Below are 288358 nucleotides of genomic sequence, written 5' to 3'. Positions count from 1 at the left end.
CGTGACTCCTCAATGGCTCAAAACCCAGAAGAACTCAAATATTGTTTGTTTTTATTTACAATTTCATGATTTTTAAATCAATCTCACGAATTTTTGAGGGCTGACTCTAGAATTTTGACCACTTGGGGTTGGTTGCATTGTGGTTTAGCCTGCTAACCTCAACTTTTCTTTTGGAGGGCAAGAAGCAACATGGGCAAATGAACTGGTAGATGCTGTATTAAGCCTTTAGAATAGCGTTTTAGTAGCTGAGTGGAGAACAAGAAATTACTGAGGAGGAGAGGCTTGGAAGAAACAGAGAGAGAACAAAGACTGCAGAGAGAGGGAGAACGCTTGTCAGAGTAGGGGAGAGAAGGAGAGAGATGAGAAGGGGGTGGAAATCAGAGTGGTAAAGATGAGAACATTTAGAGATATTGCCTGACCCCTCTGCATTGTAAGTGGAGCTGTTGCAACCATGTTGCTTTAGCTAAGGTTTATGACAAGTGGGGCTTGGTGCTATTTTCGGAGGGTCAATATTTTGACCATTGGTGCTTGTCGTAAATGACACAATCTCTTACCAGGAGTGGGACTTTCTATGCACTGAAAAGTGTAAATTGCCTCTGACATTTATACAGCAGCAACAACAATAATGTCCCCTATGTAATGTCGTTATAATGGGAAAGCTATTTTAATGCAAGTCTGCGGGGACCTGCAATGATGCTATATTTGAGTGGGAAATTATACGGGAAAACCATTTCAATACTAGTCTGTAAAGACAATGGCATTAAAAAGTAAGATTGCACATGGGAAACTGTTCCTGTGCAATCTATGGGGACCAATGGCATTAATATGTGAGATATAATAGAGAAATTATTTCACTGCAAACCATTGCCAAGTGACAATGGGATTGCAATGGCAGTTTACATGGAAAAACTATTTCAATGCAAGTCTGCAGAGACCTGCGACAATACAATTTGGGTGTGAGATTCCATGGGAAAACCATTTCTATACCAATGAATTGAGACCGAATAAGGTCGTTAGATAATGATGAGAAAATTGTTTGAGGCAGAGAAGGCTCAAACAATAGACACAGAACAGATCCTCAGCTGCACTGAGTTTTCACTCGGCACAGCTCAAGAGAGACAGTGAGGAGGTTGGCTGTAAGACACCTTTCCAGTTCCCAGAAGGGTGCGTTAGTTCTAGTGGGTGATTGCAGTGATCTCCTAGAGCAGAGGTGGGCAAACTACAGCCCACAGGACCATTCTCCCCGCCCCCTGAGTTCCTGGCCTGGGAGGCTAGCCCCCGGCCCCTGCCCCGCTGTTTTCCCCTCCCCTGCAGCCTCAGCTCACTGCGCGGGGCAGCGGGGTTGCGAGCTCCTGGGGCAGCGCAGCTGCAGAGCCTGGCCTGACCCAGTGCTCTGTGCTGCGCGGTGCGTGGCTGGCTCCAGCCAGGCGGTGGGGCTGCCTGTCCTGGTGCAGCTGTGCCGCCAGCCACCGGTGCTGCAGGCAGCGCGGTAAGAGGGCAGGGAGTGGGGGAGGGGGATTGGATAGAGGCAGGGGAGGCTGGGGGTGTGGATAGGGGTGGGGGCAGTCAGAGGGCGGTGGAAGAGGTGGGAAATGCATGGCTCTCTCCAGGAAGTTCTCAGCTGTTGCTTTAGAACAGTTATTCAGGTGCTTTACTCTTTATAGCACAAAGCAACCAGAGCTGGGTTGAGGATTAAGTGCATAATTAGGGGAATTACTTTCTTTTATGCAATTTCCCTGGATATGATTAGAGACGACTCAAAATGGAACTTTGGGTCCACCCCTATCCCCATACTCCAAACTTTGTGGAGATCCATATCCAGACTGGCAAAGTTTGGCCTTGGATCTAATCATCCTGGCTAACTGCTAACTCAGAAATGGGCCCGAACAAACACAAGTCCCTAGGGTAGCTGAGATTTGGATTCAGATCTGGATTTCAGACCCCACAATTCAGTTATTCAATTATATGATCTTGAAATAAACTCTAGAACTATTTATTTTAATAATTCATAAGCAATGTCTTCTGTCATGTGACCTATAAGAGGCTATTAAAGTCTGTAGATGCATCTAGTACCTGTTTCGTTAGTACAAAGATGGCAATTAGCAATGGCACTATAGTTTAAAGCAGTGGCTTTTCAACTTGTGGTCTGTGGACCCCTGGGAGTCCTCAGATTGTCTAATATTTCCAAAGGGCTCTGCATCTCCATTTGAAATTTTTTAGGGGTCCACAAATGAAAAAAGGTTGAAAACCACTGATTTCAAGCATTATTGGCTTATTTACAACCATAGTTCAATTAAAGTACCACCTCCACCCCCAAAATTGACAGCACATCGTAATCCTGCTTTGCTCAGCACATCAGTCTTAGCTCCTGCAAGACTGAAGCTTGCTAAGAAATCTGTTCACAGCGATCCATTCATCCGCCCTAATCAACACTGTCTCCCTCCATTGCAGAGACGGGCCTTAGCTGCAGAATCTACTTCTCAGCTGTCCTACATTTCACGGGATGACACTCATTTTAGACACAAAGTTACTACCTTCCAGGCAAATCTGATGTGCTCTCATATTATATTTATTGCTGAGTATTTACATAAAAAATAAGTCTCACTGTGCTGATATTGTAGAAGAAATTCTTTACTGAAGAGGAAGGAATCCCTCAGCATTTTATGATTCCTGCATGAATAATTCTTTTTTGTCCCTCATTTTGGGACTTTGTCTTATCTTGTTCCACATTGCAGCATGCCACTCCAACTACCATGGCCGGAAAGTTCATAGCCAGGTCCAAATTTCAGGCATGTTCAGATCCCAGGTCATACTTGGGTCTATCTCTGCTTTCCAGTAGCTATTGATACTAAATCTGGGGTCGGCACTGTGAGCTAGTTTGCGTCTTGCTATAAAGAATAGCAGCAACAGAAAATGATATCAAGAGGTCTGTAGTCATGTCAACTGATTGCATTTTTTCTAGGGATAAAAACAAATTTCGATCTCTCTACTTTACATTTAATCTGATTGATTTAAGACATGGAAGTATTCTCTTTCTGGCCTCACAGGATTAGTGTGGAAATAGATTAGCAATGGAAGCTGATGTACACTGGCGATGGGAGTCCAGATTCTGATCTCAGTTGTGTCTGAAGTTGGATTGATGCAGACTTGTTAGCTGTCCACGTGCCCAAATTTATTAAAGTCCTAATTCAGTGGGATTTTTAATTATTGTTTAAAAAAATTATCTGGATATCATCACACTTAATCCTTTTGAGGGACTGAATATCCTGAGGCCTAATATCTAACAAATGTCCCCTCTATGCTGCAGAACCCTCCCCCACTCTTGTATGGGGCAGCAAACAACTGGGGGGAATCATATCAACAAGGTTCCACCAGAACAATTCTAGCAAGGAACCTAGGGACAACCAGTGGACCTCAGAGGCACCAAAGAACACAGCCCCTCGTTATGGATAGCCTTGGTCTCGGCCTGGGCCGGATTCCCCAAGTTCTGGGGGCTGATGCCCTTGCTTCTTACCTTGGGGGAGAGGAAGCAAACCTGCTGTCCCAAAGGAAGATATTGGAAGAAACTGTATGTGGGGAATGCAAAGAGTCCTTTCCATGAGATCTGAGCCATTGAGCCTCATTCTCATTTTCACCAAGACCCAATCTACACACAGAAATTGCACTGATTTAATGACCTCATTTTTCTAAGTTGATTTAGTTATATTGATGCAAAACCCTTTTGTGGACTTGCTTAAATCAGTTTCAGAGTGCCCTGCATTGACTTAGAGACTTCAACTAACAAACATGTCACAGCTAATGATGACTAAGCAAAGGCTTGTTGAATGAATAACTTCCTGACATAAGGCTTTGTTACTCTGTACCACAGCCAGGGATATAATCCAGATCTACCAGCTGCCATGCCTTCACTATAAATCCACCCATTCGTTGAAGCCAATGGAGTTACTCCAGATTTACAGTGCAGTGATTGAGAGCAGAATTTGGCATCTTCCCTTTAGGATTTCCTGATTCATTGGTGTTTGATTTCCCAACCTTCACAGAGCATTAATAGTAATCGTTCACTTAAATTAAATGATTTAATTTAATTACTATTAATCTTTTAATTAAATCTTGATTTAATATCTAGTTAGTCCATTATTTTGCAAGTTGGAAAACAGTATATACCATCTTCTATTATTCCTGGAAAGAGCAAAAGAAGTGTGGGATCAATTGTACTCGTTAGCCAATGAGGAGAGAACAAGACGAAATCAGCTTAAGTTGTAGCAAGGTAATATGGGTTAAATGTTAAACCTTTCTGTTAGAACAATTAGTCTATGGAGCAAGCTGCCAAGGGAGACTGTGGAATCGGCATAATTGGAGATCAAAGATAGACTAGACACCTATATAGTAGAGAGGATTGTGGGATAAAGAAATCACTCCTGCTGTGCATGAAGCAGTGGTATATACTAGATGACCCACTTTGTTTTTATTTATTTGTATTTCTGTGGCATCTAGAACTCTTAGTCAAGACCAGATGCTATACAAACACAGAACAAAAACCAGACATTCTTTTCAACCCAAATTATTCTATATCCATTCCTATTTAAAATAAAATATCTTTGGGTTTCATAAAAAGGGAACTGATGCCAACTTTCCCTCTTCCCCTTCCTCAAAATGCACAAATCTGGTAGGTTTTCAGGATGCTGAATGGTTTGTTTTGGTGATAATGCACCACTGTACAGTCTCCAGCAGTGTTTCTCAACCTTTTTGATACCAGAGACCGGCTTGTTGCTGCCCTAAACCATGTCAGGAAAATCTCAGGAATTGGTGCCGGTCCACAGACTGGTCATTGAGAAACACTGGTCTACAGCGCACATACAAACCCTGAAGTCCTTTGTGCTTTTCAGACTTGGATTCCTTCTAATTTTCCAACTATGCAGCAAAGAATTTGGCTGGATGATCTGACATTAATCAGAATGGTCTCTTCAGATTAGGCTTCTGGTATTTACTGAATACCCCGCCCCTCGGCCATTGCATAGAAGTCAGACAGGACCAATTTTTTTTTTTAATGTATCTTTTTTCAAAGCTAGCATTATGTCAGAGCTTTAGGCTAACCAATGAGTGAAAATGTGTCCACAGCTATGGACAAAAAAACACACAGGCAATTTTCAGTGCAGAAGAAACAAAATTCAGCATCCATCAGACACTGCTGCCTCTCATGAGGCTACGTTAATGGAGAACATGCAAAACCACCATCTCAGCTGGAGTTTGTTTGCAGGAGAGAGTCTTCAGTCTTTTTGTTTTTGTTTTGTTTTGGCAATATAACAAGCTAGACCCCAAAGCGTACAATGCTTGAACATCATGCTGAGCTTCCACAAAGTAAAATCAATGCCACCTTCTTACAGCTGTGCACATCTTCTCTAACTCCCTTCATGACAGCTGATTGGCACCAATATCCCATCTACAGTTTACAATACCATTTTATAAACCTGACAAGGGTCACAGTCCCAGTGTGCCACCTTTCCTGCTCCAGCTCATGAGGTGTCTGATCTTTGCTGTCCCGGGGGTCTCCTGACTGGCCCTAGACCCCCCACACTGGCAAGTTACAAATTCTCCAACTTTGTCTATGCAGGGTCTCATGGAAAATGACATTTTTGGGATCATCTGGTGATAGTTTCAGCATAAGAAGAGCATTGATGGGTCTTTTAGAGAATAAACAAGGTTACATCCAAGGCAGTGGTTCCCTGTCTTGTTTTTATTAGATCTCCTTTGTGAGGGATTGGCAAAGGCCAGCCCCCAGAGTCGCTTTATGCCATGCCTGGCAGTTGCTACCATTTCTGTTCTGAGTCTCCCTCCTATCCTTGTGTATCTGCTCTTTGATTCCCTTCTTGTCCCATTTTTTTCTTTTCCTATGTATTTTTATCTATTTTTTTATTCTTCTTTGACTTTACCCTTGTTCTTCTGTGACCCTCTCCCTGTTCCTTTACTCACCATAAAGCTATGTGCTGCTTGGCTTGGGGAAGGTCATCCAATGGCTGCTGCATGGGGCCGATTGAGTGAACTCTTCTGACTGATGTGAGTACAGTGGGAGCAGAGAAACTTGATCCCCCATGCTATGCCCTGACCATGCAGCTCTGTACCTTCGAACAGCTCCTGCTGCCCACTGCAGTGCGCATGGGAGCAGGGAGGATGGTAGGTAGCTTTCAAGGAACCCAGTACAGCTTAACTCACAGGAGTATGTTTACCCTGGGGGCTAGGAAGGCTCTAGGGTCATGCAGCTGTCTCTCTACCCCATTTATGCCCCATGTGACATCACCACCTCCAGTAAGGTGACCAAATAGCAAGTGCGAAAAATTGGGACACTTTTTTTTTTCCGGGGGGCGGGGAAGGGGGGGAAGAGTGAGATAGTTGCCTATAAAAGACAAAGCCTCTAATATCGGGACGGTCCCAATAATATCAGAATGTCCGGTCACCTTATTCACCAGTCTTCCAAACACAGACAAAGTCCCTCTTTGTGGGACAACAAAAGGGATGAGGGAGAGTGAAGGGAATTGCCTGGGAGGCAAGGAGCTCCAAGTTCAGAGTCGGGGACTGAGAGGCTCTATTGTTGCTTCTGCATGTGACGTTGTCCGGTGATTCGAGCCAAGGACTGGCCGTCAGGAGTGCTGGGATCTGTTCTCTGCTCTGCCAATGACTCATGAGCCTTTAGCTTGAATCTCTTCACCTCTACGTGCCTTCATTTCCCCCTCTCTAAAAACAAAGATATTAATAATGAGTTCCACGATTGTGAAGCATTTCGGTGGCATTGGATGAAAGGTGCAATATTAGCATAAAGTATTCTGATCATTATTATCCACTCAGTGAACACATTCAGGAGAGGCCTAAAAATGTTTATTTAAACCAGCAACACTTTGCCTGATTATTTAATCAGCCATGAATAAACCCACTTGAAGCTAGAACAAAAATACTTGGGCCTGATGCCCAAGTCATTAAAAGGTCACAGCAAGGGCAGATGGAGCCTCTCTCTCCAGAGGGGTCAAACTGAGTCTGATTAATCCCTCTGACAGCCAGGTGGCAGACCTACATAAGAAACCCAGGTACTTGCACATCACAGCTTTTGGAAACCCTAAGAGACAGGTCAAATTGTCATAGGGGGTAGGGAAGGGTCTGTACGCTAGTTCAGAAAACACTGGAGCTTAAATTGATGATGCAGGGGGCTGCATTCAGCTGACTCTGTAGGTTCAAAGTACGTGAACAATTTTGTAAGAGAGAGACCTTCCCATAGATATTTGCACCCAAACACACCAGTTCCCCACTGGTTGGGTTCATCCTGTGACCCCACCCCCAGGCCAGGCTCTGAGGATGACTGATGGTTTGAGAACCACTGGGCTAAATTATGCCATGTAAGAGGCAGAGCTGGGCTGGTCGGGAGTTGGAGTTTGGTGTCTGAGCAGCAGTACCTATGTAAATCCTTCTAGGTGCTGGGGAAAGTGAGGTAATTCTGGCCACACTTAGGGTGCTGGTCAGGGTGCTGGGGTCTAGCTATCCCCAGCCACATGCAGACACTCCCCCTTTGGTTTGGTCAGCTCTAGCTGACCTTCCACTCTCCTCATGCACTGGAGCTCTGGGGGCCAAATTATAGCTGCCTTATGTGTACATTGATGGGGAAGGGTGCCTGTGTGTCCTGTCATTCATCCTCCCCCCCACCCCCGCTCTAGCCCATCAGCACAGGGCAGGCAACATTTACTCTTATAGCGCCAAAGTTGGTTCGCTGTGTGAAGCAGCTCCATTAGATTTCTTTCTTGGATGGATTCTCCAGCCTGCCTTACATGCACAGAAGGTGTGTCGTAGGCTCAGCAAATTCAGGGCAGCAATTTAATTGCACAAGGTCTGAGAGTTATACTCATTCATGATGACTTCTCAGGCACTGAGCAACAGCCCAGAAGGTTTGAAGGCCAAATATGAGGGAAGGGTGGAGAGATGCTGCTGCTGCTCCGTAGATCAATGCCAGGTTCAGCCTGAACTCCCTGTCCTGAGCTAGTAACCTTCTGTTTCCTGGCTTTCTCTGAAGGGAAAGGTCTGCCTTTCCAATCCTTGTGTACAAGTCCAGCTGCTCCCAGCAGGAGCTTGTTACAGACGGATACACTGTCAAAAGGTTCCCTCAGGCAAATTAAATTGTCTGTTTGGAAAAAAAGAAAAAAAAAGAAATGAGAGCTTGCAAGCACAGAAGAACTGCAGTCAGGAATCACCAGGGTGCAATTAGTATTTGGAATGAGTACAATATTCCTTCCCCTCCTGCGGCTGCAAGAGACCTACAGTACGTTCCCAGTGGGAGCCCAGCCTGCAGCTCTGACTCATAGAAAAGTGGCCCCAGTAAAGTCGATGGGGCCACTTAGGTGAATTAAGCCTGTAGGATCAGGCCCTAAATGCATGTAGAGAAAGGACAGCTACTGTAAACTTCACCAAACAGGCTGAATGAACTGTGAGCCCTGGGAATTCTGCATTATTCAGTGAAGAGGCTAGTGAAGTGTATGTTTGTGTGTGTGTGTGTGTACGTGTGTTTGCATGCATATGAGTGTTATATGAATATACGTGCATGTAGGGTGTGCAGATTGTGGATCCAATTATGCACACCACAAATCCCCTTTGAAGCGAATGGGAGTTTCATGGTTCATAAGGAATGTTGGATCTGGCCCTCGCTGAGATCCATGAGGGAGTCGCAGGAGATGTGCAGAGTCTGCAGGAATTGTGTAACCTGCAAAGTCTCATGGAAAATTACACTCTGAAAGTGATGCAACTTTTGAGCCTAAATTCTCTAGCACAGACTTCAGAATACTGGACACAGATATACCCATAGAAACACGGGTTTTAACTCAGTAGCCCAGTTCTACCCTCCGATACAAAGGTGCAGCTTTCATTGGTTTCAATAAGGATTACAACCAGGTATCTGAGGACAAAATTAGGTCCCTTGTGTTGGTCATTTGTCACCATTAATACCAGAGTACTCCTGCAGGACAATTACTATTAGTCTGCACTCTGTCTTTACAGCTTTTGCTCTAAATTCACAATCTCGCAGGGAGATCTATGTTCCTGCGGGATCCTGTACCTTCAGGCGGGAGTGGATACCAATGACTGGTTGTGTAAGTGTGCTTCTGTGGGAGTGCACCTGTGTGGATGTGTGCCTATATAGGTCTGGGAGAAAGGCTGTCATCCCCTTTGATTAGCAGTATGCAGACGAGGTAGGGATGAAAGGAAATGGAGTTGCATATTAACCCACTTATTGCTGGTCTGGCCACCAGAGGTGGGTTTGCCCTGTGCACTGAACACCAGTATTGGATGATTAATCGCATGATTTCCCCCCTACTCTGGCTGAGAAATAGCACATACCAAGCAATGCAGAAGGAACAGTTGCAAGTGAACTTTTGTTTCGCTATGCACTAATCCTCTCCTCCGTTCCCCTTGCAATGAACTCCAACTATATTGAGTGTTTTCTGTGTTATCTACTGTATGTGCTGGGAGATTGGAAGCAAAACAAACCTTTTGTGTCAAAGGCTAAGGAGGGTAGGAGCATTTTCTATTCCATTTTCTTTGACTTAATCAAGCCCAGAACAGGACCTTGAAACACTGTGCAGCAAAATATTCACATTAGGCACAGACTTTTCAGACATGTGAGGAAAAGGAGAGTAACTTCCCTTCCTCTCCCTTCTGCCCCCCAGATTGAGTGAGTTATGGGTAATTAATGGGTAATCAATATTAACAACAAAGGGTAAGGAATGCAAGTCAAAATAGGGACAGAACAGATTAAAGAATATTTAGATAAATTAGATGTATTCAAGTCAGCAGGGTCTGATGAAATTCATCCTAGGGTACTTAAGGAACTAGCTGAAGCAATCTTGTAACCATTAGCAATTATCTTCAGGAACTTGTGGAGGCTGAGTGAGGTCCCAGAGGACTGGAGAAGGGCAAACATAATATCTATCTTTAAAAATGGGAACAAAGAGGACTTGGGGAATTATAGACCAGTCAGCTTAACTTCGATACCTGGAAAGATGCTGGAACAAATTAACCAATCAATTTGTAAGCATCTGGAGGATAACAGGGTTATAAGGAATAGGCAGCATGGATTTGTCAAGAATAAATCATGCCAGACCAACCTAATTTTCTTCTTTGACATGGTTACTGGCCTAGTGGATAAGGGAAAAGCTGCAGATGTGATATATCTTGATTTTTAAGGCTTTTAACAGAGTCCTACATAACAGTGTTATAAGCAAACTAGGAAAATGTGGTCTAGATAGAATTAGTATAAGGCGCACACACAACTGGTTGAAAGAGAGTAGTTATCCATGGTTCACTGTCGAACTGAGAAGGAATATCTAGTGAGGTCCCACAGGGGTCAGTCCTGAGTCTGGGACTATTCAATATTTTCATTTATGGCTTGGATAATGGAGTGGAGAGAATGCTTTTAAAATTTTCAGATGACACTGTTACATTCTGGGGTGCTATCCAAAGCAGTGAGGCGTTTTGTCACTGCCTGCCCTGCAACCTTGGGTGTTTTGCAATGCTTCAACCAAGGTGGGGGGGCAGTTTGAAGTCTCTGGAATGGAATATAGGAGAGAAACCTCCTTAGGCAAAGAAGACAAGGGAAGCCAGCATCTTGTACTTTTGTGGAAGGTCCAGGCTGAGGGAAAGATAGCCATGGCTGAGAAGAAGAATGACTGAGGAGAGATCCTGAAAGCGATCAGTAAGTCCCTCGGCCCGCGCTGCTTCCAGCAGCTCCCATTGGCCTGGAGCAGCGAACCGTGGCCAGTGGGAGCCACGATCGGCCGGACCTGCGGACGCGGCAGGTAAACAAACCGGCCCAGCCCACCAGGGGCTTTCCCTGCACAAGCAGCATCCCAAGTTTGGGAAACACTGCTCTGAAGAGACAAAACACATCACAGCTTGATAACTTAACTGGGGTAAATACACCCTTCCCTTTAAACACAGCACTGAGTTGGTTTAAGGTAAAAATGAAATAAATTTATTAACAAAATATACATAGGGTTAAGTGAGTTCAAGTGTAAGGAATGGATATAGAAAGAGTTCCAAGTAACATAAAACCAAATATGCATCTAAAAGTCTAAAACTTAATCTAGCAAGATACAGGCTTTGTTCAAGATGGCTTTTCTCCTCAGTCATTCTTCTTCTCAGCCATGGCTATCTTTCCCTCAGCCAGGACCTTCCACAAAAGTACAAGATGCTGGTTTCCCTTGTCTTCTTTGCCTAAGGAGGTTTCTCTCCTATATTCCGTTCCAGAAACTTCAAACTGCCCCCCACCCCCCTTGGTTGAAGGAGCCATCTTTCTTAGCTTTCAGGATCTCTGTTCCATGGTGTCTGTCTGTCTGATGGATGCCAAAGATGGCGTCTGTCCTTGCTTATATGTTCCAAAGTTCAGTGAACTTGTTTCAAAAAGCAGGATCAACTCATGTTGTTCTTCCCTTCCTGTGGGCTTCCCCATCCCCCTGTATGATTTCTATGTAAATAGGGCTTCTGTTGTTTCTGATTTCACCATGATTAATTTACATAGAAGACAGGTAGATAGCTGGGACCTTCCTTTCTGTCTGGGTAGACTGTACAGCCCAATATGAATGAGATTCTATAAATCCTTATGCAGTGTACTATATACCTTTCACAATGATTTTAATCACATCTGTCATTAGCTTTCAGAAAAGACCTCATTCTATACACTTTTATAATACAGTAATATTGTATACAATCAGTTGATTCAATTGCTCATCACTTGATATTCAGGTCTCCTGTCTTTATAGACTAGTAAACCTTTGACATGAATTCTTCTGAAGGTTACCCCTCAAAGTAAAGTTTATTCAAACAGGGAGGAAGCATGGAGTCTGGTGGTGAAGGAGGCTCCATACTCTTCCCTACCCCCCACTACTTGTGTTTGCTAAAATGCAAATTGTTCTATTCCCTGCTATCCACACCTTTGCTGTCTTGATGATCCTGTTTACTACTTACCTGTAAATTTGGACCATCATTGTCTTTGCTTGACTATCAGGCTGGTCAGAGAATCAAATACACATTCCTTTGTCTGTGGGCTGGTCTACACTAGGAAATTAGGTCGGTATAACTGTGTTACTCAGGGATGTGAAAAATTCACACCTCTGAATGATGCAGTTAAATTAACCTAATCCTGGTGTAGACAGCGCTAGGTTGATGGAGAATTCTCCCATTGACCTAGCTACTGTCTCTTGGGGAGGTGGATTACTATGCAGCCCTGGGTTTTTCTGCTGTGTAGACATACCCTCAGGATTAATCCGAATTTATATCATTCGAATTTTGGAAACCGATTGTATAAAGTCGAATGTATGCGGCCACACTAAGCACATTAATTCGGCGGTGTGCGTCCATGTACCGGGACTAGCGTCGATTTCCAGAGCATTGCACTGTGGGTAGCTATCCCATAGTTCCCGCAGTCTCCATTGGAATTCTGGGTTGAGATCCCAATGCCTGATGGGGCCAAAAACATTGTCGCGGGTGGTTCTGGGTACATCCTCCCCACTCTCCAGGGAAGCAATGGCAGACAACCGTTTCGCGCCTTTTTCCTGGGTGAACCGTGCAGACACCATACCACGGCAAGCATGGAGCCCGCTCAGCTCAAGACAGCAGTCATGAACATTGTAAACACCTCGCGCGTTATCGTGCAGTTTATGCTGAACCAGAACCTGCAAAACCAGGCGGCGAGGAGTAGGCTACGGCAGCGCGGTGGCGAGAGTGATGAGGACATGGACATGGAATTCTGTCAAACCGCGGGCCCCGGTGCTTTGGAGATCATGCTGTTAATGGGGCAGGTTATAGCCGTGGAACGCCGATTCTGGGCCCGGGAAACAAGCACAGACAGGTGGGACCGCATAGTGTTGCAGGTGTGGGACAATTCCCAGTGGCTGCGAAACTTTCGCATGGATAAGGGCACTTTCATGGAACTTTGTGACTTGCTTTCCCCTGCCCTGAAGCACCAGAATACCAAGATGAGAGTAGCCCTCACAGTTGAGAAGCGAGTGGCGATAGCCCTGTGGAAGCTTGCAACGCCAGACAACTACCAGTCAGTCAGGAATCAATTTGGAGTGGGCAAATTGACTGTGGGGGCTGCTGTGATGCAAGTAGCCAAAGCAATCACTGAGCTGCTGCTACGAAAGGTAGTGACTCTGGGAAATGTGCAGGTCATAGTGGATGGCTTTGCTGCAATGGGATTCCCTAACTGTGGTAGGGCGATAGATGGAACCCATATCCCTATCTTGGCACCGGAGCACCAGGGTACCCAGTACATAAACCGCAAGGGGTACTTTTCAATGGTGCTGCAAGCACTTGTGGATCACAAGGGACGTTTCACCAACATCAACGTGGGCTGGCCGGGAAGGGTTCATGACGCTCACGTCTTCAGGAACACTAATCTGTTTAAACGGCTGCAGCAAGGGACTTACTTCCCGGACCAGAAAATAACCGTTGGGGATGTTGAAATGCCTATAGTTATCCTTGGGGACCCAGCCTACCCCTTAATGCCATGGCTCATGAAGCCATACACAGGCAGTCTGGACAGGAGTCAGGAGCTGTTCAACTACAGGCTGAGCAAGTGCAGAATGGTGGTAGAATGTGCATTTGGCCATTTAAAAGGTCGCTGGCGCTCATTACTGACTCGGTCAGACCTCAGCCAAACCAATATCCCCATTGTTATTGCTGCTTACTGTGTGCTCCACAATCTCTGTGAGAGTAAAAGGGAGACCTTTATGGCGGGGTAGGAGGCTGAGGCAAATCACCTGGCTGCTGATTATGCGCAGCCAGACACCAGGGCGATTAGAAGATCACACCAGGAAGTGCATCAGAGAAGCTTTGAAAACCAGTTTCATGACTGGCCAGGCTACGGTGTGAAAGTTCTGTTTGTAGAAAACCCGCCCCCTTGATTGACTCATTCCCTGTAAGCAAACCACCCTCCCCCCTTAAATCACAGCTTGCTTTTAAACAAATAAAGTCACTAAAAATCATGTATTCTTTATGAATTGATTATAAACATAGGGAGAGAACCGACAAGGTAACCCGGATGAGGTTTGGGAGGAGGATAGGAGGGAAGTAAACGGCCACTGAAAAAATTCAATATAATGACAGCCTTTTGGTTGGGCTGTCCACTGGGGTGGAGTGGGAGGGTGCACGGAGCCTCCCCCGCTGCGTTCTTACACGTCTGGGTGAGGAGGCTATGGAACATGGTGAGGGGGGAGGGAGGGTTATACAGCAGCTGCAGAGGCACTCTGTTATCCTGCTGCCCTTCCTGAAGCTCCACCAGACGCCGGAGCATGTCCGTTTGATCACGCAGCAGCCCCAGCATTGCAGCCTGCCACCTCTCATCTCGAGCATCCCTCATGACCTCACGTTCACTGGCATCTTTCCTGTACTTAGATACCGTGTCCTTCCACTCATTCAAATAAGCTCTTTCATTGCGGGTGCATTCCATTATTTTCGAGAACATCTCGTCTCACATCCTCTTTCTCTGCCGCCTTATCTGAGATAGCTTTCGGGACGGAGGAGGGAGGCTTGAAAAATTTGCAGCTACTGGAGGGATGGAAAAAGGAAGAGAAGTTTTTAAAAAGATACATTTTACAGAACAATGCTTATACTCTTTCACGGTGAAAAACACTATTCACATTACATAGCACATGTGATTTCAGTACAAGGCCGCATTTTCCATCTTAATATTGAGTGCCTGTGGCTTTGGTGTTAGAGATCACAGACGCAGGTCTGGGCAACAGAATTCAGCTTGCATGCGGCCATGGTAAGCCATTGTCTTTCGGCTTCTGAGCCCTCCTTTCCCACATACCAAGCAAAGCCCGTTGACTGCTGCGGTTTTCCTGTTAACCTTCAGCAGCAGAAAACAAACTAACCCCCCCCCCATCCAATTCTCTGGGATGATCGCTTTATCCCTCCCCCCACCGCATGGCTGGTATCAGGGAAGATCCCTGCTAGCCAAAGGTGAAAAGCTCAGCGCCAATTCCCCTCCCCCCTGCCCTGTGCTTGGCTAACTGCAGGGAAGGATTTCTTTTCAGCCACAGGCAAACAGCCCAGTAGGAACGGCCACCTCTGTCTCCTTAATTAAATTCCCGTATTTCAACCAGGTTACCATGAGCGATATCACTCTCCTGAGGATTACACAACGAGATAAAGAACGGATGTTGCTTGAATGCCAGCAAACACCGGGACCATACGCTGCCAGGCTTTGTCATGCAATGATACCAGATTACTTGCTACTAGCATGGCATGGTCAAGTGTCCTACCATGGAGGACGGAATAAGGCTGCACTACCCAGAAACCTTCTGCAAAGGCTTTTGGAGTACCTCCAGGAGAGCTTCCTGGAGATGTCCCTGGAGGATTTCCGCTCCATCCCCAGACACGTTAACAGACTTTTCCAGTAGCTGTACTGGCCGCGAATGCATCCCAAGTCCTCAGGCAAATTAATCATTAAAAAGTGCTTGCTTTTAAACCATGTTTTATATTTTAAAAGGTAAACTCACCTGAGGTCCCTTCCATGGGGTCATGATCTTGGGTACTGGCTTGGGAGGGTATGTCAGTCAGGCTGAGAAAAAGATCCTGGCTGTTGGAGAGAATGGAGTGCTGTATGCTCTCCACAAGCTCGTCGTCCTCTTCCCCTTCCCCATCCGCAGAATCCTCAGGTGTGGGTGATGAGATTACCCCCGCCTTGGAATCCATGGTCAGAGGTGGGGTAGTGGTGGCGGCCCCCCCTAGAATTGCATGCAGCTCAGCGTAGAAGCGGCATGTCTGCAGCTCTGACCCAGAGCGACCGTTTGTCTCCTTTGTTTTTTGATAGGCTTGTCTGAGCTCCTTGACTTTCACGCGGCACTGCTCTGAGTCCCTATTGTGGCCTCTCTCCATCATGCCCTTGGAGATTTTTTCAAAAGTTTTGGCATTTCATCTTTTCAAACAAAGTTTTGCTAGCACTGAATCCTCTCCCCATATAGCGATCAGATCCAGTATCTCCTGTAGGGTCCATGCTGGTGCTCTTTTTCGATTATCGGCCTGCATGGTTATCTGTGCTAATGAGCTCTCTGTGGTCACCTGTGCTTTCCTGTGCTGGGCAAACAGGAAATGAAATTCAAACGTTTGCGGGGCTTTTCCTGTCTACCTGGCCAGTGCATCCGAGTTCAGATTGCTGTCCAGAGCGGTCACAATGGTGCACTGTGGGATAGCTTCCTGAGGCCAATATCATCGAATTGCGGCCACACTAACCCTAATTCGAAATGACAATATAGATTTTGGCACTACTCCGCTTGTCGGGGAGGAGTACAGAAATCGATTAAGAGCCCTTTATTTCGAAATAAATTGCTTCGTTGTGTGGATGGGTGCAGGGTTAATTCGATTTAATGCTGCTAAATTTGAATTAAACGCATAGTGTAGACCAGGCCTCAGTGTAGAAAAGCCCTCAGACAAAGTTGCCACTGAAGTCAAAGGGAATTTGACTGCCCAAAGATTATGTGATTTGGCTTATTGACCTCAGTGATCGCTTTCCCTAAGAAAGGATTTGGTCCGCAGAAAACAAAGTTCTAGAGGTTAAATACAAAATCCAGAAATAGCATCATGCGTCATAGTCACCTCTGCCCCAACTGCTGATCATGCAGCTGCCCACACATCAGATGGACCCTGGGAGTTGAGAGAGCAGCTGCTTGTGATGCATGTATCATGTGCTTTTAAGAGGTTTGGGTTCTCTGGGCTGGCATTCAGTATGGACTGATTGGAGCATCTCTGCCTTCCGCTGTCCATGTTCTGCCAGAAAAAGAATTTGTGAGAATGTGTTACACTGGCACTAGGAGTTTTCATATGATCCAAGACAAGCAGATAGCAACTCCAGGAACTGCTGGAAATGCATGTCATAGAGCATCAAAATACTGAGCATGGGATGGGAGGCTGAGTTCAGAGTCATTGTGTGTGTGTCTATGGCATGGGTGATGGAACTGGGATCTGGGCTTCGGATGCGTATCAGATGGATTAGTCATGAAGCCTGAAGAGTTTTTTGCTGCCAGCCCTCATCCCCCCACCCCTGGAAGAGTTTTCAGGTTCTTTGGTCATATCTACCCCCAGAGGCAGAACGTGCAGGGTAGAGGAGGAGCAGACCAGTTGGTGTAATGGGGGTGGTGGTGGGGGTGGTAAGGGAACGGACCCTGAGAATGCCAAGCATCTATTTCTTAGGGACACAGTCTGTTATAATAATAATAAATAATTAATGGAGATATCCCATCTCCTAGAACTGGAAGGAACCTTGAAATGTCATCAAGTCCAGCCCCCTGCCTTCACTAGCAGGACCAAGTACTGATTTTGCCCCAGATCCCTGAATGGCCCCCTCAAGGATTGAACTCACAACCCTGGGTTTAGCAGGCTAATGCGCAAACAACTGAGCTATCCCCCCCCCAAGAGGGCAGAATCCTCCCTGCCACTGCTGCCGGCCGGGCCACCGCAGAACCCTCCTTCTGGTGTCCGCTGGGCTGCTGCAGAACCCTCCCTCCTTCCAGTGCCCGGGGGCTGCAGGAGGTGCTGGCTCAGCCGCTCCTTTAAAGGCGGCTCGGCCAGGCTGGGCTCAGAGCAGCGCAGGAGGCGGAGGCCGGTGCAGGCGGCGGGGAGTGGCGCGTCCCGGGAGCCCGGCGGCATGATGAGCAGCGGGGATCACTGTTGGCAAGAGGCCTACGTGAGCTTGGATCTGGCTGCACCTTTGCCCCGTCAAACCATTCAGCTTTAGTAATGTCATGCCTCTACAGTTTCATTAGAGCAGAGAATGGGAATTTCCTCTGCTCCTTCTAATTCCCTCAGCAACTGTTGACTGCTTGTCATTTCCCCATCTGCAGCCTCCTCCACTTGTATCATGAATGAACTAGCAGGAGACAGCACCAGTCACACCCACGCAGACACCTTATGTATTTGCCTCCTTATCTGATGTCCTTGGTCCCAAGAAGTGGGAATCCCAGGGGTTCTTCCCACACTCTGGTCCTGACCCAGACTTATGTGTGATGCTGCCAACTTTGCGAACTACAAATTTCTTTATTTTTAATCCTTGCCAGTGGTTTCCAAATGAGAAGGGGACCATGGGAATCAAGCAGTTGGCTCAAGGGACTAGGAGTCAGGAGACCTGGATTCTATTTGCAGCTGAGCTACAGACTGTGTGAACCTGGGCAAGACAGGCTATATCTACACTAGCACTTATGTCGGTAACAGCGCCGGCTCTAGCTTTTTTGCCGCCCCCAGCCGGCCGGACTGGACTGCCAAAGCAAAAAAAAAAAAAAAAAAGGGAGCACGTGGAGGGCAGTCAAGGCGGCTTGCAGGGGGGTGAAGGGCGGCTCCCCCCTCCGGCCTTGGGGTGACTCTCCCGGCCGGGCAGGCTCCAAGGGGGCCGACACAGGCAGCGCTGGCTGGGGTCTGCGACCTCCGCATGGGACCGGCATTGCAGCGGGGCTCGGCACAGTGTAAACGGCGCCGGGATCAGTGGGGCCTGCCCCTCCGCTGCCCGCCGGGCCGCCGAAGAATCCTCCCTGCCACCGCTGCCCGCCGGGCTTCTGCAGAACCCTCCTTCCGGTGCCCGCTGGGCTGCTGCAGAACCCTCCTTCCAGTGCCCGGGGGCTGCAGGAGGTGCTGGCTCAGCCGCTCCTTTAAAGGCGGCTCGGCCGGGCCGGGCTCAGAGCAGCACAGGAGGCGGAGGCCGGTGCAGGCGGCGGGGAGTGGCGCATCCCGGGGAGCGCGGCGGCACGATGAGCAGCGGGGATCACTAGTTCCTGCCCCCCCCTCCCCGGGTCGGGGTCTGTGCCCCTTCAGGCTGGGCTGGCCGCCCCAAGATTGGCCGGAATGCCACCCCTTACAATGTGCCGCCCCAGGCACGTGCTTTCTCGTCTGGTGCCTGGAGCCGGCCCTGGTCAGTAAAACTTTTGTCGGTTTGGGGTGTGAAAAAACATCGCCCTGGCAGACAAAAGTTTTACTGACAAAATCGCTGGTGTGGACAGCGCTGTGTCGGTAGGAGACGCTCTCCTGCCGACATAGCTACCCCTGCTTGTTAGTTTAATTATGCCAGGGAGAGCTCTCTCCTGCTGGCATAGAGCAACAACACAGGAGACCTTACACCAGCACAGCTGCAACGGTGCCCCTGAAAGGTCTGTAGTGTAGACATAGCCTTAACTTCTCTGTATCTGCTTCCCCACCTTTGTAAAGTGATTTCAGATCCTTGGTGAAAGGAGACATATACCTTTTGGTGCTCTGTAAGTGCAAGGTAGTAGTGTTCATTTGGAGCCAAACCCTGAAGCCCCCACCCCATACTTACTCGATCCTTACTTAGGCAAACAAGCCATTAACTTCCATTTGGAGTTTTGCCAGTGTAAGTACTGAGTAAAGACTTCAAGGTTGTGCCCAGAGCTACTACTTAACTCTAATGTAGCCCTTTTCATCTTCAAAGCACTATACAAATATTAACAAATTAGCGTATTCAGGAGAAGCCTCTGCTTCTGCTCAGCTAAGTTTGTGTTTCAGCTGAGTTGATTTCACCCTATGGATTTAAAACTGCCAAGGTTGACTGATATGGCTGATACCGAATAGCACATCAAGGTTGGAGGCGGAGGGAGTGTTCTGGGAAAGCTACAGTTTCAGGTTTTGCCTCTCTAAGGAGGTCTCGAGTGATCTTGAGCCCCAGCTGGAGTCAAATGTCCACTTCCCGACAAAACTGGGTATGTCTGTGTTGTTTAACTCAGATGCCACAGTCGCACCACTGAACTTGATCCTTTTTGCCTTTGTCCCTTCTTCTGATTGGGCTCTCGCCCACTGTTCTTCAAGAACAGGGAAGATTCCAAGGCCCTTGGAAATGCAAATGATCTCATCTGGCCCTGTGGGTCCTGCAGCAAGTTGCTATCCTCCCATGTGATACAGTTTCAGCCTTCCTGCTCTCATTGGCAGTAATGCTATATAGATGAACAGATGGGAGGGATACGATGGCAGGACTCAAAGCTGACAGCTGCTTTGCCATTATAAATCTGGAATGCGATTTGAGGGTTCTAAGATACTTAGTGGTAGGGCCTTAGTGTGGGGAAAAGATACCAAGTAGGTCAGACCATGCACAAAAGACAGAATAATGCAGGGGAGAGGCTGCTGCATGCTGTGGTAGTTCTGTCATTTCATCACTAGGTTTGGGTTTTAACGTAATTCTTGTGCTATTTTGATCATTCACTTTTTAGCTCCTGCTTTTTCTGCCATTTGTTTCTTTTGCTTCATTCTTTGTGTGCAGCTTGTAAATCTGAGTGCTCGTGACATGGTACTTCCCATTTCTATCTACTTAGATACTTACCATATATGGCCTCTACTGCTGTAGTGTCTGACGACCTTACAAACTGAATGGATCTATCCTGGCAAGCCTCCTGTGAGATAGGGGAGTGTTAATATCCCTGTTTAATGGGTGGGGAACTGAGGCACACAGAGATTCAGTGATTTGCTCCCTGGAAGTACCTGAAATTTAGAGTGAGGCTGAGTGTGGCCAGGCCCAGTGCCAGCTTCATTTCATCCACAGAACCAATCCGGGGCAGCGCCAGCCTCTCCCTAGTGGGGTGGGGAGGCTGAAGCGGGTTAGAGAAAAAATTGAGGGGGCTGTGCCCCCCACTCACCACAAGGCCCTGCCCCTTTGCCAGGTTGGAGGCCGGAAGCTGGAGCTGGGCAGTGCAGGGTGGCTGCTGAACTAGCTGATGCCATGGTGCGGGCAGCCACAGTGCTCCCCCATCTCCTTCTGCTGCCGCCCAAGGCCCCAGAGCTGCGGCTGCTCCTCAGCCCCTCCCCCCCCCTTTGACTGTTTGCAGCTGGTAACAAATGCCCTGGTGGAGGGACCCGGCTAAGCAACAGTGGGGAGGGGGGGGCCAGGAGCCCGGGATGCAGCAGGTCAGTCTGGGCCGCTGTGGGGAGCCTTGGACCCTCCACCTGCCCTGGGTGATGCACCCCAGTGGGTGGGCACACAGGCTGGGGGTTGCTCCCCCCCCCCCGCCTGGGTTTGCTGCTGCTGGTGGCAGCGCTGCCTTCAAAGCTGGGCACCTAGCCAGCAGCCACAGCTCTCTCTGCTCTGCCATTGCCAGATTGCGGCAGCTGCTATGGGATGACTATGGGAGAGCTAAGGCAAATTTTGGGGTGGCTATAGTCCCCACAAAGGCCACCCTGCGCTGCCCCTGTAACCAATGTACCTCAACCCCAACTTGTAAAACTCCTGCATAGTCCAGCTCTGTGGTGCCTTCTTCCGTAGTTCTGCCAATGTAGCTCAACCTAGTCTCACCGTGCCACCTGCTAGTCTAACCCTGGAACTCACACAACTCTACCCATGCACTTCAGTCCTGACCTGCACTGCACTCTGATATGCCAGTCCTAGGCTGCAGTTCTCACCAAACTGGTGTGCTCATCACACAGAAGAAGGCAAGGACACAGGGTGTGGGTTTAAACCAGGGTGTAACTTTAGTGCTCAAATTACATCCAAGGTTCCCATCAGGGAGCAGCCCAGTGCAGTCACTCAGAGCCCATTGATCCTTTGCCAATTCTTGTGGGCTCCCACTGCAAGGGGAGCTAATCATCACACTAGGAGGGTCCCTGAGCGCCTTCACGTGCCTGCGAGTATCTGTCCCCTTTTCGGAGGTTGAGGCAAGAGGGGACCTTGTCCCCCAGCCAGCCCTGCTGTCAAGCACATTGGTGCAGTGGTCCCCCCAAGGTAGCATCCCAGCCACTGGTTCTCATTTGCCCCCCAAGGGGTAAGAAACGTTGCCCACATCTCATAAGGAGATGCCCTTGGGGTGCCCATTGTTGCCTTTTTGTATTTGGTACCTAAGTCAGCGAGTTTCTGCACTGGCAGCTGCCACAAGGAGGCAAACCAGTGAGTGATTTTTGTAGTGTGAAAGACTGTCCAGTGCTCTGTCTTCTAGGCCACATTGTGTCCCCTAAGAAACTCACTTCCCACAGGAACTATGATGGCATTTGAACTAAGGTCCTCAGATCCAGAAGGCTAATGCCACGACCCCAACATGTGTCCATTTGTGTCCGAACAACATGTCCCTTTTTCCTTTGAGAAAAATTAAACATGGAACTGACTAGCTCAGGTAAGTTACAAAAATGCTAAAATATGGTAATTCAATATACTCTCTTTTTATGATTTGCCAGCTTTAGCTGGAACGGATGTAGTTAGGACCTGGTTAATCTGTGCTTGTTTTTGCTTTGTCTATTTTGTTACCTGGAGATGTAAACAGGAACTCATCTCATAATATGCCATGCATTTTTGACTTTCAGAAGTGAACTTCATTTATGCATTTATACGTCCTAGTTGGCACGTCATTTTTAACTCCCACCCTTCTGTGCTCAGAGTTTTACCTCTAATACATCTCTGCTACGGGATTCCTTTTATAGACAGAAAAAAGGAAGTAAATATGGTGCCAAAAGAATTTTAAATTGCACCAGGCAGGGTTTCAGAATGTCAACAATGGAAAGCTGTGCTGGATATATGGGCTGCCAGTTCATATCAATAGAACGATTGGGGTGAGTGCTTTTCACAGGAGGATCACAGTTGCATCTTGCAATACCTTCTGCATTTGCAAAGCTTTCTTTAACTTCAGTTCCTGTTTCAGCATTTCTAATGTCAATTTCCAACTTCCATTGGTGGCAACAAACAGTGGGATAATGTCTGGTGGTACATTTTGAACTGAAATGATGAGTTATGCAGGGTTCCCTCTAATTTTTCCCACACGTGCAGAATGAATTTTGTTATGTGCACCTATATGGAGGTGATGTGTGACACATCAGCTCCATATTGGTGCACGTAACAAAATTCATGTGGTGGGGGTGGAGCCGAGGGGTTTGGAGTGTGGGAGGAGGACTCAGGGCTGGGGCAGAAGATTGGGGTGCGGGGGGGGTGAGGGCTCCAGATGGGGGTGCGACTCTGGGATGGGGATGAGGGGTATGGGGTGCAGGCTGCCTGGGGGCTACAGCAGGGAGAGAGGACGCCCCCCAGCTCTCTCTCCCCACAGCAGCACCTGGGCTGTGGGGGGGGGGGGAAGAGGCGCCTTTCCCTGCTGTGGCAGGTCTGTGCTGTGGCAGAGGCATCTCTCCCTGCCGCAGCCCTGAGCCCCTGCACAGGGCTTAATAGGCGGCGGCGCAGCTGTGCAGCTTAGAGGGAACTTAGGTTACAGGCCCCGTGCTTAGGCATGGCTGAGATAGGAGGATTTGTGAATTTCTGGTCTTTCCCGGTCATCTTCTCTCCTCATAGAATGATGTATTTTTAACATCAAAACGATGATGATGATGATGATAAAGGGACCCAAACTATCTTTATTCTTGATCTTAGGAAATAGGAATTGCCATACTACATCAGCCCCATCAACCCATGACATTCAATAAGGCCAAATGCAAAGTACTCCAATTAGGAAGGAACAATCAGTTGCACACATAGAAAATGGGAAATGACTGCCCAGGAAGGAGCACTGCAGAAAGAGATCTGGGTGTCATAGTGGATCACAAGCTAAATATGAGTAAACAGTGTGTGACAAAATGGCAGATGGTGGTGTGACGGGTTGGATCACAGAAACCCCCTTGGGAGCTGCCACCCGATGTGCAAAGACTACCTCTGCTCCTGTTTTCCCTGCCAGCTCAGGACTCCAGCACCCTGTCTTGCTGAGCCAGACACTCCAGTCTGCTCCAACACAGACCCAGGGTCTGAATCATTTGTCCCAGAGCTGCAAGTTTACCTGAAAACAGCTCACAGAACTGTGCTTGTCTTTAGCACTCAGATGCTCAACTCCCAATGGGGTCTAAACACAAATAAATCCGTTTTACCCTGCATAAAGCTTATGCAGGGCAAACTCATAAATTGTTTGCCCTCTATAACACTGATAGAGAGATATGCAGAGTTGTTTGCTCCCCCAGGTATTAATACATACTCTGAGTAAATTACTAAATAAAAAGTGATTTTATTAAATACAAACAGTAGGATTTAAGTGGTTCCAAGTAGTAACAGACAGAACAAAGTAAGTCACCAAGCAAAATAAAATAAAATGCGCAAATCTATGTCTAATCAAACTAAATACAGATAATCTCACCCTCAGAGATGCTTCAGTAAGTTTTTTCCTCAGACTGGACACGTTCCAGACCTGGGCACAATTCTTTCCCCTGGTATAGGGTTACCATACGTCCGGTTTTTCCCGGACATGTCCGGCTTTTCGGCAACCTCCGGCTCTGCTCCTCCCCTGACTCTTCGGCTCTGTTTAAGAGCCGAGTACTACAGGCTTTGGGCAGCCCCCATGCCTCCGGACCCTGCGCCGCCGGAGCCCGGGAGGGGAAGTGCCCAGCCAGGGGTGCAGGGTCCGGAGGCATAGGGGCTGCCCGAAGCCCAAGCGCTACCGGCTTCACGGTTTGCCGGGCAGCCTCCAGACCCTGAGCCCCTGGCTGGGCGCTTTCCCTCCCAGGCTCCAGCTGTGCTGGGGAAGCGCCGGCCGGGGGCGCAGGGTCTGGGGGCTGCCCGGCAAACCGTGAAGCCGATAGCGCTCGGGCAGTCCTTTTCGCGTGGCTGGGAGTGGGAGGGAGGAGGGGGCGGAGTTAGGGCGGGGTTGGGGGTGGGAAATGGGCGGGGCCAGGGCTCCGTGGAGGGTCCTCTTTTTTTATTTGTTAAATATGGTAACCCTACCCTGGTACAGCTCTTGTTCCAGCTCAGGTGATAGCTAGAGGATTCTTCATGATGGCTCCTCTCCCCCTCTGTTCTATTCCACCCCTTTATATGTCTTTTGCATAAGGCGGGAACCCTTTGTCCCTCTGGGTTTCCACCCCCCCCCCCCACTGGAAAAGCACCAGGTTAAAGATGGATTCCAGTTCAGGTGACATGATCACATGTCACTGCAAGACTTCATTGCCCACTTGCCAGCACACACATATACAGGAAGACTAACAGGTAAACACAGCTATCTGCAGACAATGGTCCTTGTTAATGGGAGTCATCAAGATTCCAAACCATCATTAATGGCCCACACTTTACATAATTACAATAGGCCCTCAGAGTTATATTTCGTATTTCTAGTTTTAGATACAAGAGTGGTACATTTATACAAATGGGAGGATCACACTCTGTAGATAATAAGCTTTGTAATGATACCTTACAAGAGACCTTTTGCATGAAGCATATTCCAGTTACATTATATTCACTTCTTATTATGTTTTTATAAAACCATATAGATTGCACAACGTCACAGGTGTGTCCCACCCTTTTCCTGGTGGGGGGCTAAGATGCCACCCCTTGCCCCCTGCTCTTGGGACACCGGCCTGGGAAGTTGGTAGAGGAGGGAAGGGGTCTGGGTTTGCTCCTCACCCTGAGCCCCAGCCCCTCTCCACCCTGTGGGTTTCTTACCCTCTTCCCCCTTGGATAGAGCTACCCTCAGGCCTTGACACTGGGGGAGGGAGTCTCCCTGCCCTGCTGGAGCAGGGTCTCCCTTCCTTTGGTTCTCTGGTCTTTCAAGTCCCAGCAACACCTCTCCAAACTCCAGTCACACACCCTGACTGCCTGAAGCAGGTGGATTTATTAGGTTCCTGACAGGGCCTTAATTGACACAGGTGCTCCAATTAACCTGTAGCAACCCACCCTAGTCTACAGGGAACAATGCCTTAATTAGCTGAGGGCTTATATATTTCCCCTCTCCCACTGTATCACAAGTGTAACACTATTGCAAAAAAAGCAAACCTCATTCTGGGATGTATTAGCAGTGTTGTAAACAAGACATGAGAAGCAATTCTTCCGCTCTACTCCATGCTGATTAGGCCTCAATTGAAGTATCGTGTCCAGTTCTGGGCACCACATTTCAGGAAAGATGCGGACACGTTGGAGAAAGTCCAGAGAAGAGCAACAAAAATAATTTAAAGGACTAGAAAACATGACCTACGAGGGAAGATGGAAAAAATTGGGTTTGTTTAGTCTGGAGAAGAGAAGACTGAGAGGGGACAGTAATCAGCTGGTGGGCCGTGAGACAGTTTGTTTACATTGACCGTCCTCAGGCACGGCCGCCCACAGCTCCCAGTGGCCGCGGTTCGCTCAAATCATCCAAAATAGACTTCAGCGTCTTCCAAGCTCTGAAAATGTCTGGAGTCATTTCCCGATGAGCCTTATTCCCGCAAAACCAAGGAATGGCCACGGCAGTGTGAACATACAAATACAGCTCAGGCCTTTGCATGCCTCTTTGCATTAAAGAACAGCAGATGGTGCCAAACCTTGCCACTCACCAATACACAGGCTTTTTCAGATGTTCAAGAGGGTCAAAGAATGCTTCACTGCAAATCTGCATGAAATATACTTCAGTGATGACACCTCCTTATACCTCAGTGATGACACCTCCTTATAAGGCTTAATCCAGCTGACCAAATGTAAATGTTCGTCCTGATGGCTCAGAAAAAAAATTTAAAAGACGTGGTCAGCTGCTCTGAGAGATTGGGTACAAATTCATAAACAGTTAAACGAACTCTGAATTATAAATGTTTGGGATCCACAAAAACCAATAGCATGTCCCTGAGCAATCTCAGAGTGGAGATGATGTCGATAAAACCGGAATAATTCCAGTACCTCTTCTAATTGCTTGAAATAGCATCCACTTATCCAGACTCTCCCTCTACCTCCCATTAGGAAGAAGATATTTTACCATCACACATCACGTGAAAGATCCATATCAAACTAGAGTGGGTAAAGCCCTAGCAAATATACTAAAGGACGCAATCCTGTATGGGTCAGGGAGATGCAGAAGATCACCAAACTGGTCATTTCCACTTTCCATTTCTGAAGCACGTGGGCCTGATTCTGCTCTCACTTACACAGGTATTACCTGTGTCATTCCACTGACATCAAGGGATTACTCCCAAATGACACCCATGTGAGAGGAAGGATGCTCTTGTGGGTAAGGCTATATTCTAGCATTTAGGAGGTAGAGGTTCAATTTCTCATTCTGCCACAGCTGTCCTGTGTGAGCAAATCATTTAGTCCCTCTGAGCCTCAGAAGTTAGGACAATAAACTCCCTTTCTCACGCCCTTTCTCTATTAGAGCATAAGATCTTTGGGGGCAGGACTGTCTCTTGCCATGTGTTTGCATAGCACCCTGAAGAACTGCTCTTGGTTGGCACTACTGTGATACAAATAATAATGATCAGAATCAGGCCCCATGATTCCTTATCCACTGATGAAATGCTTGAATTTCCCTTTTGTGCCTTCCTCGTGATTTCCCTTGTCCCTTCTGCTAATTATCGAAGCTATTTTTGTCAAGATATGATTTGTGGGTTTTTTTCCTCTCTGAGACCATCTTCTTCTCCAGTTTGATCTTGCACTAAATTCAGAGGAGCAAATTCTGCCTTCAGTTGCACCTCTGCAAATCTAGAATAGTGCCATTCACTTCAATGGAGTCGCTCAGGGTTTGCATTGTCATAACTGAGAGGTGAATCTGGTCCAGGGTGCTGAACTGCAACTCCCTTGGTAACAGACTGCACTATCAGAAGCACAACGCCATTAGGCAGAAATTGTTTACTGGTTAGAGGAGGGGATTGAGACTCAGGACTCCTGTGCGCTATTCTCTGCTGTGGGATGGGAATGGGTCTGTGTTTACATCAGGAGGCTGGCAATCAAGATTCCTAGGTTCTATTTCTGTCTCTCTCACAGATTTCTTTGGAAAGTTCCCTTCCTATGTCTTAGTTTTCCATCCATTAAAATGGATTTATTATTAAACCTTGTGAAGTGCTTTTAGATCCTCAGAGGAAAGGAGCTATTGAACGACAAAGTATTGTTAATATGCCTTTACATTGGGATCAGATAGAAGAAGCTGCATTGTTAGGTGGCAAATTCCTATACAAAAGCAGGTGTTTGCAATGGCAGCACAGAGAATGCAGAAAATTACATGTAAAGTAAATAAGAGCTTTTATATAAATGTTCTGAAATGTATCATTTTATTCCACCTGACCCAAAAGGTTCCGACACAGTTTACAGTCCCGGCTCAGAATCAGCCAATAAGTGACGTAATTGAGCCATGAAATCCTCCTCTTAAATTGGATAGAGCTGCGAGTATTAACCGGGTTCTCTGAATTCTTTTTTTAACACCAGGAAGGAAACAGTCAGGCCACAGCAGTATTAACAGCTGATGTCTTAAATTCATTATGGGAATGGCATAAAAAGCAGTTTATCAAGGGAGACTGAGTTCAGGTCACACCCATATGCGGCCTTTGGTCTCAGTCAAAATAAAAATAGAAGTACAAAGCAAAGAGTCAATGATCCTAATTTGTGTATTCACAAGAGAAGCAAATAGAATTTGTTAGTTACATTGATCCCAGGAAGAGAACGCACACCTGTCTGTGCCCCAAGCATACAAAACTGCCTCTGCTCCTCCAGATGTAGAAAAGAACTACTGCTATCCTCTGTGCTTGTGCTTTTACTGCTTTTTGGTTACAGCAAAGGGTTGTGTTAACAAAGAAGAGCTAGGCAAACACCAGGGGAGACAGACAGAAAGTAACAATAGCTTCCACTGAGTCAGAGTGGCTTTCATAGAGTCCTCAATTTGAAGGCCTGCCTGAAAGGACCATTATGACCATCTAGTCTGACCTCCTACATAACACAGGCCAAAGAACCTCACCCAGTAATTTTGCCTTTGGTTCTATCAACACTAGGGACACTTTCTCAATGTTAACACGGGTGGAGCTGAACTGATGATAGCAATGGAGGGAAATAGGTAGCAGACTTCCCTATTAAGAAGGTGACATTCTCGTGTAGTCAATTTTTTTAACCTTTGAAAGAAAACATCCTTCAAAAGCACAATATAAAAAGAAAAATGGAGACTGTATATCGGGAGTAGAGATTGGAGAGTAGAAAAAAGCCTTTTCATTCTACAAAAATTTAATTCAGAGGAATCTTTTTGGGCATCAGAATGAAAAAGCCATGATTCCTGAGGGATACCTCTACAGAAATTGTTTTAAAGAGAAAATACTGGCAGCATGGCTGGGCAAACTGACTATTGCTGGTGACATTCATTCTCTAAAAAGCAAAAACAATTCTTTAGGCTTGTTCCCCTGCATTGTGCTACATTGCAAAGTTGACTTCCTCACAATGGGCCAGACTCATTCCTGGTGTCCGCCCATTGACTTTAGTGAAGTGCCCCTAGGGACTACTCAGTGTCTTCTCGGTTGTATGGTAATTTTATGTTCAGATCCCATGGGACAGGATGGAGAGTGATCTGATGGGAGAGTCTAACCTTGCAGAGTAGCAGCTAAAGAAAGTAAGGTTAATGGAGCTAAACATATACTGCCAGACTCTAAAAGATTATTAAGAAGTGATTTGAAAACAGTCTACAAATATCTGAATGACATCATCATTAAAGAAGGGAAAGAATTGTTGCGGGAAGCAAAACTAGAAGTCAGGGATGATGCTGAGCAAAGAAAAACCTAGGCTAGCCATTGGTAACATTATTTCCTAGCAATAAAATCAGTTTAAGTGTGGAATACTATAGTTTGCTAAGTGATTGGGCTTTCATTACTTTCCTTCAGTTCCTCTGTAAGAGACTGGGCAAAAGAGCTTGGTCAGTTAGCCCGTCATCTTACAGTCATGAAGATACTGTAGGAAATTATCTGGAATTGATTAGGAAATGAACTAGATGACCCAGACAGCCTTTTCAGTCTATGATTCAATGGAGCGGTCCATTCAGATCAAAACTGAAAACAAGATTCTAATTCATAGATTAATAGATTCCGATGTCAGAAGGGACTACCGTGATCATCAAGTCTGACCTCCTTTATAACACAGGCCAAAGAACTTCCACCAAATAATTTCTAGAGAAGATCTTTAGAAAAACATTGAATCTTGATTTAAAAATTGACAATGATGGAGAATCCATCATGACCCTTAGTACATTTTTCCAATGGTTAATTACTCTAACTGTTAAAAAAAATTGTCTTATTTCCAGTCTGAATTGGTCTTGCTTCATCTTCCCGCTATTGGATCATATTATACCTTTCTCAGCTATATTGAAGAACCCATTATTAAAGATTTATACCCTGTGCAGGTACTTATAGACTGTAATAAAAACACTTCTTAACCTTCTCTTTGTTAAGCTAAATAGATTGAGTTCTGTAGGTCTAGAGCTATAAAACAGGTTTTCTAATCCTTTAATCATTCTCTTGGCTCTTCTCTGGACCCTCTCCAAATTTTCAATGAATGAATGAGTAAAATCCTAATGAGTTTTAACAAATTAGCTCAGTAAAGGGAGTGAGGTCTGCAGTGTCTGAAGAGGCAATGGACTTTACATTTCTACATTTGATTTGCAGTGGGACCTCACCACGGGCAAGTGGGGTTTCCATGAGAATATTACATCACTGATGTGCAGATGTTAGAATCTTCTATCTGTGCATGCTGGTACAAAAGTGTGTGTGTGTGTGTGAGAGAGAGAGAGAGAGAGAGAGAGAGAGAGAGAGAGAGAAATTGCACAAGCATTGTTGGAACCTGGGGACCAAAAATCAGGGCTTCTGCGTGCAAGTGAGAGGTCACCTTGACCGATCGGTCCTTCAGTCCTCGTATAGATCACACCGATCACAACACATTTTCCATTCTTCTCTTATCCTGGCCTTCCTTCTCCATGTGCGGCCATGCTTTTTCACAATAAAATCTTCCCATCTCTTTGGAGGTTGGCCGAGTGGTCATTTCAGTTCCTGTGGGTACCACTTGGCGACAGCTGCAGTCCATTGATTGTCAGTGAGCCTAGTTATATGTCCGGCCCATCGCATTTTACTGTGCCTGCTTTCAACAACGACATCCTGCACTCCACTCTGCTGTCTGATCACTTCATAGGGGACTCGGTCGTGGATTGAAATCTCCAGAATTCTTCTTTCCATCACCCTCTCTGTGACAGACAGCTGTTGCTTCTCTATCCTCGTCAGTGCCCATGTTTTGATGCCGTACAACATTGCAGCAGTACTATTGAGATCAAGAGCTTGGGGCATGTTGCCTTTGTTGATTTTTTCCTTGGAGGACGTCCTTGATAGAGTTGAATGTGCACCAACCAGCTTTCTTTCTTTGCAAGAGTTTGCCTTCCTGATCATGGCGCATATTGGCTGAAGATGTGGCTAAAACAACAACAATGTGAGAGGTATGGGTACTAAACTGCAGCTTATTATTATTTGTTTAACATCAGCAATGTCCTTGGCACTGTGCAAGATCCCCTTTCCCCCCCCCCAAAAAAAATGCCCTGCCCAAAGAGCTGTATCAAAACAGTGAGCAGTATAAGCTGTTCCCTGTCCTTGTCTTGGTTACATTATCCTCCCAGGAAGATTAAACAGAGACAGGCATGATTCTCCCTCGCTGTCACTTCCAATCATTTAATTCCACTTTCTTGTGGATTTGTAGTGAGGAACTGCTCCAGCAAGTCCCCTTGTATGATTATGTGCCTGTCAGCGTCACACCCAGAGCCCAATGTCACCGTTCTCCTGAGAAAAGCTCTTAGCAGTTTGTTTGGGATGGTTCCCATGCTATTGCTCACGGAATGTAGACGGTTAGTGCCAGCAAAGAAACCTTTAAAAAATTCCATGCTCAGTCAAGATTTAAGCTTAGAAGCGTCTTCTAATCATTTATAATGACAGGTGTAATTTATTTTTAGATTTTGAAAGCATTCCCATCACATTTGGTCTCGGTAAATCTTGCCCTAATCTCCTCAGGTGCAGAAACCCCCAGACATGGTAGAACCGCAGTGTAGGGGTAAGGAGTCAGCAAGCCAAGAGCCCTTGCAGGGAGAATGCCCTCCCTTACATACCACAAAAAATAGCTCTGCAGAGGCTCGTGATGCCAGAGAATCCCTGACAAGGAGCATCTTCCCAAGGAAGGGATGAGGACGTGAACCATGAAGGCTGCTCCAGCCATTAGAGTATAGTAACAGTAAATGAAGTATGGCTCCACTGTCACTCCAAAGTCAGATTAATTATTCAGGTTTGGGGCAGGATTTTAGGCTCAAGTACATGTAATTTTAAACCAAATGCACATGACTGTATCACCAGCTATTACATTAGGACAGTAACGGAGTCTAATTATAACTAGAAAAAAAAACCTCAGCAACATTGCTGCATCCCAACGACCATCCTGGCTTTGCAATAACAAATGTAAAAATACAACTGTGTATTTATAGCATGTCAGCTTTGTCTGCTCACACCACGGGGAAGGGCATGCCTCCTGTCATGTCCTTGTATATCCTACTGTGTTTAGCAGTTAGCAAATAATGACCATCACTTATGTAGTACCTTTCATCCAAAGAACCTAAACTGATTTGCAATATCTGTCTATCTATTTTATCAGTAGCAATCCCATCATCTTGTAGGATTCTACACAAACCAGGCCCAGTGACTTTTAGATAAGCCTCCAGGGCTGTGGTGCGATGCCTATTTATGCCAGTTGAAGAGCTGGCCCCAAGAATTTTAGGTGTTCTCTGAACTGAACTTGCAAACTTAAGATTCACTCATTACTGCCCAGGGGCTAATTTTGGTGATTTCTGTTTTGTTTGTCCACTGCCTGGAGTTTACAAATGTGTATATGATATTCTTATTAGCCTCAATGAGCCTAATTTGTGCAAAATAATCAGGGATTATTGACCTTCAGGATGTGCTGCTAGGCTCATCTTTTTGGCCAGGTGGTTGAAGAGGTTAGAGCCTAATATAGGTTGATTGTTTATGGGGAAGGAAGGTTTGGAAGGTAAAGTTTTTGTCTACTGGGTTGTACTGGGATAAAGTTCTGTTGGAATTTGTCTGGATGAGTTGCTGTTGGTTTTTCTGTATTGTTGTTTTAAAGAGTGTCATGCTAGAAGACCAAATGGACTCCTTTTTAGATATTATGAATTGCAACAAATAAATAACTTTCTACTTCCACTGAAGTCAATGGGAAATATGCGTTGACTTCAATAGGATCTAGGGGTCGGCCCACTGTGATTAGTAGCAAATTGAATCAAACCACTGTGTTTTGGGCTAATCCCAAGTGGTAATTACATTCTGCCTGCTTAAACTCCCCTCTAGTTTCAGTTGGGTACAGTATCCTTCACCTTCTGTCCTGGACAGCTCTGTTATGTTGCTGTATGCTTTGAAAGAGTTACTAGGTTCTATTTTGGAGGTGGCTACATTTTAGTAGAGGAGGAAACCTAATGCTTTGTAGAAACAGAAGGCTGCATATGGAGACTGGGTCAATCTCAGTTCTGATTAGTGGCTACTTGGTGTGGCAGTGCTTGTCAATTGGAGTTCTGAAGCACACTGGGATACTTGGTGACTCTCTTTGCATGCTAGGATCCATCAGATCAGTGAGCTCAAAGATAGTGAGGTTTGGTTTCTAAAACACTGGGAACTCACTGAATATTTTTTATATATGGAGATATACCTATCCCATAGAACTGGAAGGGACCCTGAAAGGGCATCAAGTCCAGCCCCCTGCCTTCACTAGCAGGACTAAGTACTGATTTTTGCCCCAGATCCCTACATGGCCCCCTCAAGGATTGAACTCACAACCCTGGGTTTAGTAGGCCAATGCTCAAATGACTGAGCTATCCCTCCCCCTTCCTTGTGCATTGGCTTTCCTTGTGCTGTTCGAGCCAGAATGTGCAAGGCTGTCTCTGCACTTCTTGTCTGCAGAGATGTGCAGTGTTTGAATTTTCTTTGGATTAAAGAAAACATCTTGCATCAGCATTCATGTAACTGTTCATTGCCCATGACAATTGGATAAACACAATTTTTTTTGTAAAGAAAATATGACTGGCTCAAGGCCAGTTGAACGGAAAGGTTTGTTTTCTGATTCTTTTCCAACTGCAAATTATTAAACTAGTTCCAGGAAAACAAAAGAGCTGATCCTGCCAATTTTACTTGTATGTAACGTTCATTGGGCCCACTTTGCTTTTATCAGTTCTTTCTCAGGCAAGTTTTCCCTGTAGTCAATGGGCCAAATTCTCATCTCAGTTTATGCTGGTTTAGATCAACAGCAACTTCATTGAAGGTTAGCCTGGATTTTCATTGGTTTAACAAAGATCCAAATCTGGCCCAATGAATTTACAAGTCATTGGGAGTTATGTCTGAATAAGGAATTAGTAAAACTAATTAAGAACCTCAGGATTTGATACGATGATTTCAATGGGATTATCTGCTTGAATAAGGTTAATTGTGTGTCTAACAGTTGCAGGTTGGGCTCAAACCCCCCGCCCCCCCCGTCTCCTCTTTTACAGGTTTTGATTTTAAGTCTTTAACTGGTGAACTGAGTTATCAAAATGCGCATTTATTCCAGCGTAGGAGAGAATTACAAGAGAATTCTGTAGTTACAATCATATCTTTTATGTGATCTAAGAATAATAGAAAGCAATTTTACCATTGGGCTAATTTCTGGTTTCATTTGCTCCTGCTAATTAAGGAATGGAGAGCAACATAAAGCAGGCATCTGGTGTGAACACAAGTCCTGCTATTAGGGGGGCAGCATGCCTGTATTTCTATAGAAGAGGAGCAGTCTGTGCAGCAGGAGGGCAAACTTCTCCCAAATTGCCTCTAAATGCTCCTGCAATATAAATATGAAATAATAACAATAAATGGCTTTCAAGCACTAGAGACATGGTGGTATCTGAAACCACAGTCCAGATGGGGAAAAAATCTGTATCCTATGGATATGCAGTTCACCACCTTATGCAACTGAAAATAAATAGTAATTTTTTTCTTTTTCTCCAATACCAATCTGCTTAGCTCCATCCAATTTCATCCAGCATTCAGAATGAGCTGAGCTAGCCAAAAACTGTCCTGGAAGCAATCCTAATATACTCCTACCTGCCCCGTGGGTGAATTGTTGAAGGGGAGGAGAGGATGCTGGTGCCAGTGAATGTGAAAGTCGGGAATGCTTTCAATTTTAGTGCATTCTGTGTTTTCCACACAAGACATTCACCAGATTTTAAGGGTAGAGGTTATGAAAAAGTCACTGATAAAAGCTCTGCTGCTAAGCAATCAGGAGTCCGGCCAAATGGGAACAATTCTGGGAAACAACAATTTTCTCTTTGGTAACTAACATTCATGCAAAAACATTATAATTATTATTAATTTATTGTGCTCAGGAAGTTTGTGTGGCTTCTTCTTGATTCCTTGATGTGGACCATTTGTCTCCCAGTTATTCAGGTCCTGTGGAGTTGGCACTAAAAGAGAAATGTTTTTCAGGCAGTGTTGTTTTTTTCTCCTCTGTGCACCTTTAAGTCAGTGGCACAATTGACCAAAGCATTTTACAGTGAGAAATCCTGAATCTTGTCAAGGGATTTAGAGGGATTTGGGAGCTTTAAAGATTTTTTCCATTGTCACGATTTGGAATAATTTTTTTTTTTGTGGTACATATTTCCCATGTTCAGCTTATGAAGAATATAAAATCCTATCAAGGAGAGCGATGGGGCTGAAACAGACGCTCCAGCTCATGCAGAATGCAGCCACCCACCTCCTCTGTGGGATGGGGTACTAAAGGCATATTGTCCCTGGGCTCAGGGGTGGGCCACCTGGGTGACCGCCCCAGGATGCCATGGTCAAAGGGGCGCCGTGTGGCAGTCCAGAGGTGCTCGCTGTTGGTGTAGAGTCAGAAACTGCTCCCGGCTGGCAGGACAATGCCGCATAGCAGGGCACCCAGATGTCTCCCTGCTTCCTCTTGGCGGAGGAACATGGGGGGAGGGGTGAGCTGTGATACATAGATACTGCTTGCACTCACAACATTCCTCTGTGTGTCCCCCTGTAAGGGGGGGGAGTGAGGAGCAACATTTAGCGCTCTGGGCATCCAGGTCACTTTCCCCACCTGGGCTGCTGTTCTCTTGTCCTCCCCTTACACAGCCCAGGTGGGGAAAGTGACCTGGATGCAGGGAGCCCTCACACTGCTCCTCACTTCCCCGCCTCACAGCCCCCTAGGGGGATGCAGAGGAGCAGTGTTGGGGGGGGGGAGGCAAGCACAGGGGGTTAGGAGCACAGGAGAGGGGGCAGGGGTTAGGGGTGATGGTGCACAGTACAGGGGTTGGAGTGCAGGATGGGGGGTGCTGGGGTTAAGGGCAAAGGGGGCATAGTGCAGGGGTTAGGGGTGAAGGGGAGCTGGGGAACCTGGGGAGCCTATGAGGACCAAGGGCAATGGGGGGCACCCACGGGGGCCAGGGGCAATGGGTGTGGGCGCCGCACCCACAGGGGCCAGGGGCACCAAAATACAAATTCGCCCAGGGTGCCATTTTCCCTTCCATCCCTCCTCAGGCGCCCAGTCCCCTTTCTTTGCCGGCTCAAGGCCCTTGTTCTAACTATCAAAGCCATGAATGGGTCAGGATCCAGCTACCGTATCTTCATCCATATCCCACCAACACAACTGCACTTCCCTGGAACAACACTGCTTATAAAGCCACGATGAAGCTACTAAAACTGGAGATAAAGTGTTATAAAGTGGGAGTTCAGCTGCGGAAGGAGCTTCCAGAGGGGATTAGAGTGTTCTGAAGTCTGACGGCCCCTAGGGCCTGGCCCTCTTCTTGGAAAAATCGTCCCCATAATAACTGGAACGATTAAAAAAAATTTTTCTTTGTCTACTCCAAGCAGAATGTCCTATAACCAGGGCATGGAAAAGATTTACCTAGGAAATGCTAAGGTAGTACAGACATGGACACTACATTAAACCCTGAGATAGAAAGAAGAAAGAGTTTCTCCTATATTTAGGAGTAGGGTGTAGAGGATTCGCATTGGAGGTTTTGGTTTGGCCCAAGTTAGAAAAAAGAGGCCTGTTTCCAAGTTCAGAGCTGGATCTGAACTTCTGCAATGCTCAGGAGATGTTTGGATTCAGGATTTTGGTTTGGGCCCATCTCTGATTAAGGGTAGAAGGTTATTCAAAGATTCTAGCCTAGGGGTGGGCAAACTTTTTGGCCTGAGAGCCACATCTGGGTATGGAAATTGTATGGTGGGCCATGAATGCTCACAGAATTGGGGGTTGGGGTGCGGCCTCTGAGGTGGGGCCAGAAATGAGGTGTTCAGGGTGTGGGAAGGGGCTCCGGCTGGGGGTGCGGGCTTTGGGGTGCAGGAGTGTGGGACTGAGAGGTTTGGAGGGTGATCAGGGATGGGGGAAGGGGTTGGGGCACGGGAGAGGGTGAGGGGTGCAGGCTCCAGGCGGTGCTTACCTCAAACAGCTCCCAGGAGCAGCGGCATGTCCCCCCTCTGGCTCCTACGCAAAGGCGCGGCCAGGCGTTTCTGCGTGCTGCCCATCTGCAGGTGCCGCCCCTGCAGCTCCCATTGACCCCGTTTGCTGGCCAATAGGAGCTCCGGGGATGGCGCTTGGGTTGGGGGCAGCGTGCGGAGCCCCCTGGCTTCCCTATGCATAGGAGCCGGAGTGGGGACGTGCCGCTGCTTCTGGGAGCTGTGCGGAGCAGGCCCCTGACCCCGCTCCCCAGCAGGAGCTCGAGGGCCAGATTAAAACATCTGCAGGGTCGGATGTGGCCCTAAGCAAGTGGGTGAGACCCACCAGTGTACTGAGGGAGAAGTATCCCACCATACAGTCAAATTATCAGTGTTGAGTCCAATTTTATTTAGCATCTTTATTGATCATCTGGAGGAGGTGGTAAGAAAGCAGACTAATTGCGAGGTGAGGCAGAGCAAACTCCAATCAGGTCAGAAAAACAAACCTCGAGGCGCTAAACAAATGGACAGGAAATAAAACGATTAAACAAGGGAAAGTGTACAGGGCTAGTACATCTAGGAAAAAATATCCCATAATTTTAACAAGCTGGAGATACTAGGAAAGCAATTGGACAGGGAGCTTGCAGTGTAACATTGTGGCAAACTCACTTAAAAAGGCCAATGAAATTTTGGATGGCACACGCAGAGCCATCACCAAATGAACCTGGGATGCAAGTCACCCCCTACGCTGTATTCCACCTGCAAAACTACAACCATAGGTGAATGCTGTATTTGAGCACCTCAGTGCTGGAAAGAAATGGATACCATACAACCCAGATACCATACAACCCAGATGACACTGTAATGGAATCTAAACCCTTCATTTTCAGCTGGCTGTGCTATGGTGTTTGTAAATGAAAGGGACTGGCTAGACGTGGTGAGGAGCTGAGCAGGTTCAGTTCTCATTGTGTCTTAGGGGGCTAGCCAGAAACCTCAGAGAAGCCTTGTCAATAAAACATTTCCCCTGCAGAAGGATAATGAAAAAACTAAGCAGAAGATATGAGCAAAGAGTTTGCTGTGGTGACACAGAGAGACAGACAGACATGGAGGGCTCCATCTGTCTATCTGTCTCCCATGCCACTGACCGACACTGGGTCTAATTCATTGTGTCAGCTAGGTGACCATCACTAACTGTACCTTCTTTCCTGGATTAATTACTGTTGATGATTGAGCTTTTCCATCTAAAAATAAACAATCTGTGTGTGCGGTTGTTGTTTTTTTTTAATAGCAGGTTACAATTTAATGCTAAACTCTTTTGGCATCTGATAGACAAGTTCGTTTTTTTGTTTTGTTTTTTTTTTAGAAACCAACCCACAAACAAAGTAGGAGATTACTTTCACATAAGTAGCAACAATCTCTTCTCCGGGGTCTCCAAAGATTGGGTGGATCTCACTATCACCCTCTCCTTAGCTGATTAAGGGTTTGAACGCCTACAGGCAGGGATGTGGGATTGCGTAACAGGCAGTTCGTTTGGAGGCCCAAAGGATTGATGGACATTCTGGGCTTTTTAGGTAGCCGGCTAGAATTTGTCATTGTTTTCTTTTAATGGTAACTCGGAAGACTGAGAGGATTAATGCAAGAAATGGAAAGAAGTAGCATTTTTCTCTGTTACATTTTCTCACAGACAAAGAGCAAAACATGAAGGGCCGGATCCTCAACTGGTGTAAATCTGTGTAGAGTCACTGAAGTCAATGGTTTGCTATTGATTTTTACCAACTGCCGAGCTGGCCCATATATTTAAGTCAAGATTACTTTTAGAAAAAACGGGTTTGTGCCTTTTTAATGTTTTTTCTCATTTGTGGTATGTGAATAAGGCCTAACCTATTTTTGTTTTGATGTTTTAAAGACTGTTTTTAATACACTAGACCTTTTGGTCCTGTTTACCCTGTTTTTGATGAAGCCTCTATGGACAGATGGTGATCTGGTGGAGTTAGAACATCAGAGACACTAGGAAGTTAAACTTGATTAACTGAGAGAAGTGATTTTTATTCAGACAGTTTAAAATTCTGCCTTTTGTTTTTTATTAACATCAACATCTTATAAGCAGTTGGATTAAAAGATTTTTTTAGTTAGAGTCAACCTTGTTTGCACCTTCATACGAAGGTTGAGAGTGCTCACACATTTTGTGTGCTCTGACAAAAGCCAGACCAGACTTGAAATTTCTTGATATATTTCTAAGATAAAACCCTAGCAGAAAAAATTGGAAGCAATGTTTAAGCCTTCTTTATACAGTATAAAGATGCAAAAGAAAAAGGGGATAGACAATTGACCTGGGAGAGGAACAAATCCCAATTTTATTCCCTTTCAAGTCATCATTGCTTCTTTGGAAACCTGTATGTCTTGCATCTGAAGAAGTGAGGTTCTTACCCATGAAAGCTTATGCTCCCAATACTTCTGCTAGTCTTAAAGGTGCCACAGGACCCTCTGTTGCTGTATGTACAGGTATCCATGGACGGCGGGAGAACCCCAGGCATGTGGAGGGTAGCCCCTGGCCCAGCTTGCCCCTTCTGCCTGAGGCCCCACCCCTCCTGCCGAAGCCTAGAGTCCCCCCTCACCCAGCCCCGGAGCATCGGGCAGGAGGGTGGCACCCCCCCTTTCCCCAGCCCCGGAGCGCAGGCCAGCACTCATTAGCCCCAGCCTGGGGCCCCAGCCACGGGGGGAAGAGCACCCCCCCCCCGCAGCACAGCACCGGGAAGCAGGAAGGGGCGTGGGGGCGGAGCATGGGCGGGGCCACACAAGGCTGTTGGGGGAGGCTCAGCCTTCCCTGGCCTTCGATACCCGCCGCCCTGCAGGTATCTAATAGCAGCTGTGAGCACTGTACTTCCAAACACATAGAGCAAAACAACGACTTTCAATCTACATTTACCTTTTATTTTAGATTCAGACAAGCAGCTAAAAGAAAGAGCAAAAGTAAAGTAGCCATTTGAGAAAGCACCGTGTGTGCCAATTAGTAACCGGCAGCAGCACGTCTAAGAACAAAATGGCTGCTGTCTCGTAGACAGGCAGCAGAGTTCTTGGAAACTTAAAGCCGAGGCACACAGAAAACAAAGATCTCAGAGCTTTAAGCTGCATGTACCACAGTGGTTGGAGTGAATGTATGGCGATATGTGGCGGTGAAGAGGGAAGGCAGGTGTCAGATGTTCAGCAGAAGCAAAGCTGCAGTCCCAGCCTAAGGTTTAAATGGCATGTATGTATCTCTCCCCTCCCCCAGGTCTCTGTGTTCTGCAGCTCAGATTGAACTACAGTAAGGTCGGTGCGTCTCAAGGGAAACTATTAGAAAGTAAAGGTTATTAAAGGGCTTTGTACGCAGAGAAGGCGAAAGAACTTGAGTTGCCTGGAGCATGAGTGCTGTGGTCTAGATATTGAAGTGCGGCACTCCCATGCCTGGAACAGCAGTGTTTTTACTTTTATGTCTATTAAATCTGTATTTTGGTGGGCTTTCTACGGATCTAGAGTAACAAAGAAAGAAAGGATTAAACAGACAAAGGAGGTAGACAGCAGCTCCCCGCTGTACCAAAAGGACACACGCCTAGCAGCGTTCTGTTATATATCATGACAATGTGCTGTCAAGAAGACTCCATGAAGCCAATGTCCTAGAGCCCCAGATATGTGAGCTCAGCCTCTTCAGAGATGCTCTACTGCTAGCCATTTGCGTCTGATTCCACTAGGTAAGTGAAATCGAGAAAAGTTTATCTTGTTAGTCTGAACCGTAGCTGTTTGCCTGTTACAAAAGGCCTTTTTAAGCCACTGTGGTGAGCCCCTTTAATACAAATCACTGAAAGACCACAGACAAAAATTCACCTTTTCCACTTTGTCAAAGACCTTATCAGTGAAATGCACCCAGTCTAGGGTCTGAGGATCTAAGACATTGAGGTGACATTAGCATAGAAGTTGGAATAGGGGAGCTAGAGGAAGCTAGGACCAAAGGGAGTAATTTACATGGTTCATGGAAGTTAGACTACACCTGGATCCCTTTAGTAATCTGACCAGTAGAGGAGCTTGCTGCATTGCTAATAGAGGGGTTTATAAAAAGAGGGAGGCTGTAGGTAAGGTGCCTGCTAGTGGGACTGGGGAGCCACTCACCATTTTCCCCACCAATCCACTTAAGCAAACTTGGTAAGCAAACACTAGATGCTCTGATTGGTTTTGTTTGTTTGCTGTTTGCTCTGGATTATTTGAGTGGCCACTCAGAGGCACTGTCCAGGGCACTGGAGTCAGGCAACCTAATGAGGTCTCTGAGAATGTGGGTTCCCTTTGTTTGAGCAGAGGAACATTGTTTATTGTTTGTGTTTTCAGAGGGCCCAATAATGCAGTCCTTTATTCATGAGACATCCTTGCTAGCTGTGAGTTGTTCCCCTGAAGTCGCCATTCAAACAAGGAAGGGTTGCAAGATCGAGCTCCTAATCTTACATCTAATGGATTGTCCATGTTGGAGAGAGCAACCCCAGCCTGTTATGTTTATACCCTGCCCGAGGGTTATTTTTTATGTGCTGTTATAAAACACAACAAAATTTACAACTTTTGTTACTCGTAGGAGGAACTTTTTTGGTTAAGTAATGTTTGAAAAGTGCTTAAAAAGCCTCTGTTGAAAGATGTTCTAAAAGTGCAGAGTACCTATATTTATTGTTACAGTGAGGCTAATCAGCAGTTTATCTTTCCTGTAAAGACACCTCTCAGTAACAAAGCCATCTGAATGGACCGGAGTCCACTTCCTAACATGGTTTCCAACTAAGGAAAGGGACACACTGCTTTCAAAGCTCCTGTAACCAATATTAAAGCAGGGAGATTGATTTGATCTGTATGATTTAAATGCCTGATTTCCAGACATCAATTTATATTGTTGAAGCAAAATATTCCTGTAACATAACAGAGGTCTCAACATACAGAGCTGTAAGTGAATTGCCAGTAAGACAGTCCATACGCTTAAATACTATGTGCTGAAGCCCCATTGGGCAGGGTTTGTCTGCAGCCAGTGTGGGTGTGTTCATCATTCTTTGCTTTCTGACATCATAGTGGTTAAGCTGACATTCATTATTCTGTGCTTGCTCTAGAAGTCACTATAATATTGCTATTCGCTGTTTCAGGTGGGATCAGAACATGGTCAATCCCTTGCCTGCCTCTTCAGACAAACGAAATCCTGGGGAATTTTAGCTCAAACAGGAACTGAAAATGCTCCTCCATTTAAACTGATGTCATCTCACCTGTAACATTGTAGATGTCGCTCATGTGCTCCACATGGGAGGAAGGCTGGTCTTGTAGATAGTTAATTATTTATACAAGGTGTGACCGCTCGGACAGGATTGATTGAGAGAGAGATAAAGAGCCTGATCATAGAGCTTGCTGGTGAGGGAACAGGGACCTGAGCCTGGCTCTCCCACATGAGTGCCCAAACCAGCAGGCTATTGGCTGTGTGGGAATTGAGGCCTCTGTCTTGTTTTTCATGAAAAATTTGCAGTGTTGTGCTGATGCAAAATGAAAACAGTTTCTAAAATCGCCATTTTTCTCCAAGCAATAGAACTCTGGTTTTCCAGCCAGCCCGAAGCGTGATCTCTGAGGTGCAGACGGTTGGGTTCCCCCATCTCAGTCTTAACCATGTAAGTGAAGGCTCCCTTTGCTTTGTGGTGATTGTTCCCCCTTCTGCTCCCCAGAGAATTAGGAAGAAGTCCGCCTGGCAGGGGAAGCAACATGGTCCATACCTCCCACCCAAGAGTGAGGCAGGGAGGCTTGATGAAGCAGCTGTTCTGGCCTTTCTATTAGTTCCCAACACTAGCAAAGTACCATTTGTGACTTCCTCTGGCTCCAGCCAAGCCTGTGAGTTTGCCTGACACGTGCTGCGGACAAGTGAGTTCATGGAACATTTCCCCAGCCATCCACTTTAACCCTAAGCAAGCCATAGCGAGGTGGTAAGAATGGAGTGAAGTCCAGTGTCCCTTACATAACTCTGAAAGGCTGCCTCCAGCTCCCTGATCCAGCAAGGTGTTCACTTTGTTATTTTGGCAACATAGTTTGGCACGTTGATGGGGTCCTGCTGCTGTGTATAGTGTACAGTGTCCCCTGGGTCCAGGGCCAAGGGAGTTCCATGCCTCCCCATCCCCGGAGCAAGTCAATTAATTCATTAATGTCCCCACTCACCTTCTTCTCAGACATTACCAGTTGTTCTGTGATCACTGGCATGGTCATTATTATGTGGTCGGTCACAAGGTGGGACATCTTGCTGCCTCTGTATCTTTTCAAGGCTCAGGATCTTTTCCAGGCCACCCCAAATAAGTGACCTCTTATCACAGATCCTACTGAGCGAGCACCCACTAGAACTACCGTGGGGGGAATCCAGGCCTCTGAGTTCTAGATGCCCGAGGTGTTTCAAGCTCCTAGAGCCTGAACAGAGTCCAGCCACTGCCCCAATCTCGGGGTCCCTAGGCACATTCTCAGGGTGCAGACCTGGCACCCCGTATCGAGAGCTGGAACCTGCTGTCCAGCTGCCTAGCCCCCCTGGGTGCAGCGCTGGCCCTTGTCTCCCCTGTACTTAAACGCACTCCTCTCCCAGAACGCCACCCTAAAGATGTGAAGCGTCTGGTTTCCAGTTTAACTCTTTCCAGACCAGGCAGTAACTGAAGCAGTCTGTTAGTGCATGCATGTGTGCACATACACAAACACACACACTCCGCCCAGTCTAACAACTTTACGATCTTTTATATTTAATCATGGTAAATTATTTTATTGCTAAAGGCTATTTGCAAGCAAACAAGCTCTTTGTTATTTCACCAACAGAAAGGTGTGATTAGGGGCTGGGAATATGCAGGGGAGCCCTCAAAGAAACAATCATCACTGTTATGTCACAGAGGGCAGGGACTCCTGATGGTGACAAGGGGCCTAGGGGGTAAGCAGAAGAAACAGATGGCTGTAGGCTATGGTTTAAGTGCACAGAGTGGATGTGTGGAAAGGCTGCTCGTCTTTGCTCCCTCCAGATATTGGTGCTGCTCTGTGCAGGGCAAGTATACCCCTGCACGGAATTAGAGCTGCCCTGCGTCCATAGGTTCAAAAATACAGGCAAGGATTGGTGTAGCACAAGGGCATTCTGGTCAGACCTTTCCTCCAGCCACAACCCCTGTTCCCTGCTGCTACTGCACCGGGGGACGTGAATGATGTAACAGCTACATTGACTCGATGTCACCAAAGAACCCCCCTCAAACTGAAGTGATCATCCCTGGACTAGTCACTCTATTGCTGGGGTCTGAATGCAAATATTTTCACACCTCTCCGCTTAATGCTACGTTGCTCCTAGATACAAGCCCACGTTTTCAATTGCTCACTAATGATAGCCAAGGTTTTCAAAAGTGGCTAGTGATAGTGGAGGCCCAACTTGGGACACTGTAAAGGGGTCTGATTTCCAGGGCCGGTGCAAGGATGTTTTGCGTCCTAGGCGAAACTTCCACCTTGCGCCCTCCCCCCTCCCCGAGCCCTGCGGCAGCTCCCCCCCGCGGCAGCTCCCCATCCCCTTGGTCCAGGGAGAGGTGCGGCAGCTCCCCACCCCAGCTCACCTCTGCTCCACCCCCTCCCTGAGCCTTGCGGCAGCTCCCTCCTTCTCCCCCCCTCTGCCCTGAGGCACCTCCCCTGCGGCAGCTCCCCCCCCCCCGCCCTGAGGCACCCCCTCGTGGCAGCTCCCCCCCCCCGGCCTGGGGAGCCGTGCGGCAGTTCCCCACCCCAGCTCACCTGTGCTCCGCCTCCTCCCTGAGCACGCCTTCGCTGCTCCACTTCTCCCGCCTCCCAGGCTTGCGGCGCCAATCAGCTGTTTGGCGCCGCAAGCCTGGGAGGGAGAGAAGCAGAGTGGGGCGGTGTGCTCAGGGGAGGAGGCAGAGCAGAGGTGAGCTGGGGCAGGGAGTTTCCCTGTGTGCTGCCCCCCCCTTACTTGCTGCAGGTGGCCCTCCCCATGCCCCCCTGCCCCAACTCCCTCCGCCTAAATGCCGGTGGCCAGGGGCGGCTCTAGGCACCAGCAAAGCAAGTACCTGCTTGGGGCAGCCCATTTGCAGGGGCGGCAGGGATCCAGCATGGGAGCTGAGAACCAACAGGGGGCCCTGGGAGCTGTAGTTCCTTGGTTAGCTCCCTGCCTATAGAGCCAGCCCTGGAGCAGGGAAAGAACTACATTTCCCAGCATTCCCTTGGCCACTACCCACAGGAAAGAGGGGGAGGGAGTGAGGTAGCTGAGACCTCATGCTGCAGCCTGCCGTGAATGGAGAGCTGCACTGTGAGTAGGGATTCCATATTTTAACATTCAAAAAATAGGACACTCCACGGGGAGGGAGGGTAGCCCCACCCTGCCACCATCCACTCCCTCCGATTGCCCCCCACAGAAACCCCAACCCATCCAACCCCCCCCTGCTTCCTGTCCCCTGATCACTCCTGCCCCTAACTGCCCCCAGGACCCCACCCCCTATCTAAGCGCCGCTGCTCCCTGTCCCCTGATTGCCCCCTCCTGGGACCCTTGCCCCTAACTGCCCCTTGGGACCCCATCTAAGCCTCCCTTCTCCTTGTCCCCAACTGCCCCCTCCTGAGACCCCCACAACTTCTGCCCTAGGACCCCACCCCTACCTGTCCCCTGACAGACCCCCGGGACTCCCATGCCTATCCAACCGCTGCCTGTCCCCTGACTGCCCCGCCTAACAGCACTGGCCATGCTGATTTCTAATGGTGAATGCTCAACACTTATGGAAAATCAGGGTCCCTTTCAGGTGTCAGTCTGGGCACTCAGGTTGGAAGCAGCAAAAATTAGTTTGTGCTTTTGTAAGTTTTGGTCATGATCTTTTACAAAAATATGCCATGTGCTTTTAGTGAATCCTAGAGGATGATGCTAGAAAAAATTGGTCTTGCCAGTCATCCCACAAAGAGACAGCCTCTTCCAGTTGTGGGAGAGCCACTGGTGAATGAGCTTCATAAGCTATTGGCCTTTGAATCTCACTCTAAGTATTTCATTTGCAAGGTGGTGATATAGCTTTAAATATATACAGCAGGGGGCGGGAACGTTCGGCACGTGGCTCGCCAGGGTAAGCCGCGGCCAGCACATTGCTCGCCCGCGCCGCTTCTCGCCATCCCCATTGGCCTGGGACGGCGAACTGCGGCCAGTGGGGGCCGCGATCGGCCGAACCTGCCGCATCAGCAGGTAAATAAATTTACATTAATGGAGATGTCCTATCTCCTAGAACTGGAAGGGACCTTGAAAGGCCATCAAGTCCAGCCCCCTGCCTTCACTAGCAGGACCAAGTACTGATTTTGCCCCGATCCCTAAGTGGCCCCCTCAAGGATTGAACTCACAACCCCGGGTTTAGCAGGCCAGTGCTCAAACCACTGAGCTATCCCTTACCCTGGCGAGCTGCGTGCCGAATGTTGCCGACCCCTGATATACAGGATAGTGTTGATTCCAGGGTAGGCCCTAACAGAGGAACAGCACTAAATACATTTATACAGAAACGTGTATAACTGACGGAGGGAGTGTTACCAAATGGTTAGTGCACAGGACTTGGAGTCATAGCTCCTGGATTCTATTCCCAGCTCTGACACTGACTCTCTTATCTTAGGCAAGTCACTTAACCTTTCTGCCTCACTTTATCATCATCATTTTTAGCTAAAGCTGTGATAACACCTACCTCATATTGACATTCTGAGGCTTCATTGTAAAGAGCTTTGATGCAGATATTTAATGTCTTAAACATACTGTATATATTTAAGGGTGAGAGATCCTTGTGTTTTTATTGATTTCTCTTGTGTTTATCATTCACTGGTGTTAACTAGGCTAAAACTAGACAAATTAACCAGAGTCGAGAGGTGACTCACCGAAGTGCTCTGGCCCATGAGGAAATACCGGGAACCCTAGGCTTGTTCAGACTGAGAGGAGACAGGGTAGCTGTTTACAAATACTGTACATAGTGGGACATTCTAAAGAGGATGCAGATCAAATGTTTTCAGTAGCAAGAGGACAGAAAATGCTGTTATGGACTTAGGCGGCAGCAGGAAACGGTTAGGATCAATATCCGGGGAAAACTTTATAATTCCAAGAACAGTTATAGCAATTGAAACAAGCTGTGCAGTCGCAGATTCAGTTCCAACCTCCAGCCATCACTTCGGGATGATGAAATCAATCCTGCTACATGGCACGAGTTGAGATGGACTGTGTGATCCTCTCACAGCCCCTGAGATGGGTCTCTGAATAGAAGGGAATGCTTGTTCGTAGAAGTGGAAGCTCGTATAATACACTGATTGTTCTTTAGATTGCACATGGCCCTTCAGGGCAGGGTCCGTGTCTTCCTCTGTGTCTTCCCAGCATGTTTTAGGCACCACTGCAATATAAACAATAATAATCCTCAGTCCCCAGTTGAATGGCAGGAGGAAATCGGAAGAAAACAAATGCTCTGGGTTTTGAACAGTGGAGCCAGACAGTAGCGCACTCCAGCTGAGCACAGTCACTTAACAGCTACCTTAAGGGCAAATTCCTATGGCTACAGCCCCAGACATACAAGGCTTGTGTCATTGCAGCTGGAGTTGCTCTCATTCCTCTTCCCCCTTCGCTTTCTTGAGTAGTCTGCAGTTGTAAGAACTGAACTGCAGTATCTTGCACCATGGCCCCTTTGTAAGGAGCAATCCTGTTCCTTCTGGGGGAAAGTGCGGGAATGGAGACATGATGGCCTCCTATCATTACAAGAGCAATCCTGCCTGCGCTGGGCAGGGGGGCTCAGGCTGGACAGCTGCACGAGTGGCATGGGCACAGTTGCTCCTGTGGATGACAGCACCTGTTTTAACTGGCTGGGGGACTGGTCATGTCCTGTGCTGGCAGATTATCATTGCTGGCTAAGCACTGTGTGCAATCGTGGCCTTTTAAAACTCCCACTGCCTCTGTGGGGGATTTCCTACTCTACAGGGTGCATTTTGTTGAGTTCCTCTAACTTCTCTCTTGCAGGGCTGCAGGATTATTAAAGGGCCAGGACTGTAATGTTATTTGAAGCCAGAGTAACTCCTATTCAAATAAAATGGCCACAAAATATCCAGCTGAGAACCTGTGAGGAATGCGAGTGCCCTGAGGTTCCAGCTCTTCCGCAAGGCCAGTGGAAAGGTAGGTGGAGATACCAGTGTTGTGCCATTGCCAAGGACTCTTTCTCCCAGAGTCAGCAGTCTCTGTTCAGCCACTTCCCCCTCCCCATCGAGGGGGAATGGGAAGTTGGTGGCTAGAGTTTAAGGAGGGAGAGGAAAACCGAGATGCTGCTCCAGGTGGGGCCCATAGGATTAAATGTGTGCTATGTTCCCTGTTTGCTTTACTCTTGTGCAGAGATATTTGACCAGGAAGAATCATCTGTAGCTGACTCCATCTAGGTCCTATGAGGCTGCAAGTCCCTCCTAAAGTTACCTAGTGGCACAACGTGGTGCTCAGCCTGCCACATCCAACAAACTTTTGGTTACCAGTCCCTACAGGACTGCCTTCAATCTCAACCACTTTAAATAAGAATCTGCCCCTGGTTGTACACTGAGCCAAGTGTACGCATGCAGTGCAGACATGCTCATAGCTACCTTCCTCACTATGGAGGTGCCGAGTCAATGCATTCCCAGCAAGCTGCATGCCCAGCAAGCGTGGATTCAATAAGCATAAACATAGGAACGCCACCATTCTGTATGGCTAATTCATTTAAAAAAAAAAAAAAAACCCTCTAGAAAGGCATAGCCCATTCCTAGCATTGCGCTGCTGTGGAGCTGATAGAAGTCTGTAGTCACATTATCACAAAGACAGTGTAAGGACCAGACAGAAAAAAAATGTCTCCTCAGACCTCACTGTTGCATGAAGCATTCCAGCTACAGTGACCACCTACCGCTCCCTTCAGTGTTTACATCTATCTTATCCTGTATTGTTCTAACTCCAAACTGGAAACCATTCAAGACTGAGATCTCTCTCTCTCTGTGTTTTTGGCACAACACTCCTATAGCTTGTAGACTCTCTATGCTATGTAAATAATATTGGCTACAAGCCACCCTTACGATGTGATGCCACGTAATTAATACTGGTCTCAAGGCACATAGAGAAATCCCAGGAATGTCAGTGGACTCTGTGCTTAGGCAGAAGGTGGCATATGGCCTTGAGATTGTGACCTAGGAGGCAGCAGATAATACTCAAAAATGCCCATTTACAAAGCACTGTACAAACATTAGTATCGCCCATATCTTCTACCCCATCGGGTCAGGTCACTAAATATTATGATCTCCATTTTCAAGAAGGAGAAGCTAAGGTGCAGAGACATAAAATGACTTTCCCAAAGGCCACACAGCGAGTCAGTGGCAGAGCTGTGTGGAGTCGGTAGAGCTCAGTGATACCTGAGTCCCAGACCTGTGCTTAATCCACACTAGACCCCACTGCCTCTTTAGAAGATGAAAGTCCTCTCAACTTTTATACCACCTTCTGTGAAGGGAGTTCTCCTGACTCATGTGTTCTGATTACAAACTCTTGGACATTTTGAATAGCAGAATGCACCTTCTGTGGTCTTTGGGTGTATCAGGCTGTGACGTTGCAGTCTATATGATTTTATAAAAATATGCTAATGGGTGAATATAACGTAACTGGAATATGCTTCATGCAAAAGGTCCCTTGTAAGGTATCATTACAAAGCTTATTGTCTACTGAGTGTGGTCATTCTATTTGTGTAATTTTTGTATAATAATTTTTAAGTATTGTATCTGAAACTAGAAATATGAAATATAACTCTGAGGGCCTATTATAATTATGCAAAGTGTGGGCCATTAATGGTGGTTTGGAATCTTAATGGCTCCCATTGACTGTAGATGGCTCTATTTGTAGGCAAGCCTTCCTGTGAGTCAGGCTGGGAGGAATGAAGGCTTCGGGTCTTACAGTGACATGTGATCATGTCACATGAACTGGAATCCATCTTTAACCTGGTGCTTTTCCACTGAAAGGAGGGATGGGAACCCAGGGGGCAGGGGTGGCTCTAGGCACCAGCAAAGCAAGCACCTGCTTGGGGCAGCCCATTTGCAGGGGCGGCAGGGATCCAGCATGGGAGCTGAGAACCAACAGGGGGCCCTGGGAGCTGTAGTTCCTTGGTTAGCTCCCTGCCTATAGAGCCAGCCCTGGAGCAGGGAAAGAACTACATTTCCCAGCATTCCCTTGGCCATTACCAACAGGAAAGAGGGGGAGGGAGTGAAGTAGCTGAGATCTCATGCTGCAGCCTGCTATGAATGGAGAGCTGCACTGTGAGTAGGGATTCCATATTTTAACATTCAAAAAATAGGACACTCCACAGGGAGGGAGGGTAGCCCCACCCTGCCCCCATCCACTCCCTCCGACTGCCCCCCACAGAAACTCCAACCCCCTTGCTCCCTGTCCCCTGATCACCCCTGCCCCTAACTGCCCCCAGGACCCCACCCCCTATCTAAGTGCCGCTGCTCCCTGTCCCCTGATCATCCCCTCCTGGGACCCCTGCCCCTAACTGCCCCTTGGGACCTCATCTAAGCCTCCCTTCTCCTTGTCTCCAACTGCCCCCTCCTGAGACCCCCCCAACTTCTGCCCTAGGACCCCACCCCCTACCTGTCCCCTGACAAACCCCCGGGACTCCCATGCCTATCCAACCGCTGCCCCCCCAAACCCCTGACTCATCTAACCCCCCCTTCTCCCTGCCCCTGACTGCCCCCTCCCGAATCTCTACCCCATCCAACCCCCCTTACCGAGCCACTCAGACCAGAATGTCTGGCTCTGTGCAGCGCCAGACACACTGCTGCATACATGCTGCCGTGCTCCCCCGCGGAGCCACAGCCCCCCCCCCCCCCCCCCCCCCGCACCTGCCTTCCAGATTTGAACACCTCAAAATTCAGGAGTGCTCAAGCTCAATTTGGGCAGCTGTTACTTCATTTCTCCCAAATCAAATACACTGATCCACTGTAACTTGCTGTAGAAAAAGTAGGATAAAATTGAGCAAGGAATGCTTCCCAGTGGTTATTAGGACTGGAATCGCTATTTTCAACAGCCATTGCTGTTTTGTTTGTTTGTTTGTGTAAAAGGAAGACAGTGATATTGCATTGGCAAATTCCCCATAGAAAGAAAGAGTGGAAAAAAAGAATAATAAAGGCACCTCAACTTTTCCTCATTTATGTAGGACAGTCTTATAATATGCATCCAGATATCCTCCAATCACACAAGCTGAAAATTGTTCCACTTTACTGCAGTTCTGTAACCATATGGGAACCAATCCTGTCTGTGTTCTGTGCACATCTAAAATTCCTGCTGAATGACCTGCCGTGGGAGCGAGTTACCAGTGACCCAGGGCTGCGGCGGAAGGAGGGTGCAGGTGTGGGGGGGAGAGAGCCCAGGGCTGGGGCGGCAGGAGGTGTGTGTGTGTGTGGCAATGGTGCGGAGGAATGAGGGAGCCCAGAGTTGGGGTGGCAGGGGATGTGGGGGGGGGGAGAGCCCAGGGCTGGGGCAGCAGGGGGGTGCGGCGAGGAGCCCAGGGCTGGGACGGGGGGGCAGCCAACATTTTTTTTGCTTGGGGCGGCAAAAAACCTAGAGCCGGCCCTGCCAGGGGGACAAAGGATTCCCGCCTTATGCAAAAGATATATAAAGGGGTGGAACAGGAAAAAGAGGGAGCCATCATGAAGAATCCCCTAGCTACCACATGAGCTGGAACAAGAGCTGTACCGGGGAAAGAATTGTGCCCAGGCTTGGAAGACGTCCAATCTGAGGGAAAAACTTACTGAAGCATCTCTAAGGGTGAGAGTATCTCTATTCAGTCTGATTAGACATAGATTTGCATGTTTTATTTTATTTTGCTTGGTGACTTACTTTGTCTTGTCTGTTACTATTTGGAACCACTTATATCCTACTTTCTGTATTTAATAAAATCACTTCTTACTTATTAATTAACTCAAGAGTATGTATTAATACCTGGGTGGGCAAACAGCTGTGCATATCTCTCTATCAGTGTTACAGAGGGCAAACAATTTATGAGTTTACCCTGCATAAGCTTTATATAGGGTAAAATGGATTTATTTGGGTTTAGACCCCACTGGGAGTTGAGCATCTGAATGTTAAAGACAAGAACACTTCTGTAAGCTGCTTTCAGGTAAGCCTACAGCTGTTAGGGGTCGTGATTCAGATCTGGGTCTGGGTTTGCAGCAGGCTAGCAGTCTGGCTCAAACCAGGCAGGGGCACTGAAGTCCTAAGCTGACAGGGCAGGAAAGCTGGGGCAGAAGTAGTCTTGGCACATCGGGTGGCAGCTCCCAAGGGGGGTTATGTGATCAAACCCGTCACACAGGCACATGCTAATATTAACTAGAAAAGGGCCCAGGAGATGGGATTCACATCTGAATCCAGCTTAGGTTTAGGCTTGTCTTTGGGGGTTTGCATTTAAAAGTGCCCATGGTTCCCTATCAGAAGATTTCTTCCACATCCAAACTGGAAGCTGCAAATATTGACCGTGATTTGGAACCAAAAACCATAGAGGAGTGGAGATGCAAATCCAAACACACCCCTTTCTCCTGCAAATTCAAAGGTGCTTGGATTCCAGATTTTATCTCCTCTCTGTTATCAGCATTTCAGTGATTTCAGTGGGATGTTGGTGGATAATAGCAGCACAGCAGGAAGAGGGGGTGAGTTATAACATGCTTCTGCAGTTAACAATTGACAGCAGACCCATAGGGTGGGAGTTTCAAAAGTGCTCAGCGTTGGCCTGGCTCTGCTCCCATTGAAATCAATACTCTACTCCCCTTGACGTCAACATGAGTTTTATCATTGAGTTCAATGGGAGCAGAGAGAGGCATTGCTGAGCAGTTTTGAAATATCCAGGATGTACGTTACAGACTAACTCCATGATGCAAAGGCCATGTCCCAAGACTTTTTGCTTGCTGCTGTCTCTGGAGCGGGAGGGTGCTGTTCTGAATGAGAGACTAGTTTGTTTTCCGATTCGCCACCCCTGTTCATTTCACGGTCCTGGAGGATTCTCTGTTCTGAAAACTGAGCCGTCTCTTACTTATTACTGTTCCTATGAAACGCAGCAATGCACTTCTTGCTGCTATTGTACTTCTTGACAGCTTACATTTGCTAAAGTATTTAGCCAAGATGCAGTAAATTCTGGTCTGGCTCCATTCCTTCCTTGTGGCCTGATTCAATGGGAGGTGTGCAAAGCTGGGGAGAAGAAAAGGAGATTGTTCATGGCAAAATAACGTCAGTGGCATTTCTCCCATTGCAATTACAGAAGATGTTTGCACTGGTGCAGAAGCTTATTCTTTCCCACTCTGGCTTCTTTCTTCTGTTAGATCTTCCCATGCAGTTACGGTCAAACTTTATTCTTCACCCATCACAAGGACAAAAATGAACATTGTCAATACCAATGACTGGAGGACCAATGGTGTAGCACAGCAAAGTTCAGGTGCAAAAGGCAATGGCAGGACCTTAGTTGTGGAATACCTGACTGGGGGAGATCAAAGTGAACTGGACACCCCCATCCAGCAACAAATCCCCCATCAGGCTCTACAGCAGAACAGAAGTAGCTGAACTTCTGAGCAGTGTTTAGGGATATCTCCCACTTTGAAGGAATAGCAGGAATATAGCCTTGAAGTGACGGAAAGAGGGATAGCCATCATGGGAGGTGAGGTCACAGCATCCCTGCCAGTTAAAGAGATAAAAGGACCTGGGTATCCATTGCAAACCAATGAAACACAAAGGGCTGGCATATCCCCATTATGGCTTCTGTTTTTAGTAGGAAGAAAAATGGTGCTGGGCTGGGGTAGAAAGGAATGATCCCCTGGCTTAAATACCAGTCACCAGTATAACAGAAAAAAACGGGAGGAACAAATTTAAAGGTAAGAGGGTTTAGACTTTCATTGGTTGAAAATGGGCGTTAGCTGCAAAGTTAAGGTCCAGATCTGAACCTCTCCAAAACTCAGCTGTGGGTTGTGGAAGGGGTGTTGTCTCAGGTCCATCTGATCTAAATCTGAAACGTTGGGTAAGTTTTTCCTAGGCTGGAAGTTTCTTAGAGAGAGGCACATGGACGCACACTAACACTGGGATGACTGACTGCTTGCCAGTCACAGCTGCGTTTCTCATTAATAGAAATCTCCAGGCTGCTGACTCTTCCAGATGAGGAAATACTAGAGCATTGACATCACGGCCCCACCTCTTTTTGCTTTGCCTGTCAAGATGCAGAAACATAGGCACACAGCTGAAGCTGTCCTGTACACTGATCAGGAGTTTTTTGGGGGCACCACTATTTGGCCAAGCTGAGTGGCCCATATGTTTCAGACAAGCCCCAAAGAAGGAAAAAGACCTTGAAGTTGAATTTCTTCCAGACCGACCTCTCCATTACAAGAAGTGAAAACTTTCCATGCTCTATAAAGCCACAGGCCTTTCTTTGTTTACAGGGTCCCCTAGATGCAATGTCATTGAACAGCCTGTAAATCAAAAACACACAATGTGCTTTCATCTCTTAACTCAGTTAGGAACTTATTACTAGGAACTGCAAACTACACTGGCCTGCAGAGCATCTGCTATTGTTAGCAAAGGTAGGGAGAGAAGAGACAAAGGGAAATTGGGCAAGGGGACAATATATTGAAGGCAGAGAGTGGGAAAAGAGGCTTGGTGGGTTTGGTTTTGCAAAATCAAATTCAAACCAGGTGTGCCATGGAATCAGAGCCTCCTTTGGATCAGGGGTTGGATGTGACTGGGTAAATAGTTTTAGTTTGGGAACCTCCCTAGGATAGAAGTGCTGAAGGTTGGTTAGAAAAGAAGGGAAGGAAAGAAAAAATGAAGGGATGGGAAATGAGGGGAAAAGGAAAGGAACAAGGAGCAGGAATAAAAGAAAAATTGCGTGGATAGGGGGAAAAATAAGAGATATTGGAAAATATAGTACTGGCTACTTTTAAAACTAAAACAGATAAGTCCAAATCCTGAGATACCCGCTCAGGTCTTACTCAGGCAAAATTCCCACTGAAGTCAATGGCAGTTTTGCATGAGCAAGTACTGCAACATTTTCCCCATAGCTTTATAAATACTGACCTGGGCTGTAAAGTTGGGCTGCTTCCGAGTTTGAAAGAAATTCAGCAAGAGCAATCTGATAAGAGATGGCAGGTAGTACATATGTGCCCACAAACCTAGTGGTGGGGACCATACCAGGCCTAGATCAATGCTCTCAAGTCCATTCACATGTGGTGGCACAGCTGGAAATCACCTCCAGTGCTACCCAGACATAGCCTTCTCCTCCCTCACGGTGTAAAACGGGCAGCTTGCTGAACGCTGGAATTCTGGAGATGTATGTGTATGTCTTTGACAATAAACGATGCACTGAAGGTTACAGTCTGAGTGGGCCTACTCATGGAACAGGGTGGCATTAAGCAGTTTATTATTCTATAGGACTGAGTAATTCAGGGCATACAGAGCCTTTCACCACTAAGTCACGGTTTCAAAACTAGTCTGTCAGGATTAACTGAAGGTTACTCTGTGACAGCTGGTTGGTGGCTCATGGAAAAAGAAATGCTGGGCTCAGTCCAGTTCCTACTTGGTCAGATGTCAGCATCATAAAATCCCCCTTCACAACTGACACTTACTGGCAATTTCAATGGAGAGCCCAAGGAGGCTGAACTTCCCTCTTACTCCTAGAGGTGGTCGCACACGGTCAGGATTGAAGCACATTAGCAGGATGGAGTAGGCAAAAACTCTCCACACAACTTCCTATGCAACATTGTTCTGTGCAGACAGAGAGGCCTTCAGCCTTCGGGGCTGCCAATGTAGCACCTTTCAGGAGCACTGCATTCATTGTGATAAAGCAGGAGGAGGCTAGCAGCTAGCCTCAGTCAGGGCCGGCTCCAGGCACCAGCTTCTCAAGCAGGTGCTTGGGGCGGCTGCTTGGGAGAGGGGCGGCAGGTCCAGGTATTCGGCGGCAATTCGGCGGACGGTCCCTCACTCCGGCTCGGAGTGAAGGACCTCCCGCCGAATTGCCGCTGCAGATCGCAATTGCGATTGCGGCCGCGGCTTTTTTTTTTTTTTTTTTTTTTTGGTTTTGGCTGCTTGGGGCGGCCAAAACCCTGGAGCCGGCCCTGGCCTCAGTGATAGTCTGTGTATCTGTATTTCTGCAGAGCACAATAAGCAAAGTAGTCTCAGGACAAATATATTTCACAGGAGCTTTATGGAACTCGATTTTCTCTTGGATGTAAAGCAAAGTTCAGATTTGCAATCATGCAAGTTCTGCAATCACACACCTATTTTGCATACACAGTTACCATGACTGTATGCTCAAATCAGGTAATTTAGCATGCAAGTCTAATTTAGCATGCAAGTCTAAGCCACTAAATGTGTATGAGCTATTGAGCGCTTACTCTGTCTGAAAATCTGGCCGTGAGATTTCCACTGGTGAAAATGTGCACACAATAATAAGATGTAAAAGTCACTGGTTCTACCATCAAATTTCATGTGTCTATTCTATTTAGGTTTTTATACTGCACTTATCACCATATTATCTGGTGAAAAAATAGTGGATGGCAGAAATGTTTTCAGATTCTTGCTGTATGCAAAATAGCACCATTTTTCACATTGAGAATAATTATTTTCCTCCAGTTAGTATGTGAAAAATAGCAGTTTTCTGCTTTAATTTCCATGGAGAACAGAAACATGCAAGGAGAAACCACACTATGAATTGTTTTTCATCAAAACAGGATTTTTTTTTCACAGCCATTGCAAATTTTAATAGACAACTCTGATAGCATTTAATTATCAGGGACTCTGCCATACTTGTGAGATGCTTAGATTCACTAGCATTAATAATAATTTGTTTACAAACTAGAGTCACACATGGTCCTAGCCTTAAGAAAACAAAGTCCAAGAGGAGAAGAAAACGGGCCATCCTAATGCCAAGGGAAGGTGGTAAAGGTCAGGTATACAGCCAAAGAGAAAGAAAAGGGCCAGTGTAGTGAGGCGGTCTGCTTCCCCGCCGCCCTGGAGAGGAGCGAGCCTCTCTGGACACCAAAGTGGGCGGAGCCAGCGAATCCTGCACCCACCCCTCAGAGGTCAAGGCACAGGACAGGAAGTATAAAAGCACGACCCCAGAGCTCACTTAGAACTCCGCCACCGGAGAGGCCAGACGCCTGTGGCGTAGCTCCCAGTTGGGAGACCATGGCAATCGGTGGCCAACCCGAGGACTGGCCAGACCAGCCAATGCCTGATGCTAGCCCGAGCCCAGAGATGCTGCCAAGCCTGCCACTCGTCAGTTACCCCGAGGAGCTGCCAAGCCAACCTTGTGCCAGTTACCCCGAGGAGCCCATGGTGTGTGACCCCTTGGAGGGCGCCATCCAGACCCAGGTACCTCTAGAGAGGGAGGTAGGAAGTAGGCCAGGGGCAGCCAATCCTAGTCTGGCTGCAACACTGCCAGAGCCCATGTCAGTGTGTTGCGGCCAGGATCCCCACTGACTCAGCAGCGGGTCTTCTGCTGCTGCTAGGGCCCTGGGCTGGGACGCAGCGGAGTGGGTGGGCCTGCGTCCCGCCTGCCACCCACCTCGTGGGTGGCCGTCTCCCCCTCTGCCCGGCCGCTCAGAGCCAGGAGCCTGGGGTTTGCTGTTCAACTGTTTGCTCAGCCCCTGCCCAAGGGCCTGAGCTACTGATTGTTTGTTGCCCTGCCCTGACCCAGGGCCTGGGCCTGCTAACATTGAACCCTAAGCTATTGACTCTTTGCCCCGCAGCCAGGCTAGTTCCCCGACACATCTGACAGAAGTAGTGAGGCAGTCTGGTTCCCCGCCGCCCTGGAGAGGGACGAGCCCCAGCCGAACCTGCCTACCGCCAGTCCAGAGTCAAAGAGAATTAAAAAGAAAAGGACAAGCCAAAAGCTAAATGGAAGACAAAAGGGCAAGTCTAAACTCAAAGGAAAGACAGAAGTATAATAGGACTATAATAGTAGAAGCAGACTAGGAGGCAGAACAATCCTTTGAGCAGGTGCACTGGTTGAGGTAACTACCCTGTCCTCCATGAAGTGTTTGATCTTGTTGGGCTTTCAGTATTAAAATATGGTTGGGGAAGGATGTTTCTGCAGCTGAGAGGGGAGATATGCTGGAAGGCTCTTCACAGTTGATGGTGTAGGTCCTGTTATACCCAGAGGTAGTGCTTTCTGTGTTGTTTCTGGGATGTCTTCAATAAAGCCATGCCTCTGTGCTCCCTGCTCCTGCCTGCATCAGGACCAGCGTTAGACTCGCTGGGGCCCAGGGCAGAAAGCTGAAGTCCCACTGCATGGGGTTGAAGCCTGCGGCCCTGAGCGTGCCACCTGGGTCTGAAGCAGAAACCTGAGCAACGTATGCCCGGTGCCCTCCATGGCGTGGGGGCCGTGGGCAATTGCCCTGCTTGCTACCCCTTAATGCCAGCCTGGCTTTTATATGAAGAAAACCAGTTCTTTTGGCACAGGTGGGTTGTGGAGTTTTCATAGCATGTTTGGGGGTGGAGGCCTCAGAAAGGCACAGGTTGAGAACCTCTGGTTGACAGGACACTTTTCTGTTTAGTTCTGGTGAGACAGGCTTCTCCTTCTTTAAACATGTTTAAGAGGAGAGGCTGTCTGAAAACATCTCAGATCAATAAAAGGAGTTGTGAGAACAAACAGACTCCCCAGATTTGAACAGCTCCCGATCTTCAGGGAAGGTTGAATCAGGATCTGAATTTTGTAGCTGGACGGTATCTCTGGATGAACAAAAACCTTGGATCTGCTCAGCCACTGCAGTGATGAGCATGATGTTAATCCCTAGGTAGAGAGAACACTCCTGAACTTTGGAGAAATTCAGACCTGTAACCAAACTCTCGGTCTTGGTCCTGTCATAAATAGATTTAAGATGGCATAGGAGTTGATAGATTAGGAAAGATTAGCCAACAGATGGCCTCTCAGCAAGAGTTGGCAGGACAAAAGTAAATCTGTGGAAGTGGGGCTGTTCCAATGTGACTGTGGTGAAACACAAACCATGGAACATCTGCTGGTCTGCCAGCTCCTGGACAAACCATGAAAGATCTTGCCACGGCTACAGGGTGGGCCATAGCATGTGTCCAACACTGGACAAACCTATGATTGTAGTGGAAGGACACAAGAAGAGGAAGCCAATGGGGACTAGATAATGTATATAAGAACTTGTCAAAAAGTTGATTACTATTCACAGAACATTTAGAATAAAAAAATTTTTATTTTTTTATTTTTTTAAAAACCATTAAAATTTTTCAGGTGTTTTTTTTAATTGTGTTTTTTTTTGTTAACTAAAAACTTTTTTTAACTGAAGAGGTAACTGAAAGGGTTTTTTTCCACTGAAAACTGAAAATTTTTACAAAAAACAACTTTGTTTTGTTTGTTTAAAAGAAATGGAAAATTTGGGACAAAATATATTTTTTTTAATGTTCATTTTGGTCAGAAATACATTTTTCATTAAAAAATGTTATGATGAAAGAATGTTGACCAGGTCTGCCATCTATACAAAGATCATATTATGTGTTGTATTTGTAAAAAACCTCTCTGGTCATAACTAAATGTGTGACAATTTTTAATGAAACTTCAAAACAATAAAAATGTGACCGGTTTCATGTTTTGTTAGAAATTCAAAACTCAGGAATGTGCATCAGAAGGGTCCTGAGGATTACAAACCATTCAATGAACAATAGGGTTGAGCTTCAGGTGAACTTGAGGTCAAGTTTTAGGGTGAACTAGGGCTGCTTTGGGGTTTTATGGATGGCTTGGTGGTTTTAGAGGCTTTTAGCTAAGGTTCACTTGAACCCAAAACTCAAGAGTGAAATTAAAGGGCCATGAAGCCCAGACAAAGCAAACAAAGAAAAAAATTGCATGATCATCTGCAAACAGAAGCTGTCGTGTTTCATATAATGTTAGCCGAATCCACAGATGTACTCAAGCCTCAAAAATTGGATCTAGATTTCAAATAACCCAAAGTTCTGAACCATGGATTTGTATCGGGCTTACTTTAGTCCAAACACAGCATGAGACTAAGAATGTTGTATATTATTGCTCCAGAATGGAATAACTACCAGCAGGTCTTCATAGAAGGCCTGAGGAATAACGCTATGGGAGACAAAAGACTTGTCTTCACAACCCCGCTACGTTGGTGCAGCTGCATCAATTCAGCTGCGCCAATGTAGCACATCTGGTGAAGACGCGCTATGTTGATGGGAGAGAGTCTCCCGCCAACACAGTGCAGTGTAGATGGCGCTTTAAGTCAATATAATTTACGTCGTTCTGGGGGTGTTTTTTTCACACTCCTGAGTGATGTAAGTCGCATCAACTTAAGCGGTAATGTAGACAAGTCCAAAGTGAGAAATAGGTGTAGAGACACAGATCTGATCTGTATCATTTTAGTGAATGAACAACAAAGCCAGAAACAAGCTAGACAGTTTGAGTTTCTCCAGCTGTGCGCTCCACTCATGTAACCCTTGCAAACAAAATAGCTTAGAATGGAGACTGTTTCCCCCCCCCCAAATAAATAGAAATTGTGAATTCCACACACATAAAGAACACCTTATTATAAAAACAAGAACATCTTGGTCATCTGAAAACTAAGGCTGGAAGGAATCCAACCTACTCGATGCCTCTCCTGCAAAATGTGTTTTGGAAATAACAACTCTTGATTAACAGTGTTCAGTGGGGTGGAAGGAAAAATAATTAGAAAATGTTTTAAAGCTCCATATGAATATAATCCGTGGGCAGTGATTTCAAGCAACCTGTCAGCCTTAGAAATATCAAAAGATGACTCATGCACTGATGACATAAAGGATAGAAATATCGTATCAGTGCCTGGTAGTGCTGCTGGAGTTTAGCAGTAGTTGCTGTTTCTTCAATAAACATACTAGTTTCAGGGCTTTGTAACTTTGCTTTTTAAAATGTGCTTAAATTAATGAAGCCATTATTTAGAGTGAGCTCCTCAGCAGGTGTAAATCAATATATATCCAGGAAAGTCAATGGTTTCATTTACATCTACTGACGATCTGCTCAGAACCGATAGGCTGGGATTTTTCAAAAGCTCTCAGCATTGACCCAACTCTGCCAATGGAGTTTGTTCCATTGAATTAATGGGAACAGAGGCAGGTCAGTGCTACTGATCTCTTCAGAAAACTTTCCCCTGGGCACATCTCCTCCCAGATTTTGAACGAAGACTTTGGAACTTCTCCCCAAAGAAACCATCCCAGCAATTCTGGTCAATTCAGTCCATGCTGCGAGAGTATGTGTGGAGCTTAGGGAGCGCTGAGAAGATACTTGTGCAGATCTCCAAGTTATGTACCTCAGTAGTGAATCTTAGGGACAAAGCCAGCTCTAATACCCCGTCCACAGAGCTACCTCTAGCAGCAGAACTGACTTCTCCTCAGCTGCACACGTTGGGCACAGGGGCAGGAGGGTACAGATTAGGCCTTTAATAGTGCAATTTAAGGAGCTTGGCACAATGACACAATATTTGTGGGTACAATTTTTTTACCTTTTTTGTGTGGATTAAGCAAATTCTTGCTCTCATAAAAAATATTATACCTTCTTGTTACTATGTGGCAGGAGCAAAAAATATAGCTATAAACATAAAACTGAATTTATAGTGAGTGCCTGACTGACTGAATCATGCACAGGAGCACAACAAAGAAACATTTAAAGAGACGTCTGGGGAGCGGGGAACGCTCTTATAGTGAAATAACTTTAGAAGATGGGACAAAGTTGGAATCTTTGTGACTGGCTGCCAGTGACATCATGACCATCTCAACAATGCCAAATTAAAGGGCTGATCCTAAGAGATGCCGAGCACCAGCAACTTCAGGTCTTTAATGTGTATAAGCCTGATTTTCATTTAGTTTTATTCATACATCCCATTCCACAATGGCAGCCAGGTAATGCTTGGGTGTTTCAAGTCACTCAGCCTATGGTTTCATGTTTTAGCTGTTACATCACCTAGATGTGCTATAATTGTTCAGAAATGCATTGCCTGCAGTATCTGCCTAAATTCACTGAACACTATCTAGTCCAGTCGAACCCCAACCATGTTGGCCATCACCTTTTGGTCTAGTGGAGAACGTAGACAGTGCACGTGGTAGTACCGAATAATATGTAATCTTGATCTATTTCTATTTCTCATATTTTTCTTTTAAGTAGGTAATTGTTCAAGGAAGGCTTTGCAAATAGAAATCTGTCTCTTTAATTACAATCAGAATTTAAGTACATTTGCAACTGAAAAAGCAAAGTTGTTTTCAAGTGTATAATAAGTACAATTGGCTTTTTTTTTTCTCATGGGAAATGGCCTGGAGGGATCATAAAACGATGATTCTGTGAGCTGTATTCAAACAAAGCCCGATAATCTCCTTGTTTATATCATCTAGATGACAATAGTACCACATCTTGCAGCATGGTAAACTTAGCATGTGATTAGCTCATCCCCTATCCCCTACTTCCCCCCCTTCCCCCCAATAGGCAATGCTTTTTATATTTGCTCTCTCAGGCTTACCATTCGACAGAGCAGAACGCTGGTGTTAGCTTTCTCACTGGGAGTTACTCAGTGAGAGATTTGTGTATGGACAGGAGCCCAGGGAAGAAAGTATGCTGTCAATGTACCATTTAGCATGGTGCCATGTTCTTCCCAAACACAGTAACTTTCCTCTTGTGAAAGCTGCTGGGTGCCAGGGAGGGACGATGCACTGAATGAAGGAAGAAAGTGTCAGCAGATCCATATCTAGAAACTGAAGTGGTGTGTATATGATTGCTACTGGCAGTAGGAAGGTATTTCTCCAGAGGACAAATAAAGGGTCTCTATTGTTGTCTGGCAATTGTTCTCATCGCACCTGTTACATGGTTTACCACTCCTGTTTCATGCCAGAGCCTATTTTTTCCCCTACGTGCACTTGTTCAGTGTCCTAGAGGTCTTTTGGTATGATGGAAGGGCAGAGGAATTAACCAATGGAGGAAGAGATAGGAGGAAAGGGTGACTTTCACACACAGAAATGAATACGGCAGGCCTATCTTACTGCCAAGGTCTACTCTGTGTTATAAACTGCTATGGTTTTGCACATTACTCGTGCATCAATGGGAGTCCTGTGGACAGAATGAAAGCAGAGTGGAGATTCATAGTGCAGATAAAAGATCTTCAGGACTGATCGTGGAGGAGAGTTTTGTCCTTAGAATTAGGTTAGATGCAGCTTCTCACACTTAATGCACTGACTGGTCTGTGCCTTCTGCAGAATGGAATGACAGACTTGCCCAAGGATGGGGATCATGTTGTCCTCTAATGGCTGTGACCCACAGATGATACAGGTCCTCATACTACTACAGTAACAGAGATTGTTTAACTCCGGGGTTCTCAAACTGGGGGTCGGGATCCCTCAGGGGGTCGCAAGGTTATTACATGGGGAGTCACGAGCTGTCAGCCCCCACCCCTGACCCCGCTTTGCATCCAGCATTTATAATGGTGTTAAATATATTTAAAAGTGTTTTTAATTTATAAAGGGGGGTTGCACTCAGAGGCTTGCTATGTGAAAGGGGTCACCAGTACAAAAGTTTGAGAATCACTGATCTAGCTCAACTGGTAGAGGCCTATATATGTACCGCAGAAAGGGATCTGGGGGTCATAGTGGACCACAAGCTAAATATGAGTCAACAGTGTAACGCTGTTGCAAAAAAAGTTATCATTCTAGGATGTATTAGTAGGAATATTGTAAGCAAGACATGAGAAGTAATTCTTCTGCTCTACTCTGCACTGATTAGGTCTCAACTGGAGTTTGTGTCCAGTTCTGGGCGCCACATTTCAGGAAAGATGTGGACAAATTGGAGAAAGTCCGGAGAAGAGCAACAAAAATGATTAAAGGTCTAGAAAAGTGACCTATGAGGGAAGATTGAAAAAATTGGGTTTGTTTAGTCTGGAAAAAAGAAGACTGAGGAAGGACATAACAGTTTTCAAGTATATGAAAGGTTGTTACAAGGAGGAGGAAGAAAAATTGTTTTTCTTAATCTCTCAGGACAAGACAAGAAGCAATGGGCTTAAATTGCCGCAAGGGAGGTTTAGGTTGGACATTAGGAAAAACTTCCTAAATGTCAGGGTGGTTAAGCACTGGAATAAACTGCATAGGGAAGTTGTGGAATCTCCATAATTGGAGATTTTTAAGAGCAGGTTAGACAAACACCTGTGAGGAATGGTCTAGATAATTAGTCCTGACACAAGTGCAGGGAACTGGACTAGATGACCTCTCAAGGTCCCTTGCAGTCCTATGATTCTATGATTTCTAGAGCTAAAAGACCTGACTTTTATTTATGTTAAGGCCCCTTTAGACCTCTCTGGCAGGTAAAGGACCCTTAGAGTGGGTGTAAGGGTAATTTACAAGGCCCTTATTTCTATCCTCAGTGTTGCATGTTCATGGCATAGCTGATGCCCATGAAATCTGTACTTATGGAGCCCAGTGATTCAACACAGTGCCACCAACTGCTGTTATGCTGAGCCCACCTTGAGGTGCATTCAGTTGCATAGATAAATGCCTCTGATGGACAGTGACTATCCATAGAGTAAGGTGCCACTCAGCATGAGTAGGGATCAAAATTAGGCCCTTGGTATTTGTTAGCCATGCATAATGTTCTCTTGATGTTAATGATGGGGACTGTCACTTAAAGCCTCAGCAGGATTTCAGACTGAAATATTAATAAAAAAGAACTCATGGCATGAAGGCTGACAGAATTTGTTCTCAGCCTGTGCAAGTGAGAAGAAAAAAAGAAAGACTGAGACAAGAGGTTGAAATCCAATTAACTTTCTGGGGGAAAAAAAAGATATAAATAGAAAGTCACATGTCAAAGGGGTTCTGAGTTTTACACGTGAGCTTCATAGATGAAAGGCTGGAAGGGACCATTGAGATCATCAAGTCTGATCTCCTCTATAATACATACTCTAGAACTTCCCCAAAGTAATTCCTAGGGCAGATCTTTTAGAAAAAACATCCAGTCTTGTTTTAAACTTTTGTCAATGATGGAGAATCCGCCACAACCTTCGATAAATTGTTCCAATGGTGAATACTCTCACTGTGAAAAATGTACACCTTATTTCCGGTCTGATTTTGTGTAGCTTCAACTTCCAGCCATTGGATCATGTTATACCTTCCTCTGTCAGACTGAAGAGCCCATTATTAAATATGTCTTACTTATGTAAGTACTTATAGACTGTAATGAAGTCACCCCTTAATATTCTTTTTGTTAAGTTAAATAGATTGAGCTCCTTGTGTCTATTCCTAGCTCTGCCACAAGCTTGTTGTTAGACCTTGGGCAAATCAGTGAACCTCCGCTCGCCTATTATGACGGAGGATGTGGTAATAGTCACCTGCCTTGCTCAGGGTATTGAAGCTTAAAGTGTTGCAGGTGTGAAGGGATGGAGGCACAATATAAGTGCATAAATATCAGACCTTGGGGCACAAACACTTGGTTCCAGTTAGATTTAAAACAAACATAATAATACCGTATACTCTGCTGTGTCGAGCAAAGACAAGGCACAGCAGAAGGAAAGGCTTTATTAGGGAACTGATTTCAGTTCCCTAGCCCTGGTGCCAGGTGTATCCTGGCCCCAGCAGAACTTAAAGCAACTTGGGGACTTCTCTGAATCCACAAACTGATAACAGCTCCCAAGGAGCTGTCTGCCAGCTGGAGATGGTCCAGCCATGCTGTCTCACCCTCCTGACCACAATGTGGGAGCTGCAGCGGTGGAGATGGAAGAGTCATCTTCACTGGCTTTAAATCTGTTGGGAACCCTAGGTATAGGAATCCCCAGCAGCGGAGACGCAGTCAGCGTATCCTCCTTGGGAGTTACCAGAACAGCACAAAGTGAGCAGGCTGGAAACCAGGATGTGGCTCAAAGAACAAGTTAATAAGTAAGAACCCTGAGTTCATCTCCTCAGTGCTGAATAGATCCACTGAAATATAATAAGTGGGCTACTGAACAAGAGCAGCTTGTCATGTATTCGATGAAGTTGGGAGATTCTCCTCAGAGACACCACAGCACCATGAGACCAAAGCATAAGAAACCAGGATTCCAAAGCTCCAACTTATTCCTGGGATGAAGAACCACAGACTGAGTTTCTGAAGTTGGTTGAGGTAACCTTAATTTTTTTCTGCCTGGCTCCCCAGTGCCTCCTTGGCTTAAGATGCCTTTAAGTGAAACTCTTCAGTTTCACTGTTAGGGAAATATTGTTCCATTCTATTTTTAGAAAACTTAACATTACATGAATAAGCCAAAACTCACTGGGCTCAGGGAGTTCCAATTGGCTTTGGAGCTCTGGCAGAAATAGATGTAGGCTTGCCATCCCTGATCGCCAATTACCTAGTCAAACATATTTCTGTCTTTTCCTGTAAATCTTATGATTTTGGGATCCTATGTGGATAGATTTGGCTGTCAGACACAACTGGGATGATCCAATTTTAGAAGCTTGGATCAGGAAAAATTGTTAAGAAATATAATTTCATTAGTGGAGATTTTTTCTGGTAACCATAAACAATATGGTTCTTGGAATGATTTTCCAGTCCCAGTCCGTGAGGAGAAAGGAGGTTGACTGTAAGCTTCAGGAAAGGGGATGACTTGAACAACAGGAGTAAGGGGATGAAAATGGGCAAAAGGAATAAACTGAATCTCAGGAAATATTTTCTAATCACTAGATCTACTAGACTATGCAATAATCTCCCAAAACCTATGGTGGAAGCCCTGTTGCTTAAGGCATTGAAAACAAACTGAACAATGTATTGAAGAATAGAGTGATCCTGCACGGAGTCTGGATGGACTAGATGAACTAATATGTTTTCTTCCCTTTATAAAAGATCATGATTCCATGTACCTGCAAGTATTCAACACAATCTTTATCCATTTAGCAAAGCACTGAGCTTAGTGTGGTATCTATCAGTTAGGGTCCTAGTTTAAATCAGGACCTTCTGACCACTAGGGTCCTGGTTAGTTTCTCAGCTTCAGGAATGTGTAGCTCTCACACAGACGTGGTGATTCTAACCGCCTAATAGTGGATTCTGCTAATTCAACACTAGAATCTGACCACCAATGTGCCAGTTTCTGTGTGGTGAAAATACCCCAATGGGCACATTCACAAAAAATGAACTGAACACATGAGTAACCAAACGAAACTATGTGCCTAATTAAAGCAGAAGATGAGACTTTCAAACCTCCACATCCCACCTCCACGACATGCATACAACCCAACACATAATCACAACAGTAGCCTAGCCCTGCATGATATCCCCAATGAACTTTAGTGCATGTTGATCAGGGAGAGAAATCTAGAGAGACAAACCCACCTTACAGAAGGACCGGCTTCCCATCCTCTCCAGACCATGTCTTGGGATGGACCTCTGTCCTAGTCCTCCCAAATTTCACGTCCATTTTGTCATGAGGTGAGAAGGGTTTTTTTCAGGAATGCAGGCCCTAAATTATTTAAGGCTCTAGTTCAGGGGTGGCCAACCTGTGGCTATGGAGCTACATGCGGCTCTTCAGAGGTTAATATGCGGCTCCTTGTGCCAAATCTGGGGCTGGAGCTATATGGGCCAACTTTCCAATGTGCTACAGGGTGCTCACTGCTCAACCCCTGGCTCTGCCCCAGCCTCCAGCCCCACTCCACTCTTTCCCCCAAGGCCCCCGCCCCTTCCCCTGAGTCTGCCGTGCCCTTGCTCCTCCTGCACACCACAAAACAGCTGATCGCGGTGGGCGGGAGGCGCAGGGATGGAGGGTTAGGCGCTGATCGGCGGTGCTGCTGGTGGGTAGGAGACACTGGGGGTTGGGGGGGGAGCTTATGGGGGGCTGCTGACGTGTTACTGTGACTTGTTGGCAATGCACATTGGTAAATCCTGGCTTTTTCTCAGGCTCAGGTTGGCCCCCCCTGCTCTAGTTACTAAATGTAAGACCTTGAAGTGTATTGATGAAGACCCTGATGAACATATAATGCATAAAATAGGCAGAGCATGCAGGGAGGATCCTGAGTTTGGGGCCCTCGCTCTTGCTCACCAGCTGAGTGGCATGTACAGCATGGCAGATATATTTATACCACACCAGTGTAAATAGCATTTTCAAATGAGTTTTAGTGGTTGAGCCAAAAGCATTTAGAAAACAAAAACCCAAGTGTTCAGAAATGTCCCCTCATGCATCTGAAATCTGAGGTCAGTCACTTCAAGCCATTGCTATAAAAAAAACCCAGTGGATGTAATACTAATGGACAGCTTAATGCCAGCATCCCAGACTGCTGATGCCCCTTAATGAACTTCACTGACCCAAATCAGCAGTGCTCAGGGCGCTCCACGTTCTAATAAGGATGAAGAGAGGTGTCAAGACTGCCATAAAATCACTTCATCTTTGGCAGCTCCTGGAAAGGGTATTAGCGAGAGCGCTCCCCTTTTTACCCAGCACTGAGCTCACTGGGGATAGGAGATGGGGTCAGAGCAGGCACAGAACTGATGCTTATCTCTGATGGGAGCCATGTAGATCAGTGCACAACAATTTTGCCTAAAGTGAGCATGAGCCTTCCTAGAAAGTGAAGTGGAAGCCGGTACAACCCTTGGACAATGGCGCTACTTGCCCAGCTAGTGCACGATGGGACACCACACAAAATCACTGCTAGGCTACCCTCTAAACAGCTTCTGATATTCAATAAGCAGCAGTCACAAACCATAGCTCCTGGGGATCTCACCTGACCTAACCACACTACACGGATGTGTAACAGCAATGGGGAGCCTACCTGACAGTGTCATGGGATGCATCATGCTCACTGATCTGCTAGCCCATAGGCCCATCTGCACTGTGATAGGCAAACTGTGAAGCATCCATGACCAGGTTTACATTGCAGTGCCCATACAGTGGTTCTGAACATGTGTTTGTTGGCAGAACATGCAGCAAAGATCTGTCCCCTCCCACCTCATTGCACCTCTGCTATCTATAATCACCTTCACCTTTTCAGGAACATACCAGCTCTTGGCATATCAGCTATTCATTGTGGAGTTCCCATCATTGTGTGGGTTGAGCACATCCTACTTGAGATGAGCCGTTCTGGGTGGTATTTGTTACAACTTGAGCCTGTTCCCTTTCTAGTACAATATGCATCAGAAGGAACAACCTTGCCTATGGAAGCACTGTTCTCATCTTCCTTTGCAGAGCTTTGCCTTGCCCATATTCTCTCTTTCAGACTAGCTCACACTTTCTCAAGTTTTAAAACTCTCACAAGTAGGATGTTTTCCTGGAAATGTTATGATTTTGAGAATTTCTATAAATAGATCTGGCTCTTGGGCAAGGCCAAGGATGTGAGAGTGCAGATCTGGTTTCATAAAAGCTTGGATCACGCTGAATTGGGTAGAATGATCTGACTGAATAAGCAATGTTTGTGTAACCAATACGATTTTGGCAGCAATTTTCTTAAGTTCTCTAAATTCAGTGCTCAGCACAAGTAGAGGCTGAAATGACCAGACTTGTCCTGTGAGGAGAAATGCAGACAGTATTGAGTAAGATGAGAGAGGAGTAGTTTAGGGGCTTTAATGAGGAGCAATGGGATGAATGTGAGCGGAATCACTGGAAAGGTTCCCTAGGGCTGAGACTTGTTAGGTTGTGGAATAGCCTCTTGAGGGAAGTGGTGGGTTGTTTGTTTCCAGAGACTGCGAACAGTGAACTGTACAGGGCAATGGAGAATAGACCGTAAGGCATGATTCTGCATTGACAAAAGGGGATGGAATGAATGATACAATATATCTGCTCTGTATCACATAGCAGATTCTAGAACTTCCTTAAGGGCCTTGATCATCTCCCACTGAAGTCAATAGGAGTCTTTCCATTTGCTTCATTGGAGTTGGATCTGGCACTAAGTTAGAGGGGGGTTTAAGTCAACAGCCCCATACCAAAATATCCCTGAATTTTCATATGTTCTAAGTCCAAATCTCAAATTTTTCAGTTTGGGCCCATCTTTATTTTATATCTAACCAAGAAGACATGATTAAACATAGAAGTCCCTAGGCCATGAGTGCTGTACTGATGCTCCTTGTGTAATATGGTAACAATCTATTAAACAGAGAGATCTGTTGACTATATTACTGTAGGACATCTCTTTAATCAAAATCTCGCTGTTGTAATTATTGTTTTGTTTCTGATCTTTATGTATCAAGGATTTGTAAACCTCTTTAAATTTCCTAAGTAAATAAATAGTAGGAAAATAATCCCTATTCTGGATCAGAGTCAGGGTCCATCCAGTCCTGTGCCCTGTCTCTATTAGTGGCTACTACCAAGTATTTCCTTTATCATCTTTATATTTGCTGCCTTTCAATTTCCTTGCCTGTCCCTTTGTACTATGACAGAGGATAAATAAGAGTGCTTGCTTTTCTATACCAATCATGACTTTATATAATCTATCATATCTCCTCTCTAAACTAAATAGCCCCCCTCTTTTTCAACCTCGCCTCACACAGGTATCTCGTTGCACCTCTGATCACTTTCATTGCCCATTTCTGCTGTAGGGTTCCCAGAACTGAACATAGTATCCCAGTCAGGGAATGCCATTGATTCATGGTAAGAGCCTGACTTCTTTGTTCCTTCTCACTAACACAGTGATGAATTGGACATGACTGCTGGAGAGAATGGAACCCAGGCAAGTGCCAGCAGATGCAGCAGTTTAGACCAACTCTGCATTTACTGGGCTAGGCTTGTATCCATATAGGTTCTCTGGGCCAAATTCAGTCTTGGAGGAACTCCACTGAAGTTGTCAAAGTCGTGCCGTGTATGAATTTGGCCTCCGGATCTAGATCATTCTGTAGCCAGTGAAGTGTTTTATATTTTCTTAGGCTTTACCAAGCATGTCATGCCACATCCTTGGAGAGATACAGATCTGAAAGAGAAGAATGAAGATTGCCCAGGTGTGGCCACTTGTTTGACCAGACTTTACCCTTTCATTTTCCTGCCTCATGGTTTTTGTAGAGACTGAGCTCTTCTTTTTTGACATGCATGTAGGGGAGTCAAGCAGGTGCTTCACACAGGGACGGTAGATGCATACCTGTTAGTTATTCAGTGTGGAGTGAGCACAAAAGAGAAAGAAAGGAGATGTAATTACCTGATAGTTCTGGGCTGCTGAAGTGGATAATGAGGGGTGCTGATGCCATGTATTATATTTATTTTTTTTTAGCATGCAAGATTTGGAGGAACTCCACTGAAGTTGTCAAAGTCGTTTTTAGCTGTATATGTGAAGCCAGCAACTAGCCCAATTTTTCAGTTGCTAGGATCTCTCTTCCCTTCCCTCAACTTCCTTCCTTCCAACAATGGAAGGTTACCCCAATCCATATGCTATAGTTTCAGCAGGGAGATCATCCATGAAACCTTCAGTCTGCTTCTAAAACCATATTCTGGCTAGCAAGGACCCTTCCCTCTTCTTCCCACATGTTGCAATCCTTAGCCACGGGCTATGACTGCATAATTGAAGTCCCTGTGTTCTCCTGACGGCAAGGACTGTATTCTGGCCCATCTCTTTTAACTGGTTTCAATTTGTTGTGTTTTCACTCTTGAGATTTACAAACTGGATTAAAATAAGCATCATCCAGATTTTCAGGAATCAAATATCTTTTTTTCTGTCTAGCTATATATCGACGGCTGCTTCCTATGCTTCTGCATTGCTGGGAGCCCTGGATTTTGCTGCTTTCTGTATCAGTGGAACTGGAGTCAGTGGGCCCATGTTCCCTGGAGGGGCTGTTATAGATGGCACACCATGAAAACAGGCAATATGAGGAGTCGGACTGGAAGCAGCTCAGCCCCATGGACAGAGCAGTGCACAGGATTGAATTAAGGCCATGTCTGCACTACCACTTATGTCGACAAAAACGCATGTTGCTCAGAGGCGTTGTACCCCCCCACCCCCAGCAACATAAATTATGCCAGCATAAGTGGTAGTGTGCACAGCGCTATGCCATCGGGAGAGCTTCTCCAGCCGCCAGAGCTACTGCCACTCATTGTGTGTGTCAACAGGAGAGTCCTCTCCCGTCAGCATAGAGTGGCTACACGAAAGATCTCACAGGGGCGCATCAGTATAGCTATGCCATAAACTGTCTAGTGTAGACATAGCCATAGTTCCACTTGTTCAACTTAATCTGCATTCAGCTTTACTCTTTGTGAATGAAACACTTCCTTGCTGCCAATTCTCCAAACACACATACTCCCAGTGGTTTCTGGTTGTTCGATCTGATTTGTTTCTCGCAAGGAAGGGGTGGGGTGGGCTGGGGAGCTGCTTTCATCATTGATCAGCCCAATCCTGCAGCCCTTATTCAGGCAAAACCACCACTAAGGGCTAGTCTACACTGGCAACGCTAAACCACTGGCGCAGCAGCACTTTAACGTGGCTTGTGTGGTCACGGCAGAGCATTGGGCTAGAGCTCTCCCAGCACGCTAAAAAAACCCACCTCCACGAGGGGCGTAGCTACCAGCACTGTCTACACTGGCGCTTTACAGCGCGGAAATGTGCAGCACTCAGGGAGGTGTTTTTTCACACCCCTGAGCGAGAAAGTTGCAGTGCTGTAAATTGCCAATGTAGACAAGCCCTTAGGTAGATCGATTCAGCCTCTCCACTTCTCATCCCCTCATTTCTGCTGCATATAGCCTTTTCCATGGCCATGGCATTTCACGCATCATTGGTCTCCTTTATCAGGGCTTGCTTCAAAGCCCATCGATGTCACTAGAAAGACTCCTGTTGATTTCAATTGGCTTTGGGTCAGGTCCTTAAGGGCCAAATCCTGTTCCCAGCGAGTAGCCCAAGTAACCAGGTTGTGCCTGGTTTGGCAAGGGAGAAACGCTTCTGTCTCATAAGCACATCTGTTCTCCTCAAAGAGAGCTGTGGCTTGCTGTATGGTGTGGTGCCACTGTGTTCTGCTCCACGCCGAGTCCTCCCAGTTTGTTGGGTTGGTGCCTCCCTTTTTAAGGTGTACTTTCAGCATGTCTTTGAAACACGTCTGCTGCCCGCTGTGAGCCCTTCTTCCCTGATTTAACTGAGAGAAGAGTACTTGCTTCGGGAGGCGAGTGTCAGGCATATGTACACTGCGGCCAGCCCAGCGGAGTTGGTGTTTCATCACCTGAGCTTTTATACTGCTGATGTTGTCTGCAGAGAGAACGCTGATGTTAGTTCATCGGTCTTCCCAGCTGATCCTGAGAATCCTCCTGAGGCAGCGCTGTTGGAACTACTCCAGCCACTTGAGATGTCGTCTATAGGTTACCCAGGTCTCACACCCATAGAGAAGGATGGGGATGACAACTGCCTTGTAATCCAAGATCTTGGTGCCTGTTTGTAGATCCCTATCATTGAAGCCTCGTTTGAGTAGTCTTCCAAAGGATGTGCTGGCACAGCAGATCCCGCATTCAATTTCTGTGTCAATGCTGGCTGTTCGGGAGAGGTGGTTTCCAAGATTTTGGAAGTGGTCCATGTTTTCCAAGGGTTCTCCATTGATGGTGATTTATGGAGTACAAATAGCAGTTTGTGCAGGTGAGGGCTGGTAGAATACCTTGGTTTTCCCAATGTTGAGAGAGAGATCCAGGCTGTGATAGGCATCTGCCAAAAGTTTTAGGATACTTTTCAGGTAGGCCTCTGTGTGTGTGAGAATGACGCAGTCATCTGCATACTGAAGTCAGTGATGCCAATTCTCGAAAATCTTAGATTTTGTTTGGAGACGTCGGAGATTGAAGAGTTGACCATCCATACGATACTCAATCCCGATTCCATCAGGTCACGGATGAGAATCAGGATCACGGCAAGGTAAATGGAGAAGATTGTTGGAGCAATGGCACAGCCCTGCTTGACACCAGTGCGAATGATGAATAGTTCGGACTCTGAGCTGTTGCACAGAATGGTGGCAGTCATCCCATCATGGAGCAGTCTGATGATGGAAATGAATTTCTGTGGACAGCCAAACCTACACAGCACCTTCCATAGGGCATTGTGATTGATAGTCAAAGGCCTTGGTTAGATGGATGAATGCCATGAACAGTTTCTGGTGTTGCTCTCTGCACTTCTCCTGAATCATGCCACAAAGATCATATCAGTTGTGCCATGGATGGCCTGAAGCCACACTGTGATTCAGGGAGGAGTTCCTCAACAAGGGGGAGAAGGCGGTTTAGTAGGATCCAGGCAGGGATCTTCCCTGCGATGGAAAGGAGGGCAACCTCTATAGTTCCCGTACAAAGATTTGTCCCCTTTTTTAAAATATTGTAACAATGTTGGTGTTTTTAAAGTCAGGTGAAATTTCTTTGCAGGTCCAGATTTTGTCGAGGAGTTGGCAAAGTTTGGGCAGGGGTTTGCTCCTGTAATATACTTTGATCATCTAAATGGCTGAATTATTTTTCCATGGAGGGAGGGGTGGCCACATGAGGAGTTATTTCTTATCAAGCAAACCCCAGCCTGCCCCAGCTGTTTTTGATGTTAAGGAAATACATTTAAATCAGATCTGTGTGCCGCAGACCTGAACTGCGAGCTGTTGCCAAAACATTTGTTTATCAAAACCTTCAAGGAGGTGACGCTTATTTGTTGTGCAAGCTTGCGCTCCAGTTACAACCTTACAGGGAAAACAACAAACACCTCATTTGAGGTGAGAGCTTGACAGCAGCAAATACAGAATGGCTTGTCTGTGTGGAATGGCTGGTAGGTGCACAGATAAGTAGGCACCACTTGCCCATTGCTACAAGTCACAAGAATGTAAAACTTAGACCCTTTTCTGTATTACAGCAGTGTCAAAAGGACAAAGCCACTAAGAATACTGTGCTCTTTTGTAACGCCTTTGAACCCAAGATCTCAAAGCACTTCACAAATAATCATGAACTGTCTCTCAAAATCTGCCCTCCACATATTAAGTAGGTCAGCAGCATTATCCCTTTTTTATAATGGGGAAACGGAGGTGCAGCATGGCTAAGTGCCTAAGGTCACACAGGAAACCTATGGCAGAGCCCGAAATTTCCTGACCCATAATTCCTATGCTTTACTCATAAGAACATCTTCTTTTGAGTACTGTTTCCACTGGTGCAGAGATGTACTGTGATATGAAAGTTACACAGCAGCTGATACCTCCTGGTGACCTTTGCAACCATTCCCTTGGGAAACAATTCTTGCTTTATTTGGGAAATATTTTCTCCTCTTGTTCTTTTTGGATTCAAAGATGGGATCTTTACATCCTTGACATTTTTTTTTTTGGTAATGTTTGGTCCTTATATTAAAGTGTCATTAAAGTCAGAACTTTGTACATTGGCATCATGGGGTTCCCTTTTTTCCATATTCTCTGTCAATGACCCCAGATTGAATGTTTGCTTACAGTCCCCACATATAAACTGGAACCGAAGGACATGAGGACGTTCTTCTTGTATTATCACTGCAGCTAAATAGTAATAATACAACAAATAGCCCTGCACAGAACAAGGCCTACAGGCATAGGTGCTAAAACTAGGGGTGCTGCCTCACCCCCTACCTTAAAGAAGTAATAACAACCTATATACATTGTTTACACCTTCAGTACCCCCACCATAAAAGTAGTTCCAGTACCACTGCCTACAGTGGTGGTTCTCAACCAGGGTATGCATATCCCTGCGGGTATGCAGAGGTCTCCCAGGGGGTACATCAACTCATCTAGAGAGTTGCCTAGTTTTACAACAGGCTATATAAAAAGCACTAGCAAAGTCAGTATAAACTAAAATTCCATACAGGCGACTTGTTTATATTGCTCTATATACTATAAACTGAAATGTAAGTACAATATTTATATTCCAGTTGATTTATTTCATAATTACATGGTAAAAATGAGAAAGTTAGCATTTTTCAGTAATAGAGTGCTGTGACACTTTTGTATTTTTTGTCTTTTGTATTTTTGTCTGATTTTGTAAGCAAGTAGTTTTTAAGTGAGGTGAAACTTGGGGGTACGCAAGACAAATCAGACTCCTGAAAGGGGTACAGTAGTCTGGAAAGGTTGAGAGCCACTGGCCTACAGGACAATCTTTATGATATAACCAGTGCAAAATATAAATGGCAGCCTATCTCCTCAGAGTGATAACCCAACCCTCTTTCCATGCTGATCTCCCAAACCATGGATCAGCATGAGAGACAAAAATAAAACCCACCCAAAACCACAACCATCAGATGGGGACTGTGTTAGTGAAAGGCCTTAAAGGTGGAAGGGGGTTCTTGAGGGGTGGGGAGAAAGTCCCACATGGTCCCACCTGCCAGTCATTAGTGCCATTTTGGGGATTTAAGAGGTGATGTGATCATCTAGGAGTTTGTCAGCAACTTTGAAATACATTAGGTTCATGAAAAAGATGTCTTTCCATGAACCTAACATGCCACGATTGGGCACTGACATGAACAAAAACTCTTGAGTGTGAGCTTCAGCTTTCCCTTTAAGACTGAAATCTTAACCCGTTATCACTAGATGGCAAGACTCCTCATAGATAGTAGCTCTGGGACCAAACAGTAAACATAATATCAAAAGCGACAAAGAGTCCTGTGGCACCTTATAGACTAACAGAAGTATTGGAGCATAAGCTTTCGTGGGTGACGAAGTGGGTATTCACCCACGAAAGCTTATGCTCCAATTAGGGTGACCAGATGTCCCGATTTTATAGGGACAGTCCCGATATTCAGGGCTTTTTCTTATATAGGCGCCTATTATCCCCCACCTCTTGTCCCGATATTTCACACTTTCTATCTGGTTACCCTAGCTCCAATACTTCTGTTAGTCTATAAGGTGCCACAGGACACTTTGTCGCTTTTTACAGATCCAGACTAACACGGCTACCCCTCTGATTCTTGATATAATACCAAAGAAATCCATTGCTGACCTCAGTGTTCCAGCTTCTCAAACTCAGCTCTCAGCATAAACAACTTCAGGGAAAACAACTCGTGCAGCGAGGTTATACACTTTACTAGTCAACATTTTCCCTTTGCACCCACGACTTCCTCCATGGTAAATGGAGGAACCTGTGGTGTATGAGACACTCATAAAAGGATTAATTTGCATAAGACTGCTGCTTCCACAAAGCAGCTAGCAACAGCGTCCGGCCTCATGGTCTGATCAGCCAATGCAAGTTTGTGCTGGAGACTCTTGTAACCTGGTAGACTCATGAACGTTCAGTGAAACTTGTCAAATTAATCTCTGACTCTTTTTAATGTCAGTTGTTACTTTTCCTATTTCACTTGCAGATTATTAGGGCCATGAAATGCCATAACTCCAAATCATAAAGAACCGTCAGCCAAATTACAGGCATTGCCCAGGCAAAACTTTCATTGCTTGTGTAAGGAAAGTAGAAATTGGATTTATAGTTTTGAAAATCAGCAACTGCTTTGTTCACCAGAAAGTCTAGCAACAGCCGACTATGGTGACTGTTTTTATGAAAAAGTTGGAAAAAAAGGAACAAACCTATTTTTTTTTCAAAGTTTTTCATGGAAATGTGATGTTTTTACAAATGAAATACTGAGAAAAATCATTTTTAATTTAAAAAAAATTTCAAAAGGACTGAAATTTTTCCATTAACATGTTTATTTTGAATACAGGCCCTACTTCATCACAAATATATATCCAAATGAAAAAATTTGAATAGAGGTTGGAAATAGAGCTGTTCAGAAAACAGAATTTGCATCCTGAGAAATGTCAACATTTGGAAATTAGTTTCTGTTCTGAACAGGAACAAAAAGTCAAAATATTGAAAAATTTAATGGCACCAAAAATTCAGAAAGTTTCAAATCACAAATGTCAAAACAAAGTGTCAACTTTTTTATCAAAATGAAACTACTCCATCTTAGCCAAGTGCTTTTTGAGACTGTCTCACTGTGATGTGTGTGGCTATGTAACTGTTAAATCTTTCTAAAGAATTCTACTGTCTGTCAAGTTAGGAAGGCATTTTGTTTCCAGAATTGCTGCAGTATATCATAGAGGAGTCACACAGGATGTGCTCTATTCTGGAGACTTTCTTTTTGTTCTTTCTTGTTGTTTCCCTTAAACTAAAACTCATTTTAGTCTGAAAGTAAAGGTTTTGCTCTTTGTGTGTGGAAACAGAAGATTCACATTCATTCTCCACCCCTATCCCCTTCTTCCTGATGTGAAATACAAATAAAGCGTAGTGGAAAATGTCATGAAAAAAAATCAGAGAAAATAGCTGAGAATGTTTTTGAGCAAATAGCCGTGCTTTGTAACTTTGTGTTGCAAGGTTGCCTAGAAACATTGGAAGAGCAGGGACACTTCTATATATATTAGCTAGTTTAAGTGTTTACTCTTGGAACTTGGAATGTAATTCTAGGCAACGTTTACAAATGTGTTGGACCAACTATTTCAAGAAAACCAAACAGAACAAAAAAAACCCCCAACCCTTTGTTTCTCTTTTTCCAGCCATGTTGCATGGCTTTACTGATGGAAAGTAGATAGTAGCTTATATAAAAAAATCCAGAATTGATAATGGATATCCTGAACTTAGAATAGATGCATACATATGGCTCCCATTAAAATCAGTGGAAGCTGTGCCTGTTGTGAAGAAGGGCTGGATGAATGCTGCAAAAATAAATAAATTAAAATTACAGTCTCTGGATTTGTGAAGGAATTCTCTCTGGCTGTGTCTGTGGAGTCATCCTGATTCAGTGCATAAGGCACTGAACTGGGAGTCAGGAGACTTGCTGTTTTATTCTATATAGGTTCTTATTCTGCCCTTATCACCATACTGCCTGAGTGCCTTCCAGTAGTCTAGTAGTGCATTGTATGATACAATTAACATCTATCACATTTGGTTTGTTCTTTCTTCCATCCTCTTACAGGGAGAGAATTATCTGTGCAGTGGAGTGTTCTGTTTTGGTAGGGATTTTTAAAAAAATATCTATATATACACACCACTCCATGTTTATGTTAAGAAGGGCAATCATAGGCACACAGGACAGACTTGATGTGTTTGCTGTAACCCATGTTGATGAAGAGATGCATTGCAGCGTTCTGTAGTACTTGGAGTTTCCTAAGACTGATGGCTTCATGCATTGATACAGTCCAAACAGGCGGAGACAGAGGTGTGTATAAATGAGGCCAGGTCATCAACTGTTGGGATGGGATGGAGTCTCCTACCCAACCAGAGATATGGATTATCACTTGTTTGAAGGAGGAAGAAGATTCCTTCTCTGAATGAGACTTGGCTTCAGTTCTTGCTTCTGTTATCCTAATCAAGGTACTTCGGTTCCTTTTATTTATTCTCTGGTGTATGTGATTGTGTTTAATTGTTTGCAGAGGTAGTGTTTTTAGGATATGTAATGTCCTTTCAATCTCACTGCATCATTTTTATTTGGGCCTGGAATTGTTCCAGTTAATAATAATAAATAATCAAATGATCTAATCCTCTTCAGGATGGAATAGAGCTGAATCTTCTTTACCTACCTTTTAAATACACACTGCTTTGGGGATTTTTTAGCTCTCTTGAGGGATCACTGACATATTGTAAGAAATCCAGGGCCATCTGGGGACCTCATAGTTGTTACTATGGTGTACAAAGTGGCCAGATGTCACTTCATAGCAACACCAGGGGTGGAATTCAAATCTTCCTGCTCCAAAAATACAGGATCCTACCACTTGAGCCAAAGATGAATCATAGTTAGCTGTTAGCAGTATAGGTCCTATGACACAGTTAAACATTTCTATCATATGGAGGGCAAAGATATATAGAATCATAGAAATGTATGGCTAGAAGGGACCCTGAGAGATCATCAAGTCCAACACCCTTCCCCCTCCCCCTGCCCCCGGCACTGAGGCAGGACCAAGTATATTCACTGGCTAATTTGTGGCAGTATTTTTTGGAGAGCTGTGGAAAACATTATCATGGGAACCTCAAAATAAGAAAAATGTTTCATGTTTTAGATTTCTTTACAAAATTAAAACACAGACGAGTTAATCAAAAAGTTTGTGAATATCTTTATATAAAATGTATATAGTACCAAATATGTGCATGGTGAATTACAGGAAAATAAGAGAACTCAGCCTCTGGTCTGCTAAGTTTACATGCCCCGTAAGTGGTATCAAACTCATCCTGTGGAGAGGGACAAAGTCCACTTTGAATTATGGTCTGTGGGGCAGGGAATAAATGTAGGCCTATACATTATCCTCAATCCACATAATTAGGTGTAATTGCAAGTTCAGTTGGGATACTTTCAATCAAAATATAGGTGAGATTTGCTGATCTAATCTTTTGAAAGTCTCCAGAGTTTTCTTTTTTCTGCTAGGTCACTCCAATCCTCGACTCTGGGAGCCAGCCTTACCCTGCACTGCTGTGAGAACCCCCACAGCCTCTAGTATGTAAACTGCTCCTTGGATTGTGCAACCAAATGACACTAGCCAATATCTCAGTCCCAGACACAACCCTAGGAACCTCTGTCTTGCAGTGTCCAGTTATGCCCGCTGGATGCTGCAAGCTTATATGAGTTCATCAATTTAACGAAGAAATTGATATGTACCAGGCTTGTTATCCCAAGGGGAGTCACTGATACACTTCAAACCAAGCACACTGCTTCAGATAGAATAAACAAACAAATTCATTAACTACGAAGATAGATTTTAAGTGATTATAAGTCAAAGCACAACAGGTCAGATTTGGTCAAATGAAATAAAAGCAAAACACATTCTAAGATGATCTTAACACTTTCAGTGCCCTTATAAACTTAGATGTTTCTCACCACAGGCTGGCTGGTTGCCTTCAGGCTCTCCCCTTTGATCAGCACTTCAGTCGCTTGGTGGTGATGTCTGTAGATGGAGGTGGGGAAGAGAGAGTTTTTGCCTGGGCTTGTTTTAAGCCATGAGAACACATTTTCAGCCTCATAACTATATACATGAAATTACAACCTATAAAGTTACTATAACAACAATTACTGTAACATTCCTATAACAACAATGCTCAGTCCATCATGAACCTTCCAAAGACACCCGACATGACAAACTTTGCATTAGATACCACACAATCATATTATAAGGATGAACATGGGGGTGTAGGGTGTTCCCCTGAGATACAGAGTGTCACAATCTTGACTAACCTTGACACAGAAATGTGTACCTTGACAAAAAATTATTGACTCCCCCTGCTCTAAAAGAAAAGCAAAGTTAGGTTTTCTATGTGCTTGCAAATTCCTGATTCCTGTATAATGTAACCTGTTCTGCTCCCTCCAGTGCCGTATCTGTTGAAGATAATTAGCATAGAAAGTCCTCATTTTGCAGGGCTGTCAAGCCAACATTTTTAATCAGCACTTATATTGAAAAATTATTAGCATGAAAAAGTCAAGCACTGAAACATCTAACCCCTGAAGTGTAAGAAAAAGACCTTAATCAAAATGAATGCTCTTTATAAGGATAGATTTTAGATTGATAGATTTTAAGCCTAGAAGGGACCATTGTGATTTGCTAGTTGGACCTGCATGATAGAACCTAGGCCTTTCCTGTATGAATTCCTGCTTCAGTTCCAAGCATATCTTTAAAAACAACAACTTTTGATCTTAATTTTAAAATTTCTAGTGATGGAAACTCCATCACAACCCTTTGTAAATTAACCGCTGGAACAATTACCTTCACTGTTAAAAAATGTGTGACTTATTTCTGGTCTGCAGTTGTCTAGCTTTAACTGTCAGCCACTGGATCTTGTTAAAGCTTTGTTGTCTAGATTGAAGAGACCTCTATGATCAGATTTCTGTGCCCCTGGGAGGAACTTGATCTAGTCACCACTTAAACTTCACTTTGATAAGCTAAATAGATTGAGCTCTTTATGTCTCCAACTAGAAGGCATTTCTTCCAAATCCTTTAATCATTCTCATGGCTTTTCTCTGAATCTTTTCCAGTTTTTCCAACATCCCCCTTGAATTGTGGACACCAGAACTGGCCACAGTCTTCTAGCACTAGTTACAACAGTGCCTAATACAGAGGTAAATAAGCTCTCTACTCCTACTCCAGATTCCCCTCTTTATGCATCCAACAGTTGCATTAGCAGTATTGCCAACTTCAAGAGATCAAAAATCATGAGCCAGACCCGCCCAAAATCATGAGATTGGCCCCAAAATCATGACATTTAAAAAAAGATTATATTGAGTTTTTAGATCAGTCTCTTGTGTTTTGAACTCCCCTGCCCGTCCCCAAGCTGTGTGCGTGTGACAATGACAGTTACCTACTCTCCCACATATATTGGTGCAGTGAGGCGGTGTGGCTCCCCGCTGCCCTGGAGCAGGACGAGCCCATCCAGAGGCCAGAGTGGGCGGAGCTAGGGAGCTCTGAGCCTGCACCTCAGAGGGTCAAGCGGTGAGCCAGAAGTATAAAGGTTCGCCCTCAGAGCTCAGTAGAGCCCCAGCCACAGGGGATGCCAGACGCCTCCAGCCTAGTCTGGAACTGGGAAAAGCCCGTGGCCCAAGGTACCCGCCAGGACTGGCCGGAACTGCCCCACCGCCTCTACCCAGAGGAGTTGCTGGACCTGCTCTGCGCCCGCTACCCGGAGGAGTTGCCAGACCTGCCCCACGGCTGCTACCCGGAGGAGTTGCCAGACTGGCCGCTGGGCCACTACTGCAAGGAACCCATGGTGCTGGACCCCCCAGAGGACACCACCGTGACTCAGGTACCACAAGAGGGGGAGTCCGGAAGTAGCCTGGGGGCAGCCGACTTTAGTCTGGCTGCAGCACTGCCAGAGCCCATGTCAGTGTGTTGTGGTCAGGATCCCCACTGACTCAGCAGCGGGTCTTCTGCTGCTGCTAGGTCCCCGGGCTGGGACGCAGTAGAGTGAGAGGGCCTGAATCCCCCCCTGCCACCCAACTCGTGGGTGGCAGTCTCCCCCTCTCCCAGGCCTTGGAGGCTTGGGCCTACAGTTATTGCTCAGCCCTGCCTGAGGGCCTGAGATCCTGACTCCGTATTGCCCCGCCCTGACCTAGGGCCTGGACTTGCTACTCTTTGTACTCTTGTTGCTCAGCCCTGCCTGAGGGCCTGAGTAGGGTTACCATTCGTCCGGATTTACCCGGACATGTCCTCCTTTTGTGTGCTAAAAATAGCGTCCGGGGGGAATTTGTAAAGCACTCACAATGTCCGGGATTTCACCCTCCCCCGGCAGAGCGAGCGGCTGGGAGGGCTGCAGGAAAGTCCCGGGCTGGACTCCGGAGCAGCTTCCTCCTCCCACCCCCCCCCCTGCATTCTGAGCCGGCCGGCAGCTCCTCCTCCTGCAGCCCGCTCCGGCAACCCTGTGCAGGGCCAGGGACCGGGTTTTGTGTTGTGCAGGGGAGCTCAGCCATGTGTCCGGCTGGCACAGAGCCCAACACCCTGTTCTGAGCAGCAGGGTAAGGGGGGGCAGGAGAAGGGACAGGGAGGTTCTGGAGGGGGCAGTCAAGAAACGGGGGGGGGCTTTTGGAGGGGAGTGGAGAAAGTTTTGGGCAGTCAGGGTACAGGTAGGGGGTAGGGTCCTGGGGGGCAGTTGGGGGGGGTGTCTTAGGAGGGGGCAGTTAGGGGACAAGGAACAGGGAGTCTTAGGTAGGGGGTGGGGTTCTGGAGGGCAGTTAGGAGCAGGGGTCCCAGGAGGGGGCAGTCAGGGGACAAGGAGCGGGGGGTAGGGGGCTGGGAGTTCTGGGGGGGAGCTGTCAGGGGGCAGGAGTGGGGAGAGGGATCGGAGCAGTCAGGGGACAGGGAGCAGAGGGGTTTAGATGGGTTGGGAGTTCTGGGGGGGGCTGTCAGGGGGTGGGGAGTGGTTGGATGGGGCGTGGGAGTCCCAGGGGTCTGTCTGGGGGTGGGGGTGTGGATAAGGGTTGGGGCAGTCAGGGGACAAGAGGCAAGGAGGCTTAGATAGGGAGTGGAGTCCCGGGGGGCAGTTAGGGGCAGGGGTCCCAGGAGGGGGCAGTCAGGGGACAAGGAACGGGGGGAGGGTTGGGGGTTCTGGGGGGGCGGGAAGTGGGAGGGGCAGGGGCGGGGCTAGGGCGGGGCTCCTCCCGTCCTCTTTTTTGCTTGTTGAAATATGGTAACCCTAGGCCTGAGCCCCTGATTCATTGCTGCCCCACCCTGACCCAGGGCCAGGGCTTATTGCTATTGTTTATACTGCCAGTGCTCAGCTCCTGACGGAGGGGCCTGAGTGTCTGACTCATTGCTGCCCTGCCCAGACTCTGGGCCTGGGCTTGTTGCTCCTACTGTACTGTCACTGCTCAGCCCCTGCCTGAGGGGCCTGAGCACCTGACCCATTGTTGCCCCACCCTGACCCAGGGGCTGGGCTCACGGTGCTTATTCCAGTTACTGCAAGGGCCGCCAGGAAAGACTCGCACGGCCGGACTAATTCCGCAAACCTCAGCAGTGTGCAGTGAGCCGGTGTGGCTCCCTGCCACCCCGGAGGGGGTCGAGCACCGGCCAGCACCTCTACAATTGGATAAGGTGACTTCGGCCTCTGCTGCAGGAGCTCTCTCCCCCACATCTGCTTGTCTCATGCCCAGCAATTAATCCTGTCCCCCAGGTCCCCATCAGTAAGGCTAAGATTTTGTAATGGTTATTTTTAGTAAAAGTCACGAACAGGTCATGGGCAATAAACAATAATTCACAGAGGCTGTGACCTGTCCGTGACTTTACTAAAAATAACAGGGGGCAGTGCTAAGTAGGGGGGAGGAATGGAGTCCCATGGGTGGGGGAGGGCGGATTGACAGGCTGAGCCCCCCTCCATGGCGGGGGACACAGCCCCGGCTCCAGCAGCCGCAGAGGGGGATGCACAGCCCCTGCTCTGGAGCTGACCGCAGCTGAGGAACAGGGGCGCACAGCCCAGCTGCAGCCCACCCCTCCACCCGCAAGCCGCAGGACAGGGGCTGTAGGGTCCTGGTTCCAGCCATCCAGCCCCAGTTGCAGCAGGGCAGGGGTGCACAATCCCGTCTCCAGCCCCAGCTTCAGCTGCTGATAGCTGAAGTGGAAGAAGTCATGGATGTCCAGTAAAGTCACAGAATCCGTGATTGCCGTAACCTCCGTGACTAAATCGTAGCCTTACCCATCAGTTCTCTCCTCTGACCCAATCCCCCTCAATTCAATCCCCCAGGCCCTATCTTCACCCTCCCAGCATTCACCCCATCTGCTCAGGACCCTCCATCAGAGGCCCTGGGTGTTTTTCACCTTCCTTTGCAGCGTGGGACATGGGTCACTTGCTGGAGGATTCTCTGCACCTTGAAGTCTTTAAACCATGATTTGAGGACTTCAGTAGCTCAGACATAGATTAGGGGTTTGATACAGGAGTGGATTGGTGAGATTCTCTGGCCTGCGTTGTGCAGGAGGTCAGACTAGATGATCATAATGGTCCCTTCTGACCTTAAAGTATATTATTCTATGAATACAGCCCCCCCCCCCCTCCTCACTTCAACCCCCTGGCAAGTCCCAGCCTCACTTCTGCTCCTTTGGGTTCTTCACCCTCCCCAGGTCTTCAGTGGGGTCCCCTCTCCCACTTCCCAGGCTGGCAGGGGAGCATCTTTCGTGGGGGCTGATAACTGGAGCCCCAGCCAGCTGTGCCTAGGGTGGTTGATTGGATTTCTAAGTAAAATTAAGCCTCATTTTTAGAACTCTGATGTCAGGATATATTTTTTTCATTTGACTCAATTCCTTATTTGAAGGTTGGCCCTCCTCCCTTCTTTATATCTCTGATGAAGTTTCTCTTCCTTGCTGGTGTGTAGCCACACTGTCTCTTGTTAGCTTGATAGCTTTGTTTATCCGATATGTAAATGAATTGAATTCTCATTGTCTTTTAAAGTATTTTGGAATTAACTGCCTGGTGGAGGAACCACATTATTTTGTTCGGGATGGGGTAACTCCTGTGTGACTGGAAACACTTTTGTGCCAAAACTGATTAAAAAAAAAAAAATCCTGACATTTGAGTTTTATCGTGAGATCATGAGTGGGGCTTAATTTTAATCAGAAATTGCGACTCTCCTGATCAATTGGTGGCACCTCTGTACTTCTGGCCACAGAGTTGCACTGGGAGCTCATGTCCAGCTGATTATCTGTCATTTGTAGTATGGTAGTATCCAAAATGGGCGAGGTGCTGTCCCCTCTTATAAAGCAGGCAATCTCTTTCTCCAAGAGCTTGCAATCTAATATACTCTGGCCACAAGTTACTGTACGTTTTCACAGTTGGCATCTTGTATACTGTTCCCAGTAATAAAACACTAATTTTCTGATATGGATTCCCGTGTACCATACAGTTTCCTGGTTCTAGAAAAAAAAAAGTGCTCCAAATAGACCATCGGATAGAATATATCACAGCCTATTTCCTCCTAGAATTTTGGAACTTTACATTGGGTTCTTACTGTACTACAGCTAATACTATTTGAACAGAGCAAGTGTGAGCACATGCAATACACATTTGAGAACATTAAAAGGACATTAGGGAAATAGTGAAGAAAAGAAAAACAAGTCAGTAGGAGATATTGAGTTTTTTGTGAGTTTCCTCAAATAAAGACTCCAGTTCAATACTACTGACCACTAAGGTCAGAGTACAACCACTTTTCTTGAATGTATTCCTCTGTTCTCCCTCCCGCCCTCCCGAACCTGAGTGACTTTACCATTCATCACATTGTCCTGAATTCATGCATTCTTCCAAAAGTTCACATGGACTCACAAGAAAATTCTCCAAAGAGAAATCATCAGCCCCAATGGAGTCAGAAGGAATAAAACAAATCAAAACCCAAACAAAACACAAAAACAGCCCAAGAGAGAATAGAAACTGAATTCAGTAGGGAGAACTCAGGAAAAGTGCTGCGTGTGTTAGCCAGCAAATCTTAAACAATATTAACTTCTTAGCAACTATAATTCTGTTTTGTTTAACTAACAAAAGGTACTGTAAGCAGATACATGTTTTTGGGGCAGATAAGGTTTTCATTGGACAGTTCTGTTATTGGCATAGGACTTGGCAATTAACTTGTATTTAGCTATGGGATGAAAATATGACACGTATTTGCATCTAACTGAGGCAGGGGTTAAATATAAGGCTGTCTGTAATATTCCAGTTCCCTGTTAAATCTAAGTCTGAATACATTGGGCCCCATTCTGACCTCACATATATCTGTGCTAATCCTAATGAAATTGGGAAGTGCGAGAATAACAGAGAGCAGAATTTAGCTTCTGTCTACCTAGAAGAGTAACATTTTGCACATATATATTGCCTTTTATCCGAGCACATAAGGGGTAAGCTTTTATAGCCACTCTTTATAGATGAAGAAACTGAGGTCTTGTGTATATGGTGACTTAGTGCACAACAAAGTAGGGTGTAAATCTACAGCACTCTGTGCTGCTGTGCATGAAGTCACCATGTTGACCGTGCTACTGCACACTCGAAGTTCCGTACTGCACTGTGACCGACAGTCCACACAGTCAGCACGGCTTTGTCTACACAGAGCTGGGAGTGTGCCTCCCAATCCAGGTTGGCAGACTTGCATTAGCTCTGCTCAAGCTACTGTACCAAAAATAGTGTGCATATTGTGGCGCAAGTGGTGGTTCGGGCTAGTCAGGTGAGTCCAATCCTGTCCAACCGCCTGGGTCTGAGCTCAGGTAGCTAGCCTGAGATGCTGCCCATGCCACAACATCCACAATGCTATTTTTACTGTGAGCTCAAGCAGAAGTAGTGCAAGACTGTCTACACAGGCTGGGAGGCTCACTCCCGACTGCAGTGTAGACCTACCCTTTGTGTGCAGCAGGCTAGAGCGCTGTAGATTTCCACTGCAGCTTGCCACACAGTAAGTATCTGTATAGACATGCCCTGACTCAAAGAAATTAAGTAACTTGCCTGATGTCAAGCAGCAAGTTGGTGTCAATGACAGGATTAGGAAACAGACTTCTGGAGTCCCAGTCCTCTGCTGTAATCAGCAGACACCTCTGCTTCTCCATGAGACCCTGAAATGTTATCCCAATAGCAGCTTTGCTGAAAAATGTTTGTTCAAAAAGGCCACCGACGAGGGCTGGTTGGGAATTTTTTAACAATTTTTTTTTTTATGGAAAATGCCAATTCATCGGAACCAAATCTTTTTGTGGGGAAGGGTCGGTTTGGACAAATTTTCAACTTGTCAAAACATTTCATTTCAACATTTTCGAAATGAGAAACTCGTTTTCCAGTTAAGAAACCCTTCATTTAGAAAGGTAAGCTAATTACAGTTTAAAAATAATTTTTAACTGGTCAGAATCAAAATAAAATGTTTCATTTGACCTGAACCAATTTTTTTTGGGTGGTGGTGGTGGGGGGGGGGGGGGGATGGATTTTTGGTTCATGAAAATTTTCGAGATTTCAACTTTTCATCCTGAATCAGAATGGGAAATTTTTCTGATATCTTGAAAATTTTTGCAGGACAGGAAAACAATTCTACCACTGATTACTAACCAACAAAGAGGTTTTAATGAGAACTTGCTCAGTTTACAAACTGTCATTTCTCTCGCTTACTTCCTTTATCTCAATGCTGGGCTAGTAAAAATCTCTTGACTCAGTTGTTTGAGACTCAACTGGCAAATCTTAGAACATATGTGTAATCTAGTCTTAGTAGGGCACATCCATTTCTTTTCCCCATGTATCAACTAACCAATAATAGTAGCACTATCTTTCTGAGGATCACCCAGACCTTTTACAGAAAGGTTCCTTAAAACCCCAATCCCTGAAATTCATTGCATATGCATGCATTGCTGCACCTTGTATGCAATGAATTGCAGGATCAGAGTCTATAAGAACCACAACACAGCTATGAGGGCCAGCGGGTAGGTATTATACATCTTCTGCAGATGAGTAAACTGAGGCACAGAAGTTAAGTCATTTGCCCAAGATTACACAGCAGGTCAGTGGCAGAATTGGGACTAGAACCCAGAAGTCTTGGCTCCATTATCCTAATCTAAACACTTGACTCCTTTTCACCTTTTGCTGCAAGTACCCTTAAGCTACTGAATGGTATATTTTAAAAAAATAGATAAAGGTCAAATATGCATAGAACAAACCTAGTGATTTACCAGAGATTGAAGAATCCAAGATTCTAATATCAATTAGCTATTAGGGGCCTAATATGAAATGAGTTGAAGGTCACTCCATCCAGCTCCTAGTGGACAGGTGTCCCCATCACAAAACCCACTGTCGCATTTGCCTCTTTTGTTGACAATCCCAGCAGGGAAGCCAAAGACTAATGGGCTAAAGAGGCTGAATTCCTCTCTTATAGCCACTCCATCTGATGGTTCAGACACACTGAAGGAGGAAATAGGGGCACTTAGGGAGACCAGACAGTAAGTGTGAAAAATCGGGACGGGGGTGGGCACTGGAGGGTAATAGGAGCCTATATAAGAAAAAGACCTAAAAATCGGGATTGTCCCTATAAAATCGGGGCATCTAGTCACCCTACTTGCACTGCTACTGCCACTACTAAACCAGCTTTGTGAATAATCACAAGGTTTCAGTCTCCAGGGCTTCAAGACAGAACCTCTCACCAGGTCTAAACTCACTCCCCACAACACAAATTAAAAACAAACAAAAACACACCCCACCCCTTTGACAAGAAGGAACAAGCCATTGATCTGTGCTCAGCAGCTCATATAAGGAGTGGAATTCATTCCTCAGTAATCAGGAATATTAAATAAAGCTGAGGTTGCTGAACATACACATCTAAATATAGTTATTTTAAAAGTCCCTGTTAAATTCCTGGATTAGGTGTACAAGAAGGGCATGTCTTTCATATGAAATTGCCTTTCAGCCCAGCAGCATGTCCCTCCATTTGGGGGGAGAGGTATCTGAACATTGGGGATTTCTTTGGTTTCTTTCTATGTGAATTCGAACACATCACACCCCCAAATTCCACTCTGAGTGACACACTGGGACCCAACAATTTCAAAGCAAAGCTAAATTGAGATGGCCAGAACTACACATGAGAGTAGGAAAACCACGTCCCTCCCACAAGTCCAGTGCAGCTCCAGAAGATAGTGGATTTTCATGCAGATCTGGGCAGTTTGAGAGATTCATCAGCCTGGATGAATCGTTCACATGACATTGTTCAAGTTTTTTGATGAAACGGAAACTGGAAATCTTTATAAAACCAAGCAATGAAAATCTGTTTAAGATCCTGAGTCATTCACAAAGCATACGTGCAGGCCGCATGCTTCCTATATCTCTAACTGGTTTATATTAACCTGTTTCACAGGGGGGTTGTGAGGATACCCTAATGTTTGTACAATACAAATAGAAGTGCAATATGAAAAGTTTTATAACTCTGAGCCAGTTCCTTGCTACTCACATTGCATGACCCTAGTAAAGAGTTCTGTGTTTGCCTCTGACACCTACAAAATTCTCATAATGCAGCAACTTTCACATCTTTAGATATCTCATGTGTCTTCAGCTGGTGCAGGAGAAATGCCAACGCCTGAACTCAACTCTTAACAGTTTCATCTTTCAGATAGACAAATGTGTTTATCTTCAATAGCAGGAAAAATTCACTCTTCATTATACTAGGAGAAAAATATCCCCCCAATCCTAGAAAACAGGGGTAGATATTAATAGTGAGCCAAATTCAGCATTTGGTTTATGAAGGGTGGCACAGGTTTAACTTAGGGCAGACTGTATGGTTTAATATGTGCAGGCACAAGAGCTTGCATAGAAATTACTGGGGATATTATTAACCTCTTACTTCAGAACTTAAGTGATCATTGGGAGATTCAGGAAGAAATTTCCACACCTTGTCTTAGTATTGCATAGTTAGGAAAGGTGCATTATGAAGGTTTTACATTTTTCCTTGAAGAATACAGAAGTAATGGTAGGACCTCTGGGTAGGGGACACAGGTTGGGAGGAGCAAGCAATGAACTAAATGTTTAGTGGATGCCCCTGTGGTGAAATCCTGGCTACATTATGTCAATGGCAAAACTCCTATCAACTTCAATGGGACCAGGATTTCACCCCCAGGCCCTGGTTATCCTACATCCAACCCATCTTTATTGCTTAGGAAAGGGAAGTAAAGAAAGTTTTAGGGTTTTCCTGAATTAAAAGAACAAACTGGTCGGTGCTTGTGCTCAGATATTACAGCGATACGGGTCATATAAATAGGTAGGAAGATAGGTAGATAATTCCAGTCTGGAGAGTCTATTAGGGGAATTATAATGAAGAAGTCCTAATGTTAAATCCTTATCTCCTTATTTTCAAGCAAAGCTCACATTGCCTTCATTTTGCCAATAGTAATTAGAGCTGGGAAAGACCTGTTAGATCATTTTTTTTCCACTACCAAGTTGTAATCAACAGTGCATTCCCCAGGGTTACATCCAGAGGAGGTTTAGTTATTAATTATTTTATTAGGGATAAAATTGTTGGAAAACACAAATTATTTTCTGAACATAAGAATGGCCATGGTCCATCTAGCCCAGTATCCTGACAGTGGACAATGCCAGATGCTTCAGAGGGAATGAACAGGACAATTTATTGAGTGACCCATCCCTGGTCATCCAGTCCCAGCTTCTGGCAATCAGAGGCTTAGCAGAGCATGGGGTTGTGTCCCTGACCATCTTGGCTAATAGTCATTGATGGACCTATCCTCCGTGAATTTATCTAATTCTTTTTTGAAGCCAGTTATACTTTTGGCCTTCACAACAGCATCTATCAACAAGTTCTACAGGTTGACTGTATGTTGTGTGAAGTACTTCCTTATGTTTGTTTTAAACCTGCTGCCTGTTAATTTCACTGGTGACCCACCTGGTTCTTGTGTTACATGAAAGGGTAAATAACACTTCCTTATTAACTTTCTCCACATCATTCATGATTTTATAGAACTCTATCATATCCCCCCTTAGTCATCTCTTTTCTAAGCTGAACAGTCCCAGTCTGTACAATCTTTCCTCGTATGGAAGCTATTCCATATCCCTAATAATTTGTGTTGCCCTTCTCTGTCCTTTTTCCAATTCTAATGTATCTTTTTTGAGATGGGGCAACCAGAACTGCATGCAGTATTCAAGATGTGGGCATACAATGGATTTATTTAGTGGCATTATGATATTTTCTGCCTTATTATCTACCCCTTTCTTAATAGTTCCTAATCCTAACATTGTCTTAACTTTTTTGACTGCCACTGCACATTGAGCACATATTTTCAGAGAACTATCCACAATAACTCCAAGGTCTCTTTCTTGAGTGGTAACAGCTAATTTAGATTCCATCATTTTGTATGTATAGTTAGGATTATGTTTTCCAGTGTGCAGTACTTTGCATTTATCAACTTTGAATTTAACCAGCCATTTTGTTGCCCAATCATCCAGTTTTATGAGATCCCTTTGTGACTCTTCACAGTCAGATTTGGTACCGTCTGCAAACTTCACTGTTTAGCCCTTTTTCAAGATCATGTATGAATATGTAGAACAGCACTAGTCCCAGCACAGACCCTGGGAGGACCCAGTTGTTTGCCTCTCTCCAATGTGAAAACTGACCATTTATTCCTACCCTTTGTGTCCTATCATTCAACCAGTTACTGATCCATGAAAGGACATTCCCTCTTATCCCATGACTGCCTACTTTCTTAAGAGCCTTTGGTGAGGGATCTGGTTAAAGGCTTTCTGAAAGTCCAAGTACACTATATTCACAGGATCACTCTTGTCCACATGTTTGCTTACCACCTCAATGAATTCTAATAGATTGGTGAGGCATGATTTCCTTTTACAAAAGTCATGCTGACTCTTCCCCAACATATCATGTTTATCTATATGTCTGATAATTCTGTTCTTTACTATAGTTTCAACCAATTTGTCTGGCACAGAAGTTAGCCTTACCTACCTGTAATTGCCAGGATTGCCCTTGGAGCCTTTTTAAAAAATTGGCGTTATATTAGCTAGCCATCAGTCATATGGTACAGAGCCTGGTTTAAGCAATAGATTACAAACCACAGTTAGCAGTTTTGCAATTTCATCTTTGAGTTCCTTCAGAACTCCTGGGTGAACACCATCTAGCCCTGGTGACTTATTACTGTTTAATTTATCAGTTTGTTCCAAAACCTCCTCTACTGACAACTCAATCTGGACAGTTCCTCAGATTTGTCACCTGAAATTGCTCAGGTGTGGGAATCTCACTCATATTCCTACAGTGAAAGACTGATGCAAAGAATTCATTTAGCTGCTCTGCAAGGGCCTTATCTTCTTTGAGATTTCCGTTAGCAACTCAATCTTCCAGTGGCCCTACTGCTTGTTTGGCAGGCTTCCTGCTGCTGATGTACTTAAAAAAAATTGCTGTTAGTTTTTGTGTCTTTTGCTAGTTGCTCTTCGAATACTTTTTTAGCCTGCCCAGTTGTACTTTTTCACTCAACTTGCCAGAGTTTATGTTCCTTTCTATTTTCTTCAGTAGGATTTGACTTCCAATTTTTAAAGGATGCCTTTCTGTCCCTTTTTGGCCTCTTTTTAAAGAGCCTCTTTCTCATTTTTGTGTAGTTCCCCTTTATGAAGTTAAATGCAACTGTGGTAGGTTTCTTTGGTATTTCTCCCCCTACAAGACTGTTAAATTTAATTACGTTATGGTTGCTTTTACTGAGAGGTTCAGCTATCTTCACCTCTTGGACTAGATCCTGTGCACCACTTAGGACTAAATCAAGAATTACCTCTCCCCTTGTGAGTTCCAGGACTAGCTGCTCCAAGAAGCAGCCTTTAGTGGTGTCTAGAAATTTTATCTCTGCGTCCTGTCTTGAGGTGACAAATACCCAGTCAATATGGGGATAGTTGAAATCCCACCTTCTTATTGGGTTTTGTCTTTTTATAGCCTCTCTAATCTCCCTGAGCATTTTACAGTCACACTCAATTTTCTGACATATGTATTAAAACAAGTATTAAGTAACAAATGTAAAAGACAAGGGAATACTGCAGAATGAAGATGGTGTAAATGACAACTCATAATTCACAGCCTGCGAGTTACAGGAGGTACGCATAGGGGCCAGATCATCAGCTGGTGTAAATCGCCATTGGCTTCAATGGAGCTATGCTGATTTACACCCATTTAGGATCTGGCCCAGTTATTTTTATAAAGGTTATCAATTTAAAAAAAAAAAAGTTAATCCCATTTGGCCCATAAATGACCCAAATTAGGGATCTGCTGCTACTTTCCTTGGGAGCTTATTCCACAGTTGAACAATTCTCTCCATTAGGAAATTTTTCTGGATCGTCATCCTACCTTTTCTCTTTCAAAACTTCATTCCATTTTTCCCAGGTGGACTCCTTGGACCTCCTTAAACGATTCCTCTCCTTTCTTGGTGTTTTCACCTGCCAGACCCTGGCTAGCTATTATACTCTTCCCCTCATCCGTTTGGCCATGCCACTCATACTTACTTCTTTTAATATTTCCTTATAAATCAATTGCTCATTTTTATCCTTTTCTTCCCAATTTTTGACATATTGGTGGCACTGACATGCCCAGCGCTCATTAAGATATAGAGAGGCTGTGCAGTGCTCCTGATCAATAAAGTTCCAAATCACTTTAGCTGTAGGTTGTTTTTATTAAAACCATGTTGCACTGCAAGCACCTATCTAATTTACTGTCTACTATCACCCTGAGGTCTCTTTTGGCATTAATAATTAACCAATGCTTCTCCTATTAAATATCTGTGTTTTAAATTATTTTCCTCCAGATGTATTACCTTGCCTTTTCCCAGGCTGAATTTCATTTATTACATGCTTATATTTGTAACACCCTTTGTATTATTTCTCTGTCCTGGTGTTCGCAATACCTCTGAGGTTAGACTGATCATCTAGGAATTTAATTAGCTTGCTCTTTACTCCTATTCAGGTCATTAATACAATCCACCAGCAGCAAATTGAAAGGCTGGCCTGGAGCAATGTACTCTGATGGGAATGATCAAACAAATGAACAGCATTAAGTGTTAACAGAGGAATTGTTAAAATCAATACACTGCCTAAGTGAGGCAGCAGTGCTGATGGGATTTAAAGGCTGGTGAAACTGAGACATGAACGTTTAGTTTCAGGTGACAGTTTTGCAGATGAGTTTCGATTAAGCTGCAGTGTATTCATGGCCCTGCCTGTTAAAGCTGTCAGCAGGGAGTGTGAGGAATCCAGCCAAGATGTAACCCAAGAATGGATCAGCATCTCACCATTTCCCTGGAATAACACAGACTATAATCTAGCAGCATTCCTGAGATAGAAGTAGGGCATTTGAATGACAGAATGTAGCTGATCATCAAAACATAATCCTGGATTGAGGATAACTCTAAGGTTCTGGGCCAGCATAAATGGATGCACTGAAAGCCCTCTAAATAAGAATGAAAGAAGCAACAGAGCTGAAAAGATCCCTAGCTTGGATCTATTGTATATTTTGGTCCTTTGGCTGTTGGTCCCTCTGCATCAGCAGCTGCGGTGCCAGTATTCCGTTGATATTCCATTACAATCAGTTGCTAGAACATGTTTTGCACATTCAACAGCATAGCAAGTGTCCTTTGCCCAGTCATATCTGGAACATTCCTCAGCATGGCAGATGAGTTCTACCCAGGTGTTCCTCGTGTATGTACCAGCAGCACAGTAGGTGCATTCTACCCAGATCGATGGATCTATCTATCTTTGATTGACCAACCAAAGATTTATATTGCATTCATCACCATAGACCAGTGGTTCCCAAACTTTAACAACCTGTGAACCCCTTTCACTAAAATGTCAAGTCTCACAAACTCCTTCCTAAAAATGAATATTTCCAGGGATTTTCTCCTTTACCTGAGTATAAATTATAAAAGCAGTGATCTTGGAAATATAAAATTTGTTTTTATGACATGCTTATTACACACTATTATTAATTATTTATCATTACAGTATTTTTATTACATTATGAAAACAGCAACACTCTTCCAAGATCTCACTTTTGTAACTTGCATCACTTTGAATAAGCCTGTTATAAGACAAGGCTCCTATTTTTCATCAAGGAGTATCAGATGTGAAACAGCAGGAAGGTATTTAAGAGGACAACTCAAAGAGTTCCTCCTACACAAGCATTCAGGTCTTGAGCAATCCAGGAAAACAACGCACATTACAACAAAGCTTAAACTTGTTCTTCGTAATAATTTTTAAAACAATACTAGCTGCCTATTTAATTTTAAAAACAGCAGAAAATATCCACCTCCCTGTCAATTTCTTATAAGGAGTCTTGAAGTTGAAATCTCCTCAGTGTGATAGATATGCTTGCTTTGATCTGCTTAGCTCGTGGAAGTCAGGGGGCTCCGGGCTGCTGGCCCTGTGCTGCCCAGGGTCCCTAGGGACAGTTCTGTCCGCCATTAGGGAACTTTTTCCTGAGAACCCCCTGTAATATTTTGCGAACCCCCAGGGGTTCACGAACCCCAGTTTGGGAACCACTGCCGTAGACTGAGGGCCTGATTCACCACTGTGTTATTCTAGTTTTACACTTGAAACTCCATTGAGTTCACACTTGTGCACAACTGTAGTAACACAGTGGTTAAGCCAGACTTGAGTGCCTATGTGGAGCATTCAACAAATTCGCAATACACTGGGAGTGTTCTTCCTGGAAAACTAGCCAGCTCAGCCTACAGCAGCAGCTGTATTCTTGCTGGATATACCTGGAACATTCAGCAGCACATTTCATTTAAGAAACTCAGAAGTATATGGGGTGTAACCTCCACCAGTCATTAAGAGAGAGAAAAGGTTAATTCACAATTCAGGATAAAACTCAGATCTGGGTAGTAATTTAAATGTATGGTATATATGGACATCAAAATTCTGAGAACAGGCAAATATAACTAGGCTGTCAATGGACTAGCTGGCCCTTAAGGCAAACTGGGCTGAGCCTTGCTTGTGGCCTTCCAGTTCACCCTCAGCTGACTGGTGATATGGCAGCATAATGATAATTAGTGCCCCCAGCTGTGAAAGGGTCAGGACAAGACTATATAAACTGAGTGGACAATGCAGTTAGAGAACAGAGACTCAGGAGAGAGGCATAAGAAGAGTTCCTCTCTGGGAAAGGCCTAAAGGAAGTTGGATTGGAAGAGACCTCCAAGGAACGGGGTAGGCTTCTGTGGGTGAAGCCCTAAGATAGGGCCTGTCTGGGAGAACTCTGAGGTAAACTGCCAGTGTCCCGGGGGAAGGGAGGCTGTAAGGGACAAAAACAGCAGAAGCAGAATGCTGCAGGACCCAGGAATGGGAGCAAAGCAGAAGAATTTAGAGTGGCCTGAGAGGGGCAGAAAAGTTATTAGTTTAAAGCTATTGCAAAAGTGCGAGGCTTGAACTTAATGTGACTCGGCCCAAGGGCCAGTCATGGAAGACTCGGCCAGTCATGGAAGACCCAGACAGTCTATTGTGGGGTCAAGGAAGTGGCTGTGGCAGTGGGGTTTTAGAAGTGAAGCCCCCAGCAATTTTATGGTCTCATGCTAGGAGGTGTATGGTGAAAAGAGCAACAGCATACAGGGGCCAGACGTTCTGCCCCTGTAATTTGCTTTAGATCATCTCAGTGAGTGAGAGAACTAGTGTGGTGCAAAAGAATTCTAATGCCCAGGGATTAAAACAAAGGGGGCAGCTCCCCCTCTCCTGCAGCTTGGGTAGCCAGTGCTCTTCCTGAGACCCTCTCCTTAATGACTAGTGAGATGAGACCTTCCCTCCTGTTTCAATCTACTTTAATCTACATGGGGTCACAGCTTTAATTGATGATGATAGTAATTATAACACATGATGAATCCTTCCCACACCATCAAATGTTGCTAAGGGCATGAACAAGGTTCTGCCATCCCTGGCTATTCAGGGCTGCTCTTTGCATGGCATGAAACCATTAACATTTCTTCCCCCTCCCCTCTAGAAAACCCCTTCTGAAACGAGTGAAGTTTCACTATGAAAAAGGAGAAACTTCCACCTCTCAAAGGAGATGGCACCTATGAGAAAGAGTAATGGTGGCACATTGAAGAGTAGGGGCCTGCAGTGGTAATGCAAAGAGAGAAGCAATCAGAGATGTATTTCAGGGCTGTGAAAACTGGAAGATGGAGCTGATGCTCCTGGTCAGTCTACTGGTGCAAGGCTGTAGGTAGGAAGGTGACTGTAGCTTGTTGGAGGGTCAAATGTGGGAAGTAAATGATTTGATTTCAGGGTTGTGCATTGAGAAGGTATTACAGGGAGCTAGGGGCCCAATAGAGGGTCATCATGTGGAATGGAGGAGTTGGGAGTGTTGGCAATTGGGGGATGGAGGTTATCTGAAGGAAGTTGAGCTTTTGGGATGGCATAAGGGCTGGAGATGATTGAAAGTGCAGGAGGTGCTTGACAGTTGTAACTACTCATTTTTTCCTGCCAAAATGGATTGTTCTTCCCTTACTAAGGGCTTGTATACACTTACCGGAGGATCAACGCTGCGGCGATCGATGCATCGGCGGTTGATTTAGCAGGTCTAGTAAAGACCCGCTAAATCGACCGGCGATCGCTCTCCCGCCGACTCCTGTACTCTACCTGATTGAGAAGAGTAAGGGAAGTCAACGGGAGAGTGTCTCCCATCAACATCGCATAGTGTGGACTCTGCGGTAAGTAGATCTCATGTAACTCAAATTCCATAGCTTAGATCGACTTTTCCCTTTAGTGTAGACAAGGCCTCAGAGCCCCCAAAAGAAAGTAGCAGCAACACCCTGCCTCTACTGCAGATTCAGCACTACAGGATAGCTACTTGCTTGGACTAAGAATTTACAGATATATGACTTGAATCAGCTGATGTTATGACAGGGACCTTGAGAATCAGTGTGGTTACTGCATCTCTCTTGGTCTCCATTTAACATCTCCTTTCCACCTCTTCATCCCCCAGATTCCTGAGAAGAAATGAAAATGTTTGGCATGCCATCTTTCTCCCACTCTCCTTACTGGTTACTTGTAGGAATGGGAAGAGATCCCAACATCTCCAGTCTGTTTGCTCAGAGTTCTTTGTGCTGCCTCAAATGTTGCAATATGCAGTCTCTCAGTAAAAACAGCTATTATGTTAGAGGACTGGAGAGTAGCAAAAGCTGTATTTATGAAACAGGCACTTGGGGTGCTCTTACCAGTGAGTCTTATCTCACTACCAGGTAAATCGGTGGATGACATGAAACCACTATATGCACATGTCATGAAGACCACTGGCTTCTGTAAAAACATCATGCCTCTTTAATCTATTAGAATTCTTTGATCATGTCAATGAAACAGTGTCTAAAGGAGAACCAGCTGACCTTATGGGCCCAACACACTATTTAATCCAGTTTCACAGTGATGTAATTCCATTAAAACAAAAGTTCACATGAACACTTCTTTCCATGGCAGTGTGGTCCCATGGATTTGGCACTGGTCTGAGATACTGGAGATCTGAGCACTATTTCTGACTACTACTGAGTTACAAGTGATCTTGGGCAAATCACTTAATCTCTCTCTGCTTTAGTTTCTCAATCAGTAAAATGAGGCCAACAACCTCTATCGACTTCTATTAAGCATTTGAAGAGAGAGATTTGAAACATGCTGTGTAAGTGCTAAATATTATCTGTTGTTGTCAGTGTTTGTTTAATGCTTCTTTGATGCAGAAACAAATTAATTTCTCCCTTCCTCCACCCATCTCAGGGAATTTCTATAGCCTGAATATATGATCCATTTTATAGGGAGCTAAATCAAGATGCAGGGAGAATATTTTGGGACATGGATGTCCCTAGTTATGTTTGCAGATCTAAGCTATGTTCATGTGGGCAGCAGCAAGGTAAGATTTTGCACTGCACTCCATGAAGTACACACGTCTATTCAATGAGGCTCATTTAGTATGAAGACTTGATACTTGTCAAGTTGAATTAAAAGTCTGGAGTGTAAATCTGACAGGCTTCAGAGCAGTGTCCTTGAATTCAAAAAGAGTACAGCACTAACCTCCTTCCTTCCCCTCTTCCCCCTTTCAGGCAGAAAATGTTAAATAAATTGTAGAGGCTTTTAATGTTGAGGATTGAGGCACTTTAAATTTAGTCCCATTAACTTGTGTTCATTTACAGGCCACTTAGACACAATCTCTAGCTCTCCTGAGTCCTATCATATACCACAACCAAGATGATACACTTGGAGAATCGTGTGTGTGTGTGTGTGTGTGTGTATAAAAAAAATAATAATAATAATAAAAAAAAAATCCCTATCTGAAGAAGTGGTTTTGTTCTCTGTACCTGACTGCAAAAAGCTGCTTGCAGCTAGAACCATTCTACTGAACGTATTGTACCTGTCAGCATTGGCTTCTCACTTGCAATTCAGAGGCGTCTTTTCACACATGTATTTACTGGAGCTGAGAGAAACAACTGGCCTGTGCTTGAGAAATGTTGGCAGGCAGCTATAAAAACCTGAGAACGGGGGAGCCCTTAAATTCGAGACAGGAAATAAATGCACATTGCACAGTGAAGGGATTTTCTATTCCTTCACATCAGTGAGACTGACACCATGCTGTCTGCACTCCTAGTGAACCATGTTGCTGTGTAGCATGGACAAGATTCAGGTTACATCCCTTCAGGATCAGTACCACATTATCAATGGTCCCTTAGACGTGCTGTGGGCTTGATTGTGATCTCTCATGAGGGTAACTTTGAATGTTTTTAATGGAGTTGCTCCTGATTTTCATTGAGGTCAGTCTGGCCCTGGAGCTGCCTATACCATTAGCAGTAGCTGTGCTCTGTACTAGCTGTGTTGTTCATAAGTTAAATGTGTTTAATCTTCATACTAACAGCTCCCTTCTCTCCCCACGTCTGGGTCAGATCGCAGCTAGCCTTGCATGGGTGCACTTTGGAAAGTGGGAGGTGGGAATAAAGCACTAACACCCTGGTATAGGTAAAGGGGGAATCAGGCATAATCCCGGTCCTTCATTCCTAGTATAGGGGAAGTGAGTATGTACAGTCATGATAGTGAATTCAGTGAAAGGGACAAGGAGGAGCCTGGTGAATAGAGCTGCACCTGTGAGGCTAAGTATCAGGGGCAGCTCAGGACTGCACTGCCTTGACAGTGTTTCTGCCTGCCTTGCGCACAATGCCACTGGGAGCACAGCCACGGCTTGCTCCATCAGCTGGAGAGGTATCTTAAATCCATGTTCTCCTCTCAGGACTCCGAGAAAGTTCTGTCACTTCTGATTCCATATCACTGTACAATCTCCCTTTTCTTCTATACCCCAGCTGCTTAAACCCCAGTCCAGTCCTCAGGCAGTTCTTGCTTTGAGTACTGCAGCAGCCTCCTCTCCTCTCCATCCAAAGTGCTGCAGCTAAAGTGACCTTCTCTCCCATTGCTCTGACCATATCACTTTTCCTCTTCCTCCCTCTAATCCTTTCCCTGGCTCCATCTCTGTTTCTGCATCAAGTTCAGGCACCTTGTCCTCACCTTCTCTCTCTCTCTCGGTGCCACTAGATGGGACAGAACACCACACCCAGGAGATGTGTGGGTTACATATGCACACATGATCTATGCTCTTCCTAAGTCTATCTCCTTAAGTCCCTTTGTCTCTGCGTGTCTTGCTTTTTACACACCAAATAATATGAAGAAACCACAAAGGCAGGGCTGTGTTCTTAACTGTTTGCTCAATATATGCAAGGCCTAATTACATACAGACTGCTGCTTTGGCAGGTTTCTGGTGGTTTCTAAAAGCACAGAACACAGTGAGCACTACTTGAGGGTTCACAAACTATTTAAAGGGGTACTAACTTATTCCTATACAGTAAAATCTTCTCCCAATCTCAGCTGCAAGCTCTTTCCCCTCCATCAGCTCCCTCCTTAAAGTTCACTTCTTTCAGTAAGTCTTCCCTTGATCCTCTTCTCTCTTATGCTGAGTATGTCCCCCATGTAAGGAGCATGTGTCTTTGCCCCTTTTTAGTGGCTGGCCCACAGAAGAGGTTTGTGAGTCTGCTACTACCAAGTTGGAGATTTACCCCTTTAGGTCAAGTGGTAGAGCTTCATGCCTTTAACACAGAAGGTCCTGCATGCCAGCTGTGCTGGTGTTGGTTATATATATTCCAATTCTTCTGCTACCCATATGTATTTGTGGTAGAGAGGAACCCAAACATAAACCTGAGATCCAAATTCCTCAGAGTTCGGAGAAGTTTGGATCTGAACTTGGTAGCTCAGGCCCATCTCTAGTTTGTGTTTGTCTGAATTATACTGAAGCACATTGGGGAGCATGGAAATTACCAGACTAGATCAGACCAATAATCCATCTAGTTTAGGATCCTGTATATGACAGTGGCCAATAGCCACTGCTTGCACTGGTCCATAGTTGACCATTTAGAAAGCTGTTTGAGTCATCTACAGCTGAAAAGTATCATGTAACTTACTTGATCTTCCAGTAGTAGACAAATAAGGCCCTACATATGGTTTTATCTATCTGAGTGCAGGAGCTGGTGACTTACCAGCACTAATGCTTGTGCAGGAAAGAGGAGAGACAGATTTATAGCACCCATAAGTCTGTCTGCAGGAAGGGGGAAGCCCATCATGATTTAATTAAACTAACATCAACTGCAAATCTTATGACCAAACATTTTGAAATCAGCAGAACACAACAAAATAGCAGAAGTAGGTAGGGCAGATTCTGCCTTCATTTTCATGTGACTGAGTGTAATCCATGAAACACTGCTAAGTTACAGTATGTCTGACTTTCTGCCATCATGGGTTCAATAAGGAAATGATCCAAAGAAAAGAGAGTGGTGGATCATAAGCAACTCACTGTTATGACTCATTGATATACAGGGCACTGCTAGAAATGTGTTTGAGTTTTGAGACGATTAGATCCAGGCAGTCAGTAATCTTTAAGAATGAGGTAGTTATAGTCCTGGGGAAACGGTTGGACTGACATCAGTGGGAGAGGCACAAGTGAAAGTGAGCAGAATGTAGCCCTGTGTTTCTCAGCTGTGATCTGGGGGCACCACCTCCATGTAGGAGAGCAGATAATTGATGCTCTATAAAGCCCTTAATTTTAGCCCTGTACAGTGACAAGTGCATCCGTGGCACTTAAATTATGGGATAGATTTTGTCTTTAGGCAGAACCCTGGGCAAGGGGTGAGGAATGAGCTGCACACCCAAGAGTAGCCCTTGGAGGCTGGGTGGGTCAGGTCCTCAACTGGTATAAGATAGTGTCGCTCCATTTACTTCAATGAAGCTAGGCCTTGTGACTGAGAGACACACTGCCGATCACAGTTCCTTCTCTGCTTCCTTCTTACTCCTAGGGATTAGTTGGCCTATATCATGGATAATTTACTACCCTCCCCACAGGTGGCAGAACTGGCAGGGCTGGAGGGTCTAGCACACCTCTCACTCGCATGAAAATAGTCGTATATACGTGGAGGATGAGAGCAGGACTCGGAGGGATTGGAGTGGCCACCACAGCACGCAGGCTCAGGATGGGAAGTGGGCCCTGGAGGGGCTGGAGTGGTCCTGGGAGCAGGTAGGAACTCTCAGGATCCTCCATCCCAGCCTGGAGCCAGTTCTTCCCCCTCTCCCGCCGCCTCCCGAGACTGAGTGTCACTCCCTCCTCTCACTCCCCTTCCTATCCCTCCCGCCTAGGGTGACCAGACAGCAAATGTGAAAAATCAGGACAGGGGGTGAGGGGTAATAGGAGCCTATATAAGAAAAAGACCCCAAAATTGGGACTGTCCCTATAAAATCGGGACATCTGGTCACCCTACTCCAGCCCCTCCCATTCCAAAGGAGCTTCTACTCCCCTTCTTCTCTCCCCCCTGTCCCACTACACTGGCTCTGCTACTCTGGCCAGTAAGTGTGAATGGGAGTGGAGGCGATGGAGCCAAAAGCTGTCGATTCCTCAACAGTCTGCTCTGGAGAGGAAGCAGTTGGGCGTTGCTTACTCCAGTGCACCTGGATCCAAGGTCCAAGTAATCTATGTATGGAGCTTTTCACTTTCTCATACCCTTGTGTATGGACTGAGTCACAATCTAGCCCTAATAAAACGATTGTTCAAATCACTCCCGATTCCTCGCTTCTTCCATGATGCTCACAAGAAGTACAATGATAATGAATAAGAACACAAAATGTCCCAACCAAGCTGAAACCTTCCTCTGGGTTTCCCAGTGCATTTTGTCATCTTTTGGAATCAACTGCTGAAGACAGGTCCAATTGGACATATTGCTTACTACCATGGGTAGCTTCCAGTTAAGTAAGCACTACCCCCATAGTTAATGCTTGCACTATATGGACCTCTGTCGGCCTTTTAAACTGTGAGCACTATAGGGTAGGGATTGTCTTAATCTGATATTGCCAACAGTCAGATGTTGAACTAGACTGAGACGGTCACCAACTCATTTCACAAAGAAGCTATTAGTTGATAACAGCTTCTAGCTATTAAAGACCTGAGCTGGTTTCCAACTGGTGACCTTGAGGTAAAAGGCTTCATGTCCCATAATCAGGGCTGTCCTTACCCATACGCAAAGTACGCAGCTGTGTAGGGCACCAGGAAATTTGGGGCACCACATTTCCTGGTGCCCTGCACAGCTGCGTGCTGCTCCAGCCCCTGCCCTGCCTCTTCCCCATGGCCCCCGCCCAGCTCTGCCCCGCCCTTTCCCTGCCCTGACTCTTCCCACCCCTGCTCCACCCCAGCCCCGGCCCCGGCCCCACTCCCCTGAGGAGAGCAGCATGGCCAGGCCTGCATTCATCGGTGGCGGGAAGTGCAGACCTGGCCCCAGCCATGCTGCCGGTGAGTGCTGGGGGGTGGTTTCCCCCTGTCCCCCAAGCCAGCCCCGCCCCCCTCATGGAGGACAGCCCTTCCCATAATAATCTCCCAAGTCATGAAGTATTCCAATGTTATAAATTATTGTATTTTAATTATTATTTATAGAGCATCATGACTGCAACTGGTACAGAATCTCAAGGAAAAGATATTAAAAGCAAAATTCTTGGCTCATCAGCCTAAAACTTAAGGCTAAAACCAGGTACAATACGGTTAACAAATGACAGGCTAAATCCCAAACTCAGTTTTCAGAAATTCCTTCCGAGAGCAAAACTACTTTTTCAGGTTGGATGTCTTGCTTGAACAAGGAGTGATTAAAAACGGACTTCAGAGTTCGAGATTGGACTCAAGGAGTGGTATATGGATGTTCTGGTAATTTGACATTTTTAGCTCAAGCAAATTGTTCCTTTGTGTGAGTTTAGGACTCAAACAGCTCTATGAAAGGTAGACATTCAAGTTCTCTCTCTTCTAATCTGGTCCTCTATTTGATCAACTAGCATGGAGTGTTTCGGGATGAAAGGAAGGATGGTCCAGTGATTGGGACACTAGCCTAGGACATGAGAGATCAGGGTTCACTTCCCTTCTCCACCACAGACTTCCTGTGTGACATTAGGTGAGTCACTTTGCCTCTCTGTGCCTCAGTTTACCACACATGAAATGGGGATAAAGGTACTTCCCTACCTCACATCGGACTTGTGAGGATAAATATATCAAAGATCGTGAGGTGCTCAGATATTACAGCGATGGGGTCCATGTAAGTACCCTATTTAGATTTCCTCTGTACAGAATCCCACAAAAGCTGATTGGACCCTTCCTGCAGTTTCAGATCTGTTTCAGGGAATTCTAATAGAGCAGGGGTGGGGAACCTATGGTCCGTGGGCCACATCCGGCCCAGTACTTTATTTCATGCAGCCTGTGGCAAGTCTCTGGACCGGAAGCCCCGAGCCTAGGCACCCCCACGCGGGGCTGGAGCCGCGAGCGCCGACTCACCCCACTGTGGGAGGAAGCTAGGGTTGCCAGGCCATTAAAAGTCTGGTCAGCTCTGCGCAGCTCCTGGCAGCGACTGGCATGTCCCTGTGGCCCTTAGGAGCAGGGGTGATCAGGTAAGCTCTGTGCGCTGCCCACGCCTCCAGCACCAGTTCCGCAGCTCCCATTGGCTGGGAACTGCAGCCAATGGAAGCTGCGGGGGTGCCACCTGCGGGCACGGGCAGCACGCACCACGCAGAGCCCCCTGGCCCCTCCGTCTAGGGGCCGAAAGGCCAGCCACTTCTGGGAGCTGTGTGGAGCCAGGGCAGGCACGGAGCCTGCCTTAGCCCTGCTGCACTGCCAACCGGGAGCTGCCTGAGGTAAGCGCTACCTGGCTGGAGTCCACTCCCTGAACCTCTTGTCCCAGGTTGAATCCCTTCCCAGACTCCGTGCCCCCATCTGCACCCCTGCCACAGCCCAGAACCTCCTCCTCCACCGGAAACCCCTCATCCCCAGCCCCACCACAGAGCCTGTGGGTCAATGGCCCTTGATAGAAAAAAGGTTCCTCACCCCTGTAATAGAGGATCATGGCTCCTGTTACTAACATCTTGATTCCATAGGCTGGAACCTATAGCAGCAGTGAAGGTTATAAAGATACACACGTCCACTGACATTTTCTGTAGCTGGCATTTGTGTCTCAATTACTGAAAAGTTTGGCTTGATAGATTTAAATACCATGAGACTGACACTTCCCTGACACTTCCATTGTGGATTTACACCAGCTGAGTATCTGGCCCCTTTTGTTTGCTCCATGTTGGTTCACAAAGATCCTCATGTAAGATATCGTTAAAAGTAGATGTACTTTTCTTTGATGCTCAGAATTTAGGTGTAACTCAACCCAGAAAACAGCCGCCTTCTAGAGGGTTAATAAGTCATTTTTATGTGTATTTACACATCAATGGAAATTTCAAAAGGCCAGAAACATGGAAACATTTAAAGCAAGCTGATGTTAAAAACCACCTGGCTTCAGAACAGAGGACATTTTATCTCCCCCTTGTCCTGGAGGGTTTAAAAGGGCCTAGCAATAATGGTGTTTTCATATTTCTGTTGGCTGATCTTCACGATCAGCTTGACTGGTGCTGAGTCATTTAAAAAATAAAATCTCCCATCATTTTCCAAAATGATATATTTAATGACAAGCCTTGTAAGAACAAACTTTATCACAGAGACAAGCTGGGTGAGGTCAGGGCCGGCTCTAGGTTTTTCGCTGCCCCAAGCAAAAAAAATGTTGGCTGCCCCCCCGTCCCAGCCCTGGGCTCCTCGCCGCACCCCCCTGCTGCCCCAGCCCTGGGCTCTCCCCCCACCCCATCCCCTGCCGCCCCAGCTCTGGGCTCCCTCATTCCTCCCCATCATTGCCCCCCACACACACCTCCTGCTGCCCCAGCCCTGGGCTCTCTCCCCCCAACACCTGCACCCTCCTTCCGCTGCAGCCCTGGGCCACTGGTAACTCGCTCCCACGGCAGGTCATTCAGCAGGAATTTTAGATGTGCACAGAACACAGACAGGATTGATTCCCATATGGTTACAGAACTGCAGTAAAGTGGAACAATTTTCAGCTTGTGTGATTGGAGGATATCTGGATGCATATTATAAGACTGTCCTACATAAATGAGGAAAAGTTGAGGTGCCTTTATTATTCTTTTGTTCCTCTCTTTCTTTCTATGGGGAATTTGCCAATGCAATATCACTGTCTTCCTTTTACACAAACAAACAAACAAAAGGCAATGGCTGTTGAAAATAGCAATTCCAGTCCTAATAACCACTGGGAAGCATTTCTTGCTCAATTTTATCCTACTTTTTCTACAGCAAGTTACAGTGGATCAGTATATTTGATTTGGGAGAAATGAAGTAACAGCTGCCCAAATTGAGCTTGAGCACTCCTGAATTTTGAGGTGTTCAAATCTGGAAGGCAGGTGCTGGGGGGGTGGGGGTACTGTGGCTCCGCGGGGGAGCACGGCAGCATGTATGCAGCAGTGTGTCTGGCGCTGCACAGCGCCAGACATTCTGGTCTGAGTGGCACGGTAAGGGGGGTTGGATGGGGCGGAGGTTCAGAAGGGGGCAGAAGGGGGGGTTAGATGAGTCAGGGGTTTGGGGGGGCAGTCAGGGGACAGGCAGCGGTTGGATAGGCATGGGAGTCCCAGAGGTGTGTCAGGGGACAGGTAGGGGGTGGGGTCCTAGGGCAGAAGTTGGGGGCGGTCTCAGGAGGGGGCAGTTGGGGACAAGGAGAAGGGAGGCTTAGATGAGGTTCCAAGGGGCAGTTAGGGGCAGGGGTCCCGGGAGGGGGTGATCGGGGACAAGGAGCAGCGGCACTTAGATAGGGGGTGGGGTCCTGGGGGCAGTTAGGGGCAGGGGTGATCAGGGGACAGGGAGAAGGGGGGTTGGATGGGTTGGGGTTTCTGTGGGGGGCAGTCGGAGGGAGTGGATGGGGGCAGGGTGGCGCTACCCTCCCTCCCTGTGGAGTGTCCTATTTTTTTAATGTTAAAATATGGAATCCCTACTCACAGTGCAGCTCTCCATTCACTGCAGGCTGCAGCATAAGGTCTCAGCTTCCTCACTCCCTCCCCCTTTCCTGTTGGTAGTGGCCAAGGGAATGCTGGGAAATGTAGTTCTTTCCCTGCTCCAGGGCTGGCTCTATAGGCAGGGAGCTAACCAAGGAACTACAGCTCCCAGGGCCCCCTGTTGGTTCTCAGCTCCCATGCTGGATCCTTGCCGCCTCTGTAAATGGGCTGCCCCAAGCAGGTGCTTGCTTTGCTGGTGCCTAGAGCCGCCCCTGGATAAGGTAATACCTTTTATTGGACTGTCTGTTGGGGGAAGACAGAAGCTTCCCCAGAGTTTACCCAGAGCTGCTCTTCAGGGCTGTGTCAGCTTGTCTCTTTCACCAGCAGAAGTTGGCCCAGTAGAAGATTTAACCTCACCCACCTTGTCTCTCTAACATTATGGGATCAACACAGCTGCAACACTGCAAACTTTACCCTAGTTTACAGACCACCTTCACAACTGCAGGGAACTGTACAGTAAAGAATGCTTCCTCTTAAAAGTGTAGTTACACCTGTCTTTAACAAAAGTGTTTAGTGTCCAAAATCATTCATTTTAAATAGCCCACTTCAGCTCTACAGGACAAGGACAGGTGTCAACTTTCAATTTATGTGTAGTACTTAAAGGGAAGAGAGAATTCCATCCTCTCTCAATCAAGCAATCACCATATGCTCTGGAGCATGCTCTTTGAGTACCCTTATCACTTTCTTTTGTTTCCAGGATGTACTCACCCTAGGACATAGCATTGTAAGTACTAATGCTAATTAAATGGAGCAAAAGTAGGTAAATGTAACTTGTGTGAGAACACAAGAGGGAGATGAAGGAAGGAGATTGCAGGGGCTGCTGGGAGCTGTTCCATTGATATATGTCCTTGAATAAAGAATCCAGTTTTATCTCACTAGAGTTCACTCACTGCAGATAAATTCATTGTTGATTCTCCTCATAAATACATAACAGGGGAACCACAAGGCTCAGGAGATTGGATTGACCTCCAGCTCACTCGTTCAAAAGCAGCCCAGGTCAATAGTAACTAAGGCTATGTCATCACTTGGCACTGGGGGTCTGATTCCCAGCTCAAGGAGACGTACTTGTGCTAGCTCTGGGGTGGGTTTGTACTCCAGGTGGATTCGTACTCAGGGCAGCTAGCCTATGCTGCTGCTGGCTGCTGCTGCTTGTGCTACCGCGGTTACGCTACTATTTTTAGCATGCTAGGTCAAGGAGAGCTAGTGCAAGTATGTCTTCTCAAGCTGGGAATCATGCCCCCAGCTCCAAGTGTAGACATAGCCTGGAAGTCATCACCTCCTGGAGAAGGATTCTACCACTTAATCACTGATGTGTATGACACTGCCATCTGAAGCTTGAGTGGCCTAGGGAAATGACCATAGTAGTGGGGTCTCCGGTCAGTTCCTTGTGGCACACCATAAAACCCACCTCCATAACTGAAATCCTTATTGGCAGCCTTAGCAAAGAGGCCAATGGAGTCCTCTTTCCCTTTTAGAAGCAGTCCCTCCAGAGTCGGTTTGATGTGTTGGCAGGCAGGGCTGTATGGTGAAACTTAGGCTGCTACTGCAATCCTTGCTGTAACTAACTATTCTCTTTAGAAATACAAGACTTCACATTTGGCTCCAGTTCTTAAAGCCATTAGCAAATAATAATGATAAAAAAGGCACCAAAAACAATCAATGTTTCACCTCTCCCACATTAGCTATTAATAACATGAATAGACTTCCTTGAATGATAGCACATGTTTCCCTTCCTGATCCCTTTCCAGGCATATTTTAAGGAAATTAGAGATTCCTATCAAACTGATGTCAAAATCCAATGTCTTATCAAGCTTCCTCTGTTGGGAGTATTGTTTTCCCTTAAAGATTAATATTTGCAAGGTTTACTTAGTTATCTTTGATCCTTTGACCATTAAAAATCCCAGTTCCAAATGCAATGAATGAACCTTTCTTTATTTGTCCTCCATGAATCGCTCGTCTTGTGCCTCATTGGGCTCGAAATCAAGGAATCAGCTGTGGGGTTGGTTTTTTTTACAGCCTCTGCATATGAGGGCTCTACGTGGATGTCACTATAGTTTTAGTATTGGTGTCCATGCCTGACATTTCTGGTTGCGTAGATGTACTTGAATATATATATATATATTTATTAGAAACAGTATTAAAAATCTACAGTTTTTCTTTTTTTTAAAAAAAAGATGTGTTTAGTACTAATACTCTTAGACAGGAGAAATAACGGTGATGCACCAAACCTTACACTCAATCCCCAAATGTGCCCACTAAAATGATTAGCAGTGACATGGTTAATAATGTAGCCCAATTGGGGGGTTTGTCATTAGTTAATACTTACTTCAGTTGAGTTGGAACTCACTGTTTCATACCCCTCTTGCTGTTCAGGCTCTCCATCAGCAGTTTCCCATCATGGTTCAGTTTACATTTAGAGGTATTTCTTTGCAGCTACAAAAGCTAGTTTTTTTGTATGTTTGTTTGTTTGTTTTTGTAATGAAAGTTTAAATACGGAAGAAAGGGATGCATGCAGGGAACTGTTCATTCAGTGTAACACAGGGCTTAGTCCAAGCCCCTGCTTCTAGGATTATAAAAGCCCTCCATTCATTTCTCAGGATGAGTGAGCTCAGAAGTCACACATTAAGCAGCTCTCACCTGCGCTAAGGAAGAGAGATGTTCTTATATTCACAGCCGTATTTCTTGGGCACACCCGTAAAGAATAATACCAGGGATGAATGTGTCCTATTTTACAAATCATTTATATTCTAAATTTATCCCTGATGTGACTCCATCAAATACAATAGGGATACAGCAGGGACCAATATGGCCTTGATTGATAGCAGTTTTAACCCATCTGATTTTTCTCCTTAGCATAGATTGATAATGACACAATCTCCCTTCCCTTGAAGTGGTACCATCCAATTGTCAGTTTAGCATGGTCTCCCCTGAAACTGAAGTCCCTTCTGGCTCATTGTACAAAATCTGTCCCAAACCATTTTCTATTAGTACTCCTCCAACCTCTGCTCACCTTACATCCCCACTCTTCCCGTTTATTGATATTTTCTTGACGAAAACTGCAAGGAAGGGGAAAGGGGATTACTATATATTCGGATCCGCCCACAGGCTGCAGCTTGGAATGAGGTGACAATCATTTTCTAGGAAGCCTGGCTGCTCTTTGTATGAACAGACACCTTTATCAAAACCACAGGCCCTCATGAGGAAGCCCATTAGAGGATGCGATTGGTTAATAAAGAAGGGATGATTTATAATCTTGGCATAGCCAACGTTTCTCTCCCTGCCCCTTCGGAGAAAATGGAAGACTCCATTCCACTTTCCAGAGGGGTGTGTGGGTTATTTACTTTCTTCACAATCTGCTATCTCATTCTGAAGCTGCAGATTTGATGTGTTTTTATAGTAAATTCATACATGCAGTCACAGATGTCTCTGATGTGATAAGAACAGTGGCCAGTGACTGTTGTAGCTTCAGAGCCTCTCAGGATTCTCACCCAAGTTGCAGATAAGATGTCGTTTTCTTATCAATTAAGAAACACCCAGCAGCAACTGTACATATAAATAATATGTCACCAACAGTCATTTCTGTCAGAAATGGTCTAGATAATACGAGTGCAGGGGACTGGACCCGGGTGGATTTACTGCAAAACATATTGTGCCCTGGCATGGGGCCCCCCCAACGACAGGGGGCCCCAGGGCCGGGCACTCGGGCAGCCCGCTCCACGTGGGGGATGGGGGACTGCGGGGGTAGAAGCTGTGGGGAGCAGGAGAGCAGGGAGGGAGGCTCACCTGCAGCCTCAGGGGAGCAGGTGGGAGGTGTGGGTGGCGGGAGCCCTGTAAACATGGGCCGGAGGACTCAGGAGGAGCACAGGGCAGCTGCACAGCTGGCCAGAGAGAAACCACGCTTTAATGGGGAAACTGCCGCCTCTCTCCAGCCTCCGGCTGCTTGGCTTCCCCCTGCTCCTGAGTCCTCCAGCCTGTGTTTGTGCCGCTTGCCGCTGCCGGAACCAGCACAGAGCCTACAAGTGGGGGGGGGGGGGTGGCCAGGGGAGGCGAGCAGAGATGAGTGCCGAGACCCTCAGCACTTTTCAAGTGGTCTGTGGAAAAAAAAGTTAGGCTACAAAAACAATCAAGGTACCCCCACTTTATTTTAATTTACTTCCTATTACTTATAATATAGGAGGAGGATGAAGAAAAAAAGAATGAAAAATGGGGGCAAGGGAGATAAGAGAGAATGTTCTTTTTCTTGACTGGGTCTCAGGGGGTTGGGGCGGGGGGGGGAGGCAAAAATTAAGCTGATCACAGGGCCCCACTAACTCTAAGTTCGCCACTGGACTAGACTAGAACAGGGGTTTTCAAACTCTGGGATGCGGCTCCGCAGGGTTAGGCGCTGGCGGACCGGAGACGCTTTGTTTACCTGCGGCGTCCGCAGGTACGGCCAATCTCAGCTCTCAGTGGCCACGGTTCACCATTCCCTGCCAATATGGGAGCTGCAGGAAATGGCGGCCCAGCCCACACTGCTTCCCGCAGGTAAACAAAGTGTCTCCGGTCCGCCAGTGGCTAACCCTGTGGAGCCGTGACCCAGAGTTTGAAAACCCCTGGACTAGATGCATTCCCCTTATAAGACTAGTTCAGTATTTCATTTTCCTATCCTCCATCCTTCGTCCTCTTTAGAAAACCTAATGCTTTTGTAATAGGAAGGTTTTCCTCTTTTAACTGCAGTTGGTGCAGAGTTTAAAGATACAATATCATGTTAAAATAATTAATAATTATATATTACTGAAATCAATGTCCTTACATATGTTACAAAAAACACCTAATTTATTTTTAACTATTTATGCTCTTTATTTGCTTTCTGCATCTCTTCTCACTTGGGCAATGAAAATAGACTAGTCAGTTTCACTTTCTGTTTCTAGTCAATTTCTCTCTCATCAGGCCTGATGTACTAACATCTTGTTGTAATGTTTGGTTGCAAATGCTGCAGGGGAAGGTTTACTCTTTGTTAAATTTTTGTTGGAAATTTAAAAAACATTAAACCATTTCTATTTGTCTTAAGTTTTGTAAAAGCCTGTTTTTAGAAATTGTATAGAGCCAAATTTGACGTGTCCCTTTAAAACCTCAAGAATCACAGTCACAGATGCAAACAGATCCATGCCTGCTAGGTCAATAACCTTTGCCATTAAGACTAGTGATCATTAGAACTTAAAATCCAGTAATTGATCTGCTTGATGTTTTCTTAGACCAGCATTTTGCCAGCCAGGGGTGTGGTTATATTTCTGTTGCAAATTACCTTCTGGGGAGGGGAACTTGACTGCAAGAATATGATTCACTGGCAGGTTGTTGGTGACATGCAGGTTTTTATTGTTTTAAAACTCTAGTTTCACCTTTCTCACATTTCTCCTGTTAGATAAGCGGCAGCCATTAACTATACTGTGAGCTACAAATAAAGTGTGATGTAAGAATTAAACTTATTATCTGATTGGCAAACTGGGAACCCTTTTTCATGTTAAAGGTTTGAATGTATTTTAACAAAACCAAGTCTTGATCTACATTTTAGAAAGCATTGTGCTCCAAAAGATTAAAAAAAAGAAAAAAACACCCTGGCAGAAAGCTGCAATTAATATCTGTCTCTGCACAGCATCGTGGCACAGAGAGACTAATGTGACTTTAATGGAGTTATTTCAGATTTACACTGTGATGGCTGAGACCGGATTCTGTCCCAGAGATTTTAAATATGGGTCCACAGGTTCAATGAGTTTGATGGACTCAGCTCAATCTCAGTCCCTGTTGAGCATTGTACGCGTAACAAGGGACAGTTAGGCACCATTATTCAGGATCAGTATAAAAGTGAATGAACTCAGAGCTAAATAGGAAATTGCTTTATTGTCATTTTAGTTGACAAACCGAACTATACAGTCATGTAGCCCAGCTTGTTTAACTAGGTCTAGATAAGAATTTAGAAATGGTTGCCATTCTAATCATTATAGCAGCCTCGGAAGATAACATAATCCATTGATGACTCCCAGCAATGTGAATGATTTACAATGATTCTTATGGACTCCCACTGTGTTGTGCACCAGCTTGGATAAAGATCACAATGGCAATCACATACACCCCCTTGGGGCACAGGCTGACCATGAGCTAGTGTCAGAAACAATTTCTCTAGTAGAAGCTACACTTAGGGTGTGTCTTCACTGCTAATGAAAAACGTTTACTTTTTATAGCATGATAACTAACAGGTCTTAACTATCCTGCTGTAAAGTCCAGAGGGAGGCAAGATACCATCAGTTTTCCATGAGGTAAACTCGGAGAGGTCATCCACCAGCAGGGGGTATAGCGCTGCCCTCCTCAAGTTTTCCTTGTGGTAAACTGACAGCACCTTGTCTCCACTAGGGGTTTACAATGGGATAAATAGTGCATGTTAGTTATCTCGCTGTAAATCAAAGACCACCCGTGCTTGTTGATAGGATAGCAGGGGTCAGAATGAGGGCAGCCGGCTTCAGCAGTATTACTGGGCATGCTCAGTTCACATGAACATGCTCAGTACAAGCCAAGCAGCAAATTGAGGGGAGTGTGTGTGAATGTGACCTCGCATGCCCCATCTCCACACATGTCACCTCTGCTGTAAGCCCCCACTTTTTGGTAGTGAAGACATAGCCTTAGATGCAGGACACGGGGCCAGGTGCAATATTGGTTAATTCTGCTACAGGTTTTACAGATGCTGGGACAGGACATTTTGCTGTTTCGTTCTATAGGAACTTGAAGCTCAGTGAGAAGCATTTCAGCAAAGCTGCTGGTTCTTTACCTTAATGTGGCCTCTTAGTGTATTAATTCAAAGATTACAGTGACCTGGGGCACAACTGAAGACATGCTCACCTTCTCAGGATGATCTGCCCCATAACAAGAGTTACACCATATTTAAAGGGAAGATATCTTGCTTACCATGCACCTTTACAAGGCCAGAGCAGCATAAAGAGGCCTTAAAGGGGGTGGAAACAGTTGCCTGTGGATACTCCCTGTGAAGGGGCCCTTCCTAACCAGGGCAGAGCTGGCATCAAACCCAGCTTGGGGGCCATGCCTAGAATGCAGTGCACTTGGACAGTTTTCTGCTTCCTTGGGCCTATATTGGACCTGAGAAGCAGAGAATAATTTAGAGCAGCCTTAAGGATGTTCTAGTTTACACCATTCACGGGCCAGACCTTCTGCAGGAGCTCAGAATACGGGGAGCACAAAGGTGGCTTTAAAGCAAACTTCAACCCTGCTTCCTATCCCTGCCAGAAGTGCAGGAATGGAATAACTTAGAATCAAGTTCCTAATGATGATTTTTCATGTAGGTTTCGTTCATACAACCGAAATATACATTTCAAGTCTTTTTTTTTCTGTAGAAGAAACCCCTACATCCAGGATCTCTAACTCTAGTGGAAAGATTTCCCTTTCTTAAGGCCTGTGGAGGAAACTGACTTTTCTCAGGCCTAGAATAAACCTGGTTCTTATGGTGTATGTCAGCCAAACTCAGGTAGTGGAAGAAGACTGATTCAGTTACAGGAAGATGAGCAAGTGTTATAAACCGCTGTGCATTTCAAGAGGATGGCCCCATTCAAATGGCTACAGGAGGCACTTTGCCCCCTGGCTCCAAATAAGATCTGCCTCTTGTTGTTATCTGGATCCTGTTTCATTCCAAAGAAGCTTTAACTGCTTTTCTCTTCATTTGCTGAACCGCAGTGCCAGGCTGCTGGGCTTTGCCCCCCATTGTGGGGCGGGGGGCTGGGGGGGAGAAGGTTCTGATACTGGCTTCAATGGTTGTCTTTCATGCTGCAACATTTTCAGCCTAATCTCTCTTTTTGGCAGCAGCCAGAGTCAGATGCTTAAACCTCACATGGAGGCTGATTCCTTGTAATATGGGATTATACCTGTCTGGCTCACGTACTTACACACAAGCCAGGGTAGCACAGGCAGAGCAAAGACAAACAAACAAACAAAAATCCTTTCACCGTCTGCAATGTCCTCTTGTGCCTTGACCCCTTTAACTCCATAAAGGGTGTTAACTCTTGTAGCACATACAAAATAATTGGAGATCATGTTCTTCCCTTGTACCAAAGAGCAATGGTCTGTGTTTACCAGAGACAGGTACAAAGGTTGAGATGCTCCAAGGTGCTGCGGGTACTGCTTAGCATCTGCTGTGCATTCTCCAAATTCCAGCGTGTTGCCTCAGAGCTGAGACACCTTGTCTGCTTGCATTGAAAACCGTTATATTGGAATATACTGAGGTCAGCTGCAAAGTTAAACCACAGCAGTAAGTTTAGGACAGTAGTCATAGGACTAGGTCAGATCTGTGCTGCAGAAGGGGAAGGTTCGAGGAATTGACCTCTTATGTTGTGTTGCAGCCACTGTGTGTAGCTGTAAAGCATTACATTAGGTGAGGTGTGCATGTGGAACTGCTATGTAATAACCCAGGAATACTGATATGTAATTTTAGGAATATTGCATGTGACCTGTTCAAAGAATAGTCGCTGTATAGCTATGTTGGGTCAGTGGGCTTTCCTCAAAGAATATATTAATTTAGGTTAAAAGAGGGCTGTGGGAAAAACATGCAGGAAAGCAACATAATCTCTCTACGTAAGTTGCCACCCAACAAATACTTGGGGGCAATAACAAGACAATGGCCAAACTATTAGTAATGAAGATGCTACTTCCAGGCTCCAAAATTACACAGCTGTTTTGGGAACCTAGAGATCAAAGGGACACCAAACAGCTAAAAAGACTCTCTCTTGAGAGAAGGAGAACTTGTCAGTGAGCAAGGGAGGGGAAGGGATAGCTCAGTGGTTTGAGCATTGGCCTGCTAAACCTAGAGTTGTAAGTTCAATCCTTGAGGGGGCCACTTAGGGATCTGGGGCAAAATCAGTACTTAGTCCTGCTAGTGAAGGCAGGGGGCTGGACTTGATCACCTTGCAGGGTCCCTTCCAGTTCTAGGAGATAGGATATCTCCATATATAAAAGCTGTTTGTAGGGCAAACAGACTGACCTGGAGACAAGTCCTGCACCAATATCTCCCAAGTTTCCAGGGGATGGTATAAGGAAAGACAGACCCATATAGATTGTTTATTATTCTACGATCTTTCTCTCTGAAATGCTGTAGATCCAAATACACAACACTTCGCTTTCAGAAGGCAGTCTGGTCACTGGATACTGCTGGTCTCGAATCCCAAGAAGCAGAACTGCAGGTACTGACCCTAACTCAGTCCTGCTGAGGAAGTCAGAGTTGGTACACAGTGACTGCAGCCCAACGTCTGGTCTGAGAGCCAGAGAATCATGTGATTCCTCCCCAGGAGAGGTGACAACCTGGGGCCTAAGACCAGGGCCGGCTCCAGCATTTCTGCTGCCCCAAGCAAAAAAAGAAAGCCGCAATCGGCGGCGGCAGTTCAGCAGCAGGTCCTTAGCTCCTAGAGGGAGTGAGGGACCTGCCGCCCCCGAATTGCCGCAGGTGCTGCCCCTCTCCCTTGGCCGCCCCAAGCACCTGCTTGTTAAGCTGGTGCCTGGAGCCGGCCCTGCCTAAGACCTAAGCAGGAGTGCACTCAAAGAGACCAGGAGGGGATGAGTGGTGCAGTTAGTTTAGTAACTGTGGCAAAAGGTACAAGGCAGGGGAGCCTTTATGGCCACTTTGTAAAGTCAAAGGGCCAGATTCACCAGTATGCTCTAGCTGCTTTATGCCCTCCATTGATGCAGAACCGCCACAAACCCAGTAAGTCCCTTTATTTAGGGGAGGGCTTCAGCACCAACTGCATTGTGTGCTCTATATAGAGCAATAGTGATTTACCTCCTGACAGCTTTAGACCAGTTAGTATAAAACTTCCCCAAGCTCCAAACTTCACAGAGATGCCAAACCATCATTAGTTACAGCACATCCAAGCAAGTAATGCTCCCAATAGCTAACATTTTTGCTGGCATTTTGAAGATTACTTTGTCTTATTTTTTCCCCCTAACCACATGTCTCTAAGCACGTGTGAGACAAATACAGCTAAAGAAATGAATCTTTAACGATGCACTAAGCACAATTCCAAATGACCATAAGCAGGAAGAAAGTTGAACAGACAAGGGGAAAAGAGGCTATAACAGTACATTCAATGTGTGTATGTGTGAGGTGACGGGGTACATGGTATATAAGGAAACCCTGTTGTTGTATAAGGAATGATTTGAGTAACTTTTATTATACACCTCTACCCAGATATAACGCTATCCTCGGGAGCCAAAAAATCTTACCACGTTATAGGTGAAACCGCGTTATATCGAACTTGCTTTGATCCACCGGAGCCAGGGCCGGCTCCAGGCACCAGCCCACCAAGCTTGTGCTTGGGGCGGCACCTGGAGGGGGGCGGTGTGGCGCTCCGGCTGCCGGGGAGAGCGGAGCCACAGTGGGCTCGCCGTCCTCCCCCCGGCGCTCTGGCCGCCGGGGAGAGCGGAGCCCCGGCCGGGCTCTTCGTCCTCCCCCCAGCGCTCTGGCCGTCGGGGAGAGCGGAGCCCCGGCCGGGGTCTCCGCCCTCCTCCCGGGGCTCTGGCAGTCAGCGGAGCCGCGGCAGGCTCGCCGCCTTCCCCCCGGCGCTCCGGCCGGTCGGGGAGAGCGGCCCGCGGCCGGGCTCGGTGCCCTCCCCTGCCACGCTCCAGGGGGTGGGGGTGGGGGGGCGGCGGGAGGCTTTTTTGCCTGGGGCGGCAAAAAAGCCAGAGCCGGCCCTGACCGGAGCGCGCAGCCCCGCCCCCCCGGAGCGCTGCTTTACCTCATTATATCCGAATTTGTGTTATATCGGGTCGCGTTATATCGGTGTAGAGGTGTACCTGAATGATTACTATATCCAGATCAAGAAAACAATGCACTTTCCAAACTACATGTGCAGAGAAGCAAAATCCCTTCATAGAATGAATTTTGCAGGTAAACATTTTAGTGCCATGCCAGATTAGTTGAGATATAATTGTCTCTAACTAGAACTGCCATAAGTCACAACGTTCATTACTTGCAACTGAGTGGCACTTCAAAATTCTTTCCTTCCTTGCAAAACAAAGAGTTCAATTCCAACCTGATCCTTAGTCCAAATGCTCCACGAATGAGTATAAGCAAAAACAATAGCAATTAGAAAATTGCTTTTGGAGTGTCATTTTTTGATTGATCTAGACAGAGGGATGAACAGTTAAGTGAAGACCCACTGGAATATTCTTTTCCTTTACACTAATGGTCAAACAGCAACAAAAGAGACTTTTAAAGAAGGTGAGAAGACACGGTTTAGAGGAGGATGCTGTGTTTTTTAAAAAGAAGAGTTTCATAAACCTGCGGGCTCATTTCTATCAAAGTTAGGGAGGTGAGAGAAAGGGGACTGTAAACGGAAGAAATGAGACAAACAAGGTAGGAGCAAGGAAAAGGGGTGGGGAGGTAGATCCACGAGAAAGATCAGCTACTAACCAGAATAGTCAGTAGTGATGATGAAGAATGAGAGAGGAAAAAATATTTTCTAATGCACCTATAAAGTAATATGGTAAAACATAAGGGCCATATTCTGCCTTAGTGTTGCATAGGAGTAGCTGAAAGGTCTCCTGCTTGTGCCCCCAAACCCTGAAATATGGAAGGTGTGCATGATTTTGACTGAATTAATATATGGCCCTGTAGTGGACGGGAATATAGAAGTATCCCTTTAAACAGTTTGTGAGCCGTCTAATGGCCCCAACTAACTTCCATGTTTCAGAAACCATTGTAGCTAGGCCTTACCTGTTAAATGTTTAGTAAACAGTGATTTGGACTCCACGGTGCCAGTGTGGTTTCTTTAGATTACAAATGTTGCATAAAGAACAAAAGACACAAGAGGCCTTAAAATAATAAATGTACATTACAATTTTTAGGAGGGGGTGTATTTGGGGTATGCCCCACCACCATTTGGTGAACATATTAAATGTTAATACAGTTTGGGTTAAATTCTCTGAATTCTGAGTGCTGGGGATTTTTCAAGTCACTCCCTGACACAGCGGTAAGTCTTGCTGTCCCAAATTTTCAGCAACGACCCGGGATTTGAGATCCTCAATTATTGGGTGCCCAGTTTGGGACACCTAAATGGGGCCTGATTTTCAGAAAGAGCTGAGGACACCCTCTTCCCTCCCCAAGAATCAGGCTGCTTTAAGATGCCTCAAAGTAGGCCCCCCAAAACTGATGCCCCCCTAGATCACTAGCCTCTGCTGAGAGTTGAGGCTGCTGTTTGCTTTCCCAGTAAATCTGAAAAACAAACGCAGCATATTTTAAAGTAATACGGTTTTTATGATGCTAAATTAGCTTCAATATGAAAGGAATGACTTTGTCACAAAATGGAGCATAGGGTAACGTCCACCGAGCCCGGCTTGCCAAATTTAATGGAAAGCAGCAATCACCTCTCTTGACCCATGAAGGGAGGAAGCAAGAGCAGTTCAGTAGGGTCAGGAAGGAAGGTAGCAGGAGCAATAGAATTTGTGTCAGTCAGTGTAAGAAATTGGCCCCAAATGTTAACAGAGCAACCTGGGGCACCATTAAAAAGCAAACATCTACTTCAGTATGGTATAAATATTTTAGTTGCTGTCTATGTGCTAAAGGTAGGAAACACTGAGGGAAAATCAATACCATGGTACAGTATTTGCTTACTATTTAATAGTGTTATGCTGAAAGGTGTTAATGAATGCCAGCAGGTGCTCCTTAGATCCAGCTATATTCTCAGACCTCATTAGAGCCAGGGAGTGTGACAAGAACTCTCTTCCAGGCTCAACAAAAAGAACAATCAGTTCCCTTGATGTAGTAAAGAGATTTAAATTTTTTATTAAAGTTAATGTTTAAAATAAGATTTACACAAGTAAAGAAGGAAGGTACTGTATCCTAAACTGCTTGGCAGCTCAGAGGTGTGGCCACTGGGTTTCTCAGGTTGCAAACCCAGGGGCGAGGACACTGATTACAGATGGTGTGTGGTGGAGACAGAGAAAACCAGCAGAAGCAGTTGTGAGTGTGACCCTGAGGAAAAGCAGAGACTCAGAGGTTCTTGGGCACAGAACTTGCTGGACTGGCAGAGATTTCTGAGCAAGGAAACTGCCTGCTGTTGTTGGTTTCTACTGTGTTCAGGGAAACAGGACTTTGTGGACATTTTTGTAAGTAAAAAACTCAGACCAATAATGCCTGACTCAGAACACCAATTTCTCATCCTAATGGAAACAACCCTGCAAGGCTCTGACTATCGGTTGGCCACCTGGGCAATACGGACAACAGTCGCACCCAAAGGTAATACACCCGTATGCCAGTGGGCCCTGGGTCGATTTATTTTTCAAAGTATCTGATTTTGCAGGGGACACTGAGTTTTTAATTAAAGGCCTGGCTTCACTAGGGAGTTTACAAGCGGTGCAGCTGTACCACCGTAAGCTCTCTAAGGTAGCCTCTCTAAGCCAACATTGGCTTAACTACTCCAGCCCCCCATGAGTGGCAGAAGCTATGTCGACAGAGCACCGTCAACATCGGCCCTTATGCAGGGGCACCATTTAGGTTGGGCACAGGGTTGGGCGGGGGAGAGACTCCTGCCCTCTCCCCCTCCAAGTTTCATACAGGAGGTGTGCTCCCAGGTGCTCCCTTAACTACAGCCCAGCTCTGTATGTAAGTTCTCCAACTCTGGAATGTAAGTTCTGTAGAGAAGAGGTGGGGCCTGGGACAGTATTTTGTTTACAAACAGAGGCAGGGTGCTTAAGATAAGAAAGGGCTGGTAATTAAATTAAGGATCTGGAAGTCAGTCCTTAGATGAGCCTGTAAAACAGGAATCTCTCTGCAGACGGTTGGGGGTGTTGAAGAGAGAACAGAGGGGACTCAGAAGAAATACAGCTAAGCTAGGGTTACCATATTTCCACAAGTAAAAAAGAGGACACGGGGGGGGGAGGAGCCCCGCTCTAGCCCCGCCCCTGCCCCACCCCATCCACTCCCTCCCACTTCCCACCCCCTGATTGCCTCCCTCAGAACCCCCAACCCCCCGCTCCTTGTCCCCTGACTGCCCCGACCCTTATCCATATCCCCACCCCATATTCACACCCCCGCCCCCAGACAGACCCCCGGGACTCCCATGCCCTATCCAACTGCTCCCCGCCCCCTGACAGGACCCCCAGAACTCCTGACCCATCCAACCCCCTCTGCTCCCTGCCTGCCTCAACCCCTCTCCACACCCCTGCCCCCGACAGCCAACCAGAACCCCAGACCCATCTAAACCCCTGCTCCCGATCCCTGACTGTCCCAACCCCTCTCCACACCCCTGCCCCCCTGACAGCCGCCCCCCACCCCCCGAACTCCCGACCCATCCAACACTCCCTCCCTGTCCCCTGACCAGGGCCGGCTTTAACGAGCCCAGTTTAACTGGAAACTATTTCTGAGTTCGAAAAAAGGAAGGAATGAGAAAGTGTCATATGAGTATCAAATGTGTTTATTCCTCAAATTCTTAGGTTTTCAGCTGTATCCAGGCCAATTCCAGAATAGAAATTGCATCCACAGAGTCCATACAGTTGATTATTGTCATGATTTGTATTATTCGCTGAGCACCATCTGTGTGCTCAGCATGGTTCAGAACATGCCAGAAAATGTAGTCCCTGACCCAATGTGTATAAAATGGCTCAGATATTTAAGTATGAAGTGTATAGTTATTGAGCACATGTTAATATCTATGAGTGGAGGTGCTAATGGCAATAGAAGTTTTACTTGATTAAGGACTAGAAGATTTGACCCTCCAACTTTCTTTCAAGAGGAAGAGCTGCCCAGAGCTCCGGTGCCTGTTTATATTCTATTCCTGCCTGCAGTGGCCCTGATATACCTCAGAAGTCTCAAATTTTTTCTCAATTTTAAAATGTCAAATTTTCTTGGTGTTTGGTTTTAAATATTATCCCGTGAGAACTGCAACTCAATCACTGTAGTGTTGTGTTTAAGAGCCTCCTGAAAAGTAACTAGCCTTTAAATAGAAGTGAAAGCCGGGTTGCCATCTCTCATGATTTTGTCATGAGTTTCATGATAATTATTGTTTTCCTTAAAGCCCCAGCTCCCAGAGTCAAGTGATATGTGATGATTTCAGCCTTCATTCTTAAAGATAAATGAAGTCTCTAGCACTTGTGGCTGTGGAGAAAGCTTCAAAATGTGACCCCCGTGCACCCTAAAGGCTCAAAAAGCAGAATAAAAAGAACACCAAATCAATTATTTTTACATAATGTCATGATTTTAAAGCCAATCTCATGATTTTTGGTGAGTCTGATTCATGATTTATGAACATTTGGGGTTGGCAATACTGTGAAAGTGACTTGAAAGTGTCAGTTTCACTCCTGTTTAAAGTCAGTTTCTAGTCTATTATTTGTAGTGAGGTAACAACCCCAGAGCCCCGAGCAGGTGCAGTATAAACTCATGGGGCCTTGCCCTAGTAGGATGTTTCCAAAAGTTAGTTACATGATCTATTCCCCGCAAAAGTCTTACTTTTTAAAATTTAAATAAACAAACTGGTGTTTTTTAAAAGCTGAATGTAAAAATATAACATTTCATCTGGACAGATCAATTTCATATCAAAACATGCAACGTTTCAAGTGTGCGTGTGTGTGTTTTACTTTCCTATATAAATATGTATGGAAATAAAATTTGTCACCAAAATGGCCTAGAAAAAAAACCCAAATATTTTGTGATGAAATTCAGTGATGCTCTCAGCATTTTCACACACGACTAGTTTCCATCCAGAGTAATGCACTTTTGTACAATTTACACACAGGACATACATTTGGTGGGGTGGCTGGGCGGGATGACTCAAATGATTGCTGGGTTTGGAAAAATATAATCTACAGATGGAAAAACCCTATTAGCTCATCCAGTCCATCTCCCCATTAGCATAGACTTGATCTCCATTGTACCTTTATTAGTTGGTTTTCCAGCCTATTTTCAAATGCCCCACTACCACCTTTGCCTAGGGAGATTATTCCTCAGACCAACAGAGCCCACTGTCAGGAAGTTTAAACTGATACGCAGTGTAAATTTTCCCTTTCCTAGGGCCTTCCTATTATTACTAATTATACTGCCCATAAATCCTCTGTGTCTTTGGTGTTGACACCTTTAAAACAAACAAACAGTTATCATGTTTCCTTCTTAGCCAGGGATACCACACATATTTAAAGGCCCATTCCTCCACTCCTTATGAAACCCATAGATGTCAATAAAAAGAAGAACAGGAGTACTTGTGGCACCTTAGAGACTAACAAATTTATTAGAGCATAAGCTTTCGTGGACTACAGCCCACTTCTTCGGATGCATATAGAATGGAACATATATTGAGGAGCTATATATACACACATACAGAGAGCATAAACAGGTGGGAATTGTCTTACCAACTCTGAGAGGCCAATTAATTAAGAGAAAAAAAACTTAAAAGTTGGTAAGACAACTCCCACCTGTTTATGCTCTCTGTATGTGTGTATATATAGCTCCTCAATATATGTTCCATTCTATATGCATCCGAAGAAGTGGGCTGTAGTCCACGAAAGCTTATGCTCTAATAAATTTGTTAGTCTCTAAGGTGCCACAAGTACTCCTGTTCTTCTTTTTGCGGATACAGACTAACACGGCTGTTACTCTGAAACCTGTCATAGATGTCAATGAGAGTTTTCCCTGGGTAAGGCATGGGGGATCAGGTCTGACATTTTTCGGGTCTGATCCAAAGTCCGTTGAAGACAATGGAAAGACTCCTGTGGGTTAAGGTGGACTTTGGATCTGGCCCTTAATTATCCCTTATAAGTCTATCTAGGGAGGCTATTTCTAATTTTGTGGAGCACTGTGTCCAAGGCCGGCTCCAGGCACCAGCTTAACAAGCAGGTGCTTGGGGCGGCCAAGGGAGGGGGGTGGCACCTGTGGCAATTCGGGGGCTGCAGGTCCCTCACTCCCTCTAGGAGCGAAGGACCTGCCACCGCCGATCGCAGCTTTTTTTTTTGCTTGGGGCGGCAGAAATGCTGGAGCCGGCCCTGACTGTGTCCATCAGGTAGGGACTTAACACCAGCTGTGGCTTTGTCCAGTGAAAATTAGAGGAGACAGGAAGGGGTTATGGACACAGGAGGACACCAATAGGGACGGGGGTGGGAGCGGTGCCTGTGTGGAATGAGACAGGCACAGGTAGGCCCGTGCAGGTGGAGATGGGCTCAAGTAGGTAGGGGTGGGTTCATGCAAATGGGCTGATGCAGGTGGAAGCGGGCACACATAGGTGGGGCCAGTGCAGGTGGGGGCAGGCTTCTGTTGTCTGGGGTGGGGATGTCCTGTATTTTGGGGATTCACCAGTGGCTACCTTAAGTTAATACCTTCCTCAGTCCTCCATGTGATTCAGAGATTCTTAGATTTCAAGGCAGAAGGGACCATTGTCTGACCCCCTGTATAACACCAGCCATAGAACTTCCCCAAATAATTCCTAGAGCAGATCTGATAGAAATACATCCAATCTTGCATGGGTTGTGCATATAATAGGCTGGGGAAGGCTGTGCCTCCCCAAACAGCCCTGTGTGGCCTTGCCCACGCTCCGCCCCGAGGCCCCCTCCTGCTGCTATTTGGCCCCAGTCCAGGCAGGCTGCTCCTCTTCTAGGAAACCGGCTGGGGCTACGGCGGCTGGGACTTGGAGTGACTGGGGCCGCCTGGCCTCTGGGGCGGGGGGTTGGCGGCCGCGGGGGGCAGGGGGAAGAGGCTTCTGGGCTTCAAAGGGGCAGGGGTGGGAGGTGCAGGGCCTCAGGCAAAAGGGGTGGGCCAGGCCAGGGGCTAGCCTCCCCGAGCCCATGATTCACCCACCGCCCTGCTATCTAGATTTAAAAATTGTCAGTGATGGAGAGAATCCACCACTACCCTTGGTAAATTCTTCTAATGGTTAATTACCCCCACTGTTAAAATGTATGCCTCATTTCCAGTCTGAATTTGTCTAACTTCAACTTCCCGCCCTATGGAATAGAAGGCACCCAGCTGCAACAATTAAGCATGGTAAAAATTTCTAATAAATACATAAAAAAATAAACAAGCCGCTCTTCTTGCCATTGTGGCGGATACAGACAGCGCAATTCATCTAATGAAACCCCTGTGGAATGCGAGTTTTCTATTTGTGGACAACGACAGTTTTTATATAGCACTATTAACTGGGCTTTTTTCTGAGGAGCTGTGACCTTTAATCTCATTATGTATGGAACCGTGTATGTAAATGTGACCTATACATTTGTTACCCAGATACCATTTGAAGCAAACGTCCTAGGGCCTTCCAAGTTGGCAAAGATGGTAATTTCTGACTCATCCCTACACAGAATATTTTCACATTTTAGGCTGTTAAGAGAACATTAGCCATCTTATCTGACCGATGCTATCAAACTCCTTCAATTAGTTTCAGAATGAATATCATAGGGACAGGCTGGAGACACACATTTCAGATCTGAATGTAAACTTTTCTGAAGTTAATGGGGAGGCAGTTCAGCTTATTATAAAGATGGGGACCAGGGCCGGCTCCAGCATTTCTGCCTCCCCAAGCAAAAAAAAGAAAAGCCGCGATCGGCGGCAGCAATTGGAAAAAAAAATAAAATAAAAAGCCACGATCGGCGGCAGCAGTTCAGCGGCAGGTCTTAAGCTCCTAGAGGGAGTGAGGGACCTGCCGCCCCCGAATTGCCGCAGGTGCCGCCCCTCTCCCTTGGCCGCCCCAAGCACCTGCTTGTTAGGCTGGTTCCTGGAGCCAGCCCTGATGGGGACCTATAAAATTTAGATCCAAATGAATCCACAGGTTGAGCTAAAGCAGGGGTAGGCAACCTATGGCACACGTGCTGAAGGCGGCACGCGAGCTGATTTTTAGTGGCACTCACACTGCCCAGGTCCTGGCCACCGGTCTGGGGGGCTCTGCATTTTAATTTAATTTTAAATGAAGCTTCTTAAACATTTTAAAAACCTTATTTACTTTACATACAACAATAGTTTAGTTATATATTATCACTAGCAAAGTACTAGAGCACCCTAAATGATATACCTTCCTCAATACAAATAATCAGATCTTGGGAGATCTTGATTGTTGTCAATCAACAACAATAATAGGATTATGTTCTTGGAGAAAATTTAAATGAATGCATTATTTCATATACTTAGCACAATAAAATCTTCAGATAGAAGGTGCTAACAGTGCAATTTATTATTAGATTTAATTAGCCTCTTTGCCAACAATGCCACCATTAATAATTCAATTAATGAGATATCAGTCCATGATAAATGAGCCCAGCACTTTAAGGGGGACTGTGTTAGGCCCAGAAGGGTAGTTTCTGGGTGTTTAACAACAGCTAATAGAAATGTTTTCATGTTTGTTTTTAAAACATTGTTTGGAAAAAAAATTCACCTCAGAAAAATGGATGGATGGATGGATGGATGGATGTAGGATCTGATCTTGTGTCCACTGAAGTCAGTGGCAAAATTCCTATTTACATCAGTGGGATTTAGTCCATAAAATTTCCACTGCAGTGCTGAAAAGCAACACACAACAGCAGCATGTTGTGATTAGTGCCTGGGAATTAGAAAGTGAAACTGACACTTACAGCTGTTTATAGAGCAGGAGAAGGCTGTTATCAACAAAAACATGTGATTCCCAGCAAATGTCAGTAATAGATTTCTAGATAGAGAAAGCAAGAGAAAACTTCTGTTGTGGAAGATATAAACATTTTATTAAAGCTAATGTTAAAATGATATAATATACAGGTTGAGAAAAGAGTGCTTGTACATCTGGGTAGAGTGCTTAGATTATCCACAAATACAAAGTTTGTTTTTAAAGTTGTAAGATACATATAATGCATAACCAGCAATAACCCAAATTTAGGTGAATGAATTTAAGAATACAGGTTTCAGAGGGGTAGCCGTGTTAGTCTGTATCAGCAAAACCAATGAGGAGTCCTTGTGGCACCTTAGATACTAACAAATTTATTTGGGCATAAGGCCACAAAAGCTTATGCCCAAATAAATTTGTTAGTCTCTCAGGTGCCACAAGGACTCCTCGTTGGTTTTTTTAAGAATATAGTTTAGATATTTAGCATCCAAGTATTTGGGTACATTACTAATGAAAAAGGTAATACAGAGAATTGGTGGCAGAAAGCAAAATATATCAATGAGTGAAGATTGTCCCTCAGTAATCAGGGCCGGCTCTGGCTTTTTTGCCGCCCCAGGCAAAAAAGCCTCCCGCCGCCCCCGCGCTCCGGCGGGGAGTGCAGCAGGGGAGAGCGCCGAGCTTGGCCGCGGCCCCGCTCTCCCCGGCCGGCCGGAGCGCCCCAACAGCCCCAGTATGTTTAAAAAACAAAAACAAAAAAAACCCAACCCTGAGCGCTGCCCGCCTCCAGGTGCTGCCCCAAGCACATGCTTGGTAGGCTGGTGCCTGGAGCCGGCCCTGTCAGTAATTGAGAATTTAGGCTAGGGTGTCCATTTAGAAAAAAACAGTCCATCAGGAAAGTATTTGAGTTCCTTTCCTGACTGTGCTTCTCATCGGCACTCCAGCTCATTTCCTTTCCACTGTCTAACCTATTGCATTTAATCTTTCTTCAGGATAGGTATTTAGAACACTAGTTCTAACAAACATATGTTCCCCCATTAACCCTAATGGATTCCTCATTTTAAAGTTGGTTTGTGTAAAATTGCAACCTGGAAATTAATGTACAATTTATTAGACATCTGGGAGAGCACCAATTTGCTACTTAATCAAATCCATTTTCTCATCCCTAAAAACATGTGCACTACATGCATGAAAGAAACCAGGAAATTCTGGCAGACAACTGAACTAATCAAGAACAGAGTCTTTAGCTGAAGGTATAAACCTATGCAATAGGCCAGTATTGCCAAATGGTTCTGCACGGTAATGGATAGGGCAATAGTTTATGCATGGTAAGATCCTGGAGATATTGCCTTCAGTTTTCTGATCAAGAGTTTGGAAAAAAACAAAAAGAACACTGTCTGGATGGACACCAGTCTGTTGAGAGTGGACCCAACCACTCAATTCCATGTGCTTGCAAGCCCCCTGGATTTGGATAATGAATGATCATTGTTCCTAGCTCTGGGTCTCTCAGGAACACTCCCAGGTGCAGACCCTGTGTCTGATGTCTTTCTTGGGCAGCGGGACCCTTCAGTGAGACTATCTTAGGCCCCCAAACTAGTGCCCTAGTTAGGGTGACCAGACAGCAAATATGAAAAATCGGGATGGGAGGTGGGGAGTAATAGAAGCCTGTATAAGAAAAAGACCCAAAAATCGGGACTGTCCCTATAAAATCGGGACATCTGGTCACCCTAGCCTTAGTCCTCCCACAAATCATGGATATATGGTCCCTCAGAGTTTCACCTTGCTGTGGGTGCTCTGAGCTTCCTGATTAACCCCTTCAGGGAGCACACGGAAGGCAAGCAAGGAACACAGGCTAGCAAAGGCTACAGGAACTTTAACCTTGAAAGCACTAGAGAGTTACAGATCTATGAAAAACAATAAAATCCTTAATGCAACCCCTGGAGTCTGATCTCACCCCACCTTTGAGTCCTGGGTTTGGTTAGTGTCCTCAGGCTAGGAAGCCTTTCCTGCCTTCCTTAGACAGTCTGGTCATCTTGCATGTTGCAGTGGTCTGGCCCTTGCTTAGAGGGTTCTGCTTTTAAAACAGGCTCTGTCACCCTTTGTCCAAAGAGCTTCAGCCCTGGGAGTTCTGGGCTCCAGCCCCCATCTCCTGTCTGTTTTTTGTGTGGAAAGTCATTCAAAGTCAGTGGCCCTATTGCTGGAAACCCCATTGTTCCAATAGACTAAGGTCATTCAGTATTGATGGTCCCTGATTGCTCTGTCATAGCTTGTTCGACATAGTCTTTCCACTAGGTGACAAGCCCCTGCTACAAAATGATGCTCCAATCTACAAAAGAGGTTACAATTTAGCATCAAGATCACACTGCAAACTAAAGATTACAATATAAAGTAGAGACCCTGAAACAAAACAGAGTTCCCAATTTGACAGTCATGTTCCCAGTCTGTCACAGCCTTCATGCTTTCCTATTTATTAAGCTATTTTGTTGGCAATCTTTCTGAATCTGAAGGGCAGAGATCTTGCACGAGGGCATCTTCATGTCATTTTACTTAATTAATAAATACTCTCTAACCCCCTTCATTCCCTTCATTTCTTTACAGTATTCACAAGTGATGACTGCCTAAACCACCCTTTCAGAGTTTATGTATCTAGTCTGTTTATGATCTTATACACATTCTTCTTTAAAGATGCCAATATCTAACTGGTATAATTAAAAGAATGAGGAGTACTTGTGGCACCTTAGAGACTAACAAATTTATTTGGGCATAAGATTTCGTGGGCTAAAACCCACTTCATTGGATGCATGCAGTGGAAAATACTGTAGGAAGATATATATACACAGAGAACATGAAAAAATGGGTGTTGCCATACCAACTATAACAAGAGCAATCAATTAAGGTGGGCTATTATCAGCAGGAGACAAAAAACTTCTGTAGTGATAATCAGGACGGCCCATTTCCAACAGTTGACAAGAAGGTGAGTAACAGTAGGGGGGAAAATAGCATAGGGAAATAGTTTTTACTTTGTGTAATGACCCATCCACTTCGTCTTTATTCAAGCCTAATTTAATGGTGTCCAGTTTGCAAATTAATTCCAATTCTGCAGTTTCTTGTTGGAGTCTGTTTTAAAAGTTTTTTTGTTGGAGTATTGCGAGTATGAGATCTGTCATCGAGTATTCAGGGAGGCTGAAGTGTTCTCCGACTGGTTTTTGAATGTTATATTTCTTGACGTCTGATTTGTGTCCATTTATTCTTTTGCATAGAGACTGTCCAGTTTGGCCAATGTACATGGCAGAGGGGCATTGTTGGCACATGATGGCATATACCACATTGGTAGATGTGCAGGTGAACTAGCCTCTGATGATGTGGCTGATGTGATTAGGTCCTATGATGGTGTCCCTTGAATAGATATGTGGGCAGAGTTGGCAACGGGCTTTGTTGCAAGGATAGGTTCCTGGGTTAGTGTTTTTATTGTGTGGCATGTGGTTGCTGGTGAGTATTTGCTTCAGGTTGGGAGGCTGTCTGTAAGCGAGGACTGGCCTGTCTCCCAAGCTCTGTGAGAATGAGGGATCGTCCTTCAGGATAGGTTGTAGATCCTTGATGATGCGCTGGAGTGGTTTTAGTTGGGGGCTGAAGGTGATGGCTAGTGGTGTTCTGTTATCATCAAGGATCTATAACCTATCCTGAAGGACGATCCCTCATGCGGATATGCCCTTTGAAAGCTCCGTTTCTGACAGGCGGCATGCTTATCTGCTCTGAGACAAAGCAACCATTACTGTGGAATGCTGTGTGTGAGAGAGAGAGGTGGGGAGGAGGAGGAGTCTGCTGCTTTCTGAACTTACAAGACAGCATGCTGACATGCTCTCAGCCCCCCAAAACCCCACTCTCTTCCCCCCACATACACACAACACACTCCCTGTCACACTCCATCCCACCCCCTCCATTTGAAAAGCACGTTGCAGCCACTTGCATGCTAGGATAGCTACACAATGCACTGCTCTCTGTGGCCATTGCAAGAGCTGCTAATGTGGCCATGCCAGTGCGCTCACAGCTGTCAGTGTGGACAGATTGCAGCGCTTTCCCTACTGCGTTCTACGAAGGCGGGTTTAACTCAAAGCACTCTACATCTGCAAGTGTAGCCATGCCCTAACTGTGCCTCCGAGTTGTAAATGGTATTCATCTTTTAAATGGACTTTCAGAGCATTGTAGATTGTTTTGAAACCAAGCTTTTCTCCCACTTTAGTTCTAAAAAAATCTTCTATTTCTTTGGATCTGCTTTGGTGGGGAAGATATGGAGGAAATATATTTATACAAAGAAGGTCTACTTGAAGCGTTTTGAAGATATTTTACTAGGACTCTGTTACTCAGTATAATGTTCTTCTGCTGTTATGTAAAACAAGGGATAACACTGACCAAAAGCTGAAGAAACTGAGGATAAATCTGTACTGCATATCAAAGTAGCTACACAAATGTAGCATAGATCAGTCCTTCATCATCTTTTGAAGATTATTTGCACCTGGTGAAATAGGTTTATCTCCCCTCACAAAGGTACATTTCTCTGCTGGGACTCAATCTAACTCTTTTTGTTCTCTGTCTTTATTATGTTTGCAAAGAAATATGTATATATATATATATCCTACGGTAACATCAAGATCCCTTAATGCTTTGCATGATGGGAAATGACATGTGGTTTGAGGAGTTTTATGGTTCTTGTGCTAATTGTTTTGTGGATTTAGGGCTCAATCCTACAAAGTGCTGCACACACCACACTCCTATTGAAGTCAGTAGCTGTTGAGGATGTTTGGCCCCATTCAGGAGGTGCTTAGCATCACCTCATGGGATCTGCCCCTTTTCACCTGATCTTGCACCATTGATCTCAAAGGGAGTTTTGCCATGGATTCCAAAAAACTTGGCATCAGGGCCTTCATAATGATTTGTCCTCCTCTGCCTCATCCCTGGTTCAGTTCATATTATTATGACTATGGAGTGAATGTGTGGTGCACAAAACCCTGTGAGGTGCTTGTAGTGAGGCCGAGTGGCCTCCCTCCGAGTGGGAGAGTGAGGGACCATTACACTCCCCTTGGAGGACAGAGCCTAGGTCACCCCGCCCCCCTCACCGGAAGTACCGGGGCGTGGCCGGAAATATAAAAGGCCAGCCCTGCAGAACAGTTGGGGCAGAGCCTGCGGAGGAGGACGCTCCACCTGTTCTGCAGCATCCCAGAGCAGAACCTAGGCCTGGGTGGTGCCAATCCCCAGACACCGACAAGGACTGGCCCTTGTTGTGTACCCCGAGGAGCTGGAAGAGGCCTGGAGTCCAAAGGTACCGACCCCCGGGGAGGCAGGAAGTGGCCCAGGGGCAGCCATGGAGCAGCTGGCTGCAGAGCCAGGTGTGGCTCAGTCGGCGTGTTTCGGCTAGATCCCCGCCGACGCAAGGGCTGGGACGCAGTGGAGAAGGGTGGGCCTGAGTCCCCCTGCCCCACTCCCAGGGTGGCCGACTCTCTACACTGTGCAGGGAAGCTCTAGACCTGAAGAAGGAGCCTACCTTACAGATTGTTTGTTTGCTGGCTGCCTGAGCCCTGCCCAGGCTAAAGCCAGCCCTGAGATTATTTTGCTTGCTGGCCGCTTCAGCCTCCTCAAGCCCAGGCCCCGGCCATTGGTAGACTGTTTGTATAGACCAGGGATCGGCAATCTTTGGCATGCAACCCATCAGGGAAATCCACTGGCGCTCCGGGATGGTATGTTTACCTGCAGCGTCCGCAGGTTTGGTTGATTGCAGCCCCCATTGGCCTGGAACAGCGAACTGCAGCCAGTGAGAGCTGCAATTGGCTGAACCTGCGGACGCTGCAGGTAAACAAACTGGCCCACCAGCGGATTTCCCTGATGGGCCGTGTGCCAAAGGTTGCCGATCTCTGGTGTAGACTGTGTTTAAGGGCTGGCAGCTTGAGCCGCCCGAACCGAGGCAAAAGCCTGTTAGTGACTATTGGTTGTCCAGCCCTACTGTGGGCTCCTGACGGTCCTGCGGACTCTGGTCCTAGCCAGACAGGACCGGCCTGAGTGGCCTTCCTCCCCAAGGGAAAGCGAGGAACCATTTACAGAACATGTGAAAACACATAACATGATATCTGCCCTGAGGTACTGAGAACCTAATTTAAGACCTGACACAGTGAGGGAAAGTAAAAGGCAAAAGGGGGGGAATAGGGTAAGGGTTACAGCAATAATGCGATCTGATTTAGTAGGTACATATCCTGATAGCTACATTGTTTAAACAGGATAACTCACTACTTGTGGGCTATAAGGAAGAGGTAGGGTTTTAGAAGGATATGGTGCACAGAGATTGGGAGGACATTTCATGCACAGCAGGGAATGGAACAGCTTCTATATCGAGCTTCATCATGGCAGCCATTTATAACTAGACTGGGTAAAACTCTAGCAAATATACCATAGGGAATAATCTTGCATTGGCAAGACGATGGCTTGGATCACTTAAGTGGTCTTCTTGGATTCTTTCTTTCTTGAGTCTACTATTCTAGACAAAACAATTTATTTGTGGAGTTTCATCTTCCAGTCTGAACGTCCCTAATTTGAAATGTTTACATTAGACTTAAAATGAGACTGGCTAATTAAAAAGTGCACCTCACAACCAAACACCTTTGTTACCCCGTATTTCTGACAACACACTTGATTATGAATAGTGGAGGAATTTTAAAAATCCAGCATACTATTCTCTTTCATGCCTGGTTTATTTATTTATTTATTTTGCATTTCTCTCAGTTTGCACAATGAAAAAAAAATCAAATCAGTGATGTCAGTTTTACATTAATAGTCATTTTCATGTAGAGTGTCTTAAAGATGCAACTTTGCGCTTTCAAACACTGCAAAGGAATGATTATTTATTTTAAAAACCTAGTCTTTTTTAGATTTTTTTTTTTTTTTTTGTAAGCTGTGGAAGGATCTTAGATTTTATAAAAGCCTATTTTACAAAATGTAAAATTAAACTAAATCTAAGCTGCCAACATGTTACAGTAACTTACAGAGAGCGTTAGCAGTAAGCTCAATGCAGGTTGAAAGAGGCAATGTTGCTTCAGTTTCCCTTGAATTTTTTTCATCAGTCTGGTGACTACTTGATGACACATTCTTCTGGGTCACATGTTCATGAAAGATGGGCTATATGGGGACACACAGCATGGAAAGTATTCTAACCAGGGATCAGTTATGTTGATGAGCTCCACACGTGTTATATATTTGTATATTTCTCACATGCATTTTATTAATAGCACGAGACAGAGGGAAAGAAAGAACCAGTTATTATTCTTTATCCAAACAAAAAAGAAAGTAGTTTTTCCTCCTTATAATGTCATACCTACAAACGGTTTAGTATTTCACATGGCAGCTTGGATATAGCACGATGGCATTAGCAAATGCAGTGAAGAGCAAATGAAAGTCATAGAGCACAGATCCCCAAGCCTACCTAATGGTGTCTGACGGTAGTACGGAAGAAGTGAGGCCAACAGGAGTGAGAAGCCAGAATTCATAATTTGATACCGAATGGGAGGAAATGGGCACAGACAACTATTCTAAAAGCCTCTTTAGACACTCATTTTTTTAGGACCAATCTCAAGAACAAGCAAAACAGGCCACCTGGGGACCCATGACCCAATGCAAGCTTTGCAACTCCTGGGCCAGCCTTATCTCCTGCTTTGGTCCTGTCTACCACCAGAGGGAAAGAGATTTCCCCACCCAGGTTACCAACTTCCTCACCACCAGTGGAGCAGGAGAATTCTCTCTGCTAAGGAGATTGGGGAAGTAAATGCCTCTGGTAAGGAGATTGGAGGAGTAAATGCTCTGCTACAAGGTTACCTCTATAATTACCCATATCATGGTTCATCATCATCAGGTCTTCAGCACTAAAAGCATGGGATTCTACCACTTGAACTAAAGAAGTAGCTTGTAGCAGTAGAAAGCCAAAAGTATAGCTAAGTTCAAAAAAGGATTTGATGGAGGATAGGCCCATCAATGGCTATTAGCAAAGATGGTCAGGGATGCAACCCCATGCTCTGGGTGTCCGTAAACCTCTGATTGCTAGAAGCTGGGACAGGACGACAGGGAATAAATCACTAGATAAATTGCCCTGTTCTGTTCACTTCCTCTGAAGCATTTGGCAGTGGCAACTGACAAAAGACAGGATACTGGGCTTGAGGGACCATTGGTCTGACCCAGTGTGACCATCCTTATGTTATTTTTTTATATTCTTCCTGGAGTGAGGGACAGAAGCAGAAGATGGGAGGGGACACCATACAACATGCCATTGTGTTACCTTGACTTCCCCAGGCTTCCCAGCAGCTGGAATGAATCAGAAAACATCCACAATAGTTTGGTCAGTTTTGATTTTTTTTTCTAGCGTCAAAGAAAAATACACAAATGGAAAGGGCTATTATTCGGTACAACTTTCCTATTTTCACTCTGGAAATATCAGTCACTAGAGATGAGTCCCCAAGGGTTTGGATCCAAGGTTTTGGTTCAGGGTCAACTCTAGTATTCACAGTGTCAGGTTATCTGAGGTTACGTTCTTTTAACATGCTCTTCAGGTTGTCGTTCATAACATGGTGAGTTAAGATGAAGAGTGCTACCAGTTGCGGTTAGTAACCGGCGCAGGGCAAATTAAAAATGAATGATCGTTAATAATGCAGGAGCTTTGGATTCCATCTACTCCTGAAATTCTTTCCTAAACAATATGACAGCCTCACAGGCTTCCAATTCAAGATAAATGAGCTTTTCAGAAATTCTTTCCTGAAGCCATCATAGAAAGGGCAGATGTCTCCTGCACTGGTCATATCTAATTGAGATGGGAAATTCAAGTCAACCACACCATTGCAGTGTTTAGACAAGGGAATGAGTATTGTCCAGTGGATAGAGCAGGCAAATAGGAATCAGACTCAGGATCCATGAGGTCTATTCCCAACTCTGCCACTAATTTGCATGATGACTTTGGTAAGTCACTTAATTTCTTGAGGGCCTCAATTTAACCATTTGTGAAATGGGTATAACAATATATTCTTTTAAGGGATATTGCAGAGCTTATTTAATGGTTGGATGAAAGGTGCCTTGAGTGGAAGGATTAGTATGATTAAACAGGCAGTGTATTGAAAGGTTTTCTCTCAGGAAAAACAATTTATCACACATAAACCTCAAAGCCTCAAATCCTAGAGCTTGGAGGATGGAAATAAATGAGAGACATCTTTTTTCAGTGCCAAGCGCATTATGTCAATAGGAATAATGCATTTACATTTGTACTGGATGCAGGGAATTCAGCGGGGTCCTGTACATAGCTAAGGCTCCTAGGTGATACAGGAATACAACTAATAAATAATAATAATTAAATGAAACATGCTAGGCCAGTGGGGTTTTCCACCATGTTTAGGAGAATGATTTACCTCCTCAGGTGTCAAAATAAAGACACTTTAGTGGCTAAGAATGTTTAGTAAGTCTTCCAAACTGACATGATTTAGTTGTAAGGAAGAAATCACACATTTAAATTCCACACATTTCTTTTCTCTTCTGACAGAGTAAATTCCCTACATTCATTCCCTGTAATCCCCCTGCTGCTGTTACTTACAATGGGTCGGAAATGTCATGGTACCATTGAAGTAAGGAACTTTTCTCCAAGGCACTTTGCTAACTTAATTAGATTAAGTTAATTAATTAACTTAATTCTTATTTCCTTCTTCTTAGTATTCTCTTAGGCCCTTCTGCATATCAGAAATCTTTCAGGTGCATCAGTCATAGGGCTGCCAAGGTCCTGCTGATCACTGAGGCCAAAAGCTACTTAATGTAGTAGTTTGCCCAAGCAGTTTGCAAAGTGGCTTGAAATCCCTGTGGCTAATATAAGAGGTCAAATGGTGCCGTTAGACGCATGCATGCATGGCTCCCATTGAGGTTAACAGGAAACATGCATGTGTAGCCAAAGACCACACGTGTCCTAAGGTCATTACCATCTGAGGAGACACAGACGTCCATGACTATTCCTTTCACTCCATAGAAGTCAGTAGAGTTGCGTCAAAACTGGCAGAAAGGAGCATCTTCTTTTCAAAAGGGCAGTAGGAGAGCTCAATACTGGCAGCTTCAAACAGCTTGACTGTCTTAAACCATCAGCACCATCTACAAGGTTTTTGTTGTTCTTGAGCAAACTGGCAACTGTCCACCATTCTGAGCCCTGCAGCCAATTCATATATTAAACAGTCACTGAATGAACATTGTGCTGCCCTAGGCCACTGCCTCTGTGATTGGGACAGCTGTGATTCCAGCTAATGATATTATCCTATGAAATCTGAGGTTGTAAGAGCCTGCAATCTATGAAACTAGATGAAATACCCAAAGATTATGGACTCCATAAAAATTTTTCTATGGGAATCTATATTTGTGCTTCTTGGAAAAATTAGGGAACAATCTTGCACTGACCAAGAGAAAAATGGACTTGAAGAAGGATGGGCCATAGGAGTTGCATTCCACAGACCTGGCTACTAATCCTGGCTCTGCCATAGATAGCCTGGTTGACCTTGGTAAACCACTTAGGCTGCTATTAGATATTTCATACTAGGCACCCAATGTCAGTGACCACTTTTGAAAATGTTGACCATACTGTAGATACAGCAATCATTTCCTCCACTTCTGAAATGCAACCACCTCTGGTCAGAATCGTGGCTGCTGTTTAACAACGGATGATGAAGCTATACAGCAGTTTGTGATAGCAAGTGAAAAATACACATATGCAATTGAAACTGCAGACGTTTTTTGTATAAGTAGAATGCAATCAATGTATAAAAGTTTCTGGAACTGTAATTTAATCAGAATGCGGGAGGCTACACATCGTCACTCTTCAGAAGTGCACAGAGTGACCTTTAATGATCACAAACCGCTGATCCAAAAGACAATGTGGAACTTAGAATGCAAAGATCTCAGTTCTACCATATCCAAACATTTCTATTTCTATAGCAGCCATCATCAGATTGTAAAGCTGCCCTTCCTGCTGTAATTCCCAGGTGATTCCCCATGTATATCTCCCATGCAGTGCAGCTATCCCTTTGGGATCAGAAAGGTGCAAACTGAACCCTCATGTGTCAGTAGATTTGAATTTAGCCCTATGGCTGTTATCATTATACAGTTTTAATGCAGTAGCACTAAAGGCCCCATGCTTCTGGGCACTGTACAAACATAGAACATAACAGCCCCTGCCTAAAGATCTCCAAGCTTTTTGATTACCCATTTGCTGCAAAATATGATGGACGTGGTTAAATGCAGAGCAGCTGCTGAGTGTGCATCCCAACTGGTAAATAGCCCTCTTAAGAAGAAGGATTATCTTATGTTTAAGGTACGGGGCTAAAAGCCATGAGACTGTGGTTTCATTCCTGGTGGTCCAAGCAAGTCAGTTCACTTCCCAGTTTTCCCATCCGCAAAATGGGTATAATAATTTATCCTTACCAGAGCAAGCTGTTGTAAAGCTTAATAATTCAATATGGTTTGTATTTTTGTAAATATCTTCAGTATCTTTGGAGGTAAGGTGCAAAGTTGTATTAGTCTATTCATAGGTGAGGGGTGAACCCTCCCTTCGGGGAGGCTAGCCCGCTTACCCGACCCCTTCTGTCCGATGCCCTGCCCCCTGCACGCCAAAGCCCCAATGCCCCCCCCCCTTGACCAGAGGAGCCCCGAGATACACACATACGCACCAGGCCGGGCTGCTGGTCTGAGTGCCGTCTCTGGTGGCCCGAGCCGGCTTCAGGGTAGAGGGGGAGGGAGGACAAGCCTCCTGGGGAAACATGGGCAGGGCCACAGCCTGGGTCAGGGGTGGCTTAGCCTGCCCTGGCCTTTAATACCTGCCACCCACGAATCCATTCAAAACATCACAAAGAAAAAAAATTGTAGTGGGCCAACTTCAGATCTTGAGGTCAAGACGACTAAAGGGGCAAACTTTCAATAGGTCTCTAGATTATACCAATGTTACCAAGTGACTTTTGCACTTAAATAGTGCCTTTTACCTGATATTGCAAGGCAAGCTATCAAGGGAGGTAAGGATTATCTTTTCTTTTACTGCTTGAGAAACTGAGGCACAGAGAGGCTAAGTGACTTACCCAACGTCACCCAGCCATCAGTAGCAGAGCATAGAATAGAACCTCACGTGTCTTTCCTCATAGTCCTGTCGTCCTTACCACAAGTCAATCCTCCTTCCCTGATGCTTTCTTTCAGTTTTCTTCATAATGTGCATGCAAAGGCAGAATTTTTAATGCAAAAATAGCTGTACCATTTTTAGAGGCACATTGAACATTTGACTCCAGAGGCATGAGCAATAGTAAAAGCTAAAAGATCTGATCTAGTGCCCATTGAAATCACCTTAATATACACCTCTTAATATGGGAATGGAGATTGACGGCTAGGCAATATGTCAGTGCTGGTTGCATTATAAAAAAAACTAAAATTCCAGCCTTTGATGACATCTACAAATTGTTCCAGCTTTGTTCCTCTATTTATGGAACTAAAATAATAAAAATAATCTCACTTCCCTAATGTTGAGCACAGTTCAAAGTCTGTATTATAGGGATATTTTGTCTAAAATATTGTCAGTGGCAGACACGTGATTCTAAAAATATATCTAACTCCTCTAAAGGGGTTTCATTTTTCCTGTTGGTCTCATCCTTCTTCAGGCATCAGTAGAAATCATTGTAAGTTACTACCCTCAGAAAAGAAAACAAGCCTATGATATATATCAAGTCACATTTGAAGTCAGTTTGCAATTTTGATAGCAAGCTGCACTGATTTTGCTGAACATAACTTTATCTTTACCAAATCCCACAAACAAATGTTGCACGACCCAGCAGACTGAACGGTGTTAACTCCGGAGTATTGTGTCCAGTTCTGGGCACCACATTTCAGGAAAGATGTGGACAAATTGGAGAAAGCCCAGAGAAGAGCAACAAAAATGATTGAAGGTCTAGAAAGCATGACCTGTGAAGGAAGATTGAAAACACTGGGTTTGTTTAGTCTGGAAAAGAGAAGACTGAGGAGGGACATGATAGTAGTTTTCAGGTACATAAAAAGCTGTTACAAGGAGAAGGGAGAAAAAATGTTCTCATTAACCTCTGAGAATAGGACAAGAAGCAATGGGCTTAAATTGCAGCAAAGGTGATTTAGGTTGGACACTTCCTCTCAGGGTAGTTAAGCACTGGAATAAATTGCCAAGAGAGATTGTAGAATCTCCGTCATTGGAAATTTTTTAGAGCAGGTTAGACAAACACCTGTCAGGGATGGTCTAGATCAGGGGTCGGCAACGTTTGGCACGCGGCTCGCCAGGGTAAGCACCCTAGCGGGCCAGGCCAGTTTATTTACCTGCTGATGCGGCAGGTTCGGCCGATCGCGGCCCCCACTCGCCGCAGTTCGCCGTCCCGGGCCAATGGGGGTGGCGGGAAGCAGCACGGGTGAGGGGGCCGCGATCGGCCGAACCTGCTGCGTCAGTAGGTAAATAAAGTGGCCTGGCCCGCTAGGGTGCTTACGCTGGCGAGCCGCGTGTCAAACGTTGCCGACCCCGGTCTACATAATATTTAATCCTGCCATGAGTGCAGGGGCCTGGACAAGATGACCTCTCTAGGTCCTTTCCAGTCCTACAATTCTATGATTCTAAGTGTTCAGCGGTTGAGCAATGAGGCTGCAGCATGTCAACAGAGTAAGCATGTAGACTGATGGGCAACAAGGTCAAGATAAACTGTAGTAACTATGAAGGCTATTTATACCTCTGCATTTGGAGAGGGCACATTCAAATTCATGATGAAAACATATTGGCACTGTAGTATCCTCAGCCAAGCAGCACTCTCCAAGCTTTAGGAACAAAGCATCTCTACAATTTTCCTAGAAATGTTCCTAGCCTGAGGTTGGCAGAACATACATTCAAAACAATTTTATGGATTTTTTTTAATGTAGCAAAAATAGTGAATTAAACTAAACCAAAGCACATCTTGTCTACCTCATCTAATTGCTGTCCAACCTCCCCATAGACTGCAGAATTCCACGCAATAGCACTTTGCACTTACATATACTGCCTTTCATTCAGAGACTTAAAAGTACTTTATAAATATTAATGGGAGCAGGAAAGAAGCAATACAGAAGGTCAGACTAGATCAGACTAGAACTGTGGGGCGCGCCCCCCTTAGGGGGGCATGAAGGAACATTCAGGGGGCTGTGGTGGGCGCGGGCCAGCCCCCAAGGGGGGCGGGGAAGTAGTGCCACCCAACCCCGGCCCACCCCCAGCTCTGCTCTGGCCCCGCTCCCAGCCATGGCTCCAGCTCCCAGCCCCGCTTCTGCCCCTGGCTGCGGTTCCGTCCCTGGCCCCGCTTCCGGGCCCCAGACCCCCCCGCAACTTCAGGCCCTTACCCCATCCCTGTCTCTCCCCCCACCCCTAGGAGCCACACCCCACTCCCAGCCCTGGTTCCTGGTGGACCTGGGGGTGGGCACAGACAGGTAAGGGGAGGCGCAACCCTCAACAATTTGGGGACCATCTGGCGGTCTCTACTAGCCTAAATCTTTCTGACTCTAAGGGTATGTCTGCACTGCAATAAAAGACCCATGGCACAGCCCCAGCTGGCCTGGATCAGCTGTGAGGGGGTTGGTCTCAGAGCCTGGGCTCCAGCCAAAGCCCAAATGTCTACCCTGTTTTAGCTCTGCAGCTTGAGCCCCCCTGAGCCTGAGACAAATGACCTGGGCTCTAAGACTCACTGCCACAGTTGTTTTGATTTGTTTCTGCACTGTAGACATACCCAGAGGACCACGTTTAGCCAGGGTGTAACTGACTTCAGGAGAGTAACAGCAGGGGCATTTGTTCCACGGCCCTCATGTTATATTTGGGGAAACTGAGGCTCAGAGAAGTTAAGTTATTTGACCTAGTTTGCACAGGGAATCTGTGCAACTACCCTGGTCTACAATTTTTGAGAAGTCGTCTGCTTCAGAGATAAAATGTGCTATTTATTATGTATTTTGATGTGCTGAATTCAAATATGACAATTAAAACAATTGATTGGCTACTGTTTCTAAGATATTTAAGTTTTTACATTTTATGTCTATGTATATTGTGTAGATAGTAGAGTTTTAATCCTAAATTGTAAACCTAGGTCTTTTCATGTGTTTATGGTTGCTTTACATGATAATATTTCACCTGTCCTGTTTATGGAACACTTTAAAAATCAGCAAAAGGGTTATATAAATAAAATGTATTATGAAACAAAAGGCAAAAAACTATTATGTACATAGTTTAGTCCTATTCAGTGTCTACTCGGCGCTTCTTGGCTTGTCTCTTGTATTCATTAAATGGAGCATCTCTTGTCACTGTCCAGCAATAGTCTGCAAACATTGATGGGCTCCATTTGCCCTGATAGCGTTTCTCCATTGTTGCAATATCCTGGTGAAATCGCTCGCCGTGCTCGTCGCTCACTGCTCCGCAGTTCGGTGGAAAAAAATCTAGATGAGAGTGCAAAAAATGTATCTTTAGTGACATGTTGCAACCAAGGCTTTTGTATGCCTTGAGGAGGTTTTCCACCAACAACCTGTAGTTGTCTGCCTTGTTGTTTCCAAGAAAATTTATTGGCACTAACATGCCGTCTTTTCCTTGCCACGCAGTGCATGGTCAAATGTATCATCTCGAAGAAGTTCACGAATCTGAGGACCAACAAAGACACCTTCCTTTATCTTAGCTTCACTTAACCTTGGAAATTTTCCACTGAGGCACTTGAAAGCTGCTTGTGTTTTGTCAATGGCCTTGACAAAGTTCTTCATCAGACCCAGCTTGATGTGTAAGGGTGGTAACAAAATCTGCCTTGATTCAACAAGTGGTGGATGCTGAACACTTTTCCTCCCAGGCTCCAATGACTGTCGGAGTGGCCAATCTTTCTTGATGTAGTGGGAATCTCTTGCACGACTATCCCATTCGCAGAGAAAACAGCAGTACTTTGTGTATCCAGTCTGCAGACCAAGCAAGAGAGCAACAACCTTCAAATCGCCACAAAGCTGCCACTGATGTTGGTCATAGTTTATGCACCTCAAAAGTTGTTTCATGTTGTCACAGGTTTCCTTCATATGGATTGCATGACCAACTGGAATTGATGGCAAAACATTGCCATTATGCAGTAAAACAGCTTTAAGACTCATCTTCGATGAATCAATGAACAGTCTCCACTCATCTGGATCGTGAACGATGTTGAGGGCTGCCATCACACCATCAATGTTGTTGCAGGCTACAAGATCACCTTCCATGAAGAAGAATGGGACAAGATCCTTTTGACGGTCACGGAACATGGAAACCCTAACATCACCTGCCAGGAGATTCCACTGCTGTAGTCTGGAGCCCAACAGCTCTGCCTTACTCTTGGGTAGTTCCAAATCCCTGACAAGGTCGTTCAGTTCACCTTGTGTAGGTGTGGTTCAGAGGAGGAGGATGGGAGAAAATGTGGGTCCTGTGACATTGATGGTTCAGGACCAGAAGTTTCATCCTCTTCCTCGTCTGACCCAAGTGAGAATGATTCTGGTGCATCAGGAACCGGCAGTCCTTATCCGTGGGGTACTGGGCGTATAGCTGATGGAATGTTTGGATAATGCACAGTCCACTTTTTCTTCTTTGACACACCTTTCCTGACTGGAGGCACCATGCAGAAGTAACAATTGCTGGTATGATCTGTTGGCTCTCTCCAAATCATTGGCACTGCAAAAGGCATAGATTTCCTTTTCCTGTTCAACCACTGGTGAAGATTTGTTGCACAAGTGTTGCAGCATATGTGTGGGGCCCACCTCTTGTCCTGATCTCCAATTTTGCAGCCAAAATAAAGGTGATAGGCTTTCTTAACCATAGTGGTTATACTGCGCTTTTGTGATGCAAAAGTCACTTCACCACAGACATAGCAGAAGTTATCTGCACTGTTCACATAAGTACGAGGCATCTCTGCTCACTTTGGCTAAACAGAAATGTGTCCCTTTGCAAAATCAAACACTGACAAATAAGAGAGCACGCCACTGTATGATTTCTAGAGCTGATATAGGGCAATTTGTTCAGCAAAGTGATGTAAGCTTCGTTATGATTGCATCATCCATGACTTCTAGGAATAACATGATGCATTTCATATCATGTATGACGCAATACCAGCTTCAGATTGCATCATTCATTGTTTTGCCTAAAAAGCAAGTACTGTCCAAACCCAGTCATAGATTTATTCATAGATCCAGTCAAAGATGTATTTTAGTCATTTCTGGTTTAAATTGAGATCCCTTCCCTTTATAACTCACTTATCCTCCGCCATTCCCAAGTCAAGGGTCGTATATACTGACCCAATAGCATATCTTGAAAACTAGAGCCAATCAACAATTTTAAGCATCATTTTCGTTCTCAGTGGCCAAGAATTAGTAAAGTTTGACTACATTTATTTCAGAAGCATTTTGGCTGTAGAGCAGTGTTATCAGAAGTAGAGCCTAGATCTTCTGAATCCTAGCCCAATGAGTTGGCCACAAGCCCGTCTGTCTCTTGATGGATATGTGCCTGTCTGGATTTGGCATTTAGAACTTTGTGCATTTTTTAAAATTAGTGTTTTTGTGCACTTAAAAACAGAGTAGCTAGTCACTTCGATTCTGTGTGTTTCACTTCAGAGGGGGTCTTGGCTGCCTTGTTGCTCCCATGGAGTTACAGGAAGTATTTGGTTAAGGGTGGGGTATAACACTGCTGCCAGTGTGTGCCCAGACTCTGTTATGGCTTCTTAGTAAGATTCCTATAATTCTTCACTTATTTCTCTATGGCTTCCACAGTAGATTGGTTATCTCTGAACCAACATAAGGTGTTAGTGAGCCTTCTGTTCGGGAATTCATTTCTGATTAAAATGCACTCGTAAAGGGTGAAATATATTCCTCCTACAGACAGCCCGAGTGATCAGGCTCTGCATGGGAGAAGTGCGGGTGAGCTGTGAGGGGTGAACCTACACCTATTCCTGGGGACAAGCGATAAGCCCAGATCTGCACAGGGTACTGGAACCAATGTATGTGCATAAACGTGGTTCTTGTGGCACCTTCCCATGCCAGTTGCTGCCTTTGCATCAGTCTACTCATGGTTGGCATGGAGACCCTTTCAGCAACATCCAGGGGGATACGCAGGTATCCCTTTGTAGCAGCTCTGCTTACATGTGCACTGCTGAGTTCCAGTGCCGGGCGTAAGTGTTGTGAGGGCCACTGAAAGACCCTCCGCATCAGGAATGAATTCCAGTCAAAGGTAATATTTATCTGCTGATATTGACAGACCAATCTCAGTTCATCTAAACAATACAAAGATGTTGAGTCTGATTCATATTTGTGCTCCAGCCCCTTTCCACGAAGTGCCCAGAAAGCTGCCAGCTCTGGTCAATTTGTGAGTTCCTCAAGTATGGAGGAGCGCTCTGGTGCCAACAGAGCCAGCATTCTGTGCAACAATCTCACCCAGGCAGGGCATAAAGGGCAAGTTGGGGGAAAGAAATGACATGGCAGGGGCACTGGCATAAATCTTATCTTACCAACTGGAGAAACAGGCCCCATGTATACAGTAAAAATGAAATGGGTGTTACACTCAGCTACTGATAAACTTGTCAGCAAAGCCAACAGATAACCCATACACACAAAAACCATATAAAGGAAAGAGCATCTGACCTGCATCAACCATCTCCCCAAGGTCCCCCTGGTCCTGGAAATCAAATTTCAAGTTTAATGACATCTAATAAATTGCCCTCTGTAACATTAAATCGAGGCCCATTAATAATTATTTGTATTACAGGGATGCCTGGCTGTCCCAGGCAAGATCGGGGCTCCACTGTGTTAGGAACTGGGCAGACCTGGGCCAAGAGAGAGGCCTTGCCCCTTAGAGCTTACACTCTAGAGAGACAAGACAGACTGCGATGGGGTGTCTTAACCCTACACTGGGACAGAAGGGGTTAAGGAACAGGTCCGGGCCCACCTGAGGAGCCTGCTCCAGCTGGAGGAACAGCTAGAAAGAGACCCAGAGACGGGGGTAGGTAGGAGAGGCTTGTTTTGGGACTGTCTGAGTAAGGCTGCAGTAGGCGTTCTTGCTGCAGGGGAGAGGGCTGCATGGAGCAGTCTCCCCAGGCCTTAGAGGAGGGACTAACTTTCCCTAGCACTAGGTAGCCCTTCACTCTAACTTCTGTTGGATCATCTGTGAGGCTTTTGACCACGCCATGGAATAAAGTGGTAGGAAGTGGCCCAGGGAGGCAGCCTCAAAGCACTCTGGGGTGTTTGCTATCACTGCTTTTCGTAGGGCCCTAGGCTGGAGCCCTGTGAAGGGGCAAGGCCTGGGCTCGCCTACCAAGCACTCTCTTGTGAAGGGAGAACAAACCCCTCGTCCTGGAGATAAGGGGGAATAGCGACACTGCAAGCCCCGAGACAAGGGTTCGTAACCCCCAGAGGCCTGGAGGTGGGCTGAAGTCCTTTTCTGTTGTTGGGATGTTGGACTACATACATTTTGTTGCACATGGTTACCCCATAATGAGGGTGGACTTGACTGGTGACCTGGCTGAAGGGTTGAATTGCTACCTACTGGAAGGGGGACATATCACAGTGTCTGCGTGATGTCCCCCAAGGGACACTAGAGAGAGCTGGGACCCAGTGACCTGACCTCTAGGCTGCACCAATGGCAAGCTCAGCCCTGTCACCCAGACAAAGGGTAGGGGGAAAGGATGAAACATACAGAGTGAGCAATGTGATGGCCTTAAGTGGCATTGTAATGCCACAATGTTTGTGTTTAAAATATTTTGGGGTGAGGTCAGCATAGGGTGCAGGGAAGGTGGTGTAATTGCTGTTGGAATAGGCCAGGAGCCAATTATTGCCCCCTGCAAGAGGGAAGCAGGGAGAGAACTCTCCCTCAGACAGGTGTGTCAGAGGCCCACTGCCTGGTGGGGTTACTCCTGGGGTGATGCTGCCTCCACACCATCCTTGCTCAGGGCTAAGTTTAAAGGCACGCTCTAGCTCTGAACTCTCGTCGCTCAGAATTGCCTTGTCAAGTTTGCCTTAAACTCCTGCTCTGGCCTTGCACCACGCATGGAGCATGTCAATGGATTTTGTTCTGCTGAAGTTAGAGGCTGGGATGTATGTGTGTTGTAAACAGGGCTTATAATAGAAAGCTTACTTTGACCTTCACCATGGAGAGATTAGCACCGTTCCATAACTGAATACTGCACCTTGTTCTAAATATCCAGAGGCAATTTCTGTTTACAGCACTGCAAGATGTGCTGAGCTGGAAGATCCTACTATCAATAAAGCCAGTGCGGTCCTGTCATGGGGCCACTGGGATTCCCCACCAATCATGCCTTTATTATGTGGACTTCTGCCCTGCTCACGGAGGGTGCAAAACATCTTTGTGTGCTGCTGCTGGAAGAGATGACTTGGGCTGTGGCAATTTGCTGTGTAAAATTGCATTGTGTGTGTCTGAAACTAGAGAATTGTGGAGTTTGTTACTATTTTGCCCTTACCCATGAGACACCTTTGGTTTCTCCCATCTCATTAAAGTCAGAGAAATGGTTTCAAACTGCTTCCCTGTGGCTAGACCATATAGACATATAGACCAGACTAGATTCTTCCTGGTCTATGTGTGGTTGCACACTGCAGAGGGGAGGGAAATAAGATGCTTCTTTCCCATTTGCTCTGTCTGTGCAAGGGGCAGGTGGATTTGCAGCCCCTGACCCCTCCTTTCTCCCCTAAGAGCATGTGGTGCCACAAAGGGGACAGGGAGAGGAGAGGAGGAGGCAGGGATATGGACCTGTCTCCTCACATATATCGACCCCTAATCTGCACCCCAGAAGGAATTTAACAGACATGCAGCTGTTCTGTGCTTAGGAGCCATTCATGCTTGACATACAGGATTTTCATAAACACAGTATTGGCTTATTTTGCTCCCAATGACTTTAATGGGGGCACAGTTAGGCCATTATGGGGCACTTTGGAAGCCCAAACACACAATGTTTGTAAGATTAAGTACTTATGGTAACGATACCATTGTACATTTACACAGAACAGAGCCTTTCATATTGAAGGATCCCCAAACACTTTACAAACACAGGGCCTCATCTTGCAAACACGTCATACGAATCTTAGTGCTTCCTACAATGAGCAGGCCCACTGCAGCCGATGGCATGGCTCAAGTTAAAAGATGTTGGTAGGATCAGACCCCAAAATACCAGCGTTTAGTGTTTCTTGAAAGTATTCCATACAAGTACTGATGTGCCTTAATGCTACTTATCTACAGATTTAGACAGCTGATACTTACATGGACTCCAACGTGGGAATTTTTCTTAGGTTGTAGACAGATGACAACGAAGAAGAAAATAACAAACCACACAGCCAAATTACTGAAACCCACCATGCTAAAAAATCACCATAATCTTATGCCCAATCTTTAGAGAGTTCAAATTCCCAGAAGATAAAAGGATGGTTATTTGGCTGTCTCACTTCACTGACTTCTGTGGTGTCTCCTGTTTCTCCTACTAAAGTAGATTTCACTTATCATAGACTGCGTGTTTTTTGGTCTAGACCAGAATGCTACCAATATTCCTGCTTCATCCATTTATACCCAATTCACAGCTAGTGTTTGGCCAGACTAAACAGGCTCACCAGGTGTGCTAGGTGCACAACAAGATAAATTTAATCCAATCTTTGCTCCCAATCAAGGCCAGCTCCAGGCACCAGCTTGGCAAGCAGGTGCTTGGGGCAGCCACTCCGGAAAGGGGCGGCAGGTCCAGCGATTCGACGGCAATTCGGCAGACGGTCCCTCACTCCTGCTCGGAGCGAAGGACCTTCCGCCGAATTGCCGCCGCAGATCGCGATCGTGCCTTTTTTTTTTTTTTGGCTGGTTGGGGCGGCCAAAACCCTGGAGCTGGCCCTGCTCCCAATTACTCCCTTGTTTTCCTATTGACATCATGGTCTAGATTCTCAGCTGCTGTAAATTGGTGTAACTCCATCAGAGTCAATGGAGCTACATTGACTCAAACAGCTGTGGATCTGGCACCAGGGGTTTTACTGCAGTGACAACAAAGGGAAGGTTGTACAAATTACCTGAATTACCAGAAGCAATTTAATTGGTAGATGAATAACCTGTAGCAATCCAGCAACAACTCCAAAAAATGACCAGATGAAGAAGAATGAAGACCAAAAATCTCTATGGTGTTGTCATTGCTATTTCCAAGTCAAGGACAACTCATACATGCGCAAAATATATCACAGTATGCCACGAAAGGCAATGATGGGGGGAGAGAGTCATGCCCACATGCTTTGCTTTTCTAAAACATTAATCTTATCAAAGGTCACTTAGTAGCCAGGCCAGAGTCTGTGCAGACTAGCTGGAAAGTTGGGATGACACACAGATTCTTAAGATTTCCAAAATTAATCAAATAGGTAGATTTCACTGTAGCCACTTCTAGAATCCAGGGAAAGTTGATCAGACCTTTAAGGCATTTGCCATCCACACTAAAGAACCCATAAAAATAACCTCTGAACTCTCTTCCTCTTTTGTAGTTCTGCTGGGTAGCACACTGGATGGAGCCTTGCATGCCCTGTTTCTGAGGGTATGTCTACACGACGAAATTAGGTCGAATTTATAGAAGCCGGTTTTATAGAAATCGGTTGTATACAGCTGATTGTGTGTGTCCCCACATAAAATGCTCTAAGTGCATTAAGTCGGCGGACTGCGTCCACAGTACCGAGGCTAGCGTCGACTTCCGGAGCGTTGCACTATGGGTAGCTATCCCACAGTTCCCGCAGTCTCCGCCGCAGATCATTCTGCATTGAGATCCCAATGCCTGAATGATGCAAAACAGTGTCGCGGGGGGTTCTGGGTACATGTCGTCAGGCCCCTCCCCCTCCGTCAGAGCAACGGCAGACAATCGATTCGCGCCTTTTTACCTGGGTTACCTGTGCAGACAACATACCACGCCAAGCATGGAGCCCGCTCAGCTCAGCTCACCGTCACCATATGTCATCTGGGTGCCAGCAGACGTGGTACTGCATTGCTACACAGCAGCAGCTAATTGCCTTTTGGCAGTAGATGGTGCAGTATGACTGGTAGCCATCATCAGCTATCTGGGTGCTGGCAGACTTGGGGCTGGCAGACATGGGGCTGCATTGCTACACAGCAGCAGCCCCTTGCCTTTTGGCAGAAGATGGTGTATTACGACTGGTATCCGTCGTCGTCGTACTGCAGTGGCTGAAACTCCGTATGTCCCCCAGTCACATTCTGCTGCCTTCCCAATGACGATGATGGCTATCAGTCGTAGTATGCTATTTTCTACCAAGCGCCCAGTATTTTCTGCCAAGCACCCAGAAGATGCCAAGGGCTATCAGTCATGCTGCACCGTCGTCTGCCAGCTTAAGATGTAAAAAATAGATTTATTCTGTATTCATTTGCTTCCCCCTCCCTCCGTGAAATCAATGGCCTGCTAAACCCAGGGTTTTGAGTTCAATCTTTGGGGGGGGGCCATTCTGTGTGACAGTTCTTTGTGTTTCTCCCTGATGCACAGCCACCTTTGTTGATTTTAATTCCCTGTACCTGTACGCCATGTCGTCACTCGCCCCTCCCTCCCTTCCTCCATCCGTCAGATACTAGTTTCGCACTTTTTTTCAGATCAGACGCCATAGCACTGGGATCATGGAGCCCGCTCAGATCACCGCGGCAATTATGAGCACTATGAACATCACGCGCATTGTCCTGGAGTATATGCAGAGCCAGGACATGCCAAAGCAAAACCAGGACCAGCCGAGGAGGCGATTGCAGCACGGCGACGAGAGTGATGAGGAAATTGACATGGACATAGACCTCTCACAAGGCACAGGCCCCAGCAATGTGCAAATCATGGTGTTACTGGGGCAGGTTCATGCCGTGGAACGCCGATTCTGGGCCTGGGAAACAAGCACAGACTGGTGGGACCGCATCATGTTGCAGGTGTGGGACAATTCCCAGTGGCTGCGAAACTTTCGCATGCGTAAGGGCACTTTCATGGAACTTTGTGACTTGCTTTCCCCTGCCCTGAAGCACCAGAATACCAGGATGAGAGCAGCCCTCACAGTTGAGAAGCGAGTGGCGATAGCCCTGTGGAAGCTTGCAACGCCAGACAGCTACCGGTCAGTCGGGAATCAATTTGGAGTGGGCAAATCTACTGTGGGGGCTGCTGTGATCCAAGTTGCCAGGGCAATGAAAGACCTGGTGATATCAAGGGTAGTGACTCTGGGAAACATGCAGGCCATAGTGGATGGCTTTGCTGCAATGGGATTCCCAAACTGTGGTGGGGCGATAGACGGAACCCATATCCCTATCTTGGCACCGGAGCACCAAGCCACCGAGTACATAAACCGCAAGGGGTACTTTTCAATGCTGCTGCAAGCCCTGGTGGATCACAAGGGACGTTTCACCAACATCAACGTGGGATGGCCGGGAAAGGTACATGATGCTCGCGTCTTCAGGCACTCTGGTCTGTTTCGAAAGCTGGAGGAAGGGACTTTCTTTCTGGACCAGAAAATAACCGTTGGGGATGTTGAAATGCCTATCGTGATCCTTGGGGACCCAGCCTACCCCTTAATGCCATGGCTCATGAAGCCGTACACAGGCAGCCTGGCCAGTAGTCAGGACCTGTTCAACTACAGGCTGAGCAAGTGCCGAATGGTGGTGGAATGTGCATTTGGACGTTTAAAAGCGCGCTAGCGCAGCTTACTGACTCGCTCAGACCTCAGCGAAAAGAATATCCCCATTGTTATTGCTGCTTGCTGTGTGCTCCACAGTATCTGTGAGAGTAAGGGGGAGATATTTATGGCGGGGTGGGAGGTTGAGGCAAATCGCCTGGCCGCTGATTACGCGCAGCCAGACACCAGGGCAGTTAGAAGAGCACAGCAGGGCGCAGTGCGCGTCAGAGAAGCTTTGAAAACGAGTTTTGTGATTGGCCAGGCTACGGTGTGAAACTTCTGTTTGTTTCTCCTTGATGAACCCTCCGCCCCCCCCACCCGGTTCACTCTAGTTCCCTGTAAACCAACCACCCCACCCTCCCCTCTCCCTCTTGAGCACTGCTTGCAGAGGCAATAAAGTCATTGTTACTTCACATTCATGCATTCTTTATTAATTCATCACACAACTAGGGGGATAATTGCCAAGGTAGTCCGGAATGGGGGGAGGGGGAGGAGGGAAAGAAAAGGACACACTGCAGTTTAAAACTTTAACTCTTATTGAAGGCCAGCCTTCTGATGCTCAGGCAATCATCTGGGGTGGAGTGACTGGGTGGCCGGAGGCCCCCCCACCGTGTTCTTGGGCGTCTGGGTGAGGAGGCTATGGAACTTGGGAAGGAGGGCTGTTGGTTACACAGGGGCTGTAGCGGCAGTCTCTGCTCCTGCTGCCTTTCCTGCAGCTCAACCATACGCTGGAGCATATCAGTTTGATGCTCCAGCAGCCAGAGCATCGGCTCTTGCCTTCTGTCTGCAAGCTGACGCCACCTATCATCTTCAGCCCGCCACTTGCTCTGTTCATCCCGGGATTCAGCCCGCCACCTCTCCTCCCGTTCATATTGTGCTTTTCTGTAGTCTGACATTGACTGCCTCCACGCATTCTGCTGTGCTCTGTCAGTGTGGGAGGACATCTGGAGCTCTGAGAACATATCATCCCGACTCCGCCGTTTTCTCATTCTAATCTTCGCTATCCTCTGTGAAGGAGAAACATTTGCAGCTGATGGAGGAGAAGGGAGAGGTGGTTAAAAAAGACACATTTTAGAGAACAATGGGTACACTCTTTCACGTTAAATTTTGCTGTTCACATTACACAGCACATGTGCTTTCGTTACAAGGTCGCATTTTTCCTCTTATATTGAGGGCCTGCCGGTTTGGTGTGAGAGATCACTCACGCAGTGGCAGGCAACAGATTTCGGCTTGCGGTAAGCCACAGTCTTTTGGCTTTTTTAACCTTCTTAACATGTGGGAATGGTTTCAAACAGTAGCGCCCTCATTTCCCATACCAAGCACCCGTTGGGTTGGCCATTTAAAATGGGTTTGAAATGAAAAAGGAGGGGCTGGGGTTTCCGGGTTAACATGCAGCACAAACCCAACTAACCCCCCTCCCTCCTCACACCCAATTCTTGGGGATGATCACTTCACCCCTCCCCCCCACCGTGTGGCTAACAGCAGGGAACATTTCTGTTCAGCAGAGCAGGAACGGGCACCTCTGAATGTCCCCTTAATAAAATCGCCCCATTTCAACCACGTGACCGTGAATGATATCACTCTCCTGAAGATAACAAAGAGCGATAAGGAATGGAAGTTGTCTGCATGCCAGCAAACACCGGGACCATATGCTGTCATGCTTTGTTATGCAATGATTCCAGACTATGTGCTACTGGCCTGGCGTGGTAAAATATCCTACCATCGTGGACGGGATAAGGCAGCCCTCCCCAGAAACCTTTTGCAAAGGCTTTGGGAGTACATCAAGGAGAGCTTTCTGGAGATGTCCCTAGAGGATTTCTGCTCCATCCCCATACACGTTAACAGACTTTTCCAGTAGCTGTATTGGCCGCGATTGCCAGGGCAAATTAATCATTAAACACACTTGCTTTTAAACCATGTGTAATATTTACAAAGGTACACTCACCAGAGGTCTCCTGTGTGCCCTCAGGGTCTGGGACCACGCCTTGGGTGAGTTCGGGGGTTATTGGTTCCAGGTCCAGGGTGATAAACATATCCTGGCTGTTGGGGAAACCGGTTTCTCCGCATCCTTGCTGCTGTGAGCTATCTACATTATCTTCATCCTCATCTTCCTCGTACCCCAAACCCGCTTCCCTGTGTGTTTCTCCATTGAAGGAGTCAAAGCACACGGTTGGGATAGTGGTGGCTGCACCCCCTAGCATCGCATGCAGCTCCGCATAGAAGCGGCATGTTTGCGGCTCTGCCCCGGACCTTCCATTTGCCTCTCTGGCTTTGTGGTAGGCTTGCCTTAGCTCCTTAATTTTCACGTGGCACTGCTGTGCGTCCCTGTTATGGCCTCTGTCCTTCATGGTCTTGGAGACCTTTTCTAATATTTTGCCATTTCGTTTACTGCTACGGAGTTCAGCTAGCACTGATTCATCTCCCCATATGGCGAGCAGATCCCGTACCTCCCGTTCGGTCCATGATGGAGCTCTTTTGCGATCCTGGGACTCCATCACGGTTACCTGTGCTGATGAGCTCTGCATGGTCACCTGTGCTCTCTATGCTGGGCAAACAGGAAATGAAATTCGAACGTTCGCGGGGCTTTTCCTGTCTACCTGGTCAGTGCATCTGAGTTGAGAGTGCTGTCCAGAGCGGTCACAATGAAGCACTGTGGAATAGCTCCCGGAGGCCAATAACGTCAAATTCTGTTCACACTACCCCAATTCCGACCCGCTAAGGCCGATTTTATCACTAATCCCCTCGTCGGAGGTGGAGTAAAGAAACCGGTTTAAAGGGCCCTTTAAGTCGAAAAAAGGGACTTAGCCGTGTGAACGTGTCCAGGCTTAATTCAATTTAACGCTGCTAAATTCGACCTAAACTCGTAGTGTTGACCAGGCCTGAGTACTCAGAATTAAGCCTGATTCTGCTCACACGTGGTGCAACGCCACTGACTTAATCAGTATAAATTAATCTAGAACTGGGCCCCTAATTCTACTTCTAACCTGCCCATTTTTTTCCAAGAAGTATCAAAGATCTATAGCATCATGAACAAGCTTTCTGCTAGCAGAGCAATCTGTAAAAATAAAGATGCCAAAACGCATATAAGTTTGTTAATAGCATCAGCATTAAGTTTTTGGACCTTTTTATTTAAACTAAGAAATATAAGATGTCTTTTTTGAGTCATATTCTCCTCCTGTCCATCAAGAGTTCGATGCAGGTCAATAGAACATAATTTCCAACCGGAAAGTCTTTACTCAGGTGAGTAACAGCAGGGAGTAACAGGATCAAGCCCGTAAACTGTCATGCAGATCTGAGGTGAGAATTTACCCCTAGCAAATATGTAGATGTTACTCAATGAATTTTGCCTCTTTTCTTATTCATTAAGTTCCAAGAGGCAGCTAGCAACTTCCTCCAATTTATTCCTTATTCAGAATTATGTAGAGAAAGGGATTTGCCCAATAATTCTTGGGCTGTAGATTATTTGTGAGCAGTTCATTGTTGGTATTCAATATTCAAGCTAATCATCTATTTATATGGTCTCACAACCCTCAGTGAATCTATCCTCACAACTCCCCTGTGAGTTAGGGGAAGATTACTATCCACAATTTACAATGAAGTGATTAAGCAACTTGTTCACCACCCTCCTCGTGAAATAGTGTTTCCTAATATCCAACCTAGACCTCCCCCACTGCAACTTGAGACCATTGCTCCTTGTTCTGTCATCTGCCACCACTGAGAACAGCCTAGCTCCATCCTCTTTGGAACCCCCCCTTCAGGTAGTTGAAGGCTGCTATCAAATCCCGCCTCACTCTTCTCTTCTGCAGACTAAACAAGCCCAGTTCCCTCAGCCTCTCCTTGTAAGTCTTGTGCCCCAGCCCCCTAATCATTTTCGTTGCCCTCCGCTGGACTCTCTCCAATTTGTCCACATTCTTTCTGTAGTGGGGAGCCCAAAACTGGACACAATACTCCAGATGTGGCCTCACCAGTGCCAAATAGAGGGGGATAATCACTTCCCTCAATCTACTGGCAATGCTCTTACTAATGAAGCCCAATATGTCATTAACCTTCTTGGCAACAAGGGCACACTGTTGACTCATATCCAGCTTCTCATCCACTGTAATCCCCAGGTCCTTTTCTGCAGAACTGCTGTTTAGCCCCAGCTTGTAGCAGTGCATGGGATTCTTTCATCATAAGCACTTGTCCTTGTTGAACCTCATCAGATTTCTTTTAGCCCAATCCTCCAATTTGTCTAGGTCACCCTGGACCCTATCCCTACCCTCCAGCGTATCTACCTCTCCCCCCAGTTTAGTGTTATCCACAAACTTGCTGAGGGTGCAATCCATGCCATCCTCCAGATCATTAATGAAGATGTGGAACAAAGGTCAACAAAGATGTTGAAAAAAAGTCAGTGGCAGAGCCAGGCATTGTATACCAGTCTCTTCAAGGCCAGTCCAGAGCCTTACCCATCAAACAATTCTTCCTCTTAAATCCTCCTCCTCCTTCCAGCTGCATTGGTTAGCTTTGTTTGGACCCCCAGGACACATGGTACTGTTTCTATTCACAGAATGGATGAGCCTATTGTCTCCTTACTGGAAAGGGAAGAAAAAGCTTCATGATGCACAAAACTGTTTTTTATTTACTTCTTTAACTTCACTCATGCAACTGACTTCTCATTTCCTCTCCATTACTGTGCAGATATCTCTTTCTATCTGGACACCCAACCCCCAAGCAAGTTACTTCCTCCTTGTAAACCTCAGCTATCTTTTTCTTACTAACTTGTTGCAAAATTATTTTGTTAATTTCAGTGTCGAATAATGGTGCATAAAAACAAACGGCATCTTGCTGAGTTGGACAGAATTGTTCTCAGCTGCACTGTGGTTTTCCTACTGATCATGAAGCAGTGCAGGTTGCACAACGATTCCGATGCACATTTGATGATTCAGCCAAGTTTACAAGGGTTGAAGCGAGAATTTGCCATGGAAATGTACAGAGTTTCTAAATATCTCACAAACTTCCCCAATTGAACTTGCAAAATCCCAAAACTTCCCCCTTAGGCAGTTTTGTAGAAGAAAACAACGACGTGTCAGTCTGAGAAACTTTGCTCTAACTTTCCCCATTAGCCGCCTGGCTATTGCATATACCTTCGTATAACCATTCGCACAGTGTCGGTAGTGGGCAAGAATCCATGGTTTTCTGTAAGGATTAAAGAATCAAGAATTCACTAGTTAAGTGAACTAGGCAAGTACAAAGAAAATACAGACACATTGTGGATTGTTAAAAATTTATTCAACAAATTAGCACACAATCTGACAGTTTTTATGAAACGTGTGCACATTAGGAACATGAGTAGGAGTAAATAGGGTTGTTATGTTTTCAAATACTGACCTGCTAAGAAGTCTGTCTTTCTTTCTTACAAATAAATAAATAAAATGTTCTTCAAATTATCTGAAATGAGGCACAGTTTTGACTTACGGGATAAGAGAGAAGTTTGTCTAACAAATGTCAAATTTGTCTGTAAGAAGAAGGCTCATATCTCCAGAACTATTAAAATAATGATCAACACAAATGCAGGACGCATTGCAAATTAAAGTGTTGTGAGAGTATGGACTGAGTAAAAGTTGATGGCACAGAAGACACATGAAGGCCAAATTCTGGGGTCATTACTCAAGCAAAATCCCCAATCGTATCTCTAAGTTAGGTTTTCAGCCCAGCACAATCAAATGAAATGCCCACTCCTGCGCTCAGCAAAGTCAACAGGAATTTTGCCATTGACTTTAGCTGATGCAGGATCATGCCCTTAGTTGTCTTTATGTTGGACCTTATAGTATACATATCAGAATGAATCCCACATGTTTGTAAAGCCAGGGAAAGGGGAAGCAAAGTTTGTCAAAGCCAGAGGAAAGTGCCTTAAATCTATGCTACGCCAGAAGGTAGAACACAGCATGCAATTGAATTCATTTAACTTGTAAACAAGCTGTGGCTAGAAGCATGCAACCAGCCACGGCCAGCCCATCTAGAGAGGAGAGACCACCAGAGCTGCTGAGACAAGCCCCATTAAAGAAGACAGTCAACATGGCTTACATAACTCACTCAAATTCCAGTAAAAGGTCCTGATCCTATAAGCAGCCCCTTTTATTGACATGGACTCATAGGACTCTGCAGAGAGATGGGGTGTGCCCAGGGGTCCATCTGCGTGAGGCTGCTTGCAGGATTGTGGACTAAATGCTGATCATTTTGTATTGATTAGAACAATGATCACTCATGTAAAACAACAAGCTCTGATCCTGATTGAAGTCTCTTACTATGACCATAATAACGCAAATACTAATTAATAGTTTAGGGCAAGAATCAGATAGATAATTCCAAGACGCGCACACTCGAGAACTATTTTAAATGGACTCTCTTAGTTCATGGTTTTGTATACAGAATGCAGAATGGATTGAAAATTCTCCTAAGACCATATAGGAAAGTTTTGAGAGACTAATCCGAAAGAGCCAACAAAAATTTAAAAAGATATTGAAGACTAGAAAACATACAGCACAAATCAAAATAGACACATTAAAGGCAGGAAGACTGCACAGCCCTGTGCATCATGCAGCTTATCATGCTGAATTGTTCATGCTCAGAGCATATATGCTCAGTCCTAGACAAAGTAATCTCTTTGCAAAGCTTCATAATGCAGCTGAGTCCGTTAAAAGCTGGTTATAAACAAGGAAGCTTATTTAGTTGTCAAAGCAATTTTCAGCTATATTAGAACAGAATGTGATGGGCAAAATTCTGCAGTGACTTATGCCCTGTGCTACCCAGTGAAGCCAATGGAGTTGCATGGGTGTGAATCAGTGCGGAATGTGGCCCAGCAGTTTGCAGTGTGAGTGGAACACATGCCTGGATGGCATAATCACCCCATCCCCATCTCGAATCATGATATCAATTACAAAACGGTTGCATAAATTGCGCTCCTTCTGCAGTTGTGGATGTCAAAGTTCTGCCCAGACCAATGACATCTTTGTTTCCATAGTAACCAACACCCTTCAGTGTGTGTGTGTGTGTTGGAGGGTGGGGGGGCGGGGGGTAAGCAGAAGGCGATTCAGAAAAGCATAAAAAGTGTAACAGGAGAAGACAAATCCATGGTGCAAACAAATTAAATGGTAGGTTGGGCATATTAACAAATGTGTATTGCCCCTTCATGAGGGATATATTTATCTCACTTGTGATTCCATCATTCCAGCTAATGTAATCACCGCAATCTCTTGCCAATAAAATCTATTCAGCATCACATGCCTTCATATATAGTACACGTAGTAATAGATAGTTGGTAATAATGCCTTTACTTAGCGCAGTGGCCCAGAGTGGCCTCCACTGGGACACTGTTGTGACTCATGTGTCACTAGCAGGTGTTTCCAAGCCTCATCCTCAGCATAGGAAGTAGAGGAAGGACTGGGAAGTTACAGATTCAAACTAAAATTAATCAAAATACCTGTCATGCTTTCCAAAACAAGAGGTGTGTAAGATGGGTAACTCTCGGGGGGCAGGGAGAGGCATTCTGGAGATAAGCTCAGATTTTTATTTTGTCCTTGAAATAGCAAAATCACTGTTAAATCACTTAATTCACTAATTAAAAATCTTGGGTAAAACAAACTTTCTACAACTTTTTGACAAAACTCCTATTGTCTTCAATGGGGCCAGGATTTCTCTTGCACTTTTTTTTAAACCACATCCCTTATTTTTCCCCACTTATTTCCTTTATTTTTTCCTGTTCTACGTTTCCTGCCAGAAAACTCTCTCTAATATGACCTTCCATTGTCTTTACCTTTCTTTTTATAACTTAATTGTTTTTGTATCTCTCACTCTCACTCCTCCCTTCACTTCTCTGTCCAAATCTCTCCCCAAGGTTCTCTCTTCTCCCTTTATCCCCCCAGTTCTTTTGGGATAGGACCCAGAGCATGTGGCCATTGCAATCTCCAAATGTGAGTATTGAGTGTCTTGAAGAATGAGTGGGTGACAGAGGAAATGTGCTGGTGTCACCTTTGAAATGCAAGTGACAGACATGAAACAGCATATAGAGACCAGAGTGGGGAACAGAATTAGCTCCTTGATGTTTGTAAAAATTGATACCTAACGTGTCTATAAAATCGGTTTAATATAAGCTGAGACCACAAACACTAGTATGTATCAATCATAATTGTATTGTTATTGCAGGGCGTCTCTGTAAGGCAGAGTTATGTCTGTTTGGGTGCCTTAACTGCTCTTCCATACCTTAACATGCTTGGATTTCTCTTAAATTTTGTGTTAACTAACAATTTATTGGTTTATAATGTGTATTTTTGGGATAAATACAATATATCTGTAAAGTTTTAATCTTAAATTATGGGTATGTACTCTCAAATTTTACTCCCATTTTATTGTAGTTTTGTCTTGGAATAAAGAGAGAAGAGAACAGGTCCTAACCATGTAAATATGAATGCTAATGGAAAGACACAGCTACATTATTCTCCAATGAGAATATTCTGGGGTATATGTTTATCCCACTTTAGATATTTGCATTTTCTAGTTGGATTCCCTATAATTTTGTTTTCAGTCTTTTTAAAAAGTAGATAGAGACCCCAATAAATTACCTGGATGGGAACAACTCCGGACACAGAGGAAGCTTGGATTCTCAGCCAGCATCTGAGATGCCATTGGCTGCTATCTCTGTAGTAGGCAGAACAAGATCCCAGCTCCAGAGGGCTCATTAATGCCCATGAAATATATTTGTACTTTCTTCTATGTTCCTCCTTAGGGACTTCTGATGGTCACAAGCAGTTGGGATGTGAGGAATTTGTGCCAGTGAGAATTACCAGCAACCTACTTCACTCTTCCTGGTTTTAGAAACTGCAGTACAAATTGGCAGCAAGAATCCATGTTTTCTTGCAGACTACACTCGATGGCAGAGCCCAAAATAGCTGCTTCTAACATTTACATGATTAGAGCCCATTCTATTCTATGTCTCTGTGTAGTTCTAGTGTGCCCATCACTATGGTATCCAGGCACCATGGGTGACAATTAAGGACCTGCTTGCCAGTTCCCCAATGATTATAATAAGAATATTAAGCTAAGTGATGGGAAATGCTCTTTTGTTGGCCATCTTGACTTTGTGTTCTTTGCCTCTGATCTTGGATTTTACAATAGAATGCTTTAGTTGTTTTTTTTTTTAAAGGAGTGGGGGAATAGAAGCAGTTTTGCAATATCTGGACTCCGGGGGTAATGTAAGAAATTTCTACTCTAGAGAACCATGAGAGACAATAATGTCGTTCATGTCTTTATTGCTAAAATTTGTTCTTCTTTTGACACCAACCTTCTCATTAGAACCGTGTAAAAGGTTCATCTCAAATGCACTTGAAATCAGCCATGGTTTGAATCTGACCTCCATTCATGAGCAAGCAGTGGTTCATTAGGCATTTTGTGTACCTGCAAACACTCCATCAAAGTATTGTTTTGGGGTTTTTTGTTAATTTTTTTGCTTTATCTGGATATCCACAAACTATATATCTGATTCTGTGTCTCGAGGTTAATTGGGGTTCAGTGGGGCAAGTCAAGTGACATTGTTGCATGCCAGTGCATCTTATCATACCAAGAAATATATTAAAATGATCTAATATACATTTAAGAAATAATAATCCACTTGCACTCTGTGCCAGTTTGTTCACTTATAATAGATATTCACTAGCTGTCAATACTCATTTAGGATTAATAGTTTATCTTGTGTGTGATTTGTTGTGCCCGGAGGTTGGGTCTCATCTCTGATTTCATGATGCACTTTGGTACTAATGATGAATATGGATAGAGAAAGAGAGACAGTCTCCAACGTTTGCCACTGGCTGGCTGGTTGTAGACACGTTTCATCACAAGCAGCAACACCACAAGAAGTATCAGCCATATTAAAACTGTGCTGAGCAGAGAAGGAGATTATGGGACAAGACCAAGAGCCTGATCCTGCAAGCCATATTCATATGTGTGGTGTGTACTCCTAGAAATGGTCCCATGGAAGTCAATAGGACTTTCTGAGTAAGAAGTGTTTGCATGAGTAGGGCTGCAGGATTGTGCCTCTGCTGTTATTAAAGGTATGTCTACACTACCCGCCGGATCGGTGGGTAGCGATCGATCTATCGGGGATCGATTTATTGCGTGTAGTATAGATGCGATAAATTGATCCCCGATCACTCTCCCGTCGACTGCTGAACTCCAGTTCCACGAGAGGTGGAAGCAAAGTCGACGGGGGAGCTGTGGTGCGCTGCGAGGATGTGAAGTAAGTAATTTTAATTCGATCTAAGATACGTCGACTTCAGCTATGCTGTTCTCTTAGCTGAAGTTGCATATCTTAGCTCGATTCCCCCCACCACCACAGTGTAGACGAGGCCTTAGATACAAAACTAAATGTAAAATATTAAAATCAAAGTAAGTACCAAAGCAATTCTTGTGTAACGCTGCCTTAACTTGTATAAAAAATTGGACTATTTCAAAATCAACAATCTATCCAGCGCTGGCTTCTGTCTCTTCATGTCTTGTTTTGTTTCCTTAATTCCCTTCCCATTCTTTGGAATTGTGTTCCTAATTTTCCTCTTTTCTTCTTAACAGTGAAACTAGGCTTGTGGCCTAGGCACACTTCCTTGTACATCTGGATTCAAAATATTTTATTCCACAGACCACAAGAAAGGCACCAGGGATCATTGATGACTCCCAGACTACAGCGCGAGACCCACTATCTTAACACAACTCATTGAATAAAATATCCCCTTTATGTTTGTCTTTTCCATTAGTCCTGTTTACGTGGTTTGGTTTGAGAGGTATCAGAAACCACCAATGGAAAGTCAGTATACATGAAGGAATTCAGATTGGCCTTGTTTCAGGAAAGCATGAACACATATGCTTAAATCCATCATGAAAACATGTATGAGAAGCACAGCTTGTGGAGGGACAGCTCAGTGGTTTGAGCATTGGCCTGTTAAACCCAGGGTTGTGAGTTCAATCCTTGAGGGGGCCATTTAGGGATCTGGGGCAAAAATCTGTCTGGGGATTGGTCCTGCTTTAAGCAGCGGGTTGGACTAGATGATTGTCCCTTCCAGCCCTGTTATTCTATGATTTCTATTGGAAGAATAGGAGCATTCTTGTGCTTTAAGGATTAAACTAATCTCTGGCCATAGGACAAGCACAAGGCCTATGCATCCTGTAAGCCTTCAAATAGGACTCAGGTCTCACTAACCTGTTGCATACACCTAATTCTGTCTGGCTGCAGGTAAATTTTACTCTAACATAATAAATAAATACAGTTTAAAGTACAACATTAGTTCTGATTCATGGTCTTTATTAGACTTCAAATAAACATGTCATGTTGGAGTTGAAGTAACACTGACAGAAATATACAGTGGAACTATGTAAAACCACAAAAGTAGTGGGGGGTGGGGGGGAAGAAGAGACAAGAAATGGTCATTCAAGTCTGGGAAGAGAATGAAAATTCTCCACTAGTTCTGCTGGGTTTCCTGCTGGAAGATTATTCTTTTCACAAACAGCTGTCTGCATGTCAATGACTGGCCTGCTCTTCTCCTAGGATCTAATGTACTGACATAAAACAGGAGAAAAAACTCAGTTCTGGGGCTTATGTTCCCCCGCCCCAAGTCTATTCGCTGTAGCTCTTCCCTGCTGTGGCAGGCCACTCTCACCCCTACCTGGCTGGAGTCTTTTATTTCTCCTGTGGAGTCTGCTATCATTTCACCAAAAACAGTTCAAAATAAAGTCTTCTCTAGTCCATGCATTCACCCTCTAATCAGGGCTCCTCCCAGGCCTTTCCTGCTTCTAGTCTGTCCCAACCAAGACCCAGGAGTCTCTGATCTCCCTGAGCATCTCCCTCCTCTGCAACTTCCTGCTGGCCTTATAGGGAGATAACCTTCTCCCTGCTCAGGTGTGCCTGCTTACTAACAGGCAGCAGTCCATCTAGCTTGTAAAGGAACAAGCCACCATTACACTGCCTATTCTTTTTTTCTTGAGCAATTTTGTGTATCACAAGGTACTGGAAATCAGAAAAGATTCCAGCAGTACATAACTGGCTTCCAGAAGTTTCACTGGATGCCATCAGTGAAAATTTGATTTATAGACTGATAAAAAGTACCAAGACTTTTTAAAATGTTTTTGAATATGCAGCAAAACATAATGGTATAAATGTGTCCAGTCTTTTTATTGCACTCTGTTTGACTCCTGTCCTACAAATACTTATGAATATGCTTTACTCTGGTTGGAGAAATATTGCGGGCAGGGCTATGTTTGTAAAATTAGTAGCAGCAGCACTCACTAGGTGCTTTCCAAACACTTCAGAAGAAAAATCTCTGCTCCAAGAACCTCACAATCTAAGTACACTGAGGTCGGAGGAAGAGGAATAACAATAGGCAGGCAATTTTGATACAAATCAACAAGACTCACTATAGAGACCATACAATAGAAGTGGGTCTCTAAGAGGGATTTAAATGTGGATTGGGTACAGGCCTTGCAAATAAATGCAAGGAGGATGTACCAAGCATAGGTGGCCGGATGGAAGGAGGCATGGAGGTCAGTGCGAGAGAATTTGAGAAACAGGTAGAGTAGGTTGGGAGCATTTATGGAGCAGAGGGGACATGAAGTTTGACACAGGAGGATAAATAGGGAGGGGCAGGTTCTGAAGCTTAAATTTGAGGGGATTTTCAGAGGGGAAGCCAATGGAGGGATTCAAAGTTCTGCTATACAAATAGCTGGAATCACTGTAAAACACCTTGTATACTCATTCCCATCAGTAATTTTTTTTTAAAAGTGACATCCCCAGCTGGTATAAATCAGTATAGCACCGCAAACTTCAATGAAACTGTGATTTATACAAGCCAAGTATCTGTCCCGCTGTTTACAAATCCCAAACGGTTCACAAATGTGAGCACAAAACAACTAGCTATTTGAGAATTCATTACGGAACTTCAGTAGTCATTCATTATCCTCATGTTCAAGAAGATTCAGCCAAAGAAGTGAAACAATACTCTACTCGTTGTACAGTATGTAAAATGAATGCCATCTAATCAAATTCAGCACTTGATGATCAATGCACTGGCTGAAAATTATTTTTCCAAACCATTCAGCAAATGCGTATGAACTATGAACAAGTTCTCAGCCATCAGGATTGGCTTGGGAATGATTATTCATCGCAAAATGAGCTCAACTTGTGAAATTATACCTTGTGCAGAGGCTTAGGCATCACTTACATCCCATTTAAATTCTCAGAATACAGGCAGAGACCTTGTTTTGGGCCTCTGCACGAGGATGATTTTCACCCTTGATGGCCAGCTCTTTAAGGGAAGGCCCACTGACTGGGCCTCCATAAGTAACAGAGGAGCGGGAGAAAACAGCAGTACAAGAAAAGTTATATTAAAGCTAGAATATATTGCACAAAACACGGGGGTGGGAGGGGAGAAAAGAAATGCAAACAAGAAAGAATTGGAGAGTATCTCTTCAAGAATCCACAGCAACAAGCCAGTGTAAGAGAAATACAATAAATCCCATAATAATTACACTGTAGACTTGATATTAAGTTTGCCTGAAGGATGCCACCTGGCTAGTGTTTTACTGACACAGCTGGTTATTTCCATTTTCCATGAACGACCGGGGAAGCTGAGCAGCTGTCTGGATTGATGATTTGGTTTTATTTAAAGTCTTCAATAAATAAAAATAAAGGCAAACTGCGTGAATAATAAATCTGATATTGGTTTTGTGGATGCTTTTGCATTTTCTCAGAATAGCCTCTGAACCTCAGCCAAAGTGAATATAGCCAGACTATCGATGGAAGGAGTCCATACAAGGACAAGGTGGGGGATGATTCTAGCAGTTGCTGTTTAAGTACGGTATTAACTGTTCAGATCCACTCCATCCACCTAAGAAAGTCACATTGTAACAGGGGCAAAAGGGTAAATTCTCTTCTCGGTTACAACTGGAATCAATCCCGTGTAACCACGTTGACCTTGTGGAGTCACACAGGCTTTATGTAGCTGAATCTGGGAAAAGAATTTGATCTCACTTAAACCAGCCAAACTCTCAACTCTGTTGCCTTCAAGCAAGTTCCTCCTCACTTACACTAGAGTAAATGAGATCAGAATCACCCTTAGGGACAGGTTTTGAAGGTATAACAGGCCTAAAGATGCAGATAGGTGCCTGGTGGGATTTTCAAAAGCTCAAGCCTAACTCCTATTGCTAGCTAAATCTTTAAAAATCTGGCCTCAATTCTGGAAGCTGCTCCAAGCAGGGGCGGCTCTAAGCACCAGCAAAGCAAGCACGTGCTTGGGGCAGCCCATTTGCAGGGGCGGCAGGGATCCAGCATGGGAGCTGAGAACCAACAGGGGGCCCTGGGAGCTGTAGTTCCTTGGTTAGCTCCCTGCCTAAAGAGCCAGCCCAGGAGCAGGGAAATAACTACATTTCCCAGCATTCCCTTGGCCACTACCCACAGGAAATGGGGAGGGAGTGAGGAAGCTGAGACCTCATGCTGCAGCCTGCTGTGAATGGAGAGCTGCACTGTGAGTAGAGATTCCATATTTTAACATTCAAAAAATAGGACACTCCACAGGGAGGGAGGGTAGCCCCACCCACACTCCACCCTGCCACCATCCACTCCCTCCGACTGCCTCCCACAGAAACCCCAACCCATCCAACCCCCCTGCTCCCTGTCCCCTGATCACCCCCTCCTGGGACTCCTGCCCCAACTGCCCCCCAGGATCCCACCCCCTATCTAAGCGCCGCTGCTCCTTATCCCCTGATTGCCCCCTCCTGGGACCCCTGCCCCTAACTGCCCCTTGGGACCCCATCTAAGCCTCCCTTCTCCTTGTCCCCAACTGCCCCCTCCTGAGACCCCCCCCAACTTCCGCCCTAGGATCCCACCCCTACCTGTCCCCGACAAACCCCCAGAACTCCCACGCCTATCCAACTGCTGCCTGTCCTCTGACTGCCCCCCCAAACCCCTGACTCATCTAACCCCCCCTTCTCCCTACCCCTGACTGCCCCCCCGAACCTCCGCCCCATCCAACCCCCCCAACCCCCTTACCGTGCCACTCAGACCAGCATGTCTGGCTCCGCGCAGCGCCAGACCCCCCCCCCCCCTTGAGCAGGAGTGCTCAAGCTCAGTTTGGGCAGCTGTTATTTCATTTCTCCCAAATCAAATATACTGATCCACTGTAACTTGCTGTAGAAAAAGTAGGATAAAATTGAGCAAGAAATGCTTCCCAGTGGTTATTAGGACTGGAATTGCTATTTTCAACAGCCATTGCCTTTTTGTTTTGTTTGTAAAAGGAAGACAGTGATATTGCACTGGCAAATTCCCCATAGAAAGAAAGAGTGGAACAAAAGAATAATAAAGGCACCTCAACTTTTCCTCATTTATGTAGGACAGTCTTATAATATGCATCCAGATATCCTCCAATCACACAAGCTGAAAATTGTTCCACTTTACTGCAGTTCTGTAACCATATGGGAACCAATCCTGTCTGTGTTCTGTGCACATCTAAAATTCCTGCTGAATGACCTGCCCTGGGAGCAAGTTACCAGTGACCCAGGGCTGCGGCGGAAGGAGAGTGCAGGTGTGGGGGAGAGAGCCCACGGCTGGGGCGGCAGGAGGTGTGTGTGGGGGGCAATGGTGGGGAGGAATGAGGGAGCCCAGAGCTGGGGCGGCAGGGGATGTGGGGAGGGGGGAGACCAGGGCTGGGGCAGCAGGGGGGTGCGGCGAGGAGCCCAGGGGGGCAGCCAACATTTTTTTTGCTTGGGGCGGCAAAAAACCTAGAGCCGGCCCTGGTTCCAAGCATACAGGCTGTTGAACACAAACAAAGCTGCATAGATTCAAATGCAGAGGTATACCCAGAAGAAGCAGTTTGTAGGACTGAAATCTTGGTTTTGGAAACATGGCAATAGAGGTGACAAACTGATGAATCTTTTGCTCCACAACTCTTGCATGATGATTGTTTGCTGTTTCATTTTAGGTGATTTTGTATCTCCTCGAGTGCTCCTTTTCTGCACAAATTAAACAGCTATTTTGAAATCCCAAACATGCCCCAAAATAGAACTTTAATTTCAAAGCCACCTTACTCATCCAACGGGACCCAGATTGTTCAGGAACAGCTTCATTTTCTTTGAGGAAAGAAAATTGAGGAAATTTTTGTTTTTAAGACAAAAATTAATCAAATATGGTGATTTTTTTTTCCAGCCACAAGAGCTCAGGTTTGAGTGTGTGAGGAAATGAAATAAAAATGAGTAGCTTTGCCTTGTGTTGCCCAGTTTTTCAGACATCTCCAGTGGCAATGCTTGTTGCCAAGATAGCCGGAGAAAGAAATGAATTCCAGAATGAAACTCCGTGTGTGTGTGTGTGTGTGTGTGTGTGTGTGTGTGTGTGTGTGTTTAAAATAAATAAATTATTCACTCTTTTTGAATGTCTGGAGACACTTACACACTGCTTTCCAAACTAACACAGATCAAACTGATAGGTAGGTAATGTTGATAATATTAAAAATGTATTTTGCATTTATAAACTACCTTTCACACCTGAGGCATCCCAAAGCATTCTGTAATTCAGGAACCACATCCTGGGCCCTACTTTATCTGCTTTTTGTCACTTCTGCAGAGTAAAGCTGCCCTAAAGCTGTCTTAACCAGTACCTTGAAGTCTCCCTAGTGGATTCTTGGGTGGCTTAGAGCAGATGCACTGACTCCTACCCTTCCCCCTCTGTGCTCATAGGGTAGAGGGAGTGGATGGGACAAAGACTTGTCTGCATTTGGTCTCTGGGTCAGGGGAAGTCTAAATGTGACTTAAAGTCACTTCCAGCATGCTTGGTACATGGCCTTGGGGGAGGATCTGGGTCTTTGGTTTTGTTAACTTCAATGACTAATGACATTTTGGTTAAAGGACATCTTTGCTAAAGCTTCAACACTACTGCACCTTCAATTAAGATCGAAGCGCTCACAATAAATATCTTCAGAGACACCCAGCATGTCCTCTAGCAAAGAAGAGACCAGAGAAGACCAGACTCTGCAATCCTTATATTCATAAGGTGAAAAAGAAGGACCGCTTGAAAATGAAGACCTATCTCTTTAAAGGTGACCTGCACAGGATTTTAATCTGCAGCTAACGATTTGTACTTAACGGGAGATGAGAATTTATACTCATATGAACGACTCTGGAAATCCTCCTGTGATGCCATGTGTGATGGGTTGGATCACAGAAACCCCCTTGGGAGCTGCCACCCGATGTGCCAAGACTACCCCTGCTCCTGTTTTCCCTGCCAGCTCAGGACTCCAGCACCCTGTCTTGCTGAGCCCGACACTCCTGTCTGGCTCCAGACACAGATCCAGGGTCTGAATCACCTGTCCCAAAGCTGCAAGTTTACCTGAAAACAGCTCACAGTAGTGTGCTTGTCTTTAGCACTCAGATGCCCAACTCCCAATGGGGTCTAAACCCAGATAAATCCGTTTTACCCTGCATAAAGCTTATGCAGGGCAAACTCATAAATTGTTCGCCCTCTATAACACTGATAGAGAGATATGCACAGTTGTTTGCTCCCTCAGGTATTAATACATACTCTGAGTAAATTACTAAATAAAAAGTGATTTTATTAAATACAGACAGTAGGATTTAAGTGGTTCAAAGTAGTAACAGACAGAACAAAGTAAGTCACCAAGCAAAATAAAATAAAATGCGCAAACCTATGCCTAATCAAACTGAATACAGATAATTTCCTCACCAGTTCCAGAGTGCTCCCTTTTACAGGCTAAGCTCCTTTTAGCCTGGGTCCAGCAATCACTCACACCCCCTGTAGTTACTGTCCTTTGTTTCAGTCTCCTTCAAGTAGGGGGGGGGGGGGGAGTGGAGAGGCTCCTTCTTTAGCCAGCTGAAGACAAAATGGAGGGGTCTCCCACAGGTTTAAATAGACTCTCTCTTGTGGGTGGAGACCCCCCTCCTCCCTCCTATGCAAAGTCCAGCTCCAAGATGGAGTTTTGGAGTCACCTGGGCAAGTCACATGCCCCTGCATGACTCAGTCTTTGCAGGCCATCCACATGGCATCTTGCATGTCTCCAGGAAGACTTCTCATGTGGATTGGAGCATTCCAAGATGCATTGTTCCCCAAGTGCCTCCTGATCAGGTACTTAACCTGGCGTATTCCTTCCTGAAGAAGCTGACCAAATGCCTCACAAAGCTTACTTAGAAATCAAGCAAGCATACAGCCCATATTCTTAACCTCGAGTAGAAAATGATATATATGTACAAATTGGATGAATAGATATAGTAGACCATAACCTTTACGGAGATATGTTACATGGCACAGGCAGCACAAAACGTATTCCAGTTATGTCATCCATACATTTATAAGCACCCCCTCCCCATAAAGCCTTATGGGATACACTGTCACACCATGTTTGAAATTTAAGTTGACATTGACCTAGCAACTTTCAAAGATCTTTGTCATCAAAGAGCTGTTCAATAAGAGTGAAAGCCAATCCCCTGCAGAGGGCCAGCCCAAGGTCCATATACCATTTATTCAACTTTTGTAGCATGGTCTGACCACACATTGGTGCTGTCAGGCCTTCTAAGGTACAGGGCCCTGGGCTTCCCATTTTTCAAATTCTTCTCACCACACACAGAATTCTAAGGCAAAACATACACTGTAATGGGCCAAATTTGCCCTGGTGTATCTGTATTGAAGGCAGTGGAGTTTCACTAGGGCTGAATTTGCATGTCCTAGTATACTGCAGCCAAGTCGACACTGAGGTAGCTGATGGGAAAGATCCTATTTTGATATATTGGTCCTGCCCATGTGTGAGCATATGGTTTGTGTGCATATGGGATTAGGGCATACCAGAAGGCTGGAGAAAAGGAGAATGAAAAGAAGGTGAGAGAATGCAAACAGCTGTTTCATTTTCTACTGTATTTCTGATAGGCTCAAAACTTTCACAAAACCAAATATTCATAGACTCATATTAATTGGTAATGGCCTCTGAGATGACCTAGTCCATCCATCTCTTCTTCTGATGCAGGGCTGTTAGACCTTTCAGTGCTTTGTCCCATGACATTTTAAATGGCTCAAGTGATGGAGCTTCCACCACGTGCCTTGGGAGCCTATTTCACAGTCTAATGCAGTTCGTTGTTAGGAAATGGCTTCTGATATTCAGGCTGAGTTTTCTTCTTCTCCATTTTATTGCATTATTCCAAGTTATATCTCCAAGGACTACCAAAACGGTGCTTCTCCCTTTCTGGCATTTCAACTTTTCAAATATTTAAAGACTGTTCTCATGACTCTTAGTTGTTTTTCAGTCAAGCTACTGTATATGTAACACACAGGCTAATTTCCACTCACCCATATGCACGGAACCCCATTGATTTCAGTGGTGATGCATAGCAATTAGTGCGAGCTAATGAGAGTTCAGTTGACCACAGTATTCAATTATTTTAATCTTTCTTCATAATTTAGCCCGTTAATTGTTTTTCTTGTCCTCTGAATTCCCTTCAGTTTGTCAAGATCTTTCTGTTACTGAGGTGTTCAAAACTGTACATAGTGTTCTAAGGGGAGCCTCACCAGGCCCAGGCAAAAGAAAAACAACACTTCCCCACTCTGTGCTGTGATGTCTATGAGTATATATTCTGCTCATCCATGTGGGCACTAATGATACTGCCAGGTCTGGCCCAGAGCAGATCATCAGTGACTACACAGCTCTGGCAGGTAGGGTCAGGGGGACAAGTTGTGTTTTCATCCATCCTCCCAGTTGTGTGTAAGTTCCCAGGAAGGGACACGTGCATCCTGGAGATGAATACATGGCTGTGCAGATGGTGTTGACGGGTAGGGTTCAGCTTCCTTGACAATGGGTTGCTGTTCCAGAAAGAAGGTCTACTGGGAAGAGATGGGGTCCACCTGACCTAGAAGGGGGAAAGCACTTTTGCACACTGACTCACCAGCCTAGGGAAGAGGGCTTTAAACTAGGTTCCAAGGGGGAGGTGACAAAAGCCCACAGGTATTAAAAAAAGGAGACCTTAACAGAGGGTTAGATTGGTGGGGTGTATAGATGTGGACAATTACAATAGGGTCATAGGAGCAACAAGAGGGGAATCAGTGGGGGAATCTGCTCAACATCTTAGATGTGTATACACAAATGCAAGGCATATGGGAAATTGGAAGAACTGAAAGTATTGTTACCTAAGGTAAATTATGGCTTAATTGGCATCACAAAGATTTGGTGGGGTAAGTCTCAGGACTGGAATATTACTATAGAGAGGTATAGCTTGTTTGGGAAGGACAGACGGGGTGAAAAGGGAGAAGGTATATATATTCTTGCTCTATAATGCCCTTGATCTGAGGTTCAGAAGGAGGTAGGAGGGAGTCCAGTGGAGAGTTTCTGAGTAAAGATAAGAGGGATAACAAATAGGGGAGCTGTCATGGTAAGATTCCACTATAGATGACCAAATCAGGAGGACTAGGTGGATGAGGCATTTCTAGAACAAAAAACAGAAATATCCAAAACATAAGACCTGATAGTAATGTGAGACTTTACCTACCCAGACATCTGTTGGAAAAGTAATATGAGAAAACACAAAATTTCCAGTAAGTTCTTGGAATATATTGGGGAAAACTTTTTGTTCCAGAAAGTGGAGGAATTAACTAGGGGGACAGCCATTTTAGACTGGATTCTGATTAACAGGGAGGAATTGGTAGCAAATCTGAAGGTGGAAGGCAGTTTGGATTACAGTGATCATGAAATGAGGATTTCATGATTTCTAAGGAAAGGAAGGAGTGGGAGCAGCAGAATAAGGACAAGGGATTTAAAAAAAGCAGACTTTAATAAACTCAGAGAACTGATAGATAAGGTCCCATGGGAAGAAAATCTAAGGGAAAAAGTAATTCAGGAGAGTTGGCAGTTTCTCAAGGAGACAATATTAAAGACACAACTGCAAACTATCCCCAGGTGAAGGCAAGATAGGAAGAATAGTAAGAGGCCAATATGGCTCCATCAGGAGCTCTTTGATTACTTAAAAATCAAAAAGGAATCCTAGAAAAAGTGGAAAGATGGACAAATTGCTATGGATGAATACAAAAGAATAGCACAAGCATGTAGGAACAAAATCAGAAAGGCTAAGGCACAAAATGAGTTACACCCAGCAAGTGACATAAAGGGCAATAACAAGAGATTTTTTAAATACATTAGGAGCAAGAGCAAGAGGAAAGAAAGTGTAGGTCTGTTACCCTGAAAAATGGATTTTGGGATGCTGCTATAATAACCTTACGATTGTCCACTTAGTGTGTTCTTCCTGAGGTAAACGTTTCCAGGGTTGTTAAGGAAACAATAAAGGACACAGATATATATAACTCTTTCCCAAAACAAAATACCTTTTTATTGCTGGAACTAATAATCTCTAATACAGTGTGTCCTAAAATCCTAAACAAAACACAAAATCCCTGAGACAGAATCCCTTATTGCTAGTTAAAGAGCATTCAAACGACAATAGTATATAGTTCAAATGATTTAAGCGAAGTGATTTGTTACAAGTGGCCAGTTAGTAACAAATCGCTGACAGCAGATCTTAAAGAACTGTTTGAGATGCTGAACTTTTGTGAAAATTGAAAGGAAAGTGAATGGTTCAAGTAGAGATGAGGCCACAATGCAAAAATTCAATACCAGATCCAGATTTCAACTGCCGTCCCTTTTCCACCAAAGTTTGGGGATAGTCCTGTCTAGAGTTCTGGTCTTGGCCCATCTCATTTAAAACCTCCATGTTTCTCCCCACATGCCCATTTACTATTAAAGTTTTTTTGCCGTGATAGTTGCACCAAAAGGGGACTGAATTTTCCATTGTAATGCATTGGTTTTGCTATGGGTACAATGGCAGGACCAGTTCATTTAAGACCCCCTCATGGTAAAATAATGTCAGCCAGGTAAGTAGGGGAAGCTGTACCTTTTTTATAACTCCTTTTGCTGAGCTGTTCTTGTAAATTTAGTTAAATGTCAGGATGTTCCCACTGGTAAACTTGGCAGCACTACAAGTACCATCCTGCTGAATGTAGCTGGTATGTTAGACACAGTGTGCACAGTGTCATTTTGGATATGAAAATACTTTTTCCGACTGTGTTCCGCAACGGCACAACATTCCTCCTTCTGTCACTTGTAGCTATATGCTTGCATCTGCTTCCCGCAGCACTGTGGGTTCCCAGAACACCAGCTGAGGGTTGTTGAGTAACGGATCAGGTGTGCGTGGTTCCAGAGAAGAAAGCTATTTGATTAAATCTCTGGACTAAGAGATCATCCTGAACCAGAACCAGCTCTTCTCTGATTGACCCGTCAGTGTCTCTGGAATTTTCTGTCATTTAGATGTTGACCATGTTTGTGCATTTTAACATAGTGCTCTTTGAAACAGTACGGCGAATCAGGGCGACTGCTCTGGGCCCCACACTTTGGGGGATCCCAGGGGCTGGTGTGATTGGCCAGCGCGGTCAGTCCCGGAAGTGATGGGTCGGTCCCAGAAGTGATGAACGGCCCTGGCAATAGGGAACGTTTAGTGCACGCCAAACAGGGTCTATGTGGACCAATTAATGTACAAGACGTTAGTGCACTTTTAGAAATCACACCTATCTAGAGTGCATGTAGACAAGCCCTAAGTTTCTAGCCCTTACCATTGTGAGTGTAGCCTTACAAATGAGAAATGGTGCAGTGTTGCCTTCTTGAAACAATAACTCTGGGACACCCAGTCTCCTGCACCTTCATCTCAGTGGGGTACTAACTCTGGAGACTACTGAGAACTCCCATATTAGAAGAAAAATCCCATTCTGGGACTGCAGGTAGAGTTTGGGAGTGTGGGGGGAGTCTGTTCTATGGTTGGAGTTCGGGAAAACCACCTTTTCCCCCCACAGAAGTGTGACATAGCTTGAATCCTGGTAAACATGTATGTTGCGACAATAGTCCAAATCTTTGCTGCTCAAGAACCAGAGGTATGTAGCTGAGGGTGCTGTAATTGCACAGCCAGTTGAGTGGGAGTATGGAACATCCAACAGCAAACAAACCACAGGCTGAGGTTGCTGGGTAGTAGTGATGTGTGTGGTCAAGATATGAGTAAGCCTGTGTTTGATTGAGCTATGGACCTGGAGGGAAAACATTTGTGCCAGCAGAATTGAGTGCGTGCTCATAGTTGGAATTACCTGAGCTCATTTTTCACTAGGGTATTAATAAACGAGCTGCATTTCTGAAGCAGAAGACAAGTATCAGCATAGAGAAGAAGTGGCACGTTGGAGACATTCTAGCTGTCTCACGCTTCCCTCCTGTCATCCTACCCTACTCCACAGCCGGTGATAATTCATCACCCTTTTGGCACTTTGTTGTTTATTTCAGTAAAATGGAATTTCTGATGATCTTAGGCTACATCTACACTACGGGGGGGGTCGATTTAAGATACGCAAATTCAGCTACGCTATTCGACGTATCGCAGCCGACTTAGCCCGCTGTAGGGACGGCGGCAAAATTGACCTCTGCGGCTTCCCGTCGACGGCGCTTACTCCCACCTCTGCTGGTGGAGTAAGAGCGTCGATTCGGGGATCGATTGTCGCGTCCTGACGGGACGCGATAAATCGATCCCCGAGAGGTCAATTTCTACCTGCCGATTCAGGCGGGTAGTGTAGACCCAGCCTTGGAATTTTCAAAAATGTGCCATTCCAAAGTTATAACTGAGTGAATTGGACAATTAAATGAAATGCTAGGAAAATATTTGCTGCTAAAATCTCTCTCTCTGTGTTTACATCTCAGTCTGGTGTCTTTTATTCCTTTAAAATGAGAATAAGTTAAGGATCTCTTATAAAGGACCCTTTGTACAGAGCTCTCGGGTACGTAGGGGAAAGCAAGCACCTGTTGTTATGTATAAATTCTCCAATGTGTTGTCTATTTACTGGAGGGTTAGGATGGCCCTGTGTCTAAAGCAAGCTCTGGGAGCAAGTAACTGTGGATTCTAGTTTTGGATCTACCACTGAGTTGCTGTGGGGCTTTTCTTCCAACCATAGAGAAAACAGCAACGCAAAACAGCTGCTGTGCAGTAGAGCCAGACTGAGGAGATGGTTTGGATCCAGATATCAATTAGGTCTGAGGCCAAATCACAGAACTGATTTGAGATTTATGGAGCTGAAATCTCACAGGCACCTAAGATCTTGCTCAAAATAGGGCATTCCTCAGAGATTTCCAACATTAGGCTGGAATCTTATCAGAGTGGTTGCTTTTAATGAAGTTCCAGCCGTATCTAAAACAGGCATCTTCTAACTCCAAGCCAAAGCACTTTCGTTCTTAAAACTTTTGTCGCTCAGGGGTGTGAAAAAAAATGACAAAAGTTTTAACGACAAAAAGCGCCGGTGTGGACAGTGCCTCGTCGGCGGAAGACGTGTTCTTGGCAACAAAGCTACCCCTCCTCATTGGGGATGGTTTTATTTTGTCGCCGGGAAAGCTCTCTCCTGGCGACAAAGAGCGGCTACACTGAGCACCTTACAAAGGTGCGGCTGCAGCGGCACATCTCCACCGCTGTAGGGTGCGCAGTGCGTAGACATAGCCTAAAAGGGCTAGTTCAGATCCATGTATTCAAAAAAGACCCCTCTCACCCTGCAATTCAGAAGTTCTGGTTTTGACCTGTCTGCATATTGATGTAAGGCCTTGTCTATGCCTAGAAAAGGTAGAGCTATACCAGCAAACTGCCCTAGTGGAGACACAGCTCATACTGGCAAGAGTTCTTTGCCAGTATAGCTTAAACCAGTTTCCTGAATGCAAGAGGCTGTACTGCGACAAGGACTTTTTTGCCTGTATAACCATATCTACACTCTCAGGCGTCAATTTTTACAGAATCCCCTCTGCCCCCAGCCCTGCCCTGACTCCACCCCTGCCCCGCCCCCTTTCACCCCCATTCCAACCCTTCCCCTAAAGTCTCCGCCCCAACTCCGCCCCCTCCCTGCCTCTATTCGAACCCCTTCCCCAAATCTCCACCCCGGCCCCACCTCCTCCCCTGAGCGCGCCACGTTCCCACTCCTCCCCCCTTCCCTCCCGGAGCTTGCTACAGCTGTTTGGCGGTGGCAAACACTGGGAGGTAGGTGGAGGAGCGGGGACACGGTGCCCTCAGGGGAGGAGGCGGAGGAGGAGGTGAGGCCGGGTGGGGTGGGGAGCTTGGCTGCCAGTGGGCTCAGAGCACCAACTAATTTTTCCCCTGGGTGCTCCAGCCCCGGAGTCGGTGCCTATGTCTACACTAAGTCTTTTGCCAGCATGACTATGTGCATTAGGGATTAGATTTTTCAGACTCCAAACTGACACAGCTGTGCCAGCAAACCCTTTAAGTGTACACCAGGCTAAGTCTCAGCCTTATTTTGTATCCATGCTTGATAAAAACAGTGTTACAGTATTCTTGAAAGTTATCACGTTCCCCTACGTCTCTCCATTAAGACAGACAGAGCCTCTGTTGAACACAGGGCTAAAGGGCTCTCAGCATCTCACTGGACTGGCCTCTTAATTCTTTGCTTCCTTTTTAAAAATATATTTATAATTAATTCTTTGCCTCCTTAGTTAACAAAGTTACTTCTGTAATGTTCTGTTAAAAGCTCCAACCCACTTCCTCACTCCCATAGGCGGATTGCAGCTCCAGCACTGTTCAATACCGCAGTGGGTATGATGTTACCAGCAGAGTGTAGGAGTCATGTGAAGTTGCAGACAGTGACTGTGGAGCAGAGGGTTTTTTGTGGCTATGCAGCTAAATGGGACTGTGGAGAGGGGTACATAAATAACCAGTAGTGAGTGTTACAAAGGTTGTAGAATGACCAACCCTCCCACCTTGTTTGTTTTGGGGTGTTCTACATCTCAACCTGAAGCTATAAGGGTGTGAGGATTTGAGTTCCAATTTCCTTCTTTTGCCTTTTGGGTGATTTGAACAATCCTGCTGTTTGAACAGAGATTCTTTTAAGAAACATTTAATTCCTAGTGATTTGGGCTGATTCCATTAGTCATGAGTGAGGAATCAGGGCACAGTCTAGAGTAGAAAGCATTCAGCTTAGAGGCATCCCACTCCCCCCCCCAAAAAAAAACTATGCATGTGGTCTGCACAGACACAGAATCAAAAACTCTGCAGAGTTATGGCTGAAATGTCATCCTTTGCTCACCTGGCTATGCTTAAATGTTGCATGGCCCTTCAAATGGTAGGAAAATGTGCATGCAGTACACCATGTGCTACAATATTTACGTAGATACAGCAACAGGACACAAGGATAACATTTTCAGCAAGGCAACAGAGGATCCTGTGGCACCTTTAAGACTAACAGAAGTACTGGGAGCATAAGCTTTCGTGGGTAAGCTCAGATGAAGTGAGGTTCTTACCCATGAAAGCTTATGCTCCCAATACTTCTGTTAGTCTTAAAGGTGCCACACGACCCTCTGTTGCTTTTCACAGATTCAGACTAACATGGCTACCCCTCTGATACTTGATTTCCAGCAAGGCGGAAGAAGGGACAGTGTGACATTCTATATCTTGGGGGAGCGTACTGTAACCCCCATATTCCTCATTTTCATATAATCATGATCTTATGTATAAAGCATAAAGTATCAGGGGAAAGGTTATGATCTGCTGAAAGTCATTTCTCTATCCATATATGTGTATTATTAATGCATATGAAGTTATGAGAATTGTGTTGTATGGTGGTCACTAAAACATGCTGTAAATTGGGGAATCAGACAGATATTAGCTCCCCCGGGGCAACAGCAAGGAAAGTAACCAATGCCCGGGTGGGGTGTCAAACAACCCATTAAACAGAAATTGTCCAGCAAGGGAGCTACAATGTAATAACTCACCTGCATGAGGGGAACTGCTCAACCTTGCTTGGAGAGACTCAGCAATGCCCCCCTGGCATGCCTGGACTTGTGCTTCCCAAGTACATGGACTGAGGATATAAAACAGACAGAGTGGATATATACTGGGCCCTTCTCCTGCCCCCACCTTCGCTGCAAGCAACTAAGACACTGAGAAGAAGACCAGACTCCAACACAGGAGATTAGCCCAGGTTTAAGGAACAAACCTGTATATTAAGGACTGCAATATCCAGTGGGGTTGGGGAAAATTGCTTAATCTAGTTGCTGCCCAGTCTAATAGGGCTGAGAGTTTAGACTGCGTGCTTATGTTTTATTTTATTTTGTAACCACTCTGACTTTTTGCCTATCACTTAATATCACTTAAAATCTATCTTTGTAGTTAATAAATCTGTTTGTTTGTTCTACCTGAAGCAATGCGTTTGGTTTGAAGCATGTCAGTGACTTCCCTTGGGATAACAAGCCTGGTGCATATCAATTTCTTTGTTAAATTGACGAACTCATATAAGCTTGCAGCATCCAGTGCGCATAACTGGACACTGCAAGATGGAGGTTCCTAGGGCTGTGTCTGGGACCAGAGATATTGGCTAGTGTCATTCGGTTGCAAGTAGCTGGGAGCAGCTGACATGCCAGAGGCTGTGAGTGAACAGCCCAGGAGTGGGGGTTCTCACAGCAGAGCAGGGTAAGGCTGGCTCCCAGAGTCAAGGATCAGAGTGACCTAGCAGATCACCAGTCCAGAAAACACCAGGGGAACGTCACAAAAGCTTAAATGTTGCATCACCCTTCAAATGGTAGGGAAATGTGCATGCAGTACACCATGTGCCACCATATTTACATAGGTACAGCAATAGAACACAAGGATAACATTTCCAGCAAGGAGGAAGAAGGGACAGATCACAGTAATGGCCACAAGGGCCCTGAAAATTAGTTAAAAGTCATCAGAGGAAGCCAGCATCTTCAAATGCATATCAAAGTTGGATGCCGTGCAGGCTATTGGTTAGAGTAGAGGACTGGGTATATGGAGCCTTTTATTCTATCCTCAGCTCTGCCACTGACTAACCATGGGATCTTGGGGAAGTCATTCTCACCACTCATTGCCTCAGCTTCCATGTCTGTAAAATGCTAAAATTTACCTCACCTTTTTCACAGGCGATTAATTGATGAAAGTTTATGAACTGCTTTCTGATAATCCCATGGAAGATGCTATTCAAGTACAAAGAATGTATTATTGATTATATTAATTATCAGAGGGGTAGCCGTGTTAGTCTGGATCTGTAAAAGCAGCAAAGAGTCCCATGGCACCTTATAGACTAACAGACGTATTGGAGCATGAGCTTTCGTGGGTGAATACGGTGATGCATCCGACGAAGTGGGTATTCACCCACGAAAGCTCATGCTCCAATACATCTGTTAGTCTATAAGGTGCCACAGGACTCTTTGCTGCTTATATTAACTATATGACCCCTGCAAATCTGCCTCTTCCTCCTTTCTTGTACTATTTCTGGTTTAACTGGATGCACTGGTGATCACACAAGAAGCCTATTCTTGTGAGCCTCCCAACCAATTTTTGCAAATTCCAGAAGTTCAGATAAGCTTGAAATAAATCTCCAAACTTCCGGCTGCTTATGTGAATAACCACTTGAAGGCTAAACCTGTAACTAAATCTGAATTTTGCTAAATCTTGTATTTTTATAGTGAACCAAACAAACCCCTCCCAGATCTGAACATCACTGAATTTGGGGGTGTTGGAAAGCCAGATACAGCTCTGGATCAGAATTCTGGGGGCCTCAGCCTGTGCTCTTTAATTGCGATTGTACGTGTTATCAAGCTGGTTACATAGTAATCATGTAGATTTTAGATATCTAGTTACAACAGTGATGGAATCCAGGTAGGGTAGACAGAAGCACAGTGGGGTCATATTTGTAGGTATTCATGCCACCACTGGGATTTAAGTAAAATGCTCACAAATTGAAACAGTTTCATGAATTTTAGCATGAATGATTATTCATGCCAGGTGATATTTCTTATTTGCTGTTCACCACTGTCCTCTTTAGAAGGTTTCAATCATCCAATCAGAGCAGAAACAATACCATCTGACTCCAATGACCATCAAACACACCTATGAATAACCAATACTGAACAGTTGAAGCAAAGAGTTGGAGAACACCTCTTAAGTTGGAAAATTACTCATCCTAATTGTTTGGTGAATATTTGTTATGAACAGAAACATATCAGCAGTCTATTTCCTGGGTGCTTAGACCTGGCTTACGTTTGTTCTTTGCTACAGCCATAGCACTGTAATTATCCATAGTGTTCATGGATCTTTTTCCTATTATCATTAATGTGAGTGTTACTGGTAAGAGATTAAGGGTTTGTGACATCCATCTGAATTTGTCCAACAGATGACAACCTGCAAGAAGATAGGGAACTGAATGTCTTAGTGGATTTTTGATGGTCCACAGAGACCTTGGATCACTGGTTCAGTTTAACTTGTATCAGTAATGTATGAAACTTGCACTTATATAATAGCTTACTATGGTGACTTACTAGGAATGAGACAGTGGCCTCAGTCCTGTTGCCTCTGTCTGTACATCACAGAAGCTCCCCCACAATTGGCACTTGTTGACAGTCTCAACAGAGATGCCAAGGGATGAATGAAGATGGAAACTGAACTCCTCTCTCTCAACCCTGGAAGTAGTTCCTCAAGTAATGATTGAAGCACGTTGGTTGAACTAAGGTGCAGGGCAAGCTTGACAAGCCACTGCCCATGTTGTAGCTTTTCCCTGGAGAGAGGACTTCACTCCCCAGGGCACTTGATCCAATACCTTTCACAAGCACTAAATGTCATTTAAAACAATAAGGTGGGGTTCATTTCTCTAAGCTGGATATTGCCATGCATGCTCGCAGATCAAATGTTGCACCAAATCTGTGAGAGGTTCAGGGTATATTTGAGTATAAAATAAAAACACGGCCCCTGTTTACAGGGACAGCTAAGCTGCACAGTGTGTCCTCAGGATTTAGCGTGTACCTTTTAAACAGTTTTCTATTTCTATAGAAAACATGAGAGGAGTTTAGTCAAAAGGGAAAACCAAAGTTCAGTAACTCCTCACTTAAAGTCATCCCGGTTAATGTTGTTTTGTTGTTACGTTGCTGATCAGTTAGGGAAGATGCTCATTTAAAGTTGTGCGATGCTCCACTCTTACGTTGTTTATCTGTCTGCTTTCTCCACAGCTGGCAGCCTCCCTATGCCTCCTCTCCCCCACAGCGCCTCCCGTCCGCCGGCAGACCCCGCAGATCAGTGCCTTTCCCCTCCTCCCCCACCTCCTGCCCGTGGCATTCAGCTGGCTTGCGGCATTTAGGAGGCAGGATAGAGTGGGGAGGAGCGAGGATTCGGTGCGCAGGTTCCCCCTCCCTCCTCTGCCTCCTGAACACCGCAAACCAGCTGATTGCCCCGGGCAGGAGGCGGGGCGGGGAGGGAGGGGGAACCTGCGCGCCGAATCCTCGCTCCTCCCCACTCTATCCTGCCTCCTAAATGCTGCAAGCCAGCTGATTGCCGCGGGCAGGAGGCAGGGGAGGGAGGAGGGAGGTGCGCCAAGTCCTCGCTCCTCCCTCTCCCTCCTGCCCGGAGCAATCAGCTTGTAGCGTCCAGAAGGGAGGGGAGAGAGGCGGGAGGAGCGAGGACACAGCATGCGAAGTAAAGGGGGAGGAGGTGGGGGGGAGAAGAGGTGGGTCAAGGGTGGGGGCTTGGGGGAAGGGGTGGAGTGGATGGGCCGCGGATTGAGCCCCCTGACCCCGGCAAAGTCAGTGCCCATGCTTGCAAGAATAGCAAGAGGAGCAGCCGGACAATCCATCCTCTTCCACCCTCTGACTCCACCACCTCAGCCAAGCTTCATACTCAGCAGTGATGATTGTAGTATTAAATTGTTTCTTTAAAATTGTTTAAAACTTATACCTGTATTAAATTGCTTGTTTAAAATGTATATAATGCCTTTTGCCTGGCAAAAAAAAAAAAATTCCCTGGAACCTAACCCCCCCCCATTTATATTAATTCTTATGGGGAAATTGGATTCGCTTAACATTATTTCTCTTAAAGTCGCATTTTTCAGGAACATCACTACAACATTAAGTGAGGAGTTACTGTCCTGTTTGTTTACACTTATTTAGAATCCCACATAGAGCAGGAGAGAGAGCCCTGGTGTCCTGGCTAATTTCCATCTCAGATTATTACTGTGCATTCTGGCCTATTTACACTCCCCTGTAGGTTCACTTAGATAAATTGTTTTCCTTTTCTACACTGTTGGTAGATAGTAATGTTGCTGTTAAACAGGTACTGTGGTTCCCTTTTGTCCCCTCCAATACGTTGCTGCATTTCAGTGGTGAAGGAAGTCAATCATACACATATGGGGCCGGGACAGAACTGGTGTAAATTGATGTAACTCCTCAGAAGAGCAACACCTGCTGAGGTTCTGGTCCATGAAGTCTTGCATGTAATTTTTTTTGCTAATTACAGGCGCTATATAAATGTTTGTTAATTCACTTTAATTCTTTTATTATAATAGATATATACAGCCAGACTTCCAAACAACCAGAAATCTAAATGGCCATTTACAGGCACAGTCATAGGAGCTGCATATACACATGAGATTCAAAACTGCATAGGCAACTATTGCATGTAGTCTTTTAGTAATTCCCCGACTCTTCAAAAATCTGGTCTTTGAGGGACCTTCTGAGCTCATGCAAAACTCCCGTTACCTTCAGTAAGTTAGACAGGGCCTGTGATGTGTGTCGTTTTGTTTTGAACTGTTAAAAAATGTGTAGTGTTTGTTTTAAAAATCTCTCCAAAGCCTAGCAAGGGAATTAAGAACATGGAAGACTGCCCAGTAATTACTCAGTATTGGGAGATGATACATGTACCACTAAGCCACATGCCACAGTGAGGACTGTCATTTACAATTGAGAATTGCAGCATCCAACGTTCTACTTACCATATCAAGAGAGCCTACCCCTTAGTCTGCTGTGGCACATAGGTTTCATTGCTATGTGTCTGGGATAGTTGGATGACCCGTGGTGAGAAGATGATGTTTATCATCTGATTCCGCAGTCTATCACGTGCACATTCATGTAGTTATCTGTGTCACATACATGTGTAGGATAGATTAGATTAGAGGTCAGGTCATGACCCAGGTAGCTAAGCCATACAGGGTGAAGGTATTGGGGGGGAATAATACCCTTCCTACATATATGTGTCTTCCCTGAACTTTGGGTCCAGGTGCACAGGGGATAAGTGGGCACTGCTTTCTGATTCATGTTTCCTTCCCAGATCTCCTCCGGAAGTTGTTCTAACTTGCCACTGGATGTCAAACTGGCCACAGGCCAGTTCCATGATCTGATGGGGAGTGTATAAAGGTAACATAAAAGCCACCTATACCCTCCTTTGGATCCTTTAGGTCATCTGGTCCCAAGGATCAGGGTCCAGGACTGGATGTGGTCTGGATCAAAGCCCTGTAGTGGGACTGGGATTCTGCAGGTTCTACAGGAAGATGGAGTTGGTAAAATGTACTGTGTTGTGGGCAGGCTTGGGTGGGCAAAAAAACAAAACAAAAACAAAACCACTGTGGTAATTTGTGGAAAAACACTTTAAAATTTTTAATACTTAAATTTAAGTGAGAGATAGAAAGAGACTTGGTGTCTATTATAACAGGAATTAAAGTATTTTTTTTTACATACTTAAAGTAAGATTTGTTTTATTCTTTTAGTGGTAAAATTGTGTCTGAATTCCATTTATAGATTTAATATATTAATTGACCTTTTTTTTTCTTTTTTGTAGCATGGGGGAATCTGTCTCTCTTGCAAGGATTTAAGGTTTTTGCAGGTGGGAGAGGAATAAAAATGCAAGAAACAATGTGGGGGCAGGTGGGAGTTATTATTGTGGGATGGGAGGGGAGCAGGATTTAAAAAATAGTCCCCTGCAGGGCTGTAATCTGGATCTCATTTTACTTGAACTCCAAAGTTCATGGGGTCTCAGATAAATGATCCTGGTTTGTCCAGTCTCTGAAAATACTGTTTTCTGTTTTCTTTTTTTAATCCATGTGGCAAACAGTTTCAGATCTTCCTCTCCTACCTCAGGCTACTGAAAAGAATTGAAACGAACATGATGTTTTGCATTTAAAAAGACAACAGCCATGACCCCAATTCTGACTTCCACTTTCTCTTCCTTATTTAGTAGCTGTTTGCAAAGTCAGTGTAACTCTTTATATGGCGGGGGGAGGGGGTTAATGCACTTCTTTCAAAACAAAAAGTTTATGGGTATAAGACAAAAAGTCATTGTCAGTTGCCTCTCACTAACAATCTTCCTCTCTCTCTCTCTCTCTCACACACACACACACTGCTTTTATATCCACTTCTATGAGTGACAAGGCACAGGTTCCCTACCAATGTGACAGAGGAGGTAAACAACAAGAGCGTGCTGTATTTACCATGCCGTTCCATTCCATCCCGTATCTTACCAAAAGCTCAGTACTGACTCTAGCAGCTTTCATGCAACAAATCAAAAATTGCTTTGTACATAACAGTTAAGAAAACCAGATAGTGCAATAATTCGCTACTGGATTTTTATTAACTCATACAGGCCTCCCTGAGACTTTTTCCCTATAAGCCCAGCAGGAATTTACCCACTAAAAGCTAAATGAGAGGCTTACATTCTAAACTCTGGGCTCAGTATGGCCCCTTGATTTAAAAAAAGGAGACCTCTTTAGTCTCATGCCAAAAGGCAATGGCCCACATTCTCTGGCGTGTCCAAGATGTGCTTAGAGCTGGACAGGAGAATGGGGAGGGTAAAAATGTCTTGACACCGCCTTTGTGGATTATTGATACTGGCTCTAGCCAGGAGCCAGTTCACTAATTGGTGCAACTCAGAGCAGCCCCAAGGCTACTCCGAAGTGTGTCTTGCTATCCCTAAGTGGCTTTCTGGCACATGGGGATTACAGCCGCATTCTGGCCATGGCCCATTTCCCCTGGACATGCCATCTATGCTGGGAGCCAGAAGAGGGGTGGTACTGAACCGCTACACAACCAGATTTCTCTATGTAGGGGATTCCTCAGGATGCTCCTTTGCAGCCCATTTGCATCATCAGAGCAGCACAAAGGGGCCATAGTGTTGGTGAAACTCGGCTAATGTCTGTAAAGCGATTTAGAGATGTAATGTGTCTGTGCACAGCTTTTGCACAGACCTCAGGACAGAACACGCCCACAGAGCCAAAGCTTGATCCTACCACCTTCGCTGGAACTACTAATCAAAGACAGGGTAGTACATTAATGGGCGTATGGTAACAGATTCAGGCCTGCAATGAGTGAAACGGTAGCTGACCAAGATCTGACTCTGGCTGTACACATAAAAAGCACAGTTTTGAAATCAATATGTTATCTAGCCAGTTGCCATGGCAGAGGTTTGAGCAGAATGGATGAAAGTGTCCCTTCTTAACTAAAATCCTAGTGGGTGCATTTTGCACCAGCTGGAGTTTGTACAGAGCCCTATCAGGGAAGTCAGCCAATAAAGAATTACAGTAATCTAATCTGGCTGTGATAAAAGTGTGAATAACCATTTCAGTGTCTCACTGGAAAATTACCACAATTTGCCAATGCTCCTTAAATGGTAGCAAGAGAGAATCTGATGGTGTAGTCAAATTGCTTCTCAGAAGACAGAGCAGGGATCACCTAGGACCACCAGACTCTTAAACAATAAAGAGGAAACAGTCTTTTTTTAATCAGAAGAAACAATGGGTTACTGGATGACTGGGCAACAAAATGGCAGATGAAATTCAATGTTGATAAATACCAGGTAATGCACATTGGAAAACATAATCCCAACTATACATATAAAATTAAGAGGTCTAAATTAGCTGTTACCACTCAAGAAAGAGATCTCAGCGTCATTGTGGATAGTTCTCTGAAAACATTCACTCAATTTGCAGCAGCAGTCAAAAAAGTGAACAGAATGTTGGGAATCATTAAGAAAGGGGTAGATAATAAGACAGAAAATATCACATTGCCTCTATATAAATCCATAGTACACCCACATCTTGAATACTGCCTGCAGATGTGGTCGCCCCATCTCAAAAAAGATATAGTTTGGAATTGGAAAAGGTATTGAAAAATGATTAGGGATACGGAACAACTTCCATGTGAAGAGAGATTAATAAGATTTGGATTTTTCAGCTTGGAAAATAGACAGCTAAAGGGGGATATGATAGAGGTGTATAAAATCAAGACTGGTGTGGAGAAAGTAAATAAGAAAGTGTTATTTACTCCTCATAACACAAGAATAGGGGTCACCAAGTGAAATTAATAGGCAGCAGATTTAAAACAAACAAAAGGAAGTATTTTTTCACACAATGCACAACCTGTGGAATGCTTTGCCAGAAGATGTTGTGAAGGCCAAGTCTATAACAGGGTTCAAAAAAAGAACTAGATAAGTCCATGGAGGATAGGTCCATCACTGACTATTAGCCAGAATGGACAGGGATGGTGTCCCTAGCTCTGTTTGCCAGAAGCTGGTAATGGATCACTTGATGATTACCTATTCTGTTCATTCCCTCTGGGTCGGGCTAGATGGACATTTGGTCTGATCCAGTATGGCCATTCCTATGTTCTTATGTAAAAAGAACCCAAGGATGGGCCCAACTCTGTGATGAGCTCCCTTTTGTTCCCATTGGTGTCAATGATTATCAAGGACATTCAGTTTCTCTCAGGATCTGCCCTGTCCTGCACTGCCCAGCTACTTCTTGTAGCATTTGCTTGGGAGCGAACATGTCAGGTAAGATTGCAAAACAATTTCCATTCTAAGCACCTGTTTCCATGCCTTCATGTTTCCCAGATAATCACTTCTTAGGGTCACTTTGGAGCAAAAACCCTTCCACCATTTTGGAATGTGGACGACTGAAGAAAAAGGACTCTTTTCCTGGTTTAGAAATGAATTGTCACATTTTCACAGAGACAAGGTGGGTGAGGTAATATTTTTTTATTGGGCCAACATTGGTTGGTGAGAGAGACAAGCTTTCAAGCTATCCAGAGTTCTTCTTCTTCTATGTAAGCTTGACAGCCCCTCTCTGTCACCAACAGAAATTGGTCCAATAAAAGATATTACCACACCCACCTTGTCCCTCTAATATGCAGGGATCAACAAGACTCCAACAGCACCGCATTTTTACACACAGATCATGTGTGACAAAAGGGTTAGTTTCACCCTCAGTGTATGGGAGACTTTCAAATGTCAAATTTCAACAGATTAAAATCTGGGTCATACTGTATTCACAATGTGGACAATTTTCACTCTGAAATGGACTAATTGTCACTGGAAAAGGGGCTTGTTTTCAAGCAAACAATTAATAAAATTATTCCCATCCACCCCCGACCTTCCCGCGGAATGGATCTGTTTTTTAATCTAATTAAACAGAATAAAATTCCAACCCTTTGTTGCAAATGTCTCACACCAGCCTCCCTATGTGAACAGCATTACGCATGGTGCTGGGGTAGGGTGGGCAAGGCACTTACATTAGCATTTCTCCTGAGTTAAAATTCAGTATCTTCTTAAAAGAAATAAAGGACTCAACTAATGTGAGCATCCAAGTGGCCCTTTTCTGTTCCAGCATCATCTTTTCATATGCTTTCTTACTGGACTGCAGCATCCTATGTGTCTCCTTGCCTCCACCATCACTTTCTTCCTTCCTGTTTTGAACACTGGCTTGGCATATACTCAGCAATCCCTTCCAGGACATCTTAATTCAGACCAAGATTTAGACGGATCCTGTGTGGTGACAACAGGCAGGACAAGCTGTGTTTTAGTCAGTCTGGAAGCTGGTAAGAGTCAAGGAGAACTCCAGAAGCGTGAATGTGTCAGACAGCCTGAATAAAGGACTGCCTTTATGTTACTTACAGCCAAGTCCTGTCTCTTCTTCTAGTGTACATGGAAATGCACAATTTAAATGTAAAAGGCCTGATTCTCATTTCTGGTAGTGTAAAGTGGCATTCGTGTAAATGAGACACAGACCCCAAATGCAGTAAGTTATAAAGCAAGTGAAACTAAGGAAACCACTTAAAAATGACTCTTCCAACCAACAGTCTATTCCTGCTAGTCCCTGTAATAAATCACTAAGAAAGCATTTCATTTTGGTTTTGGAACTTTCCACCAACTCACGACAGGCAACTCTGATGAACAGTTATTCTGAAAGGTACCAAAGCAGGGCCCTCTATTAGGAGGGAGAGGGCTGACATGTCTGGTTAGGTTAAGGGTTGGTCAGTGCTGCTACTGCTTTTAGCTTCTTTGTTCTGCTCCTAGGCGACTGACCTGCGCTTAAGAAACTAGAAACAGTGACTCAAGCCATGGACCCATGTGAAACCTGTCTGTTTTCTCCCACTAAATCCTGAAAGAGAGTTATTATCTGGCATTAAACCTTCCGTTTAATGAACTGAACCATTGCTGATCTTGACATTTAGTGCACATGACGCCTGCATTTACTATGTGACCTTGCTCATTTTTATGACTAGCGTTGGAGGGTAAGGTACAACAACACTACATAGGAGTTACACATGCCTATCAAGTGAGATGATAAGAGCCAGATCCATAACTAATGTAAATCATTGACTTCAGTGAGCACACACCTGTGTCTAACATTGTCCCATGACTTTTTGGTGTTTGTTGTATCCCCACTTGCCCGTCACGTCTATCATTTAGATAATAAGTCCCTCAGGGCAGGGACCTGAAGTTTATGAGCCCGATTCTCCTTTCATTTACACTGGTTTAAATCAGGACTAACTCCGCGGTTCTCAGCTGAAGTCAGTGGAGTTATATTAGTGTAAAGCCAGCATAAGTGGGAAGAGAATCAGTCCCTGTTTGTGTTCTGCTCAGTGCGTTGCACAAGTGTGGGTGCTGCAAAATAATTAATAACAACTCCCACTAACGTAGTGCTTAATGAGCCAGCCTGACCTTGAGGGGGTTGGATTTTCAGACAAATTATTTTAAAACTTAGTTTAAGAAAATTGTCCCCTCCATTCCATAAAACAGTGGTTCCCAAACTTGTTCCGCCACTTGTTCAGGGAAAGCCCCTGGCTGGCCGGGTCGGTTTGTTTACCTGCCACGTCCTCAGGTTCGGCCGATCGCAGCTCCCACTGACCGCGGTTCGCCGCTCCAGGCCAATGGGAGCTGCTGGAAGCGGCGTGGGCCAAGGGACGTACTGGCCGCCGCTTCCAGCAGCTCCCATTGGCCTGGAGCAGCAAACTGCGGCCACTGGGAGCCGCGATCGGCCGAACCTGCGGATGCAGCAGGTAAACATTTCCCTGCACAAGTGGCGGAACAAGTTTGGAAACCACTACCATAAAAGATTTGGGAACCTAAAGAATTTAAACATTTGCTACACCAAAGCCCTGCAACAAACTGTTAACATTCTTTACGTAATAGCGTGCCGAGTAATCACGACTATTTAAATCAACCATCTTAGACTGTTTAGGGCCTTGGAAAAGGGCAGTTCACTTGCATTGCCCTGGGAGAGAAGATGTGCCATTCAAATCATTGGCCTGGCCTTATGGGGTATGTCTACGCTGCGATTAACAACCCGTGGCTGGCCCATGCCAGCTGACTCAGGATTACAGGACTCGGGCTAAGGGGCTGTTAATTTGTCGTGTAGATGTTGGGGGTCAGGCTGCACCCTGGGCTCTAGGACCCTGCGAGGAGGGAGGGCCCCAGAGCTCGGGCTGTAACCCAAGCCCGAATGTCTACACCAAAATTGAACAGCCCTTTAGCCTGAGCCCTTTAGCCCAAGTCAGCCGGCATGGGCCAGGGGTGGGTTTTTAATTGCAGTGTAACATACGCATAGATACAGCTCTGGGCAAGTGCAGAGGTGAACTGTCGGTGGAAGAGAGATAACACAAACACAAAAGTAACACAAAATGCTCAAGCCTATAGATAGGAGGAAATCAAGAAGAATACTGTGATAAAATCCATGACAAAATAAAGACCAATGTAGCAGAGCCCATTTCCCCCTCCCCTTCGCCCCACTCCTCTAAGATTTGCTTATTTCCCAGAGCCCTGAGATCATCTGATTGCAGCCAGTCAGGCATCAAGTTAAGTACTTTGGGCCTTACTCAAAGTATTTAAAAACCCTGTTCGTTTTTCTCACTTGGAGTATGTCTACACTGCAGCTGGGAGGTGTGATTCCTGGCACGGGTGGACAGATTCACAGTAGCTCAGCTCGAGGTAACACGCTAAAAACAGTAGTGTGGACTTTGTGGCGTGGCCGGCGGCTTGGGCCAGCCACCTGAGCTTGGACGCAGGGGGTTGGGAGGGCTTGGACTCAGGTGGCTAGCCTGGGCCACCGCCAGCGTGCAATGTCCGCACTGTTATTTTTAGTGTGTTTGCTGAAGTTGAGATAGCACAAGTCTGTATTCCCCACTGGGAATCACATCTCTCAGCTGCACTGTAGACATACTCCCAAGGTCCTGCCATGGTATTTATTTAGTTATGTTAAACCCTTCCCAACTCACCAACTTGTCAAGGAGAGAGCAAAGGGGGCCATGGTTCGGGGGGAGAAGGAAAATAAACCCTTTTGGAGTTGTAGAGTCATTAACAGTCTTTATGAGGGATCAGACATTTTTCTGGTAATTCTGTGATGAGCTGGGGTTTATTTTGCCATCAGTGTAACTAAATGAGGCTGTTTCCAAAATATGTTTGATGTTTGCCAACAGAAGGCTGAATGAAATTAGAAGATAGAAACTAGACCCTTGAGTCCAAACCCTGGTTAATTTTGGGTAATTCTCCCATTGCTGGCTCTGAACTGGCCCCTGTAGATTTGGTTCCATGCTGGATCCAGAACCAAAAGGAGTCTGTGGTTTGTATGCAGCCAAAGTTTCTCCACAGAGTGGACATTACAAGATGTCCTCCATTCCTGATGGCAGAAATTTTGTGAGATCAATTGATTCTGTGAAATAGCCACCCTGTTCAGGCCCAGCTCTCAGAAGAAAACCTGATCTCATGAAATATCTGTCATTTGGGGCTAAAAAGTCATGAGAACAGCTTGCCATATTTCAGTGCCATTGGATTGGAACCTCAGATCTTGCCCTCATTCAGCCCTGAACCCAAATTCCTAACCCCAGTTTAAACATAATCCAGACCCAGGCCATATTGTCTAGAGCTACAAACTCTTGGGGCCGGGACCATGTCTTCCTGTGTGTTTGTACAGGACCTAACATAATCATGCCCCTGATCCCCACCTGGGACCTCTAGGCAGTGGTGAGCTGGAGCTGGTTCCCACTGGTTCACAAGAACCAGTTGTTAAATTTAGAAGCCGGTGCCGCCGAAGACCCGATAGGGAACCGGTTGTTAAGATTTTGGCAGCTCATCACTGCCTCTAGGGCCTACTGCCATAGAAATAACAACTAATAATTGGGCACACAGTTGAAGTCACTTGCCCAAAGCAAAAGATGCAAAGGAAAATCCTCAGGTGGGGTTGATGTACCACCATTTATTTCAGTGCAGCTTCACTGACCTACAGTAGCTGAGGATTGGGCCCTTAATGTCAAAATGAGAGGATTATACTTGTCTCAGAGTTAATGTCAGAGCTGGGACTGGAAGTCAGGAATTAATGGGGCTCAGGTCACGAGGCAGCTTCCCTCAGCTTTAAAGAGGGATGTTCATGATGAGGAAAACTTCCAAGTAGAACCGATTTAAGTGCAAATCCATTGACTTTTCACGTGTTTTTTATAATTTGTCTGGCTGCCTGTTTGCTAAGGAATACGGCTATCTTGCTCCCTCCTACCCCATCTGACCCTCAAATAGGAGCCCATGTGGTGGTATCAATGCTGGAGTCATTTACACATCTGTTAGTAGCAAGCAACAGAGGGTCCTGTGGCACCTTTAAGACTAACAGAAGTATTGGGAGCATAAGCTTTCGTGGGTAAGAACCTCACTTCTTCAGATGCATCTTGCAAGAGCATCTGAAGAAGTGAGGTTCTTACCCACGAAAGCTTATGCTCCCAATACTTCTGTTAGTCTTAAAGGTGCCACAGGACCCTCTGTTGCTTTTTACAGATTCAGACTAACACGGCTACCCCTCTGATACTTGACATCTGTTAGTGCATTTAAGTTGCTTTAATTCGCATGCTGAGGTCGGGGGCAAGGGAGGGTAGCAGCAATCAATAGCAACCAACAGCACTCTATGAGAAGACATACAGTAAAACAGGAGGTTTGGTTGCTTGGCTTGACTGGCCGACACTCCTGGTAGGGCTCCTCACTCCATGTTGGGGCGTGGCTAGTGATTCTGGAAGGGTGGCCTCCCTACACACTTGCTGACACCTGCAGGCAGCTCTTTCCACCTTTCAGCATGAAGTGTAAGTGCTGCTCTTCATCACTCTGCCCCCTGCAGTCTATTAGCCATTGCTCCTGATTCAGCCCCGTGCAGGCAGAATGCCTCAAAGCACCTCCGCTTGGTAACTGCACCCAACTCTTCCCCGCAGCTAAGGCCAGAATCTGGCCCTAATTAATGCTCACGGTCCCCTGTGTGCTAATAGATGAGCATTATTCTTCCCATCTTTTGTTTTCACAGATGAGGCAGTTTTGGTATAGAGAAGTTAAATTAGTTTGCCAAGCTCTTAGGGGAAGACAGAAGCACTAGAACACAGGCTCTCTTTAGAAATTCTCTACCCTCCAGCTGTAGTATATTACTGCAATAGTTGAATGCGATCCTTGTGGCGATACGTTTTGTTTCATCCAATTTATGAAAATGTAGCTTACGCTGCTTGATCTTTAGTTCATGATGCAGCTTGCCTGTATGACTGAATCTCAACCCTTATTTGAATATTTACTTCTGTATGACTTGCTCCTTAGCACAGAAAAATGACATACTGTGATAGACAATGGACCAGATTTTCTGGTGCTCAGCTCGCACAACTGGGCCAGATTTTGAGTCCCACTTAGGCACCTAAATAAGAGACAGATGGATATTCAAAAGAAAAAAATATGGCCAGTTATTTTGGTGCTTAAATGGGGTCTGAACTCCTTTGAAAATCTGGCCTACTATGTGTATTCCCCTTCCTGCTGCTTATGTTGTTCCAAACCTCTCACTTTAATGCCTACCTGTGTTCTCCTCCCACCTCTCTCTTCATGCCTTCTTTCATGATACCCCATACACTTGGAATAATCTACCTCTCCTTGTTGCCAAGCACCTCTCTCATTATTCAGATGTTGTCACCGTAAACACACTCTTCCTCCATGAGGCTTTTCAGTGCTAACCTACCAAGTGCAGAACATATGTTAAATATAAATTAATTGATAAGACCAACATCAGTTAATGTTTGGTGATACAACCTAAAGACTGTACCATATGTTTGAAGTATATTGTCTGAGGTTAGATGTTAAGTTCCCAAGGGTAGAGACTATCCATAAGAACATAACATAAGAACACAAGAACGGCCATACTGGGTCAGACCAAAGGTCCATCTAGCCCAGTATCCTGTCTTCTGACAGTGGCCAATGCGAGGTGCCCCAGAGGGAATGAACAGAGCAGGTAATCATCAAGTGATCCATCCCCTGTTGCCCATTCCCAGATTCTACTTATCATGCACTGCATTACCAGTGCATTATAAATCATGAAATAACACTAAAATAACAACCATATACCATTATTTAGATTGGTCATTTCCCTCAAATAATGGAGACTCTTTTGGCTCCTTTGACTCAGTAATATGAATAAGATTTGGGGTAAAAGTAGGCACATGGGGCCAGACTTTTAGGTATTTAGGTGACTAAAGATACATATCGGCACCTGGTGGGATTTTCTAAAGTGTTAGGTGTCTAACTCCTACTGGGTGCTTTGAAAATCCTGGTGGGCACCTAGCTGCAGCTATAGGTGCCTACATACATTTAAAAATATGGCCCCAAATGCCTAAATGTCTTTTGAAATAGGACTTAGAATCCTAAGTCACTTAGGCATTTAAAAAATTGAACTATGTGTCTAGTCCCAAAAGTAGAGCTGGGAGGAGGGGGAGGGGAAGGAGAAAAAAATTGTGAAATTCTTTTTGAACTCCTCACTGCTGTTTTTAAATCCAACATTTCAAAATTTAAGAATATTTTGATGAGCTTTATAATTGGACAAAAAATAGAGGAAAAATTCCATTGAAGTTTTTCCTGGTTATTTTTTCTTCAAATGTCAACTAAATTCAAAACATTTGGACCAGCATTCTTTAGAACACTAGGGTTTGGTTCTGTTCTTTTCTCCAAAAATATTTTTTGGGTGATCACAGGCAAATATGTAAAATCAAAATCGCAGGTAGTATATTTTTTTTCTTACAGAGGCACAATATTACAGCCACTGTGCTACACTACATTTGCCAATATATTATTAAATTTAATTATAAATAATTAACACTAAACTACAATGGACAAAATATATGAACAAAGCACATTTTGGCTGAGATGTTTAAAGCTGCCTCAGGCATCCAAATTCCATATAACTTTGAAAATCTCAGTTGTTATGTGCCATCATCTTGATTTGCTCTTGTGTATGTTCTCTTATCCACTAACTGACAATAAGCAAATTCAATCATTTGGGTGAATTAGCAAGGTTTCACCATAAGGAAATAAAGAACACTCTGGAATATGTAGATATCTGAATGAGAAGCCAATAATTCAGCTCTGGAAACCACAAAGTGAAAGTGTAGACTGTGGGTACAATACAGATTTCTAATAGAATAACTTAGTGTCAGTTCTTATTATTTACCTCATTAGTTTGTAATCTCCACTCCAAGGTTCCAAGCTACAACTATAGGAACAAATCCAAAATGCATCTAAATTGACAGGCTGTTTTCAGTGGGAGTTATGCAATGTGTTAGTACCTCTATGTACAAAACCAGTGGGATTTCTACTTGTACAGCAGATGGTCCAGGCATCATTGCTGGAATGCACATGCTGACCCTAGGGCAGAGCCTGAATGGACTTCAAAAGAGAGAATGAGCATGTTTCAAAGTGTTATTGTTTAAATGTTCCACTAAATGGGGACTCCAGAACAAAATATCCAGCTGAGGTTATTCTGAAAAATGTCAACAGATGTAATGAGAAAACAGCATGTCATGGGAGGAAAATATTTCATAAGAGTATTTCTAGTGTTTTGGTTTGTAAAAACACTTTTTTCATATGTGTCAGCAGGTTGTCACAATGTCATTGTCATGGAGTAGTTGAACCTTCATTTGCTTTTGTTGGAAAGAGCAAGAAGGGTGTGTGTGGTATAAAAGGCTAGGAAAGGTACAATTTGTCCACTGAACAGGTACATTGCAGCTACCATTACCAAAGGTTCACAGATGGACTTTGGGCTAAATCCTCAAGTCGTGACTCAATTTTCACTGACTCCTTCTTTAGTAAAACAAAATTCCCACTGACTTCAGTAGGTGTTTTACCTAAGTAAGGACTCAATGAAAAGCTAAGAGCTTGATCCTGTGGTTGGTAATAGTGAACCCTATTCTATTCTGTTCTATTCTATTCTGTATAGGTTTTATGACCCTCAGTTATAATGAGATCCTTCACCGTTGAGTTCTGCCATTGATTTCAATGGGAAAAGGATTGGGCACTTACTTATATGAGTAGTCCTGACATCAGTGGGACTAATCACATGAATAAAGATTTCTCATGTGAATAAGCATTTGCAAGATCACTTTTTAAATAAGGAACTTATGATTTGGCTCTTCGTTCCTTATTTTTGTTGGTTCAACTCTGGGACAATGTAGGCATCAAAGGTCTCAATAATCATCATACTTTTTATCTGACAAAAATCCCCAGCGTTGGCAATTGGCAATTCAACATGAGTGACTGGAGAAGAATTTCCTCTGCTGGAAGCTACTAACAGCAACTTGAACTTTAATAGCACCTTAACCTGCTGAAGCACCTCTTGGTCAAGAGCCTTTACAATGACATTGACATTGAAAGTTAATTTACGTCGCAGCTAGTTAGTTGTCAAAAATAAAACACCAGTGAAAGTAATAAGCCTCATATTAAGTCATAAAGGGAAGGTTCATTAATTCCTCATGTCAACATGCAATGAGATCAACAGTTCTGGTGTACCATGGCCACAAGAACCACAAGTCAAGGTAACTCATCAAAGAACTGGAGAGGCAATGACATCCATGGTAAGGAGATAACTTGAGCCCTGTTTGTAAAGGGCTTACGTCATCATAAGCCAGTTGTAACTGGCATAAAAGTTGATTGGTGACCAATGCAACTGTGTCATAAGTGGCATGGCATTCAGAATCCTGGTTGTTGAAGTTTATACAAGTAATAGTCTGTTAATTATTTCCCTGAAAGCAAAGAACTTAAGCATGAATTAAGGCAATGTGTTTTCAGAAAAGTACTTAAGTCTATGCTTAACTTCAGCATATGCTTAACTTTAAGCATGTACAAAAGTGTTCTGCTAAATAAGGACCTGAGAGCTAGGCAAATAATTCCTAGCAAATCATTCATTTAAAGAGTTTTGTCTCTTTTTCTGTTTGTGAAATGCTCCCAAAGAGCTGACCCTCAGCCTGCAGGTTGCAGATAGTCAATTTGTTGCGGGTATTCAATATTCACAATTCAAGCTGTGTTGGTTAGTCGTCAGTCACATGCTCTCTTTCAGTTCTCTAATTGGAGGACTATTAGTGTTAAAACCAGTTTTCCAGTGTGCATGGTTGCACTGAGAATTCAAAATTCACTCCCTACAAATATTTTACAAATTAAAAAAAATCACTCCTAAATCTAACTTTGTTAGACTGTTCATGGAACATAAAAAAAGCATAAACACGGGCAAAGTGAATTGGTTTAAAAATCCTAATGTACTTTGCCGAATAGGGAAACAGGTTCAAGTGAACTCAGAGAAAAGATATTACATTCATGACCCTGTTCACACTATTTCCTTGAGTATCAATAGAGCTATAAACATTTTCTGTCAACAGCTAACAAAGAAACCTGTTCTAAAAATGATGCATTGTGAGAACTTTTACATCTAAATGGGACTCTAAAAACAATATGGTCTCATAGGTGGCTGTTAGTTAGAGCTGGTCACATAATACAAAGAGGGATTTGAAAATAAGCAGAGAGGGTTTTCTCCTCCTACAATCATAGAGTCATTATATTAATTGTTTATGGGTATTTGGGTGACTGCCAGTTTATTTGTGAAATGTTTAACAAATTTCAAAAGTTTCATGAATTTTACCATAAATGATAATTGGCTCAAAAATGTATACTGAAAAATGTGCTATTTATTATGCTCCTCTTAAATTTAAGTACGTGTTTGAGTCCTTTGCTGAACCCTGAAGGATTTGTAGGCATGTCCTGAATCAAGGCCTACAAAATTTCATCTCTCCAGTCAGGAAGGAATATGGCTATTTAGAGGTTCATTAAATTCTCTCATTCATTTACCTTAAACAAACACCCCAAACCATGAAGCCCACAAATTATGCATGTAGTTTGTCTATGTAAGCATATATTCCCTTAAGTGAGAACAATAACAAACCTTCTTTTGTTCCTTCTTCCTTCCCAGCCTGATTATAGGGTTTTGAATTTTCATTTGTGTGTGGGGTGTGTGTGTGTGCAGGCGCGCACGTGTGTATACAGAACTTTGAGGTAAAGCTAAATTCAAAAAATGAGTTCTGCATTCAGTTTTGAACAGAGTGTGGGGGAGGTTGCTTTGGTGCTATTGTCTGTTGCAGTAGGCATAGAGTACTTGGAGTGCTTCTCTAATGTTTCTTCTTTTTGTTCCCGGTTGGCTAGAGTTTTCTGTAACTTTTGGAATGTGGCAAGGTGCAAAAGTTCTCAGGGACAGAGCAGAGAGATAGTTTCTTCTTGACATGAAACAGGAAGAGTTCTTATTTCTGCGTGTAGGAGGAAGTTGACTGATCAGGTCATAGAAGAGGTGGTTCTTGCATTCCTTATGTCCACCAAGAAGTCAGTCTAGAATATGGCTGGCTCTGTGTGCATGTGTATCTGGAGACTGCCCATGAGACACTTAAGGCAGGGATCTCAGATAGATAGTTTTGGGCTATCTCAGTGGAGGTGCTGTTCATGTGGTTATTGAAGTCTACCAAGATGATGAGTGTCATGAATTTAATCACTATGTTAGACAGTGTTTCTATCATCCCCTCTGGAATGCCTTTGGTGTCTGGTGGTTTATAGATTAGCAGGAAATTAGTTTTGTCTGGACTCACTTATTAAGGGGACTCACTCAAAAATTTTTCACTTGAGTCAACTTGTCCTGCAGTCTAGCCCAGAAGGGGAAAAGAATGGCTACTTAGGGTCTGTCTTCTCTAGGTCTGTCTCTTTGTGGAAGAGACTGTCTTGAGTGGGCAAGGTGAGCTAACAGGTTTGTGGTGTCGCTCAGCCATATTTATGCGATACACACTAGGTTAGGAGGCTAGTGGTCAATAAGATTGTGGATGGTGAAGAGCTAATTGACCACAGATCAGCGTTCCAGTGTTTGTTTTTGGCCATGAACAGCAAAATGAAAGGATCAGTGATATATTAAAAAAAACCCTCATAGGTGAACCCATGCTGACATCAATTGTCCTTACTGCCAGGAGGTGGGTACACCTATGTATTGGGAGACTCCGTGAACACTTGCTGTCTCCTTTGTAGCCAACAGAAAGAAACCCCATTTCTACCAAGGGATTAGAACTCCATGTGAAGAAGTTATCCATGTGCAGTCTTGCAAAGCCTTTTTTTAGATCTGGATCCTGGAAGAGAATGAATGAAAAAAATTCATTTATGTATGTCCCATGTTTGGGAACTAGGTAAATTGCTTACTTACAGGAATGAGATGCAGTCTTGAAAGTTTTAATTGGCGTCCAGACAGACAGCTGACAGCACCTCATCCTAGAACTAGTTGCAACTCATTAGGACCGTTGGCTCTCATCAGATTAGCTGGGCTCAGCGATGGTGTGAGACAGGAAAATATGTGACAAGACTTGGCATCTCAAATCCTCCCCTTACAGATACTAGCTGAAAACCAAGGAATGTTGCAGTCAACATTATCATTACAATAGCATATCTCCTAATTTAAGAACAAGTTAGCCAAGTGCTATATGTGAATGAAGAAGATTGTTTCAGCGTATAGTTGTAGGGTGACCAGACAGCAAATGCGAAAAATCGGGACAGGGGGCGGGGGGTAATAGGTGCCTATATAAGAAAAAGACCAAAAAATCGGGACTGTCCCTATAAAATCGGGACAGCTGGTCACCCTATATAGTTGAGCACCCACAGTATGTATAAATGTTATGGCATCAGTTCTGGATTAGTTGCTGGGAACTGGTAATGATGTTCTTGGCATAAAACCACTTGCATCCACATGCTTTGAAGGGTTCCCATGCATTTGTTCATTGTCTACTAGAGCTATGATAGGAGGGTCAAGTGAAGTGCATACAGAACACTAGGAAAAAACAAGCAAAGATGGAGAAGTCTTCCTTAACCTCATTTTGCTGTCTTCAAGTGAGTTCTGAAATGAATGAGATTGCGACTGCGTGAAGAAGGGAAGTTTTAGACCTGCTTAGAGACAACTGCACCTGGAATATTGAGGTCAATTCTGGACATCTCAGGATTAGAAAGATGCCAACAAATTGGAGGGATTCAAAGATGAACAACAACAACGACAAAGACTGACTGAAAGGCAAGAGGGACTAGTTTATGATAGCTTAAACAAGCTGTACATAAATAGCTTGGCAAAGTGACAACTAAAGGTATCAAGTGATACAGTACCTGCCTATGAGTATTAGAAGAGCATAATAAAGGAGGTAAATAAATTGTTTAGTGTGGTGCCTTTCCATATCTTTTATACAAGTTCAAATCCTTGTTGTTTTAAGCATATGCATTTCCCTTAAGCTTATGCCTATCTCATTATTTTTGCAACCCAAGTGATAGTGACAATACTTCGTATTTCTCCTCCAGTGATCCTCAAATGTTTTACAAACATTAATTAAGCATCACATTAGGCATCTGAGGTAAGGAAAGAATATATAAGAATCATTTCATCCATCTTAAATGCAGCTACTCCTGGGGTAAAACCAAACAGGGGTCAGACTCTCAGACTTGTTCTGCTCCCTTTGCACTACCCTGCTAGCACAAAGGAAGTGGTCATCACCCTTATCTCCACTACTGGGGAGACCTCCACTGTGGATGCAGCCAAGAATCTGCTTCCAGACGTTTACCTGTGCACAGCAACTCTATGCAACATCTTAGGAGTAGAAAGGAAAAATATATTATCAAATTAAAATGACAATGAAGAATTAAGCGGGCACTATGCAAGTTACCTGAATGGAATTTGGTCAAGTCACTAGCTCTGTTACCCTTTACTCTTATGAATAGCATTGCAGGATCAATCAAGGAGTACAAATGGAAAGCATTCTGGTTTGATATCTCTTCTGAGAACAGCACAGTCCCTGTAATACCATGCTAGTTCAGTATTGATTCAAGGCAAGCATGCCCCCTACAGAAGTACCAAAATCACTTCTTCTTGTAAAACTTCTCCCAACACACACTGACACTGCTCAGCTTGTTAAATCTGATGTGGAAACACAACACAAAGGGTTTAGATGGGAAGCTATAACGGAGATTTACCTTCCTCCTTATTAAACAACTAGTCAAAGCTAAAGATGTTTCTGGTCTGGATGGCCACATCAAAACAACATTTTAAAACATCTCTCAATTTTTGAGACAACTTCCAATCTGTTAATAATCAGGGTTAGAAAGTGGGTGGTCCATTAAAGTTCATCCTTGTTAGGGTTACCATATGTCCAGATTTTCCCGGACATGTCCGGCTTTTTGGTCCTCAAATCCCCGTCCGGGGGGAATTGCCAAAAAGCCGGACATGTCCGGGAAAATAGGGAGGGGTCGTGGGGCTTGGGTCCAGGCTGGAGCCGCTGGGGCCGCAGCCAGAGCCACTGGGGCCAGCGGTGCTCAGCCGCCGGCCGGAGCTGCTCGGCCAGGGCCGGTGCCCCGGGGCCCGAGCCAAGCTGGAGTCGCTAGGGCCGGGGGTGCTCGGCCGGTGCTGGGCCCAGCTTACCTGCTGCCTCCCTGTTTCAGACTTCCCGCGAACATTTGATTCGCGGGAAGCAGGGGAGGGGGAGGAGCAGGGGGTGGAGTGTTCAGGGGAGGGGGCGGAGTTGGGGTGGGGACTTTGGGGAAGGGTGGAGTTGGGGAGGAGTTGGGGTGGGGCTGGGGCCCCATTGAGTATCCTCCTTTTTTTTAATTAAAATATGGTAACCCTAATCCTTGTAGATATTTAAATTAATGAGTCTAAACCATCCTGGGCTTGTAAAGATAAGATGCACTTTTGCATCAATCAATCCATACCGTTTCTTACCAAAACTGCTTCTGTGGACATTGAAAAATGCTTGTAGTAAAAAGTATGTGGGATTACTTTAAACCCTGTTAAATCTGTTCACATTTAGTTTCGCTTTCACTATGTCTTCCCTGACAACTTCTTTGAATGACAAAGGGATTAAGAGATCTGATGTATTAGAAACTACCCTTGTATGGAGACATTCTATGATTCTCTTTCATCTAATTTGTGCCTAAGGCAACTGGTTACTGAAGATGTGTATATCTGTTGCAAGAGAGGCCTTGCACCAGTTTATCTTGCACTCCCTACAGTGGTTAGGTTAAATATATACCTGTGCAAGAATTATTATTAATAATTATCAGGCTAAATCCTGACATCCTTACTTAGTGTTTACTCAGTTCTTAGACAGGCAAAAACTCCCTTTGAAGTTAATGAGATTTCCATCTGTGTAAAACCTGAACAAGGAATTCAGGGTTTGGGCCACTTAATAATAACTCTCTTGACCCCATCATTTCTAGAGAATTTGATTTTCTACTTTGTAGTAGGGAAGGTTCGAGACTTGCTTAACCTTGAGTTTCTTTTCCAATATTCTTTCTCTTATATTCTACCAACGAAGGCAGAATGTCATAATTACTGTTGACACCACAGATCTGCAGGTGTTCATTCACTATTTTGGCTGCTTCTCCATAACAATAATTAGGTGATTTCAGCTTAATCTCTTCCAACACCCAGAACAATCCATATTTGGAGCTGAATATTCAGAGCCATCATAACAACACTGAGCATGGGGAAGTGACAGTCTCTCTCCATGCAGTTCTAATGCAGCTTCACCTGGAATATTACATTCAGTTATGAGCACTACTTTACTAGAAAGATTGACAGACTCAAGAACAGCAAAAAAAGACAAGGGCATTTGTGGGACTGAAACACAAGGAAAGATTAAAGTAGCTAAATATTTGGGTCAAAATCCCGGACAGTCCAATGATTTAATGCAGTTATGGGCCCACTGTTAGATTCCATCTACGCAACAAATGTTAACCATGTTGTAGCCAGGTCGGGACCAAGTGTCATAACTATGTCAGCTGACTTGGTCATAGTTGTAGCAAGGAATAAGAATACTTAGACAACATTAAGAAAAGGAAAAATTAGATTTAATACTGGGAAAAAACTTTCCAACACTGAAATCTTTCAGGCTTTTAAAAAGTCTACTAAAAGTAGGACAAGAACCCCATTACTTACAAGTCAGGAAGGCATTTAAAATGTCAAATATTAGGGACTATGCTAGAAGCAACAATCCTGCACAGTCAGGGAGACATGTGACTAGAGAGATGCTAGAGCAGGGGTGGGCAAACTACGGCCCGCGGGCCGGATCTGGTCTGCAAGCCGTTTTAAGACAGCCCGTAAGCCGCACCACGTGGCTCGGCCTTGCTCCAGTGCTCCGGCCAGGGAGCTGAGTCAATGGCTGGATCAGTGGCTCGGCCCCGCTCCGACCGGGGCACAGGGTTGGGGCCTCACCACGCGGCTCCCGGAATCCGCGGCATGGTCCTGCTCCAGCTCCTATGTGCTCCAATGGGAGCTGCAGGAGCAGTGCCTGTGGACGGGGCAGTGTGCAGAGCTGCCTGGCCGTGCTGCTGTGTAGGAGCCAGAGAAGGGACATGCCACTGCTTCCGGGAGCTGCTTGAGGTAAGCACCACTTGGAGCCCGCATCCCCTGAGCCTCTCCCCATGCCCCAACCCCCGGCCCCAGTCCTGATCCCCATCCCGCTCTCCAAACCCCTCAATCCCAGCCTGGAGCACCCTCCTGCACCCCAAACTCCTCATCCCCAGCTCCACCCCAGAACCCGCACCCCCAGCCGGAACCTGCCCCCCTTCCCGCACCCCTGATCCCCCTCCTGCCCTCCAAACCCCTCGGTCCCAGCCCAGAGCACCCTCCTACACTCCAAATTCCTCATCCCCAGCTCTACCCCAGAGCCCGCACCCCCAACCAGAGCCCTCACCCCCTTCTGCACCCCAACCCTAATTTTGTGAGCATTCATGGCCCGTCATACAATTTTTAGTCCCCAATGTGGCCCTCAAGCCAAAAAGTTTGCCCACCCCTGTGTTAGAAGACTATAAGAGAGCTTTGGTGGTCTTTTCTTCCTCTTATGCCTATGACTTCTTCCCTCCCAAATTTGAGTGCATTATCCTGTCCTATCATGTGAGTCATTTGATAACCCAGAGGGAAGGGCTGAATTGCTTCCACAGCAAGAATTTTTTTGTGTGATGCCAATGCCATGACCTTTACTCATGGAAAACAAAGTACCAACGGCAAAAGCAGGATGGAGCTCCATCAAAAAATTAACGTAAACAACTACAAAGCCATGACTGTTCTACTCAAAAGCCAATTCACACCAGGTAGGAATCTGAGCAGTGGATGTTGCTAACATAGCAAATATGCTATCTTACATTTTGTTAGGCTAATTGCATTCCTCTAAAAGCATGATCTAGTAAAAATTGCCAAATTGAATTTCAAGTAAGGGGAAAAAAGAAACAGAAAAAGAAAGGAAAAGAAAAAGCAATAACAGCTTATAAAAAGGGCTTTGTAGAAACATTCCCATTACAGGTGCATTGTCATGTTTAAAAAGAGGCTAGCGATTTTTTTTGATTTACATGAAAATAAAAAACAGTTGCTCTACAAGAAAAGCTTCCACTTTGTTGTAGAAACAAACTCTCTCACTACGCCTTCACATCTCATCCTGGGGCAAGTTTGTAAATCACGCTTTTGCTCTTTGCAAAATTCTGCAATGTTAGTAGCAAACAGCTCTGATGCTGGTGCAAATGGCAGAAATCTGATTTGGATTCAAATCTGTGCACTGTGCACTACTAGGGGAACACAGGTAGTTTTGCATCCCTTAAGTGGTGTGAAATTCATTAAATAAAGACTGAGGATGAAATCCTGGTCCCACTTACATCAGTGGGAGTGTTGCCATGGACTTCAATGGGGCTTGGCTCTCATTCCAAATTTAAACCTGAGACACTGCCCAGGGGGAGGGTCCCAGAGCCCATGCTGTAGCGCAAGCCAAACGTCTACCACGAGCCCACTGTCAGCTGACCTTCACCAGCCGCGGCTGTGCCACGGATTTTTTATCATAGAATAGACATACCCTAGCAGCTACTGGATGAAGAACCTCCAAGGGATCACCATTATCAGCACCCCATTCTATTTAGATCTATTTAGTAATTTATACTATGCTCATCACCATAGTACCTGAGGGCCTGCTGCACCAGATTATGCATGGTCAGTGCTGGGACCCATCGTTTGTGGTGTGTAGAGAGTCCTGCAGAGCCCGTCTGCATACTTCCCCCAACAGAGCCACTGCACGACTTCAGTGGTGTAGAGAGGGATTTACATGGGCCATTTACCAAGGTGAATATTACCCTTAATCCTGCAGTTCTTTCACATGCAAAACTCCCTCCCCCCACCCCCGCGGGCTTTAACTGCTGTTCATTGTGTGAAATAATGACACCAGAATTAGGCCCATCAAGATTACATTATTTTGTTTAGCAAATGCCTACAGAAACTCTTGGCCTTTTCAGTCTTGTCTATTAATAGTACATTTAGACCTAGCTTGGAAAATGCGATTAATATGATAAAAGAGGAATTTAAGAATATATCAAATACTGGGAAGGAACTGACATTCCGAGTATTGTTATGAACACAGAAGTGGCGCTAGAGTTATGTTCCATTTTATTTGATTTGATTTAGTTAAAAAAAACCTAAAACAAAAACAATACATGTTTTGCTGATCTTGCAGCGCCACTGAAGTAAAATGGGACTTTCATGTCAGCACCACAGGATTCCACTCAGGGTTATTGTGTGGTAGTTACCTAAAACTAGTGGGAAATTGCTTAAAATCGATATTAAAAAAAATCTAGCATGAAGTGAGTTGATTTACTAAATATTTTAACAACTAGAGTTTTCTGGGAAAGCCATGTAATTGTTTTTATCTACGCCACATAAAATAAATGATACGAGTGACGATTTGATTGTTAGCGTGTAGCAAGCGTTCAGGAATGTACTGAGGGAACAACTCTTTTTTTGGCAGGGGAATGGTCAAAGGGAACAAATATTTTCTGTCTTTAATTGCTTTGATTCTGTGAAAAACCACAACACTGAGCACGTAGAACACAGTTGCGAAAGACGACAGCGAGCCGCTCATCATTTCGATGATTAACAACAACTGCACATGTGGTTATTTTAATGTAAGGAAAAGGGATTTTGTTTCTTTCTCTTTTTGTAGAACAGTGGGTCTATTCTTCCTTGAATACACACGCATATTTATCATTAATCTTTAATCATGAAAGGGAAACAATCAGCTTTAAAAATTACATTCTTTTCTGAATTTCCTAAAAGATCTGCTCTAGGACTTATTTTGAGGAAGCGCTACTACGGCCCGTGTTAGCCAGTTCAGACTCAATGATCACAGTTGTCCCTTCTGGCTTTGGAATCTAGGAATGTACAAAATTCAATGTAAAAAAGTCTAGTAAAGAGAAGCCCCTAATGACCAGGCAGTTTCAAATACAACTGACTGCTGTGCTTTCCAACAGTAGAAACTGTACTGTATTTATTTTGTACATTGTGCGTGCTTGAGTGCTAGATGTTTGGCATTATCTCTGGAAGGCCCAAGCCACAAAGCCTGGGTCTGGTCTCCTGAGTTCTAGTCTTGTGTCCTATCTGCTTGTCCACACGCCCTCTTCCTTTATGGTTGTTAAGGTTTGTAACCGTCTTTGAAATCCCACAAAACTAGGGAGTGTTCAGGTGTGAGATTTTAGTTTGGAGACTACATAGATAGATCTCAGAGGTCTGTAAACCTCCCTAAAACCTGAGTCTCGACCAGACTGAAAGCAGCCAGAATTTCAGTGGCAATCATCAACCTGGGAGTAAGTCAGGGCTGTGCGTGTAGGTGTGTGTTGAGGGTGTAGGGGAAGGGTAGATCTTGATTGTGTTCCAATTACTGTTGCCCTGGTTCCAGTACAGCCTGAGACTTGGTAACAGAGAAGGGAATTCTTTGTAGAGGGGGGGAAAAAAAATAACTCCCCAGCCAAACCTCTACAGCCTGTGAGAGTGAGTAAGTGTGGGAAGGTGGTGAGGACCCACAGCAACTGAGAACTGCAGACAGAGACAAAGAGCGAGTTGTTATATATTTCACCAGCGACATCGACCCACCGAAAAGCCATGCAGGGAATGAAGGCGAAACAAACTTCGAGCGGCTAGAGCACAGCAGATCTGGATTAAATCTCAGGAAAAACTCCCTAACTGTAAGAACAGTAGGACAATGGAACAGACTGCCTATGTGGGGGGCGGTGGAAGCTCCTTCACTGGAGGTTTTCAAAAGGAGGCTGGATAGCCATCTGCCTTGGATGGTTTAGAGACAACAAATCCTGCATATCTTGGCAGGGGGTTAGACTAGCTGACCCTTGTAGTCCCTGCCAACCCCATGGTTCTAGGATAAAGGGGGGGGGCTTGGATTAGAGATGCAGTGTGACTCCACTTGTCCCTGCAACTAAACGCTTCCAACGCGTATCCGGCGCACATGGCGCCGCTGTTTGGGCCGCGCTGCTCTCAGTTACACCCCTGTCAATCCGGAGTGACTCCAGCGGGGGCGGGAGTGATGCGCGGAAGTGGGGGGGGGGAGCAGCCTGCGGAGGGAGAAAAGGGGGGGCTACCCCAGCAGCGGGGAAAGCTTCCACTTTCCCTTTCGCCGAGCTCAGCCTCGTGTCCGCACTCAGCCTCCCTGCAGCAGCTGCCGTCCCCCCTCCTCCCTGCCCCCGGCCCCGCTGGCCGCTGCCCCTCCCCGGAGCTGAGCCGGCTGCCTGCCAGCCCAGGCTCCCGGGCTGTGTGTCTGAAGCGTGGCCCCTCCTTCCCCCCACCCCTTCCTCTAGCACCCCCGCCCCTCCACCAAAGAAGAGGCTGAGCCGGTGTTTTTCCACTCAGCAGGATGGGTGATGCTCAACGCTCCCTCATTAGACAACAGAGACGAGAGGTCAGGAAGAAAGCGCTTATAAATCACCCCTTCCTCCCTCGCAGCCCGGCTAGTCGGGCGGTACCTTTCCCCAGGACACACCGGGCAGACGCCTAGAGCCCTGGCCAGCCACCTGAACCCGCAGCAGGTAAGATCCCCTCTCTATTGTCTGCCAGACAGGGAGAGAGCCTCGAGATCTGGGCGCTCGGAGGGAGAAGGGGAAGGAACAAAGAAGGAGCTGTGGGGAGGCAGCGAGGTTTTCGGCTTTGCCGAAGAAGATCTGCCAGGCAGGAGAGGGAACGGGGGAGGACTAATTGCTGCTTTTCTCTTGTTCCTACGTGAAGATGGCAAAGAAAGGACCCACCGGAGGCACGAGAGAAGGGCGGGGGGCATTGCCTTGGTTGATCCACGCTGCAAATGTCTCCTCTATGCTCAGGGTCTGTTTCCCTCCTGCCCCCCCAAGCCCCATATTTTTGCTGGGTTTTGCCGTATCCTGTGCGAGATAGATTGCAGCGGGCTGTTGGCTTTGCCTTTTGATCGCGCGGGCCAATAGTGCCGTTTCTTCCTTTTCAAGTCCCTTAAAAAAAAACAACACCTCTACCTATATTTAATTGCTGTCTAGGCTCCCGTGTGGTTTCTCGAGCAGCTATTTCCATCTTGCCCTCCGTACATGCTCCACCACCTTGTGTTAACTTTTTTTCAGATAACAGTTTGCAGTGTGAAATTAACCACTTGCTTGGCAGCTCTCCAACTGTTAAAAGTACATTTCTTCTCTCCCCCCCCCCCCCGCTGTTTCCCCCCCGTGAAAAATGCAACATATTTTTGAAGGCTGTATGCAAACCAACAGTCAGGTCCAATTGAAAGACCAATACAGCCAGTGCTGCTGCAGCTGCTGCTGCTACTAATGGATCCGACTGGGGTCTGACATTCTTTTCTTCAGAGGCAGTTCAAGTTTCCATAAGTGTCAGAACTTAGTGGATCAAGATTCGGATTTCAGTTACCTTGGTGTCAAAAAAAATAAATCTGGATTCACATCAGTGTGAATTGGATCAGAATTTGGCCCAGTGAATTTAAGGTGATGAATATTCAGTGGTGTATGATAATGTAACAAAAGACAGACTCTGGAGACGGCTCTAAGTTTCCATATATGAAGATAAGGGGTGTGTGTGGGGGGGAGTTAATTTGCATTCACACAGAAGATAAAACATGCATAAAAAGATGGAGAATTCAGAATGTATTAACCTATTTATACTTCCTCATTTGTGAGAGGTGAACAAATATCTTTTTCTTTGAGAATTACTTTTTGCCTTCAAAGTGACAAAATTCTTACACTTATATAAGTTCTGAAATCTTGTTTCTTCTCTTTATTATTATTTTTTAAATGACAAATGAAAACAGAGTGGGAAAACAGACGTTCAGAAACAAGTTTGAAGAAACATGACAACACATTTGAAAGATTTTTATATTTCAGGACAGTTCATGCCAAGGTGTAGAGAGGCTTTTTTTTGGTTAGTTCCCATTTTTTAACCGTATTGGGAAAGGCATTAAGAAAATGCGCCAAGAAGAACTGGTTGTGTTTATAGTGCTATTTTGGTAACCACTGTATCTTTTTGCTTATACGTCAAAATGTGTCAAGTGTCGGACCAACAAAAAGTGGAGCTGTATTGTACAGGAGACATGGAGTTAGTCGTAATTTGGTACTTGGATGACAGTTGCTACCAGTTTAGATTCTATGGCTTTAGCACTGTAAGGGAATCAACCCAATAAAACTTGGTGTTGTGGAATGTTGAGGAGAGAGACTTCGGGCAAAACTTTTGCAGTTTTGGCATATGGATTTGTTACTTCTAGATTTGAATTCAAGCAGAATTGACCAACTCTTTTTGGCCCAGTTTATCTCCAAAGAAGTATTATGGAAAAATTTTCCCGGGGGATGTTGGTGGAAGATCATTTCCTTTTACAGAAGTGTACAGTATGGTCGTGGCTTGAGAGGGAGATTTTAGTTTTTACAAGGGATAGCTACCGTACTAATAATGCCATTTGCCTCCAATATCAGGGCACAAGTTGAGGGTGAATTATATGTGTCTGTAGGGAGGATACCTTTAGTAAACAAGGGTGAGTAAATGTTAGCTAGTACCTGTGAAACATTCAGAGATAGCCCCTCTCTCACTTTGGTCTTTATCTACTTTTTTGTTCACCCCCCCCATCTCACCTTTTCCATCTTCACTACTCTCTTCATCTCTCTCATTCTCTTCCACCTTCTCTCCCTTATGGTTCATATTCTCTTTAGGCTGCAGCCAGTAGGGGGGTGGTGACATAGTTTCTCTGTGTCTTCGCAGGCAGATGGAACTATGACACTCCAGCCATTAGAGGGCAGGATATGGAGGACAGGCAGACTTAAAGTGATATATCAGTGATACTCAGACTGAAGCTCCTGAGTTGAAAGTGGCGCTTTACTGTGTTTCCTGTGGCTCTTTACAACACATGATATTAAAACACTGTGTAATTTAATTATTAACCAAACGAAGTTATTAACCAGTCAGGATGTTTTTACTGTGTTATTAACCGGTTGTAGTTGATAAAATAATAATATTTGGCCAGTCATTTTGCTGTGAGAATTATATACACCTCTACCCCGATATAATGCGACCTGATATAACACGAATTCGGATATAACGTGGTAAAGCAGTGCTCCGGGGGGAAGGGGGGGGCGGGGCTGCGCGCTCCGGCGGATCAAAGCAAGTTCGATATAACGCAGTTTCACCTATAACGCGGTAAGATTTTTTTGGCTCCCGAGGACAGCGTTATATCAGGGTAGAGGTGTATATATAATTATCGCAGCAAAATGACTGGCCTATAAATTCATATTTAAACAGTAGGACAGGGGAAATATTTAGTGTATATATATATCTCCCCTGTCCTACTGTTTAAATATGAATATTTAGCACTATAGTAAATTAAACAATGAATTCACATTACTGTGGCTCTTTTGAGTAATATTGATCGCTAATTTGGGTAGTGAACCACTGAGGTCTGAGTATCTCTGTACTATAATATAGATGGGGAGAGAATGGAAAGGCAAGGGAATTCTTTTTTAATTTTTAAATTTCTGTTGTTTTCCATTTACCAATCTGCATTTTCCAGTGTGTAGTGTCAGACAACTGGCTTCAAAATCCTCTACCTACCTGCTGCTTAACGTGTGCCGTGCTATGGCACTATATAAAGAGCAGTAAACCCCAGCAATCTGGAGGCATTAAGGAGATGGACAGATGGGTGGAAGTGCTTGTCTAAAGATGCCCTTCTTTGGTTTTAGGGATATCAGGCCAGATTCTGGTGTAAATCTGGAATAATTCTCCAGATGTTAATGTACACTAATGTAATGGAGGACAGAATTTGGCCCTTCAATTTAGTTGGCAGCCATTAGTTTATGCATTTTTATATTTTTGATGGTTTGAGATTATTTTTTTAAATGGCGCAGTGCGTGAGTTGAGGTCTCCAGGATGTTTGAAATCATGTATGAACAAGAGGTGCAGCACTGCTGTGGAAAAATACAAAGAAACCTTAGACTAGTTTACTGTTTGTGCATGATGTTTGAGAAGTTCTGCCTGCCAGAATTTGATTGCTTCAGTAGGGTTCTTCATAGTGACTTGTTTTACAGCTAAAACTGGGGAGAATTTCAAGGATTAATTTCCTAATTTGTAATCTGAATACCAAAAAGCCTAGTGATTTGCACTTAAAGCCTCCTTTCCACTTGGGGATGCATTTCCAAAGAGGCTTGTAACTGAGCAAGTCCTATGGATTATAGCGCGGTTAGAAAACCCCATATAGTGCTTTGCAGCAACACTCCCCTCATAGCCTAATTGTTTTGTGCTATGTGTGCTTTCCGTAGCAAGGAGGTGTTCCATTCTGTGTCTTTGTAACTTTGGCTGTTCCGACTTGGCTCTGCACTGAAAGTGTAATCTGCATTTTGCACCCAAATGCACCAGCAGAGCCAACTGAGGGTATAAATTGTGTGGCAGAGAAGTGTAAACCCTAAAGGAAAGCTAAGCCATCATTGCACAGAGAACTGAATTTAGGGTAAACCAAAGTCTTTTCACTTTACTGAAGCATCCTGAATTTTCAATTTAGTACAATGGCAGAACTGTTTAAACCCCAAACAATCACATTTTATTTCATTAAGCTTTCCCTCCTCCGAGCATAACAATATAATCTTTCAGTCTTCCAAATCTTTATTTTCCTATAGATTATTTGCTCTACAGCGTCATTACATGTACCATAGTGGAAGCACTTTGGGGAGAAAAGCTTAATTGTTTTCTTATTCTATTGGATCTGACAATATCTTGTTTAAAGAAATGAGTGCGGTAAAGGAAATCACTATCTGATGAAATATACTGATAGGAAATCGTGCGTACAGAATGTAGGTTAGGGTCAGTTCCATTGCTAAAGCTCTTTCTGTCCATAGCAAATAATAATGCTGTCAACCCTAGCATTGTTTTGGAAAGCCCTTTGTTTCCAAAATTAAAAAAAACCTTACAGTATTCTGCAGTAATAGTGGGTTCAGAACACTGGATCTTTGGACTGAGGTCTGTAGTATATTTTTAAAAAATGAGGCAAACAACATAGTCACCTTCATTTAATTTTTAACTTCAGATATATAAAAATAAGTAGTCTCTGAGCCTTCTCCTGTGTCTGTGATTTCCCCAAGAGCACTAAAACACCCTTTGGCTGTTTCTACTAACAGGGTGGATTTGGTGAAATGAAGAATTGGTAGCACAGTATAGCACCAGGTACTGCTTTTAGTCAGTGCAAGCTCCACATCACACCCCTCTGCCAATGCTCCCCAGTTCTCATCTCCAGCACCCCCTGTTATTCCATTGCTGTCCTTTCCTTCCCAGTCTGCCAGCACACCTCAATCCTGACCTGACGCACCTGAACCAATACCAAACAGGGGCTCTATACAGCTGTGCCATGCTCTGTAGTGTTTTTAGAATGTAGACAAATGACTCCATAAAGATATTTTTGCTTTCTTAAGAACACTTCAGTTCAGTTTGAAACATGCAACAACTAAAGATGAATGTGCAAGTTGGAGGAGTTACAGCTTTTTAAAAGTAATACCTTATCTGATTCATCACCCTAATCAATTGTAGATGCTTTAAAATTACAGTTTTGAATAGATTACAATGGGAGATTAGTGATGAAAAAAGTCAAATGCACTAACCTGTATTTATGCTACAGGATGGCTTTTAAAATGTAATCCCGTAGTGCCATCATTTAAGCACTCCATACAGCAAATTCCCACTTAACTCCAGTGGCACTTGGTATAGTCCATTTATAGGAATGATTCCCCAGTTGTTTGGAAGGAAAGTCAGAGTATGAAGTTGTCATTTCTATGTTCATTGAAGTTCTCCCCATAAATGTATGTTGGGATAGGTTAAACTAAAAGCTAGAGCCCCTGCTGGTGTAAATCACTGTAGCTCCACTGATTGAGTTGTTATACCTGCTTAGGATCTGACCCAAAGCATTTTTATCCGTTCAAAGAGAGAATGTAAACGCTAAGCTCTGGCCATTATTGTATTGCTAAACTTATACCGTGGTTGACATTGGTGTAAAATACTCCAGTAGAAGTTTGGAAGTAGAGGTGCAGTAAAGTTATCCATTACCTCCAAATCTAAGTATGGTGGTTGCCATTGGAGGGCCAACATTTACCTATGTTATTTGACCTTAGGATCTGAGCTTCCAAGAAAAAAGAGAGAGAAGTAATAGCAGTTATTTTTTTTAGAAAATAACGTAGTGTATTCATGTAGGTTTTGTCTTTCTGAGGGACTATATGTACACCAGCAAAACAGATATCAGAACGAAATGTATCTTAGTATCCTGATGGACTTTCCCCGTCTTTTTTATTTTATTTATTTTATTTTATGTATCTGTTTATTTATTTGCTTTCTCTTTTTTTTCTTTTTCACTCCCTCCCCAACCCCTCTCCCCCAAAACAGGAAGAGAAAATCCATTCAGGAGAGACTCTTCTTCATGTAAGTGTTATCTATGCTCATTTATGAAATTACAAAAGGATTATAAAAGTAATTAGAATGTTCAAATACTGAACGCTTACCATCTGCTCATAGAAACCACTGAATAAAGAGCATGTAAAAATAAACTGCTCAACAATACTCAATACCCACTATCTCAAATCTATATATGCAGTTCTATTGTGTATATTACGGTAGTACCTAGGCACCATTACAAAGTATTTTACAGTATTGGTGAGCACACCACTCCTGTGAAGTAGGCATGGAGTAACGTCTCACTTTATATATGAGTGGCAACGGATGCATAGAGGTTGAGGGTCTCTACCAAAGCCCATTGAACTTGATGGTAAAACTTCCATTGACTTCAGTAGGCTTTGGATCAAGCCCTAGTGACTTAGCCAAGGTCAAAGATGGTGCCAATGTCAGAGCTCAGCTTAGAGCTCAGGAGTTCTAGCTCCCAGTCCTATGCTAAAAATAAGCTTCTCTCTCTTGGATTCTTCTATAAAATCCACGTTGTGTCAGTAAAGTTGTTTTTGTTTATTTGTTTATGTGTGTGTGGCCATTTGGAGCATACAGATATTTCAGACCTTTTTTTACAACCCATGGACCCTCTAAAATGAGAGAAAATAACACCAGCCATCAATGAATATTGTTGCAAATGTTTTGGGAATACATTTGCCTCCAGAATAAATGCCCAGTCTATGTTAGGCTGATGAATCTTGTACAGGACTCTCCACAGAGTATGTAAAGCTGCACATCATGGAGCTCAACAGTTTTACACGTCGCCTAGCAACTTGCTTTGCTTGCAGATCTCTGATTTTAAAACTTTAAGTAGTCAAGTAAGTTCTGCTCCAGTATCTCTTTCTAGTAAGTATCAGAGGGGTAGCCGTGTTAGTCTGGATCTGTAAAAGCAGCAAAGAGTCCTGTGGCACCTTATAGACTAACAGATGTATTGGAGCATGCATCCGAAGAAGTGGGTATTCACCCACGGAAGCTCATGCTCCAATAGGTCTGTTAGTCTTATAAGGTGCCACGGGACTCTATCTAGTAAGTAAAGTCAAGAAAATGTTTCAAGAAGCAGCATCGATAGATTAAGACCATTATTGCCTTAGTGCAAAATGAGCCTCAATGAGGAAAACGGCTGCATTAATTGCAATGCAGGACCCGCTTTGTATAACTTTGAAGCACGCCCTATGTCAAGTGGCGTGGCAAGCCATGAGCATTCACATCAAGCTGACTTCTCATAAATCAACATTTTTTTTCAGAAAATAACATACGTCTCTGAATTATGGCACTAGATTAGACTCAGATAGCAACTCCTGGTTAATATGTAGCAAAACGCTGTGTGGTGACAAATGGTTTTTTTTGTGTGTTACTGGGCTGGAATGTTAGTTCCGCTTTCAGATAAAAGGAGCTTGTGCAATGCACCCTTGTAGACCATTATTTCCCTGGATAGTACGGTAGTTATGTAGTCAACTGTGTTCAGCTGTTTCTCTCTTACACTACCCTTTATTGTGCATTTCGATAAGAGGAGGGCTTAGGTGTAGGCAGAGATTGTAGCCTCTTTGAACCTAGCAAGACACAACTGTGTGGTCCCATTGCTAGTAAAAATCTATTGACAACTCGCTCTATTCTGGCTATATTTCTGGCAGAAATGTTATAAGAATTTTATTTTGTATCTTTGAATCATGAACATTCTTTTGGCTGGTTTTATGGAAATCACTAGGGCAATCAATTGAGGATAAGCTTTTTCAGAGGAGAAGAGCATGTGTATATTAAATGAAAAAAAACACACCAGCAATTAAAAAGAATTGTCCTTTACACTGGGATGCTAAAATGAGACTGAGCGTATCTTTGAGAAGCTACGGTACCATTTTTTAAAAGACAATAGGATTGGAAAAAATTCCAGGAGTCATATTACTCACATTTTTCAACATGGGACCCCTAATATAGAAAATTCAAGTCTCTTGAAAAGAGTTCAAAGGACACATTTCCCCCCAGTTTTTTAAAGAGGAATCACCAGGGTAACAAAAAACATCTTTAAAGGAAGAGGCTCCAAATAGGAAAAGAAACCTAAAGACACGATGATATGGTGTCCCAACGTTGTACACCAGAATCTGGAGCCCATTGGAGTGCAGAGTCAAAGATCTCCCTCTAGTGACTTTAATATCATAAAGCTGAATATCTGGATAATCTAGAGCTTTGTAACTGGAATATATTCCATAAAATGGATCAGTGATACAAAATTTATGGCCTAGAGGCCACATGCAGTACAACCTTCTACCACCTGCTGTGGCATTTCAGCAGCCAAAGGCAAGCTTTGAGCACCAGAGCCTCTCTCTGCTGGTTCTGTGTATGAAATATCATGACTCAGATTTGATGTCTTTAACCTGTCTATATATGTGCCTTAGTGCCTTGGCTACCTTTGGCTTCTTCAACAGTATGAATTTCCAAAAGAGAGTTTTCTCCAGGGATGTGAATAATCAGAATATTGTCAAGTGTCGGAATTATGAAACTTCCAGGATAGAAACCTCTCTGTGCAGTGTGAATTTTCAGAAGGGTCTAAACTTCTACGGATATGAATTCTAGATTGGGATTAACCCCATCGACTGTGAATGACCAAAATGAGGCCTCTTCGGTAATGTTAAACTTTCAGAAGCTAATAATCCCCCCAGAATGTGAACTCTCAAGAGGAAATTAAGCCCAGGGATTTCAAACTTCAGATGGTGGATCCCACTGATATATCTGAATTCTCAGAGGTGCCTCGGACACATGAAATATTTGCAGGGGCCACCTCCTGCCATGTGACATTTTGAAAAAGGACTCCTTGTGTCAGTAACCAGGCATTTGTATTATAATGATAATAAAGGGACCGTCTTGTGATTGTCACTTTGCGACAAATACTACCACAATTCATTACTTTCCATCAGTGCCTCACCCTATGGAGGAATCACCACTGCCCATCCACAGTGAGGAGGGGACAGAAGTCCCAACTGGTGAGTGCAGTTGGGATGGGATATTTGTAAAGGGTGGGGGCAATGATGCTACATGGCTTTATATGCCTTGTGTGTGTGTACTCATTTGTCATTAAAAATTCTAGGACTTGTTACCAGTGCCCCCTTTTTTATATTTTGTAAGTGTTGTGTATTTTAGCATTCCTGAAAGGTGATATATTGGCAGTATTGGTTCTCAGCTGATCCACAGACAAGGTACAACATGAGCAGCAACCATGTTAAGATTCCACTTCACATTGTCGTACTAGTGTCTCTGAACTCAGAGCTAGAAGGTTCACCTTTGTGTGTTTAAAAAAAGACAAAGGTAGTTCAGAGTTCATGCCCTTTCAGCCTTTGGCCTCAATGCTGAAACTTCCCATAAGTCTGCTTATTGGGATGATGGTTTTTGCAATGAGGACACTCGTTCTTCCAGAAATCCACCAAACTCATTTTACATAAGCCACAGGACAACCAACTGACCTGGGTTGGATTTTAACCAGATATATAGCAGCAAAGTGGGCCAAATCCTGTGAGCCTTATATATTATATACATCTGTGTAGGAGCACCTGCCTTTCAGATAACCAAAGTAAATAGAACATGAAAATAAAAAAGATTGCCTACTGTACGCCTTCGGATTTTAAGAGGGCTATTGTCTACATCTTTTCCCCTAGCTTCTTGTTTAACCTGTTCTTGAATATGGGCAATGACTGTACCCGGACTATCTCCTTTGGGGTTCTGTGCCATTGCTCAGGTGCAGCACTTTAAAGAACTTCTTCTTGCCTCCCATCCAGAACTTTTCCTTACTTAATTTCACTCAACTGCTCCCTGTTCTACCAGTTTTTGAGCCTGATTAATTACTTACCTTCACACAATACCTTAAAGGTATTTATAGATGGCTCATGGCCCACAGATTCTTCTCACTTCTAGACTGTATTAATTTAGTTCCTTCAATCTCTCCATCTGTCCTTAGATCACTTTTATTGCCCTTATTTGTGTTTCCTTTAATTTTTCTATATCCGTTCTAATCTGTGGAGACCAGAACTGCACACATGCTGTTCCCTCTATGGTTGTGCTAGGGCTGTGTTAACATGACACTGTTATCTCTTTAGCTTTCCATATGATCCTTTTATATATACAGATCCAAAAATAGCCTGGCATCTCCCCCCCAGCAGCATCACGTTGAGACTGTGTATTAATTTGCGGTCTGTGATCACCCTTAGATCTTTCTCAGATTCACAGCTAGCTACCCCTCAATTAATAGCTGTGCTATTTATTTCCTCTCCCTCAATGCAGGAATTTACACTTACTAGTACTGAATATCATCTCATTGCATGCAGCCTACTTGTTGCACTAGGGTTTGGTTTAAGACAGTATGGTTCATTTTAATGCACCTAGATTTATCCTATCTTTCAGCGTAGTTGTTATTGTTTTGTTATTTACAGTGCAAAGAATTAATTGAGAAACATAACATTTTATGTTTTAATACCCCTCCTGCACTTGTCCTCTGTATATTACTCCAAACCCTATTTCCAGCTCGGTCATTTTTATCAGCATCCCTGCCCTTCATTTGTTTGATACTAGTTTTAAAATATTAGTAAATAATGTAGAAACTGACAAGTTTAGCATTTTTCTTTTTCTTCATGTTGTACCTTTTCTCTCTGTACAGTTAATATATTGTCATATGCATGGAAAGAGGTAGCCTTTCACATAGTGGAGATAATCTCTTTCTCACCCATGTTGAGCTCTGCTCACGTGAGCGACTGGGTGACATCAGTCCACTCTTATAGAACTGCTTAATCTAACTCTCTCATATACACTGGTATTTTTATCACACCTCTTCCATTGCCCTGTGGGAGGCTGGACTGCTGGGATTCTGGCATCTGCACCAAGAATGAAATATAAAGTTTGGTGAATCATGAAAAATCAAACAAACATACAAGTGTGAGTGAAAGCTTTTTATTTAATGTTTGCTCACTGCTGTCATGGAGTGCATTTCCTGGACTCTGTACTGAACTCTGGTGTAGCTGTCAGACTACCCAGTTTGATCCAGGTTCAGATCAAACCAGATCAAAGGTGATCCTTAAAAGTGTAAACTAAATGGCTGTATTAGATACAAAACACCTTGTAGCAGAGAGAAAACAAGTGGCCAAGGTGAATGATGGTGACAGAGATGGGTGAAAGCTGCTAAAAAGTTGGAATATGGAGTCTGAATATCCAGAGAATTGGATCTGGGATTTTAATTGGGCTCATTGTATTCTGTAAAGCTAGATATCAGCTGCAAAAATATGATCTGTGTCTGGGTCCGGATTCTGATTATAGTCTCCCTTCAAAAATGTTGGAATGATTCAGGTCTGAGGTTTCCATGTGGGCCATTTCCCGAAAATAGAAGGGAGTCTTGTCACAGGTTTAGGTAGGTCAAAAAGGACCAGTTAGTAATTCACGCGCGCGCGCACACATACACACACACACACACACACAGTATATAGTGATACAATTGTGAAAGTAATTGATTGCAATAACTACTTAATTAGAACAAAAAGTAATGTTGTGAAGTAATCTGATTATTACTGATTATCAGATTATTACATAAGCCACAGGACAACCAACTGACCTGGGTTGGATTTTAACCAGATATATAGCAGCAAAGTTTATTATTATCTGATTATTATTTCCTGTTCTGGATGGTAATTTGAATTATAGGTTAAAGTTATCTTGTCTTGCCTCTCCCAAATATGAGTAGGGATGCCAAGTCACTTTGCAATTCACATATTTGATGCAAAAGACTTGCAAATGGAGTCAGTAACACTCCCTATGCAGTAAATTTATTTTTTCAAAGAGTAAATTTAACAAGGCTGATTTTAAATAATAAGTGAAAGGAACATAAATCCAGCTAGTTGCTACATGAAAGCAAAAACTACAAATAATACACACCCATGAAATATCGCAAACAATAGATTCACCAATAAAAAAACCAACGTATGCTCATGCCTGAAACACTATGTACTCCAGTGAAATACTGTATAGGTCCTCTGAGTTGAGGAATGGGAGATTATAACAAAATAACATTTTCATCTCCTTGTTATCCGGTGAAGACATTGGCATTTCTGCTGATAGCTCAATACGACTTTTGATTCAGAAGGATTCTGCTTGTTCTTGATTTGTTTTTGCACTTTTATGAAATACATTGCCATGCAAAGCTAGGGGAGAAAAATGTCAACAAATGTGTTAATAAATCAAGGCTGTGGATGAAAAGGTAGAAAATAGGAAGTATTGAAAAGGAGGCTATTTTATGCATAATAGTGTAAGAGACGATAAAGAATAATACTAAAAGAATACAGGGCAAATATCTGGCAGTCTTTGTTCAGGCAAAACTCCAGTTGGCTTACATTCTTGTGATAATTAAATGATTTAGTAGACTCAAGGTGAGAAAGCGAGCAGAACAGGTCATTTATTCATTCTTATTTATATTAAGGTCATGGCCAAAGGCCCCAATCAGCAATTGGGTCCTGTTGTGCCAGGCACTGAAAAAACACATAAGACGACACAGTCACTGGAGGGTTTACATTTTAAAAGGCAAAACCCAGGAATGAGGTATTTGTCATTGCAGTAGTTTCATTTAAGTCACACAGTATTGAAGAACATCACTGAGGCAATAATTGTCGGCTATGGGATTTAGGAGCAATAGGGCTATAGGAAGAGGCATTTATTCATGTGATTCTAAGTCAGAGGATATGTCTACACTACCCGCTGGATTCCAGGAGCACCACCAGCTTTTCTGCCGCCCTAGGCGGCGGAAGGTCCCGCCCCAAAATGCCACCCCCCACAGAGGCGGCAGAAGGTCCCGCCGCCAAAATACTGCTGTGGTCGCCGCCCCCCAAATTGTAGTGCCCTAGGCGACTGCCTAGGTCGCCTAATGGGTTGTGCTGGTGCTTCCGGATTCGCGGGCAGCGATCGATCCAGCGGGGATCGATTTATCGCGTCTAGTGTAGATGCGATAAATCGACCCCCGAGCACTCTCCCGTCGACTCCTGTACTCCAGCACCGTGAGAGGCGCAGGCAGAGTCAACAGGGGAGCAGCAGCAGTCGACTCACCACAGTGAAGACACCACGGTGAGTAGGTCTAAGTACGTTGACTTCAGCTACGTTATTCACGTAGCTGAAGTTGCGTAACTTAGATTGACCCTCCCCCCCCCCCCCCAGTGCGGACCAGGTCAAAGACTCCCTCCTACAGTCCCTATCTTCAGATAGCATTAATGTTGAGAGGGAAGCTGTCAAAATTCTATTCCAAAGAAACACACATGTAGGACCTGATTCTGAGCTCATTTATGCTGTGATAACTCCTGACTGCAGGGTTGCTACTATTGATTTACCTTTGTATAAACGAGATCAGTATCAGGCCCTTAATTTCCATAGACATGGAGCCCCGTTTTACAGTCCTTACTTAGGGTCGAACCTGCTCCCCTTGAAATCAATGGGAATTTTGCAATAATGCTTAGTTGTTACTCAGGCAAGATCCCATTGGGTCATATCACTCCCAGTGACGCACTTGTAAATCTGATGACCACTCTTGACATCAGTGGACTCCCTCTGTTTACCTGGGGAAAAATGTGGTGGTGTTTTTTTCAGTCGAGTAACCTTAACAGGATTGAAGCCAAGTAGACACACTTTAGCACCCTTTCAATTATTAGCTGGTTATGTTATAAGCTTAGCCTAGGCTCTTCTAAGAACCTACGAATGGCCATACTAGGTCAGACCAATGGTCCATTTAACCCAGTATCCTGACTTCTGACAGTAGCTAGTGCCAAATGTTTCAGAGGGAATAAATAGAACAGGGCACTTTCAAGTGATCCATCTCCTGTCATCCAGTCCCAGCTTCTGGCAGTTGGAGGTTTTTAGGGACACCCAGAGCATGGGGTTGCGTCCCTGACCATCTTGGCTAATAGACATTGATAGACCGGTCCTCCATTAACTTGTTTAATTCTTTTTTGAACCAAGTTATTGTTTTGGCCTTCACAACACCCCATGGCAAAGAGTTTCACAGGTTGACTGTGCATTGCGTGCAGAAGTACACCCTTTGTTTTAAACCCGCTGCCTCTTAATTTGATTAGGTGACCCCTGGCTCTTGTGTTATGTGAAGGGGTAAATAACACTTCCCTATTCACTTTCTCCACATCCAGCATAATTTTGTAGACCTCTCTTATATTGTCCTCTCCCCTTTACTCATCTCTTTTCTAAGATGAATAGTCCCAGTCTTTTTAATCTCTCCTCGTATGGAAGCTGTTCCATACCCCTAATCATTTTGTTGTCCTGTGCACCTTTTCCTATTCTACTATGTCTTTTTTGATATATTGAACTCAGGGCTTTAGAGCAGGATTTGCTCTATTCTGCGTGCACTCTACTGTTAAGCTTCTCCAGGCTCTCATTAATGACGAGTTCCTTCCTGAGGTGTCAATCTATTCCTGTCCTAGGGCAGACTGACTGAAAGACAGATGATCTATCTTCTTTCCCTTAATATGACTGTGCTCCTCACAGGCGGGGCAGATCTTCAGGCAGAATGAGCAAAGATAGCACATCTTTGCCCTAACAGAAAGAACATAATTTTCTCTATGGCGTACCAGTTAGCTGTGTCCCTTCAGCAGGCTGGCTATTTTCTGAAGACAAGAGCGGAATGTTTGTCTCACCTTCTACTGATTTTGCCCCTTCATGGGATGATCGCACATAAAAGGGCCTGATTTTGTCAGGTGCTGAGAGCCTTCTGTGAGGTGCTGAATAGTCTTTGCAGCCAAAAAGGGTTGATTGCTCTTTACACCAGCCAAGATGTGCACTTGCAGTACCTGCAGATAGCACTTACCAATTACGTGTTTTGACAAACTGGAAGTGGCTTGGATAGATTTCCCTGCATTGCAACACGTCTCGAGCATTCACGACACTTTCCGGCCACTAAAAACAGTACATCACCATTCGAAAATAATAATAAATAATAATGATGTGACTATTTCTATATGGCCTACTGGGACATGACAATTAAAAAAATCCCCAAACAACTAGTTGTTCAAAACCACTCCAAATACATTACACAGTGAGTTATACCATCCGGAACTACCGTGTATACCAGTTTACCGTGGCACGGGGAGTCAGTCACAGGACATGTTGTGAAATGCAGTAATGATTATTTGGAATATGTAGTTACATTCAGCATTTTCTGTTTATTTAAAGGAACATGCTTTGTGCTTTGAAGATAAAATGAGTATAAACTAATATAGCGCTAATGGGGGCCATTGCTATTTTATATTCAACCCAGAGCTTTCCCGATTTTATAGGGACAGTCCTGATATTCGGAGCTTTGTCTTATATAGGTGCCTATTACCTCCCACCCCCTGTCCTGATTTTTCACACTGGCTATCTGTTGATCACCCCTATAATGCAATATCCTCTCTAAATTTTTCTTTCCAATTACTTGTTTTGAATGTGTGAAATATTAGAGCATTGAAATTTGCTTTTCGTACAGTATTGTTGTTACTTACTTTAATCTTTGTCCCTCCTTTCCCTAAGCTCTCCTTCCTCTGTCTCTTATTTTAGGGCCCAAACCAGTTACACCAGCGTAACTTCATTTTAGATCAGATTCCAATCTCACTTACACTAGCATAACACAGGAGTTACTCCACTGAGGTCATTTGAGATCAGAATCGGGATCTTGATGCTAGAAATTTAAATTGTAAGGTCTTTGGGGCAGGGACCCTAGCTGATGTTTTGGTGGCATTGAAATCAGTAGTTTTGCGGTAATTTCACTGGCACTGGGATTTCACCCAATGGCTCTTTAAATCTCTGTTAAGTGCCAGGAGAAGTTATTGTGATATAAAGTGTTTAATAAATAATTATGTAATAATGATTATAACAGTTTGGGACATTTAAATGATAGATACCCTTTCAACTCCCACCCCATCCCTCACCGATACAAAATTCCCATTTTATATTGGTTCAATTTTAAATAATTATGAAAAAGAGCCTGTGGGCATTTAGGATCTATATAGTCACTCACTGCTTGTGCCACTATGTGCTGCCTCCCTGCAGCAGATAGAGGTCACACAAGGTAGCTAGTGCTGCACAGAGCAGCTGTTTCTCAGCTTAGCTGTTTTTCAGTTCAGCAACTCCAAGCCACAGAGCCTTAGCTATGAAGAGGGGCTTCTTTGAGCTTCAGAAAATAGCAAATTTTCACTGGCCGAATGTGCTAACAACATTCGTTTTGTCAGAGTAACTTTATTTTAACCTGCCTCAAAGAGATGCAGAACTACATGCAATTTCACTTGTCACTCCAGATAATTTTCAAAGGTAACCACTGCAAAGACATTACCAAAAATCCCCAAACAATTATAAACAGTAAAACATAAGGAGATGCCTTTACTTGACTGCTGTTTCTACTCCAACAGCCCGACTCCTTCCAGGTCTCTGGTTTATCTGGGGGAAGGGTGTTGTTTATATGGACCCCTTATTTCCCATCAGGCCTTATCAGAAGCTAAACCTACAGATATGGCTGCCATAATGTACTACATTTCCTAGCCTGCTCTGCTTCCCTGGATGTTCGAGAGAAAGGCTGGCTGGGAGCTACTAAGAGCCAATCTTTCCCCTCACCCTAGAAGGATAGGATAGGCTTGTACACTAGGAAATAATTTAGCCCCATCTGTTCAGTTTTCTCAACTGTACCTTCATAAAGTGGTAAAAAGCAATAGATTACGTAAGTGAAATTTACAGAGCCCAATGTTGGAATATAAAAGCAATATATAACTAAAACCATCAGCTGATATCTGTCAGAAATGATAGAAAAGATAAGGGATGGAGGAAAATGGTTGAGTTGCTATGTTTTGCCTAGTCATACACAGAAACATGTTCGCTCACGAAGACGAACAACAGGGCGACAGCTGAGGGGAGAGACACTGGTGTTAGGCTGGCACTGTTGGTATTCTTTGCTCATATCAGAGTTGATCCTGTACTCCTCACTCGCACCAAGGAGAGGGTCGTTGAGGTCGAGGTGGAACTTTAGTGGGCTCTTTCTCTGAGTTTAAAGTGTAGGATCAGGCCCTTTTGCTTGCATGCGGAGCACCTATGCCACATTCAGAGCATAGCAAGCAGAAGTGGTCTGCATGTTCAGTTTCCTTAGAGAAATTAAATGTTTGCTTTAGGCACTATCTGCTTCTCATATCTCTCAACACAAAACCAACAGTGCAGCTTTCCTTATATGAAAGCTGTCAAAGCTATGTGGCTAAGCAGAACTGAAGATATACTTCTGGTTTAAAAATTAATCAAAGTCATGTGATATTTTGGAGAACTAGAGGTTTCATGGGATTGGTAATGAGATAGGAAGACTTTCACCTCCTGCTCATTTGTTTAAATCAGGTCAGTAGTGACCAAAATTACTTTCTGTTGGAGGCTATTCAGAAGCCCCAATATAAAATGCGTTAATGATCTACCTCCAGTACAGGAATCCCCTTCAGAGCTGACACCCTTGTAGGGAGTCTCAGCAGAGAATCCAAGCAGTGCATGGGCCATGAAGGCTGAACTACCCTTCTGTGACTGGATAGGATGATCCCTCTGGGTTATAATTGAGGCATATTGATGGTGGGGGGAAATGCAGGGGAAGTGGACACTGAACTGGGCTGGCCCATCCTTAACCATTCAGTACGTAAACAAAGAACTTCAGTCTCCCGGCTGTCAGGCTGGCACCTTTCACAAGATGCATGGAAACATAAACAGAGAGAAAACATCATATGATCTTCATGATTTTGCTTCTTTATGATGTTTGACAATTTGGAGCAGAGCAAACTGTGCAAAGCTTACCGTCTCCACCAGCTTGTGCAGCCAGTTTATCACTTCTTCTTTTGGCATATCCTCTGCAGAAACATCCTGGTCTCCATTTCCCTCTGTATACCAGTAACTGTTAGATTTCATTTCCTATGCAAATCTTGATAAAGTTTAAAGCTTCTGTTCAGCTGCTGTTTTCTTGAAGTAAATAAACAATGTTCCCCTCCCGGTTTCCAAACCGAATGAAAATCTCTTATTGTTCAAGGGCTATGAACTAAGATTGTCTTATAAAGTGCCTTAGAAACATTCTTACCTCAGTAAGAGAACCAAAGTTTCTTATCATATCAGCACTGGCCTGCGTCATTTTAAAAGTCTACAACTAATTTGTCTCACTGACTCATATTTCTGCGAACTATAAGCCCCACTGCAAACAAGAAATCGAAACAAACCCCCCAAGTAACTCATTCTCATCGTTAGAGCCCAGGGCTCCAATTACACTCAGTGGAACCACATTCACAGTGCAGTTGGACTCTGGTGTATTCCTCTGCTGTGGGCACAGCTAACATGGCTCAGTGCATGCACACAGCAACAGTTTTTCCTGCACAATCTGGTGTCAGTACTGTTGGGCAACTCCAACCTGCTGTGCTGCACAACCCCTGCTGTGCTGCACAACCATGTTGCTATTAGTGCATTCTGGGCAAATTTTGGTGCATAGATACCATATTGGTGGCGGAGAAGGGTGGGGAGATGTGTGATGCTGGGGCCAGGGCATGGATTTTTGTGAACAATGCATTTTGGGATGTCCTCCCTCCCACACAGAAATCAGGGATTTGGGAGGACTAGTTTGCCCAGTACACCGACATAATTAAGACATAATTAACCTACACAGTGGAGTCCCTATGTTAGAAACCACTTACAATCTGATGTTTATGTTATAAAAGTCCTCATAAGCAGGGTTAGAATAAATCCTCAAATACTATCTAAAACTCAGATGGATACATAAGGTCAGTAAATAATGTAGAAATACGGTCCCATCCACATAGGATCTCATCCATGCTACAGCCTGGTTATAAAATTGGTCAAAATCTGTGAAATAACTTTTTGTATGCGATATTTAAGTATTGCAACAGCTGCTCCTCTGCTTACCACTGGGTATATTACAAGAAAATTTGAATGCTCCTGACATTTCCTTTTTTTATCTTCTTTGCATAGTGTCACATATTACTTATGTATAGCAATAGCCAACCCCCCCCCCAAACCCTGAATAATATTTAAATACCGAATGTTTATTCTCCCCCAGAGAGAGAAGGTGGGTGAGGTAATATCTTTTTTTGGACCAACTTTTGTTTAACCCAAACATTTATTCTGATGTATTTGGAGTGAGTATTTGGAAAACGTTATATGAAAAAATGTGACCAACCTTTGAGACTAGCCCATGAGTAAACAATATGGGTAAATGTAGTGATGAATTGAGAATTTGTTGCTAAAGCAAAGCATGTTAGGGGAAAATGAAATTATTCCCAAGGGGGAAAAAAGCTATAAAATAATATATTTGTATATTTCTTTGTATGCTTGCTTCATCCAATGCCTACTTTATTTTTATTCTACACATTTGAGACCTACTCAGTATAAAATCATAGCATCAAATGAAAGATTGCTGCCTAATGATTCCATGTATATATATATACATATATATATAAAATGCATAGGACAGATTCAGTACATTATTAATCACATACAAAAAGTCAATTGGTACTATACAAAACATTGCAAATATCCAAGTTCATAAGCTCTCTCTTGTTTTTGAGAGAGAGGTTACATTACATGATCAAGTAAATGTCTCCATAGTCCAGACTGTGTAAGTGTTTGCTCATGGTTTATCAGAGGTTATAGAAAAGGTTAATGCTCAGGCACACTAATGAACTATAACGTCATTATATAACAGCCCCTTAGCAGCAAAAAACCCAAACCAAACCAAAATTAAAAGACTTTGCTAGGTTTAGTAGGAAGGTGAATTATTATTTAGTGCAAACAAATCAGTCAGAAGGGAAAAAAAGAGATTTTAAGGGACAAGACTTGAAGGGTCCTCCTTAACCATACCAACAACATTTGGGAATGCATCCGTTGTGCCATATAAATTGCATGCACACATACATTTTGTGGACACAGTCAAGGCACCACTCTTAACAATTAGGGACTTTAGGGGGTATTTAGTGCTGTAGAATAATGTATTGTCCTTTCAAACCTGGAAAACTGGCATATCAGGAGCAGTATGGCAGGGGAAGCAGCAGGAACATGGCACTCACTTTAGCTTGTTGACAATCACTAGGCTTTTAGCTAACACACCCAGGGGATGTTAAATTAGGTCAGTAGTTGGCTTGATGAGAACAAAAACAAATTTTTAACTGGACATTCCCATTACACAGTTACCAGTACTATATATGAAGAGCGTAATAGCTTTAATCAGTTCTTCCTACCTCTGCAAACCACCCACCACCATTGCATTACTCCTCTCCCCTATATGGGATCTTCACCTGTGGTGGAAGCACCACAAGAAGTCCTACTGATGAACGCACCTGTACCTGGGTCTGTGGTGGGACAAGCCTATTGGCACGAGAAGACAGTGGCTGAGATTTAGGCCTGTTGGCATGAGAGGAGATTGGCTGTGGCTGTAAGATGCAGAGGAGTAGCAGTCACCCTATGCAGGGATGCTCTTTACCCCATCTGTACCGTTGGGAGGGTCTCCACAGATCCTGGCTGGGGGTGGGGAGAGTGAAGTGGTAGGAAAGAGGCCGGTAGGCCAATGTTCTATGATCTGCAGTGTGTGACCCAAAACAGCCCTGTGGTCACACCCTCCCCACTACTGTAATAACCCTTGTACAAAATGTGCCTTGTGAGGTATCATTTGGAAACTAGTAAGTCGCTGGTCAATACTATCATGGTGAAATATAGGTAGCAACATTATATGTAAAATTATGAATTCCCCCTGTGTGATGTTATTGGCACAGGTTCAAAACCAGACCGCCCTGCTGAGGTAATAGTTGTTAAACAGGTCTATCCTAAACAAAGGATGTGTGTTTACCTCAGTTTACATATAAGTATTAAACAGGACCATCAAGGCAGCAGGGGGAGGAGATGTCAGGAAACAGAAGAATTTGCATTTCAGCAAACACAAGTGGGGGACAAAAGAGCATGGAGCTTCCTTCACCACCAGACTCTATCGCCTTCCTCACAGCTTGCATGAACTTTACTTTGAGGGGTATCCTTTGGAAGAATCCACTTCAAAGATTCACTGGACTATAAAAGAAAGGCACAGAGAACCCTAAGTTAGTTCTTTCACCTAAGAAGACAAAGGCACCAGCACCTTTGGGCCTCTGGAAGAGATCCTGATCGAGGAGAGGGCCAGTAACTGTCTTGCTGGAAGATTGTGGGTGAGAAAGAGCATCTTGAACAAAGCTTTGAACTAAAACTTGCTAGATTAAGTGTTAGACTTTTAAATGCATGTTTTCACTTTTAGTTGCTTGTAACCATTTCTAACTTTCTCTCTAACTTTATTGAGCTCACTTAAAATCCTGTCTTCGTTTGTTAACCAACTTGTTTTACTATTAATCTCAACCAACAATTCTGTGTTTGTGCTAAAGTGAATGTCAACTCTAGGGTTACCATATTTCAATAGTGCAAAAAGAGGACACTCCCGGGGGCCCCGCCCCAACTCCGCCCTTTCCCCGCTCCTGGCCCCACCCCAACTCCACCCCTTCCACACCCCAACTCCACCTCCTCCCCTGAGCATCCCACATTCCCCCTCCTCCCTCCCGCCCCCCGGCTGCTGCTGCGCTGGGGAAGTTGCTTTGGGCCCCGCCATGGTGGAGAGCGGCGGGAGCCATGAAAGTTGGAGCCCAGGGAGGAGGCGGCTGCGCGCTCAGATGCCGCCCGCCGCCTCTGTGCCCCCGCAGATCGGGGGAGTTGTTAGTTTTGCTGCAGCCACTCACACTCGGGCAAAAGACACTCGGGGGACCCCGAGTGCGAGTGGCTGCAGCAAAACTAACAACTCCCCCGATCTGCGCGGGCACAGAGGCGGCGGGCGGCATCCGAGCGCGCAGCCGCTTCCTCCCCGGGCTCCGGCTGCTACTGTGCTGGGGAAGTTACTTCGGCCCCTGCCGCGGTGGAGAGCGGTGGGAGCTGGGAAAGTTGGAGCCCGGGGAGGAGGCGTTCCCCTTACCATGCCTCCCTGTTTTCCCAGACATGTTCGGCTTTTTGGAAATTCCTCCCGGACGGGGATTTGAGGACCAAAAAGCCGGACATGTCTGGGAAAATCCGGACATATAGTAACCCTACTTCTGACACTCATCTCTCCCTCCACTGGAGGGACTCCCCTGTCCATACCTGTCCTGGGGCCTTCCTTTAAAGGGGCATCCCCATATCAGCGGGGTCTACTTGGAAAAGATAATATTTACTCCCTTGTGTGACTGAGCTGGGCTGTGACAATCCAACCCATCATGAGTACTGTGAGAAATGGGGCACAACACTAACCCAGGCAATGTCATTTCAGGGACTGTATGGGCCTCGAAGTTCAAACAAACAAGCTATATAAAGTCCTTTTCTTTACTGGGAAGCCAAATGGAAGTTTTTCTAGAAGGGTATTTTTAGAAATCTCAGTATAATGACAAATTTCAAGCTCAGTTAAATAACTGTTTTGTGAAATGATGCAGAGCACAATTAGTACAGAGACATGAATAGTGAGAGATCCAAGCTGGTTTGCCTGATATTGTGTAAAAATGTGTGTAACTTTGATATAGAAGGCCTTGCCAAACTAATTATCGAAGCATATGCAACCATCATCGTAGGCACAGGTACTTAGCATTTGATTAGATGCTCAGAGCCGAAATCAATATGAGGGCGCTGATATGAAAGAAGTATTTGATCTTTAAATTTTCACTGCTGCAACAAACCATGTTCATGTGTCTTTTTTTACACGTACGACTGATCTCATGTAACAAAGTATAAAAGCTGAGATTTAAAAGGAGCCACACATTTTTGGACTGGAATCCTCTCCTCCCGCACACTTAGAATTGGGGATTCTGAGAAGAATATCTAAAACTTAAATATTTTCACATGAATAATGTAAATTCATTTAGCCGCTATTGAAATAAATAATACTTTCCATTTCTGCAGCACCTTTCACATGAGGAAATTAAAGTAACTTACAACCATTACGGGCCAGATTGTGAACCAATTACTCCCATAAGTACCCGCTCACCACTGTGAATAAGGGGTTCACAACTATGCCTTACTATACTCTTGTGATGCATGTATTGTTATCTCCGTCTGCAGATGGAGAAACTGAGTAAACTTGCCTGTGTGTGGGATGAGGTCTGAGGAAAGGATGTAACTGAGAAGTACCTATAACTTAAATTTGGTTCCTTTATAGCAAGATTATAAATATTACAAATTAAAACAAATTATTCCACCTAAAATGTTAAAGAAATAGGGCCAGATCTTTGGTTGGTGTAAATTGGCATAAGTCCATTTACTTCAATAGACCTATGTCATGATGCAAAATTTCTCTAATTCAGTGGTTCTCAACCAGGGGTATGCAAAGGTCTTCCAGGGGGTACATCAGCTCATTTAGATAGTTGCCTAGTTTTACAACACGCTACATAAAATGCACCAGTGAAGTCAATACAAACTAAAATTTCATACAGACAGTGACTTGTTTATACTGCTCTGTATACTATACCAGTGTTTCTCAATCTGGGAGTCGTGATTTATTTGATAATTTATGTGGTAAAAATGAGAAAGTAAGCAATTTTTCAGTAAATACTGCGCTGTGATGCTTGTATTTTTATGTCTGATTTTGTAAGCAAGTAGTTTTTAAGTGAGGGGTATTCAAGACAAATCAGCCTCCTGAAGGAGGTACAGTAGCCTGGAAACATTGACAACCACTGCTCTAATTGACCTGGATCAAGAATGTCTTTGTTTTACTTTCTATTTCTATAGTAAGGCTATTGGGATCTCAGCATTAAAATACAGTCTCAGAAGGATTTTTTGAATCATGTTTTTAAGAAATTTCATAAATGGACCACTGCACTTCCCCCAAATTAATGAGTCTGATGTTTCATTTTTTAAGACCAAAGGTCCCTGCATCTTCCAAGTATTAGAGTGAGTTGTTTTCCAGAAACCCAAAGGTGGAAGTTCATTAGCAATCTATTTGTGTGTAATACATTTTATAGTAACAAATAAAAAGGAAGTCACAATTGGTCTAGTCAAATTTGCTTCCTGTCCTCTAGTCAGGGACATATCTCCCTGCTGTCAACAGTTCTCTCTGGAAACAGCAAAAGAAAGATCCCAGATCAATCTATGAAACTGAAAGGGTATTCCCAGAAACACTGAGAAAATGAATGCCAAGGGCTTTTTTTACACTTTACCAGGGAGATCAGGAGTGAATGCACCAAATCGAAAACTCACTGCTGCGGAAATAAACACTCAGGGCTAGACTCTGCTTGGAGACAGCAGAATCTGCTACCATTTGCTGCTCTGAGGGGTACAGTGCCTCACAGAGCTGGGGAAAGGAGGCAAGACCGTGGCTGGCAGTGCAGGAGAGAGTAAGGTGCATCGCTGGCCTCCCTTCTGCGCTGCTATAGTGCCGAGCACCCCCCTCGCCGGGCCCCCCAGGCAGGGGGGTGAGGTGACACCCCTAGGTGCCCCGGGCCGGGCCAAGCTGTGGTGGGGTCTGTGTCCCTTTAAGAGCGGGGCTGGGTTGAGCCAAGCCGGCGGGGGGTGGCTCCACTCCCTGCTGCAGGTTGATGCCGGAGCCTGGGCTGAGAGCCAGGCTCGTCTCCTGCACCAGCTCCGGGCGAGGCTTTGCTGTGGCTCCCCCAGTCCCCCCGGGCGGGTTGCATGAGGCAGGGCAGGGCCCGGTGGGGCCGAGGGCTGAACAGGCCCGGCAGGGGCTGCTGGAGGGGGGAAGCTGGGGAAGGGGTGGCACAGCCTCAACCCCCTGGGGCTGCCTGCCCCGCGGAGGAGGCAGAACGGCACAAGCCGCAGCAGGACCCCAGCCCCCCGGGGGAGGGGATCTGGGGCCAGCCCGGGGAGGCAGGAGCAGCCCCAGGGGTGCTGGGCTTGTGCAGGGCAGAGCCCCAGGAGAGCCCCAGCCCCGCGGCGGGCAGTGCTGCTGAGGAGGAGCCCGTGCCCTGCGTCGGGTGAGGGGAGCCCCAGGCAGGGGGAGCCGGGCCACCCGCACCCGCCTCTCGTGTCCGCTCCATGCTGTTCCCAGTACCACTTTCCGCCGGCGCGGCTGCCCTGTCAGCCGCTTTTGGGTCTTTAAATAGCCGTCCGGGGGGAAATCCCGGACATTTTTAGCATTTTACAAATTCCCCCCGGACGGCTATTTAAAGACCCAAAAGCCGGGCATGTCCGGGGAAACCCGGACGTATGGTAACCCTAGTCAACTCCAGTTAATGTGGCAAACTGATGGGTTTTGTTTCCTGAAAGGAAATTACGGATCTTATTATTCCTTGGAATGTTGCAGGAGAGGGCTGGACAAATCCGAGCACATGGGTCTGGGGAAGTTCAGGACTGGGGGTGTGTTGGGGTCACCTGCTAACATTAACCAAGTCTGGTAAAGGCAAAAGTGTGTCTGTGATAACTTCTGGCAGGCTGTTAGATTCATAGTGGTTGAATCAAAAACTACAGCACACAGAACAGAAAGTGCATGCTGGCTGTATGTCATATCCAATACTGCTCCCCAGTGCCTGTGCTAATGGCCAGGGTTCAACTGAACAGGCCTCTTGGTGCAAGACTCCTTCTCCATCCTTGCAGTAGTTTCACATGGACCTTTTTTTTCCAGCCCTAGGGTCTAGGGGGCCTAATACTTCTCCCACTGAAATAAATGGGAGTTTTGCATTGACTTCAATAGGAACTGGATTGGTTTCCAGCTTTCCCCTCATCTGCCCACATGGGAAACGCTACAGAGCTCTCACTCCCTCCCCTCAGTCAGTGGTATCAAAATACCTTCCTCCCTTTCCCCAAGTCCCATATAAAAAAGGTGACCTCTGACTACAGAGTATTTTGTTTCTTTAGGCTTCATGATCTGCGTTGAGCAGAACAACACTGCATTAAAATCCAATCCATTGTATTCTCTTTGTAAACACAGAGTAGCTTTAAGTCTCCTTCCCCACCTTTATCCTCCAATTACAGAGGCCAAGGCCAAGATACAAAGGGCAGTGGGTTTTTTATTTTCCCCTAGTCAGCTACTGTAATCTGTGGTTTAGTGGTGATCGATTTATTGGGTCAACTAAAGAAGTATAACAGAATGAAAATTCAGAGTATTATATGGTTGCAGGTTTTCTATTCCAGCTAGTGTTTCATAATAACTCTGAGCTGAGACACAGTGCCCATTTACAGCACTTGACGAATATGAACACAAGCGCCACATAGAAAAGACAGCTGGAAAAAAATAGATGCCTTTTGTCCAGGATACAATTGATTAAAAAGAAATTGCAACAAGCCCAGGGCTTTCCTTTTGTAACATACTCCAGCTAAATAAAGGAATATCTGTTGCTCCCGGAATTTTCTGTAGCAACTTTTCCAGATGTCAGCCTTCGAAGGAAGAGAAAAGGAGTATAACAGTGAAAGAAACAGGCAAAAAGAGAAGCGAGAGGAGATGATTTTGAAATGGGAGGGAGTAGAGTGAGGGAGAAGAAAGAAAAGAAAGGGAGGATGGATAGATGAATAAATAGACACACACACAGAGAAAAGAAATTAAGAAAAGAAGATTGAAAAAGGACATAAACGACAAAGAGCAGAAAGTGAGGGAGATGATAAGGGAACTTTATAGAGAATCTTTGAAGAATATTAGAGAGGCAATAAGTTAAATGGAGGGTTGGTATTTTTCAGAGAATAGGGGGTGTGTTTTGTCTGATGAAGCAAAAGAGTTGGGATAGGAGTTAAGGACAGTAAATGGAGTCAGGCATTCTGTGGATATTGGTACAGGCCTCCACGGTAGCCAGGTAAAGAAGTGATCAGTATTTCCCCACTCAGATAAGAAAGACCTGTCAAAAAGCCAGAACTTTTATCTGGAGTTATATGTTTTACTCATCTATTGAGTAGGCTAACCACTCTGATTTTCTAAGGCGGGAAAGCGACAGACTTCAAAAGTTGCATGGTTTAGAGTTCTGAGCTCCTAGGAAATGAGCCAAATGTAACAAAGATTTTATTTGTGGCCTGATTCTGCTCTTATAGAAATCAGAGTTTTTCCCCGTTGCCCTCAGGTGCAGCAGGAGTTGTGAACTGCTACGAGCTGGGAATCACAATGCTATTAATATTGAAATACTCATGAATATAATGATATGAAAATTAAAGGTGGCACAAGCATGCTTGCAGTCTAGAGATAGCTGATTTTGTGAAAATATGAAATGGAGATGGAAATTTTGCTTGTTTCACAAATGTACAGAGATCAAATAGGAGCTATGATAAAGCCTAAACCGGCAAAGGGCAATCTGCTTAAGTAGGAGTATAAGATGAATTATAACGTGATAAACAGAAGGCTTTGAACAGGTAAGTCTGGTGGGAAGAAACATTAACAAACACAGAAAACACAATCTGAAGGAATGTATCATTAGGGAAGCCTCCAAAACAGCAACAAAATCAGCCTGCAGAGAATATTCCAACCCTCAGTAAAAACCATGGGCCAGACTCTGCAGTCATTCTTCAGGCACAGTTCCCATTGAAGTCCATGGGAGCTTTGAGTGTGGATCAACTTCTCTTCTGACTTCACTTGGTGGTGGGGAATAGCAGGCTGTGGAGAAGCCTAAACAAGGGGCCCAAAGCCATTTCTCAGTCCATATTCAAATAGGAAACTGGCAGAGTCAGATCTCACTCCTGTTTGCTTTTTATTCAGCCTGTATTGGACAAAACTTAGGTTGATTTCGGCAGAAGGTTTCCATGAGTAAAAACTGAGTAAAGTCTTCAGGACTTTGCCCAATAACAATCCTTAGTATTTACAGAGCACTTCACAAATATTAATGATCTAATCCTTCTAATATCCTGGTGAGAAAAGGAAGTAGCGTTCTCAGATTTTAACATAAAGGAATGGAAAACAAATGACTTGGACAAGGCAGCAGAGTAAGTTATTGACAGTGCTAGGATTAGAACTGAGATCATCCTGGGACCCAGTTTTGCACATATGCTCCTTTGCAATGTCACCTTTCTTTGAGTCTGCTAAGAGAGGACTTAGCCAGTGTGCAGTTTGTGAGGTAGTTTTCAAGATGGCTATAATCTATCAATCATCTACACTCCTGAAGTTACTAAGCTACCTGTATGTACTGTAGCTTCTGCTTAAAATGAGTTTCTACAGAGTATTTTTGGGCTTAGGTTTTTTAACGTTCTTTCCTAACTGGGTTTCTTAGGATTTTGAAGGAACTTAAATAAAACTCCAGAGATCAGAACCAAAGGGGTACATGTTTGTTTGTTTATAATCTTCAAAGGCACACATGCAAAACTGTCTGTGTATTGTGGCATGCACAGCTTTGATTTGCACAAATGCATCAGGCTATTTGCACACCTGAACTGGGTGCACATGCTTTTGCAGATTTGGCCCTTAAAGATTACTTGACTTCAGTGGAGATAAACCAAGGATGAATTTGACTTTAACTCCTACTGAAAGGTGCTATATTGCAGTGGTTCTCAACCAGGAATCTGGGGCCCACTGTGGGGCTGCGAGCTGGTTTCAGGGGGTCTGCCAAGCAGGGCCGGCATTAGACTTGCTGTGGCCAGGCCAGAAAGATGAAGTCCTGCCGTATGGGGCTGAAGCCAGGTGCCCTGAGCCCTACCACCCGGGGCTCACACGGAAGTCTGAGCAACTAAGATTTGCAGGGCCTGCTGTAGCGTGGGCCCCCCGGCAATTGCCCTGATTGCTACCGCCTAATGCTGGCCCTGGCTTTTATATGCAGAAAAACAGTTGTTGTGGCACAGGTGGACCCTGGAGTTTTTATAGCGTGTGTGTGTGTGTGGGGGGGAAGATGGGGGGGGGGGGGCTCAGAAAGAAAAAGGTTGAGAACCCCTGCTATTTTGTATTGTTTTCCTTTATGAGAGGTGGGAGAGTGAATCATTATTCGTAGCAGTTATGTAACTACACCAGAGATGATGTACTGTGTAGAGCTACCTGGCATTAGCTGTGGGCATTCTCTGCCTAAGGCTGATCGCTTTTGGAGTTCTCCGCTGAGGTCCAATAGCTAACCAGTGGGAGAGCAGCAACTGAGTCTGTGTTAATCAGACAGTGAGATATTCTGAGTAACGCATTTCATGCACCTGGCTGACAGGTGGGAGTGGGGCTGATGTATGTGGAGACTGGAGTTGTGCTGCAGAGAAAAAAAAGGAGCTATTATGCCAATTATATAGAGTGTGTGGAGCATGTAATGATTATGCTGAAAGCCAAAGAGAGAAAAATGCAAAGGGCCACATTTAGCTACTGTATTATATTCTCCTACATTATACCAGCATAAATCCAGATTAACTACATTGGCTTCAGTGGAGTTAATTGAGTTCACACCAGTGTAAATGAGAACAGAATTAGCCCAGCAAAAGTTGGATTTTTCCCCCTTTTCTCCAGTGAGGTTCTACATATTTGGCTGCAGGCTTGGCTGCTGTTCATTGTTTATCCATCTTAACTTTAGCAGATCAAGCCAAGTCTTCCTGGAGATAGCCAAGGCTTCATAGAGGGAGCTGCTCTGGAAGGCAGACGTGTCTCCTGGAAGGTAGACATGTGCCTCGGAGTTGGATTACTCATGATGGACTCCACGCTTTTAAAAGTAGTTTCTTACAGTTTTTTCCTTGGGGGAATTAGAGGGACTTGGATCTCAGAAAGTGCCCCACTAAGTGATTCCGTAAAACATAATCTATCATTCTCTTGTTCTGACCTGAGCAGTGAGCAAGTATTGTTTCAGCATCTCCATCAGGCTATTTGATTGTTATCCCTTAAGAACCTCACCCAGTGGAACATAACTGAAGGAAATGAAACTCCAACCCCATTAATGATACAGACAATGCCTTTCACTAAACAAACTCAGCTTTCTTGACTTTTCCTTGCCAAATAGAACGGCCTCTGCCCCTCCCTTACAGACTCTGTAGGCACTTCCTGTAACTGGGAGTGGCTGTGTAGCCACCAGTAGTTGGCAGCTAATGGGATAAACTCCCACAGTCCCTGAAGGTAACATATGACGTGGGCTAGAATTGTAGTCACAAGTGGCAGCTTAGTGTTAATTCCAGTGGCACTGATGGACAATATATGCCTCCTAGCCATAAACAGACACTGTATCTTAATGGACAATAGAGTAGAGACCTTGCCAACAATAGATGAATAGATTCATAGCAAAAAATGAAATGTTACAATGAGGGAAATAAAAAGATCCAGGTAAGCAATGTACTGTGCCTCACTATGCAGCTGGTTAAATGCTATAAAGGCCTTATAATTAGTTTCAAATCCTGCTGTCTTCACTCAAATTCCTACTGATGGACTAAAAACTGAGTGTGGAGTTGAGGGTTTGTCACTGCAAGATAGCAGAAGAGCCAAGATCCATCATCAAGTTCCAAGTTATTTTGGATCAGAAAATAAAACTCAGGACTTACATTTTCAAAAATGAGACACCCAAAATGAGTGGACAAGTAGAGCACCCCAAATAAGAATGCCCTTTAGAAAATGTAGTGCCATGTGTTACGAAATTAGAATCCCGAAAGACAACAATTAGCACTTCGCCTGTAAGCCATTAACTCTAACTACAGGACAGTCAACCATCTCATAGATAGATAGAATTTATAGAACACAGCAGGCAGAAAATTGGTTAGGTTTGCAAATTCTAAATGAAATTAGCTTGCACTTTGGTTGAAATAAGACAACAGCCAGTAAGATTAGACTGGATTAGCAAACTCACTAAAAAATTGAATAAAATAAGACCTCCATAGAGGAGCAGAAGCATTATCTCATTGCAGATCGTTGATCGGTTTAGTCAGGTATCTTGTCTCTAACAGTGGACGCTTTCCGATGCTTCAGAGGAAGGTACCAAAACCCCCCCCCCAAAAAAAAACAACAACAACCAAACAACCAACCAAACAACCAACCAAACAAACAAACAAACCATAATGGTCAATGATTATTAAGGCTGGGAGTCTGGCACGGTGGCACGGAAGTCATGGATTCCATGACTTTCCAGGACCTCCATGACTTCTACAGCTGGCAGGTGCAACTGAACCCAGGGCTGCCCAGCAGCAGCAGCTGCGGTCCCGGGCGGCGGGGCTACCTCCTGCCAGCGGCGGCGGTCCCTGGTCGCTCCCTGCCAGCGGCGGCGGTCCCTGGTCGCTCCCTGCCAGCAACGGCTGCGGTGGTCTCGGGCTGCCCCCCCTCCCCCGAGCACCAGCGGGCACCCCAGAGGCCCCCTCCCCCTTCGAACACCAGCAGGCACCCAGGCGCCCACCCAGCACCAGTGGGCACCCCGGAGCCCCTCCCACCAGCACCAGTGGGTGCACCAGCGGGCGCCCCAAAGGCCCCCTCCCCCCAGGACCAGCAGATGCCTCAGAGCCCCCCACTGTAGCATCAGCGGGCACCCCAGAGCTTCCCCTCCAGAGCAGCAGCTGCACCCCTGGAGTCCCCCAGAACACCCAAGATTTAGTCGGGTATATAGTACAAGTCATGGATAGGTCATGGGGCCGTGAATTTTTGTTTATTGCCCATGACCTGTCCATGACTTTTACTAAAAATACCCATGATTAAATCTTAGCCTTAATGATTATCCAGCATCTTATCTTTCTCCTTCCCCAAGCTCCCCCTCCTGTTCACTAGTATGTATATAATAACAGACCTTTCTTCTAGTGCAGGAGAATACCCTAGTGATTAAGTACTGCTAAAACAAATGGGTTGGGTTTTTTAGCTGTCAGAGCAGTAGGGAGTTGTTATTGCAGAGGGACATCTTACCAGAACACTGGCCTTTCAAATGTTTAAGGTGCTGGGGCTTGACTGGCTCAGAGATACACGGTGTATGGAAAGGTTTTCATTTCTCTAGGTACACTGATGCACGAATCTCAGAATCATGTTCCAATTAAAAACTTCTCGTAGAGCTAATGTCAACCCAAGCTTCTAAATCTGTTTACAGATCAGAAAGCAGCAAGGAAGTACTAGGCTTACGGCTAGCAAATGGGATAATATGAAGCAGGATTTTTATGACTGTGCACACATTAGAACATGTACCAAGCAAGGAATGGCTGTGGCCTGGCATAAAGTTGCTGGTTTGTTTGGGTCGGATGAAAATGTTTATTTTCAGCATCATAACACCGTGTAAACATAACAAGCCTGAGTCAGATGAAGTCATTTGAGTTGCATGCAGAAGAAATTTGACCTAATGTCTGAATTTGGGTTTACCATTTACTTGCCAACACATTTTGATGAATGCATAATTTCAAATAGTCTATCTGTAAAAAAAAAAAAAAAAAATGTTGTTATTCCTAAACTGTTTTAGTTAAGAACTCCTGGATAAAAAAGGCACTTACATATAAAATAATGTCATGGTTTATTATTTTCACATGGCAATTAATCATTTGCTCACTATTAAATGAGCTGGCCCCTGTGGTTGAATTTGCTTTTGGTTTTGCATCAGGGTCAGTCATGCCCTCGGATTTTTAATTAACTAACCAACCATCACACTAGGAAAATGTGTAATTTTATACGTGCATATAAGAAGTTAACGGAATATAAAAGTTTATTTGCTTTTACTGATGCCAAGTGAAAGCAGGTTCATTGTGAATAGAATAAATTGAAGATGCTCTTTCAGATCCTATGGCCTGATTAGGAGAAATGGCTTCCCATTCCAGCTTGTTAAGGATAAACCATCACAATACTTTAGTCAGAGCCAGAGTATGGCAGGCTGTAAATGATACAAGATTCTAGTAAGAATTAGGGCAGTGGGAAAGAGCTATGGATGTTACTTAAAAAATGTGAGCGTACTGTAAGACATCAGCGTGCAATATGTATTTCATTTGCCCATTGAGAGGAGTTAAGGGGATTCAGAGTAAGCAGCAGAAACACTGCCCCATAGCAAGCAGAATCCCTTAGGGTAGGGGTAGTCAATTATTTTTTGTCAAGGTCCAAATTTCTTGGTTAAGGTATAGGCAAGGTCCAGACTGCAGAGAAACATTTTTCACACAGCAGTAACAATAAGGACAATAAAAAGATTTTGCAGTCCGTTCAAAAGTATCTGGCAGTCCCGATTTGGCCCGCAGTCAGCCTGTTAACGACCTCTGTCGTCGGGGGTGTGGAGGCTCAGCCCCATCACTTACTGATGCAGCGTGCGTTCCCTATACACCCACTGCCTGAAGTTAGTCAGCACACAAGGACTGCACATCTTTTACACCTCCTAAATCTGCCAGAGCACACCCTCTTAGAGCAGTGAGGTTCCAGTGCCAATGTACACAGCCTCTCAGTGCTCACTGGCCTGATCCCGTGCCCAGTGATGTCAGTGGAAGTCTTTGAGTCAGTGGAGTGTTGGCAGGGGTGAAAGTAACTTAAGTGACTTCCCGGTACGCAGGGCATCCGGGGTCCTGAGCAAGGTGCGGGGGAGTGGCTCTGGGCCCCCGAAAAGGCGGGGTCTTGGGTGGAAGGAGCGGGGCTGGGGCCAGACTCCCCCAGCCAGCCCTTCAGCACTGCCCGGCTCGCGCCGCCCGGGGCTCCAGGCAGGGCCGGCGTTATGATCCACGGGGCCCGATTCCAATACCCGGCGGCAGTCCGGGGCTTCAGCGGCACCGAAGGACCCCCTGCTGCCGAAATGCCGCCAAAGACCCCCGGAGCGGGGCCCAGTTCCGGGGAATCGGGTGAATTGGCTTAAAGCTGGCCCTGGCTCCAGGGGCGATTTAAAGGACCCAGGGCTCTGCCTGCTGGCGCAGTAGCAGTAGCGGCGGCTGGGAGCCCCAGGCCCTTTAAATTGCTGCCAGAGCACCAGGCCCTTTAAATCACCGCCGGAGTCCCATGGTAGCGGTAGCGGCGGCTGGGAGCCCTGGTGCTCTGGCGGTGATTTAAAGGGCCAGAGGCTCCAGCCGCTGCCGGGAGCCCCAGGCCCTTTTAAATTGCCGGGCCCCGGGGAAGCTGCCCCTTTTGGCCCCCTCCCCCATCAGCGGTCCTGCCAGTGATGTTGGCTGTGTTACCATACCGTACTGGCTTACTTTCACCTCTGAGTGTTGCATCAAGCACAGGAAGTATTTGCATCATATTCTGACAAGGTCCTGCAAAGGTAGAAACTTCTGTGTACTTTTTGAGGCCTATTTGTGTCCTGGTCAGTAAAGGAAATGTATGCGTTAGTAATGGGTGACCTTTAAGGGAACTTAGTTTGGTTAAAGAAGTTTTGTATGGTTGGAGTTCTCCCAATAATGTCTGTTTAATAAATTCATGCCACTTTTTTCTCTTTAGAAACCAGAAACATGGCAACAAAGGAGAAGCTGCAGTGTTTGAAAGATTTCCACAAGGACATCCTCAAACCTTCTCCTGGCAAGAGCCCTGGGACACGCCCTGAGGACGAGGCAGAGGGGAAGCCGCCTCAACGGGAGAAGTGGGCGAGTAAGATTGACTTTCTGCTGTCCGTGGCTGGTGGATTTATTGGTTTAGGCAATGTCTGGCGGTTTCCGTATCTCTGCTATAAAAATGGCGGAGGTGAGTATTTTTCTCTCTCTCTAATTCAGCTATACATTCGTCGAACCATCCATCCTTCCAATACTGTAGCATCGGCGTGTCTCCCACATATTTAAAATCGAGATATCCATAACAATCTCTTTTCTCTTTCCCAACCTGTAGGAGAAATTGCTTGATTATTTCATAGTTAATATCCAAGCTCTGTTATGAAAAAAACCAACAACCTTGCATTTTACTAGTATTACAGTTGAACTTCACTTTTAACTTAAAAATAAATATATACGTTAATTATATGGATCAATATTCTCAGTGTAAATGTAGAATAACTCCAATTAATGGTGCTACTCCAAATTTATAGAGGTGCAACTAAGACAAGACTTGAACTGAACATTTCTTTTGGGTTTTCACATAAAAATACTGCTTTAGCTTAAATGAAATGAAAGTATATCTAATCCTCATCATCTTTATAGATGTTCACTTTAAAAAGGAATGAAAATGCCCTTTCCCTTTGGTTTGTAACCATTCTATTTTTAATCTTTGAACAGGGGCAATAATCCCAGAAAAGTAAAATTGTTATATGTGTACACAAGGGTATCAAATGTGTTTCCTTGTTACATATATCTACCGCAGCATGTGTATTGTTCTTCATTTTGAATTCTTTTAATCTTTATTGTACATCATTGTGTTTTCTCTACAGGTGCATTTCTTATACCTTATTTCATTTTCCTGTTTGGGGGAGGTCTTCCTGTGTTTTTCCTGGAGGTGGCGCTAGGACAATATACCTCTGAAGGAGGAATTACATGCTGGGAAAAGATCTGCCCTATTTTCACTGGTTAGTTATTTTCCTGCCATATCGTAACACAAGACACAGTTAATGAATGTAATGACATGTTACTTGGAAATTTTCCAAACAGCTGTGCTAGACTCACTGATGGCAGAAGGTGTTATTAATGGATAAATTCCATTTCGGCAACCAGTCCTGCGAAGTGCAGAATGCCTTCAACTCCCATTTTTTCAACACCAAGGCCCTGGTTCATCAAAGCCCTTAAACACGTGCCTAACGTTGCTACTGCGGGGTTTATGCATAAATTGAACTGCCTTGCTACATAAGGATGGGATTACTCAGGTGCTTAGCACAGTGAATGTGTTTAAGTGCTTTGCTGAAGCACTGAATAAATTATGGGGGAAGTTCACTCCTGGGCAGAGGGCCACCACGAGGCATATACACCACATAAGCTGCACTTAAATCCTCAGATATTAGGGCCTGATCCTAGAAAGGGACTCCCATTGATTTCAGTGGTCTTTGGATCAGGTCTCTAAGGTACACCCTTGATGTGGTTTATTGCTTCAAAAACGGGGCAAGTATATGCCCTTCATGTCCCTCACAGCTGCTATTTGTTGTAGTAGCTGACTGTATGATATTGGTTCCTGGAAAGGTAGACGTCTGAGAGTAGAAAGGAGAAATCATAGTATTAATTTTTGTTGCTGTCGTCTTGTTAACTGACAGAAGGGCCAATAAATAAGAAAGAAGTTGCATGTTGTGCACTAAATAGGCTCGCAGCAAGAGGCTGTGCAATCTGTGAGAAAGAGAGAGGGCGTTTCACATTGTGTTGACGAGCGTTGGAGAAGGCAGTGTTCCCTTGAAATACTAGGGGATCAGAAGCTTTTCCATAGTCTCATATCCTTTTGCGAAAGTGCCTTTCCAAATATTATCCTGGACTGGAAACCAAACTCTTTTTGCCATGCATCACAGTTATATTTACATGCACAGCGGGAATTTGAATGGCTTTCTGTGGAAAGATTCAGGCATAGAGCTTTTGCAATAATTAGATCCGACTGTGAAAAACAACTCTGATTGCTCCATATTATTATTAAAGGGCATTTGCCAACAAATGAAGAAACACATGCCGTTCACAAGAATTGTGCTAATGCCACTCTGAAATTTAATGGGAATATAAAATTAAAAGCAGGTTACCAAAATCCTTTAGAACCCCTAACTGCATCCCACACATTGACTGGCTTCAGAGAGACACTGGGAAATGAACTGATTTGTTAGAATTAACCCCCATTAATTATGAGTGATTACACTGGATATAGCAACAGAGGGTCCTGTGGCACCTTTAAGACTAACAGAAGTATTGGGAGCATAAGCTTTCGTGGGTAAGAACCTCACTTCTGCCATTACTTGCATCTGAAGAAGTGAGGTTCTTACCCACGAAAGCTTATGCTCCCAATACTTCTGTTAGTCTCAAAGGTGCCACAGGACCCTCTGTTGCTTTTTACAGATTCAGACTAACACGGCTACCCCTCTGATACTTTACACTGGATATATACACCTATCTCATAGAGCTGGAAGGGATGCTGAAAGGTTGTTGAGTCTAGCCCCCTGCCTCACTAGCAGGACCAAGTACTGATTTTGCCCCAGATCCCTAAGTGACCCCCTCAAGGATTAAACTCACAACTCTGAGTTTAGCATGCCAATGCTCAAACCACTGAGGTATCCCTCTCCCCCTAAGGTAAAGATGCACTACTTTCCTTTTCAAAATTTAAGTGGGAATGGGCACCTTAAATTGACTTAGGCCTTGATTCTGCCACCCTTACCGATCCTGAGCAGTATCTTACTCCTTGAAATGAATGGAACTACCTAAGTGAGTAAGATTGTATCCAATGGGCCAAATTCTTAACTGTTATACTGAAGTCAGTGGAATTACCCTGATTTACACCCCTTTTTTTCTCCCCCTCCTCTCACTAGGCCATGGGGTGGGGGGAGAAGGGAATGCTCTTGGTTTAAATAAAAATCACCTTGGTATCCCTGGAAAAGGAAATTTATGGGTCTAATAATATGGCTAAGTGAATGTTCTGACTGAACTGTAGAACAGATAGTACACTCTATGTGGGCGGTGGGGGGCAGAGGGGGTTGCACTCAGCACAAAATTCTTGGCTGTGGAGAATCACATTGCAATATGGCTTAAGGCTGTGCAATATAAGGCAGATCTGCCAGGTGTTGACACAGTGTATCAGTAAGCACCTTTCATATAAACATATTTATTTAATGTAATAAATAAATTAATTAATTACTTTTACAAACTATTGTAAGTCTTTGTTGGGAAAACAGTTTTTATCGCTCCCATTCCTAAATGGAACGTTAGCTTCAGAAAGCCCTTCAAGATTCTAAATACTAGTGGTTAAAAGGTATCAGAAGAAGGATCTGTATGCAGGCCTTTTGTTTCTTACTTTAAATAAAGAGACTGGTTCTCCTCTGACACAGAGGTACAAATCAGAAGTAATGCCAATGAGAGGAGTCAGACCCACAGAATAGTTTCGGAATTTAATTCTGCCAGAACTGCATTCCATCACCTCCTTGGTTGCCATTTTAAGTTGTGGAGGACGTGGCCTTATCTGCCCATGACCCTGTGTTTAAAAACAAACAAGGGACATTTTTTATTGTCAAGTATTGATAGCAGAGTTAAACATTGATCTCATTAGCAATAACAAGCACAAATAGCATACTTTCTTTGCAAAAGAGAAATGGGTGCATAGACTATGGCTTTCACTTCGCTTGCTTTGGAATTTTTAAACACTCGTCTTATTTTGCACACACACTGAACCTTCTGCCCAAGGATCTCATTAATACCGCTGCAACCACTGGTGCTAGTGATAATCAGTGACAGTAGCTTGGTTATGCTTTAGTTGTGTGTGCTGTTTAATGGGATTCAGTTTCCAATAGTGGTATATCCTACACCAGGATTTAAATCCACAGAGTATTAAAAAATAACTTTACATGTCTGAGATTTCATAGTGTTGGAACGATAAGTGACCATTGTGTATGTGTTTTATTTATTTATTTTGTATTAGGAATCGGTTATGCTTCCATAGTGATTGTGTCCCTTCTGAATGTGTACTACATCGTCATCCTGGCTTGGGGAGTGTACTATCTGTTCCAGTCATTTCAGAGCGTCCTACCTTGGTCGCTTTGTGGTCAGAAGTGGAACACACCTACTTGCGTGGAAGACACTCTCAGGAAGAACAAAACACTCTGGTTGTCACTGAACATTACGAACTTCACATCGCCCGTCACAGAGTTTTGGGAGTAAGAACATGCATTATTATTTTTAAGAGCACTTTATTTAAAGGACAAAAATCATAAATTCAAATAGCTTCTTCTATTGAAACTCCATGGGGAATTTTAGGTAAGGGAAAATGAATAGATCTAGGTTGGAGACCTTGCCTATAGCCTGATGGAATAATTGGTGGCCAGCAATTAGAGAAGGTGCACTGATGCTGACCCCAAAGCTTAGACAACATCAAGCCAGGGTGCTGAATCAGGGCTATACTCAAGCATAGATAAGGCCATAGTGTCACCTTCTTATAGGGTGACCAGATGTCCCGATTTTATAGGGACAGTCCCAGTATTAGGGACTTTTTCTTATATAGGCGCCTATTACCCCCCAACCCCGTCCCCATTTTTCACACTTGTTATCTGGTCACCCTACCTTTTTAATGCCAAACGCTACGTGCAGCACAGATCCTGGCCAGTCCTTAGTGTTGTCCCATTCAAATACTAACAAGACCCAACTGTTCTAGCTTCTGAGATTTTAGCCTTACCCAACCTCAAAACAAAAATCCCGCCTCAGAAAACTACTTTTAAAGTAATGTTAAGGATCTGACTTGAACCCACAAAAGCAAGTGAAAGTGAAAGCTTGTGCCAACAGTATTGTCTTAATTCTTGTGGTACTTGGGTATTGCTGCACACATGAGGGTAAATTCAGACCTACTGTAAGGGCTTCAATGCCATGGATTTCACTAAATACATTGAATTTGACCTATGGCTAGGAGATAGCTCAGTCTTCTCAGATCCTTGCAAAAACAAAGGACGATGATCAGAGTTAATGGATAATGAATAGCCTGGGTTTTCAATCATACATTTAGGCCTGGTCTACACTGGGGGGGATCGACCTAAGATACACAACTTCAGGTACAAGAATAGCGTAGCTGAAGTCGATGTATCTTAGGTCGACTTACCTCGTGTCCTCACGGCGCGGGGTCGACTGCCACCGCTCCCCCGTCAATGCTGCTTCCTCCTCTCAACGCGGTGGAGTACAGGAGTCGACGGCAGAGCGATTGGGGATTGATTTATCGCATCTACACTAGACGCGATAAATCAATCCCTGAATCACGTCTACACTAGACGCAATAAATCAGTCCCCGATAGATCGATCACTACCTGCTGGGTAGTGTAGATGTACCCTAAATTGTAAAAACAATGAGGAGTCTGAAGAAGTGGGGTTTTTTTCCATGAAAGCTTATGCCCTAATAAATCTGTTAGTCTTTAAGGTGCCACCGGACTCCTTGTTGTTTTTGTGGATACAGACTAACATGGCTACCCCTCTGATACTTGGTACATTTAATTGTGATTTTCTTTGCTTCTGGATAGAAGTGAACTTCTAAATATTACATTAAACCTCTTATTTTTCATTGAAGGGTGTAGGAATGGGAAAGGAGGCACAAAGGCCCAGATCTGCAAAGGTATTTAGGCACCTAATTTAGATGCCTAAATACCATTGAGTATCTGGGCCAAAAGATATTCATATGTAGTGTATATAAATGCATAGGTTCACCCAATCGAGAACAGCAAGTCTCCCAAAACCTGTCTTGGTTTGAAAGGATTTTGGTTTTGTTTTCTATTGTGAAAAATACCCATTCATCTCTGGGTTGTGATTCTCTGCATCAGACATCAGTTTGGAACATTTCATTTACAAGTACCTTGAGAATAGGGGTTTACAATGGAAACAATGACAGACCATTAATTATGGTTTTGTGAGCACAGCTGTTTGTTGCCTTTCCCCCTCCCTTTCTTGTTAATACACTTTCTACATGTATAACAAATCACTTTCTAACCTGGCGAAGATGCCAGCCATTAACGTGGCAAAGAAAACTGGCAGAGATATTAAACACTGCCCGTTATTGTACTTTTCTGTGATCATTTGTCTTGCACCAGCCTACTGTGTAATCTTGAAGAAGATCTTGCTTTTCCCAGATGCCTGGAGTTTATCAGGCTTAAGCTTCTTGTCACAGTTTCTCTTGCGTTTCACATTATAAATTCTGTTTTGCACAATCTGATTTCTAAATGGAGAGACACCTCTGCAAACAGTGTATTTGCACAGGCATCAAAAATTTGCAGAATAAAAGGAATACAAAGAAGATCTGTTTGATCTAAGACCCCCCATGAGCAGATTCAGAGATTATTTACTTGTTTGGCATGCCCTGCTGGTTTATTATTAAGTGTAGCATTTGCTTTGATCCCAGTTTGACTTCTTCAGGCCACTTAAATTTCAGTTTGACTCCTTGAATCAACTTGAACACCCTTCTGTATTTTATAAATAAACGTAAGCTAGTTGCCACACCAGAAATGACATCCACACTGCAAATATTTGGCAGGTGTTAAGTTTGGAAAAAGAATCCTAGGAACTGTGCTGAAACTTGTAACCCAAGAGCTGCAGATGAGCCAGTAATGTAGAGTAGGTCTTGGACCATCAGATGACTGGTGTAACTGACAGAGTGCATCCTGTATTACCAATTTTTTCAGTGTGTCATTAGCACTAAGTTTCTGCGCTATGTGACAGTTACTTTCCCAGTTCTGATTTCCTGGGTGGTGGACTGGTCCCTCTAAAGATATGAGGAGTTGAAATGATTTACTAGACAGACATTCCACATCAAGAAGTCAAAGACCAACTGGAACAGGACAAAAAGCAATCTTCTAATGTGGATAACAAATCAGACTAAAGAGGTCTTGCACACATCTAAGCATGAAGAAGGACTCCCTGTATCTTGTGCACTGCCTTCTCCTTACCTCTATCTTCCTCAGCTCTGTTAAGCTTATGCTGTCTCACTTTTACATAAGAACATAAGAATAGCCGTATTGAGTCAGCCCAACGGCTGTCCAGCTCAGTATCCTATTAAAGAGTTAAAGTGTTAATGGGCAACTTTCAATATACCATATCTAAGGCCAGGCCAGACTTTATACAGTACATTATTTTTAATCTCCATTCGCCCCCAGCTCCCAAAAGCCTTTGATAAAAGGCAATGGTACAAACCAGCTAGATTTCTCAGGTAAAAATATACCTGCTGCCAGATATTCTGCCTTCAGAGGCAATGCTACCACTGTTAGGGCTTGTCTTCACTACCCGCCTGGATTGGCGGGTAGAAATCGATCTCTCGGGGATTGAATTATCACGTCTCGTCGGGACGCGACAATCGATCCCCGAATCGACGCGCGTACTCCACCAGCGCAGGTAGGAGTAAGCACCGTCGACAGGGGAGCCGCGATGGTCGATTTGCCACCGTCCTCACAGCGGGGTAAGTTGGCTCGGATACGTCGAATTCAGCTATGCTATTTACGTAGCTGAATTTGCGTATCTTAAATCGATCCCTCCCCCCGCTCTCCCCATAGTGTAGACCTAGCCTTAGTCAGCTATCTGAATAGGCTGGGAGGATCCCAATGCCCAGGAAGAGTTTTACCCTGGAAGGCAGAGGAATACCATCTTGTTAGTCTACCTGCCAAACTTCACTCATCCTTGGGAATAAGATCATCGGCGCTTATCATTTTTATTTTTAAAAGCTTGTGTTATTCCCTCGATCTTAAATATCCCATCATTGAGACCCTGCAGACCCACAACTGTAAGAATGACCTAGTCATGTCCACACTGTTTTGCGGTACAGTTAATACTTATTTAATTTTTTGTTTCTGAAACTAAATGCCCTTTTCAATCTGGGAAACGGATGTGGTTATCTTCATCACTAGTGTGTGGTAAAGCTGACACCACACTGATATAATTGGCCTCACTAATACATTAGCCTCTTCATGCTGAATGACATGTGCCCCTTCCCTGTCCTGCCGGACATACAGTTGAGCCTGACATTTCAGTTCATCTGAATTAACATTCTGTGCAAATCACATGCTTACTTGAGCAGCAGTAAAAGGGGTTAAGCAAATCTGGCTTTATCTCAGGAGACTTACATCTTGCTATCATGTGCTTTAGATCTTATTTCTTCAGATTTTCTTTTAAAGTTCTGAATTTTAAAGTCTTACAAATGCAGTAATGCGAAAGGGGTGAGAATTATGGGACAGCTCCCATTAAACAAGAGCTCTGATTGTCTGATGCTGACCAAATGTTTATAAATGGCTGGTAATCAGCAGACCTTGTTCATCCAAATCCAAGAAAGCCTGTCACATGTTCCTGGCATGTAACCCTGAGGAAAGCAAAACAAAACTAAACAAAATCCGACTTAGTCTTATGTGCCCTTGGAGGCAAATAAGATTTACGAAATTGCTTCTTTCATAGCATTCCCTTTAGTGAATTGCTTGTACACCTGTTTATAGTACTAGTTGTTATTGCTCAGTCTATGTTAAAAAGCACTTCCTCTCTCTTGGTATGAAAGGTCCTGACTGCATTAATTGACATGGGACACCCTTCAAGGATTGCTTAACTCCACTCATTCTATTTTTGCGCACATTCTGGAACCACTTACAACTCCTGTTTTTACATTCTCCGTGTTATTAGTCCATACTGGCTCTATGAAAAAAAGCCCAAGAATCCATGTTTGATATTTGTCCCACTGAATATATATATATATACGTCAGAACACATCATGCAGGCTTGGTAACGGAGGGAGTAATGGAGGTTTGTCCATATCACCAAAGCTGTTGTGCAATACAGTTCTTACTACACCTAGGAATGAAATTATAAAGATGTTACAGATGCAGACTGATGTGCTTCTGCTACAGAAATATGTTGGTTTTGGTTGCCTGACGTAACCTAATGCAGACACTGTGGTGGTGTGTGCTGAACTGGCTCCTTGAGGTATTCATCCTTGCAGGGGAGGATGGCTGAAGACAGCAAGGGAGCACATCAAACAGTGCACTTTACTAGTCCTATATAAAAGAGAAACCTACCTGGCTCCTAGCAGATGTTGTTCTCTTCCATAGAATGTGAGCCCAGAATCCTGGGTCACATTCTAGGTAAGGTGGCCATCTGCTTTTGAATCTATAAGAGAAAAACAAAGAGTGGTTCATGAAACATGCCACATACAGTCTTAGCCACATACATTCACAGATCTCCAGTTTCCAAAAGGAAAAAGGCTATTCAGTGTTTTCTTGCCCCAAGCCATGTTGGCTGCTTATTAGCATGTTCTTCCAAACTGCCTTTCAGCTTAGAAAGTTGGGCTTTATTAAAAAAAACCCATGGGAGCTTGAAACTGAACTTTTGTCTCCTTGCAAATTCTTCATTTTCTTCTCCCACATACACACACCGGGCCTGATCCTGCTGCTGCTGATTCCAGTGAGTAAGGACTCACTCATATGAGCAAGGACTGCAGAATTATACAATTGTTTGTTATCATAGGGTTCCTCCTAATTACTGAGTAGCTACACTGTTTGGGGAGCATCTGTTCTATTGAGTTCCATTGGTCTTTTTCCACAGCACCAAATACACTCAAAAAATGTTTAGAAAATGTAAAGCATTTAGTTTTGAGAACACAGACACACACACACATGCTCAAATTATCGTAACAAATTTGCAAGCTAATATCAAAAAAAGGCAACCATTTTGGGCCTTCTAAATGGTCAGTTTCTCTTTATTATCAAAAATTTATAGCACTTTTAGGTCACTGGTTTTATTTATTGTTATTGTTTTTTCCATTGGGAACAAAAAAGCTTGATAGACACGGGTGGGGGTGGGGGTGAAGCTTAGTGCATCAGATTGCTATGACCTTGCAGGGTTTGGTAAATGTTTTTATCTTGACAAAAATCTGTTACCTAAACTTGTTTACCTCATCTGCGTGTGCAGACACATTGACCCGGTGTGCCCCTTGCACTCCTGATAGTGGGTAAAGGATGGCTGCTGACTTTCATCGTTGGGCAAAAAACAAAACTCAGCGGCATTCTTTCATTGAACAAATTAGACTGTGGACAATGTCCTGCAGTTCCAATACACCCAAAACTTTCATTGACTACAGTGAAAAGTCTTGCATGACGAGGAGTTCAGGATTTGTCCCAGTGATTTCAGCAGAGTTTTGCCTAAGTAAGGAATTAGTAGGATTTGGTCCTTTATTGCAGGCAATGAGGAAAGGTGTGACACAGCCTGTTCATGTTAGAGAAAGTGACAAACATGCCATTTGGGGCATGTACATTGCCAGAGAAAGGAAAGGAAGTAGTTTTATTTCAATATTTGTTCTTACGGAAATTGACAAAAGAAAGAAGTTAATAAAAAGTTGTTTTTATGAACCTAGCTATTCTGATGCTCATGTTTTTGCCTCCCCAGTAGAAATCTGTGTTTATTTTCTAAGTTGAATAACTAAATAAAGTTTACCAAATATCTTTGGTCAACTAAACAAGGGCCTACTTGTGATGACATTGACTACCTTTGGCACTCATCAGTAATGGTTGCATGCACTGAGCCAAGATAAATGGAAAGAGTAACAGAAATTGTAACAAATCCAGGCTCTGCACTGCAAACCAAACTCCTTAATGTGTTAACTTGACACACTGTTCTCTCTGATCCCTAAAATGATAGTCACGGTAACAGACTGAAAAGAAAACACTGATGTATTGTGGCCTTTTTGAATAAGTGTGTTTCAGACATTATGGGTGATATTGACATACAAGTACGCTGTGGCTTCAAGGCTGTTTTGATAGAGATGCCAGTAGAGCAGTGATTCTCACAGCCGGTTCACCGCTTGTTCAGGGAAAGCCCCTGGCGGGCCGGGCCGGTTTGTTTACCTTCGGCCAATCGTGGGGGCTGCAGGAAGCGGCGCGGGCCAAGAGATGTGCTGGCCACCGCTTCCTGCAGCCAGGAGCGGCAAACCGTGGCCAGTGGGAGCCGCGATTGGCCGAACCTCTGGACGCAGAGGGTAAACAAGCCGGCCCAGCCCGCCAGGGGCTTTCCCTGAACAAGCAGCGGACCGGCTTTGAGAACCACTGCAGTAGAGGTCTGGCTTCCATCTCCATGAAGAACAATTATAGCAAATAACTTCAACACTTGCAACACACTTATATGATCATTAGCTTCCAAAAGGAGCCTTGGTCAAGATGCTGTATAGTATGTTGGTCAGAAGAATCCTACAGACAGCAGACATACCTAGGGCTTAATCCTGCAAACTTTTACTCATATGAGTAATGCTGAGTTAGGCAAGTACATGCTCATAAGATTGTAATTTTAAAGTGTAGCCAGTCCAGTCCTTGCCATAAGTAATGTGTCTAAACTTGCAGAGCTTATAAGAAAACTCCTGACTAACTGCTTTGTTGCATCTTTGTCTTGCTTCTTTTCCTTTCACGCATTAAGGCGCAACGTACTGAGCTTGTCTACGGGGATTGAAGATGTCGGTGTTGTCAAGTGGGATCTGGCACTGTGTCTTCTCTTTGTCTGGGTGATATGTTTCTTCTGCATTTGGAAAGGCGTCAAGTCTACTGGGAAAGTAAGTGCTCTCTCTGCCCCTTTACAATCACTCCCTTACAAAAGTCAGCAGTACCGTGAATAATAGGCTGTGTCTTTTGTCAATAGGTAGTGACAGCTTCCATGCGAAAAATGTATTTTCACACTGAGTAAGGGATGGACTTGACTGGTGTTGGAGGACAGTGGCCAGTGCCATAGTACAGAATCCCTCTGAACCAAGCGGAAGTTAGTGGAATGGCATCATGAATCATATAAAGACGACTCAGGAAGCCTTTTAAATAGCGCCATTTAGGACAACGGAACCTAGCCAGTGCTACCTGTACTGGTGAGGGTGCCTCAGGCTTTACTGAGTGGTACACTACTTGCTTCTTCCCACATAATAATAATAGTTACACCACGGTGTGTTTCTATGACATGTCACCCACAGAGCCACCTTCAATTCTGCTGCAGTGCCACTGGAATCAGTGGCTCCACAGTGGGCATAAACTGAAGTCACTGGGAACTTTTGGAAAATCTGCCCACTTATTTAGATGCCCAAGGACAGAGTTAGGAGCCTAACTTTAAGCACTCATTTATTTAATGAAAACGCTCATCCTAAAACAGCAGCCCCGTCTTCTTTGCCAGGGTCATTGTCCAAGGGCTACTCTGACACTCAGATCTATTCACTGTTTATTCAGCCATTTCTAGTGTGCCTCTCACTGCAGGGCCTACCTTCCTCTCTGAAGTTTTCTATTAGGCGTATTGAGCTCAGGGCTAAGTTCAACAACCTTGATATCTACACTCTATATTTTAGATGCCTGCTGAAGGCCACAGTAGTTAAACATTCACAGACTCCAGACCCTTGGGTGCTCCGAGGTTTTTGTTGAATGGGACCCATCTGTGGTTCCTCCTCCCCCCCCCCCCCGCCCTTACCACTGCACTCTCCAAAACCACGCCATTCCATATGGTAATAATTAGACAGCATCTGAACCTCATTCCATTCCAGTAGCGTGCAAGGAACAAAGTACAGAAGTTTCCACACTGTCAATTAACGAGGCGATGCCTGGTATTTATTGCCTCTTTAAATATATGGTAGTGGTTCTGTACCATCATTTCTCTCTCCCTTTGACTTTATCGTAGGGCCTCATTAAAAACATGGTGCCTTATTCTTCTGGTCTCCTGCCAGTTTTAGGTCCAAAGAGCAGTTTCCACACCTCTAAATCTGTGCTGACCGAAGATGGTTGTATTCCCTATTGTCACTGGTTGGCATGACCTGTTGAGTTGGGTTGTCAAGTGTCATAATGAAAGCGAGCATAGAATCTCCCCAGCAATAGTCTAGAATGGAAACAAACACTTCCTGAGTACCTTTTGCGATCGTGATGGCTGTTTGATTCACACCACAGTTCAGACAGCACCAAAAGATTATCCAAGCTGCTTAGTGTGTACAAAAAACAAACCCTTGCTATAATGCACCAGCATAATCAAAATCAGCGAGAGTGTATGCTAGTCTGAGACAGTCAAAGGGCTGCAGTGACTTGAAAAAGTCAGAGGTTTGCTGGGAACTTCCACAGGTTTTTCAATGCATAACTCAGCAGCTGAATATCTATTTGGTGGGTATGTTTTCTTGTGCATCCCAAACTCCCATAGACCTGAGATGGAGTATGCAGTGCACAACAAATGCAAGACTGGGACTCTGAAATGTTCCCTCTGGCCTTGTATTTCTGTGCCAGGGAATTAACGCTGAACCTTTTTAAGTTAAAAAAGCAAAAAGGAATGGTTAAAAAATATCAAATAACCAACAGGTTTTTCTGGAAATTAGTGGTATCTCAGACCTTAATCAGAATTTACTGTCTGTCCCTCCATTGTGTTTTGAGGACACAGGGCCTGGTCAAAAGTCCATTGAAGGCTATGGAAAGACTCCCATTGAAGTCAGTGGAAAGATTCCCATTGGCTTTGGATCAGGCCAAAGCAAACTGAAGAACTCTAATGTCGTCCTGGAGTAATTGGATGAGTGATTAGCCCATAGTTTAATTTTATAGATAATTTTTTACATACTAACTGCTTTCCAATGTACAAATAACTTCCTGAAGGGGAAAAAATAATCTTTTAAAAAAATCTTGTTGCAATATATTGAACAAAAGAAACAGTCACGAAAAATAATAGCCCAGTGTTTTGGGGACATTTTGTATAGAGTGCTGGAGCCTAAAAATTCCTTCAGTCATGTAGGGGATTTCCTGCCCCGCAAGGGGGAAGTCCATTGTGTAACAGTGAGTTCCTGTGAATGCAGACACAGCCTTGTTATGAGAGAGCAGGGATTTTTGTGGGTCAAGATTATATAAAAAGGGATCATACAGGACAAAAAGTAAATAACTTTTTGAAAGTTTTTAGATGAAACTAGGCTAATGTATAATCCATATTATTTATCAATGAAAAATATTACTGAGTTCCAAGAGGAAAAGGAAGAAAACCATATGCATGAAAAGGTTTTCTTTGAATTTTATCAGTCTGGCTACCTGAGTTATTATATCAATGCCGGCTTTGATTTCTCCTGGTTACTCTCCTAGGGCACACTTAAAAGACAAGTGGATGCATCTCAGGAGCTTTTCCCTGATTAAACTAAATTTTGAAAAACAAAAATGTATTTTAAATAAGGCAGCAGAGCTGTAATTACTTGGCAGAAACATCTGACTCCATTTAAAAAAAGGAAGAAACCAATCCTTTTTGGAAGGCAGAGATTGCCTGCAATAGAGTGTTAGTGCTTGTCTGCCCAGGGAAATTGATCAGCATAGCTATTCTGAAATAACTCTTCTGTAATAGCTATTCCTGAATAGCTCCCTGTGTGGACACATTATTTTAGCATAAAAGTGATTTTATTCGGGAATAATTACTCCATTCACAAAGCAGAGTAATTATGGAATAAAGTCCCTTTTATTTTAGAACCGGGCAGAGTGGGGGTTATTATGGAAAAGCTATGCCAGTCAGCTTCCCCCCTCTAGGCAAGCCCTCGGCCTCATGTTCTGAAGATAGTGCCCACAAGGTTTGGGTGATTCAGTCTTTAGTTCTCAATGATTGTATCACACTCTGTCTCTCCAGGATTCTGCTGGTTATTGCTCTGAGCTGGAGATGTTTATAGCTGCAAATGGGCAAGGAAGGCGTAGGCATCTCTTGGAGAAGGGGAGTCTCTTATTGAGTTTTTTTTTAAAAAATCACCTTTGAAAAATTGTAAGTGGATGTAATGCTTGCAATGCGGAGTATGGTATCGGCTTGAGCCATACAAAGGTTCTGAGTGCTAACCAGCGCACCCCAGTGCGGAGCCTTCGCGGGGGGGATAATATACCTCAATCCCAGCCTGCAGCAACCCCTTCTGTTCTAGGCCAGCAACTCTCTTGAGCAGACACTGCCTTTCATACCAAAATGAGGACTGGTTTGTTTCTCATAGGGTGAACCTGCCAAATCTCATTTGCACTGTGGCCTGGGTCACGGATGAAACTCAAGTCTCCAGCTCTTTCACTGACCCAATGCATTGCCAAAGCCTTCCAGCTGGATTCCTTTTTATTTCTGAGAAGTGCCTTTAAAATCCACACAGATGGTAGCAGTATTCTCAGACAGAACAAGCCTGCAAAGCCTTCAGTGCTCCTGGACTTCACTGGTCCCTGCATGTAACCTTGTGTATATCTAAGCTGCCTCCCTGTTAGCAAGGTACATGGCAACACCTATATCATGAGAGAGACATGTATATTGGCCTGATAGATTAGCAGTAGCACAGTGCATAGCAGTATAGGAGATTCAACTCCAGGCGTGGGGCCGACAGCTGGGACCCCAGAGCTGGAGAGGGGAGCGGCAGCCAGGACCCTGGACGCGGGGCCGGCAGCCAGGACCCTGCATAAAACCTGGGGGTGCTGCAGCACGCCCTGCATCCCTAGTTCCCGTGCCTGTGACACCTTTCATACATTCAGGCTCCCAGTAGATGGATGAATAGGTAGAAAATGCTTTAATTGCTCTCCAGAACCTGTCAGAGGCAATGGGTTAGGGGAGTGGTTGGAGCAGGTATCTGGGAAGTTCATTTCCTGGTTCTGCTCTGCTGACTGAGATATCTTGGGTAAGTCTCTTAGTCTCTCTAGGCCACGGCATGCATATCTGAAAAATAATTCTTACCTGCCTTACAAGATAGCTAAATTCACTGATTTTTGTTAAATACTTGGAGATCCTCCGCTGGAAGGTTCAAAAGAAGCTTGACATAACCCATTAGTGACCCTTTGCAGTGGAGGCTGTTACTCTTCACTGCCAAAGGTGAGCCTGTGATAAGAGAAGGTGGCAGGGGACAAAGAGAAAATTGCGACTAGTGTGAACAGTCAGCAGAAAAGGCCTTTGCAGCTGTAGGCTGCTGGCCGGCAGGACTGCTCACCCAAATGTGTTCAGGCCCTTCCTTCAGGGCATAGCTTATTCTTCAGACAAATAACTCATGAACATCAAAACAAAGCTATTCCCCTGACCACAGCCTGCTTCCAGGGTTCAGAGGCCTTTCCCTTTGCCTCTCCAGGTCTTGCTCCAGGGCCCACCGCAGGAGCCACTCTGCTTCCTGCAGCTCCTTCCCCCAACAGTACTTTTTCAGCCCTTTTATAGGAATCACTTTACCCCTTCCCAGCTGGGTCGGACAAGCCCCTCTCCCAGGCAGGAACAGCTCCTCTAAAGACAAGCACTGTCTCCAAACAGAGCAAGCCGGTTCAGGCCCTATGGTCCTTAAAGGGGCAGACCACTCTGTTCCAGCATCATCTTTGCCTGGAGATGCAGACAGCATCTCCTGGAGACAAATCAGACCAGACCGTTATCTTTGCATAGACTGAAGATTGCAGGAACTTAAGGCACCAGTTGAATGCTACAAGCCAAGAGGACAGTTGAGAGTGGAAGAGAGGATTAACTAAAAATGTGCTTAAACAACCAGAAACTCAAATCTGAGCCTCATGAAATGCCAGGCGGATTTGAATTCAGATCCCTGGATCTCCGTCAGTTTTGGTTGGGGGTTGAAAAGACACCAGTTATATATTTTGTTTCTAAACTAATTGTCAAGGACTCTACATATTGTCACTTTGTTTTGGCAGGTTGTGTACTTCACCGCTACATTCCCATTCGTCATGCTTATTGTGCTGTTAATCCGTGGTGTCACCCTGCCTGGAGCTGCAGAGGGCATCAAATTTTACCTTTACCCTGATGTATCACGGTTAGCAGATCCACAGGTATGGGACCACTAAGTAGGAGCAGGGAGACTTCCCATGCTCTGAAACAAGAGGGACATTTAGAGGTGGGTGGTGGTGCAACAACAGGAGATTTTTTTCCATGATCTTTATCAATCCAAATATAGCATGGACATTAAAACTGGGTTGTATTTTTCCATTGTATCTGGTTGAAAAGGTCGTTGTTAAATGTGTTAATGCATCTTTCCATGTGTGTATTTTTGTGTCAAAGGGCTCTGAGGCTGTAGACTCTGTCCAGTTATAGAATCTCAGCTTTCTTGTTGGTATTAGGCTCTGGACAAGGTAAGGGAGATAAATTTTTTTTTAGGAGGATAGTTTTTAGTTTCGAAGGGAATCGAAAGAAAGGAGAGAAATATGAGCGTGGCAGATGGCACACCAAGGAGCAATTGTGAGTATCTGTTTCACTCTGCCACCACCTCTCAGGAGCAGGACATCGGGGAAAGAAGTGAACAGAGTAGTGGAAAAATGAAAACCATTGCAAGCATGAGAGAAATCTGTTTTCTCATGCAAACACATGAGAGAATGCATGGAAGACGACTGCTTAGCACTGGGTAGGAGGAGTTGCATTTTTTTTTTTTCTCTACAAGCTACAACTGGAAAAGGAAAAGACTATTCATTTCCATGGTACTGGTGTAGCAATGTGTGAAAGTCTAACCACTAGCTCTTTGGCCAACAGTGATCACATGGGAAATGCAAAACTCTCTAACCAATAGCAAAAAACAAATCCAAATGATAACAGTGATTTTTTTTTAAAGCGATGGCCGTAGGCATGATAGGATGAAAATGCCTTTCTCTGTTGTTTCTTTTCTAATGATTATCTAGTAAAAAGTCAAAATACCAAGGGGATTTGGGCCCTGTAAGTAAGCAGGTAAAGTGTCCTTGAAAGAAACTTAGCCAAATGTGGCAGTCTCTGTGATCTTGCCTTCATTACCCCAGCCATTCAGACATGCATCTACCTCCTTCCCTGGTAGCATGTAATTGTTATGAGTTATTAGCCGTAAGTTTCATGCCCTAAGATGTGATGACTGACAACACAGGAAAGATTCAGATTCTGTTTAACTCCCAGGCCCCCTCGTCCATGATGGCATAGTTCCCTCCAGAGTTAAGCTATCATGGACTCCCCATTGAAAAGGCTCATCTTCTTTCACCAGGAAATCCCTGTGGTATTTTCAGGTGGATGATGCTGACAATGGTAGGAGAGCTATGCTGCAAAGCTGCTGCTTCCCCCCATTCAGACCTCCTGGATGATTCCCCAGTATTAGTAGAGAGAAGTACATGTCTGTGAATGGTCAGGAATAGATGGAGAGGTTACCACAAATGTATGAAGCCGGAGTTTCTCACTGTAATGATACTATATATTGCATGTTATTGTACTAATACCATCAGGATGATGCGTCATGAATTGAGGTTAGTAACGGTGTTATTGATGTTAAAGAAATGCATTGTGTCATGCTTGTGTCCCCTCTGCACCTGCAGTGTTTGTCCTTGTGCCACCGGTGGTTGAAAGGTATGGTTGGGGCAATAGCATGGGGCCATTTGGAAAAGTGTCAGTCAAGGTGTTCGTGTTTGCAGTCCAGTGGCTCTGTAGGCTGGTTCTAACTGAACCGCATCAGATACAATTGTATACAGGACTTTCCAGCTGCCTCTGCGTTGTCCATTTTCTTGGGAAAGCATTGATTGTTATGCAGTAAGGAAAGGATCAGTTGAATGGCAGACAAAGTAGAATGATAGACCACCTTTCAGGAAGGGATGTTTGAATTGCTGACAGAGCTGTGAAGTTTTCAAGTGGACTCTGATGCTAATGATGTTTTTTTCCCCTACAATGTGGTCATTTTAAAATGAGATGCTCTCTTTCTTCTCCTCCTTTGCCCCAATATCTGTCTCAGTGGAAGCAATTTTTGTTGTTGCAAAGCCTGAATAACGGACTGACTGTGGTGCACGTTGCTATAGGGATTGCCTACACTAATGATGCTTTCTTCCATCTTTTCTTTTAGGTCTGGATAGATGCCGGGACACAAATCTTCTTCTCGTATGCAATCTGCTTAGGAGCAATGACATCCCTGGGAAGCTACAACAAGTATAAATACAACTGTTACAGGCAAGTTTCTAACCAAGGGGGTTTAGTGTCTTAGCTAAATGATGTAAATAAGTAGGGACAATGGGTTCACATTTTTTTTTTGAATTAACTTGCTCCATGACATATGTGTGACTTAGGGACTGTTTGCTGCTGGGATGCCTGAACAGTGGTACCAGTTTTGTGTCTGGCTTCGCAATTTTTTCCGTCCTGGGCTTCATGGCACAAGAGCAAGGGGTGAACATTGCTGATGTGGCAGAGTCAGGTACGATGGTATTGGTGGCAGTGGTGGTGGGCACTGCCACCTAGTGTGTGAGCAAAGTACTGCGGACTAAATCAGCCAAACAAAATAAAATAAAATAAAAAGAAAGAAAGAAAGAAAAAAAAAAAGAATTCCCACGAGCATCAGAAAAATGATTAAATGCGCATGTTAGTCTGGTTTTCTTTTAGAACAGCAGTGGGTAGCTAATTAACATAGGGCTTACTTTATCTTGATGAGTGTGGCAGTTTGAACACATTTTTCCAAAGTTTAGCTCAGATTATTTAAAAGGACCACACACATTGTTGTCTCAAGTCCAGATACGTCAATCCATTTTGGAAATCTACACCAACCCTCTTGTTACTGTAGGTATGATTGCCCGCGGGTGAGAGATGCCGTAGGAATAAAGTCAGGCACTTCCAATGGGACATATGGGAACTGGACGCCCAAATCCCATTGAAAGGCAAAGGAAGTTGACACCTAAACCCCATAGGCTTCTTTGGAAAATCCCTTCCACCATGACACCAACTCTTGCAACTCTGTACATTTGAATCTAGCTCCAAGGTGAAGCTGATACTCTTTGTGCAATGTCCATTCTTAAACTGTTTACAGGGACATATTTTCCCCTGGTTTTGCATGAAATTATTCCCATCACCCTTCAGCTACACACATGTATCAGAGAGAGGGTACATCCAGCTTGTGAATATACACTGAACAAGGTAGACTACATCTTTCCCCTGGACATACTTCATAGCACTTGTGGGCAGGAGTGGTACTTTTAGGCTGTCATAATGATGGTGAACAATTATACCAGGCTAGATCAGTATTGCCAACCCCAAGTGTTCAAAAATCATAGTCAAGCCCCCAAAATCACGAGATTGGCTTAAAAATCACGAGATTTAAAAGAATAATAGCACATTTTGGGTGCTTTTTTCTTTTCCTTCTGATTTTTTCAGCCTTTAGGGTTCACTTTTTCACTGTAGGGTCACGTTTTTCAGCTATTTTTTGGTCCCCAAGAAGACTAGAAACTTACTTTTTTATTTAGTTTTTTAAATAAAAGCTGAGATTCTCTTGTAATTACATTGACTCCTGGAGCTAGATCTTTAAGACTCACAAAGACTCATTATGAAATGATGGATGTTGGGAACACTGCTAGAGTCTCAGTTGGTGTAAATCAGCATAGCTCTATTGAAATCAATGGAGCAAATGCCATTTTACATCAGCTGAGGATCTGGCCCATAAAGATCATTTTGATCAGATGCTTTACTTGCATACAGGAACAAACTAAGGGAATAATCCTGGGGAATACACCCTAACCAGCTCAGTACTTATTTCAGATGAGTTCTAAGAAATTTTGTGTATTTGGCATTTTTTTCTATTCAGATTCAAAATTTACTGTAATTGACCCAAAATAAAAGAACATAATCCATTGCTAAATGGGCACCTTTGTCCCTGATATTTGATATTTTGAAAGTGGCACCACTGATCAGTTTTAGACACTGGACTTCAATCCTTTATTTTGGTGACCATTTTAGTTTGTTTGATTTCAACACACGGTGGTGGTGACCACAAGTTGTAGCCATCTGATGGCTATTCAGTGGATGACACAGTATATACATGTGGGGGTTTTAGGCTAATTTCTAATGGACAGGTATACAATCACAATAAACCGCCATCAACACTGGTACCGGTTGGTATACTTGTTGCCATTCTCAGCCAAGAGGCCAAGAATTGAATAAACCTGGGAGCGTGCTCTACCCCTCTCATTCCTAAGAGGTGGTTCCTTCAGTTCATGGTAGCGGCACATTGGCAGGAGTTGTGGGGGAAACTTGTACTGCTGCTGCCTGTACTCTACCTGTTCTGTGTCAAAGAGGAGACTTCATTTTCTAGTGCGGGCAACCTGAAACCATTTACCAGCAAAGAGAAATTGAAATAGATTTGTGTTTTTTCCCCAGATATATTTCCACCCCCATCTTTTTTTTTAACCCTTATTTTGCCAGTATGCAAATCCAGGATTATTCTTCCAGGTAGAAAAAAGAGAGAGGGAGCAATGAGCGTCTGCAATTTGATTTTGCGGCTTGGCAGAGGAACTTGTTTATTGGGCAACTAGATGATTCCTCCATTCTGTATCCTCCCACTTGCCTTACTCACACCTGTGGTTCCATTGACTTCAGTGGATTATTCTTGTGATTTGGGCACAATCTAGTTCACTCACAGCAGAACTCCAGCAGCACTCTGTTGCTTAATTACACCCCTGCCAAATTCACCCCTTATGTAAAGGTCTTGAGCTGAATTCTCCCTTGGTAGGATATGAGTAGTGAAGATCTGAAGACAATGGGAGTTACTCCTATCTTTCATTGGGCAAAGTGGACTCATTGATTTCAGTGGAGTTACACAAGGGTTGAATTTGGTCTGTCTCCGTCCCACATCCCTCACCCCAGCTTGGCAAACTGCCTGATTTTTTTAAAGTTCATTTTTCTCCTTTATTTTTCCCATTACATTACATAAAATAAAAGGCCAAAAGCATTGTTGCTTTTTTTTTTACCCTAAGAAATGCAATGTGAGAACAAAGGAAGCACAGTGAGGCCTGGCTAATCTGTGCTGGATTTGTCTGCGTGCCTGGCTGGATGAAAGATATATTGCATGTACAGTATGTACTAGTGATAAAGCCATTGCAAGACTTCCTTTGTTTTAACGCCGTTTGCAAACTGATTCAGATTAACCAGGTCTGACTATCGTGTCTGTCAGCTGATGGAGAAGGTTTGGCCTCCATATTTTGTATTGTTTCAATCTACCAGCCACAGTTCCTTCTGCTGACTGGATACAATTCCAGCCATAATATTTCATTTAATCAGCAAGTGGCCACCAAATAGACTATGGTTATTACTGTTCTAATAAGCTTTTAACAACAACCACAAGCACAGTGCATTTTAACAGGATAATTATTCAGTGGAACGGCGCTCCATATTAAATGCAGTTTTCAGTTATTTACATTAAACTGAAAGGATGCCAGAAATGTTATGGTATTTTACATGGACTTTTCGCTTTATAGTTCAACATTTGCTTTCACAGAAAAATACACACAGACCATAGAGCACTTGTCATCAGAAATTAACATACACAAACACACACTTTCAGCCCTGTTCTACACTAGGGCGGGGCGGGGGGGAATCGATCTAAGTTACGCAACTTCAGGTACGTGAATAATGTAGCTGAAGTCAACGTTCTTAGATTGACTTGCCGTGGTGTCTTCACCACGGTGAATTGACTACTGCTGCTCCCCCGTTGACTCTGCTTATGCCTCTTGTGGAGCAGGAGTACAGGAATCAACGGGAGAGGGCTCGGGGGTCGATTTATCGCGTCTACACTAGACGCGATAAATCGATCCCCGCTGGATTGATCGCTGCCCGCCGATCTGGCGGGTAGTGTAGACATACCCTTAGTGAGTTTTAGCGAGAAATAGCAGTTTTACATCTGTCTCATCATTTGCGCAGACTGGCTACAAATGCAATCTAATAGCAGTTATAGCTGGGAATTCAGTTTTTACTGAGAGAAGACATGATGTCCAGGGATTGAGTGAAAAGCAGAACCCCAGAAATTTTAGCTACTCAGCCAATTTTGTGTGTGCGCGCTTTCTGTCACATAAAACCACAGACATGTTTCTTTTTAAAAATTAATGAAATAAAATTAATCAATCAATTGCTGGCTAATTTGTATTTATTTCTATTTAAATTACTTTAATTTTTCTTTTAATTTAAAAATGTCATCCTCCTGCTCTCATCTTTTCTTTTCCTTGCTCCTTTCTCCATTGTTCTTGTTGGAAAGGAAAAGTGGGAGTTAGGAAGAGCATCAGTAGCGATTCTCCATGCAGATTAAACAAGAGAATTCTGCTCCTGTGATTTACCGGACTTTATCTTCCCTACTGAAAAACAAGTTTAATTTGAATCTTCTCACCAAACCTGGAAGATGTCAACACTCCAATCCACCTTTTTTTAAATAAAAAAAAAAAGTCCAGATTTTAATGTGCATGTAAATCTGTCCTTGCAAGATTTCCCCATTCTGTAAAAATTACAAGATCACTTTTAAACCAGTAGCGGATGTCAGATTCCTACTGCCCCTGTTGCCCAATCAGAGATGGCATACTCACTTTACAAAAGTTCTCATGATGTATAACTAAGTGTTATTTGAAACCTGTGTGACACCAGGTGAGAACTTCTGTGAAAAACAACATAGAAGTGCAGTGCGCCGATGCTCTGTGTGTGGGTGGGTGTGATTGAGCCAGCCCTTTATTAGCTGAGCCGTAGCGCAGATAAGGCCCATTCTGTTACTACTAGCTATGGGGGAGCTCCTTTAGCTTAAGTTTTAGAAGCCTGTGATTTTGGAGCAGAAGGACCAAGGTTTTAGTCCCTGGTCTGTGGGTGTGTACAGCATGTGTAATTGGTCTAGTAGTTGTGCACGATTGTTGGCAGGACCCAGATTTGTTACGGCACGACTCAGGAAGCCTAGTGGTATAGGAGAATCTGACTAAGGTGGCGTGTTAGTAGTATAATTTCCAAACAGCAGGGAACACTTTTGAGAACTCATAGGCCCAAATCCACAGCTGGTGTAAATAGAGGCAGCTCTGTTGATTTCAGTGGTGGGTTACAGCAGTTGAGGACCTTGGCTATTGGAGCATAAACCAAAACCTGGAAGGAAGGTGTCTGAGAGATTTGTGTTTTCAGAAGGATAGGTTGAGTTGGCTGCAGCACTGAAGCTTCAGGAGAATATTTGGAGCAGATTCCCTCTTGTCCCCCCCTCCACTCAAATAGCGATCATGTGTGCTAGAAACAGGATTCCTTTATTCTACTGGGGCAGTTGCCTTCATTCCTGTTACACCTCCTGAATGGCTGGTGCAGGAAGCGATCCATTACTGGCATGTTTGAGACAGATGTTAAAACTGGTGGTCGGTTAGCGATGGCCTTTGGGTTTTCTTGGGGTTTCTGCTGTAGTCATGCGTGCTTCTTTGTCAGATGAAAGCTCCAAACAATTTCACTTCTGGTATTTCCAGCTGGGTTTGGGTTTATCTGAAAGGAACCAGGCATCCCTGCATTGGTGGGTAGCTATCTCTAGGCATGAGCTGAGTACTTACTATCTCCATTCCCTTTCCCCCCCTTCCTATTTTCTCTTTCTCCTCCTCTAGGTCCAGGCCTGGCCTTCATTGCCTACCCAAAAGCTGTGACCATGATGCCGGCGCCTACTGTTTGGGCTATCCTATTCTTTGTTATGCTTCTGTTGATTGGACTGGATAGCCAGGTTAGTAACCACGGAAATGGACTTATTTGTCGCCATGATGCCAGCAATGGCAACCCCATTATAAATGGGTGGATTAAAAATAATAGTAAAATACCAATAAGCCTGCTTAAATGAAGTTGCCTGTGCTTTAGTCCATACATAGAGACAATGCATAAGTTAGTGGTGGCAGGGTCAGCATGATCTTGTGCATTAAGGTTTTGCTATCGGGACCCGAGGGAGTCCAAGGGGTAGATCAATGCACCATGGCCCAAATGCTGCCCCACAACACACCACCATTTGTGGTTGGTGTGCAGCATTATCTGAGTCTGGTGAAGGGGAGATACTCATAACAAAAGGAAGGAACACCTGGGGTCTGTGCCTGCAAGGTGCTGGGTGCCATTGAAATCAATTGGCACTCAGGTGTCTGACCATGGTAGGGCTTGTGGACTACGTGGGAGTGAATTGCAGAGCGCACCAAAATGTTGCGCTGTAACTGCTCCTTGTCGACCCTGCTCGTGTGAACTACAAGGTGCCTAGTTTGTTGTAGTGTAGGGCTGTTCAAAGAGGAGTTTTTTTCACAGAAATATCAGCATAAATACCACAAAGGAATCTGTTAATCATTTCTAGATAGTCACAAGTAAACAGAGGCAACCAAGGATTATGCAGTAACTGTAAACTGAGATTGCCCGAGGTTTCAGAGCGACAGGCAACTTTTTATACTCCAGTGGTAAAGTAACCCTAACGTTCTAAAAATTCACTCGACAAAGGCAACATGTTTATTGAACTCAAATCCTCTCTTATATGAGGAGAGATTCATAAGTGGCGTTTTCCCCAGTGGTTACCCGCTTAATCTCTCCAATTTGTATAGTGTGGCATTTGTTCTAAATCGCTCTTTACTGCTTACTCTTTGAACTCTGCTAAGTGACTTTCAGTCCCTTCCAAATTGAATGTTACAATGCCCAGGGCTGCGGTTCTACAACCAAGTGCTTATACAAATTTTAAGCTGTCTAGTAATTTTAAATAGCTCCTCGCTGTGTAGAATAATTGAAACTAATTGGAGCGCTTAATTTCCTCTTCCTCCACTCCCCCTTTTTGGAGTGCACTCAAGCAGGGTTTTGGAATGCCAGAGCATCTTAAGATCAAATTCAACCAATGGGAAGTGTTACATGTAAAAAGAAAAACAGTTTTACATAAGACTTTAAAATAGGAGTTCAAGCAAGCATTCAGTATTAAACACTGGAAGCTAGATGGTCCAATAATATAGCTGCTATCCCTTATCAATGAAGGGCACAGAGTACAATGTGTTTAAAGGAAGTTTCTGGACATAGTAAGTATATTAATATAAAGGCTAGGATGATTTATATACGCCAGAATATTGCTACTTCATGAACTCGCTGCAATATGTCACTGACTGTGGGATGAACCATTTACTTAGTGACAACTTAATGGGGCCAAACTGCCCTCAGTTACATCAATGCAGCTCAATGAAGTCACCCTTGTAAGGGGCCTGATGCAAAGCTCAATGAAGTCAATGGAAGGGCTCCCCCTGTCTTCAGTGGGCTTTGGATTGTGCCAGATATGAGAGCAGGATTTGGCTGTCTGATTTCTTTGTTTCTATTACATTTGTTTGTGCACCATTAAATGGTCCCTTTTCCTATACATGAAGTTCTTCTGGCTGTCAATAAACTAGCGCCCTTTCCCCAAGGCTGGTTTTGTTTTATTTGGACAACTCTAATTATATTTGTCTTACATTCATTTTCCTGTTGCAAGGACGTACAGATAATTTTTTAAAAATAAAAACTGTTCTAAGATGCTGAATTAGACAAAGTAAGACAGCTGATCTGCTCCAGACTTCGGTTTATGTTGCAAGTGAGAATATTTTACCTACCCCCTGTAAAGTGTCTGTATCATTACAGCTATTAGAGAAGCACCTAAGGGTCTCAGTCACAAACCAGATGGCCTGATTATGCTAGGAGTTGTACAAACATATGTAAAGAATCATAGAATTGTAGGACTGGAGGGGCCTGCAAGAGGTCTTCTAGTCCAATCTCCTGCACTCAAGGCAGGACTAAGTATTATGTTTGTTCAGCGGCCAAGGTCAGCCCTGGGGCTGTCGACAGCTCACCAGCGGCCCACTGCCCGAGCGCCAGTCCCCTGCCTGCCAGAGCAGTGGCCAGGGTTGGGTCAGCCCCTGGGGCCGGAACGGCAGTGGTCAACTCCTACCGCATGAGCAGTGGCGGGACTGGAGCAGTTGCAACTCTAGCAGTGGTCTGTTTGTCCACTCCCGCCCCAGGGTATTCTTAGTAAAAACAGGGACAGGTCGCGGGTTTCTGTGAATTTTTGTTTATTGACCGTGGCCTTTCCCTGACTTTTACTAAAAATACCCGTGACAGAATCTTAACCTTACCCATGTGCTTTTCCTGAATAATTGGTCTATTTACAGTGTGTAACGTATCTGCAAGAATTTTTGCAGGAGTGGGGCCAACGTTTATGACAAGATGCACTAGGTGGATGAAACAAACAAACGGGGGGAAGTGGGGTTTTGTGTAGAGAAAAAAGTTTGCAGGGCTGTATTTCATTGAATGAATTTTCACCAGTATAACTGAAAACAGAATTTGGCCCTAATTCTGTACTTGAACTATGTGGTGCATATAAATTTCACCAGCACATCCAATGAAGACAGAGATTGAGAGTTGCTGCCGCAGTTCAGGAGGTTTAGCTTTTCGAGTATTTTTCTCTGTCTCTTTTCTAACATCCACTTTTTGTTCATCTGAAACATCTACAACATAAAAGCCTCATGAACATTTTCCTCTCATCACATTCATTTCCTTTATCCTTGTAGCTTATGTTTATAAGAAAACCAACTTAATGTCTTATAAGGATGTGAGGAAACTGACTTCAATTCTGAAAGCTTCTTCCAAACTAAAAAAATGACACACACACTTTAACCTTGAGGCTGCAAGGAATAGGATTGTTATTTGATTATTCAAAGTACTATCTAGTTCCATAGAGTGTAAATACGGAGCTTCTAGGGGGTGTTTAGTTAAGACAAAAGAGAATGAAATGTATACTGTGTATATTTCAATTTGTTTTTTCCCCCTTTAGTTTGTTGAAGTTGAAGGACAGATCACGTCATTAGTTGATCTGTACCCATCCTTCCTAAGGAAGGGTTACCGACGGGAAATCTTCATTGCTATAGTGTGTTTCCTTAGCTATCTTCTGGGACTAACTATGGTGACTGAAGTAAGTAACACTGGTGATGGAGAGCTTTATTTTACTTTATTTATTTATTTTACAATCAGCATGTATCCTCATTGACATTGTGAATCAGATGGCATAAAGCAAACCACTTGGAAGAACACCACCACTTAGCTCCTACATAGCTCTTTTGATCCCTAGATCTCAAAGTGCTTTGAAAGGGAGGTAGATATCTTTATGCCTATTCTACAGATGGGGAAACAGAGGCACAGTGAAGTGAAATAGAACCCAAGACTTCTGACACCCAGTCCATTAGTTCTCAACTCGGGGAGCGGGGATGTCATGAACAGTTGCCGGGATATACGACTACCCTTCCTTTCTTTATGGCTACATAGGATGAGGACCCCAAACCTTTTTTTCTGTTATAAAATGGGGTCACAGTATAGAACCACTGCCCCTCATTGCAAGCCAAAAAATAAAGCACATGGAATTTCCAGAAGCATCTACTCAGCAATACGACATATCTAGTCTGAACATAAAAAAAATAAAAAGGTGGAAAATCTGACTGTCACTCCCATATAACCTAGTTTACAGCTGCTTCCTAATCCGATAGGTGCAGAAGAACAGCTAAAGACATTGGGAATGAAAATCTTTTCAAAACAAAAGCTTGAAAATTAATCATACCATTCATATTGCAACAAGAATGGCAGAAAGGGGCTTAAACCAAAGATTACTTTAAAGCGCTTTGCATCTTATTTCTGATTATGAAACTTCTAAAACATATATATAATTCTAATAACTCCAGATAAAGTCATTCATCTGCTGTAGCGTAATTTGTTTATTATGCTGTATATTTCTCTTCGAAGGAGTAGCAATTTGGCTGGGTAACTACATTGTCCCTAGCTAAATTCCCTCTACAGTTTTAATTGAATAGGATACAATTCTTCAGCTCTTGACCCAAACTGTTGACTAGTACTGTTCTGCCAAGTTGAATAGCTCCTGACTTTCAACTTCTTCCACAAGGAATCTCAGTAATTTCAATCGTGGTGTCTAAGGTACTATACAACATGAGTGAAAATGCCAAATATCTGACCCCAAATAATTAAAAGGTAAAACAGGTTGAGATTGTTAAACTCAAATCTAGCATGATGTGTTGGGGTATCCAGCTTCCATCTAGTACATTCAGTGAAGTAGGTTCTGATTTTGGTTAAATCAGTGAAATTATTCTGGAGTTAACTTGGTATAAGTGAGCCTAGAATCTGTTCCAATAAGTTCACTAATGTGATATTTTATCTTAGAAATAACACAAGCCTTCTTTTGAAGATCAGATTTAAAACAAAATCTGAGGGATCTCCGTAGGAATTAAAATAATGTCCATAACTGACATTTCGAATACACTGACAATTTTTTTCAGAAATGTTTATGTGAAACTAACATAAGGAGTGAATAAAATGACATCCATATTGAAATACAGTTCAGCATATTTAGAGCAATATGTGGCAATGAGTCTGGACATATCTATTATTAATATTTAAAAGTAATAGACTCATAAATGGAATGCCTCCTAGTGAGATGACTTTAGTCTCATTGGAGGAGTTTATGTTAAAGACCAATTATTTCTTTCCATCATATGTTTCTATAAATGCCCATACAAAAATATCTTTAAGAAGGAAAGACTTAAGTGTCTCAGTCGATTATACTAAGTGGCTTAATTTTGATCAATACGCTTCTGCTTTAAAATGCTTTCAGTGATAAACAAGCATCTTTTCTAGGGCGGTTAATGCTAAGCAATAAGATATTTTGGTAGAATTTTACTTTTTATAAACAGTAAAGAATTTGGTACAGCATGGTTTTCTGTTCATAAGGATATTTTATTTGGAATTGAGTATAGAGCACTCATGGTTTTAGTGACTGATCCTAACTCTTGTGTGTGTGTCTCATTTACAGGGTGGCATGTATGTGTTTCAACTCTTTGACTACTATGCAGCTAGTGGTGTATGCCTTTTGTGGGTTGCATTCTTTGAATGTGTTGCTGTAGCCTGGGTTTATGGTAAGTAAGGATCCCTAGATCTAATATGAATCTTATCGTGAGCCAATAATACCAAATTTTAACTAGTTGTTGGTCAAAGCTAGCAAGACACCATTCAGCAGACTGAACCATCCATTCCGGAATTCTCTGTGGAAGCACCTGGTAGTTTCCCTTATTGTCGTTTTGTTCTTCATTTTGAGGGCCACATTTTTCGCTGGGCTCAAGCCAGCCTCCAATTTTTTCACACAGAATTGAATGTTTTTTGCATGCTCATTGGTAGTTAGATGCACAATTAAGCATTTGCATGTGTAAACCTAAGGTCCAGAGCTGAACTTTCGGCTGATAGTGAAAAGCTCTGATTGTGTCTCAAAGACCTATTTTCTAAAACTGTAATCTCTACATGGGTCAAGCCAGCCAAATAGAAAACAGCTAAGAGAGAGCCTACAGAAAAATCTAGTATGTCTGGTTATTTTTAGGTGATGCAAATTTCCTAAATCTGACAATAACCTATGTTGCTGTTTTAACTGGCTAAGACTGGTCATTTCCATAGTTCTTCATGAACTATTAATATTATAGTATTAACTATAAATACCATTTTTTTTACTTCGTATTGAACCACAGTCAAATTTAGATTCAAATGGGCCGTATCAGTTGTTACTCAGTCCTTTCTCAGGCAAAACTTTTGCCAACTTCCATGGTAGCTCTGGCGTTAGTATTCTACACAGTATTCTACTGCAACAGTATGAGAAGAGAGACTTCCCTCAACCTTTCAGTGCCACCATGCAAGGTCTTTTTGAAAGTCCTGTGCATCACCCTTCTTGAACAACATTGTACACAACCCTTTAATGTAACAGTTCCTCTTTACTATGGAAATTAGCATCCACACTTAGCCACAGACACTCCTCTCTAAACACAAACAGCTCCCAGAGACTCAAAACAAGCCACTATTTTCCCCCTTCAGCGCCTTCTCAGCCCCAACTGTGCAGTTGTATTAGTGCAATACCACTTGGTTACTGATGTCCTACACTATGTGGCTTTCATATACAGGCTCTTGATAATGCTCTTTTCTTCACCAAATCACCAAGTGACTATGTATTCCAGGCGCTGATAATATGTATGATGCCATTGAAGATATGATTGGATACAGACCTGGTCCCTGGATGAAATGGAGCTGGATTCTAATCACACCACTTCTTTGCGTGGTAAGTACAGAATCACACCATGTCTCATCTTGCACTTGTTTTTCCTTCCAACCTTTGTTCTGTTTTTTTGTCCTGTAAAGGGGAACATCCCAGAGGGCCACTGTGTGCAGGTACCAAACTGAAAGGGGTACACGTAGGTTGGAAATGCTCCGTTTCTCATTCAGTATTATATATAACACAAAAAGCTATGTTGCAAAGACCAGCATTCAGAAGTTAGGAAATGCCAGAATTAAGGTTGCCTGTGCAAAATTGCCTGGTCCATTCGGTCCTCCCCGTAGCTCCTTATCCACTTTCAATGTTCTCCCTGAACCAACTGGCTCCCAACCCCACCCCACCCTGTTTCCCTCATTGGTTCCAGTACCAGCCTTCCCACCCAGCCATGCCCAGATTTCCCTCCTCCCCCACTAGCTCCCTGTCCTTGGCTCCTGATCCAGCCAGTCCTAGTCTCCCCTCAGCTCCAAGTCCCAGTCTCCTCCATCTCCCAGTTACAGTTACTCTCCCCCTTCTACTTCCAGTCTCATGCCACTTTTCCCCCCAGCTTTGTCCCCTCTGTATAAGAGTTAGACAGCTTCATCCTCCACATTGCCTGAGGACCAGTGTGTGTGTGTGGGGTGGGGGGATCACTGAGAGCATAGGAGAGATAGGTTCCCTATTCTAATTTCTGGTGCCTGACCCTGTGCTCTGTGTGGATGGTACATGCACAGTCCGGTCAGCACTAAGACCTGTGAGACGCTTGAGCATGCTCAGTGAAGATAGAATCGTCTGAGATTTTAGTGTTGAGCTCTAGCAGGTCTCTACTGAGCATGTGTGAACTATGATTTTTCAAAGGCTTATTTATAACTTTGTCAAATTTCGGCGGATTTTCATGGGGATGGTAAAAGTCCGCTCTCTGAAACAAAGGCCTCCTGCCAAATTCCAAGGCCCTACACCAAAGTATGGTGGGGAGGGGGGCATTAGAGCATTTCAGAGAAAAGATCTCAAGAATTTTTTTAAATGGGCGAAACAATATATTTTTCCTTAGCCTTGTCTTCAGAAATGACTCAACCATTTTGGCTGAAATTTTCCAATCAATCAATTAATCAATCAATATCTATCAATCAACCTTAGGTTGACACTCAGCATGGAAAACTTCAGCCCAAATGGTTAAAGTTTGGTAAAGTTATAAAATAGCCGAAAACAGGATCTTATACTGGGAAGTATTGAGCCACTTTAAGCATAGACAGTGCTACCAGCCCCAGCTATAGTGGAGCAGTGTCAGCTAGTCTTGATGAAGATGTGGGATGTTTTTATGCCAGTGCTGTGTAAATGTTGACAATTTGAGGTGGACAGTTGTAGCACATGGCCTCAACACAGCAGAATTCCTATATGCAAGGCAGTGGCTGGAGAAAATCCCCTCATATTCATATTTCCTATTTTCTTGCGAAGACACACACACACACACAGAAAATATTTCCTTTCTTACTGATGCATGTTAATGCAACACAGTAGATTCACATGTCCGATGTAAAACCTCATTACTGTCAAAGCAAGTGGGCTTGCTTGTTGAGTGTAGGTGTCTGATGAGTCATCTCTCTTCCAGTCTTTCTGACTGCTAGACAGCTTTGCTGTCACTCACCTGACCCAACTCCAGGTCACAGTCCCTTCATAATTTCCAGTGTCAAAGCTGACTTCAGCTTTGCAGGATATTGTAGGATATATAGCTTGACATGAGTGAACAGAAGTGAACAGCATTGTGGGAAATACATAATATAGTTCGGTTAACATACCTGCACATGCTGGGGATAGCTCAGTGGTTTGAGCCCAGGGTTGTGAATTCAATCCTTAAGGGGGCCGCTTAGGGATCTGGGGCAAAATCAGTACTTGGTCCTGCTAGTGAAGGCAGGGGGTTGGACTCGATGACCTTTCAAGGTCCCTTCTAGTTCTAGGAGATAGGATATCTCCATTAATTTATTTAATGTAGTGTGCATGGCACCTAACATATATGTATTGGCTAACACTATGCTCAAAAGTGAGCACAGATGAGGAGAGTTCAGGAGAGGGGAGATACTGTAAGAGTACTGTAATACTATCCTGACCAGGACTTTGGAACAGCAAAAGAAAAGCTTGTCCCCTTAGAATCCATCATTGGATGGGATGGGACAGGACTCTGGAGGTTAGCCAGTGCTAGATGGATGCCCATGCAGTACAGACCTGACTCACTGGGCTTATGGCAATCTACCTCACTGTTAAGTGGCTGTTTGATTTAAAGAGCATTCAAGAGCCTGGCATACAAACTGAAGCACAAAACCTAGCTGTGTTGGTTGCAGAGCAAAAATAAGTAGTTTTCCCAATTTTGCAAGGGGGAAGAGCATTATATCTTTCCCTTGCGAAGTAACCAGTACTGAAATAAAGCAACTTTATGCTGGAGGACAAGTTGGTCAGTGTTAGGAAACGAGACAAAGAACTGCCCAGAGCACTTCATTTGCAATGACCAAGTGTTATTGGTTCTACAAAATGCAGGAACTGTGCTACATGTTTGAGTGCTATCTATTGGAGCCATATCTATTAACTGGCTATTTACATAAACATGCACATATAAAGCTCTCTTGTAACAGTTTCAGTGTAGAATGTCTTTCCCGTAGTTTAAAATGTTTAGCAAAGTTGGCCAGCGCTGCCTTTTACTGCCTTCCTTTTCTGGGTCCCAGTGTTACCATATCCTGTGTAAGCTGCAGTGGATCCACAATGCTAGTACCTATGCTATAACCCTTCTTCTCGTTTTGTTTTCCCTCCCTCACAGGCATGCTTTATCTTTTCTCTGGTCAAGTATACACCTCTGACCTACAACAAAGTTTACACATACCCTGACTGGTCAATCGGCGTGGGATGGGTTCTTGCTCTTTCCTCCATGATCTGCATCCCATTGGTGATGGTCATCCGCATTGTACAGTCGGATGGTTCACTTATTGAGGTAAGAATGACCATATAAATGGTGGATGGATGGGTGTGTGTGTGTGTGTGTGTGTGTGTGTGTGTGAGACAGAGCGAGAAAAATTTAACATTTAAGAGTAAATGGTGGCTTGAGTTGGGGGGGCCACTCTCTTTGTATCTGCTTTGTTGATTTGGCTCCAGGTAAGTTATTTTAACATACAGTGGATAAAGCAAGCCACACTGGAGTGGTACAATATGGCACACACTTGTCCATGTCTTTAATATGGAAGGGCTGCTAGTGGAGAATACAGACCCCAGCATGCTCAGCTCCACCGTCTCCATCTTGATAAAGATGGAGCATGGCACGATGTAACATGAAGCTGCCTCCTGTACAAAAGATAGGCCAGCTGCAGCCTGATTCATGTTGTGCAAAATAATCACAACCCTTGGGAAGCTGTCATTGTGGCTCTTGCTAGGGCAAAGTTGAACACCTCAGTTTAACCAATATAAATAATCATTTTTCAGATCACCAGTTCTTTCAGCGAATATTATGAATCCTATCTAACTAGATTAAAACCTAAGCCTTCTGGCCTCAAAAAAATATCAGCTGATATTACTTGCCCTTCCATGTCTGTGTTCTTTTTGTTCAACAAAATGTTCTTTCTTTGAGCACAGTTGTTTTGTTAGTCTAATTTCACACAGAAACTGAACTATGCCTATGTGCACCAGAGCTCAGTTTGCAAGGCAGAGGGAGCTCAATAGGTAAAATAGTAGAGAGAAGATTATAGCTAGAAAAGTTAGAGAGAAGGCCAAATCTAAATCCTGCACCCAAGAACCCATGGAATTTTGAGGCTATTGAAGGCCATGCCTGACCTCATCTCTTGTCAAAAACTCAATTCCCGAATTTTAGGAAAACTCTTTTCTGAACTTTTTGGCTCTTCTGTCTCTCTCTCTCTCTAAAATGAACCAAATGAAACATTGGCTCAAAACGCTCCCAGACTTTGGGGAAACTTGGATTCAGATCTGAACTTTACAGCTTGGGGGTCCTACCTCGGCCAGATATATGCTTAGTGCACCTCAAAGACAAAGTCAACTGCATTCTTCTATTCGCCCTTCACAGTGTTTCTTCATCTTCTCTTCAAACTGTGCTTTTTTTCAGTAAAGAAAGTAGCTTTTCCCAGAACACAGTAATACACTTGAATTTGTGTGTTCTCCAAGTTTTAATGGTCTTTTTTAGTGCTGGCTAGGACATTTTGTTTTCCTGCCTGCATTCTCACCATCTATTCAGAAAGAGGTCTAAAAGTAGCCAAAGCTGCCTTTTAAGATCATCTTAGGAAAGGGAGGAGGTAACCACTTGTCTAGTTCCTTCTTTGTGAACTGAGAACTAGAAGGTTGCAGCTTGCCAATGAACTACCCTGTTTAAAGGCAGGATTGTTTTCAATACGAGAGAGAACACATGAATCGGCGGAGATGCTACAGCACTGAAATGCAACTTGTGTTTAGTCAGACAGTCTGACTTCCCATCCAATGAGGCCCTGGTGCTCCTTCTTGAATAAAATATTAGGGATGGAAAGGACATTCTGGGTCATGTAGGCCACACTGCTGCATAGCAATAGTACAGTTTCCATTAGTCTTATAGCATCCCTGACTATTTGATGGCCAAGTTTAGCCTCAAATACCTCTAATGATGGTAATGCCACAACCTTTCTTGAATTACTTTTCTCTGATCTCCAGTACTTAAAGATACCGCGTTTCATTCTCTAATTGAGGCCAAGGGCTCAAAAATAGACTGGATTTTTACATGGATAATGAGATAGTTACAAAATAGCTTTAGGGGAAGATATATCCGCATGCTTCAGAGTATACACCAACTACAAGTTGAAGGGGCTAAGGAAGCAAGCTCCCTATTGTGCAGGTTGGTTAGCATCTGGTACCAGAGTAGAAGCCGTGTTAGTCTGTATCCGCAAAAAGAACAGGAGTACTTGTGGCACCTTAGAGACTAACAAATTAGTCCACGAAAGCTTATGCTCTAATAAATTTGTTAGTCTCTAAGGTGCCACAAGTACTCCTGTTCTTTCATCTGGTACCAGCCATTCTTGGACTCAGGATACTGGTCTAAGTGGACTCTGGTCTGAGCTAGTATGGTATTTACTAATGACCTAGCCTAACTCAGATACTGGGTTTAATGATAAAGATGAAAGTGGCCTCCCTGACAGTGAGCCAGATTAATTGGTAGCATCAGTGGAGCTGCTCGTGGCAGTAGGCACTACACTTGTGGCTAAGCAGCTGCAAGATTAAGCCCTTCATAGGATGCTCAAGATCATTTGGAGAGAACTATGTTTTATGACAACACACTTTTCTAAACTCTTGCTCTTAGGATCGATGTGGCCATTTTTCTAACCCTTGGCTGTTGCTCTTTCCCCTTTCAGAGAATAAAAACAGTGGCTGCCCCTAGGGAAGTGAGTCGGTGGGCCAAAGAAATGGAAAGCACCACCTCATTCTGCCCCAATGGAACTCCTAATGGTGGACTGATTAAGCCAACTCACGTCATTGTGGAGACTATGATGTGAGCTCTCTCTGTGAGAGGATAAACCTGCTTTAACTGCCATTTACTAACCATAGATTCTCATAGGACTGGGTTTACAGAGCTTTATATTTGCACTAGGATTTATTTTTATTTCTCACAGAGAAAGTTATTTTTTGTGGTGTTTTTTCTTTTCTTTTTCTTTTTTTTTTACGTATTTTGTAAGGTAATCACAGCAGAAGCCTCTTGCAGGAGGCAGTTTTCATATCAGACTAGACCTATTACAGGAATTTACTACCATTTGGGTTTTAATAGCTCTCTGAATATTATACATCTTATCACTTGAAATTGATTTTCTTGCCAGCAATATATTCAAATCTCAGAAAGCAATTTTTTAGGTGCTGGTGTGGTTGGGAACAGGGTAAACCGTAGAACTCATGAGTGAGTTCTGTTGAGAGAAATTGTAAATGAAGAAAAAAGGTGAATGTTGCTTCAAGGGATTGGTTTTCAAAGGTGTAGTGCTTTTCTTCCTCTGGTTCAGGCAGGGTGAATGACAGATTTCTGAGTCAGGATGTTACCTTTGCTATGGTCCGTGTAAAAATATATATATATCTGTTCAACTGGAGGAGAGAAATTTATGGGGGAGGGAGGACTGTAGTTAGGAATTAAATACCCAATCAGGATGCCTGTCCCTCCTGAGCATTGTGTAAAAAGTCCAGTCACAGTAGACGACAAAATACATATTGCCTACAGAAGACATTTTGCCTGAGGCAGGAGTTTTGTGTACATACCCTTTAGTTTTCCTGCACACCGTAGGTTAGCTGAGGTGTTCCTAGTTTAAACTTGCACTTTGTACGAACAGAACAGTAGGAGGAGTCTGTGCGATAGCTAAGATCTGAATTATGGAGAGGCAGCATTCAGGTTTTATGGAATTTAAAATAGATATGTATTTTGTAAACTGTTGGGCTTTGGTATCAAAAGAAAAATATGTTGAGGACAATGATCGCACCAAGCTTAACACCCAGCCAGTTATTCATTACCCCAGGAGCAAAGCAGCCCACGGATATATTGTACACCAGGCATTTCCAGCAGGCACATTTTTAATAATAGTAATTAAGTGAAGAGGACAATAATGCTTAGCACATCCATATGCGCTGTTCAGCCGTATACCTCAAATTGGTATCCCTATTTATTTATTTATTTGACTATTGTTGGTGCAGTGGGGGAAGCAGGCCCAGAGAGGGAAAGTGACTTGGCCAAGGTTACAGCAACTCAGTGGCAGAGCTAGGACTAGAACTCAGGTCTCCTGACTGGCTTGCCCCAGAGGACCATGCTACCACCATTTTTTTTGGGGGGGGGGAATGCATGTATGGGGGACAAAAAGGGGGAATTCAACCTACTATAAACTAGGGCTTTATGTAAATTAAGAGACGGAAGTCTGTAATATTTCTTTGGTTAAAAAAACATTACATACCATTCCAATTTAGACTTAAGAAAAATAAAAAGAAAGCATTTAATGCAGTACATAGCTCCTAAACAGCATTTTTAAAAAAACCAGTTTTTAAAGCTTGATGGCTGTAGCTAAACTGATCACATAGGCCAGATCAAGAATTTCAATAGATATTTGCTCCCTGAAGAATTTCAAAAATCTGGATAGATCTTGTTTCATAAACCTCAACACATGCTGAGAAGAGGCTCCCTAAAGAAATCCAGCCCTTTCCATTTGGGTATTGTACTTGGGAGATAATCCTCCTAATCATAGTGCCACAGTTACGCCAGCCAAAGGGATCTGGGAAGAGATTCAGCAGCCGAATCTGTTCCTGCTTATACTATTGCCAGTTCAGTTTGTCTATGGGTAGATTTTTGCAGTTTAAATGGGAACATATCCAGTTCTTAACATTCCTACATGGGACATGTTTAAAAAGATGGCCCATGCATTAACTGTAGGCAGCGTTGTTACAGCCATGTCGGTCCCAGGATATGAGAGACACAAGCTGGGTGAGGTAATATCTTTTATGGGACCAACTTCTGTTGGCGAGGGAGACAAGCTTTTGAGGTACACAGAACTCTTCTGCAGGTCATGCACTAACTGGTCACTGCAGCAGAAGCATATGTCGAGTTAGTATTAATGTAAAACGTAAGGGGCAATTTAGAAGTAAGAAAGGGACCAAAAAAAAAGTGTCTTGTATAGCGGGAGAGTCTTTGAATCTCTGTTTTTAAGTCAAAGAGGCTGAATTCCAGCAACAAAAACAGCCAACACCCCGTTGCTTTTGTTTTCTTTTCCAATTACTGTATTATGAGAGCTGCAGCTGAAAACACTTTTATAATTTGTTATGGCAAATATCACATCTCACGTGCTGGCCTGATGGTAATAGCCACCCTAAAGCTACTCCGGGTGTCTTGACCATCTCAACAGAAGAATTTTCTAAGCCAACATGATTACAACTGGATTTTGAGAACTTTACTTAAGGAAAAAAAACCCAATTCCTGTGTTTAATTTTTTTTACCTTTAACTATCAAAAAGCAATTCAATTAAAGCTAAAACTCTGTCATACATGTTGTTCTGTATTCCAGCCTTTGTGGCAACAGAGAAGGTCTGAGCCAAAGCCTGCTGAAGTCAAATCTCGTCATACGTTGTGTATAGGCACAATGGCACGAGTTAAGGTCAGAATAGCAACCCAGTAATTAAATTCCTCGTTTCAGTTAGTGTAAATGACAGTAGCATATTTTGTTATAGACTCACATTTTGTGTGTGCGGACATACTCTATAAGGTGAGAGGGACACTAATGAGAAAAATAGTTTGAAGGTTGAGATTTCAAAAGTAGCTGGTGCGTCAGTGATGGATATTTCACCATGCTTCAGACATGGTGGAGGGGGGATTTGCATTAGGAACCAGAGGGTTAATACTACACCTTTAAAACTACAAATAAACAAGACCGAGAGCCCAGCTCCATTTTGACTCAAACTGTGCCATTCAAATCAGTCGCTTCCAAGTGAAAGTGTCTCACACGCATATGCAATGACCTCACTGAAGTTCTGTTGGTGTAAGTTTCACTGGCCCTGGCTTGTGCTGTTCAGCCTGAGTGCCAGATTCATGATGCGCTATTAAATCATTTCTGTAAAACAGTCACCCAGAACAATGCTGGTCACCAGCCCACGGTTTTCAGCGCAAGTGAGCCTATTCACATTTTAGAATGGTTCCTAATGTTTTATCAGATTTCTAAATTTTACCTGGTGGTAAACTTGCATTTCAACATTGTAGTCTGCTAAATGAAAACAAAAACAAAACAAACAGTAAATGATTCTTTCAAGTTTATATTTTCTACATATTTATGATTGCAACGATAACTAATTTTCTAATTTACTTTGTAACCATGTGTGACCTATTTTACCTGTCCTATGCAGCTGAGGCACTAAATATCATGACTAATCATAGGTGAACTGATTTCAGTTAAGGGGAAAAATACCCCAGATGTTGGCCCCAAAAATCTTTGCTCAAAAAAAAAAAGTCTCTTTTTACATTTCATGCACCTTTATACTTTGTGGTTTCTTTTGGGTTTGGACATGGCAATATTTCCAACTTCACTGAAATCAAGTACTGAAAATTTCATGGGGGAAATCTTGTGCTCATAAGATTTTCAGACCAAAGCAGTTCAGATAATCGAAACTTAGGATTCTTATCTAAACCAAACCTTCCAAACTCTTGCAGTTCACCTGTCACTAGTCGTGATCTCATTAAAAGTCACGCAGTTAACGATGTAACCAGTAGACTGTAGTGGTACAACATGGTTTCATGAACAGAATTTGTTTTGGTTCTCATTCATTTTCCTTTTCATGATGACTCTGATCCAAACAGATCTCTGAGCTTCCATATGTTCTCAATGAAGTTTGAGATATGAAAGCCAACATGGATCTGTTCCTATGCAGCAAACGAAAATAAAAAAGCACAGTAGTTCTATGTACCACCTTAAAATACGTTGCTATCCAAGCTGCAGTGGAAGGTCAGCTTTTGAATGTGGGTTCGGGAAGTGGATCAGCACGACTGAGCTGCACTGGTGCACTTGAATAAAAAAAAGTCTGCAGCCTTCTAATTGTTTTAACAAGAAAACAGCAGAGCATTTTATATCGGCACTGTAATCACATGATCAGTGGCTGATCAGAACTCGGGCTTGTTTTTAATATAGTATGTGTCCTAACTGCTCACCTGCAGATGGACATGGCTACCCAGCCTCTGTCCCAAATAGCTCTAGATCTGAAGAAGAGTGAAAATGTCCAGCAGTCAGTAGTACGTTGCTGAGCAGAATTGACAATTTGGTAATGTCCATCTTTGGCATAAGTGCGTTCAAATCCTGTACCCATTGATAACAATCGCTTACCCGCCATTTGTCTTCAGTGGGCGAACGACGGAACACTTGGAGGAACTGATTATGAAGCCATGGCTTGTGCTCACTGTGGGATCAGGTGGGGAGACAGTGTAAATAAAAGGTTAAATAAGATGTGTATTGGGTGGAGGGCACAGACTACTAAAGTATTTCAAGTGCACTGGGAAGAAAGATGGCCATCACCTCACATCCAGGCAATTCAGTGCATGTGGCACGCTCACTGTAGCAAACAACTATTTTCAATTAACATCTCAAATGAGACCTCCCTCCCCCCCCCCCCAATTAAAAACAGCCTTAGGGGAGGTGCTGCTATGTCCAGTCTTCAACGTATTGACATCATTCTTGGGAGATGATCTGATCAGGTATTGCTGGCAAAGAAAACCGTACAAAGGAAAAGCATTTTTGAATGCACTGCAGCACCAATGCCACCCCCCCTTGTTCGATGATTCACAGGAGTGCACTGAAGTAGGGTGGGACAGGTTAGCCAGTATTCATAGGTGAGAAGCCTCAACCTCAAGGAGCCGAGATCACCTCTTCTTAACTAGGGATGGGGTGAAATAAAAGCTCAGAACCAACCCCCCTGAACTTTGGGGAACCTAGGTTAAGATTCATGGCTGCCTCTGTCATAGGCTGACCTGAAATCCCAGGTCCAAAATACCCCCAAATTGTACAAGAGTTCAGCTATGGATCTGAAGGTCACAGGTTGGGCCCATTTCTTCCAGAGATAGATGCCAAAGCCTTGTATTTAAAATTAAAGGTTATTATTAACTCTCAGCTGAGAAGCGTTCAGGAACTACTAGGACACAACCTTTAATCTAGGATATTTATTCATTTTTAATCTAGGATGAACACGCTCCTAATTGTACTAATTTGTTTACCGAGGAATTAATGTTAAATAGGACATGTTGGGTTTACAGCTTTTCGATGTATTACTCTTTAGTTTATTCTAAGCTACTGTAAGAAGGACATCAACGCATCAGATCAAATCCCTAGCTACAAAGTAAACATGACTCAAGCATCTGGGGACACGGAACATAAGAGAGCAAGCCAGATGCGTGAAATAAGACCTTGAGCCTGCATGCCTTGGTTAAAAGGCTCACTGATTTCAATGGACAATTTAATTTCAGCAGAAATTTTAACCCAAGACAGTGCCCAATCAGGACTACAGCTGGTCAAAAAAATGTTCTTTTTTAAGGAAAAACACCCCCTCCCCTCCAAACTGAAAATGCTTCCTTCAAGGGGTTCTATTTTTTCCAAAGGCAAACATTTTCAGTTTTTTCCCTTGTTTTTATTATTAAAAAAGTGGACATTTTGAAAAAAAAAAATTCTTCAAAATTTCCATTACAAAACAAAACAAAAAACAAAAAAACCCACCCTGGTGGCATTTTTCAACCATTTCTAATCAAAAGCTGAAACAAGATCTGAAAAAGCTTAACCAAAGTACAGCTTTAGTGTTGGTTTTAAACCTGGAAACAAGCAAGGATCAAAGTCTGTGACGGCAGGTTGAAAAATGTGTGCGCAGGGGGGAGGGACTCACAAAAATTCTGTTAATTTCGCCTTCCATTTTTCCCCCGTTAAAATCAGAATTTTAGGCCCACTCAGAGGATACAAGAGAACTAGGAAAAGAAACTGGATTTCTTTAGCCTGGCACTTGTCTGTAAATCTTTTGCAGCTGGGGTGTGAAAAGGTTTTTACAGTAGACAAAGTGGCAGAACACCAGTGTTGAAATTTTGTTGGGAGGCTGAACATTGAGGTGGTCCATCATTTGCTCTTGTCCAAGAACCCAAGGATGTTCTCTTAGCATTGGATTAATGGAAGTACTGATCTGAAACGCTCATTGTTTTGCTAGGATTTTTTTTTTTTTTTTCAGTGTGATGTTGTGATTGTTACCTGATATGCGTCCAGGGACTTCACATAGTAAGCGGTGGTCCATCTTGTTGGATGTAGTTAGCTAAAAAACAGTGATGGTGGTGATTATTTTTGTTTTTTATTTAAATTCCTAATAACTGTAACTACAGTATGTGATAAGTAGCACATGGAAGAGTGAGGATGTTTAAGTCACCTGACCTTTTTTAAGACTTTAACAATAATTGTTTTAAAAAAAAATATCTGGTTTTGTTCTGAGCAGGACTGTTTGTATTTGAATAAGATCCTGGAGTGTAATTCAATCCTTAAAACTAGCCTTTGTGTATACAGTAAATGTTTGTATTTTGCAGTATCTGTTTTGATTTTTAGATACAAATGTATATTGATATTTTTAAGTCATCTTTGCTTTTTTAGATGGAGTTTGTAATCACCTTATAACAGAAAATAAATCTTTCCTTTATAAATCAAATGCATTTGTCAGTTATTTTTAAGTTTCAAATGAACCTCAGGAGACAACAGGTTATACTCTGTGCTTATTGCAAAATACGCACAGTGCATGCTATGCTTTGGAATAGATTTCAGAATAGGATACTTTCAAATAACCGTATTTCGTTAAATTGGGTCCTCACAGCTACACTACTATTAGACTTAGCAGTCGATGAACTCACCGCCAAACATGTTCAAGTTCCAAAGAAAGTGGATGGTTATTCATACCCCAAATTTGGGGTGACTTCCCCCAATCTGCTTCATTTCAGCCTTGCTCAAGTTTTCATAACTTCCTTGCTTTGGATTCCCCCACCCCAACGCTTCCCTTACATTCCATTCTGCTCACTCCATACTCCCTCCCTTGTCCCCACCCTCACTCACTTTCACCAGGTTGGGGCAGGAGGTTGGGGTGCGGGAGGGAGTAAGGGGTGCAGGCTCCAGCCGGGTGGTGCTTAGGCAGCCTCCCTGCCTGCCCTGGCCCCGCGCCGCTCCCAGAAGTGGCCAGCATAGCCCTATGGTCCCTGGCGGGGGCAGGAGGCTCTCCGTGCTTCCCCTGCCTCCAGGCACCGCCCCTGCAGCTCCCATTGGTTGCAATTCCCGGCCAATGGGAGCTGCGGAGTTGGGGTGCAGGCAGCACATGGAGACCCCTGTCCCCTCCAGGGGCCGCAGGGACATGCTGGCTGCTTCCGGGAGCAGCGCGGGGCCAGGGCAGGCAGGGAGGGAGGCTGCCTTAGTCCCGCTGTGCCACCGGACTTTTAGTGGCCTAAAATCTCCCAGTGTGGCTTCAGTAGCCTCTGGAAGCTAAAGCCCAATTCTGGGAGACTCCCGGCAAAACCAGGAGTGTTGGCAACCCTACTTTGAGGCAGGACAGGCATACTTGTGTCCAGTTGCATCAAACGCTGCAGAGAAGTCCCGCAGGTGAATATGGATGCATTTCCCTTGTCTGTGGAGGAAATAGTGTAAGGAGAAGAGAAGACGGCGGGGGGGGGGGGGGGAGAGAGAACAGTTTTTAAGTATGTAAAAGATTGTTATAATGAAGATGGTAAAAATTGTTTCTCTTAACTTCTCAGGTTAGGGTGAGAAGCAATGGGCTGAAATTGCAGCAAAGTTGGTTCAGATTGGACAGTAGGAAAAGCTTCTGAACTGTAATGGTAGCTAAGGAACAAATTGCCTAGGGAGATTGTGGAATCTCTGTCATTGGTTTTTAGTAACAGGTTAGACAAACACCTGTCAGGGATGGTCTAGTATTCCTGCCTTGAGTGCAGGGGACTGGACTACATGTCCTATTGAGGTCCCTTCCACTCCTACACTTCTATGATTCTATGGGTACAACAAATTTTCCATAGATTGCACTGGCTTCCGGTTCCAGTCAAAGTGGTCTTCATGGTGTTCATCTGTACATTTTATATGACCCTGGGTGTATTAGAGATTCTTGCCCATTCTATTGCCATTACACTTGAGCTCAGCTGGACTGCTTTGATTAGTCTCTAGATTTGAATACATGGGCAAGTGGAGACAGGATCTGAATCGGACCCCACATCTGTGTAAATCAGGAGTAACGCCAGTGAAGCTGAGGTTATGGGTCTATTACAGGAGTGGATGGCTGCGGTTCTGGGGCTTGCACTGTAGAGAAAGTCAGACTAGATGACCATGATGGTCCCTTTTGGCTTTATAGACTATGAGACTAGACTTCTGTACATGGGTTTAGTCATAGACATATGAAGGATTAACAAGAAAGTCCATGCTCTTAAATTGGCATGTTTTTTCATTTCATTTTTTTAAAAATACAGAATTAGATACATACCATGATTTGAAAATCACACACAACACATCTGGTTCACAGTGAATTCAATAACAAGTGGAGAAGAATTGCACAATCAATTATTTCACAAAGAGCTTTCAGCCTTGGATAATCAGATCAGTTCCTGTTTGCTCTTTCAAAGAAAGGGACTAACTACATGGATATGTTGCAGTTCAAACAGAAGAAAATCAATTCAGGAAAGGCCTAGGGCCTGTGTTATACAGACACTCCCTGGGTTACACAAGACCCGACTTATGCAAATTCACACTTACGGAAAAAGTTCCATAAGCCAGAA

The 288358-nt window shown here is 44.4% G+C and overlaps 2 protein-coding genes across 4 annotated transcripts; both read left to right on the top strand.

Annotated features, from left to right (window-relative positions):
• Positions 1–48302: 48302 nt before the first annotated feature.
• Positions 48303–152967, top strand: LOC128841270 (uncharacterized). The gene is made up of 2 exons (XM_054036162.1): positions 48303–48334; positions 151663–152967. Exon 2 carries the CDS (start codon positions 151687–151689, stop codon positions 152734–152736), a length of 1050 nt encoding a protein of 349 aa, XP_053892137.1. The 5' UTR covers positions 48303–48334; positions 151663–151686; the 3' UTR covers positions 152737–152967.
• A 55891-nt stretch (positions 152968–208858) lies between these two features.
• Positions 208859–286245, top strand: SLC6A6 (solute carrier family 6 member 6). Of its 3 annotated transcripts, XM_054034729.1 has the most exons (16): positions 208859–209054; positions 214897–214932; positions 217860–217925; positions 243164–243403; positions 244080–244214; positions 247238–247472; positions 254722–254854; positions 259911–260045; positions 262058–262161; positions 262278–262402; positions 267576–267688; positions 270773–270910; positions 272813–272915; positions 273996–274096; positions 276873–277043; positions 279433–286245. In XM_054034729.1, exons 3-16 carry the CDS (start codon positions 217871–217873, stop codon positions 279571–279573), a joined length of 1929 nt encoding a protein of 642 aa, XP_053890704.1. In that variant the 5' UTR covers positions 208859–209054; positions 214897–214932; positions 217860–217870; the 3' UTR covers positions 279574–286245. The 3 variants fall into 3 exon arrangements, with proteins under 3 accessions (XP_053890704.1, XP_053890705.1, XP_053890706.1); XM_054034730.1 differs by lacking the exon at positions 217860–217925; XM_054034731.1 differs by lacking the exons at positions 214897–214932; positions 217860–217925.
• Positions 286246–288358: the final 2113 nt, after the last annotated feature.

Source organism: Malaclemys terrapin, chromosome 7 (assembly GCF_027887155.1).
Source record: "Malaclemys terrapin pileata isolate rMalTer1 chromosome 7, rMalTer1.hap1, whole genome shotgun sequence".
Lineage (NCBI taxonomy): Eukaryota > Metazoa > Chordata > Testudines > Emydidae > Malaclemys > Malaclemys terrapin.
The sequence above is the reverse complement of the archived record's forward strand: the minus strand, read 5'-3'. Positions and strand labels throughout refer to the sequence as shown.

What these genes read in the sequence shown, in the direction of transcription:
- SLC6A6 (XM_054034729.1), top strand. Translation starts at nt 217,871, where the DNA reads ATGGAGGAATCACCACTGCCCATCCACAGTGAGGAGGGGACAGAAGTC. An exon ending in GATCTGCCCTATTTTCACTG is followed by an intron (nt 244,215 to 247,237) that starts GTTAGTTATTTT and finishes ATTTTGTATTAG; the next exon opens with GAATCGGTTATGCTTCCATA. An exon ending in CCCGTCACAGAGTTTTGGGA is followed by an intron (nt 247,473 to 254,721) that starts GTAAGAACATGC and finishes TCACGCATTAAG; the next exon opens with GCGCAACGTACTGAGCTTGT.
- LOC128841270 (XM_054036162.1), top strand. Translation starts at nt 151,687, where the DNA reads ATGGAGCCCGCTCAGATCACCGCGGCAATTATGAGCACTATGAACATC.